Source organism: Thunnus maccoyii, chromosome 5 (assembly GCF_910596095.1).
Source record: "Thunnus maccoyii chromosome 5, fThuMac1.1, whole genome shotgun sequence".
NCBI classification, from domain to species: domain Eukaryota; kingdom Metazoa; phylum Chordata; class Actinopteri; order Scombriformes; family Scombridae; genus Thunnus; species Thunnus maccoyii.
In genome coordinates, this window is record NC_056537.1 from 13,545,549 (window position 1) to 13,816,602 (window position 271,054).

Sequence of the window (271,054 nt, forward strand, 5' to 3'; positions counted from 1 at the left end):
TTAGTGGCCTCCTCTCTGAATGGGATAGTGTTTTGAGAAACAAACATTTCAGGCCATATTAGATCTCAGAGAGTGCATTTTGATTTGTGGTTTTGGTGTAATATTTTTGCAAGGTTACCGAGCCAAACTGAGGGCTTTAAACTGCCTTGACATAAATTCATTTTTAATTGAGGAGAAGTGTGAGGATGCTGACGTGAGGAATGGAAGCTCTGTTTTGCAGTTAAATTCCCAGAATAGTCTTGTGGTTGCCCTCCAGCTTGACTCCAAATGTCCCTACTCCACCAGGTCATTGAAATATTCATTTCACTTTAAGTGTCACTGATGATGTTTGCGTCACAGTGGACGCTTTCCATCAATGTTTCAGCACGCAAATCTTCCATGTGCATAGGTACATGTGTTCACAGTTCAGGAGGCACACGTGTGTTCCCCTCAGATGTCCATGTAATGCTCTCATGGGATCACACCCTCTCACATACTGTAAGGTGGATATATGCACCATATGCAAATGCTAAGGAAGCACATGTAATTTCACTCACGTTTGCTGATGCACATACAAAGAAGCTGACATACATAATGTTAAGTCAGACTTTCTGTTTCCTTTTCTCTCTCCCTCTCTCTCTCTCTCTCACACACACACACACTTTTATACTGTACAGTTAACCCTGAAGCTTTTCAACATCTGGTCCTCTAACAGCAGCATCTAAATGAAAACAGAGCTTTTTAACAGACAACACTCTGTCATGCCATGCTCTTGTTTCTGCAGCTCCACGCTCTTCATTAATTTATGGAAAATACTGTAGCCGTCAAAACGGAGAAGCAGCGTATTTAGCAGGACTCATGCCTGTGAAGCTGATGTTCCTCAAATCTTTGGCTTTTTCACCCTCAGTCCTCTCTATACCTGTGCTCATTCTCCCAGACCGAGACAGTTCGGCACGACTTTTTCTATCCATCGGTGCAGACAGTCCTGTGTATCACTTGTCAGTTGTGATTAGCGGGGAGCAGGAGAGGAGAAGAAGCGCTAACAGGGAGCGATAGGAGCAGGAGAAGGCCAGGTCCTGTCCATCACCTCTTAGCACATATTCACTGAGTGCCAGACAGCCCTTTCAATGCAGTGTATCACACAGGACAGCTGCCGGTTCCAAGTGTGAGCAGATTTTTGCGACAACATCTGTTTTTTCAGCTTATCAGAGCCTGTTTTTTGACATTTTTTTGGGAGGGGGGAGTTGAAACAATACTGCTTCATCTGACTGGTTTATTTCATGATGACAGAAACAGAAACATTACCTCTTCACAAACTGAAGATAAGAGCAAGACAAAAGAGAAAGGAGATGAAGTTAGCCAGAAAACAGGGATCATTGCGAAATTTCCTTTCGGTTGTCTCTACAAACATGTCCAGAGGCCTTTTTGAATTACCCGTAAGAATTTTAACGACTGGGGAATGCACATGTAACCGTCTTACCCTATTTGGCAATGCCACGGTCCATTGTAAAAGAGGAATCTTTTATGAGGAGCAATTCATCAGACATCTGGTTTGGATGTTGCATGGGGGGCAGTCGTCTGATGTGACCTCGCTCAGACCTACAATGGCCTCTGGGGCTGCGGCTGACAGATCTGATGTATACTCAGGAAGTGTGAAGATCCGAGGGCCTGTTTCCTACAGAGTTGTTTACCATTGAACCACTTCACCCTGCAGCCCCTATGCTCTGCCCGTATCCAGTATGAAAATGAACTGATGACATACCTTACACTTGATTTACACCTCAGGCAAATCTGGATGCAAATAGCTTTCAATGATATTGACTATAATCACGAACAGCTGTCTGTTTGATCACACTCTGGCAGGAATTGAAAGTGAGACACAAACAGGCAGATAGAGTCATCAAATGGTAGATTATCCATACATGATAAACATTATTCTTATACTTTACACATGAAATACAGTACCTCTTAGAGTTTAAAGACTGAGGAACGGAAGAAAAAAGAAGAAAGAGCAGCTGAATGAAGTGATGGAAACAAGTTTACATTGTGTTTGGCACTTGTGTGCAGAGAGTGAGATCCATCCTGCGTGTTTACCAGCCCTCATTGGCAACGGTCGGCTCAAGGCCAAGTTTCCACTGAGGTGCTGTGGACACCCTTCTACACACACACACACACACACACACACACAAATGCCACCACCATCATACACACAGATATGCATGTGCACACTCTTCTTGGCACAGTCATTTATCTGCCCATTTGCATGTTCACACAGTTGCACAAGCGCCTGCAGAACAGAGGCCTTACATGCTGATCACCCGAGGAATCAACAAGCTTCCTTTCTCTTTAGAAACATGCATCTCACCTGACGTCGTTAACCAAACTGCAATTAGTCCACACTATCTTGTATTACACGATCAGAGCAAAAACAGAGCAGGAACCTACAGCGAGAGCCGACTGCATTATGTATGAGTCTGGGTCAATGATTTCAACATCTGCAAAACTGCTCCCATCAATATTCCGATTTGAGTCATGAAGAATCAAATGATTCACAGGCACAAGAGAGCTATAGGATTTAGATGTCTTGATACAAGTTTATAAATCTTACATATACTGACATCAAATGTTTGGGCCAAATATGAAGAGACAAAGCAATACTATTGATACTATAATTCTCCTTCAGTTTAATAAAAAAATATACAAAAATATGCAAAGCACTGGTTGCAAGTCACTGCAGTCAACTATAGACAAGGACATGCTCTGTCTGCCACCTTCCCTCTGTGTTTGTTGATAAATAACACTGCTGACTCTCTAGACATGACTTTAACAGAGTGGTAATAATATATCACAACAAAACAGGTATCTATTTATGGTACGTGCAAATGCAAACTAACGCAAACACAAACAGGTTCAGCAGATGAATTTTTGAAAGCTGATGCCAATAAAGTTTGTACTGCGACTGCCAATAGCTGTTTTGGTTTTGATATCTAATATCTTAGTTGTTGCTCATATAAATGGCAGAAAAAGTGATACAACCTGCATATTTCCTCTGAAGTTACATTTCAACCCGTGGGCACAATTTAAGTTTCTATCAAAACTCATGCAAATTAAATTCTTTTGGCAGGTCCAGAACGCAGCATAACTCACCCACACTCACACTCTGTTTAACAGAAAATATATTTTGCTGACTTACAATGAAAAATTAATTTGTAGAAAAATTCAGGAGATATTGCTGGTACTTCGTTAATAAAAGGTCAAACTGGCTGCATATCTGTCTAACACAGGAATATACATTTCCTTTTAGACGGAGTCACTCCTCCATCTATCATATAATCACAATCTGCCTCGAGACTCTGGCATACTCAGGTGAAAGGGTTGTATGTGTCTCCACCATGCACATTCAGACACAACATGTGCACACTAGCAGAGCTCATTTTTTGGAGAAGGATGGGGAAGAATATTGGAATTGAATTAGAAGACGGGTACTTAATTCACTGGTGTGGGTGGGAGCGCTGCGGGCAGAGAAAGAGAGAAAGTTGAAACACTGCCTCAGATGAATAATGCAATTCCAAGGTTTGAGTGGGAAAGGAGCCACACATTTTATTGCATATATATTCAGGAGAGTTAGGAAAGTTGCATGTATGAGTTTTGAATATTTCAGATCAAAGTTTTCAAAGCTGTTCTGCCACCGCAGCGCGCTCAGACCATGTGGCAGTTTGCTGGCGTGGGACGTGGTGCTTGTCTTAGACACTAGATATCTGCTTGAGCCTGGGATTTATGCTAACCCAGGGAAACTGCAGGAACTTGCGTTATATATCTCTGTCTCTCTTGTTCTGCGGAGTACAGATTTACTTCCTAAGCCTTCTCAAATAATGCAAAATAAAACTGTAGATCATGGCTTGACACACCAGGCAGCCCAGTGTAATTGGTCTGTGTTTGTTCAAGACATGCCAGGAAAAACACCGGCCGTCCACCTTGTATGAGAGTTGTCCAGCACACAAAAGTCAGCTTTCATATGGGCATCTGGGGCAGGCGAGAAAGGCCAAGGGAGCTGACTGTTCACTTTTACTTTTCGACGTCAGTTTACATGTTTTCCTAAACATGAGGAATGCTGTTGGGAGCTCAGGCCCAGAAACAGATCCTTGGGCTCTATTCACTTGTCAGGGAAACAGGGGGTCATGGATAAAGTGCTTCACGGCAACTTTCCAGTCAGGAAAAAGGATGAAGGTAATGGACAGCCTTTTCCAAAAGCATAATCACAAACAACAATCAAACAGATTCTTATTGACTAGAGCATACTTCAGCCTTGTTCTGTATGTTCAAATAAGTAAATACCTGGAACAACCTTCAAAAGAAATTATCATCGTCAGGAGAAACTGGAACTTGTTGATTTTATTCAACTGAAGGATCACAAGGATCTTTGTGGGATGACAAAATCCCATGATACTTGGGCTGATGAAACTCTCTCCGAGCCAACTGGATGAACTCAAAAATGCATGAGTCTCAACCTAAAAAACAAGCCTGTTTTTCAGACTTTGAGCAGCTGACATTTTGGAGACCCAAGTTTTCACTTTGCACCATCAAAATGTGACTGATGAACACACAAGTGGAATTTTAAAAATCAAATTTTTCCAATTCAGTGATCTCTCTTGATGCTTCACAGTGGGTCTTTGTTCCTAGTGTTCTCAATTTATCTGGGGACATATGATAGCAATGGTAGGGATGCACAAATATGATAATGACCTTATTAAGCAGATCCGATCCACATTTTTTTGTCAATGTCATTATAAAATTCAGTGTTCCAGCTCTTTCAGTTACATTCATTCAGTCACGGCAGGCCACTGACCAAGTTAAAGCTGCTGCTGATATTAACTCATCACTTTCTGCATGTAAGTCACAAAAAAAATGCATTTAAGTGTGAAGGAAGTAGTAGGCCTTCACTGTGAAACCAAAGGTGTTGACAATGCCAATCAGGGTTAGCTAACATTCCCAAAAAATCACTCAATATAGTTCAATGTACTTATTTTTTAGTACATGTTTAACAGCCTTCATAAAGGAGAATGGAGCAGAAAAGACCACTGATGTTTTATACGTTAAAGTTTGAGCAGCTGGAGTAAAAAAAAAAAAAACACAATAGAGGAGCTGCACTGTTTAGCAGGTCGGTTTTGGTTAGTGAAGAAAAACTTAAGAGGTTGATGTAATGTCATAAACTTTCTATTAGAGATGCACCGATACTGATACTGATATCGGTACCCCAAGTATATACCCAAAGTCCAGGTATCAGTATCGGTATCAGGACTGAAAAAGTCAGATCGGTGCATCCCTATAACCAATATTTTTATATTATGACATGACTACTTGTATGTGAAAGGTATCCCTTGTTGTGATGAACCCACAGAGAATTATCATCTGACTCTGAAGGTCCCCTCAGCTCTGCGGAGCTTTAAACTCTCATCAGTGTTGTTTTTGGGTGCAGCTGGCAGTTGTTTTCAGTGAAAAATCTCTGACACACCCACTGTAAACTACCTGTCTAGCACCCGAACAGCAGACAGACAAAGGTAGCAACTTGTTGGTGAATATAGTGAAGCATTTAGCGGCTGAAAAGCCAGATATTTTCCTCTGGAGTTGGTGGAGATGAAAAAGGCTAAAAAGACTGTTGGTGTGTGAATATCTTCACTTCTTGGGAAGAGATGTGATGTTACAAGCTCATGTTACCTTATATGAATAATCAAAATAAGTTCCAGGCAGAGAGGATTTTAGATTGGGGAAAAGAGAACATTGGTACTTAATCAGTACTCAGTATCAGCTCAGTAGAGTTTAGGTATTGGAATCAGGAGAGAAAAAATTGGACTCACTGCATCCCTAAATAAAAGGCTAAACTATCAGTTTATCCAAGCTGTATGTACAGTAATAATTCGGTGACATTGCCAGGCTGGCTATCCACTTTATCCTCCTGGGGTGTAAATATGCTATTGGAGAATGTATCTGGCTGCGTAGGGAGGACTTCATACACAGAAGAATCTGAAGTGCATGCTATTGGTCTTTCAAATGCCAGACACAAACAATCATCAAGGATGAAAACCTACGGAACAATTTAGGGTACCACTCAGAATCGGCCAACAGCTGTGGGCTTTCAGTGATGCATGCAAGTCAACTTTCCTCTCTTGAAGCCAAATCCTCCAAAACTTCAGCAGACGTTCATAAAAGTCAGTTTTTCTGAATCACTTGTCAGGTGATTTACTGTAAAACACGATTTCGCACTGTGATGAAAAGGGAAAGATGAGGTTTTAGCTTGATGTTGGCTGACCTGTGGAGCGTTGGCGCTCAAAAAAAGCAGACAGACAAAGACAGCAGATGGGCAAACTGGCACCTAAACAGAAGTAGAGGCAGAGGGAAGACAGGACACCACTGCAGACTTCCTGTCCCTAAGAAAGAAACAGCAGCAGACTCGTTCTCGTCCCGGCTCTGTCCAATCAGCTCACATCTCACATGGCTGGTCTTCATCTCTTGATTCTGACAGCCTTTCTCCCCTCCTGTTTCTTTGTAACTTTTATTTGGGGGAGAAGCTTTTAAGCTGCCATGTATCCCCCGCTGTTTGTACCGTTTATCCTGGTTGCCATCACAGTGCATGGCGCCGGCACACATCAAGACGTTCTTGGATTAGAGAAGAGGAGGAAGTGATCTATAAAGTGTGTGGTCCCTCAAGAGGAAGCAGGCAAATTGAGGCCTCCATACAAAAACTCTCACTCTCCCTCGTTCCCTCCTCTATCAATAACATTTTATGGGAGACACCTACACAGTTGATACCCTAAACAGAGACTTTTAAGGCAACGTCTTTGGCTCTTAAATTGAGAATATAAAGCATCCTTGCCCCTTCACTTTTCTCCTTTCATCAACTGAGGTAGGAGGAGGGGGGGGGGGGGGGTGTCGGCATAAAAATCTCCCATTAAGAACAGCGCAAGGACAGTTGTGTAGACTGCAACAGACTTAAAAAGCCCTATTTAGTCTTTAGCAGTGGCTGTTTGACGTCATTTAATGGTGGAAAGGCAGTCTTAAGTAAACTGACAAAAATGAGAAACCTCTCTAACAGCTTACAGTTGTCATGTGCTTAAGCCTGAGCGTTGTAAACATCAAGGGAAAATCGTACATGATCCTTGCCACTCATGAGCCTCTGAAGAGTACAATATGTGCTATAAGTTAAGTTTTAACACAGTAGAATGTTTCAGGCTATTAATTATTTACCTCATAACACTGGAATGAAATTCTTCTTACTTCGTAATACCTTAACACCATGGCATAAAACATGCATGTCATTGATGAGTGAAAGCCTGATCCCTGCAGAAAAGAACTAATGATCAGCTTTGCAAATCCAGATGTGCTGTAGGACTGGATTGAAAGAAGAGAAAATGCAAGGATACCTCTCATAGTTTGGAATTAAATTCATATGTTTAGTGTAGAACAGCAAACATAGCATCTTTTAAAAATGTTTTCATCCTATATTCATTTGTCTGCAATCTAAGCATCACCAAAAACAGGTTGCTGCACAAGAATTTTAGATTTAAGAGGTTTAGGCTAAAATGCTAAACTGATGGTTGCAAACATTTTCCGTATTTGTTGAAGTTCTTTATCCTCCTCATGTTTCCCTGCATGTGTTTTCTTCAAGTGTCGGGTCACTCTCTCTCAGTTGGTCAACTACTCAAACTCCAAATATATTTATTATATTGCCATGGAAATTGACACAAATATAATACCCTGAGCAGAAGCATTCGAATGCATTAATCCACAAATGCAGTGTTTTGTTGTTAACAGGATTTCTCTGACTGACGTCGTTTAAACAGATATTCAGAGTTGGCACAGAGAGCAGACGTGTGTTTAATTTACCAAAAAATCCTAGATTTCATTGCTGTATTTTAAGGCATAAAATTAGACAAATTAAATTTCATGAATCAAAGCTGTAATATTCATCTGTTACTGGATGTTAAGCTTTGTCTGACTCCTCTGTTGTTTGGAGCTAAAGAGATTTGGTTCAATTTACAGAAGGCACTTGTGCCCCAGGATACACTGAACATTACCCTGTGTCAGGAGTGTTTATAAGAGCCTGGTACATGCACAGACACTCTGTACCAGCAGATCCCTCTTGGCCTTTAAAGGCAAAGCGAGCGGCGATACATGTTATTGTTTAAATAATGATTGAGAACGGAGGGGACACACATGTTTTGAGTTGCGGTCTGAGTTGCCCCAACCTGAACTACAATAATAAAGTTATCAGCGTACTTAGCGAGAAAAGATAATAACTTTGCACTCAAACCATCATGTACTGTTGTTCTCGCAAACTGTTACATCACACTCTGTAAGTATTTTTTGCTTGAATCTGTGGGTCTAAGGTGAAGCAAAGGACATCAGTGACACCTGGACTCTCCTCTGTGTCTTCTGTAATCTGTGCTGACGTGCTTTCTTATCAGTACCAATACATTTACAATGGTATTCACTCAGCTACAGGAGCCCTGATGAATAAATTAGAAAGGTTTAATTTGAGGTCTTCTTCCATATTCATTTGTTTTTATGTTGACAAAACATTTCTGTGCTGTGACGCAACAAACCCCTGAGTGTTTCTTTTTTGCTCTTTCAGAAAACGGTAACTACACCAAGTACAGACATGAGCCAAATTCTGCAGAATATATGGTGCTGAAACATTTCTCTGGGTCTGCATTATGCACAAGTTATTCACGGCTCACTGGGAGCTTTCAATAATTAAAGTGCTAAAATGGCATATGTTTAAAAATTTAAACACCCCTTTTTGCCGGACTTGTGCACTGCACTGTTCCTCTCACTATCCTACCAGTTTGATGCTCACGGTTGATGTGTCATATAGCGACTTAAAGAGGATACAAAAACATTGCTCTAACACAAAACAACTAAAGAGATTTTTAAATAAGACAGAAAAAAGTAAGATTAAAAAAATGAGTAAGAAAAAAACCCGGTCTAGGATTTTCATCTAGTGTGTGATTTCATTTTTAAAAATTTCTATTTGATCAATATTTGACTGTCTAAATTATAATAATAATTTCTCTGTGGGAAATATGTCCGTAACAACTACATTTTTATGTGACTGTGCCATGATATGTTGGATTTTAAAATATTAAGATAAAATACATTAATAGATTTAATAATTTAGCTAAGCCATCATCAGAAATCATATCAAACAAATACTGTCCCCTGTGCAGCACCAAACCCTACCCCCTAAAATTACAAACTGAAAAATTCACTGGAAAGACTGAATAAAGTATCCACAGGAGAGGCGATGGGAGCCGCTGAAGCGTGTCCTATCCCTGTGGTATCAGATTAAGGGTTTAATGACTTCCAAAGGCCCAGGCCATTTCCTGTCTGTACTTCCTGGTGCTCAGGCCAGTGTGTGTTGGACTTGGACTTTTCCTGCAGCACTCCACTCAGCTTGGCCTCAACTGTACTCTTCCCTGGGGAGAGGGCCTCCATGCAGTCCAAGTGGTAAAAGCCAAAGACTTGGAGCTCTCAGACAGACCAAACCATCGGGCCCTGGCTCTGATCTAATCTGTGCTGGGCAAGAAAACCCAGCAGGGCTTGTTATTACTTTGGTGCACGAGGAAAGTGCTCCTTCCTCTACACATGCACTCTTACTTTGGCCTCAGCAGCCAGATAAGGCTACAGACTAACTAACCACTCAGGAATCCAAAGATAAAGTCTGTTAAACCAACGTTCGCCTGTGGATGGATGTATGAGCATGTAACCATGGCTGAGTGTGCGTGACAAAACGTGCCCGCAGCTACATTTGCATGTGTATGAGAGCATTTTATATTTGTTAGTATGTGCAGCTGAGGGCACAAGCACATCATGTTTGGCTGATACAGCCGGCACACCATCTGGGAAGAACATACTCAGTATTTTCAAGTTTCCTTGGCTGGATATTTTGCTGATCCATGATGACTGGCAAAGAGGCTGTATGGAGTTTCCATTGCACGCAGAGGGAGAAACACACTTGCTGTGTAGTGTGCTCTGTAGGAGACATTGACATCATGTGATTTCATTCACTGACTTTGGGTTGAACCCAAGGTAAGCCTTTAAAATTCATACACAGCCATGGGTGTAGTACAACCTATACACAGGTATTCAGTGTATACCCACTATGGATTTAATACACCAAAAAATAGCGTGGGGTCGGTGTCAGTGTCCATCAATCAGAAGTTGGACTGTAGCCGATGAAATCATGTTATTTTCCAGCTCTTCTTTGTACGTGTTTGATGTAGTGATGCACTGGCAAATGTATTTAGCAATTCTGTAGTTTATTTGAAAAGGTTAAGCCTCTAACTAGACTTTGAAATATGGTAATGTGAGACTAAGTAAAGTCCAATGTGCACGAACATGAGGCTTCTCAATTAATTTAATGGAGGTCTCTATGGGTACGCTGGGTTGATGAGACGTTTACATTTCATATAGACATCTTATACACTCCAACAAAACTATGGCTTTTTGTAAACAAACAGAAACAGTTTCCCCTGTGAGTTTCAGGAGCAGGATTGTTCTCCTCTCAGTCCTGTAATATTGTAATTGATGTAATTTTATACACATGAAGCTGCCACCACATTTAGGCCCTGACATTCGGTTTACCATTCTGCTCTCTGGTTCATTACTGGAGATAATTACAACACTCACTGCTGCATTATATATTATAAGGTTGGTTGGTCTTCCCTGACTGGGAGATATAATAACCACTGGTATTTATTTATCTACAAAGCCCCTGTTGGAAGATTGCCATCTTATATCTCATTTTTGGAACTCTGGTCCATACTTAACTTGCTTCAGTGATTGGCTGATGCTTCAGGAGCCCATACTAGAAGTGATTTAGGATAGACTGCTTTAATTGTGAACACACTGATCTCATGCGGCATTCTGCAAAACCACCTAAAAATCAAAACATGTATACTCCTCTGTGACTTAAATACTGTGTAATAATCAGTCATTTACCTATAAGTGCTATAGCTGAGCCTGCATTCTGATAGCTTATTACTCCTTTCTGTGTCTTTTGTCATTTTATCTATCCTGCAGTATAATTGTAACCAGGGCACTGCTAACCTAGCCTGTATAAATATAAGAAAACATAATTAACTTTTATAAGGTCTGTCAAATTCCTACAGCTACAAATGCAAGACTTTCTGAGCAGACAGCAGCTATTTTCTTGCACTTGCTGTGGCTCTCTGGCTCACCTAACAGCTGCTGGTGATGTGAGTTAAGAGAGCCGGGTTCAGTCGACCGACTGGCAGTGCATCTTCGGCATGAACGAGCAGCGCTTGGGTGAACACCGGGAGCACACCATTGAGGTTATAGATCTTAAGGAGGTTGGTAGCTGTTTAAGTCTCATGGGTTAATTTTTACAGAAAAAAGTTGCAAGTTACAACAATACATACAACATATACAGAAAAGAGGCTGATATATACTATACTGCACACTACTACAGAATGACAATACACTGCAGTTATGTTGGCTCATAAAGCACACCCTGTAATTTGACTCTTTATCCCATTAACTCTGAAATCCCATTTTTTAAAAATAAACATCAGTTTCAAGGTATCTGTGGTAAATATTCTAATCAGAAGGAAATATAGAGCCAAATAGTCAGTTGCTTTTAGTTTGATTCTAAGCTTGTACTTAAATAATTCATCAATAATCAAAATAGTGGCCAAAATAGCAATTTTCTGTCGATCGACTAGTCCAGTGGTCTTCCCTACTTTTTTCATGGGACTCACACCGGCAGGACACAGTCAATAGAAGAGCCACTTCTATCACACAACACCAAAACCCACCCATTAAGTAAATCTGCCTACTAATTTGTCATGCCACAACATATACAATATGTAATGCAGCCAATACAATCTGAATTAAAAACAGGCTTACCTTAATACTGGGATGAGCAGAAGCAGGCATGCTTCATGTTATATATGTAGTTTGTTGTTGTAATCCTTGTGAATTATGTGTATTGGCTGCATTATTTTATTATTAACTGAGATGCGAGCCGCCAATTAAAGCTTGGTGAGCTGCACAAGGCTCTCGGGCCGTGTGATGAGCAACACTGAACTAGTCAATTAATCAACCAATTGTTTCAGGTCTGAAAAGAATAATTCATTCACTCACAACAATCAGTGGTGGAAGAAGTATTCACATGCTTTACTTAACTAAAGGTGGCAATACAGCAATGTAAAAATACTCCATTACAAGTAAAAGTCCTGCATGAAATATTCTACTTAAGTAAAAGTTCATAAGTATTAGCATCAAAATGTAGTTAAAATATTGCAGTAAAAGTAGTGGTTTGGTCTCTCTGACTGATATATTATTATATATGACATCATTAGATTATTAATACTGGAGCATCAGTGTTAGAGCAGCATGTTACTGTTGTAGCTGCTGGAGGTGGAGATAGTTTCAACTACTTTATATACAGTTAGATAGTTTAGTCCAGTGGTTCCTAACCTAGGGATCAGGCCCCTCCAAAGGGTCACCAGATAAATCTGAGGGGTCGTGAGATGATTAATGGGAGAGAAAAGAAGAAAAAACAAAGTTCTGAGACACAAATCTGTTTTCAGTTTTTAGACTTTTTCTCTAATCTTTGATTTTTGGTGATATATTGGATCATTTGAACATTTATTGAAATGAAACCATGTGAGAAGTTTAGAGGGAAAAATCACTATTTGGTGCAGCTGTTCACAACTCATTGACATCTGAAATGTGACCCGACTACACACTGCTTTTTGTGAGACAAAAGACAAAAAGGTTAGAAACCACTGGTTTCATCTTTAACAATGTGTTGTATTTTAAAAGCTTGTTATATTATCCATTGTGTCAAATCTTCATCTGAAAAGTAACTAAAGCTGTCAAATAAACATAGTGGAGTGGAAAGTTTCATTCTTTATGCATATTTTGTGTGTGTGTGTGTGTGTGTGTGTGTGTGTGTGTGTGTGTGTGTGTGTATGTTGTGTTTGCAGATGCTAGTATGTTACACTCCATTTGGATCATTTATAAATTATAGTACCTATTTACCCAGACACCATGGCAGCACTGTACTCAACAAACAATGAAATATGTACACATCATATATTAAACGACTTAAACTAATTCAAAAATATTAAATATATTAAACAAATATTAACAAAAAACATGATAACACTGCCACTTAGTTGCACCTCAAATCTAAATTACGGCAGATCTGTTACCATATTGACCAACACAGAGGCATTTTCAATTTAGAGGTCACACAAGTCACAGCTAATAGAGTTCTGTCAGGATTACCAGGACTTAATTAAGATTAATTATAGAATTTATTCCTCTCCACTTAGTGTATAAATCAAGTGTGACAGCACAGTATTGAGTCTAGCTGCAGGGCTAGTGGGTACAACTATGGTGCGTTGACATCCACACACAAGGCCTCTCAAGGCAGGTGGTTTTAGGCTACGGGGATTTTGACAGGCTCCATTAGCCAACACTTGACTCTGACACTGAGGAGTGAATGCAGACTGGAGCTCCCAGACCCCCCTGGGTCCTGTTTACCTTTCAGACCACACTAGACGATAGTCTATCTGACAAGGAAGAATGTGAGAGATACAGTCATACTAACACTGCAGGACACCCAGCGAGACACACTTAAAAAACAATGTCACAACAGAAAAGGGGGGAAAAGATTAGGAATAAGACATATAAGTGTGGTAAAACAGTTTTACCAATTATATTTTAAAATTTAATTGGTGCCATGACCTGGATACTTTGATACACTGATAATTTGTATTTGCTGATGTCCAAATCAAATCCTTGACCTTTCAGTCTGGGGAGGGCATCTCTGAATACTGGGCCACCCTGACACCCCACCAACGTTCCTCCTTTCTGCTTTTCTGTCTTTAGGGCCGAATCTACAAGGGAAACTTTCCAGCTGGCTTGTGGTGTGTCTCTGCAGTAATCAACAAAGGAATCTGTTTGGTTAGCAATGTACAATTAGATGGTTTTTAGAGCATTTTGTAAGCGACTGGATTTATTGCTGGGGAAAAGTCTAACGTTGAAAGTGGAGAAGATAAAGTCAAGGGATGAAAAGGACTACCTCAGTTTCCAAAGAGCATCTTATAACTGAGATCTTTGTTGTTAGTGGCTTGTAATTTCACAAAAGTAAGAGCTTTATAGTCTGAAATCTGTCCCTGTTGACAATGTACCATAGGTGACCTTGACCTTTGACCTATATGATAAAATGCCAGTATGTATGCATATTGTATATAAATTGTATACATTCTATTTTGTATATATATTTTATATGTTCTGTTTTGAATTAACGGTTAAATCTCCTCACTAGTCATAGAGATTTATTATCGTGAGGTCATATAGTGCAACACAAGGCTGGAGGAACATTCATTAAGACATTGTGAAAGAAAATTGAATAGTAGGTTATCATTTTATAAATCTTTTGTATATATGTTACAAATGTTTTCAAACTAAGGAGTCAATGTTTGTTATCAACTGAATGTGATGTAATGTCATTGTCATTTTGGGGATACATGTTGGTGAAGAAATCCTACTCCTAGGCTAGTTGAACTTTTGAACCTGTTTCTATCTGAGGATTGCTTGCTGACCTCTGGGGTTAGCTAGAGATATCTTTGTCTTAAGCCTTCTGTTTTAGAGACCATACTTGTTTGTAAGACGGTGTAACGGTTTGTGGAAGTGTCCATTTAGGGACCAGACTGTTTTTAGCTTTGCTTCTGAAGAGGTATAAAGCTGTTTGAGTTAACAATCTTTAGAGAAAGGGCTGGCTGAACAACATGCTTTCTCTCCAAAAATACAAGATGATTGTATTTTTGTTTGTGTGTGGACATTTGTATAATTGTTATTGATGATGTGATGGACTGTACGGTGTCTACAACTGCTTCAACAAGTAACAATGTTTAATGCTTTCTTTATGTCTCCATGTGTCTCTTTCTCAAGAAAATTTCCACAACAACATCAACTATTCTTCATATTTAACAAATACAGGCAATTATAAAACCTGCAAGCTCAAATGATTTTCTTAATCATCATCCAGTTAATTTGGTCATTCAAATGTAAACTGAGAATCGATTGGTTCATGAATAAAGTTAGTTTGAACAACCGCAAGCTCTTATATTTAAATGTAACATGAGTGAGAATGGCTGGCACATCACCAAATCTTATAGATAGAGCCTTTTTTTACTGCAGCTGAGCAGGAGTTCAAATAAAGCTCAGAGGAATATCTCATATAAAACATATGAACTCTGAAATGAGCCATCATAAAACTGATCAAAACAAGAGATGAAATGTTAGATTGTGTATCTCATTTCCAGTAAAATGAGTTAAATAATCTAATTTACCGCAATGATTACTAACTTACTTTAGATTTGATCTGAATTAAGTATAATGTTGCATAACTGCAATATACGTATACTATTGACACAAATATATTTTATATGTTTTATTACTATGCATGTGAAAAAATATACATCTATATGTCCAAATTTTATCAAATGAAAATGTCATATTGTTGGTTCCCCAGGTTCAGTCTTCTTTGCTGTGGCCAAGACTAAATTTTTATCGGTTCCTTTATTGTTTAATTCTATTGATTTTATTACATGTTATTTAATGTGTGTGTATATATATATATATATATATATATATATATATATATATATATATATTTCAGCATTAAAGGCTTAGTTGTGAGGACCCTTTAAACACCAAAAGATCCAGATCTCAGTAGCCCATATTTTTTTCTCTGAAAACCATAATTATTGCAACATTGCTCTATTGGTGAATCAAAGGAAAAGAGCAGCTGCACAGTAACTAAACATTAGTTCAAGAATTGTGTTCAGTGATAAACTTTGAAATACATTTTCAGGTTTGAACTGAGGGCATTGTTTCTACAATAACAGCCCAGATAAATCTTGGGCCAGTTTCAAAAAGCTGAAAAATCCAGGCTCGTGTCCATTAATCAACAATCAAATCAAGTCAACTTGGTTATCTGTGTATGAGGAACAGGGCCCGGAGTCACTGCTAAGGGATAAGGTGACTTTTTAAAAAATTCCTTAATTGTAATTTGTTAATGTTTTGAATCAAACAAAATCAACAGTGTTTACTGCTCAAACAAGCTCAGTAAGGATCACCAGACCTTGTGTGTTAATTATGTTTGGTTTATTTTCACCAGGAGAGACAGATGTGTTTTGGTCACCTTCCACCGTTCTTCAGGAGTCCACTTCATCAATGTATGTGTTCCTTCTCCAGATAACAAATCTCAGACCTATGAAACAAATACAGACTTTTATCAAGTAAAAGATTTACAGTAAATGGAGCTGCCAGCGTCTCGGCACCGAGCCTCAAAGAAGCTGTGCAAATGAGACAAACCAGTGCCTTGAGAGGAAACTATCACAGTGCATTTGAGGCTGCTGCAGCAATTGATAGATTATGATTCATCAGTCCTAATCAGATTTTTCTCTTTGATCACTATGCAATAACCCTCTACATGAAGCTGTCATTTGTCTTCTCCATACTTCTAACTGGGTGACCACTTCAGATTGAAAACAATGTGTCTAAAGCTAAGTGAGGTTTTGACATCAGTAATGGTGGGAAATGTCAGTGTGGCTTTGTTTGAAAATCTACCAAATACTGAAGTGTAGATCATTTTTTAAAGGAAAGAGGAGAGCATCTCACAAGCCACAAATCATCTACACAGATATTACAAGCTGGGCTTAACCTGAACCAGAGCTTTTCAAACTGTGGTGCAGTTGTCTTGATTTTGATGGAGTGGGGGCCCACAGTGTCAGACTAAACAAATTAGGATCCAACTAATTATTTTTATTATCAATTAATCTGCTGATTGTTTTCAATTAATTAATGAATCCTTTTGTCTATAAAATGTCAGAAAATAGTGAAAAATACTGATTAGAATTTCTTAGAGCTCAAGCTGGCATCTTCAAATCTCACCAGGTGTACAAAACCTAAAAGCAGCAAACTCTCACATCTAAGAAGCTGAAACCAGTTTTTGCTTAATAAATGTCTGAAATAATTAAAACTGATTATTAAACTGTTCATTTCAACTCTAAATTAAATTAAACAAAAGCTTGACAGGATTAATAGTAAATATTAAAATATTAAAATTTAAGAGTAACACTAATTTTCATATACAGTATATGACCTCAAAGGTGTCTCCTAAACTATATAATTAAAACCTAATGCACATGAAAAATAACCTGTCAAGGACATACAGTGGCATGACATTTGTCTTCTTTGTGCATGTGTGAATTAATAAGACAATGAAACAGTCTCTATCAGATTATCTTTCACAACATACCATCAGCGATCCCACAGTATACAACCAACGTCACTGCCCTCCTCTCCAGCCATTACTGTCAAATTCATTTGAATCAGGCCCTCTTCATTTCAGTATTAGAGTATTCACTGGAGCTGAAGTCTTATAGTTGCTGACTTGGCCTTACTTGACAAAGTTTCACTGAGCTGGCAGAGATGATAGATTCTGTTGGTCGCATTGTTTTTCCAACATCCCTATTTGGCTGTTCTGACCCTGTCATTTATAATGGCCCTAGTCCATGTTTAATTCATACAAGCCCCGCAGAGCGAGGCTCCATACAGGAAGCTGGCTTTACAGGCGACAGCCATTCCACTTTCCTGCCTCAGATATTTTATCAAGACGGAACTCAGGGCCAAGATTTATGTTCAGCAAGCTGTACATCAAACATGAGGGATATGCCAAGTCCAGCTCTTGCACCCCTGCTAAACCTCACGTTTCAGATCAGCGTGCTAACAGCTTAACAACTTCTCCCGGCTATTCTCCAAAGCATTCTGCAATTACATCCTGAATGTAAATCTATGCTGGGGATGTATGTGACACAGTGTAAACACTAATAAGTTATCCTGGAGGCTTTATCTGCACAGTGCTACTGTGTGGTGGCATTAGCTGGGTTCCTTCCAAGTTGCATCAGAGAAGCCCTCACAGAGGTGCAGTCTCCGCAGCCTAATTAGGCGCTCCAGTAGCTGCTGTCAACACCACCATCGTGGGCTTCAAAGCAGGGGCTCAAACTTGTGATCTGTCTAAATATTTCTTTCATGAAACCCTCGTCATATCAGGGCTGCTATCACAAAAAAAGGTCAGTGATAGAAAGGAGGAGAGACTGGAATCAGGTGGTGAGATGGAGCCAATGAAAGCGAGCTTGACCTCCTCAAAGTATTTGACGCTCTTGTGCATGACATGAGCAGATCCAGGGGGACTTCTGTGATACATGAAAAATGTCCTTTCATCTGTCCTCGCTTACACTCTCTGATGCTGCACAGCGCTGCTTGAATGGTCAAATCTGGTTGAGTTTGTTGTTGCCACCACATCACACATTCCTGAGTAGATGTTTACACCCAAGTTGAGACAGACTGGTGACAAAAGGTATTCAGTCAAAATTTCCTCACCCAGAGGTTCATCTGAAATCTTTCTCTTACTATTCTTCATACTATACATCCACTTTTTGACAAAAACAATTTGAGGAGTTGCATATGCCACAAAGAAAAAAAAGGCTTACCTAAAGAGCGAGCACTGCGGTTCAGCAAACATACTGTACAAGCAATCCTTCATAACAATCCACATTCTGCAGGGAAGAATTAGCCTACATTGCTCGAGCTGAGGGTGGAAAGATGGTTGAGAGTGAGTGCTACAGACATTCTTGGAGTGTTAATATCATCATGATGGCCTGACCATGGGTCCGCAAACTGACAGACCATCATCTGCATCTGGCCTCCAGGCACGCTTGTGGTCCGCTGTCTCTCAAGAAAGAAGCAGAGAGAGAAATCTGCAGTTGTTTAAAGGTTACATAACACAATATTTGGAGGTGATCTATTTCTTAGAAGGACTGTGGCAGCGGCGGTGACGGCAGTGGTGGTTGTGGTCAGGCTGGAAGATTCTAATCATATACCGGCTCAGAGTCTACTTCGACTGAAAGCATGTATGTTAAATTTCCTGCATAAGAAGAGCATCAAGATGGAGAAAAAAAATTCATGTAAGAATTCAGTTCCACCAAATGTAAAAGGCATAAACAATAGCCTCACTCGCCATGTTTCCCTCATGATTTCATGTAAAAGATGAAATAAGACAACATGATGCAATGAAAAAAATGCCAGTGGCTGTGGAGAAGGTCTTGAGATTGAGACATGGATGCATGCAATAACAGTCATATGCACGCACACATTAGTGTATGCAGTATATATGTGCATGCCCCCGTTTCAGTCTCGCAATGCCTTTTAATGTTTTTCCTTCTTTTCTTACTTTTCCCTCCCTCTGAGTTGATGTTGGTTTGTGTAACATACTGCCTGGCTGCTTTGGCCAGTATTTCAATCTCAAGAGACTATCCTGGTAAAATAATGTTCGAATAAAAAAAAAAATCGAAATAAGACAAAACACACATTCTCTCTCACACACAAATATTCACAACAATGAGGCACATGATCACACACACAGAACATTCCAGTCTTGCGACAGGGCCAACAAGCTCCACTAAGCTGCGTTAGAGACACAGACACTCGACCACACAGTGAGATGTTTTCAGAAAAGTGACGTCCAAGCCCTCCCCAGTGATGCAGATGACAGAATATTACATTCAGTCTCTTTTATCTACAGATTTATTCAGCGTAGCCATTCATTATCTAATGCTTTGGCATTAAATATGTGGCCCTAGACAAGGACAGTATGTACGTCAGCATCTATAAGAGATCAATAGCTCACACACGATCATAGCAGATAATTAAAACTATACTTAATACCTAATAATTCAGATGACAGGAATTTATCAAAATGGATAAACAAAACATTTCAGTAAAAACATAGTGACAGCGGGTCAACACAGTTCACTTAAGTGCCATAAAACTCTCAGTGAGTCCATAGAGCATTTTTCCCAGACTCCATATCAACAGACTGGTAAAGTTATCTCAAGTCAAACTGTACACTTCCTCTTAGACTTCCATAAATAAAGTGTTGTTTGTTAATTCTACTCTCACAGATGAACACTGTCGGGTTTCATCATCAGTATTTTCTTTCCATTCTCTAATTGGCGCTCCTCCTATATTGATTACAGACAGAGATAAACAAACAGTATTTAAGATGTTAAAAATGTACTGTAAAGTCAGTGATCCCATCCATCCCCTCAGTTTTTTTCTACTATTTAATCTGTTATCTCAGGTATATAGTTCAGAGGCTCTGCAAAAGAACAGATTTAACCTGTTTAAGTTATTTTTAAAAATATTATCAAAGGTTTCATTTGATATTTTAAAAAGCAGATCTTTCTTTCTAGTTAAAGCAACAGTCTTAAAGATCTGTTTCATTCTCTTTGGTGGCACCTATGGTGACAAGTTGTAATTGCAGGTGTGTTTTTGGACCTCACTCCCCAGAGATCCAAACAGTGTCGCCTGTATGACGTCAGTCAGTTGGCTGTTGGCAACGCTAGCAGAGACAGGAAAAAACAGTGCACCGCTTCACACGCAAGTGAGTTGAAGATGAGCGAGTCTGTTGTATTAGCTCTGCCTACCCTCTCTGGCAGACCAACCGTTGCTGGGAGATGAAAAACATGTCACTAACTGTGTGCCACTTGTGATTTTTCACCAATGACACCCAGTTTGTAATACCGCAAATGGAAGGGGTTTCATCAGTGAGCCATAGGCTCAATCACCAATGTGTTGCCTCATTGGGCAATAGATAGTGACTTAACAGACTTTATTTAAATGAAAATCTTCAAGATTATTACTATTTAAAAAAAAACAACATCTTCAACAGTGAGATGTAGTAAAAGCAGAGATACACAGAGGTATTGCTCCCAAAGCAATCAAAGACCATTTTTCCTTTTCAGTGTCTTCATCATAGGAATGTGATGCAGAGAGGCTAGACTCACATGAGCAAAGGATACTGTCACCATAATCAACCCAGTCAGAGATGGGAGCATGTGTCATCAGAGGAGGACTTAAGGTTATCGTAGTTCAGGATGCTCTGCCCATTTTCTCTCTCTATCTCTCTGTCTATCTTTTCCCGTCTCTCTCTCTCGGCTCCGCAGCCTCCTCCCGCGACACTGTGAGCAAACAGACCCTTTCCATCAGCCTCTGCTATCTCTAAATGTCAATCAAATAGAGAGAAGAACTGCAGGCAACACATTTTAAACAACCATCATGGTGTCAGCTTCAGATGAACTACGGGTGGGACACAGGAGATGCGTTTTCCCCAAGTCCTATCAAATCAAAAGAGCCTTTGAATTTCAAATAGTGAATAAAAAGCGGCAGCGCTACAATCACCTGTGGAACAGCAAACTGTGAGGCAACATGTGCCACAGGCTGGCTTTTAGAGCAACATCAGCCAGCCATCTAAAGAACACTATGTTCCAAGTAGCTCAATGTTTCACCAACATGAGAAAATGCATCAAAGCAGAAAAACAGAGCCATTAAAGTGGTGACAATTATTGCCAGGAGGCACAGTGGATAGAGCTGTCAGTGGATACAACACAACACTGGATGCATGGCATGTTGCAGGGCAGTCGTCATTGCACTGTGGCCCTGAGAATCACAGATCTTTGGTGGACGACAACCTAATAAATCAGTAGAGTGGCTGTTTTTATGTGGGCCCTGCACTATATGCTTTTATCTTCAGTATTTAACTACTGTGAGTCTGATAGATGCGGGCAGTAAAAAGGAAGAGGTCTGATAAACAGTGCAGAGGGCACCAGAGTAATCTATCACAGCAACCTCTAGGTTTGGCCTTCTACTGTCGTGTTGACAACAGCAGGAGATTATCTACCTGATCACTGGATACCCTGAAGGGTGGCAGCCCATGAAAGTGTTGAATTTCATGTAAACAAATGATGCAAGGAAATACTGAGTGAAGCTTCATGTGACAGCTCAATTAGTAATCACATCTTGATTTGTTCAAATTACTCAAATTACATTTACATACAGTAGTTTTGCCCACAAACTATATACATAAACTCAAGGTCCCCTTACTAGTTTTTTCTAGAGTTTTTGAACACATCTCATGGTCTCAAGTATTAAGTTGGCTCAGTTATCATGGAGAGTTAAGATAATTCTTACAGTACTATTTCCAAGGTCAAGACTGAACATTTACACTCAAATACATTTATATACTTTGGTCCAAACTTAGTGATCTATTGCTTATCATCAACTACTTACAATTACAATACAAAACTACTTCTAATTGCAAATAATGTGCAACAAAATCTGAACTTGTGCCAAAGAGTGTCAAAGATGCTATCTACACTACGTAACTGTATCAAACTTCACTTAAACGCTGAATATGTAATTTCTGCCACTAGGGGTCTCTAAATCATACAATAACAAAAGACAGAGTTTGCTGACATGGGAAGTAGCGTGGGATCATGGGAGTTGTTGTCTTCATTGTTAAACAACCAGCTTCTCCATTTCAGGATTACTTCAGCGTTCGGCAGAGGTCTCCTCTACTCCAGAACAAACAGACCCAGTGATTAAAACCAGTAAAAACACTGATTAAAGCAGTTTCATGTAAAAAATCAGTGTTTCTCCGACGCTGTTTGGTGGACACAGGACGTCCGGGAGGGGCTGCTAGCCAAGCTTCTCCTAACGTTTGCTCAGCTTGTTTCTCTGATAACTTAAGATCCAGACATTCATCAGGTTTTTACCGGGAGCTGAATTATCCGCAGAGGTCTCCTCCTCTAAAAACAAACGTACATGGGGATTAAAACCAGTAAAAACACTGAATAAAGCAGTTTCACATGAAAAAATCACTTTTTGTCCGACACTGCTCGGCGGGCACAGGACATCTGGGAGGGGCTGCTAGCCGTGCTGCTGCTAACGTTTGCTCAGCTTGTTTCTCTGATAACTTCAGATCCAGATGTTCGATGACTAAAATCCTTCATCCGGTTAAAAGTTATCCTCAGTAACAACCAAAATGCCGATATATTATCTTGTATGCGTATACTCTTTGGTAAATGCCATTGTGGCGGACAACCACAATGCTGACATATTATCTTGCATGTGTATATTCTTTGGCAGACGCTAATCGTGGCGGACAACCACAAGGCCAACACATGCATCTTGTGCACTTATACTCTTTGATAGAGGGGTATGACGCCATTGGCAACTGGCAACCAAATGAAACAGACTGTTACCTCGATTAAAATTACTGATTTCTCTGGGTTTGAATATTGTTGGAAACATTTGGAATAATGTAAGTACACAACTCGACAAAATATATAACATAGGTCTGGTCGTTTTTAGATATTTTAATGCGGAATAGTTACATATTACAGCTTTAACCATAAACAAGCCATGCTTCTGTAGATCGACTAGCTAATGTTAACATATTAAGTCATTGCAAGAGAAACTAGAGCTTTACAGACAAGAGCCTGGTTTTCTGGTCCTGCTGTGACTGCTGTGACTCTATTTGACTGATGAGGTGACTGAGGTGTTTTTGTGTGGTTAGTCAAAATAAGACTGCTAATAAAGACAGGAGAACTGTGCTGCGGTCATGGTGCCCACTGAAAGTGGCAATAATCATGCTAATGAAAATGGTTGGCGCTGTATGTGTCACCACAGTATATAGTAAAAACAGTACACTGGCACATATATACTGACAATACACTTTCTGACGTCAGAATAAGGGGGGCTGCGTCTGAAACCGACTACCCGACAAACCACTGCCGGTGTGCACACGAGTCTCTCTCCAGTCCTCCTTGTTATTCTATTCCATTCTTCACATAACACCATGCAACGTCATCAGTGCCTTAGAGAGACTGTCCAAAAGTAAGCACTATTATTCACATATTTATGATTCATGGCGGTTCGCCCCTCTCTATGACGGCATGATTTTCACCCCGACTTTGAGGGTGGTCATTCGGAACAGGTGTAAACATTTACAGTGAGTGTTTGGAGCAGTCATTTAAAACCTCATTAATTGATTATACAGTAGATTGAATCAGAGCAACAAGTACAAGCACGGGGACATTTCCACAGCAAATACACACTCTTACAAACATTACAGATAGTCATCTTTCTTCAGTCAGCCTAATAAATCCTCTCCAGCTACACAACAACACTGAATGAAATGAATAATGGCCTGTAATCAGAACATGAAGTTTGGACACGCTTTGGATTTTTATTATCTATCTGTCAGCATGAAGTGAACTGGGCAACAACTTTTATTGAGTGCACACAGCAATCAGTGAGAAGTAAAATTGCAGTGTGAATTATGTGAATCCTCATAAGTTTAATACACTGACTCAGGAAGAGATCTGCCATCAGTGAAGGGTGACTGATGAAACTGGCTGAGGTTTTGGGGCTGTCTCTATAGTTCATTGACCTGTTTGATTTCTCTGGCTCAGTGAGTAAAGGATCTTGCCAAAGCAAACTAAGGACACAATTATCTGTCTCCCATTTTAAGCTCCCCACTAATCTCTTTCCTGTCCTCTTTAGAGTCATTACATTTGCAAACGGTACATTCTTTTAATGTCAAGAAAATGAAGAGATTGTTTCCCAGCTCTGGCGCTGTCTATGTCTCCTGTGACGCCTCTGATCGCTGTGGAGAACCAAAATTTCACCCATCATCTCCCTCTGCCAGGTTAACGGCTTGGAGCTCAAGAGACAAACTTCCTTTAAAGATTGTTGACTTCTCACTCGACACCATAATGGAGAGAACTAAAGGCTCGCTGGCACATCTGAAGCCACAGCAGGATGGTGGTCACTATCCCTCTGTCCTTGCTCTCTCCTTCATTTGACTTACAAACAGATGAGCGATGAATCACACTACCCACACCTGCAGGAGATCCCAAAGAAAGAGGAATGTCATCAGCACACATTGCCTGCTGTATGCATCTATGCCAAGAGACGACTGTGCCGTCTGGTGTCTTGTCATGTGTTTGGAGCATTCAGGAAGTAGAAGAAACACTCCTACATCTTTGAAGCTATTCCCATCTCCTCCCATTCATTCACACTGTACATTATTATCTTTCATTGATGTGCACCCATTCTCAGGAACGTGCATGAATGCATTATAATAATGTGATTTATCGGTATGTATCTCACAATTCATAGCCAGAATTCAAATCATTTTTCAAAAACATCAAGGTAACATGATGTGACAGGACAATTGGAAGATATAAATTCATAAAATTACCTTTTAACTCCTAGGATTGAACTGGGGCATTTTCTATTTGGACAGTTATACTTCAATTATTTTTCGGATTGGCATCTAATTCTGTGGAAATTCTTGAATCCATCCTGACAGAGTTGTAACAAGTGTGGTTTGGCTTTTAAGGTGAATTATTAAAAAAAAATGAAAGAATGAGCAGTCTTCCTCTATGCTCATAAATGTATTTTCATTGTCACTATATCTGTTTTTTTTACATGATAAATTTATTATGATGATGAGAGCTCTAATGTAATCAGAAGTGACTGACAGCATTCTCAGGTGATTTCCTCCAAGCCATTTTCCGTGTCATCAGTTCATTTTTAACTTTCTTCAGTTGTCACAACCATGAATTGTTTATGGAGCATTGTTTATAAATTACTTATAGATTCCAATAAATCAAGCCTGGCTTAATGGCGTGGACTTGTCTGACAAAGAAATCAGTGTATCCAGAACACTATGGAGGACACCAATGCATGTTGCATATTTGAAGAGAACTGGACCACAGGTGGCTACATGTGAAGAGTTGTTTCATTCATCCCCACAGTGATGCAGAAATATGGCTTGATTGCAGGCTGATGCAGAGCAAACTACACTAGAAACACAGTTCACTTAAACAAATTCATTAAATGATCAGTGTTCTCACTGGTGCGAGTGAACGGAAAGTTTCTCTAAAAATGTAAGTGAAAGGTTATCTATGATTTATTGTTGTTACTGTATGTATCTTGTTTAGAACAGTGTAAAGCTAAAAGGCCAGGTAACAATGCAGCATATTTTAGGAGAGGCATGTTACACCTGATCTGATACACCTGATCGACACTGATAATAACCACACAGTGACTCATACACATGAAATAGTGTTTCTTAATCACAACTGTTATAAAAGTGTAACAATACAACAGAATATTACCTTAGTGCAGATATATCAGTACTGTGTATGTCAGCCAATAAGTAACTAGAAATTGCAGAACAGAAATGCCAAAGACAGTTTTAAGGTCAGTTAGTTAAAGGGAACCTATTATGCTCATTTCCAGCTCTATATTTTTATTTTTGGACTCTGTTAGAGCAGTTTTGAATGATTCACACTTCAAAAAGCTCCTTATTTATCTTAAACTGGCCCTTTATGCAGCCACTCAATTCAGCCTCTGTCTCTTAACAGGCAGTCTAAGCTCCTGTCTCTTAAAGGCCCCCCTGCCCATGAGCCCACTCTGTTCTGATTGGCCAGCTTTCCGGAAGCCTTATTAGAGCCGTATCAGAGTCATGTTAAGTTACCACCAATGCAAACCCAACATTTTCTGCTTTATTGCATCAAATTAAAAGCTTTTAAATTACTAAATAACAGGAGACTTTTTTGTGAAGAATTTACAGGAAATTAAACAAGTTCCTCACTGAATTAGTGAAGCTTTGTTAGCGGCACTAAAAACCAGTTGAAACAACAACATATTGAGATATTTGGAGCAATTTATTCAGTGGATCAGTTGGAAATAATGCAGGGACGAATAGTACAAACAGAAACAGCCACAGTGAAGTTAACGTTTGATGAAGAGCTGCAGATGACCAGCACACCTCCAACAGGTAAACAACTTATTTTACTTTGCCGGTGCTGTGTAATGGAAAAAGACTCACAGCGTGCCAGCTCGACTCGGGTCATGGCTCGGCGTGACTACACCCAAAACAATGGAAAAATGCCATAATGTTAGTGAAGCGGAGCGCTGGAAACCGAGTGTTCAGAGCAGTCTGAAGCCAGTGCTTTTTGCTTACAGGGATTACTTCTACGTACGTTTACCTAATTATTTGACACTTTGGCCACGTTTAATACGAACATCCGACACTGTAACATAATATATACATGACTAAAAATAAGGAAAAGCATTATAGGTCCCCTTTAAGTAATTTTTTTTTTTTTTTTTTACATATCCTGGCTGCAATTTAGAATAATAATAATAATTTAAGGAACCTAAATGTCAAAAATTTTAAGATATTGTCAGTTGAGATATTGTTGTCACATATTTAAAAACTTTTTTTCCAAACTGAAAGAAGAAGCTAGTAAGTGGACCATTTTGTAAAACTACTATTGCATATTCAACTTAACAGACCTTTGAGAACAATATACTTAAACTTGCTCTAACTTTAGAGAAATAGTTCAACATTTTAGGATATAAGATTATTCACTTTCTTGATGAGAGTTAGATGAGAAGATTGATGCCACTCTGTGCACCAAATATGAAGCTGCAGCCAGCAGCCGGTTAGCTTAGCTTAGCATAGAGACTGGAAAGAGGGGGAAACAGTTAGCTTGAATACCAGCACCTCTACGGTTTGTTTGATCTGTACAAAAATCAAAGGGTAAAAACAAAAAGTTATGGTTTTACAGGGGGATTATGTCTCCCCTCCACCATAAAACCACAACTTTTTATACTGTTAGTGATAATCGCAGGGTCCACACCTAAAGTTCTGTCAACTGAAAAACTTTCAATTTCAGTTGACAGACATCTGACTAAACTGATTAGATATGAGTGGTTCTCCACTTATTCGAATGTATAACACACCTCTTTATTGAGCACATTTGATCTCCTTTGTATTTTATCTGGTTCCAGCATTTCTAAATTCACAGAAGTGTAATTCCATCCCTCCTCCACAGAGCTCAGATTCAGTGAGTGAACAGGCGGAGATTGTGATCAAATGGTCACAGTACTATGTGCTCTATGCCCCAGCTTAAAAAGAAAACTGATCCGAGTTCGCCTGTTAAGCTGCAGATGTCACATCATACTCTCACACAAAGTTCATGTTCAAAGTGCTATTCTGCAACATTGCAATGTCTACTGTGAGCCTGTTCTCCTTTGCCATGTTGCATCATGATTGGCTGATGTAAGCTGGTGAACACAAGGGAAAACGCCATCCATCCCAGCACTCGGCAGCTCTGCTCTCATACTCTGCGTCATTTCTTTGGGGAAGCCTATCCTGCTGTTTCTATTGCCCTCAGATATTGTCATTGGCCACACCCAGACACCACTCCAAACATCTGCCTGTGTCTGGCAGTCCTAATTATGATAAGACTATGAATCAGTTCAGCCAAGTGCTGAACTCTATAAAAGCAAGATGTATCCTGAGAGCAATTGTACGCAATATGAGAACAATATGAAATCTGGAACATTCTTTATTCTTCTCAAAGAAATCAGAAAATAATATGAATCTGATGAAAGGAAAGGATCCATAAATTATAACAAAGAACAGGATGATCAAAATGCAGGGACGATGTGGGTGGTTGAGTTTTCTAGTTCTGAAGGAGGTGTGGGCTGCTGGATACAGCTGTCTCTGCCATAGCTGGCCATGCCAAATTCTGCGACACATCTAAGAGTTGGCGTCATGTCCTGATTTGAATTCAATGAAATGGAAAAAAGCGGGCCATCCAATTTTATTCATGTGAATCCCACCCAAACCCACTGAACTTCTCCATTGCCTGACTTTCCACTTCAAAGGAATATTGAGAGAGTGGCTCTGTTTTTCCTTTTTTTGCTTTGTGAGTAAAGGTTCCAATCGGTTTGGGACTTTGTTGCGGTTTACTCTAAGACTGACTGCAAATGTGAAATCAGGCGTTGAAAATTTTATTTGAAAAAAAAAGAAAAAAAAGAAAATGCTTTCTGTTCCTGCAGAGTTCTCTGCGGAGCTGGCGTACTTTTGACAGCACCACAGGGATAAATGCTGTCACATTAACAAAGAACAAGAACAAAGCTTACCTTTGTATTAGAGGCAAGCCATATGAGGAAGGGTTCAAACTGGACAGGACATAAGGGACTGCATCCCAAATGATGACATGGAATGAATAAACAGATTTTGACCCACTTTCACCTTTTTCACAGCCACTGAGAAACAAAGAAGGAAATATAAACACAAACCACACAGAACAATTATGAATTTATATGCTCATTCAAATATCCAGTACACAGAGAACCTAATTACAAGCTGAGAGTTTTGATGAAACAGCTGTCCAGGGGTTGGTACCTCCCTATCCATCCATCATGGATAGTCTGGGTCCACTGCCCACCTGTGAAAACACAGCACAGCACAGCACAGCAGACCTCTCCTCTCATTATTGGAGGAGATGGTGCAGCAATGGAGCTTACTGGTTCCAAATTAACCCCAATAATGGTTAGACAGCTGGGATACTTTTCCATTATCTGTCTTTGGAGCAGGTCTTCACTTGGCAGTATGTCATGCATTCTATATTCTATTCTATATCTATATTCTATTCTATATCTATATTCTATTCTACATTCTATTCTATATCTATATTCTATTCTATTCTATATTCTATTCTATATATTGAATATTCTTTTATCTGCCTTATTCTCTTTTTAGAGCTGAAATGATGAGTTGATTAATTGATTTAGATGAACGGAAAATTAATAGTCAATTATTTTTATGGTTGAATATGTCATCTTGGGCTGGAGGGAACTGTAAAGGGTATTTATCACAATTTTCACATTTTACAGATGTACATCAGTAATTTTTGATGACAATGAAACGTAACACCCACTCATTCATGGTCCTTCGTTTCTCTGGTTGTTGTATGTTTCTGATTGATTATATTTATTCCATGTTTTAGCGCCAGGTTGGGTATTTACAACTCATCTTAGCATTGACAATAAAATATGGAATCCCTCCTTAAAACTTAAACTTAAAACTTGTTTTTTTATCATATGAGTTTCTCCCAATTTATGGTAATTTGTTGTAATTGTTTAAATGATAATTTTGTATCATTTACAAAGTCTTATCTTGCTTTGGTTTTATTACTTGTTTTACTGTAAAGCACTTTGTAACTTTGTTTTTTAAAAGTGGTATAAAAAATAAAGTAATTATTATTATTAGAATAATGATCATATAAAACATAAGGATACATGGATAAAGCTCTGAAAAGACAGGGAAGAAAGAAAAGAACATATGTTTTATTATTAAGATTCCATTCAATTTTCCAATTATTTGAAAATGTTGCCATATGAAGTAGGAGAAGTCATCATTTATGCATTTTGCAGTATATCTGATCTGGTTGTTCAAATAGAAGTCTAAGGAACACTGCAGCTGCAGACATGGGAAAAGGAAAAATCTTGCATGTTAATAATTGTATACACAGTAGATGTGTAAGGGATTTAGACTGAGCATGACTGGCCCGCAGGAGTGCGGCACTAAGACATGTGCACTGATAATTGGTTTGAGATTTTGGAGGTATGAAACGTGACTGATTGGGTGTGCATTTGTCTCATACTGTACAAGCAGCAGCATCATAATCTTGATGGTTGTGCTTATGTGCAGTCAAATACTACAAGCGCCTGCAAGTGTCTGCGTGTGTGTGCGTGTGTGTGTGTGTGTGTGTGTGTGTGGCAGGTCTGAGCTGTGCAGAAGAACAGCTTGGAGATAACCTGATGACGTCACAGCCAGAGTCAGGTCTGCTATCTCTCCCTGACAGCAGGGCTGTGCGTCACTCCTTACATGCAGAACCAGGGAGAAAGAGCAGGAAGGAGAGAGGGAGGACAGGGAGTGGTGCAAGGGAGGGAAGGAGGACAGAGAGGAGTTGAAGAGCCTGGAGGATGCCTCAGATTATTTAGTGGAGGCGAGTGGGACCTGGGCCAGGGTGACTAAAGTGGGAGAGTTTTTAATAAGAATAGGGAGGGACAAAGGGAGGAGAGGGGATGTAGGAGAGATATAATGGAAAAGAGTCTTTACAGTAAGCAGTAATCAGTGGGAGAGAGGGCAGGGAAAAAAAACTGCAGGGTACACATTCTTTTTGAAGAATGGAAATGAAGCAGAAACAAAGAAGAAAGGAAGGAAGAGAACAAGAAGGGGGTCATCTGACGAAGAAATAGAGTGAGATGACTGCAGGAAGAGGCAGGTCAACAGTTCATCATATAATAATGAACATTTTTACAAGAAGAAAGAGTAATATGATTCAAAGAATTTGGAGCAAGGTTTGTCATTGTGCTAAAGTGCACCAGCTTGTACTCCTGCTAATTATAGACACTGTTGTGTGATAATTACATTCATGCCCGTCTCTTTTGAAGAGGAAATTTTCTCCCAGTGGATCTCTTCCCCATCACATTGCTCAAACTCCAGTATCACCACAACCACAAACATAATCTGTTTTTCATTACGTTACAGTGAGGAAAGCACACTTTTATGGTTGTGGCAGGCGAGGATCAAAAAATGTATGTGAAATATAAATTAAATGAAAGAAAAAAATGATAATTGCTCATGCCATGAGACACTCTTATAATGTTTGTGTATATAAACTTTGCGAATAAACTAACACAATTGCACAATTGCAAACTGTGCAGCAAGCATCCACTAGACTCACCTTCTATGTGAGGGCACCATAACATTGTGTGGCCATTACTCAACAAAACACTTCCAACCATTGCTGTGAATATAATATGCAGTGACATGAGATAAACAGATCTAAACCCACCAATCCATTTGATATGCAGCAGCAAAGTATGACATGTAGCAGATAATTACTAACGTACACAAAAATTATGGCTTAGGGCAGGCAGCCTTCTACTATGACGTGTTACATATTAAGCAGATGATATAAGCTCATGTTGGTAAGTGTGGGTGAGTGCAGCAGCAGCAGCAGCAGCAGCAGCAGCGTAAACCATAGAACAGGAGCTCAGAAATTAAAATTAGCAGCCACAGAAGTTAGTACTTTGCCCAGACACAGATTTGTGAGAGAACAAAAAACAGCCAGCAGCATCGACAGCCATATTGCCAAGCACATAAACCCTAACTGCACCAATCCCTTGATCACTTACAAATGCACATTAACACAAGTATTAGATAAATAAGCTGTAGAAGTAAGGCAGAAGTCATGATCCCAACCAAACTTCTTAAAGTAGAAAGGCATGTTTTAGGCCGACAGATGATATAAAGTAAGAACAACCGGCGGACAGAGTTGCAAGAATGCCAACAGCAGGACGTGCTGCAAAAAACAAGATTATTCCTCCAAATAGCTGTACTGACACACTATGATCAGTCTGGTAATAAGCAATCTTGTTTATAAATGTAAATACTACATGAATAGAAGAAGCTGGGGAGCAAAGGAATTACCAGGGCATTGAGAATTTAAAGAAACAATCCTAAAAACAGACTTTTAGGAAATACACTTATTTGATTGCCAAGAGCTAGATGAGAAGATTGATACTGCATTGATAAAGGGGGAATGGTATCAATCTTCTCATCTAACTTTTAGCAAGAGAGGGAACAAATGTATTATCCAAAATGTTGAACTATTCCTTTAAGTAGTCTGCCTTATTGCAGAGGGTGTGTTTGACATTTGTTGCAGTGAGTTGAGTAAGTAGCAAAGTGAACTTTTCGGCTTTGCTCCATTTATGCACATCTACAAACACATGTTTAAATATGTGGTAGAGTCTGGAGTTCACTGGGTCAACATCACAGGAATGGGTTTACTGATGAGGAAGATAGTGCCATTAGTTCCCTCTCCATATCAATGAGCTTGCACTGGGTTGTGCGTCATCAAAACAGATCACAGTGTTTACAGTCAACTCCAGTGTCTATCTGTCGCTGAACACTCATGTGAAACCTGTATAGAGAGAGAGGAAGAACTCCAGTCACACAGTGTAGAGTAGCAGTCTGTCACATATGTCTCTCATATAAATCTACTGTTGTGTCAACACCAAAGATTATGTGCCCATTAATGATGTGGAGGTGTAGTGCACCAATGAGCAGAAAATATATTACCTTAAACTTATTTGTGGCAGGAGCATGGGAAGAAGAGGTGACATTAATTGGCATCAAAGATGTTGTGCAGGATGTACAGACAGCAAAATATCCCCCTAAAGTCAGGTTAGGGGAATATTTTGAAAATGCCCAAATTAAACGATCACACAAATAAGTCCTTTAAATTTTGTTCAAATCCAATACGTAGTTTCTGACATGTTGAGCGTGATATATCAACAATTAAAAAGACATTGTTATTCCTAATTCCAAAGTGTGGGATGCATCATTAAATTTCACATGCCGGAGCCTAGCCACCATTTAGCTTTTAGGACTTACACAGCGCTGTTACAGTGGCCCTTGTGAACAATCAAGCTTTATGAGGATAAGCATAAAGATTTAGGGAAATATGGTTTAAATTCAGGAACACAGAAAATATCTAAAAACATACAAAAGCACAATTACGGGGAATGAGCTTTACATTCAGAAACACTGCAAACATCAAAAAACATACAGTACAAAAGGGGCATGCTAATGCAACACAAGCAACAAAAAAGGATCAATAAATCAGATGTTTTCAACAACTGCTGTACAATAAATTAATAGACAGTTTTGAGCATTAAAATAAATACAGTATAAAAGATGTAGTTATAATTGTATAAAATGTATTTGAAAAGGCAAATACACAACTTTCTGTTTTTTCTGCCACTGAAATGCATCTGTTCTTGCAGTGGAACCAAACGTGTAGCACCCAGTCTGATAAGTAAAGCCGATGTGGAAGTGCCTTAAACCTGCATTCTCTCTAATGGCCATCAGAGGGCAAAAAGAAGTCTGATTGTATGCAAGTCTATTGAGAAAATGACCCTACTTCACACTGGATTTATTACCTCAGTAAACAGTTTCCTAATTAGTTTATGGTCTCAATCGCTAGTTTCAAGTCTTCATCAATAAATCATGATGTTCATTTTGTAAATTATAGTCTGATTTAAGGTAAAATGGACGTTAAAGCATGTAACCATGGCGTAACCCGAGTATAGCCGTAGCTGCCACTACTTCACAGTGCATTTTCAGTTCATGAAGGTTAACTGTAACATTTTGGTCGTCTAAAAAAGTCTTGCTCAGCATTTGGTTGTACTAAGCACCCTCAGCTGGTCAGTTTTTCTGGTAAATACCTTTAGTTTTAATGGTTTTACGCCTGTTTTTTGCTAGTGAAAATTAGCATTAGCATTATCACAGTTAACCATTGACTGTAAATGTACTGTGCTAACCAAGGTAGCAGCTAGCATTAGGGTCAGCTCCACCCTCTTGTCCAAATATAGTCACTTCTGGCTCCAAAAATCCAAGATGGCGAAGGTCAAATCCAAGATAGTGACGGTCAAAATGCTAAACTCAAGGCTTCAAAACAGCAGTCCACAAACCAATGGGTGATGTCACGGTGAGTACATCCTTTTTTTTTTTTTTACAGTCTACGGGTGGAACACAACTTTAAAGTCTTGTTGTATGAAAGATCCTCAAACAGAATAAGTTGTATTTTAGGACAACTTAGGAAACGTTATCTCAAAGCAGATGTAGCCTTTTGATTTAATACTCACCTGACAGGGGTTTTTTTTACCCGTCTTTTCACCTGCTGGTATAAGTTTCCATCCTCTTAATTTTGAGATAAAACCGGCTGCCTATACTTTTTAAATGATTAATATGATGTTCAAGAGCCTTTAATGACCCACTAATCTAATTAATGGGTCATTTAAAAAACTGGTGCATTCCTTTAAGGCTGTATACACTATAGTGCATGGTGAATGGAGCCTGACAGTCCATTAAGACTGTTGTTTTCATTCACAGAACTTCAGCTAAACTTTTATCTTCCTCTCTGTATTTCTTTCTTTTACATTTTCACACAAACACATTCTCATGCATGAGGAGACTTTCATCACTCATAGGTCAAGCGCATCTGCTATTTATCCAAATGCATTTCAGTACTCAAATGCAATGTGTGAAGCCATTGTCCTCCATGTTTTGGGATTGTTTGTGAATGAGCAGCAGGAGGAATCTTACTGGTGGTAGAGTGCATTAGAATTGCATGCATTTTGCATGGGCAATACATTTGATGGTGAAGCCAGAAGCTGAGAAAAGAGAGACAAGAGGGAAAAAGAGAGACGCAAAAGAGAAATAAAGAGAACAAGTGTGGAGAACGACTGTTTATTTGAGGAGGGGTGATTACGATCAGACAAGGTGAAGTGAGCACTTTTGGGAAGGGTGTGATCCCTGAAGGGAGGGAAAATTGGAAGGACAGACAGAGAGAGGGGGCAGAATATGTGAAAGAAGAGATAGAGAGACTCACAGAGGGGGAAAAGATAGAAAGAGAGCAAATGCAGAGAGTGTGGCTGCTTTAAAAAACATCTGGGAGCCATCAGGGAGCGGACAGAAAAACGCTGGACTCAGCTGAAACTCTCAGCTCCTCTTGCTACACTGCTTGCCTACTTGCCTGCTTCATATCCAGCTAACACCTTCCCCCAAAAGACACAAAGTAGAGGAGGGAGAGTACAGTCTATCAGAGAGCAGAGAGAGTCCTTGAGCTCTGGAAGCTTCTACTTCCCTAAGACTACAGGGAGGGCTATAAAAGTGGACCATGTATTGTTAACGAATGGGATTCGTCTGAGGTCAACACATTGCAAAATTTTAGCTGTAAATGACATTCAGACACGCAACTTGCCATGTCTGAGATTCATTTGAAGCTGGAAAATGCATTATATAAACAATGGGATGTTTTTGTGCGGCCACGCGATGTCTTAGCATGTACTGCACTCGCCTGCATTTCCTCCGTGCTGCCACCTGTGCTCATTGATCATTTGAAGAATTCAACATATGACGTTTAAGGAGGCAGCGTGCTTCCATAGATGGCTGTAAGAATTTACCTCTGCAGGCTTTCACTTGAAAACACAGAGAGACATGGAGTTTCCTGTGTGGTCACAGTGGTGTGAGCACAGGGTGGCATCTGTCCATGTCTTCATTGAAATGGCACGGCTCATGTGATGGCATTAGCAGAAATGTCAGTCACCCGGTCCCGGCGGTTGCGTAAAGTGCAGACTTTCTTTCTCAATAGCAGCACTATAGCTATCCAAAAACCAATGGATAGCATATGGATATAGCATGTCTCCATTTCATTTTCAAAGGATGGAGCAGACTGACATCTATGGACGGCATATGCATTTAGATTGCGGTCTTTGAGCAATAGAAACATCTTTTGAGGAGCGTTCCTTTAAAAATCAGATATCTATGGCATCACTTGGGAAATGTCTATTTGACAGTGAATTATTAAGGTGAAACTTTAGACGTTTTTGTGAGGGTGACAATAGAGAGGAAAGGGAATGGAGTCATAAAAATCAAAAGGGGTTATCAAAAAAGGTTGGGAGAATAAATGTGCTCCAATGGCAATGTGCTCCTTACTGTAGGTTACGAGATATAGTGCAAATTTGACATTTTGGCCTGAGGGGAAGAGGAAAGCTCGAGATGAGTCCAAAATGGAAAACTGTCAAGTGTGCTGAGTGAATATCACGGCAATATGAACATCAGATCTTGAATTCCCAAAGCAAATTAAATCAGTGGATATTCAGGATCCTCATGAAAAATAATCAAGAATAAATCTCTGGAGACATGGATATCCATACAAAATTTCATTGCTTGCCAGTAGTTGTGAAGATGACTAAGTGGCTGATGGCTCCACAGACTGATGGTGTGATGACCCAAAAACTGACTGAAAATTTGCCAGGCCTGAGTCCAGATTCTGGAGCTGAAGTACATGCAGTGTACAATGTGGATTACTGCATACAAAAACCAAATCACCACCTGATTCTTTGTGACATTGTTCAGTTTCATTACAGCCCATCTGGCATTGATAATATGAGTCATGACCTTGAAATTGCAAGATTATAGCTGGTAAACAATTTGCGTACTTGTGCATTTATCATGCAGTAAACAAGCATCTATGAGGATGTAGTATTTGAAAATATTCAAATATGTAAATACTTATATGCTGAAAAGTATAGAAGATCATTATCTGCTGAAAGGCAATTATCATTCACCTCCATCCATTACAGTATCATCCATAAACTACCCTGTAGCAGCTTTGCACATAGCTGAGTTATCTCTGGTCGCTACAATGACAACTTAGCATCAGCATTCATGTCAGGGAGGGAGAAAATGCATTCCTTTATGAGCCATTTGTAGAACGCTTCTTTCCATCAAATCTGTAACAAGTCCAATTTCTGTTGGTAATCCCTCTCTGAAGGAACACATTGATATGTAAATTGTTGTCTCAGAATGGCAGAATGGTTATTAAAAGGGGACACAGATTGAAAATGATTCAGGGACGACCCTGGTAATGTATTCACACCACAGCAGCACGCTGCTGTCCTCCCATTTCCAAAGTAACACGCGCCATCGCCGGCACTACCCTCGCAATCATTACCTTATAACTCTGCTTGATACGTTTTCAACAGAGCAGAGTTAAAGGAGTTTAACTGTTAAAACCTCCTGCCTCTGCGCTCATTTATAATCAAATAATTCCATCACACACTCCACAGCAGCAGCATGTAAGAGTGAAAATAGATATTCTAAATATAAAAACAGATATTCATTGAGGCTCCCTCTGGGGCATTTTAAATTGATGTGTTACAAATATTCCCAAATAAAACTGACGTAAAATGTCATATTTTGAACATTTTATTTAAGCAGGATGCAGGAATCCTTTAAACTGGTGTAAATGTAGCACTCATTCTTACTCTTTCCCCAGTAAAAACTGTCAGATGCTTTTTAGCTTTTTGCCCACCTTCCCTTTTCTGCACCACATTGTTTAAGGGTAACCCTGCCATCTCATATCCAGATGCTCGCTCCTATATGACAGGGGCATATATTGACATTTTCCCTCTCTGTGCTCCTAACCTGTGTGTGTTCACATCAATCTCAGTCAGAGCATACAGGCACAGTAAAGGTCTTGACCCCTGTGGTGTAGTGGAACAACAATGATCTGTACATGCAGGGAAAGCTCATCTCCCAGCGTAATAACTATCCCATCAGACCATGGATTTTAAAGGCTTATGGCAAACCAAATCCTGCTGACTGTAGTTGACCTCACTGTGATGAGGGAAAACCTACCTCTGAACATCTGAGTCCTCCATGTCTCCTACCCAAAACTGCCTCTATTTCCTCAGAGAGAGGAGACTGAAAACGGCATGATTACAAATAAAGAAATATACTGTGGATGAGAATATTTTTGCTCAGTAAGGTTATTGGCTGATGTATCGCATCAGGCAGAATGGATGCTGTATGTTGCCATACATCCTTTCTAACCGTTTAAAAACTTTCTGACTGTAATGAATATTTCTCTCTTCTTCTACACCTGATCTGCATGTCATCTTTTAAGTGCTTTTCTCCACTCTCTGACTGTTTCCGTCCCCTCCCCCACTCCTATCCTCTGCCCTCCTTTTATCTATCTTCCATTCTTACTCTCTTCATCTCCCCCCACACAACATCCCTCCCCCCCCCTCATCTCTTCCTCTTCTCCTTGCCTCTTCTTTTCTGGCACGTCCCTCTGTCTTTATGTTGCCATCCAGAAGAGGTAGAATAGTGACAATAGCTGTGATATACAGCCGGGGCAGAGTCCAGGACAGAGTTGTGGAAGAAACACGGGCATCATCATCACCATCATTGTCATCATCAGCCAGATGAGGAGAGCCAAACTTGAGCTCTGTCCATCCCCATCAGGCTGGCTGACAGTCACAAACTCATCTCTTATTCACTCCACTCATCAATTATACACAGGCCAAAGGAGCCCTGAGAGGCAGGAGGCTGCAAAGGCCCCTCTCTCCACGTGTCGTCCCCAACTGCAGCACAAAGACACATCGCAGCGCTCTGTGCTCAGCCCTTATCATCAATGTCCTCCTTCAGTCTCTCTGAGAGCAGGAGGCAGCTTGTCATCATGCCTTTAGCTATCGCTGCTATGTGCAGATGTCATGTATCTCATGGTGAGGTTAAGGTTAGGTAATCTGGACAGCAATGACAAGACGGTGAGAGTGTAAACCTGGGAACTGTTCCGAGATATGTTAATGTTTCCATAAAGTCTTCATTTGCAGTGTCCTAAATCGGGATCCATTAAAAGAGCAAATACGATGTCAATATTTATATTTTGAACTGGAATCTGCAACCTGATTAGTTGCTCCCTTCGGATGAAAACACGCTGACCAAAACAAAACTGACAGATAGCCAACATTAATCCTGCGCAGGTATTTATACAAGGCTCCATTTTTCTGTCGGCATGCTAAAGCATTATTTCTCCAACTGTGATTTACCACACAAGGGGGACCAATAACAACTAACAAACATGACATACAGTCCTGGAAAACAGAAAGAAAGGAAAAGCAACATTTTAACAGTCAAAACAGTCTGTTAAAAGCTCCATGTTGGGCTTGTATCAGCCGTGCGTCAGCTAAAAGCGTAGTAAAATACTGCTTATGAGTTACAGCTTTGTCATCAAAGATTAGATATCTTTTGATGTTATGTTCAAGGAAACGTCTTAAATATAAGGAGAGCTGACCCTCATGATGTTATCTGGAGGATACGGCTGTCAGGTGGTCACTTCTAGCAAAAAAGATCACAGACTAATGGTCAGGTTACCTATTACCTGTGTGCAAACACCGCTGATTCCGACAAGTACAAAACCTTCTCTGCCATTCTTGGAAAGATGTAGACTACTTGGCAACAAAGCTGCTCTCACTCACTTTGTCTTGGGCTTAATGATCCCACCTCTAAAAGTGCTGTACAGACAAGAACGACTTTATTTTTTGTAGATTAGGCTAGTTTGAAGGTTTCAAAAGACACATCCACGCGCACACACACACACACAAACACACACACGCAGTTTTACAGTCACTAGTTATTTCCATATCAGGCAATGCAGCTGGCGTTGGAGAGCCCATTCAGAGAGATGGGCTGGCCCTTAGATGAAAGAGGGAGCATCCACGCCAGACATGCCCGTAGCGTGACATGCCCATTCCTCCTGTGTGTGTGTGTGTGTGTGTGTGTGTGTGAGGGAGAGAAACTGGTCACCACTGCATTAAGTAATCTGACCTGAGCAGGCAGCTAAACACTAACCTTGCGAGTCAGCCGGATCTAACAAGCTCAGCTCAACAGTTTCATTTGCACGAGATATGACTGTAACAAGCAGAGTGCGATTAACGGATCTGGTTTTTACTTCGCTGATTTAAGATGAATACATTTTGACCGTCTCTCCCCACAGTGAACATCTGTTGATATATCTCTTTATTAATATTATTATTACCCTTAAAGTAGGTAGTTATTGTCTTCTTGCTGTTTACATTTAATTCTCTTTTCTCCGTATTTACTATGTTTACCTTTTCTGTGTAGTGCATTCTACAATCATTGATTTCTTTTTCCATTTTATTGAATCTATGATGCAGTAGATTCAATATTTTTTTAATACAATATTTGTTTCCATTGGGGCCATTTTACAGAGGCACATTTTTATCCTAAGATGTTGTCCACTGAGATGCAAATTGCAACCACAATGAGTGTGGCTGTGATGTTTACTTGACAAAGCCTGACACTGACCTCTGTGAGATTGAAACATTAATCTATTAAATTCAATTTATTGGGAGCTATCAGTACAGTTTCCAGGTCTTTTATTAAATTCCTGCCAGCAAATATGACTGTGACATCAACAAAAGTTGCACCTGTTGTCTCTGGTATTGCAGCGCCATTATAAAGGTACAGTTTAGTATATGAAAATGTTTTTTACACTTGTTAGAAAAAGACAAGTTATTGTCCAGCTTAAAATAAATGATTCCTATTAGAGCTCTATCACTATCTGTGCTCAATCACATTGCCTAATAAAACATCTTGGCAGCATATCCTTTGCTTTGTTTATTGTATACATGACAACAATGTGTCAACATTTTCCATCATGTGCACACACACGTTTGTGTATCCAAAGAAACATGCTGGCGTACAGTGACTGAGCAACTCACACACTCACTAAATCATGCACATCATACTTTTTTTTCCTGTTGGAAGGCCTGCCAAGTCCATATGGGACTGATGGATTTTCATCTTACTCTAAGATATTGCCTAATGTGAGAAGGAAATAGAGAAATGGAGTCGTAGCTGTCAGAGCCTAATGCTTGATATCATAAGAAGATAATGAAGGGAGGAGGGGATGGAAAGAGGGTGAGAGATAAAGACCACACAGAAAGCTGGGCAGCAATTCTGACAAATCATTGAAGCCTGGAAAGTGGGAGGCCTCAAGAGGAGAGGTAGCAGGCCAATCACATTTCAAGGACAAATGTATTTAATCATCAGAGAAAAAGGGGGTCCAGTTCAGATAGAAAAGGAAACTCAACGCAACCAGCAGGTTCCAATTACTCCGCTGATACCTATTGTTACAATGAGGGAGAAAACAATGATGTGGAGATAATGCTGATGAGTGTAAGCCATCCTTTTCTGGCAATTATGAGTGTATAACTTGATGTCCTGAGAGTAATTTCTTTTGATTATCTTGCACAAATGCTCAGTGTTGCTCCATCTCTCTCATGTGTCCCCTTTGTCATAGAGAAAGTAGTTTTCATTCTGTGTGAGATTGAGGATGATCTCAAGCAATCTGACAGCAGGGAATTGGTTAAAAGGAAGACAAGAAGCGGGACATTATTCCCATATGGTGACCTCAGTCACACACAACTTCCATCCTCCAGAGACATATGCATGGGAAATATGTTATGGCATAATACCTAAAGGACTGAGACAGACTTATTCTATTTCACTTGAGGTAGAAGGAGAGATGATGCTGGGCATGGCTAATGTGCCTTCACTAATTGGTGATCCCCAGGGCCTGAGTTCAGAACACAGAAAACAGCCCTGACCATTTGTTTCTGCATCTATCATCACAGCACAGCATGTTGCAATCACTATCATCCCATCCCCTGCCCTTGACCCTCATGAATCAGCCCGTCAAACCTGAGACAAGTGAAGTGCCGTCTGGAATCAAATATGCTGATGCTGGCCAGGAATCAGGAATGTAGCAGGAGAGGCTCCTGAAATCGGTTTACCCTCTTAATATTCTCACACAACAGTTTATTCTGTGTTATAAACTCATATAATCAGTTCAGTTCACACAGTACGGAAATGGAAAAACTTAAGTTATAGATAAATAAGGACAAATAAATATCAGAAACAGAGGTCAGAAACATAAATTAATGCTTGTCTGGAAGCGAAGCATAATTAGCTCATGTTTATATTTCTGATTATTTGTCGTATGATGATCACCAGCTGGAGGTCGTACAGTTTTATCTCTCTGTAGAATCTAATCCCACCGGATCCTCCCTTATTCCCACCAGAACTAGAAAACAAACATTAAAAAAAAGAGATATGATATACTGTATGAACAAATTTCTCACAACAAATCCAAACACAGAACATTATTCTGAGCAGAAATAGGAAATACACAATGTTCCAAGCATATCCAAGCATCCACTCCCCATTGTTGCTGTTTTTCTTCCAGCGCTGATGACACACTGTGGATCTGATGAAATACTATCATCTATAAATAAAAGCTGTTACTATTGTTCAGCTGCACAGCCTGATGGGAAAGCAGAGAGGGAGCGTGATGCTGGGTAAATGGCCAAAGGGCCATTCGACACTGTGGCAGAGCCTGAATGTTGAAACAGCAGTGAATGAGTCTTGGGTAAGCACAGCGCTTGACATTAACTCATTAATGCAGGCCTTCCCATTGCATGCAGGTCAACTGTAATGACAACTTACATAACCTCTACACACCGACTTCCCCCCTTCATAGGGTTGTGTTGTGATATTTGCTAGTCTATTAGACTGATTGCACTGAGGGAGCAACCACGTGATTCTTTGGTAATGGACTCTATGAAAGGATGCTGACAGGCATGATATATTAAAAGGAATGCTTTAACTTACATGCTTTGTTCACTTTCTCTCCGATCAGAGGATCAATACCACTCGCATGATTGTGTGTTAAGTATGGAGGTCCACCAAGGAGACAATTAGTTTAGCTTAGCATTAAGACTTGAAGCAGGGGGAAACAACTAGCCTGGCTCTCTCCAGTTTTCAAAAATGAGCCTACCAGCCTACAGCTCAACAATTAACAGAATGTATCTTGTTTGTTCAGACTATATATAAACAGCAATGTAAAAGTGAAAATTAACAATTTATTGACCAATAACAGTTAATCCATTTGTCCAGTACTTCTGTGTAGTGTCTCCATTGGCCAGGAAGACTCAGAGAAGTCACTATACCCTTAATCCACAAACTATCAGTTTGTGTACAAATGAACCAAACTAGCTTTAGAGTTGTTGTTATGCATATTTGTGAATTCTGGACAGAGCCATGATAGCTGTTTCCACCTGCTTCCAGGCTTTATGCTAAGGTAAGATAAGAGCCTCCAGGCTGTAACTCCATAATTGATGTACATGCTCTTAGAGAGAAAGGGAATACGCATGTTTCCCAAAGTGTTGATATATTGTTGTCTAATAGTATACAAATATGATGGTTGTATCACTTTAATTGGATATTCTACTATATTCTCTATATATTCTAATGTTGACATATCTTATCAGGTTATCTATTGCTGATTTGTTGCATTTCTATGGACAATGTAAACCCACCTTTAACTTAAACCTAATCCCAATCCTAACTCTAACCTTGTCTGTAAATCTAGAAATTTCCACTCTCAAACCATGGCGCACTATAGTCATTTGATAAACAAAGCATCAACATCAGGCTGTTCAAATAACTTATGACCAAACACCGCAGCGAGTTCTTTCAAACATCTTATGTTATATACAGTAGCTAGGGAGGGATATCCTGCACGATAACTTGGCAGCGTTTGCTAGCATGCTTGTGAGAGACAACCACTGAGGATTGACTGGCTTCCCCAGCAGGAAGATGTTTGGACAGGATCAGGTCCTTGTGTTGACAGGAAGGGTCAACAGTCAGAGCCACTTAAAGATAGATTATTGACCGTTTCTCCAGTATGCAGTCTGCACTAATGGAAGGGTCCAAAGCTGTCAAAATAGATTTGCGCACAAAGCTTAAACAAATGAATAACCCATCAGAATGAATACTAGAGATGAAGATGAAGCTACGTTATGTCACAACAGACTTGCAACTTCTCAAACAGGCTTAAAAGAAAAACACTCAGGTGGAGAAGCCACTCAATAAAAAGACCATTAGGACTTCTTCCCGTAGCAAAAGTACCAGCAGTATGATGGAAACCCAATGAAACATCTGCAGAGGAAGAGTTAGGTAGTTTACAAATTGTCTTGCAGCTGATCTGTCTCTGTCCTATTTTTTTCGCAGACAAGGGCCATGTGTATATTTGCTTCAACTTCATGCATGAATCCCTTATATGAGCTTTTGTTACATTGATACATGTGAAACTGCCATGTTGGTGAAATATTATTTCTTTGATTCTGTAATTTTTACAACCAATATGTCCAAATCTATCTCCAAAACATACTGTATGTTGTGAAGTATGAAGTGACATTTTATTGGTATTGCTAAAGGTTTTGGTCACAAGTCTGATGACAACGGCTTCAAACTTCTAAGAATTGTAATAGTGTGTTTAGCATACCACAATAATTGATCAGCCCCAATATAATATAGTTACTGAATTGCTCAGGTTTACCAGAGAACTACCCATTTCCTAGCATTTCTTTCTCTGAAATATGTGAAGCAGTGAAGGAAAACAATTCCTGTCTGGGATTTAGAGCAGCAGCTCATCGCTTTTGTTCTTGATGTAATGCCTTCATTCTTCACTAAGACAGCAGCGCATGTAGCCAAAGCAAAGGGAAGATTTTGTGCACAATGAGAAACTCAGATGGATGATTCAGGACCAAGTGTAAGCAGAGCTGCAGACAATGGAAGATCTCCAGGTTTGAGCAACAGAACCAACAGACAACACTTAGGGATACAGTGTCACACATGACTAATGGGCCTGTTTAATGAGGTTCACGTGTCACGGTACAGAATGTGCTTCCACTACTCATGTAACTTAGATCAATATTAAAGAATGTTACATCAACAAATTCACATCTGCAAACATGCTGCGATTAATCCAAAACAAAAATTGTTCAGCTGGGAACTTTCCAGTCGAGATAGAAACGAAAGGATTGGCATCACAGCGAGTGTTTAGAGGAAGGAGATGAAGGAGGGGAAACTCATCTCATGGGTTGAGTGAACAGACGTCACTTCAGGGTACCATCCCAGCGTTTCCTTCATGGGCAGGCTGAGACAGGATTAGGTTCTGCAGGCAGTGCTGCTGTCCGCTTTCTAAAGCTGCCTGCCAGTTTTTCTATCAATCATTCTGTTGGCTCCCACTCATGTCACTTCTGAAGTCATGGTTCGGACAAACTGCGGTAACAATGTGCTTTTGTTTTATTCTAAATATCCTGTAAATATTCACATATGGGAAATGCTGGAAATACGATGTGCCAAGAGAACAGAAATGCCGATGGTCAATCCCTCAGCAGCAAAATGATTGACTGTCTTATGAGAAATAGAATATTATACAGTAATTTTCAATACTATTTATCAAACTCAAGGTTTCTAGGTCAAGGTCGTGGCATATAAAAAATAAAATAATGAAATAATTGTCTGTATTTTTGAACAGGCACTGATTGATTACTGGGAAACTTTGAAGTAATTCATGACAAAATACTCATGTAATTTTACAACAAGTGACAGTAATTGTAAAAGTAGCAAGAGCAGAAAATAAAGTATTTTGCTAGACTCAAGGCCACATCAGCCCAACACACATGAGCTGGATAGAATTTTACTTTTAACTGGTGCTGTCAAAACACTGATTCTTCGCCCTATTGTATTACAATCCTGAAGAGGGAAGGGCAGAACACTAAGGCTTAGGAGAAGTTTGCATTCAATAGCTTTTTACGAATATATCTGCAAAGATGAGTTATTGTGGGCAACAAAGCAAATCATCAAGAGTACACTGCAAGCGTGTCTAACTACTGAGCAATATTGATCGTTATTGGAGAAAACACTGCAGACATGGCTCACTTCCTGTTCGTAACCTTGACTCCAATTCTGTCACAGCCAAACGTTGTGAAATAAATTGTGTTTTGGACAGAACTGTGGGAATGTTATTCACTCACTACTACAAGAAACGGATAAGTCTATTCAACTGTCTTGCACTGTGACTCATGAGCAACTGAATTAATAATGTGTGCACATGCTTATCACGGAGAACTTCCTGCACGTCAGTGGTTTTGAATCTGTGATTCTGTGATAAGTGCTACTCTCTAAGTATCACACTACAAGAAAAAATTAGTAGCTGTTGAATGCTCTTTTTAGCGTGGTTAAATGGACAGACTGGATGAATGGGGCTGGCACAAATATATATCATGGTTAACCTTGCATTATTTTCTAATCAATTGTCAGTTTGGCATCATGTGTTTGCATGTTCAACTCGAAAATCGATGACAATCAACATCAAAATTTGAGCCAATAACTTCATAAAGTTATGTTGCTAAAGGGCTTCGAGTATGAAAATCCTCTTGAATATAATAAATATTCCCCAATGTTCTTTTCCTTGGCATATGATGAAGACAGAATCACTTCTGTACAGGATAGAAATGTATTTTTAACTGTAGGTAATGTGTTAAAGGATTTAAAAAGTCACTCTGATCTAATGGTGCTGCTACAAGGCTTGTTGGACTTATGGCTCGTGTCTCATTTATGCATCTTCACTGACAAATCTCTGACAACTCAAACAGTTTGGAGTTTCAAAGTTGCTAAAAACAGGCTCAACTTTGTCTGACAAGAAGTAACATGTTTTTGTTCAAAGTTGGAATAGCACTTAGCCTTGATGCAAGAAAACCAGAAACAAATAATGAAAAGATTCATTATTTAACCACACAAAATATAAGTGGAGCTGATGGTGGCGCTATAGGAATTGTTGCACTGACCCTAAAATTTGTTGTGCTCTTGGACTCATCTTTTATCTTTTTGCCTCCAAACAGTTGCCACAGACTCTCACTGTGGATATAAAGAAATAAATAAAGCAAAGCACACAAAAACAGTAGGGTGCCAGCAAACTTTCACTGCTTTCCCCCCCAAAACAATCGAATAACACCTGAAGGTCTCATTATATCAACTGCTTGAGTCCTAAATCCCCATGAATTTTATATGCGTGAGCGTGTAAGTGCATGAGATATTGAAGAGCGGGACATCAGTATTGTAGCAGACCTCTCCCTGAACTCATTTTTCTCTGCAGGCATGTTCACTAACAGCTGAGGCCGGTGGGGGTTCTGCCCTGCTGGCCCAGTCATTAGCTCCTCCACAGCATGCTCCCAAAGCTGCTCTGCTAATGGACGCCAAATAACTCAGCCAATCCCTCCAACGCAGACATAAGGAACTCATATTAATTCCACAATGGATGCATTGCTTCTTTCTGTCATTTCAGCACCTTGCATCCTCATCTGTGCAAACAACCTTCAATCGTCAACATCTGTCGTTTCCCCCATTTTATTAGAAACACAGTACTCCATTTCCAACAGGACGACATACAGTAGAAAACACAACTATCTTAACAATAATTCTTAAGTGCTTAAATAGCTGTATTGTAAATTTATCATGATATACACAGTTCATGTTACGAGGGGTAGAAGAGGTGGGGGTTTAGTTGGTATGATAACACTTTTTAAGTGTTAGTGCTGAAATGTGAGTCATTTTTATGCTGTACCATCTCCAGACTGGGTGAAGAGCTACACGGTAGTGTCCATAACTACTGAGTTATTGCTCCTGTAACAGAATGCATTGTATTGTATACATGTCTGACATGATTCATCGTTACAGACACAGTCAACAGCACTGCATTCAGTAAGTATAAATAGTATTATTTGTTAAGACTTCGGTCATATATAATGTAATTACAACTTGAAATGTCCAAATATCCCTACAAGTTAACACAGATTATCACAGTAAATACGGTTCTTTTTCAAAACCTTCACAAAAATCCACAGTACACCAGAATTTTTATGGTATAAAAATAAGTTACAAATCTGCATAAATATTTTACACAAAACAGTTATAAAATTTGCTGTATTTTCTGACAAGGATACACAAAACAGTTTTTTTTACACCATTGGGTATTAAGAATATTTTCAGTTTGGTGCTTGTTAAAAAAAACATTCATTGACGTTTTTGATGAACACAAAACTTTTTAAATTGTTAGTCCCATTCCACACGACACTTGGCTGCGACAGTGGTTTCAGATATACAAAATTGAAAATGAGAAGGAAAAAAAAAAAAAAAGGAGAACTGGAGCATAGCCAAGTTTCACTTCCTTTTATCGCCACTTCACTCCCCCCGTTCAGCAGAGACAGATGAAGAGCGTCCCATCCCATATAGATAAACCTCCTATGAACAAGGATTTCCCCTTAAGTATCAAGTCCACAGATGACTCCTTACAGGCTGAGTACAGAAAGGAGAGAAAGACAGAGAGAGAGAGAGGGAGAATGAGTTGTTCTCAGTGTGTCATGAAAGAGATTACAGTATGAGAAATGGGCTTTATCCTGGATGTTCAGACATTGAGCTGACTTCCTTTGCAGACACATTACACTGTGTATTTTAGAGATTTTACTGCGCTGAACCACTGAGGTCAATTAATGGAATAATGAACAACATCCAAATATGACCTCATGTTTGAACGAGACTAGGGAATGCCAAGGGTCATGGCTTCTAAACGGCCCGTTTCTCAATTAACTGGCTTCACGGTACATGGGAACCATGAAACTGTGGGCGATATGTTATCAGTTACCACAGGAGAGCCGGAGCTACGGGTAATATTACAAATGCATGAACATTACCATATCATCAAGGCATCAGCACGGTTTGATCCACGTATGGAAATTTTACATGCGTTATACTACAAATATGTAGCCTTAAGAGTTTAGTTAACAAGCAATACTGAGGTGGCGACACTGTGCTGTCTGCATAAACAGACCAACACCACTGAACTACAAGAACTGTGCAAGAATGTTGATAAAAGACGTTGCAGTTTTCATATTAGTGTTTCTTGTGTCTATCTTTTATACATCAGCTTAGACTTTCCTGTACATCTGTGGCTACACCATCGCTACTACCAACTATTTAGATAAGAAATACATTTAACATTTTAATTCACATGAATTTGCAGGAAACATTTTGAAAGAAAGTTGAGTAAAAGGCAGTAGATACTGTGCCTGAGAAAATTCAAACTTCTGCTATTCAAATACAATTTGTACTAGCGTTACATTTTTTCTATGGTGCACTTGTAGTGTGTGTCTAATCTACAAGGTTTTAATTCAGTGTATGATTCTGCACAATGCGGTCTTGTCCTGCATTGTGTATTTATCATTTAATGTGCATCAATAAGCAGGTCAAATTGCTTGTGCATGTATTGTAATTGATGAACATGATTCTAATTGCTGGCTGTGAGCCACTACAGGACTGTAGTGGTTCAGCCAGAGAACTCACGCAATGGCACTGTGTGTGTAGAATCTGTATCTGGTGTATATCGATACATCCTGTATATCTAACACACATACGCACGTGTTGAACTTGGCTTACCTCCGCTTCAGCCGCTTCTGAGGAAGTGCTCTGGAAAGACAGAAGGAGAGTTTGTGAGCGTGTGTGTGTGTATGAGATACGTCTGCACTGAATATTTTAATATTATACTGTGTGATCCCATGTTTGAGCTGATTTCAGTCCAACATGACTTGCAAGAACCTGAAGAGGGAAACCTCCTAAACCGTCTCTAACTCTCTTTCACTCCATCCCATTCACATATACAGGGGTTCAATCACCCTACTATATTAACTGCCACATACACCGACCACCTCATTTGTTTGGGGATTTCATGCATTAGGACAACCTTGACATAAATTGGCTGAGTGCTGACGGTTATATTCAACTATGAAACCAGAGTCCAGCAGCAGCCCCTGCAGTTACTGAGCCTTCAGGTCTAATTAAAATCAGCCAGCCTGTGTGCTGATCAGCACACTTGTGTGCCATATATCTCCGGTGAGATGACCACTCTGTTATTTTAGGCACATTGTTCCTCTTTCAGGGTTCATTTTCAGCCTTTTATGGTGTGTCATAAAGCTAACCTTGTTTTCTCATCTCAGTGATGAGTGTAGTAAGTCTTGCAGAGCTGTACAGGATTCAAATCATATCATAACTAATGTTTAGTGGAATGTAGTGCACTTGAAGACAGAGAAAACAGGCTGTGGAGTTACATCTGCACGGTAGCAAGAAATTATTTTTCCTGTTTTAAAATCTTTAACTGTGATCATTTCAATTTTTAAATGAACCAAGTCATGCTGCATCACTTTCTCATATAAATCATCTGTTCTCATATATTTATTGACTGAAATGCTTAAAATAAGTGAAATTCAGCCTGATGTTATCTCATGTAACAGAAAGATCTCCAATACTTAAATAACAAACCTCAAAATCATTGTGATTTTTAGAAAATCAAAGCAACAACAGCATTGGCTGCTGCCAGTAGTTGACATCCTGGATCAGGTTGAACAGTGGACAATGTTTGCTTCTTTTTACACAGATGTACACACAAACAAACAAAATGTGTTGTCTCTGCACTTGTCCATTTCAATCTACTGTAAATCAAGAGTTGGTGCCACCTGGTGGAAGAAAGTTTGTGTGTGCACACTAACACACACACACACACACACACACACACACACACACACACACACACACACACACTCACCTATAGATGTTTGGGTCTAGCAGCATGGCTGTGTCCTGCGGTAACTGGGATAAGTGCACCACTTTAGTCTTCAGCCCAGTTCGCTCAGTTTCATTCACCCACACGTCAGGTAGTCTGTAGGACAACACACAGAAAGGACATGTGGTCAGAGTATGAGCACTAACAAGAGAGAGGGGGAGAAAAAGGAGGGATGGAGTGGGAGTAAGGTTGAATGGAGCAGGGTGAGAGAGATGGACAAAGAGCCTCATTCAGTCCAGCGCACATGTTCACACCTTCCTCTGAACACTGAGTACATTTCCATAAGTAACATGGCCTTGACCAAAGCACTGGGACTGACACGCAAATGTAGACCTGCACACACAAACATAGACAAACAAAGAGGACAAAGCCTACTGTCCTTCCATGTTGTCAATTTAAAGGCAACATCTACATTATATCTTCATGATTATCTTTTGTTAACTTGTGAGTATGTAAAGGTGGGACTGGTGAAAGACTGTGTGCATGTAGTAAGTGTGTGTGGGTTTATACATATGAATGCACATTCAAAATGATCAAACATGAGCTTCAAGTACAGACACTGGACACCTTAAAACCAGAACAACCTCTTTCACCACTTGAAGCATGAGAGTAGGGATATGACGTCTTTGGAGCAGCGTCAGTCACACACACACACATAAACACACACAACACCACATGCACATGATGTACTGTACTGCTCAGCTGCATCTTACTGTACCCGCATCAGCGTGATCCCCCCTGTGAAAGAAGGGAGTGTGCACAAGCACTGGCGTGGCAAGTCGAGGTGCAGAAGAAAGAAACAAAGAGCTTAGCGAGTCGACTGTGCCGCCCCTCCCTCTCCCAGCCCCCCCCTGTCTCCACCCCCAGCATTCCCCCCGTCACTATGTGCGTCATCAGAGGAGCCCCCAGAGATGCAGACATACACGCACGCACACCCACATACACACACACACACACACACACACACACTCATTCACTGCAGGCAGCAAGCGGGCAGCCACCCAGCCAAATCACTCATTCACATGCCTAATCAGTCCATTCAGTGGGATGGTGTGCAGGTAGCGGTTCACATGCAGGAACACTCAGTGCAACTGGGTGCAGATAGAGATGGAGAACAAAAGAAAGGAAAAGTAATAGGAAACTGACAAATAAAGGACAGGAAAGGAAAGGGAAAGTGGAGAGGGAGAGAGAAAAAAAGTAGAGGGGCTTGTGTTAATGTACAACTTATTTATACAGTAGTTACAAATCCTTTTATGGCTTGTTTTAGTGTGTTTAAGTGCCTGGAGGGTGGAGCTAGCCACACAGGACAATTAGATAAATACTAATAAGTAAAAAAATAAAAAATAAAAAACACAGCAGTGTAGTTGAAATCTACCTGAATGCAATCTGTTATGCTGCATAAACCTTCAAAAAGTTATCATAGTAAAACAAAATAAATAGTAAATAATCAGTATTTGACCCAAGCTTGGCTAGATGTGCATCAGGATCACAGATGGAGATTTCTCTCTGTTTGTGCACAGTATATAATCTGTTACAAAAACTACTGGATTTATACACACATACAAACAAAACTAAAAGAAACAAAATTGCCCAATACAACTATTTGACCATCTTTGACCTGAAATCAAAAGCCTGACTCACCCTTATGCTTCAGAAGCTGACAACTGAAGTCATAACATTCAGCTGGCGTATTGAGTCCAACTGAATTTTACACTTCAGTTGTTAATTTATAAGGGAAAACATAAGAACTCAACAGTCTGCCATAACAATTTAAGACACAACAATGTGTTTAAAAAAAAAAAAAAAAAAGAAAAAAATGTTAAACGGTTAGATGGAAGAAAACACTAGAAATAGTAAGTCCTACAAGAAATTGCCCATGCACATGTGGAAGTAATCATGTGTTAGTACAGGACATATGATGGCGAAGCTATCTGGTCACTGGATTTTTGGTGTTGAATTTTAATACTGTATAAGCACAGCCAAGGTTTCTTTTTTTATAGTTATTTCTAAATCATAAACCTGTAAGTAAGTTTTTATATACGTTTCTCTCTTTTTTTTTGATTTGCAGTGCATGTCAATAGTATCTTTATCCCCTTTAATGGTGGGGAGAGAAGAAAGAAAGAGTTGGGAAGAGACAGGGACGAGACAAGAAACAGCCCCCTTCAAAGCAGCATTAAAGTTTGGGTTAGTCTTGAGTAAGTGTCCTTGCGCAAAGCAAACCTCAAATGACAGAGGAGGACCTGCTGAGTGTTAAATATGCAGTAAACACCCACTTGTGTTTTTGTGTGTGCGCGCTCGCATGCACGCTCCACTCTAGAGTCACAGTAAACATGTCAGAGTGAGTGTCTTGTGATACTGATGAGTTATTATACTCTGATGGATGGGAGACACATGGGAAGGCTGCACTGGGGGGGGTCAGCATGTCACACACGTGTCATGCACATATACACACCAAAGTGTTCTTATTGCTCCCACACACACACACACATGCGCATGCGCACACACACAAGACATCTCCACCCATTCAGTCACACCAAGCCAAATAAAGACAAATGGATTTATTTTATTTTCCAGAGGAGACTGTTATTTGGCTCTCTTCTTTATGAGGCAGAAATGTATATTGTGAGTGAGGCCTCGGTGAGGAGAGCTACAGGGGGTGCCTGCCAGAGTGAAGCCTAGTCTTCCAGTCTGGATTGATGGCTGGCTCCAGGCCTCCATCCTCCCAGTGGTGACAGGAGCAATAAGTTCATCACAAAGCAGCAAAGTGTATATTAAATCGCTAACATATTAAACAGCTTTATATGGAAAGTCCAAAGTCCTTATAAAATACATCATTCTGCAAAGCAGAAGAGGGCGGTAGAGCTGGTTCAGGGACTGCAAAGGTCACGGCAGCCTAAAGAAAAACCATGCCTGGAAAAAACAATGGGACTGCACGATCATAGCACTGTCAATTACTCAATATTGTGACTGCACTGTGCACTGCCACAGTTTATTGAACATATTTCTTTAGCACTTAAAGTGTGTTGCCATTAGGGCTATAACCAATGATTATTTTCAGTATCAATTAATCTGTCAGTTATTTTCTCGATAATTGATCAGTTGTTTGCTCTATAAAATGTCAGAAAATGGTGAAAAATGCCCAAGGTAACGCCCTCAAATGTCTTCTTTTTGTCTTGACCATGACCGACCAGTCAATAACCCAAAGATATTTAGTTTACTATCATAGAAGAGAAGCTGGCAGAGAATTTGGACATTTTTTCTTTAAAAGGGACTTAAAATGATTATCAATGGTTGGCGATTAATTGTCTAATTGATTAATCGGGTAATCGTTGCAGCTGTGCTTTGCTATGCTAATTCTCATGCGGTCATATTCCCACACAGATAATTATACCTGAGACTTATCAGTGGATTTGGACACAACTCAAGGAGTTATGCACATGCACTGATATTCGTCACTAGTTACATCTATTTCTACATGATTTTTCTTTGCCTTATATCCACCCCTGCCTGCAGCTGTTCCTCATAAATGTCATGTCAAGCAAGAAAACAGTAAAAACTGCTTTGTTAAAATTGACTGACATCTATGTTTAAATAACTTATCTGCCTGTGTGTGATTGTTTGACACTAAGGAAGATCACTTTATTACTATCAAAAGTATCAGTTCCTATAGACCATAGACGTAACTGTTTATGGTGCAGGGGTCCCTACTTTCACAATATCACAGCAAGAACGCAATTAAGAAATTGACCATATACAGTACAGGCCTCCGACTGACTCATCCAGCTCGTTCAAAATGCATTCAGCCATTCATGTTCTGCTGTTTCTCTGTGATCAAAGATATGTACAAAGGGACAGAATTCTCATACCTCGAATGAATGCCGCTTACGGACACTCATTGTATTTGATCGCTGCCTTAAAGGACCAGTGTGTAAGATTTAGTGACATCTAGTGGTGAGGTTGCAGATTGCAACCAACTGAATACCCCCCCCTCTCCCTCCCCTTTCAGGGGCGTAGGAGAACCTACAGTGGCAGCGAAACTCACTAAAAACATGGAAGGCCCTCTCTAGAGGCAGTGTTTGGTTTGTCTGTTCTGGGCTGCCGTAGAAACATGTTGGTGCAACATGGCGGCCTCCATGGAAGAGGAACAACTCCCTATGTAGATATAAAGGGCTCATTCTAAGGTAATGAAAACACAACAATTCTTATTTTCAGGTGAATATACACTAATTAAAACATAGTTATGAATAATATATTCCATTTCTGCCAAGTCTCTTCCATTAGATGCCACTAAATTCTACACCCTGCACCTTTAACTCTGCACGTTAAATTAGTGTTGCCAAATTGATGTGATGTTGTGAGTTCTACAAATTTTTTTTTGTCCAAACACAATTTACACCATGAATACATATATTATGAATGTAAAAAAACTAATAATGGAACTTGACACATTTTCCTACACAGGGATCCTGCCCTACATAGCCATCTCAGGTGGAGGAACACAGTTCTGAGCTTGAGGTTATATTTACCTTTTATATAAATGAATGTTTATATCTCTTTTTAAAGTGTTGAAATAGCCCACACTCAGTCTATTTTTTCCCAAACTGTTCCTATTTAAGTTTATTAAAAGGAAAATAAATGTAGCAAATAACTTAGTAAGCATATTCTGATATAAGTTTGGAAAATGTGCCATACAGTATTGTTAAAAACAGCTATTCAAGAATGCCCTACTAGTTTGTGATATTATTATATCATTGTGCAATTTGGCAACTGACAAATATTAACAAAGCAAAGAAAAAAATCTAACTAGCTAGCAAAGGTTCAATATCTAAACATATGTTGTACATGATAGACACCATGTAGTTTCTCCAAAATGATGCGCCAGGTTGGATCCGATGGCTCGAGGCGTTCACTGTCACTGGCTGTGTATTCTACTGTTTGTTATTCTACAGCATTCAACAGCATGCAGGGGAATCAATTCACCCATCCATCAAAGATTAGACAGCAATTATGGTTCTCTCTCTCGCTCTCTCAGCCCACCCACCCTCCTCCTCCTCCTCCTCCTCCTCCTCAGTGAGCCGCTGGTGGTTCATGTTCAGAATGGTTCATGTTAATCAGTTACTCATTAATCCAAATGGAGTTAATGAGTGTCAGTCAGAAAGTGAATGGTTTGCTCCAACATTAATAAACATGACTTCCCACATTCACATGGCTAATCATTGACTCTGTGACGGAGAAAACATACACCTACACACGCACACAGTACACTTGATTTTGACCTCGGTTGTTGAGGGTCACGACACTTGATGGCTGACTACATGACCACCACCAGATTGCCTCCCAGATACTAGGACATTATCCTGAGTCAAAGACTAAATATTAACTTGACCTGCCAAAACAAACTTAACTGACACTCACTACCAATAATCCATTTCTCAAAACAATTGACCATTTTTCTTATCATAGTTCAGCTAGAACATCATTTGGTGAAGATGGTGACTTTTTGCCTGAGACATGCAGCTTCATCTTTAATCTTTAAGCCTTATGTGAAGTATGTAGCGATGAGGTGCATACTGCTCTCATTTTAAAACAAGTCAGCTGGAAACAATAAAAAGTCAGCCTGAGACCAAGTTTTCAACCCACTGTTTCAAAGATGAGAATTTCTGAGTAGTAAAGCAGCCAATGTTATCACAGCAAACTATATATACTTCAACCCCCTTTATCTTTTGGGAGATAATAAAGCCACCAGCTTAAGATATTACTGTGTATTTCCTTCCCCACCCCTCTATAGATTGGTTTTGCTGCAAGGCAAATTTATGATTCAGTATTGTCTCTTGATTTCTCCTGTATGGGCTGAGCCTCTTGTTTGCCATCTTTCTCCTCAATTCTCTCCCCATCATTTAACACACATCTCTCTATCCCACGACCATTTTCTTCCCACTCCCATCTCTCAATCCCCCCCCATTCTCTGCCCCCCACCATTCTCTCCCTCATCTATTCTGCCTCTATCTGTCTTTGAGTCTCGGTATCAATCTCCATCTATGTCTCTCTGTTTGGAATTAATCTGAGGAGTCTTTCCTGATCACCAAACTTCATCTTTCTCCATTTCCCTCTCCCTCATTATTTCTCTATGCACAAGATTAAACTCCCACATGCGGGGCAAGGAGGAGATTGCAGAGGTGGATCAGAGAGGGGAAAACGAAAGAAGAGGAGGAAGGATGGAAGGATGAAGCATCAGAGGGTTGAGAGAACAAGGGTTTAGCTACAGTATGTTCAGCGGAAGCTGTCTGCTGCAATCTACTTCATGATGCATCATTCGGGTTTCTTTGCCCAGTGCCATCTTTGTTCCTCTTTTCGCCAAAACCATTTTTCTTTTTTACTCTTCCAACCTCTTCTTTGTCTAATTTTACCTCACTCTTCCCCCCTTTCTGCCTCCTTCTCCTCTCCCACCCCCTTTGCCCTCTTTCCTCCTCTCTTTCATTCTATTTCACTCTGCTCTCTGATCATCTTCAGAGGCCGTGCAGTCAAACCCTTTAATAGGAGTGAGGAAGTGTTGGAAGTGTGGTGGGAGCTTCCCCTGAGCAAGAGCCCTGCTGAGAATCACAGCATTCTGTGAAGCTCACTCTCTATGAGACAGACTGATTTTATAAGCACAGAACTGAACCTGCCTGCACTTCTGCCTAATTGCTTGAATGAGCTGGTGCCAAGGTTCACTTCCACTGGGCTGAGTCTGGTGAGGCTAATCTGGGAATACGAATGTAGCTAGCGAGGGCTGGGCTGAGCTGCTCATGCCCCAATAGGCTGAGCATTATTTTTGAGTGCAAGTTCATCCAGAGGTTACATCAAAATACAGATGTGGACATATTTTTTTGAACTGGGAATTTGATGAGATATTTATTGGACAGCCACAAAAAAGAAGAAAAAAAATCAGCCTCCAAGTAATTTTGGATGCTGATCCACTGTTTAAAAGACACCTCAGTGCATCAGTCCAAGGTTTATCCGAGTCAGACAAAGCCAAGCAGATGGTATAGAACCAGCGCCAGACCCAGACAGGAACAGAGTCTGACTTTTTAATGTCTAAGTACAGTCTTCTCCCCATCAGTGCTCCAGGCATGAACATGGGTATCATAACACTGATTGAGGATACTGGCTAATAAGCATGTCTGATGCCCTCTGCTCACTTTGAGGAATTCAGGCAGAAGATTCTAGTGTCACACAGACTATAAGGGAACATGAACTCCCCATACAAGAGCTCTACAAAACAAATACAGCGCCAGCCAGGAGAGGAAGGTTGGAAAGATTTATAGCGAGCCCTGACGTGAAGCAAGGCCACCATGTTGAGTGCGCAATTGGATGGAAAAGAGAATCGTAAAACTATCAGAGACAGATACACATACATTGTTGATGTTAACTTGTAGATGTATGCACCCCTGCTGCTCGAAAAGGAAATGTTTGTGTGACAAGCCCGGGCTTTACATGGTAAGCATGTGCAGGAGACTTGCACATGTGGAACTGAGTTGCCTATTTGTAGATCAGAGAGATCTAAAAGTTATCTACAAATCTCCAAGTGTATCTAATCTGATTTTTTAATGAGGTTTGTGGACAAATGTCTATTGTAGATTCAAACCCTTTAGTAATTAAAAAAAAAAAAACACACACACACACTGAACAATACGTTAAATCTGCCTTGATTAATTCCCCATAGTCAAGTCATTAAAGCTACAATGAATAACTAAGGCAAGTAGTTAAGACATCCAGATGTATCGGCTAAGCAATGCAGTTCGCTACAAGAGCTACAGGAATGTCAAACGGACAGCGTGCAAAGGTCTCTATCCTTCAGCAAGCTGTTGCACCAGCTATGTATGTATTCAAATAAAATTAGTTTGGACATACAGTAGTGTGAGTGTTACACTATAACTGAGTAAAAACATTTGACACTTGTTAGAAAAGTTTTCCAGAGACTTTTGTTGATGTTGTTGTAATTTGTGGTGAAATTTACGTGTGATACTTTGTGTGATGCAACCATCTCCGAAAACATCAAAGTGCAACCGAAGCAATTCATAAATGATTGTTGGATTATTAACGAGGTAACAGACAAACTTGCATTGTATTATATGTTAAATAGTTCATGTCTATTTGCACTCATAACTTTCACCTTTTTAAATGAAACAGACTAGTGTTGGCAATCTTAAATACTGTAACTAATGAGTATTGGCTTTCACTCGCATTTTACCTGAAAACTACACTAAACTGTTGACTTTACACTCAAACTTACAATCAGACCTACATTCAAATGGTGCAAAAGGCTGCTGGTCACTCAGAGTAATAATGATGTATTAGTGAAAAAGGTCATCAATATAAGCTTTCAAATTGAACGTAATATTATAATCTAGTCTAAATCTAAAAACTATCTACTACTATAGAAGGTAGGTGTACAGTATAGTGAAGGTGAATTAGGTCAGAGAAGTTTCTAATAATGCCACGGCATTCAGATTAAACCTCCTATCAAACCAGTGGGTCAAGCAGCTCTTTGCTCCGCTGAGGGTAGGACTCAAAGGCAGCTTAAAGCTACGTTGAGTCAAGGTTAGAGAATGACGTCACCTTATGACGGCATAGCCTGATATCCACTGCGGAGTGAAATGATAGGACAAATAGCTTCCATAGGAAGGCTCATCCAACTTTTGGCACATTACAGTGTGTCTTGTTAACTGTAGGGGAAATATACTCACATGTCCTCAGGTGTCCAATGTAGGAGGACTTTCACCTTGCCAGAGCCCTCTTTCCTTCTGGCTAGCACCTGCACAGACACAATCAAGCAAAAACATAAGCCAGGCTATAAAAGACACACAAAAAAAACTGTCCAATCTTGTCTTCTTGTTGTCATTTCACTCACTCACTGGAGTTCATCTCCGCCATACTGTGGTCATTTGGAATAAATGTAGCCAAATAACCTGTAATCGGCAACATCAATGAAAACTAACCGCCCAAAATGTACAAAAGCATACAATTTAACCTACAAATTACAGTTAATTTTAAATTTCAAACCAATCTGTAATTTAACAAGCAGCAGATTTGCAAAATGTGTCAGCTTCGGCTCTCACTGCAGCACGCTCTCTTGTCTGTTGATAACCGGCTTCAAAGACATGCCCCCATCCTGGCCTCCTCTCTCTCTCTCTCTCTCTCTCACGAATAATGAGGCTACACGATTCAAACATCTCACCAAGTGATACAGTGGGTGATCATTACACTAATAAGCAATGTGAGCACTCTTAATAATGCATGCAGGCACTAAGTGAGATTTCTATTTTCAATGGGATCTATCCGACATTCCCCGTAACTAAGATAAAATAATTTCAATCCAGACACAAGCATGATATGTCCTTCGTCCCGGGAACTGCTTATCACAGTTGACATTCCTGAGAGCCAGGAAGATAGACGCGGGGTACACAGTGAGCCGTTATCTCCATCAACAACTCACTCGTTGTGGATTATGTCAGCACCAGAAGCATTTCAACGCTTCAGACAGGAGAGCGTCTGGTGGAGACTAACATACGCTTTTTTTATCTTTTGCTTTTATCTGTGTTTTGTTACCTGGTTTAACTACGGTCTCAACAGAATAAAGACTTGTTCTGCCAACATAACCACAAACTTCCAAGCCTTTCTACTTGTGAAAATACAGTTGAGACAATACCAGATTTCCTGGATAGTTGGCCCTTTCTCTGCATAACATTTCATCTATCATGCTGTGTTGGTTTATAGTAAAACTGGTCTGGAATTCACACAAATATTGTCAGTAGGGAAACGGAAAGCTAGAAAAATAACCAGGAGTGTCAAAAATAGCCTCAGATATAACCTCTTGCGTCAATTGGCTCTATTATGTTAGGAATGTCTATTTTTAGGATAGTGAATGAGCTCACATGTGAAGAACTTCTCTTACGCACATGAATATCTGAAATTATTTTTGTGACTCGGGGGACTGGCTGCGGCATTGATGGAAACTGGTTTGAGGACAGGAGGGAGGAGGCTCCGCTGAGACACGAGAAGCAGACAAAGACCTAGAATATCTCTTCTCCTCTTCTTACAGATTTTCTGGCTCTCTGATGTTTTAGCCAAAACATACATTAATGTCTTTTGTTTTCGGGAACCGCGATCTATTGTATTTATCACTCTGATCGGACAATTTTGTATCATCATCATCATCATGCTCAGGCACGTGTCTTTGTCTTCTCTCCAGCACAAATTATGACAAATTATGCGTTTGTCTTGTTCCATACTTTCTCGAAGCTAATATGTTAAGAAATAGGCCGCTGCCTTGTCGCTGTCAATGCAGGAGGAGCTTTGAGAAAGACATAGAAGTGTGTAAGATCTATATTTACATTTTGATAAGCTTCCAGGTAAAGAGCTGCCTGGCAGAAATTTTTGAGAAAAGGAAATGGGACACAAACATGTTTACTTGAAGACTGATTAACTTTGTGGAAGAAATATTTAGGTTCGGTTAGCAGATATGAATGTTGTTGTTGCTGGCCAGGTGCCTTCACATTTGTCTGTGAGAAGCTTTGCAAACAGCAGCCAAGTTGGCAAATTAGCTATGTTGTTGCCTCTTGACTGTAATACAGTGTTCAGGCATAAAAACTCCTGGGCAAGAGAAAAAAGTAGGGAGAGAAACTGCACAAGTGATGAAACTAAAAACATCTTACGCTTTAACAGATATACTGTTGATGTTTAATAAGGAACCACACAACTTCCTTAATACTGTCCAAATAGTCCTGATACTGTTTTTTTTTTTATTTACTTTTTTCCTCTTAGTCCCTTTTGCTTGTTTTTACAAAGACTTCTTGTCCTTTACTTACAGAGATGAACTCAAATTGCTTTTAGAGGCCCCTCTTTGACATTTCCAACACAATCTTTAGAAGATTGAACAGAAGAACTATTTCCCAGCCTTTACAGAGTATTAGCCCAGCTCATAAATTAGCATTGTTTCTCATTTTATTCATGTTCATCTGTCTCTGACTTTATCTGCGAGCTTTCCATTGGGGCTTGGCTGGCTACTGCTGTCCCACCGTAAATCCACACAAGGGAGAAGAGACAACAACAGGGCCTGGCTACAGCGTTAGGCTGAATCCTGTACTGGCTACAATAGACCCCACCGTAATGTAACATAAGTGTCTCAAGCCCTGCAGCTAAGACGTAGTACACCACCAGCTGCTTTATTGCCCTTTTACTTAAAAATGCATAGCTGTTGACCCGTGGCCTCTGGCTCCTTATAGCACCAGGTTAATAATCACAAGCCCGAACTTCACTCGGAGGGATCAAGACTACATATGTAACGACTGAAGATGAAGAAGCGGGCTTGCGTTTGAGCAGCATGAAGTGATTTGTGAGCAGAGTGATGATGATGATGACGGCAGTCGGTGCTTGAAGGAACAGATCTTAATCCTCTATAGACTCGAGAGACGGAGGTAAGGAGAGGGAGGGAGGGAGGGAGGGAGAGAGAGCGGGAGGAAATAGGGAGTGAACAATGAATATTAGTGTGGCTCCATAACAAGGCAGCGAAAAAGAGAAAAGCTGGGGGAGGGCAGGCCTGCTAAAACTGGGTGCCTGTCTGGTGTCATGGGGTCGAGCTGTGGATGACGCAGATTGGCGCAATAACAAAAATATCCCATCATAAACATGACTGAGTTGCTCTGGCGTGTCAGCAGGCTCACTGGCCAAACTCCACAGAACCCCCACAGCTCTGCTCCATCTCCCCGGGCTTGGGAGGGTCCGTTGGGGCCTGGGGTCTGACGCAGCGCGCTAGTCCTTCTCCACCACAATCCTCCAAGGGGATGTATGCCCAACCGGTCAGATCTCCTTCCGATTCCATGACCCTGACCTTCACTTAACCCCCTTTTTCTTGTCCTCCCTCTTAATGTCTCTGTTTCTCTCCATTTGTTACTCTCCCACCCCTGGCCGGCTCTTCCTCCTTCTCAGTCTGTGTCCAAATATGCAGTTACCTCTCTTAACCTCTTCCCAAGCTTTATCTTCACTTTTTTTTTTTTTTTTTTCCCTGAGCTTTTCTTTTAAAATTCTTGGCTGGTGGTCAGCAGTTGAGGTTTTGTAGGAGCACAGCAGAGCAGAAACAAGTTGAAAGGGAATGATCTAAGAGCAGAGCAATACTGTAGTGGGAGTAGCGCCGATGTCAACACTCTTATTTACACTTTAACATGAACAGGAGCAACAGCAGGGAGTTTGTCTAATGTCCACCTAACACCGTGCACGCTCAGAAACCCTTGCACTATTGTAAGCGTAACTGTAAAACTGTGACTGAAATGTATTTAATGGCAACGAGACGCATGAAATGGCTTCGTGACCATCTGTTTGCATGAATTCAATGTACACGCATGCATGAAATATATAACCCGCAGGTCTATCACACACTCGCATCTGACTTATGATACGCCTCCCTACACACATGCACGCACACACACACACAACCCTCCGATTCTACACTTACTGACTGGATCCTTTCATCTCTATTGTCTGTCTTTGAGATAAGGATTTTTTTTTTTTTTTTTTAACTTTCAGTGGAATCATATGGTGACAATATGATCTCTTCATGTTCTGGCTCTGCAGATTTCCGTTTCTGTTAATGTTTTCGAGCTGGCTCTGATTTAAATTCGCTACTGATGTTTCTGTTTAACACGTGTGAGGAGTTTGGTCTCGTGTAATGCAAGACAGTTGTTTCTGTGATATGTATGAACATCAGATATGCGTGTTACTAAATATCCTTATTAATATCATGCCAATTATTTGATCTATATCACCCAGCCCCACAAACTACCGTCCCTTCTGTGTGTGTATGTGTGTACCTGCACGGGTACAGTGTGCATCCGAGCGGCTACAGTCGCATGTGAAGTGCTTCAGGAGACACTGTCACTTTTCTCTTAAGAGAGCAAATGTAGATCGTACTACTCATGACCATATTAATTGTTTCTGCTAGGTTAAACAGTGGTGGCATGCTACAGTAGCACGGCACAATGGCAATATATAATTTATATATAAATTAACTAAAAAAAAACAAATGATCCTTACTTTTTTCCAGCTTTTAAGGAAAAATGGGACCATCGTGAAATTTCAGGGTCTTAAAAAAGGAGGCAGAGTGCTTCCTAGTGGAACTGTACAGGAACAGCAGTCATTCAAAAAAAAAAAAAAAAAAATCTGCCATTCACACCCTTCACATCCAAAATGTCATTACAGTTAACCTCCCTTAATATAAAATTCATTCCTCAACTAGGTTTTTGAAACCGTTGTCATTGAGAGATGGAGGATCTCTCATAAAGATGGAGAATGTCTCTCTAATAGTTTTTTTTTTCTCCAGTGAGTGCTGATATGTGCCCTCAATAGTAAGGTGCCAAGGCACTTTAGAGCTCATTAATAATGTATCACACACTAGGCTCAGAACGGACCGAGCACCATACACAAAAACAATCGAATTGTCTTTCCTATGAAGCCCGATTCACAGAAAAACAACACCGAGCCTTGGGGCAATTCACAAGGTTCACTTCAAGTGCACCGAGAAAAAAAAAAAAAAATCTGCAGCGATCAGAGGCTGATGTTCCAATAGTGATTCTTTCATGCCCCCTGTTGTCTAAAAAGAAAATAACAAAAAAATAAAGACACTGAAGAAAATCAAAAAGGGCTTAAATGTGACAACAATACATATTTTATATCTTTTTTTCTAATACAAAGATTATGATTTAGAAATAAAAAGAGAATAAGTAGCAACTACAACCTTTATATGTTTTCATCAGTGTCTCAACAGCGATCTTTTGATGCTCTGTTAAGTGTTTCAGGAGCAAAAGCACTGTTACTACATTATGACTATAATCAACAGACCTTTTCAATGTAGATGCAGAAATTGGTTTATGCAATACTGTGAGTTATTCTTACACAGAATTCTAAAAATGTCAAGATATTTTGAGCCTCTGTGATGTGGAGTTTTGAAATGTAAAATTAAAATATAACTAAAAGTCAACTCTTGCTTAGACTTGTCTAACTTGAACAAGCCTTAAACAGCTCAAAAGTTAATTAAATGACATTTTTCACATATCAAATTTGTGTTTATGGTTCAATTTAACTGTAATACTGAGTCTGAAACAAGCCTTGTTTTTTGTTTGCATCCAGTTCTTCATGTTGTGATATCTTTAGTAATCATCAGTTTCAGTTCAGTATATTTTCACCTTTAAACATGCACAGCTACATGGTAATTAAGGAACAGTAAACAACATAAATGAGTCATTTTTAGACTCAACCATGACACAGAAGAACGCATCTAATAATTTCTCCAAAAACATGAATGCTATCTTTCACCCTTTTTCTCCCCCTTGCGACACTTTAGACCCAATAAAATGGAAATAGGTATCCAGAGGCAAACACTACAGTGAAGCTGCACACAGACTCACCGTGCTGTGAAAGACCACACTGTGTCCGTTGCCCACACTTTCGATGTGGGTGGCGAGGTTCAGGCAGATGGCCCTATGGCGGATAGCATCCATGGTCTGGGCATCGAAGAAGTCATGGGGCCTCGCTGGAAGGGGGAGAGGGACAGACTCGGATGAGAGCGGAGTCAAACAAACATAACACCAGGGTTCCCACTGTGGCCCTGATATATAAAAATTCCATGGCTTTTCCAAGTCTCTCTGTAACTAACCAGAACTACGTCAGAATCATTTCATGACTGAAAAATGCTATTCTTTTGTGGTTTTTAAATGTTGCTTTGCAGCAACAAAAACGCCAAAGTCAGTAAAAAAAAAAGGAGGTAAAATGCTCCACTGTAAGCTATAGTAATGAGATTCTTTATGGTTTAGTTGCTCTGAATAAGTGCCTCACTGCACATATTCAGTGGTAAGAGAGCTCAGACCTCTCGACATTTCAAATTATTAGCAAATACATCTACTGAGCATTTTGAGCTGAGGTCTATACAAAGCACCCTCTAGTTGATCAAAGAGAAAACACAATTGTGAAATGAGTAGAGGGAGTATAAGATGGAAACAAAAGAGGAAGCTCATGCAAATGTTCTAACCTTTGGTCTATGTGGACTAAACAACCAAACTAGCAGAGATATGATCATCATTTACTATATTGGATTTCACTGCAACCACCAACTACGCACAAAAGACTTGAAAAACCAAAAAACTTTACTAGGATGTCATTTACAAGTAAGTTTTATTTTAAAAGAGAGAACTGATTTAACATTGCACTGCTTTAACATTGTCGGACTCACTATGCAGTTTTTTTTTTTTTTTAACTATCAAAATCTGAAAAGCAGAACCAGAGATATCGTCTTTTTTATTCTGTGCATTCTTCTTCCTTGTCAAAACCAGATCAAGTTAAGTCGGTTTTTATTTATATGGCCCAATATCACAAATTTGCCTCAGGGGACTTTACAGGCTGTATAACATACAAGATCCACTATCTTTAGACCCCTCAATTTGGTGCCTACATTACCCACAATGCAACTCAACCACAGACAGTTTGGATGGAAATTCAGGTGGGTTATAATAGTCAAGTCAGTTTTTTTTTTATATAGCGCCAAATCACAACAGAAGTTATCTCAGGGTACTTTTCACACAGAGCAGGTCTAGACTGTACTGCACTTGGTGACAGCGCAGGGCTCTACAGTACCAGTATTTCACTCGCATTTGCCCCTGAATATAGATATGTGTGAACTGGAAAACTAATTAACGAGCAGGATGTGCGAGTAAAGATTATAACCTACTGTAATCTTTTGTTACAAACGTAACATATCAGTCAAATACAAGACAACTGTGATGATTAAACATGAGCGGAGTGTGAAGTGGTAACGTCACCTCAAGCCTACAGTACAGCCACTTACCGGTGGTTGTAGATACACTGACCACAGGTCCTCTGATAGAATAGCCCAAAATAGCTGGTTGTTTCAAACTACGCATTTTTACTCGCATGCAAACATGTAGCATTTCCTGTAGCTGCTTCACAATAAAAGCCTCCTGCTGATTCGCCGATGGAAAGCTTTTAAAATGAAACAGCAGCCTTTGTGTCTAGTAGGCATGGGCAGTGTGTGATTTTAGCTGTATGTGCCATTATACTAATCGACTGAAATGCAAATGCAAAACCATTGGTGTGGTCTTCTAATAACCATATAAATCAACTAAAATTGTAAAATTCATAGTAATGGGGGTTATGAGTTTTACAACAACAGCAGCAAACTTTAACATCTTATCTGTCTGTAATGTAAAACATTTAGATTAAGATTACACTTTTGCACTTCACACACACATATTTAAACATCAGTAAAAACTTCTCTGGCATTTCTTTCTATTATCTATTAAAGACATTGAGAACTGAGACAAGCAGAGGTGTGCAAGTAAAGCCTGCCACCAGGGAGCTAACCATCATATCTACCTAAACACACACACACCAACTAACAGGAACTATAAGAATAATCTCAAGTTTGGTCTCTGAAATGCAGAACAGTACTATGGGGAAAATCTGTCTGTCTAGCTGGCAGAGTATGTCTCTATTTATATGTGTGTGTGTGTGTGTGTGTGTGTGTGTGTGTGTGTGTGTGTGTGTGGTCTAGCTCAAGCTTCTCCAACAAAGATGTGGGAGGTTACAAGCTGAAAACATCTGTTTTAGCACAACAACTATGGCACTACATCAAACATGTGTTCAGCTTGTAATCCATACCAACAAACACACGAGTGGGAAATCACAACGAGAAACATTTTGAAACACGGTTTGTTTGTGTGTCTGTTAGGTACGTACGTAGGGAGCACCTGCGTTTGTTCTTGAGTTTCTTCCTCTTGTTGAGACCAGCCTTGGAGGGTGACTCCTCCTTGAGTTTGGCCTGGCTGGACATTTTGGAAGAGCTCTGCTGGCTGAAGTGACTGGGTACATGGCGAGCCAGCCCTCCTTGGGAAGCAAAGCTGGCATTGCAGCCACCGACTACACACTGCAGCAGAGCAGAGGGGGAAAAAAATGAAATGTGGGGAAAGGTCTTCCAAAACTGTTGTTGTGATTACATTTCCACTTGATGGAATAAGATGAAAACCTTTTTTTAAAAAAAAAAAAAAGGTTCAAACACATTTTTATTTCAAGTAATCAGCTTGACAGGGAATTGAAGGGTACTTGGATGAGGAGAGCTGTTCAGTACAAGGTCGAAAATATAAATATTACACATAAACAGAATATTATCAGATATTATCAAAGTTCACTGATGATCAAAATTCAAGACAACTGTTACAAAGTGCTTCACAAACAAGGACAAATAAAAGAAAGCAGGAAAACAATCAAATACAAAATCACACAAATCCACAAATAAAATAACACATAAAACAGTTGAAAGTAAAGATGAAAATAATGGATAAAAGTAACACATAAAAGTAATAAAAATGATCGGGGAATAGCTAACAGGGCCTTATCAGAAGATCTCAAGCTACAGGATGGTGATAATGATTTAGAAGCTCAGCCAGGTATCTCGGTGTCGTCTCATTCAGGGCCTTAAAAGTCAAGAGTTAAATCTTAAAATCAATTCTAAAATAGGACAGGCAGCCAGTTAAGGGAAGCTAAATACGAGAGATATATGATCATGCTTTCGTGATTTGGTTAAAAGTCTGGCGGCTGCGTTCTGGACACCCTGAAGCCGTGCAATCATGTTTTGGCCAAGCGAACACTGCATTACAATAATCCAGAGGAGAAGTGAAAAAAAAAGCACGGATCACTCTTTGAAGATCATTCAAAGAAATAAAAAGATCTAATTCTAGAGATATTTCTCAAATAGGAGACACATGACGGAGTTAGCCTTTTAACATGAGACTCAAGAGTTTCTGATCTAAAATAACTCCAAGGTTTGTAACAGTGGGTACCACATGCTGAGCTCCAGAGCCAAGAGCAGGCAGAACTTGGCCATAAGTGTGCTCAGGGCCTATAATAAGGATTTCCGTTTTGGAGAAGTTAAGCTGAAGAAAATTTACTGCCATCCAATCCTTAACCGCAGCTCGGCAATTATGCAGGGAAGATAACTTAGCTGATTCAGATGGTTTACAGGACAAATACGTCATACATACAGTATCATCTACGTAAGCAATGAAATGAGATATCATGCTGTTTGATAACGGGGCCCAAAGGGAGTAAATACAGAGAAAATAAAATTGGTCAAGCTATGAGTGTACATTAGTGCTTTTACCTTGAAGGGCTTATCTCCGCTGTGGGTCAACATGTGTCTCTGGAGCCAACTCTGACTGGTGGACGGAGTGTTATACACCTTACAACCCTTCCATAGACACACAAACACCTGAGGGAGTCAGACAGAGAGGAAGATTGGAGAGAGAGTTTATATTGGAGTAACAGATAAAAAGACGATACCAGAGAAGGGGGACGGTAAAAAAAAAAAGAAGAAGGGACATAGATGTAAAACAACTGTGACAAGAGCAGTTTAGTTGCAGCTTGGGAAGGGTTTAATAGACAAAAAGACAATCAATGTGAAGTTGTCTGGTCCTAACATCCACACTCTGGAGTCTGGGGGATTTTCCTGGAAGCTGCCTACAGGTGGAATAGGTTAGTCTGCTTTCTGGTGTCTCTTTTATTTTTGTTAAGAGAAAATGTCAGTAAGTGACCATAATTGCTGATTAATTTTGTAATAATTCAGGCAGCACCTAAACAACTACAACTTAGAAAAAAAAGGCACTATAAAATCGGCATGGATAATGTGCTTGGCCTCTAAAACAAGCTTGTTTGCGTCAGCATACAAAGCGTGGTCCAACATGGTTACATGCTCCTGTTGACCAGAATTCATGGTATGTTCAGAGTGTATAGTAACTTAATGATGCTGCCAACTTGGTGACACACAGTATCTAGCAATCAATAAAACTTAAAAGGTCAAAATGAGGAAAAACACAAACTTTATCACTTCCCCCCCCCGAGGTAACCAGTGATGCAGATAGTTTTATATTTTCCAAGTTTGTAGATAAATGTCTCTAAGATTTCTGCCTCCAATTCAATAAAATAATGATTTATGTAATTTTGAGTATTAAAAATTACATGTCAAAAAAAGCAACATCTCTGTCCAGAAACCAGTGTCCCAGTTACTCTAGATCATCCACAGACCACACTATGAACAGCTAGGTAACCTGTCAGACACAATAAAAGGAGATCAACAAGGAGTTCGACCAAAAGTTCAAGTCTACTGACCCCTCCTCTCTGTCCATCCACATGAATGCCCCTAATATGCTCAGCTAGATCAGGGCTGGAGTTGAAGTACTGTGGACAGAGATCCCAGCAGCAGGGGTAAGCTACTGTCTTAGTCCCTGAGGAGCTGGCGCTGCTCTGTCCATTCATCATAGCAGGGGTGGAGCGGCCACTGGACACTGTGCTCTCCATCTCCATTAGGGTACTGCTGATACTGAGAGAGAGAGAGAGAGAGGGGAGAGAGAGAGAGAGAGAGAGAGAGAGGGGAGAGGGTTGAGTGGATAGAGAAGAATGCAGCTCCACAGTTTAAAAAACATGGGCAATAAGCACTAAATCTTCATAGCTTAGATCAGGCTTTGCACAGCCATGAAGAACAGGTGCAGATATTACCAGCCACATTAAATAGTCACTATGCGTAAAAGCCTCATGGCTGCAACTGGTTTTCCATGCATGCCACTTTCATCACTCATGCCAAATCAATTATATCATGGCACTATATCAACCATTTGTTGTGCTGTCAACATCACCCAAGGGCTCTTAATAGTTTACTCATCACTCATTCAACTTTCCCATTACCAGCTCAATGTTGCAGCCACTATGTTATTAATAAAAACCAGTAGGATTACCTTTTAATACATGTACATTCCCCACTATGTTTAATGGAATTAGCTTATTATGAAACTATGACAACTTTAAATGAATGAGGGTGAGGAGGTTTGACCTATTAAACAAGTTGCAACTGATCTCCAACTATTTCTTATTCTTTACGCTGACGTTACTGGTGTAATGATGGGATGGGAGGACAGACGTGGCTACTCTACTGTCACTCTCACCTGTCATCTCCTCGACCTACCTGTCCTCGGAGTCCATACGGCTCAACGGTTCACCGTCTGAGGATGATATCTCCACACTCGGCCGCCTCTTATCTTCCAGTTCCCCGGCACCGCTGCTGGGTTTCTCACCGTCTTCACAACCTGTTTTGCTCTTCTCGCAGTCTATCCCCGAACAGCGACTTTCCTCAGCCGGTTCTTCTTTAGTTTCTTTCATTGTGTTGTCGTTGGCAGGTTCGTTGTTAACCCTACCGTCCCCCGAGCTTTCCTTTACCTCTTGCTTTTGCTCTGCTTCTTCGGGTGCAGCTGTCGGCTCCTGGTTGACCGTTGCAGCATCGTCTGTCAGCGCCTCGCTCGCGGCCTTGTCTGCCGCTGCGGCGGGCTTCTCTTCGCCGGCCTCCGCCTCCGTCTCCACCGTTTTCGGGTTTACGCTGCTGCCTGGTTCCTCTGTTTCCGGTTCGGTAAGGCCTTTCTCTTTCTCCTTGCAGTCGCCCTCGGTAGTCTCCTCGACCGGAGCATCGTTCACAACGCTCAGTGTGAGTGTTTCTTCTGTAACAGTAGCAGCCATTTCCACGGCAGGGATACCGTGGGATACTTTCGGTATTAAAATTCACCCGTGGCACCGTCAAACGCTTCACTGCAGAGGGAGGGCTGGGCAATCACACTGTCGGCTCTGTGATTGGACAGAGTAGGCACAAGGCGGAGAAACTCTGACGTTGGCATTTAAACTTTCCATGTGTTTCACACAGCTTCATTGAATGGGGGGAGTCTGTGTTTACCAGAGCAGATGCTGGTTAAATTAAAGGACCAGTGTGTAGGATTTAGTGGCATCCAGCGGTGAGGTTGCAGATTGCAACCCCTCGCCTTCACGCTTCCCCTTCAAGGAGAAACGTCCACCTGCAGCCTTGCAGACCTACACCACACACCCACTTTACTACATGACACGCCCACTTTACTACATGACACGCCCACTTTGCCACATGACACTAACCTGTGTGCATTTTATGTTTTTATGTTTTTATTGTGTATTGTGTTTTTAGTTTTGCACTTTTTAATCATATGACTTGGGTGGTCACTTCATCTGCTATTATTTCTTTCTTTTTTGTATGTTGTTGCCTTTATAAAGCACTTTGTGACTAATGTCTATGAAAAGCACTAGACATACATTTTACTTTACTACATGACACACACCCCCGATATCGTAATTGTAACAGCCATGGACTGTAAAAAAAATTAATGGACGTAGCCACTGTGACAACACCCATTGGTTTGTGGACTCATGTTTGAAGCCTCAAGTTTGCCACTTTGACTGTCGCCATCTTGGATTTTTAGAGCCAGAAGTGATGAGAAGTGACCATATTTGGACGAGAGGGTAGAGCTGACCCTAACACTAGCTGCTAGTTTGGTTAGCACGGTGCATTTACAGTCCATGGTAGACTGTGCTAATGCTAATGTTAATGCTAATTTTTGCTACTAAAAATGGGCTTAAAACCATTACAACAAAATGTTTTTACCGGAAAAACTGAACAGCCGACTCCTTTGAGGGTCTAGAGGGTGTTAACGTTACAATTGAAATGGAGACAGCTAAGGCTACACCTGTACTCTATGAACCAGGGGTTAAGCCATGGTTATGTTATCTAACCAACGTTGTTGCCATGGTAGCAACTTATCAATCACAATGTAGCCACGCCTTAAAGCATAATTCACAAAATAAACATCATGATATGTTGAAGAAGACTTGAAACTAGTGACTGAGACCATAAACTCATTAGGAAATTGTTTACTGAGGTAATAAATCAAGTGAGAAGTAGAGTCATTTTCTCTTAGACTTCCATAGAATCAGACTTCTTTTTGGAGCCTGTGGTGTTGCCCCCTATGGCCATTAGAGAGAATGCAGATTTAAGTCAATTCCGCATTGGCTTTACTGTTCAGACCTGGAACTACCCACTTGGTAACAGCATACTACAAGACACACCCCACTTGCCCCTAACCCTAACCATCTCACTGCTAATCTCTAAACCTAACCAAGTGGGTGTGTCATGTAGTAAAGTGGGTATGTCGTGTGGATACTGTCCGGAGATAGACCTACTTGGTTTCAAGCGTGTAGGAGAACCTATGGTGGCTGCGAAACTCACAAAAAACACAAAAGGTTCTCTCTGGAGCCAGTGTTAGGTTTGTCCCTTCAGGGCTACTGTAGAAACATGGTGGTGCAACATGGCAGACTCTGTGGAAGAGGACCTACTTCCTGATATAAAGGGCTCATTGTAAGCTAACCAAAACACAAAAATTCTTATTTTCAGGTGATTATACACTAATGAAAACATACTTATTATATTCCATTTATGCCAAGTCTGTTCCACTAGATGGCACTAAATTCTACACACTGCACCTTTAAGGCCTGATTTCCTTCTTTCAGAAACCCTTGATAATAACTTTTGTTTAGTTTAAGTTTGTTCAATTTCATCCTTTCATATGCTAGGGAGTCTTTCAGTATCATTGTTATTATTTATATTCATGGTTAACAACAAATCCAGCCATGAACTCAATTGACAGAACAACTGTTTGGAAATATGGATAATTTCCTCCCTCTGCCTTTGTTGTGTATATGAATACATTTCGATTACTTGACAAAGAAAATGTTTTGTCAATTTCCTACAAGAAACATGACCTGGAATTCATTGATTTTAATCTATCTTAACATATTTCACAGCTCTGAGATAACTTTGAAAAACATTTATGTCTTTATTCCTATGAAATATGTAGGTACTGAAACAGCCCAATCATCACATACAGAGCTAGAGGCAAGGGTTTGTTTTGACATTGACAGTGTCTGAGATGAAAAAGGTAAGAATGGAGAAACTAAATTGCAAAGTGCTGATGCCTACTTCTGGGTAACTTTCAAACTTGGGCTCTGTGAATTTGAGCTTTTTTAAATTATGAGTTCTCAACAACCATAAATGTGTCAATGTACAATGTCGATATGGCTAACGCTGCAGCACAATGACCACAAGAGGGAACCATAGCTCTATATATGAACTGGGTGTCATTTTTGCTGAGGACCTTAAACAGTTTGACCAAGTGAAATTATCCCAGATAAACTTGTATCTGTAGCCATCAAAAGACCCATTTACATTGGTTTATTTCTGAAGACAGGTTTTTCCATTATGAATCCATTACTTAAACATGTTCAAAATGGTTTAAATGTAGAGATCTAGGGAAAGCTTTTCTACATTGTGTCAAAAATCACTCAATCCAAAGTTAAAATTTGCTAAACATTTATCAACAGTTCTCAAATTGTAGGACAAAGCTGAACTGGAGCTGATGAACATGAGTGAGTAGGTGTATATGGCCTCACCCTCAGCTTGTTCACTACAGCTGACTACAGGGCCGGTAAAGAACACCAACGCAACCACTTGTTAAGAACAGCAACATTTATTTAACATGATATAAAACAGATGGGATATGAACATTTGCAAATCAAATCTAGAATGTAACCACATGTGGAATACATCCTCCCATCCTGCTGTACCAAGTACATTATATACACAGTAAACCTCTGATAATTACACTTTGTACACACACACAAAAAAATCATCCTGAATCCACAAACTCTTTGTTTATTATTGCTTTTTACATGTGCTAATCTTTTTTTTTTTCCTTTTAGTTCCAGGACTTCAAACCAACATGTCATAAAATAGAACCAAACTCAGATTTTCCTTCTTTCAGTTTAAATATATCTCTCAGCAATAAAAAAAAAGACAGTATAGAGTGACTTAAGCCAGGACATTCACATAAGTGTCGGCAACAATGCGACAGGGACTGCAGAAGTTTTAATTACAACCCAGAAACAGGAGAAATTACAAATAATCTTAGTCTGCAGCAATTAAGTGGCTCCTCCTTTCATTATAATGGAGGAATCTATATCTCTTATATACCCATCATTCCCATTGACAAATGTTCTTTACAATAAATGGATAAATATGAATGGTTAGTTGATGACTGATGTCTGACAAACAATTGAACTGAATTAGAAAAGTCTTAAATAAACTAAGATGATGTGAAAACATGTTCTTAAAACCATTTGAACAGGTGGTGAAACATGAGTGGAAAATGTGGCATGGCCCAAAACATTTTGCATTTAGACTCAAAACAGAGCTCAGTTAATTAGCCTCATATATATATATATATATATATATATATATATATATATATATATATTTGTATGTATGTATACACACACACCGATGTTGGCCCATATTCAAATAAGAACCTAATAAAACCATATAAATAATAAAAACAAACGTAAAAACCTTGTGAGAAATGAAAACGGAACTGCAATGACAACAGTATCAAAGCTGTATCCTCTCGCTCAGTTGAGGAGAGTGTGGTGACCCAACGAGGGGCCAGTCACAGAGAAATGTCACAGAAGAAATGCTATTGGTGGCATAGGAGCTTAAGACTTCACAGTGAGCATACAGAAGTCAGAGGTTACGACCCCAGAGTATGGAGTAGGCAGTTTCACTCTCTGTAGAACTTGGCCTTGTGCTGATGTCTTTGGGGAAGTCTTCAGGGGCATCTTTATACCTCCACTGCTGTTTCCTTCATGTGTAAGTTTTTACTGAGGCCAGAGCTTGTGCTGCAGAAAGAAAAAGAAAGGTGAGATTTTCTAATGAGGGAAAAGGTCAAATTATACTTTAACCATAACACTAGAAGATGGATACCGAGGATTCCCTAAATCCCATTATCCCAGTCAATATTATAGTCATTATCATCAGGATTATCATTACACAACAACAAATACTGTGATATGTGAAAAATAATAACTGTTACCCATAGCCATAACTGTTTTCCCTCCCATACTTTTACAAAACTTTTCATCAATCCCTTCATTCCGATGTGCTTTCCCCTCCCCCAGAGACAAAAATTCAAACACTGAGAACACTTTAGCATTGTGAGTATGGACAAAACAGGTTGATGAAGGCCCTTACTGGTGCTACTACACACACATGAAGTGAGAACCATCAGTGAGCTGGGGGGGTGTGTTAGGAGACTGTGGAAGGGGTGGGGAAGAGGATGACAGGCTTTTCACTGCAACAAAACAGAGTGACATGTTGAACACATACAGGCACATGCACGAAATGACAAAAACAAATTACATCAGTAACTACTGACTAAATGGTCAAACAACACAAATAAATAAATTGAATTAAAGGATATCTATTCACAACTTTTCAAGTTTGTCTTAAAATAATAGCCAGATCCCCGAACAGTATATACAGTTTTTGCTTGCTGTAACTGTTCCTCTTGCTCATACTGGCCATAAAAAGATCCTTTACTATTGCACTTCAAATGTAAGTGATGGGGGACAAATTCAGTAGTCCTCGTTCTGTGCAAAAAAGCATTCCAAAATGTATATTAAGTAAATATGACGCTTCAGCAGTCTGAGGTAGACCAGTCAAGAGAATATCTTACAGTTATTTTAGGAAGAATTTTCCTCTTTAAGTGACAATCCCTCTCCTGCAGCTCAGGAAACACCTTTCTTGGGGGAAAAAAAATACATTTTGTACTAGAAAATACTAACTTTGGAAGACACTCACTTGATCTCATACTGCTAAAGCCTCATTTTAACTTGAGATAAACTTTAGAAAATATTTTTGCACAGAATGAGGACTATGGATTTTGTCCCCCATCACTTCCGTTGGATGAATGTTAATGACTAGTATGAATAAGAGGAATGATTAAAGCAAGCGAAACCTATTTCAATATACATATCGGCATGTGAGTATTGTTTTAACACAGACTTGAAAAAATGTGAACTTATCTTTTAATGAGGAGTGAGAAGGACTGTGATAAATGACTTAACACATGCACAATGGAAGCAACTGCAGTTTGATGAACCACAACATAAGGTTGCTCAAGTCTTTCAAAACAGGATCCCAGTAGTTTTTGTTTTATAAAATGCGTTCTTTAGATTCAATCCCCACCACCTCCTCCCTCTTCTCTCTCTCTAGAGATGTACCTGCTACCAGCTTGCTGCGTTTGGAGGCCTCTGCTGCCAGCTCGTAGGAGATATTAATCATCTTCTCTTTCTCCTGTATGGTACCCTCCTCTTCAGTCTCCTCCTCTGGGCTTAAAGCCATACTAGGCAGCACATTCTGCATGCTAGGAGCACACACACACACACACACACACACACACACAAAATGGTCTCTGTATCATTTACTATACAACTTTTATAAATGTATACAAACAAATTATAAGCATAGTTTCAGAATAAACACAATTACCCCAGGACAGACAAGCTATCTCTTTTAAATCAGTTCAAGGGGGCTGGCATTTAGAGTAAAATGTCACAGTGGCTGGAGATTAGAACATGGACTTTTCTTCACATCTAAGGCACTGATCTGCATGGAAAGAGCAGGTAGGCGGTGTGGCACCTTTTGAACCACCTATGGCGATGTCGTGCTGTGACCTCAAACTTACCCCTCACTTCTAAAAGAATTTCATGTATGACATCTGCTGTAAAATATCACTGCTGACCTGCACGGACAGCCCTTTCACCACAGGATTCTTATCTAATATCAAGGGCCCGAGCAGGGCTTGTTCACACTAATAAATAGTTACTGGTACTGACAGGTCATCGTGGTGTGTTTACCTGTTTTTGGCTATGAGGGCTTTGATGCGGTCAACTTTCCTCTGCTTATCAGCCTCCTGCTCAGGGCTCAGTGCCTCCTCTGGGTCTGACTCCATGTAACGCTCAGGAATCAGCACTTTGTCGGGCACAGAAAGCTGCAGAAACAGAGAAAAAAATTGTTTTATATACAGTATCTTTATGTTGCATGTTTAATACAAATGAATCAAATACAATGTGCTTCACGAATAAATTACAAACACATGTAAGAAAGGACAGATGTTAAAAGTGTCACCTATACAAATATGTAGATAAAAAAACAGAATTTAAAAACAAATAACAGACATTTAAATCATCATCATCTACAGGGAGGCTTTTCTTAGAGTTGGGGGAGTAGGAACTGTATGCAGCAACACCATAGGCTTTACCCCGGAGCGAGAAACACTTAATGTGAGACATTCTGTTGTATAAAAGATTTATGTAATTCATGTAATTAGTTCATATAATCCGTTAAATACGAGATTTTTTTTGCTGTGGATTTTAAAACTCAAATCCACGATACTTGATGTGTTGTTTGTCAACATTTCAGGAGTGTTTTGCCTGTGATAATATTAGCCCTGTCGGGTCTGATGAGTAAGACAGCCGACTGCTGTGACTTACTTCTCGGTCCACATTAAAGTGGTCAGCTTGCGAGGCTTCTTTCAGACGGGCAATCTCCTCAGCGGGCGTCTCCTGCTCCCTCACCACCTCCTGCTGCCTGAGTGAGGCCTCCAGCTCCAGAATGTCACTGCTCATCACCTCATCCCTGCGCCTCATTTGGGACTAGAAAAAACGCAGAACGAGAAAGACAAAAATGCAGAAAAAGGGGGATCACATGAAAGAATTTGATTTCAGTCTTTTCTGAATTTAAGTGCTGCCTTAGTGTCTGAATAATGTCCCGTGTCAGTCGTCCCAATACCTGCATGCTGCGGAAATGGTTATCTTTAGTAAATGAGTGGCTGCGAGAGGGTGTGTTCTCCTGGCTGCTACCCCGGATGCTGAGGCCTTTTTTCTTCTCCCTGAGTGCACCCTGCTGGTGGCGACGAATCCTCTCCAGCTGCTCCTCTACACTCATCCTGGGCCGGCCGGTCTCCGCGGCACACAGCTGCTGCTCCACCGCGCTTCGTGGACGCTCCTGGTAGCCAGAGAGGACACCCACAGACATGCATGCAGACCACAGAGGGACACAGACACACAATAAATAGAATTTAATAATAACGAAGCTTCCCTGTCAGATATTTAACTCTAAGACAGAAATCACAAAGTGGTAAACATTGACTATGCAGAACCGCAGTTAAGTGGCATCATGGTGTGGTTGTGGAAACAGTCTAAACTTGACCAAGAAAAATAACACCATTTTCCCTACACATACTGGAAAAACGTTTTGCTTGTTTAAATACAGTTAACAGCCATGATTGACATAATAACCACAATAATGATTGCTAAATGACTCTTTAATGTTCACTCGCTTAGAAACAAAATGAGCACAAGTGCAAACACATATGGAAACAACCTGACGGGCTGCTGTGCACTCACACGCTCCTGCTGGCACACATGGGTGCACTCGGTGAGACTGGGGGCCTGTTCATGCCTGAGCAGGAGAGGCTGATGATGTGAAGTGAACTGAGAAGTTGTTCACTCTCAGGTTTGTGCCATGCTGGAGGGGCTGGCAGATCTGGATTCAGTCCAGCGCCCCAGGACGCTGCCTCCACTGTTCAGATTGTTCAAGAGGCTGGTATCCAATGGCCTAAGCTAACTCTACAGGCCTGTGACACACTCTCTTACTACCACAGGCTATGTAGTTAAAGTAGACCAAAGCCTTCATGTAGAGCTATGTAGCCAGCTAACATTTCATAAAGTTCATCTAGGTTCATTTATACTATATGTCCATCTTTTTTTCAAACATAAACACATACAGACACACTAAAAACAGGACACACCCTGCAGTGTGGTGGACTAATAACATGGTTAGTGTATTTAAGTTGATAGTGTTTGAGGTTGGAAACTGTATAAACTAAGCTTGGCATTTATTTTATGACAGCCTGGTTTTTGAGAGTATGAGTCACACCCTGGCCACGTGATGAGTGGTCTCTTCTGTCATATGTTAGGTTTAAACCTGCAGTCTGATAACCAAAACAACTAATTAAGAGGGAAGTAAACAATTCAAGAAAGTTGAGTGGTTTGGGATTTCACTGCTGCCCACAAGAGGCTCACAGTGATGACATAAAAAGAAAAGCAGAGCAATTTGATAATAATTCTTATTTGTTTTTATACTGCTTGGATACAAAATGTCTGGTTTGCCACATAATGAAACATGTACTGAGAAAATGTACATTCTAAAGTTAGTACAACAACTAATATCTGAGAGAATCTGGTGATCCAAGTGGTCAAAACATTTTGAGAACAATTTACAGATCAGAGCAGTGAGGACTAAAGTCCAGGGACTCACCGTCCTGGGGTCGGGCTTCTTGCTCTTTCTTAAGGTAACATATGAAGCTATGGAGGAAGACTCAGGCACTGGAGATTTGGTCCTGGGTGGGACGATGCCCACTGGGTAGGACATCCCTGGCAGGTAAAAGAGACGAGAGGTCAGTAAACCCCCTAGTTCACTAACAGCACATATGATTTTACACTACAACAAATTCACTAAAGATACCTTTGTGCAACTAAGGTTGAACAAAATATATGAGCATATAAACGTTATTTTAAGCTTGTACTTGTGAGTATGAGAATAGTAAATTGTACAGCTACTGTTTTAAAGGTATAACAAAATGGACCCTGAAAAGACAGAGTGTAGTGTAGACAGTATTCCCAGATTGGTCATATTTTCTGGAGCCTGTTAGATAAAATATGAGACATTAAATCTGGCATCAAGTACATTCTACCCATAGGTATTTCCAGCAGCATTTGCAGGCAGCATCACGGGTTGCAAGTATTGATTGTGTGACGGTGCGGAGCAAGTGTGGAGCTACATTGTAATCGTTCAACTTCAGAGCACCTGAATTATGCTGTGTAAGCTCTTTCACCAAATTTAGGCCAATTAGCTCTTTTGGAAATTCTAAACCATCTATCAGAGATAATGCATTGTGATGTTTAAATAAAGTTCAGTAAATATAAGAAATAGGTTATCTCAGTTGACATACTGTCAACCTAGTAAATAACTGAGCAGTGTAAATCAAGTCAAATGCAGGTATGCTACTGTGTCCATAGCAACCACTGTACGCAAAATACTGGTTGTTGACCCAGCTTATGCCTTCGGAGAAAAGCCTGACCTTGTATTTAACTGTGTGTCAAGTATTGCCTGTGTAAAATGCCATGGTAACCATGGTAACTATCAATGCTAGAAACTAGTTTAATGGTCAATAATATAATTTCATTAGGCTGTTTATGGATTTTTTGTTAGTGTCAGCGAAATGGAACAAAATTGATTATTTATTGGAACAATGTGAGCACAGTTCTCTGGTATTTTAATACTTGGCCTTGCAGTGTTATTCTGTACCTTTGTTTCCAGGATGATCAGATGGGTGTTCAGATCTGTCCTCTCCGTTGCTCTCATCCACTTCAGCCACTGTGGTGAGCTCCGGTTCACTCTTATACAGCCTATAGTCCGGGCCCTATAAATGAGAATGAAACAAGTTAAACACACATTCAGAGCAACCCTGATTTATAGTTATGGAGAGTTTGGTTCCAAACTGAGATATCAAGCATTTGAAAAAGTGATATTTTCTTTCTTCTTTTATATAACAGAATAACTTCAAAGGCAGAGGCAAGATAACACCCCTTTTCTACAAAATGCTGCTTTTACAAACTGAGCAATCTTAGCACATTTATGTATACAGTTTGGAGAAAAACTCTCCATGTTCTTTCAGTTCAACACAGTTTTACAGCCAAATGAAAAAGTAGACAGCAGGCAGACACATTCAAACTCTGACATGGTCTAATTTGCAATGAAGGACAAGACACAACAAAATCTCAGTCAACTTCTAAAAAAGCTTTTAACACACAGAAAAACACACAGAAAAGGAAAACGAGGCATTTCACTTAAAATGAGAAAACAAAATACACTGGTGAGGCTTCATCCAAAAAAAAAAAGATGATGGAAGTATGGCATCAAATAAATAAAGGAACATGATCCAACCAAAAAGATGAAATGTCCGTCAAAATGAAAGTGAAAAAAATCTTCACAGCAGGCAGTGACGTGTTATGACACAGCTGAAAGCAGGGTTGACCACAAGGTCAACGGGTCAACGAGCTTACGCTGCGTGTGCCATTCCTGTGATTGGCCTTCCTGTCCTCCGGCCTGTGGATTGATGAAGGGCGCGCACCAACATTAGAGGGCAAAGGGGGCACGGTGGGGGGGTTGGGCTCGTAGGACTGGGGTAAGGGTGGCCGTGGGGGTACCAAGTCCTCCTCCTGGGGATTACACAGGGCATGACAGGACAGGAAGCAAAGTGACACATGGCGCCACCACACACGCTCAGGGCAACCGCCATCTGGTCCAGAGTAGTTCTGGCCCACAAGATGGGCAAACCAGCTGATTAGCCAGAGAGGGCTTCACATGTTGTTGACACATCCGCTCAGATAACACCATTCATTCTGCCCATATGCAGGGCTGGCGTCTTTAACACACAGCAATACAACTAAAGCTCATCGCCATCCAGATTACAGGAAGTCTGGGTGAAGAGAACTGTAGGGCTGCAACTATAATTAATTTCATGGTCAATAACTTCATCCAATTGATGGGTTAATTGTTCATTCTATAAGAGCGTTTTCACACCTGCCTTGTTTAGTTCAGTTGAATCAAACCCTGGAGCCTTTAACCCCTTGGTGCGGTTCATTTGGGCAGGGGTGAACACAGCAATTGCACTCGGACCAAAACAACTTTTCGGATTAAACCAGCTCCTCTGCATTATGCTCCCTTCTCCTCTTCAGCCAACCGAAGGCAGCAAGCCTTCTTTGTGTAACATGAAGCACCTTGTTCTTTGCCTTGAACGTGCCATTCAAATGTGCCATTCAAATGTGCCATTCTGCTCACATATGTTGGCTTGGTATATGGCCCAAACGATGACCGCAATTATGAAGAAATTCCAATTCTGCCGATGGTCCATTTTGGATAGCTATCCTGGGAGAAAAACAAACTCTCCTTTCTCTGCCCGCCAACCCCATAAGATTTCTGACCAATGAAGTGACAGCTCCCACATGGCTTTTGTTGATATAGTTTGGTTCGCTTGAAATTTTGGAAAAATGCAAGAAAGTAGCAAGTCATCCACTGATTTGGACCAAAGCAAACGAACTATAGGTGTGAAAACGCCCTAAAATGTCGGACGGTGGTGTCTTCAAATTGCTTGTGTTATCCAAAATACAAAGATATTCAAACAACAATGATACCAAACAGAGAAAAACAACAAATTCTTTCATTTGAGAAGCTTGAACCAGCAAACATTTTAGCAGTGTTGCTCCATCACTTATCAATATTGTCTGTTACTTTCCTGTTGATTGACTATTTAATTAAACAGCTTAATGATACAACACTGCAGAAGTGTGTAACCAAGTGGACTGTTTGTTTCTCTAGTGTTTCCTCTTTGTGGTGCTTCACCTCGGTTTTGTGCTTGCTGAAGTTGGTCTTGGGCCCATAGAAGCTCATACCGTCGACAGCATTTCTCTGGGCTTTGTGTTTATTGAGGGCCTCCATCACATCTTGGATCCTCCAAAGCTCTTTCTGGATGCGGACGTGCTGTTGGCTGGGAGGCTCAGTCTATGTGAACACGGAAAATACTGACAAGTTCACAAGTCGCATAACATTACCTGATGATGAACATGTTGATGTAAGATTATCGCGCAAAAGACAGAGATGAAAGAGATGAAAATTACAGATGTGCGATAGTGAGACGATGCATCTACTAAAGTGTGCAGCCAGTACAGATACTGATCTGTTCAAGCTGTTATTTGAGAAATATTAGCCGCAGAACACGTCCAGCAGAGCAGGAAGATGAGAAGAGGGTTATAGTTAGACTGAAGGGAGAAGGAATGGAGAGAGAGCAAAAGAGCAAGAGAAAGAGACACATAATTATCTCCTTACTGATGATAGGTTTGTCTGTGTGTGAGGGGCACTTAAAAAAGGATGTCCAGGCTCCCTGCTGGCCCCCTGACTTCTCTACTCTGAATTAGCATCGACTCTGACTCAGGCTAAACCGGGAATAGCTGTTAGGATTGTTTCTCTCTGTCTCTACACCTCTCCCATGATGAAGGACAAGATAAAAGACAGACTTTAATTAAGACCTGTTCTTCATCGCTACAGTCATCAATCACTCACTATGTTGCTTTGATCTCTCGGTTACCTCCCTCCACACTCAGCTAAGAGTACTGGAGCAAAGAAATTGTCTTTACTTTTTCACCAAAGTCAAAAAAGTGTCTACAAAAAGGATGACGAAGTGTTCAAGGGAATTTGTCGTATTCTCGGCTTTCTTTGAAGCTCTACAGTAGATGTACTCCAACCGTGCCAGAGTTCGACAGCAGAAGCGGCGCAAGATTAAAGCAGTGCAGCTTCAGTCTCAAGAATTATCCTACCTGAGGGCTTCCCAGCGCTTCTAGTTGCTCCAGCAGGTTGTTCTTAGCCAGAGTCACATCTCCTTCCAGCTTGTCATACTCCCTCCATGACCTCTCCAACTCCTAGTTTGGGAGAGATACACTTTGTGAATGAAAATAAGCAAGGAAAAACTCTTAACAAAAACTCAAGCATTCCTGGAGAAAGAAAATTAGAGTGTCTATTTAATATGTGTGTATGCGTATGAGTGCGCGTGTGTGTGCGTGTACTGTGACACGACTCACAGCTGTGACTCTGGACAGCTCTCTGCAGGTGCTGAGGAGGCCACTCTGCAGCAAGTCTCTCTGCTGGATGACACTCTGCATGGCAGCTGGGTTATCAGAGCCCATCTCTATCTCCTGGCTGGCTGACAGCAGGGCTGTCTCCAGGGTGTGCTAAAGGAACAGACAACCAGTATTAGGGGTAAAGCATTACAAAGTAATATGTTAGAGTACTTTTTTGGTTTAATGAGTAAGGTAACGTGTTAGTTTTGCAATTCAAGTAATCAGTTATTTAGTTACATTTTCAAATAAGTTATTTGTTGCTGTTATAATATTACTGTATTTCCCTGTTTCTTTTGTTGCCACAAAAAAACAAAAAAGGAAAATCCCTTTCGTTTCTTTTCGGTTTATGCACCTATTCCTCATTCTTGACAGGTAGCTGCATACTAATGATCAACTGTCAAATAAAAGGTAAAAGTGTCCAAAAACTAATCTAAAAAATGAAAGATGACATGGCTATGCAAATTTGATGTTGACAGTTGCTTGGTTATGGTCTTTCTTAGTTGTGCGCAAATAAACTGAGCTCAAACTATATTTATAATAGAAATGTTTTGGATGACTGTCTAAAAGCTGGGCTGACCATATATTACACAAATGTCAACTGTGTGTTCTTTTCAGTTTATTTTCTACGTGGCCCCTCATCTTTGTGGACATTTTAACAGTGTTTTGTGAAAAATATGTAATGATGTGCGATGTGTGTTCAGTCACCTTCTCTCTGTACAGCTGCTGAAGTTTGTCCTCCTGTGTCCTCACCAATTTATCCTGCTCACACAACCTGCTAAGTTTGGTCTGAGAAGAGAACAATAATCAGTTTTGACCCTTTATATGTAGTTGAATGTAGCATCATGTCATGCGAGAGTGCAACAAAGAACTTACATCAATGTCCACCTCTTCTGGCATGCATGGGTAGGCGTGTTCTCTGTAGTCTTCTGGGCTCAGCTGTGAAGAAAGAAAGAACATCAGACAGTGACACCAAACATGCACATACACATTAGAATCTGGAGATCTAATGCAGTGTCATGACAAGGCTCTCTCACTGAGTCGCAGAATTTGTCCTTGGGTAGTAACTCGTATTCACTAAATCAGACAATCTAAGTTAGCAAACCAACAGCTGGAGTGCAGCCAGTCTAAACACAGTCTCTTCTTCGTGTTTCATCACCCACAATCATTTGTCTCCATCGGCACAACACGGTGGTTTTATCAGAAATGCAAGGGGAAGGCATGTTAAACAATCTTGCTTACTAAACTCTAGAGTCAGCACATTGGCTGTGTTCACCAACTGTGTTGTTCTCCAGCACATGCTCTGCAGCTAACTGGTCCAAGGAATCTGCCTGTCTGGTAGCTGTGGTCAACTGAGTATGTTTTATTTAGTCAAAATGCAATTTCACTTACAGACAATCCCAGAATAACAAACTAACCACATGCTTTAACATACAGTACCTCATTATGCTCAGAACAATTATAAACAGGTGTTTAATTACTTGAATCCAGGCTCAAATACTGACAACGGCAGCCCTAATGATTTCTTCAGCATATTGATACTGTCAGCCTGCACTGCAGTTACTTCCAGACTAGGAAAGCCCACAGTCTAAACTAGTTTGTACTATTTTACACCTGCATTTGTAGCATCAGTAGTTAGCTGAGAAAAAGAAAATATAATCCTTCTTTCCCCTTGTATTAAAACCACTCATCGACATATTTTAAAGAAATAAAAGGCCACACTACTCAATCACATGCCATTATTTGAACTGCATTGGATCCCATGTTTCCAGACAATTAATTCATCACATAATTCTTCATTATTCATCCATTTTCCTTGATTTAAAAAATACAAGTGCAGCCTATACATATTTGGACAGTGACACAATTCTTTGTTGTTTTGTCTTTGTACTCAAATTGAACTTGAAATGAAACAATGCTATAAGATCAATCTACGTTTATATTGGGTGAAAAATTAAGTAATTGTAGCCCATTTTATATCATCAGTGGGGTTGGGCCCTTAGTGGGGGACTGCCTAATCCCGAGCCTGTTAAACTCCTGTAAAGCATCTTCATTTCAAATTCAACGTGCTGGATGACAGAGTCAAAACACAAACAATTAGTCACTGTCCAAATACTGTCAGACTCCACCAACACTAATAATAGGCTCCTCACTCACACTTGCACTATTTCACACATACTTTTCTCAACACCCTTTTTTCCTCAGTTGAACCACACAGTACAGTTAAAGCAGGTGGGACCTGAGAACATTCCACACAGAACATGCAAAACGCTCCCACAGCTCAGGGAGCTTCACTGTGGTGTTGTGTGGTGTGGACTAGGAGTGACGGGGGCGGGGGGGAGGAGAGGAGGGGGAGAAAGACAGACTTTTTGGCAGTTGAACAGGTGGGAATGCAGCTGTTGCCGGGCTGATATGCCAATGAAAAGGTGAAGGGGTGAGGGTGGGTGGGGGCACTCTTCGGCTGCACTTTTACGCCTCGAGAGGCGATCACAAAAGTGGCAAAGTGATGTCATCGTCACACACAAGGCGGGCCCTCTTTATCCTTTCCATCAGCAGAATGACAACAGGGAGTGAGGGGGAAGTGACACGGACAGGTAAAAAGAAACATCTTCATCATAGATATGCCCTCTGGCCATATTATGTATAGAGTATATTCCAAAGAGGATGCTCAAGTGTGTCCAATCTTAAAGGAATACTTTTGGGAAATATGCTTATTTGCTTTCTGCAATATGAAGCTACAGGATACAGTTAGCTAAGCTTAGCATGAAGACTAGAAACGGGGGGAACAGCTAGCCTGGCTCTGTCCAAAGGTTAAACAAATCCACCAACAAGCACCTCTAAAGCTTGCTAATTAACACATTATATCTCATCTGTGTTATCAGGTCAAAAACTGATATGAGCGTACAGAAAGAAAGTGGTATCTAAACTCTTGGCAAGATGGACAATAAGTGCATTTCCAAATATGTTGTACTGTTCCTTTAAAGCGCTGAATCCTAACATCTGAATAGTGTTAATATTTGACTAACTGGCAAAGGACTTAAATAAATACAGCAGCACTGGTCGACTCCAAATGAACCGTAAAGAGGGTTGGCATGGATCTCATTTTTAGGATAGTGAAATGTTCTTGCATCCCAAAAACTAAAAGGGAAAATCAATTTAGTTTATTGTACTTAAATTACACCATGAAAACAATCCCCTGTCGACTTTAAATGGGGCACTCATTTATTCCACGAAAAGACATGGTACTACAATAATGAACTGGTCTGAGAAGTGACAAGTCTGGCAACACAGAATTAAGTCTCACCAATTAGAGTCCAGGTGGCTTGAGAGGGAACATATTCTGCACGGGGTTATGAAAAATCACACACTAACCTTCACTTGTTAAGGCACTAGACAAAACAAGATGAGTAAAAACTACAGGGTTTGTTGCCTTAATGACGTGGGTGCAGCCACAGCTTTAGCTTTTGATTTAGGACAGTCCCATAGCTAGTTAGAGTGTTTTCTAAAACACGTAGGAGCTTGTAAACTGTTTCCAGCCTCCATACACAAACCTGAGAGAGTGAGGAAGGGATTGAACTGAACAGTGAAGCATACACATCATACTTCTCTTTTACAAGTCATGCCCACATTAGCATGACTTCTCACAATAAGAGGAGAACAGTAAAAGCAATGGATGAGTTGGTTCTGGCGATACAAACGATACAGGGAGACCAGTCTCAAGATGCCATGAGGAATTGGACACCGAAGGAAGAGCATTGCAAAACAGACCAAAAAAAACAACAGCGACTGGTGAGGATGAGGCGGAGCAAAGCCTTTGGCTGGCCTTACTTGCTGGTAAAGTTGAGGCCTTGGGGCAGAGTTCTCAATCAAAGTGTGAGTCATGACGATTAAAGGGTCATTTTCCTTCATCTAGTCCAGTGTGGAGAGGAGCAATATAGCAAGTGTCAGTTCATAGCAGCGCTTTTCACTTCAAAGACAACACCGACAATGTTGTTGCACCTCGCTTGCGCTCTCCCATGAAGAGGACTCAATCATAAACACATGCATCCAGAGAGGACAGGGATGGATACATGAACAATAAGAGATGCTTACAAACAGGATCAGAGAGACATTCTAGTGAAACGCTCTAAGTCAATTATTTGTTAGAGGGGAAAATCTCCCGTTAAAGCTTAGTGTATTATAACTATACAGATTAGAGTGAGATCCAGTTATCTAGTTAGTATAGTTTAGTAACAGTTCAGGGTGTATTTTCAAACCAGTGAATGAATAGGCCTATCTATGGATGGGTGTGGCAAACTAGCCTAGGCTATAAATGCTGTGGTATGTGACATTGGTCCATGCTATCCAGTTTCCCCAGGAAAATAAACATTAGATAAACATGATAACGTAGTTAAACATCAAACAGGAAATCCAAGTATCTGTCAGTGGACTGTACTGATTAGTATTATAATAATCGTAACATTTAATTAGTTAAGTTCATGACAGCAGGAAACAGGGCCATGCAACCATGCATTACCCCACCTGATTGTCCAAATACATGAGGTTCCTTTGGAGGTGATGGGAGAGAATGTCGTTCTAGCGTCAGCAGCAGAAAAGGAGAGGAAAGAAAAGGCAACAGGAGAGTAAGACAAAGAAGAAGAAGCATCCTCTCTCTGACTCTCAAACACGCACACACACACACACACACACACACACATTCAAACATGTCTTGTACTGTATACCCAAAGATAACCAGACGGAAAGGAAGGCAGGACCAGTCAAGGTGAGGAAAATAGGTCAGGTACCAGATGTACTACACAGTATAAAGTAACATGAATGCAGTATTGGACATGAAAGACGAGAACACCATAATGACTAAATAGCCACATGGAGTCTTGAATAAGTGCACTCAAGATACATAGACAGCAGTGAGCTGAGCTAATTTACTTGAAATGCATCACTAACATGAGTATCCTTATAATGTACTACCCCACCAACTGAGTCTGTCCGTCAGTGTAGTTCAATGCAGTTGGTACAAGGGGGACTTTAATATCATTGTGGAGTAGTAGGTAAAAAAGTGCTAAAGGGATGACAAACCCAAATCCCTCAAACCAACCATCTCAAACCTAGTTGACCTACATCAGTCAAATCTGTGGTCTGACGTATTTAAGGAGACTTAAAATGTAAAAATCCTGATTTAACATTTACGTATGCCAGTGGTCTAAACCTCTTTAACCAGTGACTCTTTAAGCTCGCTAATGGCTTTTCCAGCTAACATCTGTCTTGACTCTTTAAGGAAGTAAAATGACTTATCAACTTCTTGCCCTTCTGAAATGGCCCAAATGTTTTTATCTCTGGACATTTCATTATGTTTTGGGAAAAGCTGAAAGCAAACTAGCTGATCCCGAAATGTGATAAATAGACAACTTCAAGCAAAAGCATAGTTCTTCACGGAGAAAGTGCCTACAGCCTTTTCTCCTCAAATCAGCCATGTGTGAAGACCAAAAAAACCCCCCCTCTGGATCGAGATGGATAATGGAAGCGGGTAAAAATGGCATACACACCACACTCTAACACACACGCCTGCAGAGGAATCTCTGGGGGCCTGACCTTTGGGTTGTCGTCATCCATGTTTAGTTGCATAAGCTGTGCTACAGTGTGCTCCCGGATACTGTTTAGCTCTGCCTGCTGCCGCCGCAGCTTTATCAGCAGCAGAGTCAGTTCCTCAGGCTGCAGGGTAGGGAGGGAAGGAGGGAGGGATATACAGCCACAATGAAACAGGGACACACCACAAGGGGAGTGGGAAAGGAAAGGAGAGAACACACCAGGACAGGAGATTTAGATGTATCAGGCTCCCAATAGGTGAACAGTTGCTATATCCAGGTATTGAGTTTTCATGCAGCTCAGGACCATGAGATTACCCAAGGTGCAATCGCTGTCAGCAGCATGCTAATTCCACTCGACCACTCAAGACAGAAGAACAGTTTAGCATTTATTACAGAATCCAGTTCACACGTTCCCAGCTCCATGAGGACATAGCACTGTGTACGGCTTTGACATAAATTCCTGATCTGGCTTAGAGAGTTGTGAGTGACAGGGTTTTTAAATCTTCACTGATGTGAAGCAAGTCTAAGGAGCTCCTAAAGTGAACATTCCCTAAATCCCACTACTTGGAGCACACATCTGAGTTCTGCCTGAATCAGCCTCTTTCTATAAATTCTGTCACAATCTATTCTTGGAAGGAAATAAAGGGCAGAAAGAGGGAGAGGGAGAAAGGGAGGGTAGCTTTGTCTTTCAAAGAAGTCCAATTAAACCCAAATGGATAAATATTTAGAACCCAAGCGTGAAATTACTGGGTGGTGTGTTTCAGTAGGAGCAGAGTGACCCAAAACTGGGTAGGTGGAAGACAGTGATGCACACTGAACCGGGCTATCGTGAGGACTTACTGTTTTGCCTTGGAGAGACTGGGCAGTGATAGTCTGAACTGGGATTCCTGCAGGCATAGACCTCCTATCTGGTGGGTACGCATACTGCAAGACACAGTAAATTAAAACTTAAATTGCCTGTCTTTTACATTTAATGTGAAAGGCTTTCAACAATCATTCTGAGGTAAAGAGTTGGTTCACCTAAATTACAGAAAAACAAATTTTTCTCACTCACCTCTTGAGTTTTTCAAATTTTGTTTATGTGCTCAAAACCAAATCAAAAATGTCAAAATTCGACAGTAATATTCAGAAATGCAAACCTGTCAACAGGTTTTAAAAGGATATTTTCTTCAGTAAAAAATTGTTCCAATGAAAACATGTTCTGATTCTGCAGAGACATTGATTTTGAATTCTTTAAATGGCATTTTCCAATGCTGTGAGTATGAAAAAGTCAACTCGAGAAACAAGAGACCAAACAAAAAGTTCTTAGACACCAATATCTCAAAAGTAAAAAACAAAACAAAAACAAAGCTATCAGTATGAATAGATGATAGTTGATAGATAATGATATACAGATAAGTGAAAATATGTTTTTTTTGTTATGTGGGTGAACCGACCCTTTATCATTTCTGTATGCCTTAACTGACCTTGTTGAGTTGTGGCCTGTGCCGCCTGTCGATGCTCATGTCTCTTTGGTAGATGGGAGAGGATACCTCTGATCGGGCACTGTTCATGTTGTAGGATCGCATCGGAGAGTAGCCACCGTACATGGACAGGGAGCCGTGAGAAGGTGAGGGGGGGATGGAGTGGCTCGGTGCGGCATGTTCTGACAGGTTGATCATGGTTTTGGGACTGGCCATATTGCTGTAGAGCCCTGGTGGCCTGCAGTAGGCCTGCCTTTGCTGCCACTCGTATAACTGCCACATGGTGTCGTCGCGCATGGAGCGGCGCTTGTCAACCGGCGAGGGACCCAGGGCCTGGTCGTACATCGATGGCGACATGCTGCAGATGCTGTCCCGCTGTGCCATGCTATTCCTGGGCATACTGCGGTAGCCGTCGCCATAAAGAGGCATATAGGGTACCCGATGGCTTGGCATGTTTCTAGGCAGCGTCTGGTATGATGCAACGCTGAGGAGGAAGAAGAAAAAAAAAACTGAAATCATCTTATTCCCTTGATTCGCACAAGACTCTTTAGACAGTTAAAGTAAAATAATTCAGTAATTAATTGAATTATTTAATAATGAATTAATAATAACATAGATGGGTAGCAGAGACATTCATTTCATGTATAGCTTGGGCAATAAATGCTTCTTATGCTTATGCTAAATGCTGCTTATCTATATATTTTCATCAGGATCTTACCATCAGCTCCCAAAGGATGTAAGTTGGTACAACGATTTAATCATTCTTCAACTACTTAATTATTTTATTTTTTCTTTCTGTCTGGTTATTCCCATGAATCGACTCTACCTGACAAGTGCCAAGTGAGAAAATTGTTTGAAGTGAAATGAAATCTTAATTAATACAAAAAAACAACAACATTTGATTATTACTTGCTTGCTGACTCACTCATCAAAGCAATGTCATGTTATGATTTTCCTTTCTTTTAAAATTTTGTAGCTGCAGCTTCTAGTTCTCCACGTAGATAACATTTGGACCCTTCACTCTGTAAATGTGTCCAGATAGCACATCGACCAAATCAATCACAGAGTATGTCTCAACAGTGAGGTACAGTGTGCGTGCATATTAATCTGTGTTTCTATGTGTGTCTTTGATAGATAGAGAGAAGCGAGAAGCCCCCCCAAGGACAAATAAGACCTTTCCAGAGACAACAAAGCTTTAAAAAGCTTCACTTCCACAGCGGGTTCAAAGTCAGTGCAGCTGGCACCAAGAGAGCTTCCTATTAAGACTCCCTGGCAGTTCTTGGCTAGAACGCTCACTGGTCTGTAAAACCCAGTAGCATTAAAAAAAGGCATGTGACTGCATGGAAACTAAACATCATTCTAGAGGACATGCGTGTAATGACAAACAGAGACTATCGAAGGGAAAGAAAAGAGGGAGTGTACATGCTTATGACAGAGGACCACAATGGAAACATGCGCAGAGGCCTTACTGTGGTTGTACAGATGAAAATCTTTTGAAATTCATGTATTATTCAAAGCAGATGTATGTCTTTGTGTCTTTTTTTTATAGTGAATAACGGTAGGTACAATACAGGTGAGGTTACAGTTAGAAAAGAAACATAAACAACCGAGAGATAACAGATGGTAAGACAAAAAGAAAGGGCGATAACAAAGGGTGATAAGATAAACTAAGGAATATAACATCTCTGATGAGAGGTAAGCCAGTAGATGGATGTGTGCCTGTGTGTGGAGTGTGTTGCCTGTGTGTTGTATGAGACCAGGGTGATGGGAGTTGGGTTTTAAGGGGGTTAGATGAACCAAGATAGTAGCATTCATACACAAATACACTCATACTCATACACATACTGGATACACAAACATATACACATAATGCATGCATGCATACATTCCTCCTCCCTTATATGTGAGGTATGTGTCTTTTGTAAATAAAATAAAAGTAAACAAGGAGTGAGTGGACAAAAAAAAGGCAAGGCTGTGTCCAACATGAACACAAGCTGGGTGAAGATAAACGGACAGACAGATAAACAGATGGAGAGACAGACAGACACACACACCCACACACACAATGAGAGAGCAAGTTGAATCTCAACCAATGAAAAATGACGCTCTCACAGCAGGGTCAGTGACAGGCGGTATCTCTAGCTAACAGCTCTGCACAACTATTGTTTATCCCCAGCTCTACTTAGTGGTACACTTAATAGTGCAACGTAAGAGTGTTAAAATCATGGTCAGGATGTGTGAATCTTCTGGCTTTAAACAAAACCGTTTCAGGAAAGAAATGGGACTAAGAAGCTTTGGAGATTTAGAGTCTGTATTTGTGCTGTGTGCAGGGACTCAGACCCTGAAGGAGAATCCCTCCTGTCTCAGTTGCAGGTGAATCAGCTTTTCTAGATTATACCAAGTTTAGCCAAGTTCCTACTTTTGGTTGTTGAAGTAGGACAAGACTGGACTCTTGTGGAATAACCTCAAAACATCTTGTGCTGGACATTGTGGAATAGAGTGCCAGTTAAAATACTATATAATCAAACCAACCTCCTCGTGTCATCATCCTGGTTGCGTCCTCTCTGTGTGCGGACCCATTGCTCCAGCTGCTGCATAGAGCTGGTCCTACTCAGGGTTCTTTCTGGCTCATGGGTGGGACTTCGTTGAGGAGGGACTCCGTTTCCATCAGCTGGACACTGCTCACCAGCTCCATTGACCTGGGGGCTGCGGTTTGACCCGTCCATCTCTGTTGGAGTCCGTGGTGAGGTGATGTTAGCCGTGATGGCTGCTGCCTGGGCTGGCTGCAGTTTGATACTGTTGATCTTGGTGAGGGGACGCTCACGCTCTGCCCCGTCTTTCTGGAAGCCGTAGCGCTCAGCATCTCGCTGCTTCCTTTCTTCTTCTGCCGTGGCGGAGGTTACTGCTGCAGTGTGCTCACGGTCCACCTCGCGGTTGCGTTCGTTTTTCTGGATTTCAGGCTGTGTGAGTGGTGGCCTGTGATTAGCCACGTGGTTGACCTCCTGTGGTCCACACTGCTCCACTTTTAGCCTGTCCAACCTGAAAATGACAAAGAAAAGTGATCAATCTATTACCCTGTTTTAGCCAAAGGAAATCAAAACACAGTGACAGAAAAATGATTACTCTATTAAATACGATTGGCAGCTGGGATACTCTTCTGTGTCACAGATCATCAGTAAAAAGTGTTTTTCAGACATTATACCATGTATGGATGATATATAGTGTGGACCTAATGCAGTACCTTTGTGAGCACTGCTAATGGGGGCAGCTCTGAAACAAAAAGAAAGTGCAAAGAAAATGGCTGGAGGTGCACAATGTTTCTTCCAGCTGCCAGAGGAGGCCAGCCGTGTAAAAGGAAATCAGATATCTCCAATAAAACGCTGCCTCTGCTGGGGCACGTCTCAAAGGTGGTGCTCAGACCCCAGTAATCCATTTGCAGTTCCCTTTTGCCTCCTCTCTAGAAGACCTATCTACAGCTCTGTTGTCCTTTGGGAGGTCTCCAGAGGTAATAGACACCACTACTCCTTGACCTTAGACAGACTCAAGGTTAGAGCTTCAAAGTTGAGCAAATTCCCCTTAGCAGCAGGGCTCACTGGGTTAGCAATAAGAGGGCAGTAGGAAAGGCATTCCTTCAGAGTTTCCACTTGGATCCTTTTAAATAGCAGCTCTAGTCACGTAATGTCTTCTCCAGCCCTCTGTGGCTCCACAAGCCCAGTAGAGCACACATTTAGCCCTTATGAAATCTCTATGTGCATTCACTCATACGCATTTGGGAAAGTTTTGCAAACTGATAATAACATTTACAGTAAAAGGTCCTTAACATATTAGGTTTTAGGCTACTGTATCTTGTTCCTTTTTAACACTATTCAACAGCTTGAAAATATAAAAAGCTGTTATCATATGTAATACAGCACATAAAACATAAGACACTAGATTGAGTTGAAATTGCTTTTAGTCTAGATAGATATTATAAAGCTGTTATACTAGATAGCCTCATAGCAGCATCACGCTGTCCTATTTAACAGTGCTATTCAGTGGATTTTAGGCTCTACTGCTCTGTGTAATTACAAAGCACTTCACCATTACGCCTCTGCTCGCCCATGTAAAAGAAGGGCATTAGACAGGCGGGCTGCCAAATGACAGACATCTAACACAGTTTAAAAAAGGAAGGAAAAAAAACTGAATCCTGGTGAGTCAGAGATCCTGATCACTCAGCACAGCTGTGTCAAACATTGCTTATAGCACCTGCACCACGTGTTCACAGTGCATATATGCCCGATGTTTACGGCATTCTGGTGTGTTACTGTGTAATAAAACGGTGAAAATAGTTATAAAGCATTAAAGAAAGCCACAGCTTCTTCAACGCTCCCAAAGACCAGAGATGTCAAATGCGGGTGTTGAACTGTTGCCAAAGAACTTAACAGGCTTAAAGGGGGATTTACAAGCAATTGCTTACAGCTAAAATGCTAAAAAAGAGGAAAAAAAAAAGCGGATGGAGAAATGAACCAAGGAATGCAAAGTCATTAGTACTTGCTTTAAGAATTGTCCTCAAATGCCTTCTTCAAATGTCTTTTTCTCTTTTCTAAAGCTAAACAACCCAGTGTTATCTCCTAACTTCAAATAAACTACAAGCTCTCTACAAAAATGACTAGATTAGTGATGCTGTTACAAACCTTTTGACTGGCTCTGAATGCACAAGTGCGGCATCTGTCATTACTTTCATCCAAGACTCCATCTCTTTGGCTGTGTCTGTGCAAAAGTAGTATGTTCGCATGTTGGGATGCGTTGCCTGTTTTGACAACGGACAGGATCAGGGACAGGAACAGTGGCACACAAACAAATTCACCTGAAAAAGAGAAGAGAAAGTGTTGAGTCAAGTGGGGTTTTTAGTATTTTAGCCCTGACTGATGAATAAAGGTTGGTTGCTTTTAGGTTTATCACTAAATATGAGGAATGTTGAGCTTTTGAGACACTTTGTGGGGCAACAATGACTTTAATGCGTGTCATATTTCTTAGCAAATAACGGTGAGAAGTGCTAGGTGATGGCCTGTGAAATGCTGCTGGGAGTGGGCATCTGCACCATCCACATAAATCAAACCATGAGTCACCAGAGTTTCATGCATACCACTCGATTAGGGCGATAAATCTGCCATAATACTGTAGGACTTACCATGCTGTGCATTGTATGGCAGACACATTGCTCCGTAGTTGTTCTGATCCCTCTCAGTGAACAAACCAACATATTGTTAAAGCCAAACACAGAAAGAGAAAAACAGAATGTTTAGTGAACAACCTCAATATCCTGTTTACCAATGTCAGAAAAACAAAAAAAAAGCACTGTCATTTCCCCATTTATGTCAGAATAATCCTGAGAAATATGACATGGTCATTTCGGCCAAAACAACAAGGGACAGGAGAAGTTAAAATGAAAAATATGAAGTCAAAAAATCATCCCATTCCTGAGTGAATCATTGTAAACTGAAGGGGTCATGCCCTGATCTTGTGTTTCTCTCTTTACCTCAACTCTCTCTCCTTCAGCCCGAGTCTAAGTTGGAAAAGAAGTGGGCCGTGTGGTTGGAGAGACCTTGAGCAGACTCCTGGGCGTCTGTGTTTGGCTGTGCTTGGCAGGACAACTTTGTTGTCTCTTAGGGTTTATGAAGGACCCACAGTCAAATACTGTGCACATCACTGAGATCCCATAAAATATGCCTGCAGCCCTGTAACTTGGGGTTTCCCTGTCAGCTTTGAGTATCACAGCACTCCAGTACTACACCACCATAGTTAACATAGATATATGACTGCTGGTAAGTGCTTCCTCTGCTTTCTTAGCATTAGCAGCTTCTAATGTGCATTTCAAGTTTTAAAAATGGCTTACATTACATCTAGGGCTGGGTGATTCTAATTTTCGTTTTTGCACAATGTGTAAAATGTCTAAAACGTTCAAATTTCATGATTACAAAATGCATAAAAATGTTATTTTCAAAAAGTTATGTAGATGATAGCTGGCCACATGAGAAATTTGAGTCCCATTAAAATGTGATGTGAATCGTTACACTACATGCACACTTGCCACAGTTTACAGGATTGCTGTGACTCCATGTGGCTAGCTGGCTCTCTAGTGAATCTAATGGTCCGTTCTACAGAAGGGACAGACTGAAAATGACTCTGCGCACTGATCTGCGCTCTCGGTTTGTGTTTGTCAACGAGGTATCATCTCTAGTTACGAGGACTGAAGCGCGGGGAGTCGACTGAGCAGTGTCCAGATTCTACTTTGTTCAGTCTGTCTCTACCCGCCGGGAATGCTAATACTAGCTAACCAGCAGTCGCAAACTACTTTCTGACTTAAAACTGTATACCAGTGATCACATTTACCTTTTGGGAGCTTTGTATATTCAGCTCTTATGATCTTTTTTTTTTTTAAGAGTTTTTATTTTTCTTCCCAAAAATCAAATATTAATGCTTTTCGATGCTCTAAATGTACTCAACCATAAAATGTGCAGTCTAACAAAGTTTGACAGGAATGAAAATGTGCACTGACCTTGAAGGCATATTTTCTGTTAATGTGATCATCCACAGACAGCATTGATATATGAAAGCTTGGTAGAAGGATGCTGCCAAGTATCCCCTCCTCTTTTTCATCTGCAGTGAAAAAACACATCAACATATAAGGGGCTATTTTTGTTTCTTGTTTTGTCAACTCCATGTTGTCTGTGACACAGTAAATTGCTATGTGGAACACTCATTTGTAAAGATAAAAAGCCACAGACAAACCAAGTGGATTGCAAGATAAAAACTGAAAGAGGTGTGTGTTGGTCAGATGAGCAGAGGGTACACAGTCCAATCATCAAGATGAGCATTGATCCAATGTCCTATGCAGCTAGGCTGCTCTAATCCTCATTAAGTTAGCAGACAGGGCTCCACATTGACAATGGAGCTCTCTCCACAGGGGGGATTAGATTGAGTCCAGAGTTTTAAGCAGAGAATTGCTTAACCTCCCAATTTGATACAAGCAATCTGCACTTCTCACCCCAAACTGAGCAGGAAAACAAAATACATCAGTGACTGCTGCAGCAGTCCCATATGTACATTTGCTCTGCATGCTTGGTATGTGTCCATGTTCATCTTGTGTGTGTGTGTGTGTGTTGACTGGGGATGTTATGTAATGTAAAAGTCAAAAGAGGTCTCTTAACACATACTGCACTGGTGAATTCTGAATACTATTTTGGGGAATAAGTGGTAACTGACCTTTGCTCAGCCTCTGGTAGATTAGAGGTTACCCTGCAGCTATGATCAGCTGTATCTGCAGTCTGTTGGCCCCACATTTATTTAATCATCAAGTCTGTGTCTCTGCCTCTCTCTCTCTCTCTCTCTTTAGCAAACGTACAGACACAAAGGGTTTTGCAGAACAGTCTCTGACCATAAGCTGACATTGTGGGAGATCCTGAGTGCACATTAATAGTCTGATAAATGCGGCAGATAGCAGTTGTATTTAGTTGAGGGGGCAGGCGAGTTCATGACCTCTTTACCCACTCTCTGCTGATGGATACAATTTCTCAACATGTCCGTCTGGATAAAGCCTTTGGGTCCGCTGCTGTCTGTGGCTTTTGTCAGTCAGTGGGCGGAAAGAAGGCAACAGGACTGGCAGACACCAGAAATAACACAGACTAGATGTCATCCTGATCAGCACAAATGATGACTGTATCTGCATAAAGTGAGCAGGGGGCATCAGGATATCTGGACTTGTGCCAGGCAGGACTTAGAGTTTCTTTGTATCTGCAGTCTAACAGTACTCATAGTCTATACTTACCTGACAGCCTCGCTAATTCAAAGTATCTAATTTTTTTTTTTTTTTTTTGCAATAGGTGAGTTTTCAAACATTCTCTGGACACAGCTGTGTCAATATTTGTTATGAATTTGTACTGCATGAGAGAGGCTGAAATGTCCAGTCAATAGCAGCTTATTAAAAAGATCACATCAAACACTTGCTATTCCTACTGTGTAAGAGTAGCAAAGAGGAAGGTTCATAAAGACAGTCAGATTTTAATAATTGAAGGAAAATCCCTTAAAATGGACTGCGACTCACGCAGTAAACCCATCATGAAAGAACATAACTTATGAAGGTGGCAATTACGATTAAATAGCAGATCAATCAAAAGCTTATACAAGTTCCACTTCAAATAAAATGGAACATTTTATCACTTGGTTATGAAAATATGAGTTGTTTTCAATAAATTACAGAACCATGTAAATACCACACATACTCAAACGGTTAATCACTCTGATTATATGACATAAGTCCCTATAATGTGGAATTAGAAGAGGATCTGTAAATATTAGCGAGATTAATTCTGTTTATGACTCCCAAGAATTACGTAAGAATGCAACCACTTTATAAAAAGAGCCTCTTCTCTGGAAACTTGTTTCATGACTTAACATCAATTTGAAATCCAGTTTCTTCTTTCAACAGTAAGGCAGCATCAAAGCCTTTCTTTTAAAGCGCTGGCTTTGCTCGGGGGGGAAATATCGCTCAAATGGCAAATCAGAAAACAGGAGAGCCATTTCAATAAATACATCTCTTAAGTTGGTCCTGACAGCTGCTTACCACGGGGACTTGTGTTCCGGTTTATAACAATCGCCAAGAGCACAGCTTGTGGGTCTGAAGGTCACAACGGCACTTTCAACTACTAATCGAAAACCAATATTGTTGTAAGCAGCGCAATGCTAATGAAGCGTGTCGTTAGCTGAGACCACTCGACTCACCTCTGTAGTAGAAGAGGCACAAATCAGACAGCACAAACCACCTCTTCTTCCACAGCTTCATCCCTGTACTGTCCTGAAAAGACACCAGAGGAACAGGCTTGAAGATGACTTATTCTGCCTTACCCAGTGCTTGCTGTAGTAAAAAAAAATGTCTCCTTGGCTTAAACATGTTCTTAAAAATATTGTAAATAGATAAAGAGGACTTCAACTTCAATTTTGAATTACAAAATATTTCAATTTGACATGTTATTGGCCTGAAGTGGAGAAATGTGTTACTTATTTGGTTCGGGGGACATGTGATTTCTCTAATAAAATAAACAGAGCGAATGAGAGTGCTCCGCTGTATATAGTTTAAACAGTATGAACACTTACTCTTAAAAGGAAGCATGTTGTTAAGTGGGTGAAAAATGTCCTGTGCTTTAGTTTTTTCTCTCTGCAATGTTGTGATCAAGGGGGTTTTCATGCGTCTGCTTGAAAAGGACGAGGGTGAGGAATAGGGTATTAACTCCCCCAGTTTGCTTTATTGGAAAACTTGAGCAGGGTCCTTAATCGTGGATTCAACATGCAGACAAAAGTAAGGGGAGGGACCTAAACAGCTCTGTCATTATGGTCAAACAGCATGTAAGGTTTAGTTAACTTTAAATGGGAATTCACATCCATGAACCGGCATGTTTAACATATAGTAGCAAGAGATCCACAACGCCAGATGCTGTTCAGTATGTTGATTTTGAAATTTAACAGAAAATGTAAACTTCTTGTGTTAATGCATAAACTTTATCAAAAGTTCTGTCAGATATCTCTCTGTTCAGGCGGGAAGAAGAAAACAAGGCTTTCACTGTCACATCAATCACTGTGGCATTTTGTTCTCCCAATGGATCAACTGAAGCACTGCAGCTTTTCCTCAGCCAAGGACTTCAATAGCTTCCAGGTTTCAATGAGGCAGGAAAATAAAAGTGCAAATCCAGCTTTTATTCAGGGTAGCAGATTTGTGAGTCTTTTGCTTGATCTACATCACCCTGATTGAAGTCCCCAAAGAAATAGCAGCTGGCAGCTGTACCAAAGGAAGCCATCATGTGTTCACAAAACTGTGCCGGGAGGCTGCAATCAAAACTAAATGAGTCTCCTACTTCGGAAGCTTGAGAGAGTCCTGTCTGGCCAAGAGCTGCCTCAAGCACCCCCTTTTCACCCTCCTATAAGTAACCAGGGAGCTGTGATGAAGGATTGGTATTTAAACATTGCCCATGCTGGCTGAGCAGAAGCCCTGAACAAAGAAATGGTGAGATCCTGTAAGACATCAAAAAGCTTCTTTTGTGTTCATCTTAAGACCGTTACTGCAGATTTAACAGGGAGAGGGAGAACCTAAACCTTGTTTTATGTGGAGTAGAGTAGAGAAGTTGCATAAAATTTTAATTAATTGCCATTTAAAAGTTTACCAACGGATTCTAAACATCATGTTTAAACACGTATACCAAACAAATTAAAAAATACAGATAAATAGCCTAAAGGGCATGTATAGCTTTTATAATACAGTATATTTGAACAACACATATTTCCCTTGTTGTGATATAAACATGTTGCTGTATTATTGTAAGGTTTCTATTTAATTTGTCTATTTTAAGCTAATGTCAAAAAGTCAACATCCCATATGCACTATATTTAACTTCAATTTAAATTTGATGCTGAGTCACTGACTCTGCTTGTCACCTCAATATTTAATTCATCAGATAAAAAGGAAAGTCATACACTCCTGCTCACCTGTTTATAAAGCCAGTTTCTCTTGATAACTGGGGCACTAGGATTCCTCCTGATAGAGTTGGATCTCTTCCCAAAATTATGAATCTTTTTAGGAGGTCTTGAGGGCTAGAAATTACAATGTGAATGGGTTAACAGGGTTAACAGCAAAGTGAGCTCGATGAACATAAAATAAAAAAAGGTTTCTATGCTTTTCTCAAGCTTTTCAAGCTGTTAGATGTGATCCAATTGGTTTTCCATTATTTTGCTAACTCTACAAATATGCAAAATAATCCTGTCTTCATGTGTATCACTCACTCTTCCTGCTGGGCTGCTGGGGTTTGCGGCGCAGTCCAAGCCGCCTGTGTAGTTGGAGGCCTCACTCATGGTGCTTAGTGGCCGTTCCTTCTTCTCATTCGCTGGCACTTTAGAGGCAGATCTAAACATGAGACACAGAGCATGCCAAGAGAACATAGGAAAGTCATCAGTCAGTAATATAAACTGCCAATTTATGTTCAATGACCTCAATAAAAGAAGGATAATAGAAGGAAGCAGCCTTTATTGTCTGTCCCCCCATCATTCCTCTGAAGTTCAAACTCTCTGCTATAATGAGATCTCAACATGGGCCTATGAACCGAGCCAATTACTCCCACCACCACGTCACTGCAGATACATTTCCAGCTCTCTCAAACAGCTTTAAATGGTCTGCAAAGTCTGCCTGACATACTGAGATGCAGCAACTGCAGTAGTAGTGAATCAGGTCAGAATACCTCTAAAAAGACAAAAGCTTTCTTGAAGCAATAGCTGAAAGCATAATAAGTTCAAAATATTTGCCATAGAATAGAACACCTTGTGAACTAAGTTGTCTCTAGCCGATGGAGATGTCCTATATTCTCTAGGAGGGGAACAATGTTGTGGTCTAGAGGGAACAAGACAGGAACACCAGAGTAGAGCAGAAATACTGCAGCAGAGGAAAAAGTGTAAGCTGTCAGATATACTGGGTTTCAGGTCACTGAATAAGGACAGATACTGCCAACCCTGCACTGCAAACTCCACCATCTAATCCGCTCATTTGATAACAGTTCATTCGTGGGATTCAGATTATACAGTACCATTAATGATGAACAGTCAATAACAGTCAATGAATTCACCATCCATCCATCATCTACATGTACTTTTCCATCCATCTGTACCACCTAGTTCAATCTTTCAATTCAGTTGTTAGACATGCAGACGAGACTATTAGCACTCAAACGTGGAAACTCAGACTCCATGCTGTTCTGCTCAAAGTACACAAATATGAAAGGGTATAACAAGGGATAACATCAGCTCAGATCATAACAGCAGGCAACACATGCAGGAGGTTCATTCCCGTGCATCACAGTGACAGATCTGATAATCTACAGACCCCCGGAAAACAATGATGAGACGAAACAACACAAGAAACGATCACAGACTGACTTTGTCTTACCTGCGTTTAGAGGGAAGGTTATGTAGTTTGTTACAAGTTAAGGGCTTGTTAGACTGAGTTACAAAGAGCAGCGGTATCTTTTTATCATGCTCTTAAGGTCTTAAAATTGCTAAGATAAATGTCATTCTTATATGAGAATGTCAAACAAGGAAGAGTATTTTTCTTATTATTAAAGCCTCACTATCTGTCTTAAGTGACTGAACATGTATCAGGGATCTATTCAGAGTTGACACATCCAGGAAGTCATATGGTGGACAAGTAGGTGACTAATGCTCTCTTGAGTTGAAGTGCAAACAATTTTCAACTCACTTCTCTAAAATAGCTACTTGTGCTGAGTGATGAGTAGCCACTGAGATTTGCCTTCTTCTCCATCTAATAAGCTCACTCCAGAAAATGAGCACTGAAGATTTCAGCACTTCCAGTGACAGGCGAAATCCTAAGTGAACCTTAATCAATGGAGTGTGGACTCGCCATCAAAACACAGAGGTTGGGAGGAGGAGGAGGAGGAGGAGGAGGGAGTGGACTGACTCTGTTGTAAGAGAGATATTGCTCTATTTGATGCTCTATTTAGCCAACAGACCATTTCCAGGCCCTGAACTGCAGTGCGTATGTGTTGGGGGCTTTGTTGATAATTAGTTTGGGCCTGATAATCAATCTGCATGCGGTGAAATTGAAAAAGTAGTGAGTGTGTCAAATTAGCTGCCTTAGCATAAGAGCTGGTGTGTGACAAAAGGCGGAGAGAGAGAGAGAGAGAGAGAGCAGTAGGAGAATTTATGCTGCATTACAGCCCTCATACTCACACAATTTAACATATCTTAAACATTACAGTAGATAGTATGATTTGGGTAATTAACAGTAAGCTGAAATGGCCATCAACACTGTTTTTATTATGATAAAAATGAGAAATAAAAAAAGCAAAGTGATGAAAATATCCTATACTATAATAATCACTACTGTATACCATGGCATTCTTTTCTAATCATTAAAAACAAAATAACAACGTTAGAGACAAACAAGCTCGATAATTGACTGCTGTGATATTTCTCACCATTAAACAAGTGAGGATGAGCAAAAAATGATAAACAGAAAAGCAGCACATTGAGATGTTTGTAGTTCACCAACATTTCAATCTACAACGTGTTAAGCTAGAAGTACTAAACTGTACTGCTCAACTCTCTTATACAGTTTCAACTTGAACAGTACAAGGAACAACACAGATTTAAACTGTATTGTCCAGGATCAGGCTTGTTTTAATCCCAATAACGAAATATTAAAATGAATCCTGTGCTAATACAAAGTAGTTGCATTTGTAACTAAACACAGAGGGCAAATCTCAGTTCTCCAGTCTCCCCCCGTCTGGGTCTTCCCAGTATTTATCTTTCCACCACTTTGAGTGAATACAAAGCACACATGCAACAGAGACCACCAAATGCGTCACATCTATATTTTGACATGGAACTCTGCTCTGACAGGTTTTCCTCTGAAATGTTAGCATGAAACTACCACAACGTTCATCTCCACAACGTGATGTTTTGAGCGTCTGTCTACTTTAAATTACTATTATCTTGTTCAGCTCGGTGCTCGTCTCCTGACATCACTAGCCCACAGTGGATATGATTGTGATGTACGGACGCGGTAATAGCTGTAGCTAAATACCAGCGCTAAACAACAACCATCTTTGTGTTGACCACAGCCCCATGTAAACAGCAAAGTCAATGAATGTCAAACTGAAGCATGAAAAGCTGCGTTCTGCGTACAAAATAACTTCCCCATATCTATCGGCCAAGTTTAGTATGAGTTGGTTGACTGAACATGCATGCTTTCTTACAGCAATGACCTGGTTCACACACATTTACTCAGTTATCTGGTAGGAAACAGTTTGAACAGGATGCCAGTCCATCGCAGGGCCAACATTCAGGCATTAAAAACAACACTCACTCTCACACTAACGGGTAATTTAGTGTGTTTAGTTCACTTAAGAATGGTGTGCCCAGAAGAAATTCACATCGACACACAGAGAACCTGCCAACCATCAAGCTCCAAGATTTGAACTCAGATAGGTAGAACCTCGGGCGTATTAGGTTTCACAAGTACTAAATCTGTGAATTTACATCATGAACTGACAAAAAAATAATGCATAATTATAAAAATATGCCCCAATTGTCTCAAATTCTAGTAAGTAAAATTAAATTTGGCAAACTAAGTATTTGAATTGTATACACACTGGTATGCGTTAAAAAAAAACAACCAAAAGACAGGAAATTTGGATTATATGTGTACATAAACATATCTCAATCCAAATGCATTTATGTACACATATTGTTGCTCTGGTATTGTTTGCGTGGGCTGAGACAAACAAGACAAAGCCCTTGTATCAATTCCACATATGAGGACTAACCCCGATGTATTGAAGTGTCACATCACAGCTTGGTCCTGCATGGATTTTGTGAGCCAGTGCAAGTGTGTGTGGGTCTGTGTGTGCAAAAAGAGTGAGGAGGGATTACACTGTCAGTGAGGCTTGGCGCTCTAAGCACACTGGTGGGGGGGGGGAACACTGAACTGAGTGGCTGAGGGTGCATTTTTAAATGACCACACAGCATTTCCAAAGAAATAAGGGTGCTTTAAAATACTTTTGTTTTGGGGGGAGGGGGGGGTGAACCTGACCTTTATCTTTTTAACCAACAAAAGACGAGGAGACGATGCAATCACACACAGATCGGGATATCAGTGTATACATTTAACAGTGTCACAGGTTCACAGCAGTTGCATAGCACAGAGCTGAGCGATAAACCAAAACCTTACAGATGTTTAGAGTTATCAGCAGACCTAATTACATTCATATTGTTATGTCTGTGACAGTAGTGCTTTTGAGAGCAGTGAGCCATCCATCGCTTATTCTTTCTTTGGCTCTACATCGTTATTCAAAAATCAGGCAGCACGCAACAAATTGAGCTAATGCTAAAGTTACGGTAGTTTAGCATATTTAACATGACTCTTCAGCAGATAATATAATATATATAATTATATTATATAATGTTTCTTGTCAGTTTATGGATATTTTTGTATGTAAAAATATGTGAAATAATCATAATATTAATTTTTTGGTCTTATCGCTCAGCATAGCAAAGAAACAGAGCCAGAACTCTTACCTGTACAGCCTGTACATCCATAAGGGACAGAGCATGAAGAGGTGTTCATAAAATCAGGTTGTCAAAATTAAATTACCACTTGACTGAGCAATGTAATCCAAAGTGCTCAATTATCATACTTTGTGATCTCTTTTGGAACATTATAAAGCAGCCTTTTGTCGGGATCCTGCAACCAAACAGGAAAGCACATTTAATGCTCCCTGGGAAATCTGTAAACTGCCAACTGCCAAGTGAACTGAATGATAGTGATATGAAAGATTTGTCCAACAGCTCAGCTTTCTTTGAGGATGTAGAGCTTGAACTTCAGCTCAGGACATGTGAGTAATCATCTCCCTGCAGCTAGTTATTCACAAAGGTTTGGATGAACACAACAAATGGTTCAGACACTGAAGATCGCCTTACAGGACTATGCGATTCGGGTGTTCCTGCCGTGCATTTATCCATCTTTACTTTCAAAAACCAATCTGACAGATTGAACCTTGAAATGGAGTCTACATTACTTCTGACAAAGGCTACAAGGTCCAGATATCATTGATCCTGTTCTGATGGTGTTCCAAGTCCATCCAAAAGTGCATCCAAATTTTTTAAGCAGGTGGTAGAGTCACCCCGACCCTTCGGTGTCTGTCCTGATTATTGGTACCTATCCAAACACTGTGTGGTTCAGCTTCAGTATGTTTGCGTCTTTTTTAGTCTGTTATGTGTTGCTTCTTCACTGAAGGCTGCCAAACCTATTCACAATGAAGTTTCACACATTGTGGCAGATCTTTGTTTTTTCTTTGACAGGGATACCTGCAGCTGCAGTGTTGGAGTAGAAATGGCTATTTGTCTTTTTCTTAGATCTGTCAACTCAGACTTAATCTTGTTACCTTCATCTTCATTACTACTATTTCCCTTTTCAGCTGCATTGTTTGTATGTTTTTATAGCTATACAATACAGTATATGTCTTAAAGTGGGTTGACTTTATGTTCTTTATGTACTGGCCTGTTACTCAAAATTGTATTGCCAAATTTAAAATAACTTGTGTTTTGGATTTACTTAAAGTAATAATCTTGAAGATTTTCATTTAAATAAATGTCTCTATCTATCATTGAATGAGGTCACATAATGGTGATTGAGCCCACAGATGAAAGCCATTGCATCTGCTAGCGTCGCCTCAAATTGTTATGGAGGCGTGGCCCAGGTGCCAAATGCCAACTGAGTGACATCACACAGGCGACATTGTTTAGATGTTTGGGAAGAGAAGTCCAGAAACACACCTGCAATTACTGCTTATCGCCATAAGTGCTGCCAAAGAGAACGAGATCTTTGAGATTGTTACTTTTAAGTGCAGAGCAAATCAGGCTGATTTTCCGCCTGGCCTCTTTGTCCTTGTGGCAGCTAAAATCCATCTTTTTCTTTTGTTATTGCTCCTTGATGAAAATTTTCCACCTTATTACTTTTGCCAAAACACAGCCAAATGCTGGCTGAAACCCACAGAAATAAACTCAAAAAAAAACAAGTCAAGCAGTAGCTTATCAATTTCCTGTTGCCTTCCCAAAGTTGACCTCTAGATATGGCTGATACTTTGATAAAATACTAATTGCCAAATTAGATATAATCTTGCACCAACATGTTGTCCCTCTCAGTGTGAAAAACAGCAGAGATGTGAGACAACACAGTGAGGGGAGGAATGTGTCAAGAGAGTGCAGTGTGACAGTTCTGGCACAACAAGCTTCTTCACAACCGTTTTCTGATTATTTCATCTCTGCTTAACAAAATGCAACTCTTAAGGATTTGGTGAAACAAAACAGCTCTCTGGATCATATTCTAGTAAAAGCGGGATTTATATCTCTAAGCCACATAATAAAAAAAGCAGAAACTGCTGCCCATGATGGGCCATCAGGGAATTTGTAATAAACTTCTTATTGGACTCAGGCCACAAGTTTCCCACTACTGATTGATATTTCGTGTCTTGGAGCAGAACATATTTCAATTAGCATTCATTGCTCAATATAATAATTAAGACCAGTTGCAGTGACACAAGAGTGCAACAATTACGGGAAATCTGCTATGACGAGGGTTTCAGAGGGAAGTGAGACATTTTGTGGAGCTGATACCAGTTGTGCAACATTAAGTTAAGATGGCCAGGGTGGTAGATGAAAGTTAATGTCATAGTGTAGGTTGTGATGCAAACAATCTAGCGCGTGTATATTTAGTACAGTTACAGATTGGGACAGGGAAGTAAATTTGAATGGAAAGCTGCAGAGGAGGCCAAAGCTTAAGATAGGCATCAACTCCCTTTTTTTTCTCTGTTTGACATCCTGCAAACCTCTGAACAGAGTACCTGCTTTTCTCCCCATCTTACTCTGAGCAACCCGTGGCCAGGTTTGATGAGTAAAAATGTGGGTAAAATTTTAATGAGAATACTGATGATTCCAAAGGTGAAGAGAAACAGACTAAATTTAGTCTGACAGACTCATACAATTGTTCTCCTTGAAGTGAAAGTTGAAGATGACTGGCTTCTGTTTTAGTCATGTGGGCAGACATGTGATGACAGTTGTGCTGAAAGCAGTGTTGATGATCACATGGACATAACGTTCATTGTTGGGGGACATATCCTTCTACTTATGACAACTGAAAAGGCCATGAACTCTCTGTCCTGGTCAAAATGAGGAACTAAATGTGACTCATCGCATTCCCACTAGCTGATGAATAAATGATGCAATGGCTGTTCAGCCCTTAGTATTCAAATTATTAGTGCTGTCATGGCAATAGTAGAAAAGATAACGCCAATTACACAAACAATTAAACCTCTGGAGTGAGTAAAAGTATCTAACAAATGATATTCCTATACACTACGCTGGTTCTTATTTTTAAGTATTTTTTCATGAAGATGGATAACTGATGAAACACTGAATAGAAGACGCTTTGAATTGAAAAGGCACAACTGCATATAGAGAGTGGTGAGGCGAAGAATTGTGCAATGTTGCCTACACATGAGGAGTTTCAACAGAATACTGTAGTGCTCACAAATGTAACCCAGTAGCATTCCAAAACAAAAACAAGAGACTTACTGTTCGTTGACGACAAAGATGCAGTTGTCTTGTGAGGGTACGCCTGAGACAGGATGCTTGCAGGTCACCTTCCGCTCATTGTGACTTTTTAGGAAAGAGAGAGAGAATAGGAGAAAAACAGAAATCAATGTTAGACAACACCAAAGACACGTCAGTAGAAATAGGTCCTCCAATAACACTAGATTTATTTTTTAATAAAGTTAATGGATAGGCTTCTTGTAGCCCTGAAAGCACTTCCAAATAACTCCATTTGTCAAAGGTTAAGAGGCTTCTTCACCAGCAAAACGTGAAAGCAGCTCAGGCAGAGTTTGGATTGGATGCGTCGAAACGAAAATGGGAAAACTGAGTGTAGACAGGACATACACACAATATGGAAATAATATCAGCGAGCTGTGTCAAAATAGGAAATCATCACTAAAGTGAAAACCAGTCCAACCACACATATATTGGTCCAGGCTGAAGAATAAGAACAGAATAAGCACTCAGGGCACACTAAAATCCAGATAAAACTAAATAGATGGGACTTTACCTACATCATGAAACAAATAAGGTACGACTCTAAGGGCTCCAAATAAGACCAGAAAGTGCAAAATACACCTGGAAAAGTTACTCTCCCTTTCCCAAGAGCATCACTGCCTTAGCTTTAATAATGTAGAGCAATAAATAAGAACAGAAAAGAGCGATTTAGACTTAGATCAGTGTGTGCCCAACTTCAAAATCAGCAAAATCCCATTCCACCTTTAATAAATCATAAAAATGACCAACATGTACAGGCTCCAGCAGACTGTTGTGCCATCCTACACTCAACATCTAATTACAGAGATACAGAAGGTGCCACCCCATTATACTGTTGTCCAATTACAGCAGCCCACAGTCACTTCCACCCTAACATGATTAGAACACCAGGACACAGACCACACAGTCTTTGGAGAGGAGGAAGGTTGCAGCCTTTACAACAACAACAACAGCAGCTTTCCAGTAAAGTAGAGTCTGGGCAGTGTTGTTTGTGATGTCGATGGCCTGGGGGCCGAAAGCTCGGTAACCTTTCCAGTAAAATTTACTAGCTTTGCTGCTCCTGGCTATCACTAGTAAATTTTAAATCATGTTTTGGTTCAACAGTGTCTAAACAATGACATTGTGCAGTGTAGACTGCACTATTAATTCAAGATCAAGATCTAGTTTATCAGCTTTCTACTGAATCTCATAACTTACAATTTAGAGATGGAAAATCAATGGTTATTGGGTTATACTGTCAGTGAATTGCAGCAATGGGGAGTACAGTATCTGTAGACAGTATGTTGTCAATGTATTAATTACATGTAATAACAGCAGCAGAGATTAAAGAAGACATTAGATTATGTGAGTAGAGGGAAGAGCTGCAGTGTCAACAACAGTCTTTCAAGCTACAACTCCCTTTACGTGCTTGACAGTCATTCTATATTTCAGCTCACTCAGGCTGTACTATAAACAGAAGAGAATTCAGCTACAGCCCAAAAATAACACAGTTTTTAAACATGGGGTACTCATGTACTGAAAAGAGCAAATACCAAGTATGAAATAGGGGGTTTAGTTTCAGTTTAGCCTGGAGAGCAACAGTCTCCACAGCCCTGGTCTATAATTACAGGAGGCACTGTTGGCAGCAGGGCTCACTGTGCGGTCTTGGGGCAGACCAACGGCACCATTTTTCTTTGGTATCCCTTCACACATGCCTACACTGCTTTGCACATAGGTTGGCTTCACATTTAAGAAAAGAAAGAAAGTCTGCATATGTATTTATGTATACAGTAGTGGGATAAAAGAATTATGTTATGCTGAACAAAGGACAGGAATCAAGAATCAGTTTCAATAAAGGACCAGTCTCAAAATATTTAATATTTGAGAATCTTACAGCTTTGATACTCTTGATTCCTTTGCAAATAAAGACTTAATGCATGCGCCATAAGCTTGCTTTCATGTGGTCATTTAGCTACGGCTGGAAGGAAAAGATGTTTAAACATATGGGCGCATTTTCTCCACCTATGAATTGGCCATGCATACCATTTCATTAGAGGAAAGCAAAGTCCCTTACAGAGTGACTCTAGTGCAACCATAAAGCACTGGCTACAATAACCTTTTATGCTTACCCTGTCTACATTGTTGCATACTTTTGATGTTGCTAAAATATTATTGAATATTCAAATTTTTTTTGTGTCAACACTGTATCAAATAACTTTTTCTAGTACAGAAAGGTTGCTTGTATCGCCACTCCAACTGGGAATCAACATCAGGTCTGCAGTTTTATGCAGTTTTCAGTTTCTTTCAGCTCATTGCTTTGGTTTGCCAGTCCCTGTGGTGAAGTCCCAATGGCTATAAATAAAGGTACAATAAGTACAGTATGTGCTCTCAGCACACAAGCTCTTGCAAAAAAAAAATTGTACACTACTGGCCCAATGAAAAATGGCAAGCAGCCAAAGTAAACAAGTTATGTATCTAGCTAGCCAAAAGAGACGAGACATTTTTCTCAAGAGTTGGCAGACCAAACAAAGGCCGCAGTACAATGTATTTGCATTTAACACATGTGACGGCCTCTGCTCAGTCTATGCACAAAACAAAAGGGCTCCGAAGTGATGCCCATGTTGTTCTGTTTCTGTTGGATTAAGTAATGTTAAACAGGTATTTGCTTGAGGTTACTCAAAAGAACTTGAATCAGGAATTTGGCAATGGCCCAAAAATACAATGATCCTGATCATAAGTCTCAACTTGCATTAGCACTACCCTTTCATCAAGACTTTTAGATGGAACACTGAAACAAATAAGATAGACCACTGTACTGGCCGTACACCCTTCTTTTTTGGGAGGACGAAAACTTTGAAATGTACTTTTTGGAACACCGTGTTTTATGGCGATTTGAAATTGGTTTGATGACTCTGCCTCATTAATCTTGATTATGAACCCCTATGAGCTCCAGAGTACTGACACTCACCCTGCCCTCTGACCTCCCTGTGGAGAGGATACACATTAGGATCATTTCCCAGGTAAAAATCACTAGAATGTCACTAATTTAAATTTGAATAAACTTAAATGTTTGACTTCAATCATCTGGGGCAGCTTTGTTGATGAACCTGAAATAAAAAGGATGTATTTGTTAAAATATCACCTTCAAAATGAACTTGACAAAGCTTCTAAGGGGTTACATCTATAAAATTAAAAGGCTCTACTGAAGTTAAAGTTTTTGCAGATGTGCTTACTGACACGTGTGCAAGGTCAGTGTTTTAAAGAGGGGGCTGTGTGGCATCAAAGAGTCCCTATACCTATATGGACGGAAGCTATTTGAGAAGGTCCTAAACATTCCCAACATGATCCATGTGATATGGGAGGACAGTCAGTTCTTAAACCTCAGTGGAAAACATGGGGGCTATGAAGTAACATGATGGCTGTGGTTGTGTGTAGGTCAGAACAGGCAGGATGAATAACAGCGATACACATTAAGGCTCCTTTTGGACAACCTACAAAAGCAGCCCACGACAATCAGTGGTTGTCTCCCTTTGAACTACTTTTTTAGCTATTTTGTTATCCTATACAGAAAACACTGAGAAAAAAAGATGACGGCATCCCACATCGCTGATTCAGATATTATTCAAAATCAATTTTATTGCCTCCACATGGCATCAGCAGCTGATTGCAAACATGACAGGATCATATTACAAAACAACTATTGACAGGATATGTGGGTTGGTTGCCTTGTCTCACACAACACAAGGCCCCTATGAAACCATTACTGAATAACAATATATTTAAACTTGATGACAGCAGTTATTATTGCAACAAAATCAACTAATGCTGCATAAACACCGGCTCAAAATTAAATCTCCATTTGATGAAATATGTTTTCAAAATACTTCTGCCAACACTATTTAAAATGGTCGCACATGCTCTGAAGGATGTGGTCTGTGGTCACCGCAGTCAGGATTAAGTTAGCATAAAATCATGGGGCTGTACAGTAAGGGGAGCATATGGTAACATTTTTGCTTCAACGGAGGGCAAAAACATTGTATGCTCTTCATTTAGGATTTCTTCTTGTTTTCTAGAGGGAGATGTTGGTTTATAGGGTGGGTCTGGATGAAGGGCACCGGGAGACTCACAGCCTCTTGACATCAGATGTAAAGAGGTGGGGAACTAGGAGCGGCAGTAAGAGCTGACCACCCTGCAGTGAGGAGAGTTGGGCAGTGTTCCGGGGGTGTCCACAATAATTAGCAGTGAGCTGCAGTAATGAAGAGCTTAAGGTCTGGGGGTCAACACTCCACAGGCTTAGCTTTTATTGTTCTGGGTGCGTCTTTGATCCCTCGCTCCCCTTCAACAACAGTTTAACCACAAACAACTGAGAGGCTCTGAAAAGCATCTTGACATTAGAGAGAGAAGGAAAGCCCTTCATGAGTTTTGACAACATATTGTTGGATTTTAACACAAGAGTTGTAGCGTCCTACTGGAAGCTCCTTTGTGTAATTATTTTACTTGAAAGCTAAACCAAAGCTGGAATCCGGATCTTTGCTTGATATGTTTTTTAGGAGGTGAGATGGGGGGGGGGGGGGGGGGGGGGGGTGATGGCTGAAGTTTATTAGTAGATTAAAATGGATAAGACAATAGTATAAAAACATAGAATAGCATAATAGATATAACATAATCATGGGTAACTAACTATCATTACATACTTTATACATCCTAAATAGAGGAAAAGAAAGAAAAACTAAAAATACAACTTGTAGTCATATGTTTGTCAAATCTTTTGGTGTGGAGCAACAGTAGAAGCTGAAGGGGATTTCCCGATGCTGTGCTATTTTGAAAAACTGGAACAAATATGAAATCTATTTTTAAAAAGCTTTTTAAAACCAATTCTCAGGCAATCACTTGGTATGTGACACTTTAAGACCCTAAAGCACATCCGCTAATGAGTATTTGATTACTGTTTTATTGTATTTTGTGAAATAGAAGGTGTGCTGTAAAAATTGACCATTAGGAATCAGTTTATATCAAAACATAGTGTGCCACACAGGGGAAATTGACTAGTTATCCTCTTTTTCACTGAGGGGTTAATTTTCTTTACCCAACTATTGATTTATTGGGTTCAATTTTTAAAAAAATCAATTCATGGTGAAATGAAAAATGTCTTATATTACAGCAACCTATTATCTGTGTCTGTTTGCCTCACAAGAGTCATACCACCGCAAGATTCAGGCTCTGTGCTTTTTACTCCTGTTTTTAACTTTGGGAAACCTCATGCGAAGAAAGCCATGTCTTTCAGTCTGTCCGCACAATTGCTATAAATACATACTGCCTTAACACAGCAATTTTATCCAAATTATTTTTAATTAAATGCCTCTCGAGCTGCTTCAAGCCCTCTGCAGACTGGCTTCTCTACTGTATAGAAGTGAATAGCGTAGGTCAGAGCAATCAAGCAATCCAGCCTCCTTTCCCCAGGATATGTTCTAATGAAACATATTACATGCAGTAGATGCATTAATCACAGCCCCTCACAGCAGCAGCATTAGAGAGAACACTTCAAGCATGTATCGCCCAGTATGGATCACACCCTTACCCTAGCAGTGTTGTGCAAGTGAAATCACACCATCCTATTTAAATCAAGCTACATGGTACACATTCCAGCTCCCTTAGACCATGTTTCCTATCTGAACAAGTCACATTTCACTCTTCGTTTACACGTGACTATCTGGCATTTGACATTTAAATCACCTAATGAGACCGCATGTAAACATGTAGCGGACTTAACCTTAATTGTTATTTCAATGTACAAGCGCACTCCATATATATGCTTATGATATTACAGCTCAAGATCACACATTTTTAGATACTTTCTAAAAGTCTACAAGATTTCAGCAGGAAAACTCCTTAGTGCCTTATACAAATCCAACTGCAAATCACCAAACAGAGCCTTTCAGTGATAATTAATTCTCTTGTTAATGCTCATAAATCTAATCCTATTACACAGGAAGGAACTTGGACATAGCGTTAGCCAGTGAGCACTGATTAACGCTCCCATATTATCAGGTAAGTACTCTGAACTAGCTTCGAAAAAGAGTCGGGCTGCAGTGGAACTCCTCAATACCACATAGACACTGACTGGAGGTATGAATAGCCCTTCTCACAAAAGCTGAGCTGAATAAGCAGAATAGGCAGTTTGTAAGAGGGCATGTGGGGGGCAGTAGGAGAAAAGACAAAAAAGACAAAACAAGGGGGTTTGCAGCCCCTGAGAGGCCACATAAAATGCAGTGCAGCAACATGAAGCAATGCGCTGTCAGAAAGTGGCAATACCTGTGCTACTGTAATATGTATTAGGATAAATCTTTATGGAAATGTTGTGGAAAACCTGTACCACGCTGCAATCAGTGTGGAGAACACAGCCAGTAGCCTCAGCTGCATGCCTGTTAAGCTTTTGACTTTCACCTTGGACCTTTTTTTACTTTAACACAGAAAACAGCTGCTCATTCAGGCTACAAATCAGATTTTTTTTTTCTTCCCACAAACAATTCAATTAGCAGCCCCCATGAAGCAGCTGTGACTGTGTGCAAAGTGTGTCAAGGTGACACAGCTGAACAGGCGATTCAACAAGATTTCAGAGCCATGGAAACAAGCTGCCTTCTTGAGGAAAAATTAAATACTGACTCAAAGAAGTGAGATTTTGTATTCAAGGAGAGAATTCAGGAAGTAACTGGGGGGGAGAACTGTGGTGCAGTTTTCACATGTAAAACCAAGCTTCATTGTGACCTCCTGACTAGAGACCAGCGTGTTACAATTGTTCCACATTAAACATAAGGATTGCTTCCTTAAAGATATATATATAATAAAATCCCCAGCATTGCAGCAGACAAGCGTCGGAAGTTTCTATCTCCGCTTTGTAAAACTCCCCTTGTTAACCATTCAGTGTTCAATTTCAGGCTTCATTAAAGAAAACAGCAGGCTGGCATTTTCTACAGATTTCATGGCAGATAAAGTACAAGGAAGAAACCCAAAGGCAGTCTGTCAAAAGAATTGTATCAAAAACAATGGCAATATCAATTCTTCGCACCTATGTAGGTTCGTTGCGGGACAAAGAGCAGAAGTGTAGCTAGCCACCCAAAATAGTACTGAGAGTCATCTAATCAAGGTCAGCTCCTTAAAGAAATAGATGAATGAAAGGCTGGGAAGGTGCAGGCAATGGAACAGTCATATTATTGACTGGTATTTCTTAAGATGAGTGCAAAGGTGCGAAACATTACCCTCAGCTTTTTTCTGTTCATACAATTAAAGGCTAAACTAGTAGTAAGAAGTGGGAAGCACCAATTGCATTCAGTTATTCATTCCCTTTTTTACTTTACTGGAGTAAAGAGGAAAATTAACTGAGCATTTAAATTTATGCAAAACTAAAAAAAAAAAAGTTTCCTTGAGAGAAATTCTGAACACACATGAGCCATTTTCATGCACCTACTTACAGAACTGTAACTGTTTAACAAAACATATGAACAGATGTCACTGCTGCCACCATGCAAACAAACATGCATCCAACAATCATTCAAGAAACTAATACTAGAGGTCGATTTCTGACATTTCTTTCCTCCATATCTCAATAAAAACACAGACATTAAAGTTTTTACCATATTGCAGGTTTATCTCTTATGACTCAAATCCTGAAATCAAATGTGACTCCGCCTTCCTCTCCCCTTGATGTCCACTGCTCAGTGAGTGCTGGGGCTGGACCAGCAGCCAATAACAGGGCATCTGTATATCTATTACTGCTGACTTGCTGTTTAATTATATCACTCCCATATATACAATTTACTTGAATGGTGCATAAATAGATTTGCTCCATCCAAGATTTTTTTTTAATGTTTTAACATGTCTTACACTTCTATCTAGCTGAAAGTCTGCACTGTAAAACATTTGCAAGAACATTGTACTAATATCTTATGTATTTGTAATATGACTCCTTTAACAGACATTAGTTTGTGAATGCAATGATGTTGTGCTCAAGTGTTGGATGACAAAGTGCCCCACCCCCAGGCTGAACACCACAAATAAATTCTGTCTGGTGAAACATCGCTGTTTCCAAGTCTGTAGAAACACTGAACACTGATGACAATGGTCACAGAATGAGCTCATAGGGAAAGTGGATACAGTAACTACTGAGGACAGCATAGTCCTCCTTTCTCTCCTTGTGGGTTGAACAAATGTCATCCTAATTTTTAGGCTTTGTATAGTGCTGACAACACAACACACATGCTTGGACACACCTTCCTATTCCCCTGAATGAGAAAGTGTGTCCAAACTTTTGACTGGTACTGTAAGTGTGTATGATGTTTAATATAGATAGTAACAGGGATTACAGTCAGACATTACAAGCAATGTGCGGTATAAAAACACCCACACAGACAGGGTCTTGACCACAAGCCCCACCCACACACACACACACACACACACACACACACAGACACACACACACACACACATATACATATATATATATAAAACAAAACATGAAAGATCATGGTCTTCAGATTCAGCATGTTTTTACATGCAGACACAAAAATAGTGGATAGAAGACAGTTAATACTCTTCATGATCTTACTGGATCATGAGGAACTGGATCAACTGCTTTCTGTGCATTTCCAGGAATTCTGCCATAAACCGCAAGATTAAAAAAAGAAAAGACAATAAAATACATGTTGCTCAGCAAACCTAGTGGATGTGATCAGGGTGAGATAGGTTATTAAAGAGAGGACATCGTCTGGGTTACCGCAGGAGAGCAAGAGGGCAATGCTGTAATTATGGCTTAACTGACTGTGATTAAAGAAAAAGCCTTTAAAGATCATCCATAACCGCTGCTCTGTCAGGAATAGAAAACATCATCTGATGCAAAGTGCAGTCCTTGGGGAAACAGTGGCTTTTAAAGGAACTGCTTATAGTCAAGCAAGGCCAATACTTCACAAAATGGAAATGTTGTTTTGATAACTGCAAACAGAGTGTTAAAATTGTCTTGACAAGCTCACTTTTTCTGAACGAGAATAGATTTCCATCAATAACCAGACTAAACAAAACTTCAAGAGATCATAGAGAAACTCAGACAGAAAGTCAATATTTTTTCCTTTTACTTTCACTGTTGTGTCACCAAAAACTCCTGGGACTCTGCTTTACAGATCAATAGAATATGAGTTTTCGAAACTATGATAAAGATAAAAATGTAATGTCTGAATTGCAATGTGTTGTACTGTAATCGGCACTGCAGATCAAAAGCAGGAAAGAGATGCTTGCCATTAGCCATTTCTTTTATAACTAAGGATGTAAAGTAATGAAAACAATTAGATTTTTTTAAAGAACTAATATATAAGTATTATAGATGCTAATGTGAACCGCAAGTATACAGAATCATCTCACTGCGCAACACTGCTGGCAAAACAGTCTAGCGCATAAGATGCTGTTTATACGTATGTCACATATAAGGAACAAAACGCTGACTGGGAGCCTGGCTGGAGCTGGTTAAAACTGCTTTACAGAAAGCAAACACAAGGGCTGCATCTAAACAGCCTTTAGCTCGCATCAGGCATCACCTTCCACAACAATTATTATCGCCTTAAGAGCAAAATGTAATGTACGTCGCACACACCAACAGCACTGCGTAAGATTTTTTTTTACTTACTTACAATGAAAAGCTTCCATAAATCTCCGAGCAGTTATCGCGGTGAAGTCAAACGAGCAGGATAACAAACAAAAAAAGACGTGTAGAAAAACAAGGAAGCGTTTTTATCCAGATGTGAGCGTCCGATGTAACGATGTAAAGAGTTTGTTGTTACTTTGAAGAAGCGTGTGTTGTGAAGTGCGCTCAGTTTGCAGCTCGCAGGGGCAGAAGCTCTCGCGCTGCTGACTGACTGACTGACTGACTGACTGACTGCTGCTCCGCGTGCGCCTGTAGTAGAGACACACTGAAACCCGAGAGGCGATGATGTCACGGTCCGGATGTAAAGAAAGCAAGGTGGCCGGTGGCGCTTTTATGCTTCCCTCCTAGCACAATTACAAACCAAGCAAACACGGGGATGAACACAGAGATAGCGAGAGAGAGAGAGAGAGAGAGAGAGAGAGAGAGAGAGAGAGAGAGAGAGAGAGAGAGAGAGAGAGAGAGAGAGAGGCTGAGCAGCTGCAGGACGGTGTCTTGGTGGAAATGAACGAGAGATACAAAAATACAATGTTGAAACCTCAAACTCCTCCGCACTTTGGAAAAAATGTACAACTGCATGGAAAAAAATGTGGGACACCCCAAGTAGCAGTCATGAAAAACACAACCACATGGAGGAACTGAAATGACACCATGTCCCAGATTTAAACATGTTCCACTCCTCCATTGTTTATTTCGGGCTGTATCCGATACTCACATAAATTAATATGAGCTTTATTTCCTCCGTGCGCTGTCTGGCATTCACTGCCTCATATGATGAATGTGCGTAGCTACACGTCACTCCTCTCATTCTTAAGCAAGCCCCGACAAAAGAGGTATGTTGAAAACAAAAAATTTACCATTACTGCACTGGGCTGTGAATAGCTCATCCTTGAAGTATTTTGAATCATGCTGATAAAGTTGTTGTGAATTTGTTGCAAAACATTGTGGCAAAAGATCATGAGCTGTGATATTGTTATCTAAGGTCTGGTTTCCATTCTTGTCCATCCAAGTTACTGGAGCTGTGCTATCTGGTAAGAGGGAGAAAGAACTGAATATCAAGTAGGTTCAGCAGGGAGCCTGCAGCTATTGAAGACATGAAAGCCCGGACAATGACCTCGGCCCCAGCCCAGTAGCCAAACAGCTCCTCCACTCATCAACCTGCTGGGTGCAGTCAATGGTGCAGGAAGACACCCAGAGACAGTCAATACACTCTTACTGGCTGCTTTTCTCTGCCTCTTCCCTCAGTTTAATGATACTTCAACATTTCTCCAGCGTGTACTGTAGCTCTCGAAGTCAGTGAGTTTTCACAAAATCCTAACACAAATGCGTTTTTAAGGGGTTGAAAACACAACAAAGAGGCATTACAGTTATTAACACCATCCGTATAAATAATAGATGACGCGTCCACTATAAAGTGGGGGATGCCCTAAAACGTCCTTCAGCTATCCTTGGTCCTCCAGGGAGGGCCTCCCAGGCTGGAGCTTGGAGCCAGGGGATGTGGCCACCACCTGGGGCACAGAATGAACACCGTGCCCAGAGAGAGAGAGAGAGAGAGAGAGAGAGAGAGAGAGAGAGAGAGAGCAGAGCGAGGGGACTAATGAATTTCTGGAGGATATGTGATAGGATATTTAGTGGCCCAATCCATGAAAGATGAATCTGTGGCAGATAAGGAGCTCCAACACACACAAAAAAAAGGTGTCAGAGGGGAAAGTCAAAGCAAGCTGTTCAGCCATCTGTGTATGAGCTGTGTCTTGCCACAGGGGAGACTGTTTTTTTTTGTTGTTTTTTTTAAAATCCAGGATAACTGAATCAATATTTGCTGTCAGTGTCCAAATCAAAGTCTTTTCCTCTAAAGAAAATTCTTTGCATTGTCACGCCCTTGTTATAAAAAAGCAGAATGAGGTGGTTACAGGTTTGATCATCACAACACCTACGTTAGTTTAACACCACGTTTTATAAAAGTATTCTCTTACAAGATGCAGAATTCCTATCCGCTCACTCATCGCATGTCATTCTGAGGACATACACTACATGAATAAAAAGTAAATGTCACTGTGGCAGCCACAAAAGGCTCCCAGAGCGTACATCTTCAGGCTGGATTCAAAATCATAGATGCAGTAACTTAAATTGCTCAAGGTGTTTAACATTTTGGTTATAAAATGTCTCGTGGGAAGACCAAAAGCACTTGTGAAAAAAAGTCACGATCCACCCTGCAGCTGAGCATTTGTTTTGATTGCAACTGTGGGCTATTTGTTGTAATTTCCTTTTCATAAATTAGGAAACATGCCAGAGTTAGTAGTGGAAAAATACAAAGAACTTCATACACTAGTTCATCAGTCATTCTGTGGGAGTGGAAGAGTCGACTACTGTTCCAAGAATCTTTTTAAGTGGGGGGGTGAGGGGGGAGGGTTGGGGGGGTATGACCATCCCAAGGTTATACAAACTCTGTTTCATCTCAAACCAAAACTTAACTACACCCAATTTTATTGCTACACACCATTAGGCTTTATGACAGAGTAAGGATAACATGGCAGGCAAACTCAGATCTGTTGATGTTATCACAGCAGAGTGGTTTGGCTCCACAACTCCTGTCTGGCCATCAAAGCCAAATGCCTTGAGAAGGTAACAAGGCACTGTGTGTGAAGATAGGTAGGTACAGAGGCTATGGACAATAGCAACACCTGAGCAACATCATGCAATCTAGTACAATTACCCCACAATAAACTGTCCAACCTTTATTATGTTGAGGTTTTGTTTTAGCTGAATCAGACAAGTGCTGATTCATCTCTGTGGTATTTTATATTTAAGGCCATAGTGTGTTTTTATTTTGAACTGACGGACATCACATTGTGATTTTGTTATTTTGTCAGCCCCCACAAAAAAGAGGTAGAACATGAAATATTTCATACATGCGTGTGAATAGATGAGGCATGTAAAACACATTTGGCATTCTTTCAAGTCAAGTCTTTTGGATTCAGATCAGGTCACCAGTCCATTAAATACTCTCATGCACAAGAGGAAAAGTCCAACATTCAATTCTAAAAGCATTCATAGCATCAGTCAGTTGTCATACGCAGTACACTTAAGCGCAAACACTAAGGCCCAAGGAGTAGTCTATGGATGAGGCTGACAAGAAAAAAACACACACACAAAAACTTTCTCCTATACATTGTACCAATTATCAATGAGCAACAGAGTGTTGCTTTTCAGCTACAGCTTGCACTGGAGACTTCATCCGGTTCTCAGCTGACAGATGCCGAGGAGAAGCTTTCAGACTCATTAACTGCCCACACAGAGTCAGAGAGTCATGGGAAGGGAGAGGGAATCGCTAAGTGTTCACATGTTTATCCACTCTCAAAAGGATTCTCTTCTACCTGCCCACTCGCTCTCGTCCCTGGCTCTGTCCGCGTCCACCTACACTCCCACGCTCTTCCTTTGTCACTGAGGCGCAGGTTATTACCTGCTGCTCTTAAGAACAGCTGCAGGTACGGTGGCTGCAAGCAACAGTAGCCTGAGGTTGATAGTGAAGAAGACAGCTTGAATAAGAGCATTTGCCAGCGCTCTACAGGGGCCTCTGTTCCGACTGAGTGATAGCAAAAGAATACTGCATGCATAAATAGTTCCATTACCAGCTTGTCTTCAGGGAGCCAGTGAGAAGATGGGCTGAAATGGCCACCCTCTTGGTGCGTTGGTGTGTGAGCGTATGGGGAAAGGAGGGCGTCTCCTGCTCCAGTAATTAGCGGTGTGTGGCAAATGGAGCTGAAAAACAACTAACGGATTCCTGAGTGTCTCAACAGTCACATCCAGAAACACAAGATTTAGATAGTTAGTTACTGTTAGTTACTCCAATGACATCAGTGAATTTTTTTTTTTTTTCATAAAAGGATTTTGGGGAGGTCAGATCGGAAAGGAATTCTGGAGTGAAACACTAGATAACTTGCAATACATCCAAAAGACTAGCTAATTTTTAACAAGGCATGGCACGCTCCAGGGAAGATTGATGCTATCCAACATGATTCCCAGGGAACAGAGCAGCAGAGAGAAACCTCTTGAGTCATTTCAATATCTGTGACGGAGACAAGGTTGATGGGAAGTGAGTAATCTCAGCACAAGACAGGTGTTATTTGCCTGCCTTGACTACAGAGATGAAAGTATATACATATATCTGATACTGAACTGAAAGTATTTCTCTAAGAAGCACTAAAATGACGGTGATCACTCTGTATCGTTGTACTGAATAGAATAGTCCACCTGGATAACTGGAACTTTCCTTTTTAAGCATTTTGTTGTTATGTTACTGTAAAAAGTGACATTATTCTTCACTGTGCACAGAACAGATAAGCAACTGCACTTAACAGTTTAATCCATGATTCTTTCCCAACATCTTTTTGGCAGAATACAACGAGAGGAAAATGTGTTTACACTAGCACACGAAAAGAAAAGACTATGAGGTTTTGTTGTTATGTCACTGTAAAAAGCGACATTATTCTTCGCTGTGCACAGAACAGATACGCAACTGCATTTAACATTTTAATCCATGATTCTTCCCCAACATCTTTTTGGAAGAATACAATGAAAGGAAAAATGTGTTTATACTAGCACACAAAAAAGAAAAGACTAATTAGAAAAAGATCAAAAGGAATGTGGCTAATTTTGCAGAGGCTAACAAAATGGACCAATCAATGAGGAAGTCAAACTCACAGCCCCCCCCCCCCCCCCCCCACCCCCCCCCCCCCACCCCCCCCCCCCCCCAGGCTGCCAGGAAGTTTCAGAGAACTGAATCCCCTCATGAATTACAACACCCCACTGACCATAATTACATGCGCTGGCCAAAAATCGCTGTGCTAATGACAGATTGAAAATCGATAGGCCGTGTCTAGGGTTTCTCTCATACAAGCACAGATATGCAAGTTGGAGGCAGAGGCAAACGTTCAGTCCTGGAATTAAACCAAGACGCTAAAGTTACAACAATGATGAGGCAAAAGAGTGGAGGCACATTAAGCCTGCAGATCAGTGAACCCAGAGCGTTTTTCAAGCACAATGGCCCCGGTGAGTGACATCACAGAAGGTCAGCAAGAGAACAGAGAGTCAGACAGACTCGCTCCACTGCTCAGGCTGCTTTGTAAGCCTTGGCAGCACTGACAGTCACAAATTCCAAAGTTTGCAAGTCAAAACACCAATAGTGATGCGCTCTAGCATGAGCCCTCACCATGCCCTGCCCCCTCCAGCACAACTCAGCTAACCCATGACTGCTTGCTGACTAGGCTTGACTTTCATCTCTTTTTCCATTAAAGTCAGTGTATCAGCAAAGATTACAGGGGCTCAGAACTCCGGTTACCCAAGAAATACAGTATTTATAGATGCTTTAGATCCTTTACATATCAAAAAAAACACAACTGACATCATCGACCTGTCAACTCTGTGTTTACATGACTGAGACAACCGAACACAGAGGTAATTATTTGGTCATGAATAATTTATAATTTAAGTATTCAAGGTAAACACAAAAAACCTCTGGCTAAGCACAGCATCAATCTGAGAGGCTTTAGGTTTGCAATATGACGGTAAAACTATTGTTATATTGTCTCTTATGAAAAACACAAGTCATAAGAATGGTAAGGAAGCTTCTCTTCCATCATTTTTGGAGATAAGGGTTAAGAGGCTTAACTATTGATTTAAATGGGTTAACATGCAACCTCCTGATCTGGCTTAATGACCCATCTCCAGACATGGATTGAACTCAGCTTTGGTAAAGAGAGATGGGAGCTACAAGCTACATTTAACCTCACTCTCTCAGAGCACATACAAAGAGAACTGAAACTGAGACTTTATATGGTAGGTTACATATAATTCTGTGGGTTTTCAGATATGTGTATGAATCTATTGTCTGTGAACATTAGTGAAAGCAGTCTCATACTAGGTCAAATGTCAGCTTAACACACATTAAGTAGACTAGTTCAGTAGACATGCACATCTCCTACGTGATCGTATGAGAGTATTGCATCAGTATATGATCTGAGAAAACGTTGGTGGTTGACTCTGTCCAGTAGGGCTACAACTAACAATTATTTTCATTATCGATTACTCTACTGGTTATTTTTCTTGATTAATCTATTAGTCGTTTGGTTTATAAAATGTCAGAAAAGGGTGAAAAATATCGATAACTGTTTCCCAAAGCCCAACCTAAAATATCTTGTTTTGTCCCAACCAACTGTCCACAACCCAAAGATATTCCAATTACTATCATAGAAGACTAAAGAAACCAAAAAACATTCACACTTAAGAAGTTGGAACCAGAGAATTTTGACTTTTTTTCTTGAAAAATGACTCAAAACCATAAATCGATTATCGAAACAGTTGCAGATTAATCTTCTGTCGATCGACTGATCGATTAATCGACTAACCGTTGCAGCCCTTCTCTCCAGGCACAGTAGACACAAATCTCTTAAATGTATAATAACAGATTCACAGAGCACAATAACAACATCAAGGATCTGGACATCATCCTCAAGTCATCTCATGAGACAATGTTGAAATTCACCACCTGATTGGACTTAACTATAAAACATGGCACCCTAACGATAGTGTGACCATCCTCGAGCCATGACCTATTTACAAAGACAATAGGGAAGGCACACAGGCCCTTTCACATCCACCCATGCACACACGCACACTTCCTTTAGGTAAATGCTAGCTGGGGAGTGTTGTAAGTCAGCCCTCACACATTTTCACTTTCTACAGTGGACACATGAAAAGATGCACACAGTTCATTTTGAGTCTAATGAAGTATTAACTCATCTTTGGGTGTAATGAGCCTTTTGGGAGTGGATAATGTAGGCCGTGGTGCTGATTAGACAAGGCCAATAACAAGAAACCCTGTCATGAACACCAGGAGCCTCCAGAACCAGCTACGAAAATGATGATTATACAGCAACATAGAAGCATAACACAACCTGTATTATAGCTCATTCTATCAGCTTATTGCCCTCCTGAGATTACTTTTTTAGTTTCAGATTGATTACAAAGAAGCCTTGAGATGCAGGATCAGCTTTTGCCACACAAATGCCTACTATATACAGCACAACAATAGAGCTGAGACAACCTTTATGCTATGCATGTAACCAACACTGCTGCAGTGTGCGTCTGCATGTAATAAAAGATTAGTTATGTACCCATTCACAAAATAACATTGGTCTCCCTTCCAAACTACCATAGCTTTATTTTCTCGGTAAATGACTGCAGATTTACATCAGATTTCCATTCATCGCAGCCAGGAAAACAATTTACAGGCTCCACAGGCCCCCTTTTCTCTTATAACTACTTCCTTCACTGCCAAAGAATTGACTGAAAACTGTCTATTCAACTCAACTGTTCAAGGACTACAAAACCTTCTTAAATGCCCCACTATAAAAAGGTCTGAAGTTTTGGTACTCATTTATTTGAAGACCAAGCTAATTGTCTGAATCCATATGAATGAGAACAAAGACTTGGGATGGCCACCTAAAGGAGTTCTTTGCAGTCACTTGGTCACAACCCCAGAATTGCTTCAGCAGGTGCAACTATAAATGTAATAAGAGTAGAAGAGATCAGGAAGAGTGGGAGAACATGAGATTTGATGGCACTTGATGTTTCTGTGTGTGAGACAGAAGGAAAGAAGAGTATTAGCTAGTATTAGATACTGAAAATATAGCCCCTTTTACACAGCCTGTTCAAGGAGGGAACGCTGCACCTTTATTCCGCCTCGCTGTTCTGCATAAAAAGGTACGGACACAGAGTGGGGGGGGGGGGCAGAGTTGCTCCGCCAATAAGCCAGCTACAGAGATAGTCACAGGATGCCGGATTGGCATCTGTGTAAAAGGGACAGCTGGCACGGCAGGACAGGGAGCTGACGCTGTTGTGTAACACGTCACGCCTCTGAATCCGGAACGCCGGTATGCTATGTAAAAACACATGCGGGGGTGGCGTTACGCTGTTTGGTTCATCATTGTCTTTATATTGTAACAAAGCTCTTTAAAATTTAAAATTAAGAATGCGGAAAAGATACTCACTGTATTCCAAGTCCATACTATATGCTTAATCTAAGCAGGCTTTAAGTGTGTTGACACTGGAAAAGTGACAAGATTAAGTTTACTAAAAAAAAAAACAGTCAGTATGCACAATAAAAAATGCTTGAATTTTTAGTGTGCTGTGTGGCAAGCAATTAGAAAAACAGAGGAGCTGCTCACAGCTGTAAAAAGGAAAATAATTTGGTAATGGTGGTGAGATGTCTCACAAACAAAAATTAGTAAATAATTAAAAAGTTTTTCTTGTGGAGTTTAATTTGCAGTGTAATTATAAAAGTCATTGTATGGATGACTTCTGACTACATAAATATTATATCATTTCTTGCTAGTATAAAATGGTAAAGCATGCTGATTCATTGCATACCAACAGCAAAAACTGCATAGTATACTATATATACTATACATCCATACTGTATACAGTACAATTACTATGTAGTTTGGAAGTGGGACAGAGTGTGACAGCCTGCTGGTACTGCTCCTCCTGTGTCCTGTTTTTTGCATTTTACCCACGAATTGAGATGAGCAGTGTCATCTCATCTGATATATACCGCATCACCAATCTGTACGGCAGACAGCAGACATTACTGACTCGCAGACTATATCCTTCTTCTGCTGCTTTACTTTTGAAGAACGTTTTGAAGAGCAATTTCAAGACATCACCTTATGCTCTACGAAATTGCAGTGGTAATTTCTCACATTTTAAAGACCAAGCAAGTCATCAATTAATCTGCAGAATAATCTGCAGATACTCAATCATGAAAGTGACAATGATATTATAAATTAATCATAGTTTCAGCCCTAAAATAGAAGTTGGCTAAATTACTCACTAGGGGTAGTAGTAAAGTGAGGTTTTGATCCACAGTGCAGTGCTGAGCATGCTCAGTAGGCCCTGCCAGAGGGCCAGACTCCTGCTTTGGCCTACTTCTGATAAAACCAACAATGTCACGGAAAGTTTCTTTGCAGTGAGTGTGTATGTATCAATCTGACAGGGGGTGTGTGACAGAGAGGGAAATGTGTGTGTGTGCCCTCAATATAGGAGCAAAATTCAATCTCATCAACTGCTGCCATACACAAATATACCACCCTCGGTGATGGCCGTTATTGATCCATCTGTCATCCATACTTTAACAGGCAAATAAATGCACATACTTTAGTTGGAGGGAAAAGCCACAACCACAATTGCAGCCGAAGGAAAAAGACTTTCATTACAGATCGAGAGAGACTGAGAGAATGGCAGCCTTTAACTGACACTGTAATGAAAAGCAACATAGGATCTGTTAAGCTCTAGTTCTTCTAGTCCCCAGGCAAAGATAGCTGCTAGCGTGAGCAGAGGGATAGAGCAGCAATGCCTTACTCAGACATCGGCCCAACTGATTATAAAAAAGATGACCAACAGAACTGGGTCAGTCATGAGAGTGACAGACCAAGATACTTTAAGAGACGGAGAGAGGAAGAAAAGCGAGACAGTAAGAGGCAAAGGAAGTTGTAAATGTAAATGCGAGTACTGTACATGATTTCAGAAACGTATCCAGGTTGGAAATTAAAAGGCTTGCAACTCATGGAATAAACTGTTTGTTTACAACTAAAAGACACAACAACTGTAATCATGCAGCAATATTTACTGCGACATGAGTGTTGCCTAACAATTACATGTAAATTTGTTGATTACAATCATAATTTCTTTCAGGTCTGTTTTTTTTTTGTTGTTTGTTTTTTTTTACCAGAAGAGCTCTCTGACAGAAAGTGCAAAAACACTCATCATGTGCTGTGGATTGTCAAATATTATCAGTCTGCAGAAAAGCAAACAGCAGATGACTAAACAAACACTGTGAAAAGCACATTTTCCAGTTCTTGCCTACAGTTTCAGTCATGTGAAGTATTTTGAGCGATACCTAAGTGGAGCCTTAATAAATGATCTCATCTATCTAATCAGTTCTACAACCTTGTTTTTAATGACCTATCTGGTTGTTACTTTTACTGTGCATTTGCAGCATCTTTATTAGGTAAACCAAGTGAAATGGAACTGCAAAAGATCAGCAAACATTATAGAAGACAGAAATTCTGTACAGACACAAAACCTGATAAAAGTACAACGTTATGCACAGACACAACAACTTACAAATCAGATGTCACGCCGAATGCTGAATTATAAAAGAAATGGATTGGCTACAGCTTGGCTAAGAAGAAGTGAACTTGAAAAACACACTGACATATGATAGCTTCATGTCATGTGTATTTAGTTTTCCAGTCAACAAATCTGAACATGCGAGCTTCTACTTGTGTTAGCATGTGCAGATGTTCGTCACGATGGCATTTTGCTGTCATCAGATTTAAATTAGAGCAGGGAAAAATTATTATTACAAAATCACTTAGTTGTACCTCATAAGGATTTGTGTGACCATTTTTTTAGCCATGCTAGCAGCATGGCTTTAGAGATGGCAAACTCGGTCTGTTGCTGTGTCAGTTGATCTGTCGGTTGGTCTGTCCAATACTTTGATCCACACTGATATATCTCAACAACTATTTAACGGATTGCCATTCATGGTCCCTAGACAAATGTATCCTAATGACTGTGGTGGTCCTCTGACTTGTCCACCATGCAGTTGACATTTGTGGTTTTGAGTGACATGGCTCGACAATTATTGTATGGATTGCCATAAAATTTGATTTAGGATGATTTGTTATCAATTTAGATGATACCTTACATTCTCATGTAGTGCCACCATCAGGTCCAAATTTTACTTTTGGTCATTAACAAATACTTGCAAAACCAATAACATCCCCATAAGCCTCAGCTGTACTTTGTGTTTATTGCTAATTAGCAACTGTTAAGCGCTAATCCGCTAACCTAAGATGGTGAACGTGGTAAACATTATGCATGCTAAACATTAGTATGTTAGCATTGTCACTGTGAGCATGTTAACATACTGACATTAGCTTTTAGTACAGCTTCACAGAGCTGCAAGTGTGGCTGTAGACTGTCAGTCTTGCTAAGTGCAAAGTGCAGTGAAACTTGTGACTTTAACTACTGATGTGAAATCAAGTTAAAATACAGACGCTAAGTGCATCCCAAACAATGTCCTCATGTAACATTCACACATCCTGATTTGATGTTCTATTATAACACCCTGTTAATCCATATTTGAAATGGGGCAATCAATGCCACTCTAAAACAAGGACTTAGCGGTTACAGAGGAAGGCACAGCTGACAAATTGAGGACAGCTTTCAGTGCTGGGCAGTCAACTGAGTCAGTGACTCAATCCACTGGGACTGTGACACGTTCATGCATCTTTCCTCTTGTCTTCTACCCTCATATTCCACATTCAGACCAAGTCTATTACTTACATTACAACATGAAGTACAACTGAAATGCTTTGAATTTGGAGAACATACATAAGCCTGTCCTAGAGATTAAGTATTGTCCATCATTTTATTTTCTTTGTAGAACGTTCATCAGAGGGAGAAGCCAAATTTGATCAGTTTTACAGGGAGTGTCTCCTCATAGGTCACCCGCTGTTGTTTTTGTAGGTGCAGCTGCATTACTCAACTCCTCTGAGAAAAAGAATAACAAGCTACTTCTGTTGGGGTTCAAATCATGTTCCTTTACAGCTCAGCACGCCTACAACCCAGCAGTCAAGTCCAGCTTTTTCATGATAAGTATAGAGGGATGATATTGTTTCATATAAAGAAGCTCCATGAAAATCTGTAATTTTAGTGGGCTGCAGCTCCCTCCTGGTTTCAACCCTCTGACCAACAGCTGCATGTGTCAGGTGAAGAGTTATAAGGGGTCACAAAGGCAATAGATCAACATCCTGACAAGCACCAAGACAAACACATAGACTGTGAGAGGGAAGGATATACTTGGATAGACGAGAGAAAGAGATGTAGAATAAATGAGGTGAATAGTTTAACCATACAAATACTGCCCACTTTTCCCTTTAAGGGAAGGTAAAACTACACAGATTTGCCAAAAAGATTTAACAAAAGTATCTTAAAAAATGGTCAGATGCAAAGGGCTATTTTCACAAAAAATATAGTTTGCAGCTGTGCGAGAAGGATGTGCAGTCAGTGAACAGTAAGACAGTAGTAAAAATGTTTCTTGTTAAACACTGCACTCTGCTGTAAACACCTCAAGGTGAAAATCACCCATTCATCCTCCTACTCTTGGCAGAGGCAAGGCTTTTTATTGTCTGTGAAACATGCACTTAAATGACACTTTCCTGGATAGATGATGCAACAAGCACACAAAGAGGGGATGAGGAGGGAGAGAAGAAAGGAAACAGAAAATGTGGTGTTAGTGAGAATGTTACAACATTGTCTCAGATGTATTGTAAAAAAAAAACCCTCGGGCACATAAATACGCATACACACACACTTAGACACATATACACACACACAAACATACACAAATAAATCAATGAATTCATTAGCATGCACTCTGTGCTGTTATAATTTTTCATGGGGTAAATTTAACTCTAATTACAGTTAGAATATCAGCTGAGATGTTGGATCTTAAGATCAAAATCCAACACTGCCCTCCAATGGCTACAATAATTCATTACACTAAATATCCACTGAACAGTACAAATCAATTAACCTGATGCACCAGATGGTTTGTTACACAGAACCATCTGAGGAAAAGGGCAGGCACTTTCAAAAACTACTTGGCAGGTGATTGGATGAACCATCTGTCTATCACCGTCCATCACCACCTTACTTTGCGAAGCAGCTGGATTTGCAACTCTGATTGGCCCGAACCAGAGGTGGTTCGGACACGAGCGCATAACTTTGAAGCCTGACAAGATGGATTTTGGCTTGATCTTGTGTGATGTCATGATCTCGCAAATCCAGCTGCCTCGCAAGGTAACAAATCAATGGCAAACGAAACGAACTGTTTAAATTGAGCTATAAACCATTGCAACCCATTACATTTAATTCCACACAAATCCAATAACAATCAGTAGTTACACTACTGGAAAGGATTTAAATGTAACTTTGGGAGAAATTGTTTAATTTCACCAAAGGTGTGCAAAAGCTAAAAATGATAAATAAATCTACTGATACAACCACTATTTCCAGATTACCTGCACCAGCTTCTAAGACTTAAAGATCACCTACAAACACGTTTTTTTAACATTTTATTTGTAGTAGTTTTGCATACATTAGAAGACACACACACACACATAACATAACATAATATAATAAGACAACACTCATTAATATTTTACTGTTTTAACTGCTCATCTAGAAAATGGCACAAGGGCACGTAATACAAAAAAGTTCTATTGATCCTTGATGTGCTGTAACAGCAGGTTCCATATACAAACATGTTTTAAAACATATAAAAATACTCTGCTTGGAATAATAATTTGTGTCCGATATGTGTTTTTTTTCTTCAGAAAACAAAAAAAAGTTAAAAATCTACATCTACTCCTTCTCCCTCATTGAAAAATACAGACTCTATGAATATACAAATATTGAACGTCAAAAGTTCAATAGCTGGAGCATCATGTTTCCATACTGCACTTACTTAAGTTGCATATTGGACCACGACTGGCTTCCAAACTACAATAATTGTGACCTCACAAAATCCCGCTTGTAAGTGCTCACTTTAAAATCTGTTTACAAAGAAGTTTTCCACCTCTGCAGATTAATGTGGAAACAGCCTTCTAGTGTCAAACTCTGCACATACATCCTTCCGCAAAGTGAAGCAAAACACATTTTTGAGTGGAGAAGGACTTTAAAAACACTAATACAATCTGAGATATATCACATTTTAAGTGTTAATGAAAGTTTCCCTATAAGCAAAGTGACACCTACAACAACTGTACCATGGGTGGCACATGGAGTATATTACGCTGCTTTGAGGCCCTCTACTGGCTAAAATCAGTAATTACATTTGGTTAGAAAAACCATTAATAGCATGCTGGCTGACATCTGGTCTTAATCTCAATGCTTATTTCTCACTTTCAGCAGCACAGTCAACTAGCCCTGCAGCTGGATGGAGATGTAAAGGACGAGCACTTTCTGAAGATGAGCAGGGGAATGCAGGAGTGAACAATTAACCCCACATCACAGGGGGCCTGGGATGATCTCAATATATCTATGCATATGCAACAAAGACATCACAGAGATTTTTACGCACAGCTGCTTGACTGTAAAAAAAAACTCATCTATTTTTAGGAGACGAGCCTTACGGGCAAACACATCAGCATGAATTAGCTATTTTTGTGTCAACTACCTTTTCCATTAAAACCTCACATATGCAAATATTCCATACCAGCGTCTCACTTACTTTCAGCCACAAGAGTGCCCACACTAATCCAGCTATTAAATACAAAATCTTTTCAGTGTTTCATGGTGATTGACTTGACATATACAGATGTTAATCATCTTTATTATCTATAATATTAAGCATCATGCTACTGTAGATATGAAAACATCATTGGGACTTGTGTTTTCACGTGGAAGACTGGTGGAATGCTATTGTTGCATCAGATGACGGCACAAACTACAGGCAACACACACGATCAAGACTTCTGAGATGAACCTGTGAAAAATTTGAAGTCTTATTTTTATTTATTACTTTTATGAATTTTCAAATCCCACAGAAGCGCTGAGATTATTTAGATCAAAGGATATACGTATCTTTAAAACTCAATCAGACAATGTCAGAAACTAAACCTTGATCAAAGAATAGCGTATATTTAATTTTTGAAAATAACTTCAATCAAATGAGGGAACCTCAAAATAATACAGATCAAAGTGCCTTTCATCTCTCCACCACACACATAGATGTGCAACTCATTCCGCTAATGGCAGCGCTGGAGGAAAATAAAACAAGAGCATATGTCAGTGAAACAAGCAAACACACATACACACACACACACAGCCCAGGCATTGTCATTTTATCAAAAAAAAAAACCCTTCTTTCACAAAGACCTCCAAATAGCATCTATTAATTATTCCATTTCCTCTTCTTTCCAGGTGCAAGGGAAGTATCACGACGTTATTTTCACCAGCAGGTTTCTGCAGGGTGCTTCTCGGGGACTCACAGGTGACCCCAGGCCAACTTTAACATGCAGGCTCTCTTATTAAATCACAAGTCTGTGCCCGTGTCTCCTTCCAGTCAGCTGTTACCTGGTAACCTCAAAAATACAGATAGAATCTACCTGCAGTGCACAACTCCAAAGTCCTGCAGGGTCACTTAATTCCTCACCCTGTCATGAAAAATAATGCCAGCTACTATTTCTGTCTGCTTCCATCTCCAATCTTACATCTGATGAAGGTCAGCACAAACGCTAACTGGTAAATTAAGAGTCTGAAGTGTCACTGTGTGCTCTCTCTCTTTCCCCTACAGTCAGACGTAACACAGAGATTATATCTGTATACTTTGGAGAATTGGACTTTTCGCCTTTTTCAGAGAGAAAAATAGTCTTCGATTTATTCATTCTGACAGCATCCCGCTCAGCAGGAAACTAGTATCATTTTAATGGGGGGGGGGTCACAGTCAAATGAAGCCAAAAGAATGTCATCTGTAAACAAAGGAGAAACACTCTAAAGCACTTTAGTGCAGCTCTCAAAGCCTCAGCTATGTATTGTACATCAATATTACAAATACAGAAAGAGGAAAGCCTGCCATGCCGCTGCTGAAAAGAAGACCAAATGACTTAGAGCTCCCAGGATTTCAAGTCTATCTACATGTTTGTTCAACTGCTTAAAATGAAAAGACGAAAATAATCTAAACTAAACTGAGCCCTAAGTATCATGGAAAGAAAATACTTCCGAAGAGCAAGAGTAAGGAAATTTAGCTGAACTTTTCAGCATGTCACCGTGCTGTAAGCTCCGACTTTACTCATCTTGCAGCTTTCAAGCACTCAAGAGAAGAAAATGTGTAGATGTAATGTGAAACACTTACAGGTAGTTTTGAGTGATCAATGATGGACACCAGCAGATGTTTAGCAAAGGTCAGGTCAGTTTTAATCAAGTCCAATCTGACTTGAGCTGCAGGCGCTTACTGCACACCTCAAGTCTCAAATAAACACAGTCAAATCACAGTATTTAAGGGTATTTCTGCAATAATGATAGTCTTGATGATATGACAAAATACTCCTCGCAAGGTTTTTGGCTCTCCTTGTACTCAACAGGGTGCTTCTGCTTGGGTTGGTGAAATAAGTTTGTTGTATTGCCCTCTTTTGTTGTTACAGTCTTCTTGCGCTTCTTACATGTTACCGTGGTTTATTGTACATCTGATCTTTTGTAACCAAACCACTTCCACACTACTGAAGTCGCTCCCATTTTCAGAACTAACTCCTCCACTGAGGAGCTGGTAGCAATGTTACTTTCACTTTCTGCCATGTTGTTGCTGTGCGTAACGGTATGATGTCATTACATCAACGACTCGGAATATTGCCATTATCACGACATGAGTTGTTTTTGTTTTTTTTATCATATTAAAAAATACACCGATGTTATTGTGAACAATACGATATGGCACACCCCTAAATCAAAGTATGTCTTTTCCTGTGGGATTGCAAGTATTATAAGAGCAGGAGGTGCCAGACTTGTTGGCTAACACTAGGAGACAACTGCCGAGCTAACAGTCATCCTATTCTCAAAGTCAAACATGTCTTGTAGAAAAAATATTGGAATTAACAGAACATTGTACAAAAGACTTTCAGTGCTTTCTTTCTGCAGTGTTAGAAAAACTTATTTTTTTTAATGACACATTAAACATGAATTTAAGCTTAAGTCTAAAATCTGCTTTAGTAATTTCACCAGCTAGATACCTCAGGAGAAACTGTAACATCGGTCATTTTCATATACAAAACACATATGAACAGGATTAGTAGACTTCTAAGGACTCATATATAATCAGAGTCATCTTCAGTTTAGTTTTATATAAAGGAAAATGCAGCTAGTAGCTAGTATAAAGACAACATAGTGTCTGTCTGAGCAGGTTCCACCAATCACATCATTAGGCTGTCCTTGGAAAGAGTCAAATTTAAAGGGGACAAGTTCTGCAGACAGAGAATGAACTTGTTCCCAGCAGACCCTGATTGATTTTCCCTCACTGTATCAACAAGCCTAATTGTGATACAAGGTAGTAATGGAGATCCACTTAAAGGCCAAATGGATTCAGTTCTGTTTGTAGAAAACCTCTTAGACATTAGAAAAACCATTTTACAAACAAGTATCAAAACCTACAAGGCAGCTTGAAACGTGTTTGTTGCTTCCTTAAAAAAAAAAGAAAAAAAGAAAATCTCTGTGGTGGTGAAGAAGGTGGTAAAAATTAATTTTGTAAAGGCTACATTACACAAAGCTTGGAAATATGCTTTGAAACTTTCACTGTGTTGGTGCAAAACAGACTGAACCTAATTCCTTACTGCAGTGCAAACTATGAAATAAACATATGAGCCACACAAACACATGAGGATGAGCAAACCACAATCTGTGCAATCACTGTGATACTAGATGCATTATTGAATTTGTACAGTTTGTGCTGTTTGAATTTGTGCAATCGTCTTAGGCAATACCGTATGACAGTATTATCTATACGCTAATCTCCATGCATCCTTTGATATGGGCGGTGACAACAGAAATACAAAGGAAGCGACAGGGCTGCTCCGAAAATGTGATAGGAGATGAATAACTAATATCCCTGGTTCCACGTTACTGATTTGAAATTCCTGGTTGGACATCTGCCACACTCCAAAGTCCTCTCCTTAGAAACACTCTGCAGCATGAATGTTGACCACTTTGTGCATAAAAGTCTGTTTATTAATCTGATTTATTCCAATACCTCATGTCTGTTCCTCTGTTTCTCCACATTATTTTTCCCTGGTCAAGACCACGCTAAGATGGTCCTGCATTAGTCAATAAAACAGTGGTTTCCATTGTCAGTGATGCTACATCAGGCCACATAAAGTCAGTGTATTCATTCAGGTTGTTCACCCTTGTGTAGACCAAAATATTTATTTAGGCTCCTATTATTTTTTTATTTGGTACGTTATTCTAAATGTTTGGGGTTGAGGTTCAAATGTATAGCTATGACATTTCACACTCCCAATAATTAATGCACAATTAGCAAGAAGAACACAATGTCCAAAACCTTACTGCACTGAGCAGAGGTTTATTTTATTAGTTGTTTAAATTGTTTGCAGATTTGCAATGACAGGCAGGAGTAAGAGAGGGAAAAGGCGGTCTTATTCACACATACCTCTCTCATCTTTCCATGCGGAGAGCTCTCAGCATGAGTTTATTAGTACCTCGTTAATAGGATAGCTCTGTTAGCACTGCTGGGATATAACCAACAACCTCCTAGTTCAATATAGTTGCTGGGCTTTAGCTTAAGACCACTTCATGCTTCAAGAGAAATGGCATGAGACAGAGTGCATGAGTTACAATGCTGTAATTGTAGTGCGTTGGATTCATGCACCACCTGAAATCTGAAACAGTGTGAACAGCACCAAGGTTCCTCTGTCCAGGACTGACTGAACAAAATACAGGTTTAAGGTTGAGTAGTCATGAGTTAAAACATGTGACACAACTTTTCTGCAGTGCACCATACTTTATAGACCAAATACCATTACTTTCCATGGATACTTTGTGTATCCACTAAAAGTAATGTTATTTTTGTAACTAGTATTTTTTTTTTTTTTTTTGAGGAAAGGATTATGCTTATCTTGGTTATCTGTGGTGATTTATCAGTCACATGACTGATCAATGGACTGTACATTGTATATAAAGAAACTAGAAACAGGAAGAAAAGATGGTTGTAAAGTTGAGAGATGAATAGTTGTGTGATATGTTTAATTTCGCTGGACTTAAGTTAAATCTCTGTGTGAGTTCACAAAGTAAGATATGATCATGAGAACCACAAGAAACATGAACACCAAGGTGCACAGACGTCAGTGTGTCTCACACGTCTATCCTAACCTGGTTCCACACATCTCAAATGCTGTTGTGCATTTTAAAGAGGTCTGGTGTTACTCTACTGAATGACTGGTTCCACAGAAAAAACAACTTTCAGAGCCATTGTAGATGTGATTAAATTGTTGATGTTACCGAGCTGAATCAGTTTCATAGTTGCTGAATTCATCCAAACTTGACCCATATTCCGAAAGTGAACTGATTTAAACAGCCAGTGACACAAGCAACAGAATTTCACTTTTTATTTATCTTATAAAAATGCTGCTTGCAGTCACAGTTGACCTCTCTCCATAGGTTTTTATGAACACATGCTTTGACTTTATATCAAAAAAAGAGATATTTTCTATGAGTTGCTCATCTTTTGTACTGATGATTCAAGTGGGAGAGTCACCTAATAATATGCAAAAAAAGAACATAACTTTTACTGAACTCTTGCTACCTCACAACTGTACTGCTTGCACCTGAATTCCACAGTGTGGCGTTAATTTGAGTCTTTACAGCTTCCTGTTTGGATTTTCTTTGTGTGTGTGGTGCAGTATCGGTTAGTAATAGTCACACCCAAACACCGCTATTATACTCAGACTAGAATTTTCCCAGTAAGTAAACAGTAAAAAAAAAAATCAATCTGCATTCTTCATTATGTAAAGATGTTTCAGGGGATTTAAAGATGACCAATCTGCCAAAAACTCCATCGTAGCTTTTCTAAAAGATAAAAAGAGACAACATGTTTTTGAGAACACTACCATTTTGACTGTAGGTAGGGTAAACCCAGTTTTAAGCTTGGGAGTGAGCCAGCTTTAGTTGTGTTTTAGTTCTTGGCAAAGAGCAAACTTCTTGTGTACACATTTACACTGTCACACTGAATGACTAATGAGCCTCGATCCTCCATAAATACACAATAAAAAAAAACAGGCAGAGAGGCAAATCTAACAACTCTCTTACAGTCCACTTACTGCTTATTTCAAATCACCACACACAAACTTCCTATAGATTTGGGGGAAGGTTTCAAATATTTTAGACAAACAAGATGCAAGTCTGTTGCATCAAACATTTGAAAATCACTCCTAACAATCATACATCATACACCAAGCCTGACTAGGACTAAAAGTAAAACAACTAAAAGAGTTATTTATGAAGCTTTTGACACAAACTCTCACCATGGAGCAGAAGTTCTTCTTTGAGAGTGAATGACATCACTGTTATAATACACTGAGCCCAATAAAATTAAAAATGATGTCTTGTATTTTATTCTGAGTGGTTACACTGTGAATTCAAGACATTCAAAAGACTGACAGGCTGATGGATAATTTGAGACAGGATAAAAAATATAGAAAATAGCATCGCTTGTGGGAGTATGAAGCCTTTCCAAAGCAGAAACAAATGGTAATATACATTTTTTTTTGCCAAAACTGATCTAAAATATCCATACAAAACTTTTATGTAAGGATATCAGTCCACAGAAGTATTCAAACATAGACACATAACATGTTTTCATGAGACATTACCTACGTCAACATCTGCACTCGCAGTCGTGCTGATCCTCACAGCACACTTCATGTGATGTCACAAACTCTATTCTGTATCAGTACAAACAGTATAGTCAAATTCATATCTTGGCTCATCTCTCTATCATTGAGTCATTTATACCAGTTATATTGGCCAGCCCTCCGTACATACACCATACCACCCACCCACACACTTAATAAGGACCGTCATCTGTCCAGTGGCAGGCAGTAATAAAGCTGTCACACAGGGAAGTCTTCATGAAATGTTCTCTTCTAAATCCTACTACTTCACACAGGGCTCACAGAAGCAGAAACATAGCAATCATAACATCAGTCAAAGTTGAGGGTGTATTTATCAGAGCCACCAGCAGAGGTCTTAAGGTGAAAAACAGCGGGTTCCCCTCTCATCCTGAAAGAAGGAGGAATGCCTGCACACATCGGTTTGTGAATAGCAGCACAGGGGTGGGAAGGCTACATTTATCCTTGAGCAAGTAGTGCAGATATTTAAACCACACTCTTGACTTCCAGAGACAGTCATTCCTACTGCTACAGAAAAATACTGCAGAGGGCTGACAGCTGATTAGACTGATGGATCACTAAGAGGTGCAACCATTACTACAGTTATGAAGCCCCTGTCAGTTCACTCCAGAGTGGCCTCATCTCTCACACTCTCACACACCCTCTTAAGTGAAACTGAAAGGAGGCTGATATGCAGAATGAAAGATAAGGGACTGATTGATTTCAGCCCGCCTAGTCTTTAAAGTAAACCTATGGAGATTTTAACCACTAGTGGCAAGGTAGAGCAATGTTTTGATTGTAGGTATCAGTATTGTTTATATCTCAAGTTGCGTCATTATGTGCATAAGGCACACATGCACAAGCATAGGTTGAAGTGGTGCACGTTTCTGCACACTGCAGAGTGCTGTAACAGTCTGGTGATGGTAATGTGTTATAATGTGTTGTAAAAGGTAGAAATGCATTATAAACGACGAAAAGGCCAGATATAAACAGACTAAAAAAAAACAAACAAAGACTCTGCAAATGTTTTATGAGGTAGGAAATGTATTCACCATGTTTGCTACACACTAAGTGCTCTGGTGAACAATGTTGAATATTTTTTTAAAAGTGTTTGTTTACCATGTAAACTGCCTTTGACAAATCCAATCCACCTCAGCCTAAGCAAGTGGATTTTGACAAGGAGGGCCTGACGGACAAACTGTTTCCCAAAGTGTCTGTTCTGCTAAAGAAATAAAAAAATAATAATAACAAAAAAAAACGGGCTACCTAGGACTCTGACAAACATCCAAAGTGAGAGTGGGTACAGCTATGTACAGTACTCAGCTACTCAGCCTTGCTATTCGCTTCAGCTATCATTGAATCACCTGACCTCAAAAAGACGACTAGAGCTCCAGGAAGCAGGAGGCACATAGTGCTTCCAAGGCACCAATTTAGGTCAAGGGATGTGCATTTAGCAGTTTGTTTTTTCCAGGGTTTTGTGTTTGCTGGACAAACAGCTCCTGTTCATTTGTACTGGGGGGACAACAAATTTTGCATGTTTTCTGTGACTCTAACCTCACTATGGCGCATTCCTCTTTTGGTAACTCCAGTGATGCCATTAAGGCTGTGAGAAACACACATGTACAATATCAATCACAGCAGGTATACATTATTCAATGAGAAACTTGGCACTCGGTTCAAATATTTGTTCGGGCAGGGTGGACCAGATCTGAGGACAGAGCGTGGGAGAGGACTCTGACAGCAGAAGAGTCACCACCTCACAGTTGAGCAATAAATGCAGAGTATTTTCCAATCACTGCACTGTCAGAAAGAGAATTAAATCCCTCACTAAGTCAGTAGCTAAGCATGCTGTACAGACATTAGCTTTCTTTTCAAATATGTGTAAATAGCTCCGCTCTGTCTAAGCTGATGGATCTGATAGTGTGGTAGTACATCTCAGAGAGCTCGGTACTATTTGAAGCTAGCCATGATGACCTGGGTACTCTTCATATCTGTCGAGTGTATCTATAGCAGCAGAATTTACAGTGCACTCAAGTCGTGATGGGGCTTGCACTAAGCCGCAAGCACACAGACATACAAGAGGCCCGTTAAGTGGTTGTAAAAAGCAGTTTCACTTTGGGTTGATGTTTGTTGAGAATCACTGTGGAAGTCCTTCATATAGTTATGATATTACATAAGGACTTTCTAGATGAATGGTTTTAACAAGTGCCAGCATTGGAGATGGACTAGTGAGAAAAAGAGCTGGTGCATCTAAAACGCTCCCAGATGTGATTAGATCATTAGAGACAAGGCGAGGGTTATCATATATCTACATACTGGGGAGCCAGTCACTTTATTCCCAATCCTTAAAGCGCGCTCACTATGTTTCTTGTCTGGCAAGAAAACATCAAAGGCTCACACCTAAAGAGCCAAAAGCATTTGTTCTGTCACTGAGAGATACAGAGGAGAATTGTGAGAGGATTAAAAACTTAGCAGAGTCATAGAGAGAAACAATGTCCCGCTGATAGCATACATTATGTCTAGCCTGAAAGACATGTGCCGGGGAGAGACAATTGGGAAGACATGCAAGGTCTGCACGGGGGAACGGTGCAGCTGACACTGTTGCTGGGAGAGAGAAGGAAAGGAATAAGCCAAAGCCACAGGACCAGGAGGGTGGGATATTAATCCCTTCACTGCTGCTGCTAAATTGAAAACTTGGCAGCAACTAGAACATCAGTATAGCACTACACACCCTTATTCAATCCTCTGGAAAAGTGTGAAACGGAGATACGCTGCAATATTTTAGAAGCCCCCTTTTTCATGAAGGTGTGATCACTGTGAAAACAGAGGTTTGGTTTCTCGTTCTGCGTAGCTGTTAAACAAAAAAAAAAAGAAGAGTCTACTGTCTGCCTGTTTGGATGTGGATAAAGACAAATGCAGAGGCTGAATTTGTAACAATTTGTTTCAGGAAACAGTTCACTGTTCCAAAGCCCTCTGTGGACATTTTAACATGGTGCTCCAAGAGCTCACAGCTGTAGAGCATTTGAGCAGAGTGACGGCTTCCAAAAGCTGCCTAATCATCACAGACCATCTGGAAAACAACTGGGCCGTGCACTGTCCACTGGACTGAGGTAGACAGACAAGAGAAACAGATAGAGGGAAAGAAATGGATAGAGTGAGAAGGTGTATCATTGCCTGGGAATAATACGACAGCTGCACCAATATTTGGAGGTTAAGAGACATCCATTACCCAGATGACAGAACAGATATTATGGATCTAAAAAACAACTGGATTTCATCTGCCAAAAAAAGGTTGCTTTCCACCGTATAATCACATAAACTCAACTAAACAGTCGTGCTAGATGGGTATTTAGATTTGACATCAGAAGAGAGCAGTGCAATCTAATGCAATCTGATACAACAGCTCTGCCATAAATTCTACTTTAACTAAACTTATACATTTTCAGTTTTTGTTGACATGGTCAGAAAGATAATAATTCTACTTTATTTTTATTATTGAGGTTGTGGCAGGGGGGTGGTGGTGTACTGAAGTGCATTATATTGAAAAGAGTTCCCAATATTTTGCCTCCCTCATGTATGTTAATGGAATAGACAAAATATTAGGAACACCATTCAATGTAATGCACTCCAGTAAATCCCGACCACCCACTACGACCTAAGTAATAAACATGAAGTAGAATTATCACCTTTATAAAAATGTCAACAAAAACTGAAAATGTATGAGCATCATAAAAGTAGAATTTATGGCAGAGCTGTTGTATTGGATTGCATTAGACATGTATATACATATATATTAGGGCTGTGAGATATGACAGTATATATCGTGTGACAAGAGAAAACGTCTATCGTTTCATACTTTGTTCTATCGTTTATATCATTGTGACGCAAATCACACTCTTTACGGCAATATTTTTTGTCATTTGGAGTCTGTCCATCTTTTGCGCGGATTACATTGATAAATTACTCTTCTTGGCTTTTTACTCACAAAGCTTTTATTGCACTTACAGTAACATAATGAGTTTAGTTGTCGTCAGCTCTCCGCCGCTGTCTGTCTCTACTCTGTTGCGCTGCACACACCTGGAAGGCTCAGCCTCGCAGTGCTGAGAAAGAGCAGAGAAGCAGCAAGACGGCAACTATAAATGACAGCAAAACGCAGTAGAGACTTTCTTTATTTGTGTTATTTACCAAATTTATGTGCACTCTTTTAATTTCAGCTCAGTGTGAGAGTCCCTGCTGCGTTTTGCTGTCATTTATGGTCAGACTACTCTCCTCTGCTCTCTATTGCCCCTTAGCCGGTACTCAGACCAAACCAGTTGGTGCAGCATACATCTGCAGGGTTGAGCGGAGGTGTGTGGGGGTGTGGGTGTGTTTGTTCTTTAGAATGTAACCGCTGTGAAACAATCAGAAAATAACATTTTATTGATCTGATTCACCGGCTTCCTCACTACCGGCGCTCCATCTCTTCATTCACTCTCTAGCTCACTTGACCACAGCTGCTTCTCTCTCTTTTTCCTTCATCTTTTTTAAAGTCAGGAAGCCGATAGAAAAGTCTGACTTAACTTTTGATGTTATCAAACGAGGAGAAATGTCCTCCCCTCGCCCTTGTAACGTCTTAGTCTTCCCTCATGGCAGAGTTTACAGCTCTGACCAGTCTGATCTTCGTCACGCCTTTGAATCTGGAACACCTGTATGCTGTAAAAGCACATGCGGAGGCGGCTTTATGCTGGCGAGGGAAAACGGAGGGGACGGACCAACTATTTATTCATTAAATTAAAATGTGCTATGTCGGGATAGGTATTGTTATCAGGATATGAAATGACCTATATCGGGATATGAGATTTTGGTCATATCGCCCAGCCCTAACATATACACATATATATATATATACACACATATATATATATATATATATATATATATATAGGCTGGCTCACCAAAGTCTCTGTTGCGGATCTAGGTGTGTGGAATAATAGTAGACGAACAACTTGACCCCTATGAAGGCAGCTGTCCCTGGATTCAACCCAACACAACATCAGCAAAGGACAGCTCATTGCAGATTACTACAGGGATTACTCAAGTTCAACAGCTCTCTCAGCATTAAATCAAAGACACCACACAACTAAGAGGCTTTAGAGCCTGTAGTCTAAATGCTCCCCTACTAAGCCCAAGAGGTAGGCCTGCATTCAATCAACAAACTCTATACCATTGGGGATATATTCATTAATACTGGACATTAAAAGATAAGGCCAGCAATTTTCTGTATTTTTATTATTGTCAGTAAATCAAATGTGTTAGTTTGTTTAGAAACAGCTCCAAAGAGTAATAACATAAATAAATTAGTTTGTGGTGATACATATCACAACTTCTTGACTTTGTACTAAAGTTCTTTGAGAAATTTACAAAGTAGTCCAAAGTCAAAAGGTTGTGATATGTAGCACAACAAGCTAGCAAAGCTCTGTAAACAGATCCACGTTCCTGTGCATGCACAGTGGTGTCTGCCGTACACGGAACTACTACTGTTATTTGTCTTAGGAGCCATTTCTAAACAAACTACCGTAACCGCAGTGTCATTCAGTGCAACGGTGAGGCTCACTGACATGCAAACGTTGCATCCATTCTTAATGTGTTAATAGTTTTTGTAAACAATGGAGGTCTACGGCACCGAGGATATATTAGGCTTTGATGCCCACACAATACTTGTAAATACAATGAGCTCACTGTTGTTTGGCTTTGCATATGAGATATGTTAACAATAAGCAATAAAATAAATTCAGTAAAATTGCCTTGACCTTTAAACACTGTATAGAGTTCATATTTAAGAACAAGCGCATTAGAAAAACAAGTTGTAAAATAATAACAGATTGTGATGACCAGCCAGGCTCATGTGCACTCTAACAGTCTGGTAACTGAGACCACTGCAGACAAAGAGTCTCTTGATCCTGCTAAAAGCAGCTATGCTTTTAGTTTCTATGTGCACACACACAACAGCCTTGAAAAGATTCCTTCCCATAGGATAAAAGGAGAAAAAAGGAACTATTAGTGCACACGATTTGTAAACAACAAATACGTTACAAAACTCTAACATGAGCAGCCAAGAATACTAAGCAGAGAATAACTTGGTCTGATGTGGATTTTTACTGAGAAACTATCTTAATCAGCACCTGGGGCAGTCACTGACATCAGAAGATCTCTTACACATATGTTCACGCACAGAGCATCCAAACACCCAAACACATACGCTCTTTTCTCCCAGTGCTAGCCAGATGGCAGGGACCCCACAGAGACTGAAATGCGTGAGAGCAGTCTGAGCAGCTCAAAGCCTGCCTAGTTGTCTGTCTGTTCCTCAGTCAGCACCCAGCCTCACAACACAGAGTTATGGAGCCAGAGACAGGGATGATGTACAGCAGATCCAGATCCACTGGTTTCCCTCTTAAATCACATTACACACACAAGTGAGACGCATGAGTACCGAGCATTGACAGACTTAGTGAGTCAGCAGCCACAGCCATCGAAACCTACCCCTGCCAAGGGGGTGAGTGCACGGTCTCTAAGAGATTTGCAGTTTTAATAAGGCACTGTCCCCAGAGTGCAGTTAGTTAATGTTAGCCATGTGTGTGGGAATCTTTTTTAAAAACACACGTGGATGTGGACTTCATGATTATGATTAAAATCCATCCTTCTATTTTCTTTACCACTTATCCTCTACAGGAGCTGGAGCCAATCTCAACTGACGTTGGGCAAGAGGTGGGTTAAACCCTGGACACGTTTCCAGCCAGTCACAGGGCTAACATATAGTATAGAGACAGACAACCATTCACACTTACGGGCAATTTAGAATCACCAATTAACCTAACCTACAATGGGAGGAAGCTGGAGTACCCAGAGATACACAGGAAGGCCCCAGCCGGCTGGTCAGTTCAAACCCAGAACCTCTTGCTGTCAGGAGACAGTGCTAATCGCTGCACCACCATGCCACCCTGATTATGGTTAAAATGATCATCACAATTTTTTATAACTCTATATCAAGGCAACTTCCAAAAGACAACATTAACTTTAAACCATTCACCTTTTAATGTTTGTTTATAATCAGTTTAGACTTGCATGATCTCCCTATGTCCACATGGATTTTCTCTAGGTGCTCAAGTTTCCTTCCACATTCAAGAAAAGCAGGCTGAGTGAATTAGAAACTCGTTTTTCCATACAGTAGGTGTGAACGTGGTTGTCTGTCTTTTTGTGTGACAGACTAGATGTCCAGTGTACGCCTTCTCGCCGAATGCAATCTAGGATAGGCCGCAGCAGCAGCTAAATAAAGGGGGCAGTTCCTGGCTCTTCTTGTTATAATAAATCTCTTGAAGTACTTCAGGGTGCTACCAGCCAGGGCACACACGCTGAGGAAGGCAGAGCTGACTGTTGCTAATGATTTAGTAAAAAGGAAATCTAAGGAAAAAAATCTGTGAGTATAGCCCCAGCCACCCTGCACAGGATAAGGTTAATTAGGTTTGATTAAGTCTGTTTCAGCAATGAGAGGTAACTGGCAACATAGTATGAAGCTTAAATGTTGTAGCTGCATTTTGGTCACTGCAGTGAAAACATTTCAGACAATAATACCAGACAATAACAAATATACAGTATATTCTGTACCTGCTTGTCCCCAAATCTCTATGAAGCTCTAGTTCTGATATATACATAGACAAATATTTTCTATACTCATTGTATAAAAAGAAATAATCGATATATAGAAAAGTGAGTTACATTATGATGGTTAACTGTGTAGTGACAATGCTCTTGCCTGCAGCTGCAATCATGTTTTGGAAGCAAAGAGCAGCAAACACTTGTGACTGATCACAGCTTTCTCTTGACTAAGGAGCATTTGATTTGATGCACCAGAGGCGGCGCTTTAAATACAGAGTCAATATTTCACCTGGACAGTTAAATCAGACTAAATATGGAGACCAAATTGTGATCACTTAATAAATGATTAAATGTACAGCTCTATCTGGCACTTGACTTTATTCCGAACCCAAAGACTTGGTCACCTCTCACACACACTCACTACCGTGACTGGATTTTCAGGGTTATATAATCATGTCTGATATAAAGCTTTGCTCACAGATTGAAACTGGGATTATTCCTTAGAGAGAAGGGAGAGCCTTTAAATGTCTGTCACTGACAGTTATGGAGGTTTCACAGGGACTTCCGCCGTTCTTACCCTGATAGATTCAGATATCAACCATCATTTCTGTCTAGATTCCAGGTAAAGCTACAGACAAAGCCACTACAAACCCACGCAAACTGTAATGAAAGTCAACGTGAGCTCATATCTCAGACTGTCCCCCAGCATTGGTGGGGATTTTTATTCACTTTAGCTGATGTCACTCGTGAAAATGAAAACAAATCCCCTACGCTTGAAGTCTGTGACATGCTAATCCATTCTTCAGATCTCTGATAAGATGCCTCATTTTACTTATGCCCTGAAGTGTCAGTGTCTGAAGTCTGTTACTGCAGAAATGAAACTTAGAAAGAGATAAGGCAAGGCAAGAGCAGAAAAACTGGTATGGAAAAATGCCACGAAAAGCATTTACTATTCTCGAATAATTTGTAAATAATTTGTTATTATTGCTCATTTTGGAATTTAACTATTCAAATGCTACGTAGTGGTGATGTATTTTGAATGGGAGTGTGTTTTGAACTACGATAGCTTTAGAGACAAACAGTTTCCCAGTTTAAATTATTTTTTCCCATCTGACTGTATATGGCAAACAAGTGCATTCCCCAAAATGTTGGTTTGTTTCTTTAAAGTGGCTATAATCAATATTTTTATGATAACAAAGGATCAAAGGATCTATGTGTAAGAATTACCACTTGACTCTGCTGTTCCCCTCAGCTCTACAGAACATTTTAGCATCTTGCAATTGTTTTAGTTTTATGGCCCGCAACTCTACTGTTTTGGTTCATTTTCAACATTCTCACAGTGACGACAGAGAACATAGTGGAGCATTTAGCAGCTAAAGAGACGGATATTTCCCTCAGGAGTTGACTGAGACCAAAAACAGACCTAAAAGAATAGTGAACATTGGAACACAGCCACCAAGAGGGCAGAAACAAGTGTTCAAATGAATGCTGACGCTGCTCTGTATTTTAACAATATTTCTGAAGTCATATAAAAAAAAAAACTCTTGTACTTGAACACAGTGGTACATACAGTATGTTGGTGTTTGGCTGTATATCCTTAAGTCCTGAGAGACAAGCATTGCCACTGTCTGAGGCAATCTGTGATTACTCACAGTTTTATTGGTAAAGCATATCTGAACAGTAATCAATCAAAGGAAATAATGTAAGTTATGCCTCCATATGCCAGGATGAGATGAGATACAATTATGTATCAAACTGTTTTGTGTTTTTGTTGTGTTTTTTATCGCAATACGAGTATTCATGACAGTCTAGTTAAGTGATAAAGGTGCTGATTTTGGAGGAATATCTCTAACAGGATCGTGGTGAAATTGCGTAATCTTTGGGTTCAAAGTTGTGTGTCTTTTAAACAAAGGACTTTATGTGAGTCATTATCATACACACCAGTCACAGGAAACAAAAAGCCTCTGAGAAGTTTTTACCACATTAGTCATTATGTCAAGCAGAACCACATATAGGTTGTCGATCAAAAAAAAAAAAACAGAAACAGTAGAGTTGTCAGAAAAGAGTATTTCATTATTTTGTTTTGACTGACAATTACCACAAACTGGTTATGGATCCACATGAGAGCAACCCAATATTCCTCCTTTTAAATGTGCAGTCAGCCAGTATGAGGTCAAAACCTGGTATATGGCTGGACTGTGCATGGGTGTGCAAAATTGTAGCCAATTCGTTACAGGGATAGACATCTATAATGTGAATTCCTGGATATTAAATGTTCATCTGGAGGCTGCAGTGGAAATTATAAATGAAAGTTTTGACAGCATTGGGTGCAAATTCAGGAGGCTCAACTCCGTCCAGTTACTGCAGTTACAGCAAGCGCACCTATACTAAACTGATATAACAGCCTACATGAGTCATGTTTTACCTGCAAGACTGGTATTTTAATGGTTGCTCATCGTTTGTGATGTGAAAAGAAATAAAAAGTTTGCATCCTGGCATTTAGTTATAAAATCTAAACGTACCACAGAGCGTCTCTCCTGTCGGCTGCTGACAGCGCTGCCCACCAGAGAGTCGATCACACTGGCTGTAGAGGAGGAGAGGGTAGAGACGCTGGTATGTGTCTGTTAAAACATGAGTTTAGCCGACCTCTCTGCACTTAACACTGGAGCTGAGAACTCGGAGCAGGAAACACCGTCGCTCTGCATCGCGCTGTCCTATATGTTTCCATCACAGTTATGTATTTAGGTCATTTAGAGACAAGACTGTAAAAGTTTGCAGCCTGTCATGTTGTCATGTATATCCAGGGGGGTAATGTCAGTGAATTCGAGTAAAATATAGACTTTGCTTATCCAATGTGAATGCGCTGCACGAAACACAGACATCAGTAGGGGTGAGGGGTAATTTCTAAATCACAGGGTCCCCATGTAATACTAGTCCCATGCAAATAGGGCTACGAATGGAAGCGCTGTAAATGGCCCTTGATGATGTAAATAAAAAACTGTTTGCGCCGATTCATTTTGAGAGAGCAATGGCCGATGGGGAAACTCCGACATTCGGCCAGACAACTAATGGTGTAACTTCATCACTCACTCACTCGCTCACTCGCTCACGGACAACTACATGTGCAGGGCTGGCCCCGCTGTTGTGGTCCAGCCAAAAAGAGCCAACAGCTAAACAGAGATCCACTAGAGAGATTTTTTTCATAATTGGCCAAATTTCAATTGGCATGCTTTCCTCTGTTCTGAGTGATGAATTATGCAGCAGTAGAAGTGAACAGCCTAATGAAAGTGGTGGTTGCAGAGCAGCCTAGCACAATATTTATATTTTATGTTGCACTTTATACTGACGAGCACTCGGAAGCAGCAAATTGCCCTCAAAGGACACTAGGGGTACACAAAATTCACAGTTCAGTATGTACCTCAGTTTTGAGGTCACGGTTTGGTACATTTTCAGTACAGAAGAAAAAAAAAAGGTAGAAAATAACATTTTGGTCTTTTATTTTGAAAAAAATGTAAACATCCAACCATGACTCATTGGCCAAAACTATCACTGAAACAGTTTAGTTGTGCTGCAGTGGGAAAGGAAAACAATCTTTCTGTTGAGTCAGGACACCTGCTGACAGCTGTTTTATGCTGATTTATGGTCTAACCGTTTATAAAGTAGTTGAAACTAGCTCCACCTTCAGCAGCTACAACAGTAACATGTTGAGAGGCAATGGTGACCTAAAGGTTAGAGAAGAGAGCTTGTGACCAGAATGTCGCAGGTTTAATCCCCAGACCGACAGGATAAATCTGGGTAGGGAAAATGAAAGAGTAGCGCTTGCCCCTCCATCATTACCAACACTGAGGTGCCCTTGAGCAAGGCCATTATCAGAGTGTGTTTATACTGGACAGCTTCCAGGTGTGAATGTGTGAATGTGATCAGGGCGTTCCTGAAAAAGAGAGCATTGCTCTCAGAGAAACTCCTCTGAATAGATAAAGGTAAAAAAAAAAACATACTGCTCACACACTGATGCTTCAGTATTAATAATGTAATGATGTCATATTATATATCAGTCAGAGGGACCAAACGACTACATTTAATTTCATACTTTCTATACTTAACATTTTTCTCTCTCAGAACTGATTCTTACGACGTGATGTCTGACCACGTCAGAAATCAAATGTTTTTATCGTTGTTCTGAGCAGTTTCACTCAAAGGTGGAGTGAGAAGCCAACCGTCATAGAGAGGGGAGGGGGACGGGGAGACATTTCACTACAGAGATAACGCATTTTTTAATAATAGTGTTGCACTCAGTCAGTTTTATGGGTCTCTCGTTTCTCATTCTGACAGCAGCGACATACAGGGTAACCAGGGCAACCAGGCTACCTTGGCTAAGTTTATCCATGAACATGCTACAACTAAGTGGTGCACTGCCAAAACGTTATGGGTGGAACTCACGCTTTAAAATTACTGTTCCACACATCAGAGTAAATGGATTATTAAACTATTTTGTATTTTACTCCTTAAGGACACCAACAATATGCCATCAAATGAAACATTAGAAATATGGAATGCGATAAAATTAGACTGCGCGATAGCACTATGAGCGTCCACTGTCTGAGCCTTCTACTGTACGTACTTATTAGCCTTCAAAACAAGATGTCAGTTACTGTATCTCATTGTGTAACCTACAGCAATTAGCACCGACTACAGCAGTTAGTTTTTTTCCCTCCTTTCCCACACAGGATAAATGAGACAAGAATAGAGAACAAAGACAGGGAGCTGGCAGGAGTTCTGCACCTGTCTTTTCATGAACATAATTGCTGTAAACACTTCCTGCATGCATGAGGCAACCAACTCATAATTAAGGTCATCACTCTCCTACGATAATATTAGGCCTTTTGCACCAGTCAAACTGAGTGCACCTCATTTATCCCGATAAACACCTCTGAAAGGTTTTCACGGGTCAAGAATCCTCATTAGCAGACTTTGACAAACATTTTGACAAATTGCTGGTTAAATTGCCCAAATTATGTCCTCCATTCTGCACAATATGAGGCAGAGGTTAAAATACAGGATTATGTAGTACAGGGATAAAATGGAAAACACAAATCTTCCAGATGGTACCGTCTCATCAAATGCTGTTTATGGCACAAACAAGAGCACGCTGAACAGATATTGGACTCTGGGTTGCTGTAGAATTCGCTAGTAGACCCAAGAGAGGGATACGGAGAAAATGTTATGAAAATCAAATGAACAATGGCTTTACTCTCTTTATAGTATGCTACAGAGAGCATATGTTGCATGCAGTATTCTGTAGGAGCATAACATCTTTGACATCAGAGACGGCTCTGGATCCTTGTATCTAAGTGTAGTTCAATACGTCTCCCAGCTCCCGACTGTACACACAGGGCACAAAGTAACACACAGGTTAAAGGTAGCCTGTGTAGTTTTTTTACTTCCAGTAGCGGAGGAGTGGTGGAGCAGTTTTATTTTATGAGTGGTTCCCAGATTTGTTTGTCTCGTGCATATGTACGAGGACAAACATGGATGACACGTGCACAGTCTTGCCAGTGGTCTCACACTATTCCACTGATTGACAGGTAGTGGTAATACACCAGGTTATGCGACAATACACCAGCAAAGGCAGTGATGAAGAAACCTGCTAGCTAGTAAACATGGATATTAACAACACTGGTTTCATAATGTGAGAAGAAAGTGTCTGTGACTCTGCTGTGTGGATTATTATTTCAGCTTCTCTTGGAAGTTCTGTATTTTCTGATTTATCGCCAGGTTCAGCAGCTGAGACAGGGCCAAATGCCACTGGCTTAAAAACTTGAATGCATTAGGACTAATGGGTGGATGCTATTGACCCGTTCCTCTGTCCTCAATGAGCCACAGCAGATGGGAAGACACAGAGATACTGCATGTCTTAATGTGATGGATGTATGTTCTCATGTCTAAAACAAACAAGCACAGCTGAAAAATAATAAGACTTAGTTCAATGTGTTAGTAGTATGCTAATATTTACTAATTAGCACTAGACATAAAGTACAGCTCTAGCTGACAAGTCATTAGTTTTTTCAGGTATTTGGTCATAAAAGACAAATCAAAAAAATTCCAGATGAAGGTTCAGGGTCACAATGCACTGACTTCACTTATACAGGTACATGCCTGCCAAATTAAGAAGCTAATAGTTGGCAGATTTACACCTCTTCATGATCTCATTCTCTGTTAGCGGGGGAGCGAGCACTGGCCAGTTGACACATAGTTCCCCACATCGAAATGAGCCAACAATCCAGAAACTCAAAGGAGATCAGTCTGCTCAGTTTGAAGAGAGCAGTAAGCCATGACTGATTTAATTAACATCTGCACTGACCTTCATCCATTCAAAACTCATAGTACCAAAAATAATATCAAATCCCGGGATGGACCGTGTCTCTAGTCTACACTATCACACCAGTGACCTGCACCCATCCTCCCAAACACATCCCTTCAGAGGACAGTCTACGTCAGCACAATCTGCTGCTTGATGCTCACACTGTGTAACCCGATGGTAACAGCCAAGCCACACAGCCAGCATGTGAATGGGCCAGATCTTTTCACAGGCTCATAAAAAGCTCTAGTTGCAGAAATGAATTAATGATACAGTCTGAAAACAAATGAGTTGGGTGTCTGATTTTGGTTAAAAATATTTGCTAATTGTTCATGTGCATTAAAAAAAGGAAAAAATATAAATCTATACACACTTGAATTTATGATTAAGTAATGATATCTTACTGTAAAACATAAGGCAAAGACTTATCCAGCTGTCATCAGGCTAATGGTTTTGGACAGTTTTCAGAGGCTTTTATTGGCTGCCTTTCATAAAGACTCAAAATGTCCCGAGTACTATCCAAGTCACTCATCACATAAACCTGTCAACAGATCTCTATGTCAAAACAATGAGTCACTATGGAATTAACAGCCATGGTTTTATACAACCCAATTACTCAAGCTTAAGCACATCTAATATATAGCTTCAGCACTACAGGCTTATACATTGATCTTGTGCCGTAGCCTGACCAACCAGCTTTATGACAGCGGCATACTGTTTAATATTTCTGACCATATAACTAGAATTCTAAACGCTTCTGTGAAATAAAACAACAAAGCAGAATCTCTTGGACCAGTCCCCGTAAACAGTAAATGTGTCTCACTAAAAGAGTCCACAGAAGGCAGCCTTTGGCAGCCTCGGTCACATCCAGGCTAATTATCTGCATTTCACCCACAGAATCTGCATCAACTTTCTTTCAACCTAAACAGTGCAGTCTACCTCATAAGCAGGCATACAGTATGTTTTATGCTTACAAGGATTTTCTTTAGGCTCGCTAAAAAATTAGCTGTGATATGTAACACTTAGTAACACGTTCACTTAGTTCCTTTAATGTAGTGCAAAAAAATGTATGAAATGACAGACATAATGGGTATCAGGGATGAGTACTGAGAACCGGTACTACATTGGTACCAGTTCCTGACTGGTCAGTACCAAAATATTGATAAGCTCCTGAACAAACGGTGCTGCTATCGGTATTTAATCGTCTTCTAATGATGACAAAGCTGCAAGCATCAGGCGATTACGATTGACGTTGCATAACTGCGCGTTTACATTTTGTGCTCTCCAGTGATGGGTGACGGGGCAAAACCTTCACAAGTGCGGGCTCACTTTACTAAATTTAATGAAAATGCAGTTAAATGCAATATATGTAAAAAGGTAGTTGCGTGTAAAGGGGGTAACACCAGCAACCTCGTGAAACACTTACAAATACAACATTCTATCAATCTGAAGCAACGCAGCGTCTTTAGGAAAGCAGCTGCTGCAACTAAGTCCACAGTGCAGCCTCCCGGCTCCAATGCCAATGAGATTTGCCAAACTAAAAAGGCAACTGTCTCGACCTCATCAAATCAAGGTAACATTTGTTACCGTTATAAAAATAAGTCTGTCTGTTGTTAACTCAGCAGTGTGACATCAACAACCACAGCATGCTGGTTAGGCTAATATATCGAATGGTTGCCTAAATGTAGCCTAACTTTTCAGCTTAGTTTGTATCTTAAATTCTTGTAAACTTTACTACTGGCTGAGACAACAGCCCCACTCTTCAAACCAGCTCCTCCTCTGTCTACCAGCAGTACCAGCAGGCAGTGAATCACATCAGCAGCAGTGGGAGGAGGACAGAGGACAGGAGGAAAGACTGATACTGACTGATGTCTGTGTTCTTCATTCTTTGTAAACTTCACAGTATTTTGTTAGATTCATTTCCAGTGAGATATTATTGTGACATTGCTATTGTGAACATTACTGTTGCTGCTCTAGAAAAATATTTAGCTATACTTAAAATATAAATAATTTCTAAACCTGTTCTGAATTTATTCCTTTTAAAAATAATATATTTTTAAAAAAGTCATTCTTGAGTAATGAAAAAGAACCGATAAGAATATCAATAAAGAACTGGATCGATAAGGAGTATTGATAAGAGTTGTAATATCAATAAAATCCTAATGATACCCGTCCCTACTGGGTAACAAATGACAGAAATGCACACTTTGCTTATGAACCACAGAGGTGCAGTCTGTCAGATATCTTACACCAGTAAAGAGTGTTGTGTGAGTGTTGTTTTTGGTTACTGATACATGTGAATAAAGCATTCACAGTGCATCTGCTAATATATGGTCGCTGCAAATTGTGCTATTCAGTTTGTCACATAGGCTAATCAATAAGCCTTCTTTTGCATTAAAGATGACTAAGGCAGACGTGACACATTTGAAACGCGTGTAATTATACAAAATTAGGTGTCAGCAACTGAGCTAATACAGTTATATATATAGATCATATAGATAATGTATTTATTATTCAGGGAGAAATATACTGTTGTGAAATGATTATATGATATAAACTAGACGTAGCCCCTTAATCAAAGTCTAGCGAACATTATAATGTCCTTGGGCTCTGCCAGAATTATAGTGATCGACTAATGCATGTGGTTCCCAAGTCTGTTTTGCAGTGAGAAACTAGTGATAACATACTGTGAATATAAAATGACTGCCTTTCAGTTGGACTGCCTGGCAACCTGCCACTTGAAGCTCCTCAAATTCATGAGGAAGTCAAAGAAAGAGAGGGGATTCAGTGAGGATAATAAGGCATAATATCCTAAATTCATAGCCGGCATATTGTCTTCAATCATACAGAAGCATTCCTGTGTTGTGGCGGAGAGATTCATCCGCAGTTTAAAAAATATTTATACCCGCTGTGTGAGAGGAGTATTGCATTAGGAAATGCAACATAACAAAATGTTTCTCCTTGAATTTAAAATATTCTTAGCAGCAACAGATGATGAATCAGTGCAGTCTGAATGACAGCCCTTGTGATGTCTTTTGATTAGTCATATGTATCAGGCTACGAAGGAGGCGAGACTGGAAAATGTGAACTATACTGTAATTCAAAGACTATGTAACACAGCCAGCTACTAATGTAATTCATGTATATCATGATCTTCAAACAGAGAGGGGCAAAAACTGAAGAAACCAACGTTGTTTCAGTGGACATGGAGGATATATCACATTTTCTCCTGCCCACACAGCCACAACCAATAAGCATACTGGGGCATATGAGGTTCAAACAAAATCAATGTAAGGGGACTTAAATAATACAAAATATTTCCAAATTCCTGTAATACTTTAGCTTGGCATTAACCTCAAATATATTTTCCAGCATCTACTTAAGACAAGTGTCATTTCAAACTGTGAGTACACCATATAAACCCAAACAGTCGGGATAAATGTCAGAAAAAGAGAACACATTATACTTTGGCTCAACTCTCCAAGTAGGCTCAAGCTTTGAGCAGGGTAAGTCTGAATACATAAAAACAGCTCACAAGAAGACAGTCACCACACTTTGCCCGTGTCTCATGTATTTGCACAACGTTCCTGTGTAATCATTAACTTTTGTGATAGGCCTCCGCTACACAGAAATAGGGAGTAAAGGTTCCATATTCACAGCCATGCGTTTACCTCTAGTACACAGCATGTGTTCAGGAGTAGCAGGGCATTTGAATGAGCCCCTTTTTTTTTATTTGAGGGGATAAAACTGGAAATAAATTCTTGTTGATAGTGAAGGCAAGCTTCAATTATGGTCACACGCGAAGAGGAAGTGGTTTGAATTCAATATGGCATCTTTTAAATATGGTAAGCAAGTTCTGGAGTAATGATGGGCGTGTGTCTTGTGGAGGGATGCCGTTAAACTCACTTGATAAAGCACCGCGCTCCCTCGAAAGTATATCCTTCTTCCCATCCAGTGGGTAGGTCTGTGAAAGAGGGACAAAACACTTGAACACACACTCCTGGAACACACACGTTGTATCAGTTTACTAGATAAGGAGCGCTATGCCTTCCCAGCTGTCACTGTCTCAGCTGTATACAAGATGCAGAACCGCAACAATTAGTTGACTGAACAATTATTTGTTGAGAAAGAAAGAAAATCAATTTACTGTTACAAGCTTTTCATATATAAACATGAAATATCTCTGTGTTTTGGACTGTTTCTTGTACAAATTAAGCTATTTGAAGACATTACTCTTAAGGCAACAACTTAAGGTTATTTTTATTATTGATTAATCTGTCAGTTATTTTGCTCAATCGGTTAATCATTTGGTCTATAAAATGTAAGAAAATAGTAAAAAAACCTCCACTACACATTCCTAAAGCCCAACAGTGGTGGAAAAAGTATTCTGATCCTTTACTTCAGTAAAAGTACCAATACAACAATGAAAAATACTCCATTACAAGTAAAAGTCCTGCATGAAAAATCCTACTTACATGAAAGTACACAAGTATTATCGGCTTGATGTACTTACAGTATTGCAGGAAAAGTAGCGTTTGGTCCTTCTGACTGATATATTATTATATATGATATCATTAGATTATTAATACTGAAGCATCAGTGTGTCAGCAGCATGTTACTGTTGCAACTGCTGGAGGTGGAGCAGTTAGCTAGTTTAGTCCAGTAGTTCCCAACCTAGGGGTTGGGCCCCTCCAAAGGGTCACCAGATAAATCTAAGGGGTCCTGAGATGATTAACGAGAGAGGAAAGACGAAAGAACAAAGTTCTGATGCACAAATCTGTTTTCAGTTTTTGGACTTTTCCTCTTATCTTTGATTTTTGGTGAAATATTGGATGATTTAAGCATTCACTGAAATGAAACCATGTGAGACATTTAGAGGAAAAAATCACTATTTGGTTGAGCTGTTAACAACTGATAGACATCTGAAATGTGACCTGACTACATGCTGCTTTCTGTAAAACGTCAAAAGCCATAAAGGTTGGAAACTACTGGTTTAATCTTTAACAATGTGTTGACTTTTTACAGCTTGTTATATTATTCATTGTGTCAAATCTTCATCAGAAAAGTAACTAGAGCTGTCAGATAAATGTAGTGGAGTAGAAAGTACAATATTTCCCTCTGAAATGTAGTAGAGTGGAAGTATGAAGTAGCATCAAATGGAAATACTCAAGTAAAGTACAAGTACCTCAAAATTGTACTTGAAGTACAGTACTTGAGTAAATGTACTGTTACTTTCCACCACTGAAGCCCAATGTGATGTCTTCAAAGTGCTTGTTTGGTCTGACGAACAGTCCAAAATACAAAGACACTCAATTTACAATTATATAGGGGGGGGGGGGCAAAACTGAGAAGGTGGAATTTAGTTATATTTGGCATCTTTGCTTGAGGAAGTAATTTAATGATTAATCTATTATCAAAATAGTTGTGATTAATCAACTAATCATTTCAGCTCTTCTCAATTTGGGCTTTGGGGAAACTGTGATGAGCATTTTTTCACTATTTTTGACTAAACAATTAATCAAGAATCGAGAAAATAGTCTGCTGATTACTCCACAATAATAAAAATAATAATAACAGCAGTTACAGCCTTAGTGAGATGCAGTGGTCTCCCAATTACATTCGTGGGAAAGCTCTGCAGAGACTTAGTAGACAGTCGCATGGTAACGTCCGCAGCATAAAACATGGCAAAGGAGCTAATTTTACCAAATAACACACTGTGTTTAAGATTGGTAAGAGGTTTTTTGAAAGGGTGGCGCAGAGGAAGCTAATTTTGTAGATTTACAGCTAACCTTTACCAGCTCTTTAGTCTGTGGCAGCTCTTGATGTATGTTACCTATCAAACTGAAGTTCACTGGTCTCTGGTCAACTAAACATCAACTAAACATATCTTAGCAGCTATAAAGTCGACAGAAAACGTACGTTAATTCAAAGTTTAAAAAAAATAATAATTTAGATTCTGGTGGCTGATAGTTAAAGTCGTCGTCTCACAAGTTGACGAGTAGCTAACGTCCACTCTTCGTCCAACTTCACTGAGTGACCAACGTTAAAAGGTTCACGAGGAGGTGGCACGATCCCGGACAGAGGTGGGCACGAGAGGGCTCACTTTTTTTTCACAGCACGAGCGCACAAAAGCCCACTCATGCATTAAGAAACACGGCGTGGATGTCACTGCCTCTCTCCCAGTGTGGGAAGTATCGGCTTGGGGGAAACGGCACAAGGCGACCAACAACACATGACGGGTGGACACGACAGACGTTAAAGATAACAGAGAGAAACTTGACCGCCGTTGAGTGACACCTTACCTGGAGTTTTTCTGTGTCCGGTTATTACCGCTTCGCCACTCACTGGATGCAGCCAGGTTGTACTCTTGGCTTCTTCGCTGTTGAGAGAGGGAATTGTATTCATTATTTACACGGTGACTTTGTTCGAATCAGCAACGGGCAGAAATGTATGGAAAACGCTTTCTTTAAAAAGGGTAATTACTTAACGAAGAAGACGCGTCCATCCCGAGTAACCCCATAACTCCAGGAAGAAGGGAGACAAGAAAGCCACTCGGGTTGTAGATCCGCCGCCATGTCTGGCAATACTGTATGACAATCGCGCGGCTCCGCTCCGCTCTCGCAGGCAGCGCGTACACGGAAACCTTGGCAACGGCGGATGGCTGAGAGGGGCAGCAACTCAGGGGGTAGACAGGTACAGTCAGTTCATTTGTATGGAAGATAATACGTGCTAAATATGTCTACTGGCAGACATCAAAGTAAGTTTTGTTTTTGGTAAATTGATTTATCAGTGCCCCTTAAAAGTTGTTTTCACTGTTTTTCATTGTGGCTGTGTTATTCTTGTAATTTGTATGATCGTGGGGGCACGTTTTTTTTTTCATTCTCGCTGTGTTATTGTTGCCTTTTGCATGGTTTGTGAGTGCATGTTATTCTAAACAAAGAGACCCTCGCAGTGTGTGAACAACCATGGGGGGCAGGGCCGGATTACCCTGCCAGGGGGCCCCCAGGGCATAATTGATCTCCTGGGCCCCTGTAAGCCTTTTTCACAGAAGACATTTGACTTGTCATAGCAGGAAAAGCACAGGTGTTACTAACAATAGAAAGGATGGCTCATTTTAATTCAAGTGGGCCAGTAATAATTGACAATGTGCACAGTACCAGGACCTTGAAGACGAAGCAGCTAAATGTAATTGTAAATAATTTTCCTACTGTGACATGTCAAAATCTCTTCAGTGAAAAAGGCGTGTTGACCTCAGTTTTTTCTGGAATGCTACCTGGCCCCAGATATGCTGTGTGGTAATTTAATTAAACATGTTCATTTAGGACTATGCAACAAGAAAGACTAGATTAGATTACCAACCAAGCAAAGCAAACAACTGCTGCTGGGGTCTCAGAACAGCAGGGGCTCCAAAGCTTCAGGCTTTGTTGGTTTTGGTAATTTCATTAACTGCAATTTTTTACCTTAATTGGACCCTAACTAAGAACTTAATTATCTTAGTTTATATTGTGCTCACATTGCCCAAATTAAAAATGTAATCTCATTTTTTTCCCAAATTAAATTTCATGTAATCAAATATTTGAAATTTAATCACCATAAACTACTTCAGGGGTGTCAATAATGGCCAAATAGCAAATTTTGCCCAAAGGCCTGTAACTTGTTCATACAGCCATGGCAAAATGGGTGTCCTGGTGGCCAGGGGGTCTAAGACACTGACCATAGAACAGCAATGTCCCTGATTTGAGTGGGGCCACAGACGTATTTTATATGTCATTCCTCATCTTTCTCTCCCCTCATTTCCCATCTGCTCTTTACTGTTTATTATCTAATAAAGGCAAATGCCCCCAACATACTTATGCTACATGTGGCACAAACCTGAAATCATAAAGGTCTGAATACTAGATTTTGACACAATGGCCTTCTTCAAGACAGGGCTTCAGGGTCAGGTAAGAAGAGTTGGACCCACCTAAAATACAGCATAAACAGCAAGCCTGGAGCTTTTTGGGGATCTGGGGAAGTTGCCTGCTTTCCCTGTTGGTAATTCAGCCTTGCATAAGGGCATAGACTGGCACCTTAATGAAAGCAAGACAGCCAAAAACATTTGATGAATAAAGCATGGTATACTGAAGAATGGTTGTGTGATGTGTTTTTATTTTGACGACATTGACTGGCACACACAGAGAGACAGCCACACACAGCACAGGTTCTTGGTCTCCACCTTCTGTCATTGTGCTTTGAAACTGCAGCATCAGCCTTTCACACCATAGAAAGACAAGTCACCCAACACCTCTGTACCGGCCTGTTTGTTGGCATTGTGTTACATTGTGTTCTGAACCTGGACACATGGCAGGCCACTGTTTTTTAGGGGGCTGGCGGTATTGGTGGTGGCGGGAAGTGGACATATCTGCCAACTGCCAGGTCATCTACTTTCGAGAATAACTGTAAAGGGAGGGGAAGCCATTAGGCACTGATGCTTCGCCAGTTCAGATGTCAAACACTGAGCCCTTTGTATTCTACTTGGGTGGAATAGCACAGTTTTCTGGAAATATGGCATACAAAAGAGCTGCTTGTTTTCCCCAGGTAGTTAAGACAATGATCCATGACAAGAATATAACATTATTCAACAAAGCTGAGCCTCATATGCCATTATGATTCACCTCAGATTAATTTGAGATGGAGTGCAGAGGCTGTGTTGTATAATGCACAGCTAAATACAGTGTATTATCCAATCTTTTCACCAAATCTTCTCATAGATTTTGAAAATTCTTACTTTTTGGGCAGTTTAGTTTCCTTTTTAAGTAAATAGGTACAATACCTTACTTGCCAAAGCCACATTTTTCCATCACTATTTGGTCCCTTTCAAAATATCTATGAATAAGGTCCATTAGGGTGGAAATGATTGGATTAGAGTCTGATACCTACCTGTATGTGCTGGTATACCCATGGGATCTGAAAGTGAGGTAGTGTCTGAACGCCAGGGTCCCTGCTTTTCAGTTTCCCAACTGGCAATTCAAAATCTTTGCACGGGGCCTGTTTCTTGCCATTCAGAACATTCAGAAAATAAAAGTGAAACGTAGAAGCACCATTTCCTATTCCTGACTCTTAAAATTATAAGCTAACTGGACATATGATTTAAAAGGCTTTGGATTAATGGGCATATATTAGTGAAAAGTATTCTACAGTCTACTAAAAAAGTCTTTCAAGAGAAAACCCAGAAACTCATTTCAATTCATTTTCCCTTAAACCAACTTTTTCACAGGATCCTGAGTTTAAGGGTTTATTGAGAATTTCACAGCTGCCCTAGTCAATATCCAAGTTTGCATGGAGTTCTCTTTCCAAGGTCTGACAGTATTGACATAACAGAAAGTCCAGCACTGTGGGTCAGTTCATGTAATTCTTCTTTTGGCAGGAGCAGGCATTTCTCAACTGCAGCTCACAGTAACCAGGGCGAATGATATATGCCTCACTGTACCTATCATCTTATTGTCAGCACTCAAGCAACCCAATACCATTTAGGTTAAGTGAGAGCTTAAATGAGAGCGACAAAGTATGTTGCAAACAGTAGAGCTAAAGCTGGATATGCATGTGGGGCTGTGTGTAAACCTCTCTCAGTGGCATCTAGTTGAGAAATACAAAATGGAAATAAACAAGCCAAAAAGAGTGTTAAAGCAGGGCTGGAGCCATTAAGCCTTCGACCCCTGCAGATTTGTTCCAGCTGTTTATTCATTTTGTCAGGCACTGATTTCTCTGGGATCCACTAAATGTCACATTATACTTAACTAAGACTCTGGTCATAATGTCATGCGAATACAAAATTGACTCAGTATAGTCTCCAAAGGAACTGAAATCAACTAATATTGTCTTTTTCCATGCAAATACAAGGCAACTTTATACCCTTGTTTTAGCATTATTAGAATAAAAGAGACAAGATTATCTGAATAACACAATACAACCAGCTACTCAAACACTCAATTCAACTCACGAGATATTAATAAATGACCCAGGGTATGAATTAGAAAAAGAGCAAGACAGAATAATTTTAAAATGCATATAGTGTTGTCGTTAACATTATGCAACACATTCTTACATAATTGCTCCGTGCTCAGCAAGGCGAGGGTGCTCTGCTCAGCGACACAGGCCAGACTTGGGGCATCAGAATGTAATTAATGGTTGCATATTATCAAGCAGCTGTTGGAGTACTTTGTTCTGGTGCCAGCTCAGCAGCAGCCTTGTGCTTGTCTGTGCTAGGTAAGAGGAAGGACTTCTCCTCTTTAGACTGTAGCCACTCTGCATTTGTACAGACCTCTCAATCGCTGGAATCAAAAGCTTGTGCTGATATTGAGTTCTTCTAGCCTGGACATAGTGCTTTGAAATTAGTTATGATTGTGATTGTGGGCACTTTTATTTACTGCCACGTAACTACTGCTTAGAGATCATTGCTACTTTTTGTGATTAAATGAAATTAAAAGTGCAAAATATAAATATCATCAATATTCATCCCAGGGGTCCAGTGTAACAGAAAGAAATAATCAACTCACTGTGAACAATAACTTCCCTTAAACATTGCTCAATGATGTGAACATGATGTCATTTGTGCTACTCTGATTTCAACACACGGTATCGTTTGGCTGGCGTGCATAACCCACAAACCAGTAAAGCTATTAGGGCTAGTCAAGTCAGCAGGCGAGAGTGATAGGCAACACTGGGAGAATGGTGTAACACTCAGTTGTAGCAGCAAAAGTATACAGTAGTAGTAATACAGATGATAGAAATATGGGTCACTAGGTTTTGGAAGTTTATGGGAAAAAAGGGTGTGTGGCAGACTGTCAAAGGAGTTGTAGTTCTCACAACTCACCTCTGAGTCATTAAACACACTTTCCTGAATCACTGTTAGTCACAGCCTGACAAGTTCCCAACCCACAAACAGTTCTCTGTTCACCACAGTGATGACCTCACTGGATCCATAGCCTCTTTGGGTGCAGTCCAAATGTTTTTCTTTCCATGTTTTATGAGATTTCCACTAGTGATATGTGTCATTAAGACTGAATGAGTGGGTACTCTATTTTGTAATTAGAGGATGCTGTAAGTGGCCTAAGTTGAGTCGTAACTGAAGTGATTGTGAGAGGAAATGCATTGCAGCTTGGCTGTGGTGAAGAAAAATTCAAGTCAAGCGTTTTTTCCAAACCTACTGTGTCGGGTTGTATTTTACTATGTAAAGTAAACACAGAGCTGAACTTGTGTTCAGTGTGATACTGTATTCATGTTTGAGTACAGAAAAGTTTGAGTGTGCTGCCCCGGAGGTTAGGACTCCTTGCCTTACCACAGAAGTAGGCATTAAGTGTCACACATCTGTAAGAAAGGAAAACTAATATAATTATCATTATCTGACTTACATGTTGTCTTTAGGCATTATTGGTTTATACAAGGACCTTTATGCATACATAATAAAAATTATCATGCCTCTCTCCAGTTCTCTCTGCATCATAAAACTTTATTAATCGTTATCTGTACTTAGTGAGCAGTACAAAAGGCTACTGTAAATGCACCACATTTTAAATCATCCGCACATGACTGGGTTCCCCTATTGATTGTGGCTGGCATCATTACTCAAAAGATCCCTGTCGCATTTAAGTAATGGAGTAGATTATTAATTAAGATGAAGGACTACTTAACATTGATCAGGGTCTTCGGCACCACTTTGGTATAATGCATAAATAACCGTACATGGGTGTGATTCTCCGATATGCAGTGCTCATTAAACTTCATCACATGTGCTGACATCACAAATCCTTGGTTTAATTTTCATGAGTGCAAGCCTGTGCCTTCACACTGCAGTGTATGTATGCGTAAGTAGCAGATTATAGATCAGTTCTTAGAGAACTACTTCAGGCCAAGTGCTCGTATATGTGAAGTACTGTTTCAAAGGCATGGTTATCTGGTGCTACGGGAGTGGACAGGACCATATTCCACTGTAGACCTCTTGAATTTCTGAGGGGATAAATGTTCATTGAGGTGTGAATGTGAAACCAACCATAATAAAATGCATTCAACATGGATAGAAAAAAACTTCTTTTTTTTTTAAGCTGATGACATATACTGTATAACAGCATACCACAACATCTGTTTGGGTTTGCAGTATTCAGGATGCCTCAGCATGCAGTCCTCCCCTGTTGACACACATATCCTGTGTCTGATGGGAAAGCAGAGCAGTGTGACAAACAGGTCATGAGCATCTTCTCAGGGCAGCAAGGGTCATGTGAGCGACAGTAAGACAGGATCTGGTCTAGAAATAATTCTTTAAGGCGGATGGCAAAAAGTCCTCATGGACAACAATGATATTCCCAAATGATCCTGGAGTTTGGGACCATACAGTAAACTTTTTGTTTATCTGATTAGCCCTCCCACTTTGTTCAACAACTGCCATCAAATTAAAAGAAACCTGTCTAAAACATTAGCAATGTTTCCCGATGAATGAAAAGAAAAGTTAAATTCTGACGTGATCCAGTGATTCTGAGTACAGAAGAAAAAAGCCTTCACATGTGCCGAAGAATTAAGTTTTTCATGCTAAATCAGCAAAATGAACAAAGACTTTACTTCTGCCTTAACAGGAAATGTACATAGAATAAAATAGACTCTAAACCCATTAACCGCATAGAGATGGAATAACCTCCAATGTAATTAATTGTGTTAAAAAAGTCTGAATTAATATTCCAGCAGAGAAAGGAAACATATGACCTAGTCTTTGACATCACAGTACACATATTTATGTATGAACATCTGGTGTGCTTGGGGTTATTTTGGGCCTGGAGTTTTTAAAATTCAAGGTCATGCAAAAACTGCACAATCTGCAGAACACTTTGTATGATCAAAGTAACATTAATGCTTCAGTCAGTTCCTTATTTGATTTACATGAAATGTTACATGATTAGTTGCGCCCCTTTGCCTTTCAGGAAAATTTTCTCCATTGGCAATTGTTCTTTAGTCCTACAACACAGACAGGAAGTTGTTGTTGTGAAATCCTGGATTTCCACAGAAAATAATTCACTCTGATAGTCTGCATAAATAGGTCTGGAGTGAATGCGTCTGTGTGTAATCATACTCTTTATTTGAATGTGTGTGTGTGTGCGGTGTACATAATTCAAAAAAGAAAAGAAGTGAGTTCCATCTAAAAGCAAAAGCTTGTCGGTCATTATTTTTTATTCACAACAAGACCCACATCCTTCAACGGTGAGTAAATGAGCTATCCATCGAAATAGAGAAAGATCTGAGTGGGAGACAGTCTGCCTAATTTATTTGTTTATACAATGACGCCACACTCTGTTGTAACTTCCAAAAAGGATGGTTCTGCCTATGATTGATGAAGTATGCAGTTAGGAGCCGCACAGCTTTATACAACCCATCATGTTATGTAGAAATGGTGCACAAGCATTTAATGTTTTACCACAAATGATCTGTCCTCAGAGACCTCATAAGGCTGGCAGTACACGGCATGTTAATAAAACAACCCAAGCAAAACAGAGACTTTCACTCATTCTGCATCAGTTGCCAGTGAAACTCCCACACAATGAGTTAATTTACTGAAATACAAAAATAAACACGATAACAGGTTCAGATGGGAAATCTAAGAATTTGATACAGTATGACAGGAAATGTTTTCCTGTCATTTGCAGCGACAGTTCCACACAAACGGTTCATTTAAAGTTTATTATAAATTGCTTTAATGAAACTTGTCACTCATACAAGAAAACCCTATGCCACAACACTCCCAGGATGTGCCACTGCAATAATAGGGTGAAACAAATACAATTTTCTTCTGTCTGGATCTCATGTCAGACCACCCTTACAATTATAGATCAACAGAAAATGAATGAATAAAAAGCTTTTTTTTTAGTGTTCCTCTTTTCTTGGTGTTAATGACAGCTGGTGGTTTATTTATTCTGCTTATGTGGCTCAATGCTTGAGTCAGTGATGCAGCTTTTGTCTTCTGCCTCCCACTCCACACCTGTTCAGGTGTAGTAAGTTTATGATTTTGTTGGAATATTGAATCCAAGGCTCCTAACTCAGTTCAGCTGAGTCATGTGGTGAGATGACCAGTGTCAGCAACAGTAAAAGGGCTGGGGCAGTAAACTGGAACTGAATCGACGAGTGGGAGTGATGGGTTGCCGGAAATCTGAGCTCATTTCCTCCCTTGTCAAGGTTCAGTAAGAATAAGGGTAATACATCAACATTCAGGCATTTACTGCACATCACACAGCAATGTCAAGAATGGTTTACACTCACTCACCGTAATGAAAGTTTTTTTTCTAAAGAGTGAAAATAGTAGAAATACAAAACAACACAAAGTAGTATGTTAATCATTCAATGAATAAATTGCATTTCACAATATTAGATCTTTATTCTTTGACATCTCTTTCCATGAGAGAGTCACAGTATGCATGTGTCTGCATAAGAATCTAAATTTGTCAGTCTGTTGGCGAGGCAGCAGGACACAGCTGAGTCCTGTGGAGAGGTTGTGTCTGGGCCACTGAACATGTCCCGGGTGCTGAGCACCATTGGGTATGCAGGGCCATCTGCCTTCTATACACTGATGCTGAGGCTAAGCAGGCAGGGAAAAGGGAATAGTTTCTTGTGGCAGCTCCACTAATCAATAAGTATTGATTCCTCACTTATCTCAAATACAAACTGGCTGATGAGATGTCACGCATCTGCCCTCCTGCAGCGAGGGAGGGATGGCAGCTGGGTAAGCAGTTACTGTGCAGTGTAACAAAGATGCAGCGTTATCCATACACAGGCAAAAAAAAATGTATACCCATGATTTGGAGTAAACATATACAGAGGCAGAGACTGACGGATAGAAAGATACACACAAAAACAGACATGCAGACAGACTGGGGCTGTATATATACTGAAATGGAGGCACACAATGACTCAGCCAGAGAAGTAACTCCCTTTTCAGGTTGGACGTGTCAAAGCTCACATGGACAGTTATCCCCCCGCTATCCTCTTCCCCGTCCATCTCTAAACCTCCTCCCTCTGCCTCTCTCACTCTCTCCCATTGCAGGCGGACAATTAATCAGTGCTTTGTCGGCTGCATGGCTCACATTCACTGCAGTTGCTGTGCTCAGCAGAAAGGTAAAAGCAAACCATCCAAACTGACAGCCACGTGGATGGACAGATGGATGGACAGGCTGCTATGACAACAGTGGCTTTGGTGACAATATCCTGTTTCTTCTGGCTCATCAGACTGACTTTCCATGAAAAGGTGACAGAAAAGGTTAATATCATAATGTCACACAGGTATAGGTGCTGTAAGTAGAATAGTAATAATAATGGAAGCATAATAAATTTGATAAGCCACAGTAAAGCCGCAGCACACACAGAAACATGAAAATGTGCACACAATTTCTGTAGCCTACAGATCAAAGAGTTCACTAATACAGTATATAATGAAGGGGTATATATATACTAGGATTGTGTAGTTGTAACGTACAACTCTCTCTGTTCTTTTGCATTTACATACAGTAATGTATGCATCACATCATAATTCCTAAGACTGAGGACATCTTTTATTTCTCTGTCTAATCCTTACTATATTGAGAGTTGTATGGTGGCTGCACAGAAATGCAGGCTATAAACAGTAGATTTCAGAGGTCTCCATTCTTATGGTTAAAATGAACAGAATCACAGAAAAAAAGTCTGCATTTCAGTTCATTTGGGAGACATGTTTCTGCTATCACTGTCGTTTATTTCATCCATTGTAATAAAGTTCACCTCACCATCAGAGACACCAAAATTGACCATAGTAATTCATTTTACACCATGTACACTATGCCACTAGTAGCTTCTCAAATGATTCTGAATTTTTCTTAACAAATAAAGAACAAAGTGATACATTAGGCGGCCTTGCAGAAGACTTTCTTTATATGGTCACCTCCTGACAACAGGATCCTAAGCACTATAATATATAGAGCCCTTTGCTATTTTGGTCAATTGTGTACACATGACTGCTATATGGTTAGAGGGTGTCATATTCTGTACAGATTGTAAAACCCCCTCTATAAATAAAATGAACTTGACTTGACTTGACTCAGCTATTAGACAACTTCATGAACAATAAAATCCGTTGTCACCACTTCTTAAGCTAAGATGCAAGCGGATTTCCTATATGTTTCTACCTAAACAGGATGGATTTCAAGTTTGTTTTAAGATACGGTTAATCAAGTGAGTCATGAGGTGTAATTTCTGTTGTGCACAGCCTCCAGTGAGAAAAAATAGAAACAGAAAACTATTCTCAGTAACTGCTTAATGAGTGCTGACACAATGTTATCCTACATTTCCCCCCTTGAACTTTCAGTGAATTTAGGAATCTCAAGCATTTTTTGTTTATTTGCAGACAGTACCATAAAAAATACACCTTCATATATGACAGAGCATTAGGAACAGAAAAAAATGGCAAAGACCCAGAGCAGAAAGGATTGGAATAATTGCATTTGTGACTACCATGCAATTACAGTAGCGTACACAAAACGAGCTGCTTGATTCCTAATTTGCAGATCATGACTGCTGTGAAATGCAATTAATGGATTCCTGATTTATTTAGTGAGCTGTGATGAACAAGTTCCTCTGAGCTCACCGAGACTTCAGCGTGCAACACTGCATCCTGGCTAAGCGTAAGGTCTTCTTTCAGAAAATTAAAGTTATTCTTGCTATGAGGAAGTAAAAAGAGACATTAAAGAAAAGGCACATCCAAGGAATTGTAAATTTAGACATGAAGTAAAAGAATAAAATGCCCTAAATTCACCGGTAGCACATACTAATTTTAATATAGAAACAAAGCAAGGGATCCCTTGAGAGATTCATGTCACTCTGAGGTCTCCATGAGGTTATATGGATGTCAAAAAAGCAGGTGAAGAGCCGATTGTTTGGAATGAGTCAGGAAGTGCCATGTAGAGGGCACAGACTATATTTCTTTTTGCCAACAGGCAGATGCCAGGGGAACCGTCTGAAAAATATGAAACAACACAATTCCCTGGATGGCTGCCATGTCCCTGCAGGTACAAGCAAGCTACTTGAGGATTTGTGGAGGAAAATAGAACGTGGCTTGGTAATAACTGGAGGTACTCTCTGGAAATCTCTGCTTTGTAGTTAAGCTTTGTTTGAATATGATGTGAGGGATTAATGAGGATGCGAGGGAAACCACAAAGCCTCTATTTATCTTAGCTGTACTAGCATAAATGTATTGCGTGCTTTTGATTAAACCACAATGGGCATGCAGTGTGTGATCTGATGAAGTGATGCTGGAGAAAATTTTAAATAACACTTTAGTTAAAACATCCTTGAAGTTGTTGTGTTCATTTACAATAAAAACTCAATCAGCTGCTCAAACCCACAGCAAGGGAGTCCTAAATATGTAAATGTTCCAGTCAAACTCCATTTAGCTGCCAGATATTGAGAGGGCCTGATGGACTGCACAATGACTCAACTTCCACCCATTGCTGTCGCAGCGTAACAGGTGTTTAGATTGTTTGTCATAAATCATGTCCTTGCCAGATGTTGCCAAGCAACTGATTAATTAGCAGAGTCGTCTACAGAGTGGAGCCAGAATGGCAGAGCTCATTTTAGTCCCAGTGGTCTGAGGAGTCCACCAGCCTTCACACTTGAGTTAAGAGACAAGCAAAATATATTTCATATCTAATGGGGACTTAATGACACCACAAAGCTTTCACTACCACCTTAAGTGACAGGAAGACAGTGGAGACAGAAGATGTTAAAAAAAAAAAAAAAGTTACCAAGTTGATGGTAAAATATATTTAGTTTTACATTTAAAATAATTATTTCCTTCCCCATAATTAACACTAACCTGCTACCACAAATTCCAACATAGTGGCAGATGCTCAGTGTTTTATACTTTTTATGGATCCATAACTCTATCTGTGGTGGTAAGGAATATTCTGGTTAACTGATGGCAACAGGAAGGTGCAGTCACAGGTAATTTCAGGCTCATTTAAACCCAAATTAGGAGTGGAGGATTAGAGTATGTCAATAGTTTCTAAGTTATCAGTGTGAATAGGAAAGTGACTTGTAAGAAGAAACCTGTGCAAGATGAATGACAATTAATCTAGAAAATAATGGGATAGACTTGACAAGGTTGCATACACTTAGGTGATGTCTTCTAATTAGCCCCTTGACATCAGCTGTTTACTTGAAGATTATGGCTGCATTTCAGATGTGAAGCAGCTGTACACCAAACGCAGTTGATCTCGAAAAAACAAAGTCACCTTTACCTTGATTTTCTTATGAAGGTTGTGTTGTGTCATGCATACATATATGATCTTCCTTTTCTATTGCTGATGCCTTGCCTTCTCTCCCACTCCAGTACTTCTCACGGGTTCTTTAATATGAATACTTTCTATATCAGTCTGAATTTTGCCTCAATGATATCTAACAGTTCATTGGCAGCCGGGCAAGTCTTGTTTCCTCTTTTTGTGGACTTTCTGACAGGTTGTCAGAAAGCATAAATGCTAAGTGTCTGCGTGTGACACCTTTTCACTCTGATATTAACACTTTTTTTCTGAGAACCCCATTGACGTTGAGCCAAGCTTAACAAAAAAGGGCAGTGTTTTTTTTTTGTGAACAGAAATAGGACAACAAATTTGATTATATATCTTGATAAATAATTAAAATGGTCATAAAAAGATTTTATGAAAATGTAAGTAAAAATTGGAGTAATGTGAGTTTAGTGTATTAAATTAAGATTTTCATTTTAATTCAACGATAATTGAGATAATATTAGTGAGATAACACCATTACATTTTTATAAAGGAATATGCCCTTGACATGGTGCAGTTCAGAATGGTGGGACTAAGAGGAAATGCATTATCACTGGGGGGGTGTCCTCAATATTTTGGGGCCCAGAGATTGCGAGACACCCTGAAATATGTTTGAGATTATAGATATTTGATGTTTCTTTCAAGACATACACAGAGTTTCAGACTGTGATGATTGGTCAGTTGGATCAGCAGTACTAGCTAAGCAACCCTGTCACATTAAATTGCATAATCTCTGTTTCTGTGTGCATCTGCCAACTGAGAAAAAGCACATGAAAAACACAGGAAAATCTTGACCTGTGCTATGTTAACTTGGTCAAAAAAGACAACGGTGGATGTCACAACTCGTGGTAAAGGACACCAAAATTGCAGTGTGCAACTGAACTGATGGATACAACCCCTACTATGTCTTTACTCTCATTTCAGAGAATAACTATACATCAAAAGTACCAAACTGCTGCATGATGGACAGACACCTTAAGAAAAACATGCCTTGCACAATGTTCCTGCACAAAAATAGGGACCATAAAACCCTGTTCAACACCTTATACTTAACCATAGCTACTGAGTGGCATTGTCATCTTTAGAGCCTCTTACTCTCACTAAAGTTCTTACAAGCTGAATCAGGTTTTTCATAACATCAGGATCCGATATGTATGTGATATTTGGCAGTTTGTTTCCATTGTGTGAGGTTGACAAAGCTCTCCATCTTTTTTGAAAATAATAATGATGTTTGGCTGAGCCATCCTTGCCTGATTAAAAAATCCATCCATCTCCAAGCTAGTCGTTCCTTTGCTGGAGATGGCCTGTGTCCACACAGCAGTGGACCACACACACAAATAAACAAACACACACAGACAGATGCTTAATTGACTTACCCCAGACATTATCATTTTTTCCATGCAGTAGAGTCCAAGCTGTCTAATAGAAGGTGGAAGTCACATTTTGATACCTAACTATTCAGGTTATTATTGGTGCATTAATTAGTTGGGGAGGATGGAGAAGCTACGTGAACCATGATAGAAAGCTAAATGGTTCAATTTTCCCTGTCAGGTGGACGCACTTCTCTCACATCACTCTTGGCAGTCAGTGAGGCTAAAAGACACCAATTAATCTCCTGTGGCTATTATGGGGTAGGATGGCACAGAAAATGGATGGGCAAAGCACACTGAGACAGAAAGAGAATATGTAATTTGCAGGGGATCACTACTCATTGGCTGGAACCAGCCTTAATTAAAACAGCAGTCAGCAAAAGTTTGACAATTATGCTATAATTTGTAACAGCAGTAATTAAATTAAGACTCCATAGTTGTGCTTTCTAATTATAGCTGCACCCTTCTGCTTAAGCCATCCAAAGTGTTGGCCAATTCATTATATTTAGCTCAATTTAAGTGGCGTTGCAGTCTTTTGACAAATTGCAAAGCAACATAATGAGAAAAAATTCTGATAGCTCATCAGAAAGTTAGGTACAGTTATCTTTTAAATGTTTCTCTATGTCTCCTGACAAAAGATTTTAAAGTGATAAGAGCAAGCGTAAAAGGGAGATTGGTACCGTTATTTGAGAACTGCAGTAGTAATGCTCTGCAGTCTGTCTGCATTATATCTACTGAACTCAGAATTTCTGTTATTTATGTCAAACTGATTGTGTAACTGGAATATTTGTCTTTAGAGATGTGAGCTGGATATGAAGGATCTGTCACAACAGGTAGGCTCTGGCATACTGTATGCATGTATCCTCAGTGTTACACATTCCTCAGGATGGATCCAGATCTGTATCATTGTCTCCATCCTGAGCTGAATTACAAATCAACATCTCTGCCTGCCGCTTTGACTCACTGATTTCCCTTGGCTGGGATCTCTCCTAATAAGCAACTGCCTACCTCTCTCAACACACCAGCGCTGTCAGAGAATGATGACTCTGATGCTTCAACAACATGCATGCTGCTGGATGCTGATTTTCTCCAACAGATGGCCATTTGCTCAAGGCTATAGAAATATCTCTGGAACGGAATAGCAAGAATATTAAGCAGTCATGAATTTTGATTTATTTTCTCTAAACAGCAGAATCCACAGGCCTCTAATTCCTTGCCCAGAATTTATATTTGAGAAAACATACTTGTTTTATAGTTAGAAATACATTTTCCCCTTTTTGCTTGTTGTTATTTTTCAGCAGTTTCCCTGAAGTGAGGCAAGTTTGGGATTTCATGCTAATAAAGTTGTGCTAGAACCCTAAGGAAGAGTGAAGTGGAGAGATCCAGTAAATAAAGCAATTGTTAATAATAATGAGCCCATCATTATTATCTTCCACAGCCAGCTGGTAATAAACTCTGCCAGCATGCAGCATGCTGGTTGCAACTCTATCCTTTAACATTCCAGTTCACACGCAACTAATTTGGAAAAAAAACATAATGCTGACTGGATTACAAGGAAATATTGTATGTATCTGCAAAACGTTGAGTGTCAAGCTATTTCTCTTGTTTTTGCTGCAATATCAGCTCCTGGCAACTACATGACTGACGTTTTATTGTTTATTCGGGCAACTCAAGGCACTTGGTTAGGGGACGATTGTGGATTTGGTTAAATATTGAAAAAATCAACACTGACTAAGAGAGAAGATGTGTTGACTTTTTCAAAATTTTCAATATTTAACCAAAATCACAATCTTTCAATAAATTGTATTAATCATTAATATTTAATTAAGTGATTAAAACTAACAACACATTGGATACAGGGTGTGAATCTTTGTTTCCAGTGTCCAACAAACCACCCTGACCTCCTTTTGACTTTTCTTTGGTACAAGAATAGCAATTACATTTCCTCCAAAACATATTTGGTAAACCCAATTACTAGTGCATGAGTGTATTTTGTAGGACACAGGGTTGCTGGACGATATGCTACAAGCACATAAACTATACATGCACAAACTGTATGCCAGAGCTTTGCTTGTTTCACACATTCACAGCTCCTAACCTCTCTAGTTATCCCCTGACATCAGGCATTACCACTGCCGTTCTGCAGTCTGACTCAAAGCTCCAACGGGCCAATGAATACCAAATGAACCGGTGGAAATCCAGCTGGGAATACATTGTTAAAAGGAAACATGATCTGTCCCCCACCCCCAACCCCACATTCAAGAACAGAGTCACATTTCAAAAAGGTGTACAGTACAAGTCTCAGCTCTTCTCATCTTAATCATCTGAACAGGTGTGGTTTTGTCGCTGCCTTGCCACACTGTTAAACCTGAGCCCTTGGTTGAGATAAAACCATGATCTCTATACTGTCGGTCTCAATGTGTTACGAAGTGAAGTGATCGGATTTTCCCACAATGAGCAGCAACGTGCTAGCACATCTGAGCTCCACATGTGTTATGTTGTATTTCCACACACGCACAAACACACATATGATACTGATCTTTTATTCAGCGTCAACCTTCTAATATGCACAGATGCACATGAGCACAGAAGCAAAAACTGACAGCTACGTACACAAGCACACTCTGCTCCCAAATGAGTCCAGCTAACTGACTGTGGAGAGGGAGGTGCAGTGATGCAGAGACAGGGGCCATATACAGGCCTTCATGTTCACTGCCTGGGAATTATCACATCAAACTCGTATGCCCAATGGTTCTGACAGGCCCGAGGCTGAGCCATTACAGCCTGGTGTAGACAGGAATGACTCTGCTGGACTTTGACTAGGCAATGACTATTGTTGTGCACCAGTGATTCACACCACACCAATAACATTCAGATTTACACAGACAACCAGGCAGGAAGTTCTTGTCAAACTTGCTAAAACAACTAATACAGATTCAGTGGATCTGTTGTCCAAGCTTCACTTACTTTGAGTTTTCATGATTACATTTTCATCCACTTTGGCTTTGACATTTTTGTGAATGTGGACTATATTCCATGACATTAATACCATTAAAATCAATCTCATGTTGGTCCATAGACTATTGGCATGTATTTGCATGATGTATTCAGATAGCAGCTCAGTGCGCCCTGTAGCCCTTGTAGCATACATTGCAGATTCCAGTGTTTCATTTTATCATGCTGTTGTAGGAAATCGTGACAAAGAAATCAAGAGAGAACACAAAGATCTCATACATCTGCCAAGCCCATGCAATTGGCTAAATTGCTTATTTTAACAATGGGAAATGTTTATATCATTTTAATCTGCATATGGAGCTGGATTTTCATCAAAATATTCCTGGTGGCTATGATTTTTGTACAGTAGAATAACTTTGCAGGACTACATCCTGTTCAGAAATATTAGAGCTTTGGACAAAGATGCCTTGTGCAAAATTTCAGGTGCGTCAGACTCATGACCACGAGTGTGCATTTAATTCATCATTTTGTGGTAATCACGGCGCATTCAAGGAAATAGTGGTTCGTGTCAAATTGATCACACCTGGTTATAAGAAAACATGATGATGTATGAACCAGAGTCTACAGCTGTGCTAGCAGGTCTGTGGTGCTCTGAGCTAAATGCTAACAGTAGCATGCTAAATTGCTCAATGTTAACATGCTGATGTTTGGCAGGTATTACCATGGTCAACCTCTTCATTTAGCATGCTGATGTTGATGTCATTAGTTTGCAGGTATTTAGTCAAATTTTGACCGGATGATGGTGCTCGATGAAAAGTCAGGGGTTTACAAAGTCATTAGGATTCATTTTCTGGTGATCTTGAATAGTATGTAAGATTTAAAATGCGTAAATACAAACAAATCAAACAAAGAAACAATGTACATATTTTTTAAATTGATTATGCCAAAATGAAAAACAGTTAACAGCCCAGTAGTTGCATTTTGGGGTGGCGTGTGGAGCCTATCACCACTGACACAAGCTGATGGCAGCCATGACAGACAGCATTTCACATTAAAACAGATTCCTGTGGGCTCGATATCCACTGTGGACTAAGCGGCAGACTGACCTTATGATTGACATTCCCATCCCAAGAGCCCCACCTCTAGCATGGTTAAAAGTAAATATTTTTCTGGGGTCATCAAGATATTTTGTGTACAAAATTTGCTGAAGATTTACTGTAATGGAGTGTGTAGGAAGTGCATTGTTTTTGCATGTGCACTTTGCTGTTCAGGAATTATGAGCCAAGATGTAGAGCTTTAAAAATGAACAAATGGTGGTGCTATCCACATCAAAAGCAATCAGTTCTTCTCTTACTTATGGCCTAACTTTGCACCAACTTTCACTGAATCTACTGAGTCCTTTTGTAGATATCTACTGAAAACAAAACCTCTGTGGTGGAAATAACTAGTGTGTGTTGACATAGCTTGGTTTAAACTGGAGTATATTTTTGTAGTTTTGTAGTTCACACTCCTAATCACACTGAAATATAATGACTTTCTCAAAATATGAATAGAAAAATTTCTACACTCACCCCTGACAGAGGTTTCATCAGGCAGGAACATGAAGGCAACAATTCTTTCTTTGCATATTTTATTCTGTCTGTGTGCACCGAGTTCACAGCTCATGCCTGAAAAGATGAGGGGAGACAGAAACAATTTTAATCTTCCTCTGCCATATTTCAGAGAAAGCTCTATTCAGTGCAATTATGACATTCAGTGTTAATTTACACAACATGCACATAGAATCAGAATGTTTTGTCACTATGGCAACGTGTACCTCCCCAGAAACCTGCTGGATTATTTTGAGTATTTTTGTACCCAAGTGGTTTCCTGTTTACTTCCTAAATATCTACACTACAAAGGACTAAGACACCATCAGTATTTGAGGTAGGCTGTTGTTAAATGAGATTTCATTGAGTTTTCAGCATTCAACCGGTATTAGTTCAATCCCACCAGAGAGAAACTTGTCTATTTGTCTGATTGGTTCCTAAATGGCAGTGGGCTGCTAGCTTAACTGGCTGTGACAAGTAAGAAAGATTAATGTAGAAAGAAGTAGCCACATTTATTGTGAGATTAGTTACTTTTCTCGGGTTATGTGGGTATGTAAGCAGGCAAACTTAATTTATGCAGCCTATTTCTATTTTTGAAACACAAGTTAAAAAGTATTTTACAGGCAGAATAGAAATGGAAAGAGAGAACTAATAGAGAAGACAATATATAAAAACAAGCAGAATTAGGTATACCTACCTAAAATGTGAGATCAAGAGAAAGCCAAAGAAAACAAATGGGTTTTAAGATGCTTTTTAAAGATGTGCACTGATTTGGCTTCACTGAGATTTTGTGGATGGCTGTTCTGGAGTCGAAGAGCAACGACAGCAAAAGTATCATCAGCTTTAGTTTTCAGCCTCGGGAGCCAGAAGTCCCCGCTCTGAAGTTCAGACGGCATAGCAACCCCTTTAAGTATAGAGGGGACTGACCATGTAATGCATTGTATTTCAAGATTAAAATAATGGGAAGAAGCTAAAATAGGGGTAATATGTGATATACAGTACGTTTATTTTGTTGTTGAAAGCCTTATAGATAAGCTAAATAGAGAAGATTTACATTTTCCAAATCTTTAGGCTGAAGGAAAGGTCTAATTTTTGCAGTGTTTCTTAGATGGAAAAAGCAGGACTGGGTGAGTTATTTCTCAAGTAATCTCAAAGGTTTTTACTTAATATTATGGGCAAGCTGGAAAATTACACTTGAATAATGTTATCTTTACCAATAAAAGGAATTTCTGTTTTGTCATAGTTAAGTTGTAGACATGCATTCTTTAGTTTCTGTGTTTAGCTTCATAGTTATTGGGATGGATGTGTGTCGTCAGCATAAGAAGATAAGAGATTGAAAAGCGACAAATTATGTTGCCAAGGTGAAGCACGTGTCACCGCATATTAAAGGGTCTGATAACGAAACAAAAGCCCACCCACTCTCTGAGCCTATCAGGTCAGCTTGCATCAGAGTGACTTTTGTGACAAATGAAAAAATGGCTAGTGACCCGCTGTTATCTATTTTACATACCATACAGCATTTTACATGGCTCTCTGGGTGTAGCTACAGTTACTGCAGCTGCATAAAAGGTTAATGAAGATGATAGCAGAGCTGGTTGCTTTGTGTTGCTCACACTGAGGCGACAGATGCAGCAGGAGGCTGGCCCACTGCAGGGTACCCAGTGACAGCACTGGCTTAGGCATATGTCTGAACTGTGAAGGGCTGGAGAACAGAGAGATGAAAGGTATGGATTGAGAGAGACACACAAAGCCAGAGAAAGTCAGACACTTTTGTCTCACTGACTGAGAGGAATGACAAGGAGAGGAAAGGGACTAAAATGAAAAAGTCACGCAGACATTGTCTTAGTATTTGATGGAAGTAAGAGATACAGAGAGGGGATGGAGGGAGGGGTGTGAGATGATGGGAAAACTTTGTGCCGAGTGAACACCCTAACTTCTTTTTTATTCTCTCTCATGCAGAGTTTGAAAAAGTAGTATTTTAACAGTGAGTTCATGTAAATCTCTGGGTTGACATTTCTATTCACCATTTCCTGTATATTTTTAGAGAGCTACTGATGAGCTGTGCCTTTGAAACACTTACAAGTGTTTAAAATATCTACAAGATGACAAATGTAAAGAATAATCGGAAGTATTAGCTTTGACTTGACCTACATTCAACATATGATTTATTCTGCTTTATTAAATGACTAGTAGCCTCATATGTTGATTTCATAGACATTGGAAGGTTCTTAAAATACAGAATAATTTTCCAAGATCAACAACAAGGGGTTAAGAGGCTAGAAATGATTGTGTGCAGGGCAAAATGAAGAAAAGCAAGGCCCCTTCTTCCAGGAGAGCAGAAATCCAGCAACTCTACCAATGCTACGCCTCGGGCAAGACGACTTTGCCTGCCTGCGCCCTCCTTAGGTTCCTCCACAAGGAGCAGATGGAGCTCACAGCAAATGAAGAGACAGCAGAGAGTTTGATTGACAGATATGAGATTGAGGAGACAGGTGAGTAAAGAGAGAGCTGTGTACCATCTCAGACTGCTTGCTGCTCATTACAATGGGTAAAAAAAAAAGACTGTTGTTTAAGGCCTCAGTGAAACTCAGCTCTGTCAAGCAATGATGCTAATTTGGTTATACCAGAAGTCAAGGCCTCAGCTCCAGCGGTGCCTCGCTGAGTGATTTGCTGTAAGCCCAGAGGCATGTGTTGAAATGAAGAGTCAAGCATGTCAGTGGACAAGAAGACCATATGTTGCCTTGAGCCCAGTGTACTTCCAGCTAACACACACCATTGCAAAAAGCAAAGCATGAATACAGAGAAAGTTCAGTGTTGATATTTGGTGTCAAGGCTCTGACGTCCTCTCCAAGCTCAGCACAGAGATTAGGGAGATTTATCCAAAATTGACCCAGAATCTGAAAGTGAAACCAAAATGTTGAATGTAAAAGCAGCTCTTGAGGTCCAGCCTGACTTTAGCAGCACAAGCAGCAACATTTTAAGCTCAGTGATTAATGTTATTTGGAAGTCAGACGAAGTGTACCCTTTATGTTTTTTGTACACAATCTTTCACGTTTGACTTTTTCTTAAAAAAATAAAAAAAAAGAGATAATTTTCCGCGTAGTTCAATGTAGCCTTCATACTGATTATTCAGCTTTGTGGTTTCATGCACATCAAAGACTAAGAATACTCACATTTTTTCAAGTGTTTTTACAGGAATTCAACATTGTAAATATATTTATTCACTCTCATGTCTGTATATTACAGTAAGCAGGGAGCAGGAGCCATGAGGCAATTAGTTTAACTTAGCATAGTGCAACTAGCTTGGCCAGGCAAGTTGTTGCGCCACCACTCAGGTTTGCTGCCAATTTTTCCCCAGTGGCCACTCATGGTATTGCAGCCAAAAATCTCCTGTGGCCCGAAAAGCACCTCAAACCTCAAACAAGGTCAATCATTACTCTTTGTATTATGATTTATTTTAATCCATGAAGGATTTATATTTATAAAACTTTCCCTGAGCCTAGAAAAACATTTTTATCATCTCAATGTAAAGTTTATGGGCTGAGCAGGAACGTGCGGACGGGGCCAGCAGGAGAAACACCACAGTGGAAACAAACCCAAAGCTACAAAATTTTTTTGGCTCATGCACCAGGCGAGAGAAGGCAGGGTCTTTGAGTCCAGTATCCAGTTCCTATAATAAATCCATGCTTAAGGGGGAAGCTTGGCTAGAGCCCGGAGCTAACCTCCTCCCAGCTCTAGCTCCATGATTGACACACAGACATGAGAGAGGTATTGATCTAAGTCTGGGCAAAAAATCAAGTAAGCATATTTCCAGAAATCTATAACTGTCACTAAAATGTCTTTTTTGCTTTGACATAAAATGACTTACTGAAGTTCATTACAGATGAAATCACATTCATTTCATCAATTTTTCACTAGTTTGAACTGTGTCATCCTACCCTTTTGAAGACATAAAGATCAGATCCAACAATTTGATTTGTTTTAATCTGGCAACACCAGTCACTTCTGCTTGAGCTGGCAGTATTCTTTTTAAACTTCTTTGCCCTTATTTAAGAAACTTATTCTGATTTTGACTGTGACTTTACTTGTTCTTCATCTTCCAGCCAGAGAAAGCAGGTGCATGACATTTGAAGGCTTCCTCAGATACATGGAGTCCAAAGACTGCTGTGTGTTCGACCAGGCCCACACATCTGTTTACCAAGACATGGACCAGCCTCTCACCAGTTATTTCATCTCCTCATCACACAACACCTACCTGATGGGAGATCAGCTAGTAGGCAAAAGCCACCTGGATGCCTATGTTTGGTAGGGAAATAGTTCCTCTGGTGATGCAAAAAAAAAACTGCCCCGATCTCAGGAAAGAAATCAGCATATAAATCAGTGAATAATATACAGTACCTGTATCTTTAATTAATCTGATATTTCAATTAGATCAAAATTTGATAGAGCCAATTTAAGCACTATTTTGCTGTGATATAGGTCTAAAATGCCCCTCAATGCAGTACATTAGTGCCCTCTCTCTTAAGTCTCTCCTCCAGAACTACGTTTGTTGTCTGGATGCTCTCCTTTCATTTCAATGACCCACTCATGTGCTGAGGCAGACAGTGAAATTGCTGTGGTCCCTTTAAGGGACAATGGAGGTGATTACAAAAGGGGCTGATGGCAGCAGAAGTGCTGTATTTATGGTCCCCCTGAAAGTGCTGATCGCCCTGGCAAGCTGGTAGAGAGGAACCCCCCAACCCAGTGGCCTGGAAGCTCTGGTTTACATAGATAATTAAAGAATCATTTAGAGAGTGGCAGGAGTAAAAGGTGGCTTTTTAGAAATCCCACTAGGACCAAATGTTTATGCTTGCGAAAGAAGTGCAGGATTACCAGCAGTCTATAATCCTGTAAAATAAAGAATTGGCAAGGCATGTTGAAATTTAAGGATGCAGTGACTAATAGATCACTGAAACCTGAACTGAAAATGTTTCAGGTTAAAAAACAGGTATCCTAACAATACATTTTTACATTTTACATTTGTAAAAATGAAAAATAGAGAATGAGAACTTAACTGTGATTTATTTGGGAAAGAATCAACAGCACCAACATATAGCTACCACATCTATGGTGCTCATTTTCAAAAAGAAAAATCAATTTTGGCTAATTGTATCCTGGTGGCTTACAGGCTATAAAGAAATAGTTGAGCATTTTAGGAATTTTTCATAAATTCTTTGCTTTCTGAGAGTTAGATAAGTGGATATTGATATTATTCTCATGTCTGTCCATTAAGTATGGAGCTGGCAGTTAGCCTAGCTTAACATCATGGAGTCGGGAGGAAACATCTAGCTTAGCTCTCTTCAAAATTCCAAAATATGCCAACCAGCACCTCCAAAGGTTTGTTTATACAGAAAGCAAAGCAAATTTTCCCCTCATGTTATTCATGAGTGTTAGGCAGCTTGTGCAGTTTGTGTTTATTCACCTCAAACAATGTACCCACCGTTAGCTGTAATGTTAGCTAGCTAGCAACATATGCACCATCCGCGCTGAGACTCAGAGCTCACCAGAAACTTAAGTTCTCTCTGTTGTCTTCCTTCATCCTCTCTCCTTTTTCTTCTTGTCTGTTTGTTAATTAGCACAATTTTTTTCATTCAAATTCTTGACAACAGTTTATCCATCTGCCCCGGAGCACTGCTGGTGAGCATCACTTTGTGTCTGAGGTACCTAACAACTTTCATGTGATGTCAAGTCTCAGTGACTGTCTTTGGTTTCCAAGAAATAAAACACCAAATGTATTTAATTACGTACATTATACAATTATATTTAATTTACATTTCTGTTTGTGCATTAATTAGACAAACAAGACACACATTGTTAATTAGTGAGCTTTAGAGGTTTTTATGAATTTTGTCTTTATGCTAAGCTAGGCAAGTCACTGCATTCTGCGGCGCAGTACTCATTGCCTTCATTGGTAACATGAAAGCGGTATCGATCTTCTTATCTAATTCTTGCAAAGAAGGTAAACAAACAAACAAACAGACAAGAAAATATTTCCCAAAATGTTGAACTTGAATTTCCTTAAGCCAATTCAGTACTTTGTAATGATTCAATCTTACTTGTTTTTTACATCACATCCCTGTAGTTATCTTTCCCCCACAGTAGCTGTCCAGACAAACACAAAACAAATAAGAAAATAAAATAATAATATAACAGCCATAACAAAATAATAAAAAATATGATCTGGATAAAAGTGAGCCTATCAGATAACTTCCACTCTATCGCTCTTGATTGTGACTCACAATATGACCACGACTATACTTTGCTCATAATAAAAGTGAAGTTACAAATCAACTCTGCAATGTACAACCTAGAGCAAGACAATCATCATGATATTTCTGAGACTATTGAGATGAAATTACATGTAACAGCATGCATGGGCTCCAGCTGCATAACAAACACAGCAGCAGCACACACATGTTGTTAAATGTAAAACAGTAATATGTTGATAGAAAAAAAGGCTGAATTCTGAGAGAGCAGAGCAGTTGAGAGTTAAAATCTCTGGTATAAGTGGAAGATATAACTTTGAATTGGTTTTCCAAGAGAATGCATCACAATATATGACCATAACAATTATTTGCCCCCACCCTACTGTGAAAGTGATTTGATTTCAATTGAAAGCAATATCTCATGACACCAGGACACATGCTGTACTGTATAAACTTGACTGTACTTTTAAGGAATGCACAGACTGTAGCAGTACTATTTAGTAGTAGTAGTAGAAGATGCTGTTGAAATTAATTATTAGATTGCAATATTTGCTTTTAATTATTCACATGTATTGATATAATAGCTGTTACATGTTTGGAAGGTATTATGATGACCTGACTTGTGAGTATTTGTGAGAAAGGAAAAGTTTGTGCCTCAACTCTTCACCCACTTATGTCTTCTAATTTCTCACAGAACATTATAAGTGCTTATCATAGCCTTGCCGCAGCTCAGTGTGTGTGCATGTGTGTCTGTATGTATGCATGTGTTTGTGTCTTTGTGTGGCACAGCGCTTTGAGGAAAGGCTGTCGCTGTCTGGAGATTGACTGCTGGGATGGGCCAGACATGGAGCCTGTAGTCTACCATGGCTACACCCTGACCACCAAGATACTCTTTAAGGATGTCATCACCACTGTGGAGCAACATGCCTTCGAGGTAACACTGAATAGTATGTTACATGGCATGTTTATCCCTCGAGTGGCGCCCCAGGTGTCCAACTCAGTGTTCGCCCTTTGCCTCTGTAGGTTGCAGGAGTCCCTACTGAGCTGCATTTGCTCTAATTAATAACATCTCTGATATCACTGTTTTGCCTGCAAGTCTTTGATTCAGACTGTTCAGGCCATTCTCTGTGATGTATCTGGAGACTTTAGCCCCGCAAAGAGAGCTGAAAATTATATCCAGGTTGATGCTAATTGTTGGAAATAGGGGTTACATCATGATTTTTTTTTTTTTTTTTTTGGTGCGATTATTTTTTGGCAGGTTTCTGCTTACCCAGTGATCTTGTCATTGGAAAACCATTGCTCCCAAGAGCAGCAGGAGGTCATGGCCCAGTACCTCATCTCTATCCTGGGAGACAAGCTTCTGAAAACCCCCTTGGATCACCCAACCACTGGAGACCTTCCAAGCCCAAATGTAAGACTTGGCAACATGAAAGTTTGACCATCTGAGCTCAGATTATAAATTGTGAATCAGAGGAAGAATCTGTGTTTAATGTTAGAGCTGCTGGTGCAGGCATAGGAATGATAGTGTTTGTATGTATAAATCCTTAGCATCTGTCATAGCAGAGCAAAACAAGGAGAAAATGAGACCTTTTTGTCGTCACAGAGGGCCTCATTAGTCTCTTTCTGAGGCTTCCTGTGCCTCTCTCTTCCTTTGGGATGCAGGGGTAGATGGGCTCCTGCATTTGCAAACCTCTTTAATCTCACAGAGATTCACAAATTCTAATGGATGTGGTTGATCCTGAGAAGTGTCCATCATTTTAAGTGTGCTGAGGCACTTGAGCTGATTGTTCATTTAGATGCCCCTGTCTGAGACTTGACTTCTCCAGTGAAAGCATTTGCCTCAACCCATGACTGAGTGACTGGCCCGACAGATGCAGGCGTTGTCACTCCAGTCTATTGAATATGACGAGCAGGATGAAGGGCTTCTCTCTAAGTGTGGATGAATGTGTGCTGTCTCGCCAGAGTTTTTTTTGCTGCCTCTGACTTCTACTGCTTTGGAATTTACTGCAAAAAATGAGTTGTGTTTTATCCTGAGTGTGCACGTAAGATTTTCTTCCCCATATAATTTTTGGCTGGACCACAGGGAACAGCCCTATTAACATGAATGTCTCTCTGACTGAATGAGTCACTGATTGAGTGACAAAGTTACACCATTGGCCAATGATGTAACTTTGTCACTCGCCTCGGTTGGGTGTCACAACGTGTTGCCACTTCCTGTATCCGTCGTTTTAAATTAAAAGCCATGTCAAGCCATATACTAGGTTTTGACCTAGTCTTGTTTATCTTTATGACTCAGAGAGGGTGGGCCTACATAGGATCCTCAGTGCTAATGGTTTTATCGGGACTCTAAACCCCCAGCAACTTGAACACTGAATCTTGTCACATTCATGCAGCTTTACACATTTCATTTAAAATGAAAGTGGAACCAATATGTGACTCTCAGAATTGTTCATTACTTTATACTCTGCTCTGTTTACAGAGTCTTCAAAGCCACAGCCTTGTCTCTATTTTTCCATTATCAAGTGTTATTGTAGGATTATAGTTCATTAACAAGTTATTACTCTACTTTATTCTATTTTTACTGTCAACATGGACCAAAAGTCTCTTGAAGAACCTCATATGATATTGTAAATTAAATCAACATGAGCAAAGCGTCTATTCTAGCTCTCCAGACTGTATCATTTTGTGTAACTGCAGTGAAAATTGAATGAGTGCAGTGCCAAAGGAAGCTCTGAAGCTTATAATTTTCATACTCTATGGACTCTTGCAGGTTGTCAATGTTGGCAGATCTGTAATTATTTTATATATTTCGCCTGTGTATACAGTATGTGACACTGACATGGTGACTTCCTGACATGTGGCTTACCACAAAGCTGCTTTCAAGTCCAGACCACAGTGTTTTTTACTTTTAGCATACTGCAGCTCATCTGTCCTATAGAGTAACTAACACATTCGGAGCCAGGCTGCTGAAATGTAGCAGATATTCAGCACACCTGCAAATCAGACAGGCAGTGGTTTGTGCAAAGGGAGTGTTTTGATGTGTTCGAAGTTTGAGGATGGAGGAAGAAGGACAATTTAGAGTTTGTTTGACCCATTCAGCTCTGTGATGTTTTTATGAATGTGGTGTAAATGTACATCTATGATTGTGTGTGTGTGTGCATGGGGATGCCAGGACCTGAAGTATAAGATCCTCATCAAGAATAAAAAGCTAAGGCCTCAGATTAAGACAGAGGACATGTCAGGGCTAGAGGAGAGTGGTGATGAGGGTGATGATGAGGAGGAGGATGAGGAGGACGAGGATCATCAGACCAAAGCAAAGTTCTGGTCCCCCAGAAGGCAGACAGGGTCAAAGAAGAAAGTAAGTCAGTTAGATTTCAAACAGATATAGACTGAGTGTATAGAGAAACAAAACTAAATGTACACTTTAAAGGATATGACTGGCAATTTTCCATATTTTTCTTATTGTCAATAAATTTCATGTGCAGAGTCAAACCAACAATGAACTCGTCCTTCTTATAAGTATTGTGTTATATCCAAGGTCTGATATTTCATATTCCTCTGTGCTGTAGACCTCCTTGTCCAAAAACTATTAAAAACACGTCAGTGAGCCAGACTGTTGCATTGGATGACCTGTTCCTTTACCCCAAAGATTACGGTCATGGACGTTTGTTTAGAAATGGCTCCAAAGACTAATAACAGCGATCACATTTCCAGACTCCGGAGAATAGTTCCATGTAAGACAAATGCACCTATGCATGTACGGGCACGCAGTTCTGTTTACAGAGCCTTTTTGTGCTACATATCACAACTTTTTGACCTTGTATTTCATTGTAAACTTCTCAAGAAACTTCTGTAGAATTTGGAGCCATTTCTAAACAAACTACTGTGACTGTAATCTTTGAGGTGAAGAATGTCAACTAGCGCAGCACTGAAGCTCACTGATGTGTTTTTAATAGTTTTTGGACAACAATGGAGGTCTACAGCACAGAAGAATATGAAATATCACTTTTTCAAAAAGTCACGTTCAAACACGAATTTGAACTAGTAAACAATTTGTTCGAACTAATTCGAACTCAACCCATGTACCGTTATGTGTCTCAGATCCAATTTGCTGTGACTGTCATAAGCATATATATATGGCCAGTGACGTCCATCTGTCAGTGGGCAGAGAGAGCGTCTTACCATTCAGTATAGTCTTCATATTTTCCTGTGTGGTGTCATACAACTGCATTATGTGTCTTGAGATTGCACTGTGTATGAAGTAGGCTGTCAGACAAGGCGTGTTAATGTTGCTACACTTGTTTGATGCCTCCGCTGCCTCATGTGGCAAGCTAGCTGGTGAGTCCTCAGATATGTTGTTGTTAGAGTAAGGCAGCTGTTTTTTACAAAGCTGGCAAATCTTTGTTAGTAATTTTGACGTCTACAGTGTAGCCCCTAAAATACTTCCACATGCTGATTTTCAGATGCTTATAGGTCAAAGAGCAGCCAATAGGTCAAGCTGATAATGGATTTTAAGAATGCCCTCTACTTCAAATGGTGTGTTGGGCTTATAGACTGTACATTTTGAATTCAAACAGGTCATTACAGTTCAAATATTACATTTTCCCCATGTTCAAATGGAAGTTTGGATTTCAAATAAAAAATGACAGCCCTATTGGATACACACAATACTTGTAAGAAGGATGAGTTCATTGTTGGTTTGGCTCTGCACATGGGATTTGTTGACAATAAAAAAATAGCAAATTGCCAACCATATCAAAAAAAGGTAAGGTCCTAGTATTTGTTGCAGTTTGGTGAATGCTGCTTTTTCGTGTGTCTTATTTCTCCCTCCCCCCAACATAATGAGCAGAAGAAGAAGGTGGTGGTGGCAGAGGCTCTGTCTGACCTGGTTGTATACACCACATCTGTCAAGTTCATCAGCTTCAGTCATTCCAAAGACAATCAGAACTACTATGAGAACACATCTATGGCAGAGAAGAAAGCTCGCAAGCTAGTCAAAGCTTCAGGTAAAATGACATTTATGGAGGTGAATTTATGGGGAGAGGGAAGGGAGGCCTGATTTTGAAGTAATAAAGAATGTGTATGATTATTTGCAAATATTACAAAATATCATTTTGATGAGGCCAGCGGGTCATGTGTTTTATAATCACATTCAGCTCAAAGGGAAAGCATATTGAACATGATGTACACAGCATAGGGGAATACTTTTTAGGAAGTAAAACACAACAGCACCAGCTCAGAAGTGTGTCTTATACTCTCACTGTTGGGGGAAGTGAAAAGAGCCCACAGAGGTTCGAATCAACTGATAATCAGTTAAACTGTCATCTTGCTGCTGTGTGGCAGTATATTGGAGACACGGAGTGATTTATAGAAATGAAATCTGTTCCCGCTGAGGAGGAATGACACTTTCCAGACATGCAGCTATATTATGAGCTGGTTGGCTTGTTTGGCAGGGACCACAAACAGTCTCAGCTATGCTGGAGGTGTAAAAATACGTGTTGTCTCTTGCCATCGTCAAGCCCTACAGGGAGAATGATGCAGCTACATTATGATCACACACAGACTGAAGAAGGGAGCCAGTTTTTTGTCTATTCGGGATTTAGATAATTATACAGACATCAAAACCTGATGAGCACAATCTGTAGTTTCCACCTTTCCAACTCATTTCAGGTATACTCTAAAAAAATCTTCCATTTCATATTAAGCTAAAATGACAATTCGTGTTTGCATTTGTGTAAGTTATTCATATGATCCCATTTCAAGTAAAAATTTTGTATAAAAGCAAATCACTGAGCATATCCGTGAGGATCTATTATACTGATAATGAATTGTAAAATGACATTGTTATAACTGTTGCTATCAGAAAGTGACCATATCCTTGTAAATAACCCTTGATGCTGTCACTTACTCTCTGCATTGCTGCAGCCACTGAGCTTATTCTGATATTAAGATTGAAGGATCATAGCGACGACATCTGTGAAGTCTGAATCTAGGTTTTGTCTCATTAATGATTATGTGTCAGACGAGACATTTGACCTTTGAGTGTTGCCTCCCCCCTCTCTCGCTCTCTCGCTCTCTTTCTCTCTCAGGTCCGGATTTTGTTCAGCACAACCAGAAGTTCCTTACCAGGATTTATCCAGCAGGATCAAGGACATCCTCATCCAACTACAACCCCCAGGAGTTTTGGAACGTCGGCTCACAGCTCGGTGAGTCAAAGACCTCATGACACAGTTTGTGTGCGCACATATGATATGCAGTGAAATTTCATACACATGCCCAAATGCATGTACATTCATGTAGGCCTGGGAACCTGAAATGTATTAACTATCTCAACAAACAATGTTGATTTTCACATCTTGGGTAGAACCTTTAATGAGTTTCAAAACTTGGATGATGAATGCCAATTACTGTGGTTCATACACACAGAACCAACAGTGTTATTTAAATTATGTTATTTAATAGTTAGTTAACTGTGTTTCTATTTTGGTCGAGATTAAAACTCTGAAAACACAACTTCCTTTGTGTAAGAACTTTCAACAGGGTTAACAGTTTCTCAACACATGCAGAACAACCACAGTACAATACAAGCTTTTGAGACTGAGGGAAATGCAGTCCTGAAACTTGGATTGTGAAACTTCAAAGGGAACAACCTGGCCAAGTGTCCTGTCGATTAGCAGTGAAAAGAACATTTCATTCCAGTCCACAGCCTGACCACCTCATCTGTGTTTTCCCCGGAGCAAGTCCTCTCCCGGACCTTATCACACCTTTTCTAAATCGATTTATAGCCCCCCTCTCTGCCCCCCTTAAATGCGTTTTTTTTTCTTGTCTGGGTCAGAGCTTATAGCTTTTTTTTCTGTGTGGTTATCATTTCTTTAGAGTCAAGCATGAGCATCAGGCTTCACTCTGTATCACACAGATGTGCCTCAGAGTAACAGCTTCTGTATACTGTAAGCAGCTGCAATGACCAAGAGAAATCTCAGCTATGCTTCAAATAATCATATGTAAACTTTATATCCTCAAGCCATCTGGCAATATGTGATTGCCCATGGGCTTAAAGTCACAACCCTGATCTTTCAGTGTTCCTGTCACTCCGCTTGTCTTCATCCGTTTCCATCTCTCAGTCAGCCAGCTGCTGATTCTGACATAGAGCCTTGCTGATTGTTGAGCAGACTGTCTACGTGCTTTGGTGGCAGCTGTGCACATGGTGATCGGCACTTTTCACAGTTGCAGGAGACTGCGATACAAAGCAGCCTGGATGGATCAATCACAGTAGAATATTCACCAGGCCGCTGTGACACGCACAGAAAAAGTATATACAGTATTCAAATCTATCAGCAGGATTATATGCACTGCTTTCTTTAATTGACAATCTATTTGAATGTGAATGTTTAGTCACTGATGATACTAAAGAAATTCTGTATGCAGCACACGTGCCAACACACAGCTTTGCACTATAGAAAAAAAAATTACACTCATTGCACAGTCAGTGATTTTGAATGCTTCCCTGATGCAATGTACGCTATTGTTGCAAAAACATTTCAAGTCTAACACAGCTCCCTCCTGCAGAATGAAGAAAGAGCCTTAGAAAATGGAAGGTGTGGAGGCTATTTTAACAGGCTTTAAGCATTTTCAATTTTGTTCACATAAGTTTTTTTTTTGTGTGTGTCACTGCTCTGTGGTGTGGTGTTTTGCAGTGGCACTCAATTTCCAGTCCTTGGGCTTGCCTATGGACCTTAATGATGGCCGTTTCTGGGACAATGGTGGCTGTGGATATGTCCTGAAGCCAGCGGTGCTCATGTCCAGCCAGCGGAGCTTTGATCCTGGCTGCAGCCAGCACAATGTCAAACCAACACACCTGCTGCTCAAGGTACAGCTATGGAGCACTGAACGCTGAATAATCCACTGTGGGTGGATTTATGGATTAAGGTGTAATGTTACAGGACTGTGTGTGTGCTTTGTGTGCATATATGTGTGTGTCTATGCCTTCCAATCTAGGGCATTGTGCAGTGGAACTCATCTTAACTCTTCCCCTCCAGATAAATGCTTTCCTGCCGGATGCTGTGAACAAACAATGATGTAAAACTCCCCAAGAGTGTATCTGTTTGATTAGATTATCTCCCTCAGTAAGTAAACGGAAAGGAGAGAGAGAGGGGTGTTCTAATGCAATTACACCTGAGGTCCAATTAATAAATCATCCCTTTTTCTAATTTTTAAAGTATCTTGGGGGACAGTAATAGAAACACTTGTAATGTCAAGCATGTGCCATAAGCCACATGACAAAGGGTGAAGCTGTAGAGAACATGGTTACATCAAGTCTCTTGTGTGCCCTCAAGGACTACGGTGACACATTAACAGCCCAATTACAGAGATTGAACAATTTGCTGTCATGTGTAGAATGTAACGGTGGGAGTAAGAGATATCAGGGGCCTTGTACAGCAAAGACAATATGTGGTACTACCTGGGATCACATGGGAATCCTGTCATTCACTGTAGAGGAGGTAGGCAATCATAGTTACTCTACTGAAATCAGTGTCATTATGAATCATAATGAAAATCCTTCTTAAAAAGTCACCCAAATTACAAAAACAAACATTACCTCTAGTGGTGTCGACTGCCTCTACCGCAGTACAATGGAGGTGAATGGAATTGAATTTGTAGTGCTCACATGCCACGTTCACGCCATGTCAGATGGATGGGAAGGATCTGCAAGACTTCAATGTCAAGGACTTGCAAGTGTTCAAGTCATCTGACAACTCAGGAAGGTTAAATGATAACTTTGTTGGTTGGGGGTTTAAAATATTGTGCATTGACAAAAGTACATTGTACCTATTAAATTTGGGTTTAACTACTTTAACTACAGTCTTTGGCTGCTGTGAGGCATCTGTTTGACTTTCAAGAAAATCACATTTTCATGGTCGTAATTACTACTTGATGGTTGACATGATGCTATTTATAAATCGAAAAGTTGTAACTGCAGTAACTCCGATATGACATGAATGTTGTAACAGCACTAAAGTATTACATTTTAAAAATGGAGCAGCATCATCAAGACATGTTGCTGTTGAATTTGTTAAATGTAATTTTTCAATATGATCATCACAAATGAAATTCCATTCACTTCCATTGTATTGGGGTGGCAGCAGAAAACTCCAGAGACAGATATCTCAAAACGTTGGGTTACTTAACGTAATCCCCAGTTCTCTGATAACAGAGTGAGGTGTTTCATTATGGGATATCGCTTCTAGCTCAACCACTACAGAAGCTCCAATGACACCACGTCTGTCTTATGACAGACAGGTCAATCATCCTAACTGGGTCATTCTATGCTGGTTTCTTGTCTCGGCTATGCAAGGAGGGAAGTATTGGTGGAACACCTCATTCTGTTATCAAAGAACGAGGGATTATGCTAAGTACCCCAACGTTCTTTTTCTAACTTAATGCAGTGTTTCACTATGGGAAATACAGGTGGAATCGTCCTCCCCTTCCTCTATCTCATCCAGGTCAAGGATGTCAGAACAAGCCTCAACATCTGCATCATCACTCTCTTCCCCCAGGCCGACCCTCGAACAGTTGGGGCATGTCCAGTAAATCAACCCCCTCCACTGTGTCCGCTCAGCTCATAGAGGCTCGTGGCTGATTGGTAGTAGGGTTTGCTTTAGCGCCGGTGGCTGAGGTGGCCATGCTAACGTTAGCCACTACAACCTTCAGTCTCCTCTCCAGGATTTTCTCGGGCATCGAGGCACAGTGTGCACAGACCTGGGGGTCAACCACTGAGGCCTGGGCATGTTTAACACCCATGCACACTATGCATAGCGGGTACGGATCTCTGCCTGAAATGAATGCTCCACATGATGTGGGGCACAGGCAGGAGGCACCCCCTGCCTCCTTCGGCTCAGACCCTTTGGCGGGGGCTGTGGGTGCAGACATGCTAACTGGAAGGGAAGCTTACCATTCCAGACTCACTGCTGGTACTGTGCTAGGCGACGTGACACCTTGACGGGACATCTTTTAGCTGTTAAGCTGTTTTTTTTGTCATTTTGTTAAACCGAATATTTAACTTATCGCAAGCCAGTCCATGTGCCTTTATTCAACCTGATTCGATTGTGGATGTTGTATTATTTCTTCAGTTGACCTTGTTCAGTCAGTATAGTAATTGTACTAAATGTAAGCAGTTGAAGAATGCACATCATGCCATCTGTTGCTCTCATACAGTAATTCTGCTACAGTTTTTGTCTCTACTGTAGCTCTGATTAAGGAAATCATTCTTGCTAAGACAAAAGTTTTCAAGGATGTATAGGATAGATGCTCGCAAGTTAAACAAAAGCACAACAGAGATTGTCTTCTAATGGAATACGCACATACACAGCACAGTGCATGAAATATAAATGTGGTGCGTGTTTTTAGATGCCTAGGGAAAAACCCTCACCTTCATTTATTCACATCATCACTCCATTATTTGATCCCTTCAGGGAAAATCCTGCAATCTTGACTCAACTCTCAACTGCAGGAATTAAGAGTCATGAGTAACATTCAGGGTCGAATTTTCAAACTTTAAACAGTAAATTTTTCATCTGCTCAGAAAAACAATATTTTCCCTTGAGCTTTCAAAAAACTGTCAACTATAAGCAATGGTCTGTTTTTCAATAGCAAAATCTTAATGAAATGATAACTCCAAAGTGCTATCTACAGTGTGCATTTACAAGTATGGAGAAGCAGAGCATGACCACTTTAACTGTGAATGTAGCATGACTTCAGTAGAGGAAAAAGACTGTAATTTTGGGCCGGACACTGTAAAGCTCCATCAGTGCCAAGCGGGGCATGTCGTGATAAGTACATGCAGGTTTGTCTTTGATCAGGGCCGGGAAAGGGAAGGCTCAGTGTGAGAGGGCTGCAGATAAGCCTGTCTCTTTCCAGACTAGTGTAATTACAGCCCTTCTTCTCTTCTCTTCTCTTCTCTTCTCTTCTCATTCCACTAATATTTACTGTTTACCCGCAGTATAGATTACATTCTTATATACCCTCAATGTGACCATCCATAGTGCATTTCTGTGTGTGCCTATCTACAGGTAATCAGTGGATCGAACCTACCTGTCCCCAGGAGTGGCAAAGCTCTGGACCCCTTTGTCAGAGTGGAGATTCACGGGATTGCATCTGACTCCCGCAGAAAAAACACACATACTGTCAAAAACAACTGTAAGTACCGTGGAACAAACTGTAAGTACAGTATGGAGGCCTTGTTAGGATATCTTAAAACACAGCTTGACTGACTGACTTATCACTGGGCTTTGTCAGATTTAGCTCAGAAATGCAAAACTGTTTGATTTTCAATTTACTAAAAAAAAAAAAAAAGAATGACAGCCTCCTTTTCAGACTGGATTCATTTCTGATATCTTATCCTCAGCTAGAATAAGTTTGCCCACTGGTTGTTCTTTCTAAATTTGGACATTGTGATTTGACATTAAAAATGCCTAATAATGACTTAAATACATAAATACTGCAATAAAAGGCATAGAAAAAAACACATAGCCTGGTGCCAGAACTGTGAATTGTCGCCCACATCTCTGATTCATTCAACGATTCAAATTAAGTGAAACGAAATGGCAATTCAGTCTGATTATCAGGCTGGTATTTTTAATACAAAATAAACAGCAATAAAAATAAAACACAATTTGAGTCTTAACAAATTCAGATAAAAATACAAATGCTGTTTGTGCCTACTACCTGTATAGTGTAACATGGAAACCACCTATAGCACTTCCCTTTAAATAAGTTTCCCAGTTAACTGCTATTGGGATTTTCCAATTAACTGCTGATGGGCTTCTGATGAGAAATGTGCTGGTGAGTTTCTTCAGAATGACTACTCTTCAAAAGAAATCTCACCTTTACAGTCATGCACTATTGCTATGACTGGAAACATAGAGCTAACAGTCACTGCTCACTCGATGAAGTGCTACACTGCCATAATGCATCACGTGGATCCTTATACATACACAAATTTTGTTTGTTCAGAAGAGAGGAGAAGACTAGTTTTTACTGCTGGGAATGATAAATATGAAAATGACTGTTAGTTAGTCTTAATTCTGCTTCCTGGAACTGTCATTAGACTTTCAAGTGTGGAAGTTAATCCCTCTGCTGTCGAGGTTTTTTATTTCTCATATTTCAGCTGGTGTTCACCCCAGAACATACAGTATGTTGCTTTTGCTTTTTCAAAAATGGCCACATAAAAATGAACTAAAGACCAAAAGATAACATTGATTGGATAGAGCACTGCATTGCTGCTGCACAAAGAGTGAGAGAAGGAGAAAAAGTGAGATGGTAAGAGTCCTGGAAGGCAAAGAACCACGAGCATAAATCATAAAATCATTTCACACTATGAAACAGATAACGTCACAGGTAAGACAAATGAATGAGAATTTAAAAGAAAACTTGGATGTAACAGAGGAACTTGAGTAAATTACCTATTACTGACTTATTAGTTATCTATGTGTGGTTGACTCCTTTGTCATTACAAAACTGCACCCAAGTCATGTTTTCTCAACATGATAATGATGCTATTGTGGGTCTGATGATTATTTTTTTAACAATAAGATGTTGCTGAATAAATTAATGATTACATTGTCCACAGCAGTTCCTCTCCATGGCTACCTTACTCTTACTCTGGTGATGGTAACTCTGCTGTGAAGCCCCCCTTGCCTTCTGAGGACTGTAGCTAAAGAAGAGCTTAGCCTGTGATAGTTAAATCATGACAGCCTCATCAGTGTTGTCTCCAATATCACTTCTAAATACAGCTGTTTTTGCAGAAAGTGTGTCTCCAGTTTCAGCTGTGTGGATTATTTTACATCTGCAATAACTCTTTTTTTTTAGCCACTTAGGAATGGCAGAAACAAGCTGTGAACACAACACTGACTTATTGTCATCTTATAAGTTGATATGGTGAACATGTTAGCAAACATTTGCTCATTTATAGATTTGTTTTTATAGATAGATTGACAGATTTGTCTAGCTACCAGAGGAAAGTAAGTCCAACATTCACTCTCCTTTTAGCTCTGGTTTTGGTCTCCACCAACTTCTTAGAAAAATATCTACACCTTTAGCTGCTTAATGATGCACTATGTTCACCAGCTAGTTTCTAAATTTGTCAGCTGTTGTTTGTCTGTTTGGAGCTTTTTTCACACTTATTTCAAAACAACTGCTCACTGTGGCAAAATGATGCTGATGAGAGCGAATCAAAACAGTTAAGTTGTGGGCTGGAAACCAAAACAATGAGTTAAAAGATGTTTTAAATCTCCACAGAGATTAGAAGAACTGCAGAGTCAGGGGATAATTCCCTGTGGGTTCATCTTTACAGGCGAACCTTTTACATACAAGTAGTCATGTACTGTAAATATAAAAATATCGACTATAGTCCCTTTAACTAAACCCATTGATGCTTACTGATTCTAATGAACTAATTCCTGTTACAGCTCTGAGTCCTCACTGGGATTCTCACATGAACTTCAACATCAGCGTCCCTGAGCTCTGCCTTATCCGCTTTTGTGTCCGAGACCAGACCGGCCTTCTCAGCAGTGATTTCGTGGGCCAGTACATGCTGCCCTTCAGCAGCCTGAAGAAAGGTGAGCCACAGAGGCAGAGAGAGCAACAGGGAGTGGTGCTGGGGCCTGTTTGGGAATCAGACTGAGAGATAAATTACATCCGGTGACATTGTGTGACCATTACTGTATTTCCCTTCATTCACCTCGTCAGCATTACTGAAGGTTGGTCTCTGCTCTGTGCTTGTGTGTTTTTATGGAAATGCTCCTATATATCTATATGATGCTCAGTGGTGGAAAGTAATAGATAGATTTACTCAAGTACTGTACTTAAGTACAATTTTGAGGTACTTGTATTTTACTTGAGTATTTCCATTTTCTGCCACTTTATACTTCTATTCCACTACATTTTGGAGGCAATTGTTGCACTTTTTACTTCACTACATTTATTTGATACCTTTAGTTACTTTGCAGATTGAGATTAACAATATAAAATATAATCAGCAAATAAATTAGATGTATTATTATACATTAAGATAAGACTATATTGATCAGGATATAACTACTTTATATACTGCCCAGCAGTAAATAAGGTAGTTAAAATAACCTCCTCCTCTACCAACAGCAACATTGACTACACATTAATACATCAATAATTATAATACAATAAAGTAATATTTATTATTCTGAAATGGGCCATTCTGCATACTTTACTTTTACTTTTGGTGCTTTAAGTATATTTTGATCCTGATACTTTTGTACTTTTACTTCAGTCAAATTTTGAATGAAGGACTTTTACTTGTAACAGAGTATTTCTACACTGTGGTATTTCTACTTTTACTTAGTAAAAGATCCGAGTACTTCTCCCACCGCCGATGATGCTCATATATTTAGAAGCTATACATACATTTGTTTTTCACACCCCATTCCTTCTCCACCTCCAGGCTACCGCTGGGTGCCTCTCCGGTCTCGAGACGGATGCAGCCTGGATCCAGCCTCCCTCTTCGTCTTTGTTTGGTATTCCTAAAAACAGCTCTCCATATCAGACTCACGCACAGACACACGCACACCACACCAACAGATAGGGAAGCGTGGCTGATGCAGCAACAACAACAACTACAAAAATATATAAATAAATCAAAAGCACCATTTCCTCAGATATAAATACCAGTTTTATTGTCAGAAAATAGATGTGCCATATTTCTACTGCCTGCACTGCGTGCTGCAGAGGAAAAGACCAGAAGGTTCAAGCAAGGCTGAAATGACACCAACAAAGAATCACTCTCTGCTGACAGTTTGAATCAACTGAAGTAGCAGAGAAATCTGTTGTGAAATCCGAAATCCGAGTATGATTATTAGTTTCTTATTGCAGAATTAATAATTGATGAATGTTCGATTATTGTAGCAGATTTTTTTCTCATAAGAAGGTCTTACCCATCCACAAGGAACTGTATTGTTGGATTAATCATCTTTTCCATAACAATAAATTTGATTCTTATACTGGGGCTGAAACTGATGAGTGATGCCAGGATACATAAATGAACACTACAATGACGGAGTAGCAGCCAGCATTTGCTTCCCTCCATGCGAGAGATCCAGCAGGGAATAATATAAATAGCATTCACAGAGGTATACATTATTGAACCAAATCCAGTACAGGGAAGTCTATTTCTATCCTCGTTCATCACTAAATCCTGTGAATGAGGCAGAGGAGAGTACGGGTCAGCGGGCCTGTCAGGAGGAGGATGGCATTAAGATAACAGGAAGACCTGCCTTAGCCTAGAAAAAGTGACTGAGTGTGTGTGTGTGTGTGTGTGTGTGGAGGTGTTTTTCAGGGGTATATGTGTGGGCATGTGAATGTCTGCCTTTGCGTGTTTGTGCATGCATGTGCATAACTGCATTTGAACGCCGCTGATGGATAAGACAAAGGATGGAGTGAGGGGGAGAGTGTTAACTCAGCCCCTCAGGCCAGTGAGGCAGAGTTGTCATCCTGCTCACACACTTCTCCCCCGCCCATCTCCATCTCCTGCCTCCAAATCCACTGGTCAAGGACATCCAGTTGACACAGCCCAAAGAGACAAACACACTCAGTTTGGGCGGGTAACAAAGTTGCATCACCTCCTCCTTAATCTGTCACATCAACAGTCACGACCACACGCAGGTTATAAAAAATTATAGACAGAACAAAAGTGCAAGTATGATAATAATAATACTTTTCTTCCTGCATCCATCACCAAGGCTACAAAATCTGAATTAATTAGAAAATGTCCTTCACTTGATTAACATTTAAAAATGAACATATAAGGTTCATCCTTCATATGAATATTGACAGTCACAGTAAACAAAATCTCCTTCCCTGAGCTTTTTACTCAGCTTTGTAACTTCATCCAAACCCCTCATCCACTGCCAGTGTATTTAGCTCTGGAATGAGGTTTAGTTGCATCTGATAAATAGGAATACTTAAGAGTGCAAAGTTTCTCTGCTAAGGTGAATGTGTCTCCCTTATACAGTAAAAAACATCTCTGAGTGAAGTCTTTCCCTCAGTGTGGCTGCACCCCCTGCTGGCAGCAGACCCACAGTGCAGCTCCCTGAGGTCAGATAGCACAGTTCCCGAGAGGGAACCAGGTCTCCTTGTCAAGCAACTCATCCTCCAATTTTATGTTTGTTGCTGCCACAAAAGTCTTCTTGCTCTTCACTGTCACTTCCAGCACCATCCCATACAGCAGAGGTACATGATTGTACTCCAGCTGTGAACAGGAAGTAGATGTTTTAGACATCAAACAGCTCTGGATTCAGGACATGCAGTAATTTCAGGATATTTCTACTGTACAGCTTTTTATCTGACATTTCTGTTGAGAGGCTTTTTTTTATTCCCTTCCATTTGGCTCTGTTAAGGCTTCACTTTGCTGTATAAAAAAGGTAGTAAGAGGCTGTCAAGTATGTGGGAAGCTACTGGTCAGAGGCAGCTGGGTTCAACACTCAAATATCACATCAGACTCTGACAGTGAGGAGAGCTCTGCCGCCGGCAGATCGCACATTACAAGTGAATGTTTTACACAAGGTTACAGTGAGTGTTTAGAAATCTGAGTGACAGCACATCATATCTCGAGAATTTGTCTGTAGAAACAAGGGAAAAATCCACATTCTTATAATTTAAATAAAAGCAATAATAAACACGATTAATGTTTATATTATGTTAGACCACTGGAACAGAAAGGTAGGACTGTGCTGAGAAAGCATTTGTTCTACAACAACTTAATTTTTTTTATTTTTAATTTGATTTACTGCACATGGTTACTGTACTATATTTAAACTATACTTATTTGTTACAGAATGGTATGTGTTCTTGTTTTATTTACTTAAGTGCTTCTACAGAAATGTCTGTGCTAAAAAATATAGCCTCATCACCAGTAAGGTACACGGACTTACAATATTAACTACTGGCTCATTCTCAAGGAATGACAGCATTACTTTCTTAACAAAAAATCAGTAATCTTATGGAAAACCAAAGGATGCTGTTACTGTGCAAAACCAGTAGCAAGTCCAACTGTGCACGATAGTAGCTGCACAAAGGAAAAAAGTATTTTTTTCCTTGTGTAAAACATGTTTTCATGCATAGAGAATAGGAGGAAAGAAAGTTGTACCAGTTCATTGAAAGTGGGATTGTCATTATTGCGGACCACTTTTGTCTTTTTCTTGGATCGCTGCTGGGGGTCCGGTCTCAGCCGTGTGACCACATAGGCATCGGGGTTAGAACCGTTTGCTTGCTTCTGTTGAGAAGAAAAAAAAGGCCCTTGAGCACTCACCACAAAATATTTTTAATTAAGAAAAAATACATTTATTATGTACAGTATGTATTCTTCTTGTGTTAAATGCTACAAACACAATAATATGAATAAAGGAAACTCACAATGTTCTTCAGGTATTTTACCAAGACTGAGAGCTTACAGTCAGAGTAGGAAATGTAGAGCTGGATCTGAGGTCGGGTTTCTGCAATGGATGAGTGCGTCAGTGCCAGTAAAAAAACAGCATAAAATCTCTCATATGAGCCTTGAAGATACATGAACTATCATCAGAGTTTCCTCAAGACAAAGCACAGAATTAATCTTCAAATTCAAGTCAGTGCCTTTAGCATGACGCTTTTTTTCCCCCTTTAAATCTTTGATCATCTTTTTTTATACACCCACTTATTATTTAAGAGCAGAAAATTACCTTTTGCCACACTCTCTTGGACTACCTTGGGGCCATCCAGGAACAAGCTGCACACAAATTCATTCTGCAGGGGACAGAGCATGGTAGCTTTGTAAGTCAAGCATAAGCAGTTCTATCAGGAGATCACTGTGGGAAGATCAATCAGTGATGGAGAGCATGACAACTGAAACCTACTCCCTTGCAAGGTCCTTCAAAAAGCTGCTGTAGGTATTTATTCAGCAGAGACATCTTCCTCTTTGGGGTGAATGACATCTTGTACCAGCTAGGGAACCTATATTGAAGATATGGATCAAATTATGTAATTATCGTGAATGAATAAAGCAGTGTTTTTTGCAGCACTTGCCATAAAATAGCCATGTGATGTGAGCTGGATGTGTTTGTTCACTCACTGAGGCAGAGCAGACTCTATGAAGTGCTTCAGCAGCTGCTTATGGATCAGCTCAAACTGCCCAAATGTCATCTTACTGTTCAGAAAGCCATCATCAATATGTACTCTCAGGTCATAGATCTGTAAATTAAAGAAAACAAAATTGTTTCATTAGGTGCAGGGTGAATAAACAAGGAGAAACATGTTGAAGCGTCCCTGGCAGGCGTTACTGCACATATTGTCTGTGCTCTTAAACAGCTGATTAACTCCATGAGCACTGTTTGGTAAACTGGTCTGCACTCTTAAAATCCATTCAGTCTATAAAGAAAATCTATAATCACATTATTACAGTTACTAAGGTCTAAAACTTGTCTACAAGACGGCTGATTCTATAATTTTACCAATTTGTTTATTAGACCTCCCCATATGTTCACCAATTTTCGTAAACTAAACTCAGGTCTTAAGGGGTTTAATTGCCAAAACCACAACCATTTACAGAGCTTTCTATTGTAGAAATGATCTCAAGTAACTTCTATGACTGTTTCCCTGTTTAATGTTTCCTCTGTTTTATGTTTGAAAAATATTTAAATCAAAATACGCTGCTAACAAAACAAGCACTTACTGTAGAAGCAGTAACATTGCCATTAACTGATCTACTTTTTATTTCTACTGACTTTATGTATTTCACTGTTATTGCCACATATTCTGCTAAAGGCCAAATCTGCATAACTTGGCAAAAATATGTGCTCTGCTTTGACAGGCAAGGTGCTCCATTCTGCCTTCAAAATGTTTAACCTGACATCAGGAAGCCTTTTCTGATCAAAGAACAGTGAAATCCCAACAACCAGCAGTAACACTTATCTCCGGGGAATGAGCAAAAGACTTCCTAAACACAGCACTGCTGCCTAGGAGGCCCTAAGTGACAGCAGACAGTCACGACACACACGCACACTGTCAGCTGCCCTGCTGGGGGTTATTCCTCTCAGAACAAATATATGTGAACCTCCCATCTGTTTCAGGTGTTTCATCAGCTCTTCTGGCTATTAGGATCCAACACAAAGCGTTGTGGTGCATCAGAACACAACATTTTCTGGCTTAACTACCACAGTACAAAAGAGCAACATGCAGCCTTACCACATCTTTTCCCTTGACGGTGTATCCCTGGATGACAGCATCTTGGATGTTGTTGCTGGGAGCGGGGATGCCGTCCCGGGTTCGTGATTCTTGTTTCTTCCCTTGAGCCATGCTGTGTGTCAGGAAGTTTAACTTGACTGCAACACAGCCCATGCTCTCTTTGATCTTCCTACAATAGACAAGTTGTTACTGTACCATATGGTGAGATGAAGCATCAGATTACTACAACTGCAGAAATAAAATATGGGATATTTTGAAGAATTTATTAAGTTGGAAAAACAGACTGTGTGTGTTTGGGTGTTGTGTATTAAATTACTTTGTAAAGTATGATGTGGCCTCCAGGTCTGTATCATGAGGTCTGAGGTTGTTCTGGACGTACTGTAGGTCATTAGAGTCCTTCAGTTCTGGCATTCCTGCATGGAGCATCTGGAAACCACATATGCACCATGAATGACAAGGTGTTTTATATAATATTCTCTAGTCTCAGATGAGGTTGGTGATGTTATTCAGTACTTGTTTGTCTTACCAGCTCCAGCAGGCTGAGTATCAGTGCAGAGCGCCCTCTGATGATGTTGTAAGCTTCACAGCAGAGCTCCACAAAGCGATGCAAGCGCTGTGGCTTCTGCCCTCCACCTGTGATGAAGTGCTGCATCTCAGATGTAAAGATGAATGGTGATCGGTCCCTACCATTGCAAAAAACACAGCATGGGAAGGTTCTTGTTAATTCACATCATTGTCTTTGACTTTAGCTCCTTACTACTCAAAGAAAAACACCACCACAGTTTCAAAATGCTGTTTCCCTTTTTGTTGACTTGCCTTTTAAAGCTTGCAATCTTTTGTGCATTGCCCATAATCTTGCCAAAGTCGATGTGGAACATGTGTCCACTGTGCTTCAACATGATATTGTCATTGTGGCGGTCACAAATCCCTAGGATGAAGGTCGCCACACACCAACCTGCACACGAGTGGATGAAGTTCATCACAGCCTGAAAAAATATGTAACAGCAAACATGAACATTAGTGTATGTTCAATCATAATGGTTAAGATATCAGGGATTGTGCAGTAGTGTTAACCTTTTCATAGTCATCCTTAGTTCTGTTCCACATGTGGAACCATTTCTCCAGTGTGTCTTCTCGAAGGGTCCCACCAAGACCCCACTCCTGCTGAATCTTCCCCAGTGTCACTGCTTCTGGAACCATTTCTACTAGGCCTGAAAACCACATAAAATCACAAGCATAAGCAGTAAAAACATAGATCCATAGCTACAGATATATAAAACAAGGGAACTATAACTCTGCATTCAAAAACACAAACAAATAAATTAAACCAACCCTGAGCTTTGCCCGTAGAAAGACACCTGTAGGTGACCATTCGCATGTCCAGTCCTTCCTGGAGCCACACCCTGTCCATCATACGGACTATCTGAAGTACCAGCATGTCCTGACGCAGGTTATCTCCTGTCTGAACAACACACTGAACTGAGTAAAGAAAACAATTTACCAAAAGCCTAAGCAATGTCAAAATTGTCCAACTGTGTTTAGCAGTATGTTTTCTGTAAATGTCAATTAGCTTCAATTTCCCGTTGAAGGGGACAAGCAAAAGTACATTTTGGATCAATAAAGTACCATTTTATTACCAACCTTACAAATGACACTGATGTTCTTGGCCAGAGGGTCAGTACAGATGAATGAGACCCCCAGAGGAGCAGCATTGGAGTTGTAGAACTTACAGGCCTAGAAGTAACATATCAATGGAGTAAACACTCTTTAAAAATGGTATAGTACTCTGTGTATATTAGATGAGAGTAATGATATGTGGGTGTAATATGTTACGCAACATTCTTACATCCACATCCACCGCCTTTACACGGACTGCAGGATCCAGAGGTAGACAACAACTGATCCCATCTCTGAAGAAGTCATCAATCTTACACTTTTCTTTGTTCAAAACATTCTGCAGACAAATGCATAAAATGGAAGAACTAACAGAGTATAATACATTTAGACAAATAACGGAGGACTATGAGCCAGGACTGACCTTCCGTCGGGTCTTATCGGCAGTGCGAACCTTCTCAGCCACCTGGGTAAGCAAAGACACCAGGCGGGCTTCATTATCCAGCTCTCGTCTTAAAGCCTGGCCACAGCAGTGCCGCAAGGCAGCCTGGACCTTACTGAACCAGCTCTGGTAGTAGAGGTCATTGTGAACATCTTCCAGCAGCCTGCCAAAACATGAAAGGAAACATATAAAACATTAATAAATGATGAAACTTTACATACTGAGCAGCAAAACACTCAAAATAATTTAAATGTATGTCTGTACATTTTGCCTAAAACATTGTTACCTTACTCATTCCTCAGTATTGCCACAAAATCAATGATTTATTCATTTACAATATATAGTTTAGAACTTACAATTACTTGAATAGTACACCTGAGTGACTTTTACTTTCATGCAAATAATCATTATGTTAATGAGGATCTACTTTTTGTTTGATGTGTGACTGCTGCTCACCAGTAGAGTTGCTGGGCGATCCGTATGTTCCTCAGCGATCTCTCCAACAGCAACATCACCAGAGGTCCATCTAGCTCCCACTCACTCTTCAGAGCCTGCAGGACAGGATGACTGATCAGACAAACTGCACTGAAAGACATACAAAATGTGACACCTATTCTCATATTTAAAATCTGATGACTTAAGCCAAACAAATGTGGGGCGGCTGTGGCTCAGGAGGTAGAATGAGTCGTCCACTACTCAGAAGGTTGGTGGTTTGATCCCCCACTTCTCCTGTCTGTATGTCGAAGTGTTCTTGGACAAGATACTGAACCTTAAGTTGCGCCAGATGGTTGTGCCAGCACCTTACATAGTAGCCTACTGCCATTGGTGTGTGTGTGTGTGAATGGGTGAATGAGCAGCAGAAACCACATCAAAGTGCTATATAAATAGTGGTGCATGTTAATGTGTTTACCTGGACCAACTGTGGCAGAAACTGCTCAAACTCTCCATCTGGTATCTGTTCAAAGTAGTGAACTGCAGCCTTCCGCACAGTCTGATCATGAAAACTGGATAAGACAAGTCACCAAACAAGACTAGTCAATAAAACCAGACATTATGGAAACCAGACTCATGGTTGTGATCACAGATGTAACCTACCTGTCATTAAGTAGGAAGAGAGCCTCCTCGGGCTGATAAATGGGCCAGTTTTCTAAAACAGTGTAGATTTCTGTCAAGTCCTCAAGCGGCCACTGGAGGGCTCCACCAAGCAGCAGGTGGAGGAAGGTACTTCCTTTGTCACAAAAGTGACGTTTACTCCAGAGGAAAGACTTCTCGTTTTCTGATAGACTGTGAACGAAGAGATACTCTCAGGAGCGTGATCAGGGACACAACACGCAAGAAAAACATTGCAAATTCCCTTTTAAAATGAAAAGAGACATTGATTGATGGGTAATTGTGAGTTTCTTATACTCACAAGCGGAGGCAGTGCTTCTTCGAAACATCTAACATTTTCTTTTGCAATTCCTCACAAGGCTGAGAGAATATGACTGACCCGGGGAGCGCAATGGGCCTGTAATACTTCCATTCAAACTGATCTGGAAATTCGAGCTGGGAGAAAAAAAGATGGTGGAAGAAATGATTAAGCAGGTAATGTGGTGTCATTTGTACTTTGGTCAACAGGGGGCAAAGTTGTCTGGTGCTACTGACCTGAAGTATGACCCCTACAGCTTGTCTGTGGCTGTCAAACAAGGCTGGGGAAGGAGGAGCAGGCAGCTCAGTCAGAGTGGACATACTGAGCAGGATGGTCCCTGTTATCAGAGTACTAGACACACAGAGAGTATACATACCATATGTCAATAATTACTATGTTTTTAATACAATGTGTACAATAATAATATAATGGAAAACACATTATAACTAATACTGATAATAATAATATTTCTTAAAGGGGACATATTTTGCACATTTCCAGGTCTATATTATTAATCTGAGGCTCTACTGGAATATCTTTGCATGGTTTACAGTTAAAAAACTCCTTATTTATCTTGTACTGGCCATTTATGCAGCCTCTGTAGTTCAGCCTCTGTCTGAAACAGTCTGTTTTAGCTCCTGTCTCTTTAAGGCTCCCCTTCCAATGAGCCCACTCTGATCTGATTGGTTAGCTTCCAGAAGCTGCATCACGGCCAACTTCCGGCCACTCAGGAGGCTACATCAACAAACCATGAAACAATCTATAAAGTAGGATTTCACTACTTTTTCTTGCTCTGTACTCGAAATATTAACTTTTCAAATACATCCGAACATGTTGGAGCTGGAATCCGATCTGAAATATGAGAGTGGACAACACAAACAACACATGGAAAAACCTTAGCAACAACCTTAGCAACCAAGGCTACAGAACGGACGGCCATTAATGGGCATCCATTCTGTCAGCTTGTCTGCAAGGTAGAAAAACTGCTGCAAACAAAACACTCAGGGCAGGATGAAGCCTGAGCTTTTGACTTGCAGGGAGCATTTCTACATACGTTCACCACAAGTTTTGGAACTTTGACCATGTTCAGCAAAGACATCTGACATCAGTATATAAATAACAGAAAATCAGAAAAAGCATAATATGTCCCCTTTGATATTGCTCTAAGCAGAATTAGAATTACTTGGGTAGTAGTAGAATTAATGGAAGTAGAATTTGTTGCTTTAATATTAAATTTAAATTTGATCAGCCTTAATAAAAATCTGAAATTCATTTTTTAAAGTGAGCAAGATGAAGAAAATGATAATACATAATACTAAGAGTGATTTGAAAGCTGACTCAGCCACTCTTAAAACAGGGTAACACATTGTCATCTTTAGTCCTGGATCTAAACTACGATTCAGGGGGTCGAGCTGTGTTCTCCTGCACAGAGATGATACAACTGGGAAGATACAGAACCAGCTAAAATCCTTCACGTTGCCTCCTGAACCATCTGTACTGTACATATATGTGACTGTTGACTCTGGCAAAATGTCCAAAGAATGGATGATATTTTGTGTAAAGGATAAGTGATTGAAACTGTGATGCATCTCTCTTTTTCACCACGTTGATTTTATACAAATATCAGTTTAGTGGTGGAGCTTTAGTGAGCCTGTAAAAACATTTGCATGATGTCGTCTGTGGGTCTGGAAGGAGGATGATGTCATCGAAGGGTTATTTTGGCTTAGCCTTGGATCAAAAAATTATGACAAAAATCAGGTGTTGTAAACTGGGAATGTGGACTTTAAATGACGCAGGTTTTAACCAGGCATGGAGAACTTAATAAAAAAAGATTTTATAGGTTGTATAATGGGAAATGCAGGATGCAGCATTTTTGGAGCTTGACCTGTACTAGGGAATAAAAGTCAGGATAGCTTGGCCTCGGCTGATTAAAGTGTGAGCCTACTTTTTAAAAAATCTGTCTCTTTTCTGTCCCCAAACATTATGAAAGTGCAATAGCAATTACTAAATCAAGTACACTTTTAACCCTCTGAATTTAACCCTCTCCTCTAAAATCCCCTTTAAAATCAGTCAAAAATGTATAATTTTACAAGATGGTATAGAAGTGTGAACACTTTTGAGACTTACCCATTGCTGTAAAGAGGTAGTACAGCCCAGCCCAACAGCTCAGGGCTCTTTCCTCGCTTAGAGCCCATGAGGCGTAATGTTAACATGCATTCATATGGCAGCTGATTTACTGGAACAGGGAACACCATCCTAAAATAAAAAAAAAAAAACCATATAGATGTAGACATAAACATTTTTCTTCTTTTCTCACTTCTATGTATTGTCATGTCATCCCTTAAATCTTTGGTTATTTTTGTTACTTTGGACTTCTTAGTGCATTAGAATTAATAGATATAGTTTATCATACACACACATATGAAGGCACAACAGACAAAAACAAAAATGGTCTGGTTCAGATGACAACACAGAGTAGCGCGGACACTTTCACTTCCTTATCAATGATAATGTATTACTTAAGTGAACGGTCAAAGGGGAAGTTGAATGTGATATGTGAGGCTCTATAAAGTCTTGTCCCTACATGCGGTTACACTGTATCTTGTTCCCAAATGACAAGGCAGTGCTGATATTCTCAGAAACGCCAGTCGGGCTGATCTCTGTTCCTCCATATGTCAGCTCACAGGAAATAGAGAAGCACTCATAACTAGAAATGAAAGGAGAAGAAAAAGAAACAAAAACTTAGTGTTCTTATCAGGAATGTGGTTAACATTTGTTTTTGCATGTATTGTGTACACACACACGCATAAAAATGTGCTTGTTTGTGACTATATATGCAGACATACGTGGTCATCCAGGTGGATTGTAGTTTGTAGAGAGCAGCAATGTTGAATTGCAAGATTTCCTGGTTGATCTCAACATTACAGGTTTGCAGGTTGCTGATGACCTCCTGACCTCTGAAGTCTGAATGGAAGTTGTCAAAATAGATCTGCAGCAATTTTAGCAGTGCCTTGTTCAGCATGATCATGGCTAGAATAAAGAGAATAAAGACCAGTTTACACCATCAAAGTGGTAATATGAAAAGTATTTCACCTCTCATATTGCTTCATTTCCTCCAGGACAAACCTACTTATATATTATGTTGCTGAACTCAAGGAGACTATTCCTTTTCAGAAATAGGGTCCATTTAAATGTATTATAAACACACAACCAGATGTGCCTTAAAATCTAAAACTGCTGTGACCAGTCTTGAGCGTGATCTGCTGTTTCTTTTAAAGTTGCAAATATTTGATTTCAAACATTAGTCTGAGCATCAATGAACAAGATGTCATTATAGTTCACATCTTTACATGAAGAATTAAGAAACAGCAACTCACCCGTCTCACACTCAGTCATCTCAGCATGGCTCTGTAAAGAAAGATAAGGAAACACAGCTTTGTATTGTTGATAAGCGGTACGGGGAAGTATCGTATTCTTCTACAGTACATTTTTGTGGTGTACTGTAGTGCCACAATACCTCCACAGAGCAAACTGCTTGAGACTTTTAAGTGATGGTAATCCATGAAAACCCTATATGGAGCTCCAAGTGTCTCAATTGTGCGTGATATATCCTACCAGAGTTATGGGATTGATCCTGCTGAGCCTGCCGATGGTGTCCTCCAGCTCCTGACACGAGAGCCCACACAGAAGACTGCTGATGGTACGAACATGGCCCACAAGAACATTGACAGTCATCCCTGACTGCAGACATGATGAGATCAGACTCGGGTGAGGCAGGAATTAGAGAGTCAGCTTGAAAAACTTACATATCTGAATATTCCTGAGGTGACACAACTTTGTGAAATTAAAACAAAGGTAAATGTGAATTATAATCAAATTCAGATGTAGATAAAGAAGAGAAATAAATACCCTGCTGGTTATGTTTTCTTTACTGACCTTACTTCTCATTACTTCTGCTGCCTTTTGGTTGTAGCTATTGAGCACATTCTGCAGGCTCAACCTGAGAGAGAAGCAAGAGAAGCAACCTTCATCTTTGTTTTCTACAAACAGACGCTGGTTGACACATGACCCAATGAACAGTTGTCATTTGTTGTTAAACAATTTTACAAAATTGATGTGGGATGCAGGGCTGCTTGCCGTCGTACTTGCTGGTGTTGAAGACACAGATCGGACGCAGCAGGTGGTAGAGTTGGCATGAGGCTCCGTCGTCCTCCCCCTCAGAGAAGAAACACAAGTTGGAATATTTATTACTGAACAGGATTGAGGCAATTAAATAAATATTCTAATATAGGGTTTGTATGAAGCAAGTAGAGTAATTAAGTAGCAGAGATTTTTTTATTTTATTTTGCCTCCCCATAACTATAAATCTAAGGAATCAATGTTCACCTTCACTCTACTTCTTTCTTGCTGCTAAATGTCAACAGCCATGACGTGATGTGTAAACAGAACAAAGTCAAGAAACTCAAGGTGGAGGTTTTTACAGCTACAATAACCCTGATAATAATATGTTGGCCAAGAGCCAGGCACAGGTGTGTTTTAGAGCAGAATTTCAAGACTGCAGACTAGCTGCCTGTTCTTGGTAAATGATCTATACTGCAAGTGGGAGCAGAGAAGGAGTTTGAACTGACTCACATCCCTGGCCATTCGATGTTTGAGGTCGTTTACATTGAGCAGCCGAAGGGGGACGACCAGGTTAAACTTGCAGTAGATTTGGATGGTCTCATGCATACCCAGGAGTTCTTCACTAAGGAGATGAAAGGGAAATTGCACCAAATTAAACCATGAATGTGTAAACACAGTATGTTTGAATAGATCAGCACAGCTCCTGGATAAATTAACCTTAATGTCTGGATCAGTGACAAACTTACTTGTGTAGATACTCCTCAGAGTCGCACAGTTTTAGAACATAATGCCCACTCCTGTTGAGGTACAGTAGCTGGAAGATTTCATCAATGACACTCTGCACTGTCTTGTTCACTGGATAAAAGATTAAAGATCAGAGTCCACACATGTCTGCCAGTGTCATGACAACCATAGATACAAATGTGTGGTGCAACAAACAGACAACCCTCAGTTATGGCAGTTGTGGTGCCATGTTGGTGAATTATACCTGTGGTGGGGAAAGGAATCTGATGAGTGTCGTAATCCGTGGCCACACTGATAGTCAGCTCCACCTGCTGCAGCAGGGCAGGGTGGAGATGTGACACTCGACCCCACACCACTCCTGAGTTGTGAACGCTGTCTGTATGCTTGTAGTGTGACATCAGCCTGCCAGTGACGGTAAAGAGAAACAGGTTTCCAATGTGAAAATGAAAATGTGATGACAAATATGCTTTATACGTCATACGGATGACAAAATTATTCATTTCAGATCAGTGAAATACTGTTTAAGTTGGAAGGACAAAAGCAGAAATTCAGTTCAACAAAATACATGTTGCCGTACAGTAGGCCTACATCACATATAGACAACATTTAGGAATATATTGTCATGTGTGGATTATTCTTAAGCAACTAAAACTTTAGAGGATGCAGCAATAAAAAGTTACACTGATGTCACTTTTAGAGTTATCATAAAGTGGATATTTTTAAACAAATCTTCAAGATATACAGTATTTTATATTTATCTCATTGTCATGCCAAAAAGATAATGTAATGTTAAAAAATTAACTTTTCTAAATATGTACAATACAAACTAATTATGATGATCTCACTTGGAAGTTGCTGCACAAAAAGAAATCAGTCTCTTGGTGCTGCCTTGTGGAGTCTCTATTAGTTTGATGGTCCATTGGTCCTGATGTGAAAAGAAGACAATGTGCACATTTTAGGCCTTTTCTCTGATGTTGCCTCTTTTAATTTGGGTCATTTTATTTAGTCATAAAAGGACCCTTTTGTGTCTGCTGAGGGAGAAACTACTAAGGATACTCACATGATGATCTATTTGTGTCCTGGAACGATTCAGTTTGGGAGCGTGCACAGTTGGCTCACAGGAAACCTGCTTTTTGCTGGTGGGTATTCCTGTCCTGGGAGGCAGAGGAGGGGGGGCTTGGTGTCTAACTGGCAAACATGCACTAGGAAGTCTAGTTCTGAGTGGAGGGGGAGGACCACGGACTTTGGAAGGCCCATTTGTTCCCTGGTGGTCAGACTTCCCAGGACCTCCTCCCCCGAGGCCTGGGGGCTTGGTCTGGGGTTCAGTTGGGGACACGAGCCCAGCCCAGGAGCTCTCGTACAGATGTGTTTCATCATCATCAGGAAAGGTTTCAAGGTACTCATAACCATATAGATCCTCTGTCAGAGGCACGGGGAGGTCAGTGATGTATGCATCTTGTCTCCTGATTGGTCCATTTCGCCTTTGAGGAGGATCCATTACATTTTAGGGGGCATAAAGTTGTTCAAGTCCTCCTGGATGGTGCAGTTTCACACTCAGCACGTTCTCACTTCATAGCGTGGCAGAATGCAAAACTATGTGGTAGAATAACAAAAATCAGAACACTGAATTCATTAAATTAGTGAATGAGACTTATTGCAGGCAGGACAAGTGAGCAGCTTTATGACTGGAGTCTAACTGAACCTGAGGGTTTATGTTTAATAATTAACAAGCTTTCAAATCTTAACAGGAAGTCTACTGTTGCGCGCCACTGTTTCTTAGGAATACTTTGGCACACTTGAGTAAAGTGAAACATGATAGACATCTTCAAAAGCACTAATTATCATTACATTATGCCTTGAAGCTTCAATTTTCCATGAGCTTAACCTGTTCAGTTGAAACTTTCATCCACATCAATACAAAAACACAGCACTGAGTATCGTACACTAACAATGAACAGCTGGCATATTCATGGTTTACATTTTTAATTTATCTCCAAATACCAAAAATAATCTTATTGCAAAGTACAAAGGCCTTTTTTCTGTTGGAAACTTACCATCAAAGCTCTGGTAACTGGTGTCCCATGCTGTTTCGACGAGATGAATGTTGACTCAGGCCACGCTCAGCGAGTTAGACCAGTAAAAGATTTGGAAACATTCCCATATGTGTTGCCTCAGCCCTCCCACTCACCCTCCCTCAACTTCTCCCTCTCTCTCTCTCTCTCTCTCTCTCTCTGTTGCCCACAGCAACATCCCCTCTGCTGGAGGAAAAAGAATATTACATGTGTGTCTGCACTGGTTTTAAAGATAAGTCAGTTCCAACATCCAAATTACAAAACAATCCAGATATATGAATATATATTATCACAACATACCACTGTGCAGTAATTATGCACAATGCATTTGCAAGGTATTTGTGTTAATTGCTTGGCTGGAAATAAACACATCTATCCAGTTCAACTATACTGCCAGACTATGTCACATCCACTCCTCATTCAGGAATGTCAATGAGCAGGTTTACATATGCACAAACTGTGTTCCCGTGGATCAACCGAACTGAAATGAAAGCTAGAAAGAAATGTGTGTTCATTTACTCTACGTATGACACATCAGGTAAGATTGAATTGCTCAGGAGTTTTGTGGTTGAGGAATGTTTTGGAAATCTTAGATAAGTAACATCAATTTTCCTGTCAGATCATTTGAGATTATATTTTACAAGACCTAGAAACTCATTCTCAGGTTTTAAATCTAATAGCAAACTGTTGGCTTTGACTTTTCATAGCAATAATTAGGAGTCTATCGGGGTTGAGGAAGCCCAACGTGGCCTTTCAGTGGAAATGACAGCAACGGCACTCCACTGAATGTGTCACAAAGGTGTCAACTGAAGTGCACACAGCAGAGGGGGTACAGTATGGAGGAAGAGAGTGAGCCGGAAGAAATGCATTTCAACCACACAACTGCCCACATTTCACCCAAAATCCCTGCAACTGGATTTCCTGGTTACTATGTTCTCATCCCTTTTGTACTACTCACACTGATTGGAAGTGTAGTGGCAGTGGTAAGAATGTTTATCTATTTTCCCTGTTCATATGTCTGCATCATAGAGTTATCTTTAAATTGTTGTTGTTGTGCTTTTCTTCAGATTATTTATATGAAGAGGAGATTAAGGTAAGCTTGTGGCTTGTGGTTCATTCACAGCACTTTCAGATCAGTTTGGTATCTTTTTTTATGGTTTATCACAATTTGAAATCATTTGCATGCTTTGCTTTAGATTAGATGAGTTGCGCCACAGGCTCATTCCACTGTACAGCTATGACCCTGCAGAAGAACAAGAAGAGTGGGGAGACTCTGGCAGGGAGGAGGAGGAGGAACTGGCTGTATGCAAACCACTAAAACTCTACTAATTATAAACAAAATACCTGCATTTTGGGTGGTAATGAGAATTTCAGCTAATCAAGAATTTTTTTTTGTTGCAGGAACCTTTGTACAAGGAGGGAAAGCTTTCTTTTACCTCTGGCTATGGATTATGAAAACAAAATCAAGAAAGGAAGAACATGTCCAACTGGGGAAAATACTTTTTATGTTGCATAGCAGCTGCTACACACATGTAATTTGGGCACTCTGTGACGTTTACAAACCACATCTGGATGATTCAACATTTATTAGCACCACATCAAATACTGCCTTAATGACATGCACACTCTTTGTGTGCAGTGCAGCAAACAGCAGATGGCACTGCAATCCTGTTTTTTTTTTTGCCTCGATCAAGAAATATGTTTGCAAGACTACACAAAGCCTTTTTGAAGATGGGGTAAATGTTATTTTTGATGCAATAAACTGAAGCTAAAATTCAATTTGAAAAGCAGTTTGTTTTATGTGTGTGTGTGTTTCTACAAACTGCTTGTGACTCAAGCTCAAAAACACACCTGTTTCTGTTTGGCAATCAGTGGCTTTGCTGGTTTTGGAGGTTGAAACTTCACATGTTCAGGGGGGTTTTACAGTCAAGAGGATGGGATCACAAAGAAACCAGAGGTGAACAACACATCTACACAGACTATTGAAAACTATAACAGCCCTAACTGACTGACTGAATGTGTATAATTATATAAAAGCATGTTTCTTATTTAACTCTGTGTGTGGATTTACATTAGTCCGGACATTCATCTGCTGGGTCCGCACTACTTCCTGACCTCCGTCTTGTTGGCCACAGCTCTGGTCCTCCCAGCTTTCACCCTGGACGGCCTGCTGTGTTTCTACTGTCCTCTGCAGCACAAAAGCAAGTCCTGCCCCAAAATCACCAGCCAGTGTCTGCCCCATCAGCACTGTTCCAGCTCCAGGGGCCACTTCGGCTCCATGCACATCCTGTCTGCTCAGGGCTGTGTGGACAGTGAGCTCTGTGGTTCCCATGAAATCACCTCTTATCGGGGAGTCAAGTACAATGTCAGCCACACCTGCTGCTGCAAAGACAAATGTAATGGACCGCCGAAGTCTGATGTCAGCCTGAAGAAGCTACTGGGGATGATCACAAACAAAACAGATTACACCAACATCACTCATGTTCTTAGGGAGGAGCTTTGGGATTCATGTGCAAATTACACATCACCAAGCACCTCCCTATTATCTACCTCTGCATCATAGTTGTATTTATAGTATTGAAGACTGTGGAGAGGCCTGTTAGCCATAGGCACTTACCAGAGTCTGATTTCATCATGTTTACACTGTGATTGGTATTTCTGCAAGAATTTATAAGAAACTAAATCACAGTCTTTGCTGTTTATGATAAAGTTTTGCTCCAGAGAGAAAAAGGTGGACTTGTCAGCCCTCCTCCTGGTATATTTTCAATGACTACATTCTGATGATTATTATTTATGTGGTTATCAATGAATGCAACAAAATAAAAGCACCATATTTAACCTCCCATTTGGTGTAGTTGGTCTGTGTAGATTTCACAAACAGGTGTGTTGGAAGGTGTGGCCTCTGCAGGAAGATCTGGAGTAAGCAGTAAGATTAGAGTTCGTCAGGAGAAGCGCTGAAAAGTTTTGACTGGAGTTAAAAATCTGTAGAATGTTCACGTGAGTCTTTACATATTGTTTGTAAAGTTGCAGGCGGGAATTGTGTTTGTGGCATCACTTTCCACCTCAACAACCTTTAGCATTTTGAACGTGACAGTAGAAAGAGTGATCAGTAGAAACCATTAACACCTGTGTGTTGCAAGGATAAGGAATGTCCCTGAACTTGCTGAATTTCTATGGTTTCACTAATGAATGTTCTTGAAGACAAAAAACATTAAACAGAGGGATGAGAAGTGATAAAAGATGACTTAAAGGGGCACTCAACAGATTTTTATGTGTCAAAGTCAATATCCTGGTCATGTTGATTACTACACAGCCTATTAAAACAGGAGCTGCAGGAACTCTGGAGAAGCTTTGTCAAGCCTGACATGAAAGTGCCAAGATGAACCTAACTAGGTGGGGGCAGGAGGCTCAACATGTTGTTCAAGGATCGGGAATGATGGCGGGAGCCTGTTGTGGCCTTATGTCCCACATGTGACGAAGAGGATTGAGTTAGTCCAAACTGGTGGAGTGCAATATAGGAATTTACAAGGAAGGGTCTAATGAAAGATGCTATTAGGTTGCATTATGTAAAGAGTAAGATCTAGTGCTTTTGGAACCTGAAGTTACGGTATATCAGCCTCTGCTACCTTGATTCTGACTGTTGTTTTTGTAACTCTGACAAGTTCCTAAACTTTATGGAAGTGTGTACTATTAACTTGCTGTAGTACTCTCCTGTGACTTTTATACCTACAATATTAAGTCAAATCAGTATATCACCAGGCCTCTCTTATCCTTGCAGGCCGAACATGTTGCAGCTCCTGCATATTGCTGTGTTGTGGTTCCACCTTCTCCCGTCGCTGCTCTGTGACAACCTGCGCTGCTATTACAGCCCCGTCCTGGAGAAAGAGATATCATTCGAGCTCATCGTGACAGAGTGCCCTCCTGATGAGCTGTGTTTCAAGGCAGATGGTCGTTACGGTAACTATAGTGCCCTGTCGGCCCGTGGCTGCATGGCGGAGAAGGACTGCAGCCAAGTGCACCGCCTCCGCCTCAAAGGAATCATCTACACCATGAGCTACGCCTGCTGTGATTGGCCGTACTGTAACTCCTGCCTGAATGTCACAGCCAAACTCGCCATCACTGTAGCACTTGTGACTGTAGCTGTGATAGCCGGCTTGTGACTAAAGACACCTGATGCACAATATTATGAGGACCATTAGCGGTCCATGTCAGGAGGGAAGATGCTCATGTGAGTCAACAAGAAGTGGCATCTCTGCAGCCTCAGCACAGAGTAATGCTGAAGGTCTGCAGAATTATGTGGTGAATACCCAGTCTGAGGACACTGAGGTGTGCACCAGGGTGATGGCAGAGATTTTAACTGCTGTTGATTTTACAGTGTCTTAACAAAAATCTGTTTTTAGAATATTTGAATGTCCATGAAATAAAACATTTTAAGAAATAATATTGTATGATCTCTCATCAATACACATGCAAACACCAGTTTAGCCTGGTTATATTGCATATTTCTCTTATTGTGACTAAATCTCATGAGAAGACCTACACTAACTAGAATATCCATTCCCTTAAGAGAATGCATGATTGCTGCTAGCTGATTAGACGGCTAGCTGCTGCTCCAGCAGCATTTTTGTTAAATTCTGTAGCCCTACCTACAGGTGAAATTGTATCAAATGCTACAGACTTGTTCAGCATACCTGTCTGTTCTGCATTGCCAAATTTGGTTCCAACTGAATGATGCATTTAGGAGACATATTTAATGTGTATTGGACCACACCAACAAAGATTTGGTGACCAATTACAGGCAAACAGTAAAAAATATTGAAAAACAAACTGATAAGTTTTGTTCAGGGTCATCCAAATATGGTATGCACCAAGTTTGGTGAAGATAGGATGAAATATGCAAAATAAGAAGCACAAACTGTGCAAAGACACGAATGGGTGTGGCCCATATCCATCAACTGATTTCAGCCACAGGAACCCACAGTTGCTTGCAGCAGTCGCACAATAACAATATCTTTCATTCAACTCATGAAACTGGGCCACATATTTGTTACTTTTGTTTGATATGCAGTATCACTGTATTGCTAGCGGTCAGATATTCGAGGAGCACTGCTCTTTAAAATGGCCTCTGTTACCAACACGTGTAACAGTCTGCAGCGAGTAACGTGTATATATATCTATCTCTCCATCATTGTTTGAATTGTTTAAAAAGACCCACCATGGCACCTATGGTGTCAATTGTCCAGTCTAAAGGTTTTCACATCACTGCAATGCATGCTGGGAAGTATATTCAAATACACTAACACTGTTTCCTAACAACTTAATTTGAAGAGAGGAGACAAGGTGACAAGGAGTGGGGTTTGTGTGTGTGTTTGTACATGCCAGTATGTAGTGTAGAGTCTTTCTTTGTATTGTTTTGGTGTGTGTGTGTGCGTTTGTGAGACTGAAGCAATTTTGAATTGTGAATAAAACCTGAAGCAACTTAAGGTTTGACTGCACTTGTACTGTACTTGGAACCAGCTGTGTGTCTCTGTGTCTGCATTTTCTTCTCTTACAAGGAGCAGGCATCAAACCCTCAACCTTGTAATCTCAAAGGGAAGCCGACCATGAGAACTGTTCTTAAACCACCGAGCTGGCAGACTAACCCTGACATGTTAAAAAAAAATCCCATTTTGTTGAGGAGAAACTGATTTGCTGAAAAATAAAGCTTGTAGCCCAGAGATTTGTACATCATTAGTGGCAGCAGGATTAGCTGAGAAGAAGGATATATAATATCTGTACACAGTGTTTGAAGAGAGAATCTGTAAGTTTAAGCTGGACAGCCCTCTCCCTACCAGTTATGATTTAGATCTCAAAAGCTATAACTCCTTTAGGAAATATATTTACAGTTTGAGAGAAAGGAGGCTTGTGGCAACATTTTGAGGTGTGATTGTGGAGTTAAAACTGTGGGAGCGAGGTGTTTTTTTTCTGTGCCTGATGACATGCACACTGATAAGATCTGAAAAGTTCTGTAAAAGCCCTCACTTCAGACTTAAATTGCTCCAAAAGTACAAAAGGTATCACAACACAGAACACAACTTTGAATATCGAAAGTTTGCTGAATGTTTTAAAGTTTATGTCAGAGCAGTTGAGTTTCAAAGTTACAAAGTTTCCAACTCAGTTGGATCATCCTATTGAATGTCATTATACATTTTCATATTTTAAGAAATTATATATGGAATTACTGGAATATGCTAATAATAATAAAATAATAAGCCTACATCACTGAAACATTTTCAACATATTAGAATTGGAACCGTGTTTCGAGCTGTAACAGTGTGGGACTAGTTAAGTGCCAAAGAAACAAGGTCAGAGTAAAAATAATAAAGAGCGAGAAGAACAAAGCAATTGTGTGATTGCTGCAGAAATCACACTGCTAGAAATTATCCTATTTACAAGTGTTTCATGTGTAGCCAGATGTTTATTTCTCAATGCCACAGAACCTCTGTTGTTGCAATGAGCCACACTGTTGCACCGGGTTAATCTTCCTTCATGACATTAACACAGGCACTGTAGTTTATTTTGAGTCAATTCTACATTAAATACAGCTGCCATGAATACTGACTAGTACACCGGAGGTGTATTGAGCAACATTGTATCTGCAGCTGAAAATAGTTCCCAGCAAATATACAATTTATTACTGTTTCAGTAACATTTGCTAAAAACTTAGAAAACCTTTTTAAAAATTAAAATGATATATTTGTGACTCATTTTTAAAGATGTATGTCTTCGGCAGGAACAATTGGGCTTGGGGCTAAAGGTCACAGACAGGGTGATTAAGTTGAAAATTATTGAGAGCAGGATTTATATGGTCTTGGCCTTGTCATGGGATTTTGACAACAAAAAGTATAGAATAACGCCAGTCTTATCCTTCTTATCCTAAGTGTGAAAAAGAGCAGCTCAAGCAATGTGTACAGTATGAGGTTTGGACAGTTCTTTATTTCCCTTTTATAAGGCTGCTGGGTCTCCCCATAGTGGATATACATATATATACAGGAGATTGCTATACTGGAGTTACACTGAGGGCAGAGGGTCCATATTACACAGACTTCAAAAAACAACACTAATAGAGCCTCACCTCCAGGTATCAGAAATCAGCAGAGAGAGGGGTGGGGGGGTGGGGATGGGGAAACAGCACAAGAGAAGAGGGAAGAGAAGGAAGAGGGGAGATGATGCAGTCTGAGAGCCTGACTCGACTGCCTAATAACTTAACACTAGAAAATAACATACATTTCACGCACAGTGCATCTTAAATAGGTTACGTGAAGAACCATTTACCATAAATATCTGTATTTTCGGGAACCAACATATATAAAAAATGATAAAAAAAACAAAAATCATTGTTCAGTCTTTAATTTTTTCTTATTTTCTCCTTTCCCCATCGTGCAAATCGTTCTTTTGTTCCTTTTTACTGTAGAGGCTGGGCTTTTTCCGCCCTGCCCACATCCGTTCCAGATAAACGAAGAAAAGGAAACAGAACCCAGCACCCCCCTCCCCTCCCTCCTTAAAAGCATATGAATTAGTAGAAAACGAACAAACAAATGAACAGAACACCACAGTCAACTCATCACAAAAAGAACCCACAGACACACAGAACAGCAAGAACACAGTTTTCTTTTTTTTCCTTTTTCTTTTTTTTTTTTAGTTTCTTTGTCACTGTTTTTCCTCTTAATGGTCAGTATCATCGTCGTGGTCTTTCTCTCCTGGCGTACTGGTTGGCGGCAGTGGAGCGGTCCTCCCCCTGGCGGCTCAGTGGTACTGGGAGGAAACTCCAATCGGCTGGTCAGTTCAGCAGTGATATATTATCTCTCAATTTCACAGTGTGGTAGGAAAAGGAGGGTGAGGAGAGGAAGGTGGAGTGACGGGGAGGTAAGCCAGATGGAGGGATGTCGCAGGTGGGAACAGGAATCAGAGGAACCACAGCAACATTTAGAAAACAACTAGAAACCCCGACTGTCCATGGAAAAAAGTAAACAAAATGGCTGCTTCACTCCTTTCTTTCCTTTCATTCCCGCCGACTCATGTGGTTGGGAAGGCCTTGTTTGGCTGGAGCGTAAACTGATTGGATGGCCCGTGTTTCTGGCAGAGGGTAGTGGGAGAGGGGTAAGGGTAGTCTAAGGCTGACTGGAATCCACTGGTGTATGGGACTCGACAGGGCGATATGTCATCAGGAGAAAAAGGATGTGTGTGGCGGGTCGATGTGTGATTGGCAGGTCAAAGGGCGAATCCCTTCTTGGTGTGTTCAGGCATGCTGTCGCAGTGCCCGCCGCTTGCGGCTGTAGTAGTGGCGCACGCCGGTCTGTCTGGCAAAGTTCATCATGTAGTTTTGTTTACGGGTGCTGCAGGGATACAAAGACAGTGAAAGAGGGAGGGAAAAGAGGAGTGTGAACATTAATGATTGAGAAAAAGGCACTAAAAATCCACACATTCCCATGCACACACTCTCATCCATGCACGCAAACACACAAATGGTCAAATGCAGCTTCTGTACTCTCTCACATCCTGGTTCATGCTGGAATTTTTAACCATGTTTCAGCCATAACCTCAAACACTCAACAGCTCTATGGGTCTCATGGCTCGGAAAATGGGTGGCACTACTCTACAAAACTCTTGTTTATGTTCTGCACAAATGAGAGGCAGCTAGACAGTGAACATGGCGGTAGAACTAGCTACATGTATCCAATGGCAAACCAAATGTCACAGGACAAGACATGGGACACAGAATCTACGAACATACTACAACATACTAGAGGGAAACTCTGACACTGAGTGTTTGAGGTCAGAGTTAACAGCCATCACTGGGAGAAAAGAAAAATAACTAAAACAAAGTCATAAAAGTGCATGGTAGTGAGCAGAGAAGGGGTGGTTTTGAAACTAAGAGACACAAAGAAAAGCTGCGAAAGATCGCTCTTGTTTAGCCTGTTCATTGCCTCTTCCATCCAGCAGGGCGGTGCCAGTGAGCCAGGAGTGCAGCCAGGGCAGGCAGGGGCCTCTGCGAAGCGGGTGGGGGGTTGGGGATCAGGAGGGGTGGGGGAGGGTTGGGGATGATGTGTGTGTGTGTGTGTGTGTGTGTGTGTGTGTGTGATGGTTGATGCAGTGAAGGTAGAAGTGTGAAGGCGAATGTGAGGCATAACTAGTAAACTGGATGTATTTAAGTTATGGAGTGTTTGTGCGTGCACGCTTATAGGTTTCTGATTTTTGGTCAAAAACCAGAGGGCAGTGAGAAGGGAGCTCCTGGCTCAGGGTCATGTTGTTGTCCAAAGACAGACAGACAGCCATGAGTGAAAAAAGGGATGGAGATCTGTCGCAACAGTCGATCCATAAAGCCATGCAGGGAACTGGATGGAGGAGGATAGTTGGATGAAACTCTCCAGTCACACGTTTCTTCATTTGGATTTAATGGTGCAAGATGCCCCACATTAAAGCTGATGTTGATGTATGAATGAAAAAAAGTCTTTCAGTGCTTGGGCTTGAGTGAAATAAATGCTGGACCTACAAACAGTGCTCTTTTTTTTTAATGTAGGACCCTTGAATTGTGTGTGTCAGCTTGTAAATTAGCAGCCAGGTCAAAAACAGTAGAATGCATTCTCATAGAGGAGGTAGCAAGAACAAAACAAACATAAAGGTTTAGTGATGGATTACATCACACATATACACACAAACACAATACCACTGACATTTGTGTAAATTGTTACACCAAAAATGTCTCAAGGAGTATGTAAACTGCACATTCAAAATCAAAGCCACTTAAAGGGGACCTATTATGCTTTTCCTTATTTCCAGTCATATATATAATGCTACAATGTCGGATGTTCATATTGAACGTGGCAAAATTGTCAAATAATGAGGTAAATGTATGTAGAAGTTATCCCTGTGAGCAAAACGCACTGGCTTCAGACTGCTCTGAACATTGACTGCTCGGCGAACGTTATGGTGTTTTTCCATTGTTTTGGGCTTTGTCACACCAAGCTGGCATGCTGTGAGTCTTTTTCCATTACACAGCAGGCAAAGTAAAATAAGTTGTTTACCTGTTAGAGATGTGCTGGTCATCTGCATCTTCATCAAACGCGATCATCACTGCGACTGTTTCTGCTTGTACTATTCCCCCCTGAATTATTCATAAGTGATCTGGTGAACAAAGAGCTTCAAATATCTCAATATAATGTTGTGTTGACTAATTTTTTTAGTGCCGAAGCTCTGCTAATTTGGTAAGGAACATGTTTAATTTCCTGTAAATTCTTCACAATAAAAGTCTCCATTTATTTAGTCATTTAAAAGCTTCTAATATGACGCAGTAAAGCAGGAAATGTTGGGTTTGCATCAACAATAACTTAACAGGACTCTGATACGACTGCCCTTCAGCAGGCCTCCAGAGAGCTGACCAATCGAACAGAGTGGGCTCATCAGGAGGGGGTCCTTTAAGAGACAGGAGCTAAGACTGCCTGTTAAGAGACAGAGGCTGAACTGAGGGGCTGCATAAAAGACCAGTATACGATAAATAAGGAGTTTTTTGAACTGAGAATCATGCAAAACTACTCTAGTGGAGTCCCAGAATAAATATATAGAGCTGGAAATGAGCATAATAGGTCCCTTTTAACATGATTTCTCTCTCATGTGGTGATGTTGGGTTTTAGGGAACACGCTTCAAAATTGTGAGATACAAATTTTGCCACCACCTTAATATTTCACTGCTCTGCTTATCCCTCCATCCACTGTGTTATAATGAATATTGTTAATCTTTCTGTGCTGAGAGCTGTTTCTGCAGATCTGTGTGTTAGATCATTTTGTCAGCGAGCCTCCACCTGGACACTGTGAGCTGCTGGCCTGCTTTTTGACCTTCCTGGGGCTCAAGTTAAAGCAAGAGCATGGAGATGACCGTAATGATGATGAGGAGTGCTGGGTGTTGAGTGAAACTGAGGGAGGGTGTGCGCAGTGTAATAAGGAGAAGAAGGGTCTGGAGGGGGGTGAGGGAGGGGGCTGCATTCAGGAAGAGGCGGAGAACTTACCTGACACTACAGCCATGCCAGAGGGAGCAGAATACAGAAGAGAGCAGAGGTTAGAGCGCGAGAGGGGGGAGGCAGGAGGAGAGGGCTGCTGTCTCGCAGAAAGGTCTGGGGGGGTAAGAGCCCCGGCCTGGGGAGGCAGGGGCCCAAAGTGGGGAGAAGGGAAGAGAGAGGAGAGGCAGAAAAATAGTCAGAGGTTCAAAGAAGAAGTGAGAGTGAGTGGGAAGACAGAGAGAATGAAGAAGAAAGACGATGAGAGAAGAATTGGGAGCAGAAGAGAAGTTGGGTTGGTGGAGATTAAGTGAGAGACAGCAGAGAAATGTAACACAGATGAAGGGACAGTGAGAGAAAACCACAGGTAGAGGTGAAGACAGAGCAAGATATACAGCAGTAATCCATCCGTTGTATAATGCCAGAATGGGAGAAGAAAAAGAGAAAGAGGCAAAGAGGGAGTTTGGAGGAAGGAAAGATGGAAAGAAAGGAAGAAAGTAAGGAAAAAGAAGGGTGAGGAGGATGAAGTAAGGTAGGATAAGATGCAGCACAAGCAGAGGAGTGAGCACATGATCAAACACGTCAGTGACATTAAGCAGCAGGGAGGAAAGGCGTGTGGAGCAAAAGAAAAGATTGAGCAGGAGAAGGAGTGAGAGGAAGAATGTGTGAAGGAGTGGAGGAGTGGTGAACAGAGAGAAATAAACAGAGCAAAGTGTGAGGATTACGATCACTCTTTTCAGCAGACACTGTTGAAAACCGTGCGAGTGCAAGGGAGGGAGTGGGACAGGTCACGGCCACATAGACCAGGGGACAGCTCAGGTTAGGCATAAGTGTGTATGTGTGCAGTTTTGTATGTGTATCAACTGTACATGAAGTGCCTTATATGACTGTTGTATGCAGCATTTGAAATGCATTGGGTATACATCTGAATGAACAATCATCACCCACATCAGATGGAATATTGCTCTGATACCCACAGCAACATGCAGAAAATGCATTCAAAATGCTTTATGACATTGTCATATTAAGAATATGCTAGCTGAATATAGGCCATGTATATGATATCTTCAGTGCCCTGCAGAATCTCCAGTTTTGTCATTTTTAAGGTCTATTTGAGAACTGGAATTGTCTTCCACGTGGAGAAAATGTTTAATGATCCCGGTGACAAACTAAAATGCTAATAAAATAGTAAAAATGGAAAGAAAGAGAGATAATCAGTGAACCAGTACAGGGCAAGTTCTATCAAATCAAATTTAAGAATTTGTAAGAACCTTTTTACTCCCAGTAAAAGGAAATATTGGACCATTTTTGGGAACATTAAAACAAGAATACACCAGACTGTGGGTCTGTCTGACAACACTGACGTGACAGTAGAACAAACACATAGTGTCATAGATGTGAAGCCACCCTCACAGTTTCCAGTATTGTACAGAGGAGTTTGGTCTTAGTTAAGTGCTCTCTGCCATAACCTTTAAGGGCCACTGGAGGCAGATAGAATAACTGTAAATAAGTGAATACATTAATGAACAGATATGTGAATGACTGCTTCACATCTACTGAGTGCTTCAGTACAAAAACAAATAACATTTTAATAAATTTGAAATTTATGACTTTATCTAAATCTAAATCTAAGACCTTTTAAGGCTTTAAGTATTATATGTCTCAAGACATTTAAACACATTTTATGGAAATGCAGACATTTCATTTTTATCTGGGAGATGCACGGCTTCTACAAGACACTGAAAATATGATGATTTGACAGCAGGAGTTAATCTGTTGTACACAAAACAGCCATCCACAAACAGAACCCTTCAAAGCAAAGCACACTGCAGTAATTTTTCTACTCTGCTTGTCTGACACTAAGAAACCGTGATGAGAATATAAACAACTGACTGCTGAGAAGTTTATTGTAGGTCGTAGGTAGGCAGAACACATGTAGATGTGGCTCATGTCTATGTGTGAATTGTATTCTTGTGTTTGTGTGGAATAGATGGGACCATTTCTATAGGTGATGCTGAGGCAGAGGTAGAGGCAGGGGCAGATTGGGGCTCTGTTGGGGGCCAGTCTGGGGTGCCGGGGGCTGGCTGGGAATTGGGTACTCACAGAACTACTTCCACATGGTCCAACGCCCACTGGTCATGTCCCGCACCGTCGTGGCGTGGCTGCCACCATCGCAGCATCACCCCTTTAACCCTCGCCTCTCTGCAGAGACCATGGAAACATTGTGAGATAAGAGTAAGCTTGTGAGGGTCAACAAGTATATCAGTAACCTCATGCCAGCCAAATGGTGTTTACACTGGTTTAAACTGTCCACTATCTAATAAGGCCTTTTTAAAGGGTTTATAAGTTGGAAGTGATGGTTTAAAACCCTTTATTAATTACTTATTAAGATGTATAATTGCAGATAATTTAGTAATGTTAGTGGATGGCTTATTAGAAAATCCTTTACATTAATAAAGCATTGGTGAAGAATTTAGTAACACTGTTAAAGCCTTTAGTTAAAACTTACAAACCCTTTATAAATGGCGCCTTATCAAAATATCATTCAGTTTAAATGGAGTGTCTATCTGCATGTCTCTGTATGTCTCTATGCATCACTCACAGTGGAATGTTGTAGGAGACTCTCTGAGCCTTTATGAAGTCTTTGGGCTGGTGCTGGGCGATTACGTGCCAGCTGACTCCATTGTTGACACTGTATTGCAGCAGCACAGCTCGATCTACTGTGTCAGCCTGGTCCAGAGCTATGTTACAGCTGTCTGTCTGTGCCACGCTGCCGATTTGCAGCACAAACATGATCTTACTGTAGGGAGACAGAGAAGGGATGGTAAAGGGAGAAAGTTAGAGAAAGAAATTCCCATTGACATTACAGATTTACTATAATATTCCTAAATTTGATGAAATTTAACTGCAGCTAATGAGGTAGGTAGGTTTATGTGTGCATAATTAGTTTAAGTTTATTTTGGTAATACCTGTACCTGGCTCTAGTGAGGTCCAGCGGTTTGGTAACAGCCTGCCTCATCTTACAGCCATTGAAGTAGAGTGAGTCTCCATGGGCGTGCGGTGACAGCTGCCCACAGCCGCTGCCCACTCCACCACCCTGGATCAGCTGCCAGCTCTCCTGAGACACACTGCCTGACTCAAAGTTGTCCTTGATGGAACTGGGCAGGTCACTGCTGGAAAGGGAGCAGTCATCACCTGTTCAGGAAAGAAAAAGAGAAGAGGAAGCAGAGGGAGGGTGACGAAATTGGGGGAATATAATTGTTCATGATGGGGTTGACATTGATTGTAAAATGAAAGAAAAACAGTTCATTTCTTTCAGCAATTGTGATGGACTGTCTCGATTACATGGAAACACTTTGCTCCTTTTTATCTTTTCACTTTGTTCACCTACATCATTTAACACAAACATAACATATATCCACCTAACACATTTCTGCTGAACAGTATAAATGCTAAAGAACTGAATGTGTGTTGTGTTGTGTTTGAATATAATATGCTGTTCATGGCCCACCATGGTGTCCCTCATCACAGATGCAGACCACTCCATTTGTACAGTAGCCGTGGCCACTGCAGAGCCTTGGGCAAGCCTCCCCAATGTAAACATGGTCCACTCCCCAGCTCTGCCGCTCTCCTGTCCCCTCCATTTGAATCCAGCGGAACTGTGTAGCCCTGGAAATATACAACAAATCACAAAAGGTAGGCGGTGTGAGTGTGTGTGAATGATTAGAAACTCCTCTTGATGAGCAGGCACTTTGCATGGCAGCCTCTGCCATCAGCATATGAATGTGTGTGTGAATGGGTGAATGTGGCATGTAGTGTAAAAGTGCTTTGAGTGGTCAGAAGACTAAAAAGGTGCTAAATAAATCCAGTCCATTTACACTGTTGCAACAGAGAGAAGTGTTGCACATGATTCTGCTTATATGTGTAAAAATGTAGACAAAAAGGCACCAGTGTGAAGTCATGTTATGTTCCACTGTTAATCACTAAAGTTAAATGTGTGCCTCCTACCCTGAGGACACATGGTCAGGCAGTTGGACAGTGACCCTGGTCCATGTTGAGCTGTTGACTGGACTGTAGATTGTGGACTCATGGAACTGGAAGGGAGAGCAGCCCACGTTGTTGACTGAAGAGGGGAGGCACTCAGACTGTACCAGCTGCCACGAGTCAGACCTGAGAGGAGAGAGTGAGAGCTGAAAATTGTCCATGTAAAATGCACCTTGTGAACAAAATAAACATTTCAAATTATATTTAAAAGGTAATAATCTACACAGTTAATGACGCATGTAGAGTCAAACTATTGCTGCTGGATTTCTAAAACCTGACATTTAACAATGATGTTTTAGATCCTTTCATGGTACCACCTGTTCTGACTGGTTGTCAGGTCAGGTACTGGTTTATGACCAGGGGCTGTTGGTGTTAAAACAGCTTATTAATTCATGTCTATTTCCACCATAGCTGGAAAAATCTTCATGCGCTGACTACGATTTGGCTGTTCCCTGGAATAGGAATGATACACCATAAATAAGAAAATGAGGTCAGACAAGCAAGGTACATTGTGTGTGGTTGTTTCATAACAGTGAAATTATGTTGCTTTAAAAAAAAAAGTATGTTTAGTTTTTTAAGTTGTTTAAGTATGTTCAGTTGTTTAATGTTTTTGGGGTCTCTCATTGTTTTGTTTTATTTACCTTGCATCCTTCCTGTACTGCAGCAGGACAGAATGATGGTCTTCACAGGTGTCTGCCTCACAACCAACAACAATCTGCAGCAGCGAGAGAGATGGAAAGGACTTAAGCCATCATGTACAAGACGAATGACAGCTGTTATTTTAGCTATTTGGCCGTCTGGCAGTATTATACCTTGAACTGTAAAATATATCCAGGCTGCACTATGAGTTCTCGAGTGGCCAGGATGTTGTGTGTCCTGTCTTGGTTCTTGTTTGGCCAGTACAGATGGAACGATGGGTTCCCACAGAAACCAGCTGTACGCACAGCGTTAGGGTAGAAACTCCAGCTTTCCTCATGAGAAACACCCTCTAGTGAATGGCAAAGAAGCAAAAAGAAGAGGAAGTTTCAAAGTGATTCTTGACTGATCATGTAGTTGTCATCTAAGTTTTCACCTACTGATTACATTAACAAACTCACCATCATCAAAAGTGTCGAGCAGCGTGGATGGATTGATGTCTGAACCCCCCACCAAAATGTTGTCAATAGCCCACTGGGCTCTTTCCAGGCTGGGGGTGGCCAGGCCAGAGGAAATAGTGAATGGCTGCCACCAGCGTAGACGAGTAGCATTGGTCAGAGCTCCCTCTGGGAGGACAATGTAATCTCTCCTCACTGACACATACTTCAAATAGTCCATCTCATGCAGCAGCGTCCAGGACACACCTGAGGAACAGATATGGACAGATTGAGAAAATGAAAGAAGAAACAGAAAAATACACAATGCACTGCATGCATGTTGTTAGTGTACCTCCATCAGTAGAGTAATCCAGCAGCACTCCCTCTTTACGACAAGTTGGACGGTGGCACATGGTCATGTTATCTTCACTTCCAATCCTGGCCCAGTACTCCACAAACCTATCCACAGAAAATGAGTCAATGCACTTAAAGTAGTACAATATTTGAAGATAGTTAGAAGAAGTTAGGTACTGACTTGGCTCCACGGAGGTCCAGATCAGCAGTGACAGCTTGTCGGGCATCAGCCCCTCCAAAGTACAGGGCCGTCCCCTCTACCAACACACCACAGTCTGTACAGGGCCTACCGCCCTCCAGCACCTGCCACTGAGGGCCTGCTGCTCCTTCCCAGTCAAATCGCTCCTTCAGAGATGCCTACAGAAAAAAGACACACATACCTGAATGATGGAGTATCTCAAACAGATAAATTCAATTCATCATATACTTTTCTAAACTGTTTTTCATTTCATATTCATATTTCATTTTTGAAAAAAACTGAATGAGAGCCAGACTCTACCTTTAGAGCAGTGCTGGCATAACAGTTTGGTCCAGTGAATCCTGGGTCACAGAGACAGCGCTGATCCAAACAGTCTCCATGTCCCCCACAGTGGCTGTCACACGCTGGCCCAATGTAAAAGTTCTCCACACCCCACTGAATGTCTGAGTGCTGCTGGTAAAACCTGAACCGCACCGCACTAAGGGACAGGAAAACAAAGCTAAATGTTTTTGGTGATGTACAGAGGTTAGTCAAAATACATGCATACCATTTTCATGATTTATATGACAATGCTTTTAATAATTCATATAACAACAATTATTCGATCTATCAATAATTTAGGTTATGCATGCAATGAAGAAGCATTAAATATGAAGGACTACTGTATGTTTAGTCGAAAGCATGTGGCTGACTTACGTGTCGGCCAGGCTGTCAGGCAGGGGATAGACGGCCCTCTTCCAGCCTTCAGCAGGGAAGAAGACTGATGGCTGGGAGACCTGACCTCCACAGCGAGGGTCAGCAGGGAGGCACTGGGGCACCAGGTACTTCCAGGTCACTCCAAAGTCCACTGAATACTGAACATGAACCTGCCTGTCTGCATGACGCTCGGGCACACTGCAGCCTACTGCAATCTAAATAAACACACACATATTAATAATGTAAATTCCACCATCATAGAGAATAGGTCTTTCTATTTAAATTCATACGCAATGTGATGTCCTGTAGTGTAGTCTGTTACACATCACATAACAGTAACAAATTGTTATGATGAATGTTTCATTTTAGACTTATTAGTTACCTTGAACTGCATGACCCAACCCTTGTCAGGAACAATATCATGTGTGACAGCATAGACCTCTCTCCCATCAGCACTGCCGCACACCATCACCCCATCGGGAGAGCTGCAGAAACGCTGCACTGAGCAGTCCTCTGAGAACAACCAATGATCGCTCACTGAGATCAAAAACACGAAAAAAGAGAAACTTAGAGAAAAAAAGAGAAATAAGACCAAGAGATTGTGTTTAGCAATAAAATGAAATGAAATTATTTGTTTTTATTATTGTTTAATAGAAGCATTGATTCAGATCCCTAGTCCAATTCTCCTGTACCTATGGGTGTTTCTTCCTGTTCGCCCAGCTGACCGATCCTTCCTGAGGTCTCATCAGCAGGAGCTCGCTCATGGTTGGGCAGTGCCACTCCACCAAATGTGTCAGAGATCTGTGCCCGTGGGTCTGAGCCTGCGATGAGGACGTTATCCAGAGCCCAATCACTGTGGTCTGCCCCCTCATGCTGTGGCTGCCACCAGCGCACACGCACTCCTTCCTGACGGGCAGCAGGGGGCAGCAGTACATTCACGAACCTGAACACAGGCAAAAACATACAGAAAGTCACAGATATCCTGCTTCACTCTGCTAATATTCAGTTTTACCACAATGCACCAGTTGGTCAGCTCAATTCAGTTGTGAAAAAACCCTTCACCATGACAACACATATCCGCAGGCTGTTGTTAATATGCTAGGAACTCACCCGGGCTTTGTGTACAGATCATAGAAGATCTCTGTCAGTAGATGCCAGTTGATTCCTCCATTCAAGCTGTACTCCAGAAGCACACCCTGGTTACGGTTGCTAGGTGGGATCATGCAACCGTACATGAAGTAGAACTGGATGAACTCAGCGTTGGTCAGGTTCAGGTCCACTGTCACCAGCTGACGGCTGCAACTCTGTGCACGGATACATGGAGAAATGTAGCTAAAGCCTAGTCTGACTTGTGATGGATGGATGTCTGTCTATATGTCTCTCTCACTGTTTATCTATGGATCATCCTTCCAGAAACAAGTTTAAAGTTTAAAACATGATGTGCTATGTTGCTTTTTACTACAGAGAGCATTCCTGGAACATAAACAGAATAATAAAACTGACTTATGTATAACTATATGGGGGGAAAGTTTCAGCTTTAACCAGAGTAGTCTTGATACAGATAAATGCCAGACTTTTAACAACCGCTCTTAAAAGGTTTCTCTGGCAGGGTGTCCATCTACATTAAGATCAGCCTGTCAATAGGCATCCATTTGCAGCACTGCCCAAAGTGCCCTGGGAAAACTTAAGCTGTAAATAAGGGCTGACAGCTACTTACTTTGTGGTCTTTTATTCAACAGATTAATATTTGAAGCATCACCTTTCACATGATGCTGGATGTCTACATCTTGTCGAACCATCTCTGTGTCTGTTTTCCCCAAATTTAATCAGTGCCAATTTGGCCAATTTTTTTGCTGGCTTTACATAGCATGAGTGGAAGTTAGGTTACTGCATAACCCATGCTCTCATGAAGATATCAAGATCATTTTAAAAAAGAGAAAGTGTGAGAGGGAAAGTGTGTTGAGCATTTTAATCCATGTAAACCAGTGAAGAGCATGTGTGTAAATATTCTATTTCAGAATATGTATGCATTCAATTGCATTTACCCTCCATTACATCGCTGGATGTGACAAGTTTCATAATATTAAATATTGTAAGAAAGCAAAAAACAATGTGGGAAGGAGGGAAAAAAAGAAATAACGAAGCAAATGACAAAGGCAGTCGATACTTACCCCACTGAAGTGCAGAGCAGCTCCAGAGGCCACAGCACCACACACACTGCTGAGTTTCCCACCGGTGAGAATATGCCAGTGGCTGAGTGACGGAGCTCGACTGAAGCTGTCTTTCAGCTGGGAGGGCAGTGGAACCACAGGCTCGTCACAGTACTCTCCACCCCACTCTGGGTCACACCTGGAGAGAAAGGTCAGATACAAATAATCGGATTCAAAGACAAATGGAACATCAAGTTATACTGTAGTTAGTTAGTTAATTTATTGACTTAAATAAACAATATACAAAATATAAAATACAAAATATATAAACAATACAAATACATACATTCAAGTAACTTCATACAAAGTTACACGAAGCTTAACATAACAGGGCATTTTGATAAAAAAAACTATTTCACTTTCACATATTATTACTCATTCCTAGCAGCTGACACTCCAGCGGATACTTCAAGACATTTCTAGTAAAATCATTAGTGTATGCATGAAAAAGACTCCTGCAACTTACACACAGGAGCTCTGTTGGCAGCGTCCGTGTCCAGAACACATATCTGGGCAGCCATCTCCAATGTAGAGGTTATCCAGAGCCCAGGTCTGCTGCTTGTCAAAGGGAGCCTGCTGGAACCAACGGAACCTTGTGGCTGGAGACCTAAAGACATAAATTAAAGTCACAGATACATTGCATAGAATAAGTTAAGAATAAATCACATAGTAGGGAATTAAAGTATAAATCCTGACTTTGTATTTACTCATTTGTATCAGAATGTGTAACTTTACATAGGGGCAGCTACACCACGGCTACTTTTCATAATTAGAGTATACTACTGAATCAGGATATGTTATAAGCAATGCAAGTTTGTCCATTTGTCTGAGTCAAGTCCAGGGCAGTGCTGACCTTGCATATGATGGGATTGGCAGGGTAATACGGCCCCACTTGTTGTACGTGTCAGAAACCAGCAGCCGCTGCAGGGTGTAAGAAGAACAGTCAGGGCTTGTTGGCAGACAGTCTCTGACCACAGGCTGCCAGGTCAGACCTAGATCCAGAGAGTACTCCAGTTCTACGGCTGTGGAGAAAAAAAAAAAGAGAATTACTAGTTAGGACACAATTATCAGTGTTACACATATTCATGAAACTGCAAACAAGCATAAACTGCTGAAAGTCTTAACTATAGAATGTGAAGAGTTCTTTCATGTCAACATCTTAGTTTAAAAGTCTTTCATTATAGATGTCTGATTTACTTAGAAACATATCTGAGAACTAATGAATTCAATATAATACGCATTGAACATCTACTGTTCTCTCACATCACTCTTACATACAGACAATAATTATGCCTTATTCATGCTTCTTATTGCTTACAGTAGCAGGAGTTGGTGACAGAGCAGGAGGCAGAAAAGTCAAACTGGATGAAGGCATCAGGACCCAAACTGATGTCAGTGGTAACAGCATAGCGAGTGTTGGACTTCTCTATGAATGCGAAAGCAGGCCCATCTGAGCCACACACAGGCATCCGGGTTCCTCCAGGGTGGAGGAGCCACGAGCGTCCATCGATTGAAGAGAAATCATCTTCCAGAGGCCCCCAGCCACTGGCGCTGCCACCTACCACAACCTGGACAAAGATAATTGAAAGAGATAATTGTTTGCTGATATTTAATGGACAGAGGAGAAGAAAGTGGAAAATGCTGTACATTCACGTGGGATTCATCAGAAGGGAAGGATGAAAGAATGAAAGAAAGTTTAGATGGATATCAGCTATGGTGTTCCCATGCTTGAGCAGAAATGACTTAAAGACTGATGGCTGAATGGATGGATTAATGAAGGAAATGGGTGGTTCCTCTCCTTGCTCACTACCTGGTCAATGACCCATGGGCTGTAAAAGTGTCCGTTCTCAGTGGGCTGCCACCAGCGGAGACGAGTGGAAGGGGTGCGAGCACGCAGTGGGATTTCCAGGGCCACCAATCGAGCCTGATTACTGCTGTTGCTGAAGAGAAATTCTTGGAGCAGGCCCCACGTCAGACCTCCGTCCACAGAAAACTGAAGCAAAACAGGTTGGGAGCGAGGATCTGGAGCCGCTTTACCACAGCCCAGACGTAGGAAGAACTGAACAAACCTGCCGATAACAGCCATTAGCACATGAGATTATTACAACTGTACCTCATCAATTTAAAGGTTTATTTGTGTATAATATATTGGGACATTGTGTGAAATTGCAATGTGTAGGTGTAACTATACCTGGCATTGGACAGGTCCATGTCATTGGTGACCAACATGCGTAGGCCATCGTCGCTGAAGAACAGGTGGTTCCCGCTGGACATGATTCCACATTTCCTGGATGGTTTACCACCACTCAGCAGTCTGAAACGCTCAGCATCCACAGCTCCCCCTGAAGTAAACATGTATGCACAAAAACATACACACAAAACAATTACATGTAGTATTAAAACTGAAACATAATCATAAATCCATCAAATATTAACAAAAAAGAGAAAAAAATGTAGTCCTTTACTTATTGTATACTAATCAAAAATGTATTATAAAGTGCTTTAAAGAATACATACAGTATGAAAACATCAGCATTGAATGAAGAACAATCAAGTATTAAATAAGGCACACAACAGCATTATTTTAATGTTAAAAAAATCCAAAATAAAAAGAGACTTAAACTCTTGAAGGGGTCCTTAACATTCACCTTACTCTGCCAAATAATCAAAAACATATACTACATTTTGAGGGAATTATAGATGAATGAGAATTTGTAACAGTGTAATGACCACATGATCAGTTTTAGTCTTTTAATCTCTCTGACTGATCAATAAATACTATACAGTTGCATAATCCATCTACTGTCCCTCATCCACATTATGTACAACAAACAATACACTTCCTGTTAACTTTTTGTATGATGTCGGTTTACCTTCAAAGTCCTCCTTGAGGAAGTCAGGGTTAGGAGTGTCAGGCACAGAGCAGTCAGGTCCAGAGTAGCCGGGGTCACACACACAGTGGGTGCCACCCACACAGGCTCCATGGCCATTGCACATGTCCTGACACTGTGGACCAATGTAGACATTGTCTAGTGCCCATGTCGGAGGAGCAGAACCAGTTGAAAAGAAACCCTGATACCAACGGAACCTCACTGAACTGTAGGGACATGAGAGAGATAGAAATAAACAGAAGCATATTGTAAGCATATTAAAAGTATTTCAATTGAATTTGAAAAAGTTTCCCATGTTTTATTTTATTTTTTCTGTAGATGGTGTATCATGATGGTGCTTACCCGCAGAGACGCAGCTTGCCAAAGTGGATGACCTCCCTCCTCCAGCCCTGAGTTGTACCAGGGAAATAGATGCTGGCAGGGTGGAGCTCTGTGGAGCATAGTGAGGAGGGTTGGGGCCCACCAGCACACAGGGGCACCAGAAGGTGCCAAGTGGCACCAAAGTCCCGTGAGAACTCAAGACGCACCGGGTGGGCAGAGGAGCTCTCAGCTGTGCAGCCCACATTAATCTGGATAGACATAAATATACACAACATCAGCAAAGATGACAAGCACTGATTTATTTATTTTTGTAATTCAGTGTTTATTGATTTTGTTGGGCAGTCAGGCAGTCATTCAACATAAAACAATTTACATTGCCCAAGAACACCTAACCCACTCCCGTCCCCCACTTCTCCCACCCTCCATCCCTTCCCCTGCATGGGAAAATAAAATAGAAAATACAGGATTTGAGATAATAAATCTATGCATAATGTAATGATAGGTCAAGAGAGAAACTAAAAAGTAGATTAGTCATTTCTTAGTAGGAAGTTTTTCATGGCCACTATTCCATCTTCCCACAAACCAACAGTGGAAGGAGCGGCTGACGAGCACTGATTTATGTTTTGAATGATTAAGCATTATGATTGCTTTAGAAAAAAAGTCATCAAGGCTGTGTTTGTGTACCTCAAACTGGATGATAGTGTTCTCATTTACGTCAATGTCCCTGGTGGTAATGGAGTGTTCTCCAAGCTCACTGGAGACAAACACCATGGCTGACTCATCCTCCTCCCTGCAACACACAAACACACACACACACACACAAACACAAGGATTAGTCAAGGATAAAAACATCTTTTTGCAAATTTTATCACCATTGGGCTCAGAGATTATATAAATACTGAATATGCAAAACAAGACATTGTCATTGCCAACATTCAAAGTTAAGTGCTTTTTTTTCTTACAGGCCAGTCTTCTGGTAAGGGCAGTAGAGGCCTGTGTTTCCCCCAGGAAAGAACAGCCAGTTTGACTCGTTGGGGCCTTCCTCAAAGCTGTCTACAACTACCGGTGGGTTGTGTAAGGAGCTGCCATCAATGATGAGATCATCTATCACCCACACCTCCTCCTTCTTACCTGAAGGACATAACAATGTGGAGATTATTACACATTCACTCTGGGAATTTGGCTTGAGGATGGCTGTGTAATTGGGAAATTGTAAATGTGATCACATTACTGTTACAAGAGAGGAGGAAAGAAGAGGAGACCTGAAGACATAAATTAAAGTCACAGATACAGATTGAAGAGGAAAGGAGGGAGAATCAAGAGGAAGATGGAAAAAGTACAGTAATAATGAATGAGATAAAAGAAGTGTGAACACTGACAAAAGAAACAGATAAAAGAGAGGTGAAAAGGAAAATTATATCAGTTATTTGAGTAGGTTTTGGTTAGTGCTGCTGTCCACTTACCACTGTTGTAAGGCTGCCAAAGTCTGAACCGGGTGGCGTTGGTCTGAGCGCTGGCTGGCAGCGGCAAGTGGAGGAACAGAGTGTCAGTGGAAGCTGGGAAGTAAAACTCATCCAACAGCAGCCAGCTGATACCTCCGTTCACCGAGTACTGCAGCAGCACTGAGTGTGAGCGCTCTGGGACACCTAGAAAAGACCACAAGATTAACTATAACAAAAACATTTTAATTCATGTTACACAAAATTACAGTTTAACTTAACCAAACCAAACCAAACCAGTCAGTTATGTATTACCTTTTGTGATGAATTTGAATGAGAATTGGATGTAGAGAGTGTTTGTACAATCCAGATCTCGTGACACTATCATACGCAGACCATCCTGCAAACAAACAAACAAACAGGGATTATATTATTCAGTTCAGACCAGTTAGTGATCTTAAGATTTAAAACTGTGGCTATGTGATGCAGTTGTATTGTTAACACTGAGTGTTTTCTGCAAGATGTTTATGTCCCATACCCCTTTAAAAATAAGGGCAGTGCCAGATTTAAGAGGCTCTCCACTCAGAGTTCCTCTCTCTGCTCCGTACACCTCAGGCCAGGTTTCCTGCTGCAGGTTCTCATTAAAGTCCTCTCTCAGTACAGATGGCAGAGGGGCCAAGGGCACACAATGTGCCCCTCCATAACCCTTATCACACCTGTGTTAGAATCAGAGAAAACATATAACACATATATACACAAAAAATAAGTGTAAAAATAGCCAAAGATTAAAATCCATCAGCTGTGCATACAAGCTAGTTTTACTTACACACAGCGTCCGTTATCACACAGACCATGACCAGAGCACATCCATGGGCAACCAGGCGCAAGTAATACGTTATCCAGAGCCCAGCCTTCGGCCCCTGGGGTGAAATGGGTTTGGATCCAACGGAAACGAGTTCTGGGGGAGCTGGAGGATTCAGCAGCAAATTATAGACAAATAGAACTTTAGGTGTGAATGCAGCTAATAAGTCAATATTGTCTACTAATTTGGGGAATAAACAGTCAAAAAGACGTACTTAGCAGCGCTGGGCAGGTACACAGTGATCCTCCTCCAGTGTTTGTACTGAGTTGAGGTATAGATGGAACTCTGAGTGTAACCAGCACAGCCGATAGCTGGGGGAACACACTCTGGGGTGATGAGGGACCAGTGACGACCACAGTCTGTGGAGTACTCCAACCGCACACCGTGGGAAAATGAAGTGGACTTACTGCAGCCCATACTCAGCTCAAACTGCAGGAAAGATGAGCCTGACACCTCAAAGTCCCAGCTCTCCGCATACCTTGGCTTCTCTGCAAGCACAGTGTAAAAGCAACATTAAATATTTTGGCATCTATTGATTCTAGTGTCCACACCAGGTTACAATGTAAGCTAGAGCTGCAACGATTAGTCGATTAAACGATAAAATGACTGACAGAAAATTAATCGTCAACTAATTTAATAACTGAATAATAATAACATTTGCTGGTGGCAGCTTCTCAAATGTGAGGGTTTTAGGCTTTTCTGTGTCATACATGAAACTGAGTAAACTGAAAATCATTGGATTTTGAACTGTTGATCAGACAAAAAAAGAAATACAAAGACATCACCATGGGCTCTAAGAAATTACAACAGGCATTTTTCACAATTTTCTGACATTTTTTCGACAAAACAATTAATCAAGAAAATAATATCCAGATTGATTGATAATGAAAATAATCCTAATGTGAACATTTAACATTGTTTTCTTCAGCGGTGCATTAACAACACACATCAGTAAATCAGTATGTTTCAGCTGGTCAGAATGATACATGGTTAACATACTGAAAAATAAAGTCACTTTATAACAAAATCTAAGAGCAATGTTATTCTCAGTATTTAAATTATTTAATTTTGAAGGTCAATGCCACCCAAAATGAAAAGTGTACACCCAAAACACAAAGCCAAAACAAGTCCAAATGCAAATGCAAATATATAGCTCTGAATATAATGGATAGTGCTAAGGATATTTCAGCGCATATAAGAGCAGCCATCAAGTCTGACGATCAGTGCTTTATGTGTTAACACTGGCACATGGGAGCTTTATGTTTATAGATGTGTTGCCAAATTGCTCTTGCTGTGCACTCTTAATGAATGGGCCCGGTTATAATGTAATATTTGCACAAAATAAATCCGCTCACAGCTTGATGCTAGCATAAATAACAGGCAGGATGTTCAATCAGGTTTGCTCTCATTAATAATGCAGGACCCATGGCGCCACAGTAAATGGGTGATTTAATTTCAGCCTCTTGTGTGTGTAACACTGTGATGTCGCTGTACAGCCATTTATGTGGTTTGTTTGAGTACATGTGTGTGAATCTGTGTCTGTGATATACTAGATGTGCCTAGGCACGTACATGTATGTGTATATTTTTTATCTTTTACCTTTTTTTCTGAAAAGCTAAGTCAGATGAGTAGTCTAGTAGTTTTGCGCCTGCTTTGCATTCATTCACTTCAACACATTCACACTGGGCTGCTCACTACATACACAGCAGCTTCACTGACACTGTTGGATGTTAAGTGCTTTACTCAGGGGCCACTTGACAGTGATTGTTGAGGGTGCAGAGAGTTACTCCTTCATTTTCCGAGCCTGTCTAGCGATAAAAACTGACAAACGTCTAGTCATAAGCCCTCTTCTCTTAGTGTATGTACTTATGAACAGTATGTGTTCATGTGACTCACTATCAATGGCTTCAGAGTTGAAGGTAAGTGCCGTGTCCAATGACAAACAGTCCACAGTCACCTCCCCACCCTGAATGCGGTACCAGTTGTGTCTCAGAGGTGTCGTGCCGTCGAACTTGTCATGGAAACCTGTTCTGGAGCTGTCGTTCATACCAATGAGGACATCATCCAGAGCCCACTGGGCGGAGTGTTTCCCTACAAGGATAGAGAGAAAGAAGTAAGAAAGAGTTTTATTGTATTTTATTGAGTTTCAATGTGTTTAGTATCGTACACCCTAATTATGCACTAACCTTGCTGTGGCTGCCACCACCGAAATACTGTGTATGGGGATTTGGCTGGAGGTGGCAGCTCGATGGTCACCACTTGAGGCTCCAGAAAGGAGCTGAAGTCTAGCTCCCTCAGGAACTGCCACTGGACTCCATTATTCGTAGAAAACTGCACAATTACACCTGGAACAACAGAAAAAGAGCAGAGTAGATAACACTTTTAGACAGCGGAGAATACTTTACAGATACAAAACTGAGTGGATTAGGCAGGAAATGAAAAGAAACAATAGACTAGGACTCAATAGAAAAGAACAATAGTCCAGAAGCCCTGATTATTACAGACAAGCTGTTTAGAAAATTGGTAGAGTTTTATCTGACAGTGAAAAAACGATCAGACTGAGCCTTCAACACTGCTGCAGGCTCCACAATCGGCTGACTGGTGAACAGAATAGAACAGACAACACTAGACTTTGATTCTCCATTAAAAAAAAAACACTGACAATGAGGACCAGATCTGTAGATACACAGCTTTGGCTGGATAACAAGGCCGATCAAAGCCACAAAGCGAGAAGGAACAGGTGGAGAGGCAAGCCGGTGGAGGACTGATCAGATCAGATGTGGAGCTGCTCACTATAGACTGCACTGTTAACAAAGAGCCACATGACTGCAGCGGGAGACATTAATATACAGTAAATAGACTACAGGCATACAACCAATTTAGTTTGACAATTACCTTCATTGCGGGAGCGAGGCCTGGTGCAAGTGGGTCCCAAACTCTTGCTTCCAATTCGAATGTAGAATTGGACCAACCTGTATGTAAAGAGTAATAAAACTAAATTTCACACTGAATAAGCCACAGATTTACCTGGTCTCCAGTGCTTAAAAAACTTTAAGAAACTTTAAGAGTGAATTCTACTCACCTTGTGTTAGTGGTGTCTAAAGGCACTGTGCGTGCTTCTCTCCTCCCAGGGCTATTGAAGTAAAGGGCCTTTCCCTCACCGATTATGCCGCAGCCCCCTCCAATTTGTCCCCCACTTAGGCTCTGCCAGAGTGGGCTCAGCTTCCCCTCAAAGCCCTCAGTCAGCTCTGTGGGACTGGCTACAGATGGGACACAACTATCCTGCTCCACTATGGGGAAAAAAAGGGAATCATTATGTGTATTATATAAAGATACAAACATGACATTTTTCTTTGATTACTATTTGTCTTTTTTCCTTCCATATCTGTCAGTGTACCTGTGTATCCCATATCACAGAAGCAGACTCCAGAGATGCAATCTCCATGTCCCCCACAGTGATTTGGACAGGGCTCAGAGATGTACACTCCATCCAAGGCAAAAGGTGGGGCATCCCTGTACAGGCTGCTCTCCTGGAACCAGCGGAACCTGGTTTTACTGGGGAAAGGAGGGGAAAAGTGAGGAAGAGGGAATGAAAAATATACTGCAGATGTTTAAACTGTGCTATTCAAATGTTAAACAAAAATATTCCATGTAAAAGAAATTTATAAAATCACTAATTCTACTTAGAAGATCCAATTGCATGCCTGTAACCATAGTTACCTGGCTGCAACATTGCGTGGTACGACCACAGTGACCCTGGTCCACTGTTCATAATCTCCAGTATTGTACACAGTGGGCTCTCTAAGCTCACGGTTGCTGCCTTCACAGATCCCAACCCCTGGAGTTCCTGGGTAACAGCCTTCCCTCACCAAGGCCCAGGTACGACCAGCATCATGGGAATACTGCAGCAGGACTGGGGCAGACGCGCTGAACTCTGACTCACAACCTATGTTCAACTGGTAGGGGAAACAGTGGAATGGATGCACCAGAAAATGAAGAAATTGTGTGGTGATAATTGTGTGTTTAAATTCCATCTGCCTTTCTAGTTTCTATACTTTCCATGTGAGTACCTTAAACTGAAGGGTGTAGCCATGGCGCAGGGCCAAGTCCCTGGTGACGGCCACCCTGTCCCCATCGGAGCGCCCAAACACCATAGCAGAGGGTGTTGGGGCACAGAAGCTGTTGTTGCTTTCCCTCTCCATGCCTTCATTACCCAACATAAGCCAGACACTCATCTGATTTAGGGGGTAGTCGAATGCTGGCTTCTCATAGAAGTTCTGTAGAGACAGAAGACAGCCATGTTTAGTGTAGTGTTTTGCGTTTCCAGGTACCGGTGTCTGCAGCAGCACCTATTTCTCATAAGTCAAATGGATACAGTTCCAGAGAGATTCGAGATTTTATAGCTCTTCTATCTCAGCTTGGCTGACACTTTCCATTACAATAAAAAGAAGTAATATCTCAAGATGACGCTGAAGCTGCAGCACGAGGTCAGACCACAAATCACACACTAGCAAAAAAAATCCTCCAACTGTTTGTTTCCTGACCTGTGGCAGAGTAGGATTGGCCATGGGGATGATGTGCTTCTCTCTCTCAGACAAAATTATGACATCATCAATTGCCCACTGGTCATAGCCATCCCCGGAGTGAAGAGGCTGCCACCAGCGAAACCGTGTGGAGGGTGTTTTAGAGGCCAAGGGAAGCTCATAGTGGACAAAACTGGGGAAGAAGAGATGAAAAGTGACTCATTAATGGAGGTTTTTCTTACAACACATACAATCATCACATATCTAATGATTTTCCTATACAGAGTACAAGCAACTGTGAAAGCAGATCTTTCTCACCGAGGTTTGGTGAAGTCAGTGAAGTACATCTCAGCGATGAGGCCCCAGGTGATGCCTCCGTCGTTGCTGTACTGCAGCAGTACTCCCTCCTCCCTGCTGTCTGCCTGGTTACACTCCGCCCAGTCTCCGCCCACACGCAGGTAGAACTGCACAAACTCCGCCCATTCAGTGTCCAGGTCCCAGCTCACTAACTGCCTCAGTCCAGCCTGACAACACATAAATCCGTGCATATTAAGATTGGGAAGAGTCACACAATATTAATTGCATTCACTTTCATAAGCAGACTTGTCCCATGTAAACTTAATAATTTACTTTTTCTGTGAACAAATATATTTTGTATTTTATATGTTTGTTTGTATTTCATGGCAACACATTATTTAAATGGAAAGTTTGTGTTGATATATTTGTCAAATGTTTATTACCGCAAGAAATAAGAGAAGATGCGTCTTTGTAACAACTTCCAGCTTTGTGTACTAATTAAGAAAAGTGATGAGGCTACTACAATACATCAGAGATGTGCAGCTGTCTAAAAATTATGTACACACTCCATCCAATCAGACTCAAGTATTTAGATGTGATAAAATGAAACCCTCTCAGTGGAGAAGTAATGTAGGTATCAAAGGTCAGACATTTTTGGCAGTAAAAAATAGAAAGTAATCAGTATACCTCCAAAAAGGCTTCACAATCCTCGAGCTTGGTTATTTTAACAATAGAAAAATATTTTTACATTCTTTATCTAGATTTGGATTTGCATCAAAACACAAACTGAGAAAAGCATAGGGTTCATGTGCCAAATTTCATTCTTTTAAGTAAGCAGTGGTGTATGAAAAAATATGAAAATATAAAGAAATTACTGGATCTGCACCAAAAACTAATCACATAACTTTCCATAAAAAAATAAGTGTTTCAAGATGTTGTGCTAACTAACATAGAGACACAAGGGGCTAAAAAAATAACCTCCTTCAGAAAGTAACTCTAATGTTATTTTGAAGTTAGTTGTTCTACCTTGCTGAAGTACAGGGATGAACCGGATGAGACCACTCCGCAGCCCATATCAGGGGTGACCACCTCTCCACCAATCACCTCCTGCCATGTGGCCAGTAGTGCATCTTGGGACTCAAAATCAGAGAGTACACTGGAGGAGAGAGGGGAGGAGGGCTGGCAGTCTGTTCCAGTGAAGCCATCATCACACCTACGAGAGAGGACAGCTCACAGTTATCACACTAAAATGTATTTATAGTCAGAGGCTAGATGTGTTCCTTTTTACTCCTGGCTTATGTAAACTTTATCATAAATAGTGTAGAAAACATACAGTATATCAAAAGAAATATTGAATATACAATGAAAGAATAACAACCAGAAGTTAAATTTGTGCGTGTCTTTGTGTGAAGGCAGACCTGCAGTGTCCATGGTCACACCATCCATGTCCGTGGCACATATTAGGACACTGCTGGCCAATGTAGATGTCATCCAGGGCCCACTCATCCTGCTCTCCATAGTAGTTCTGGATCCAACGGAACCGTGTGGCACTGGACCTGAACGCAGCACAGACACCAGTTCACACTGACATATGAAGTCATCTGAAACTAACTTCAAGACATAGATTGAAGAAAATTGCATTATATTAGTCTATGAACCGACTGCTCAATTAGAATTGATAAAAAGTAATTTAATATTAAAAGTACATAACATAATCTCAGAAATCAACTGACCGCCAGTGATTGCCAGCATTTCAACCACATCATGATGTTATACTCTATAATCTACTTCTCTTATGGGGATAGAGATTTGTGGATTTAGTGTTCAGGCAGGTATAGATTAACCTTATCACATGTGTGTTTTCCTCTGTGTGTGCGTGTGTGTGTGTGTGTATTCTGCAGTGAAATGAATGTCAGAGAAAGGGCAATAACATCATCACATCATCTCAGAGGTTTGAAGGCTGTGGATGTGTGTGCAGTGTGTGTGTGTGCGTGTTGGTGCATGTGAGTGACTGTCCGTGCTTGCTGTTTGCTGCATGTACAGCAATGACAAATGGCATTGGAAGCATAGATAGTCAGGTATATTGGGTGTTATATAGAAACGAGGTTTCTTGGTTCGCTGCTTCGGTGACCCATATCAACTTGGACCACATTGTAAAGAGCTGGCCACGACTGTTTTATTATCATTTACTGCCATGACCTTATGACCTCTCATCACACACTGCAGGAGATTAGACCACCTTTATTTAGGAGCTGGGGAGCAAAATGAAATGGAGGTGGAGGTCAAAGTGCTCAGTGTGGAAGGTTTATGTGATTATTTGAGTTGATATATGTGTTCGTTATGGCTGTAATGGTATATGTAATCCTCAAGAAATATTCAGTACAGCATGATTGGTTCAGTATGTGACTTGGTTTGATATGCCATATAAACTAAATACTGTAGTTACCCTCTTATTCACTTACTATAATGTAATTACAATCTACATTTTGGCAAAAGTAGAACACAAATTTAAAAGTTCTTCTTGGAAAGCTTTGGCAGTGTGTCAGTTGTTGCCTGCCAAACCATAAGCTGAGTTCACACAGTAGCTCAGATCACTGGTATCGCAAACCTCTCATTTTATTTAGATTCACTGTTTGGGAAAACTATCTTATTCCAGATAATTATAGCAACACTAGGCACCTGACAATGAGTAGTGAACCAGATAGTCAGTGTGTGCACCTCATTTGTGATGACATCTCCCGAGTGTGTCAGACTGAGGCATAAACACAGCTATCCATAACTTGTTTATGGCTGTGGCTACATCTCCATACTTGCTGTGGAGAACATAGTGCTGGATTCCTGCTGTAGTTTTCTTTTCATTTGGATAGTTTTGCAATTATGTTAAAGCAATACAGACAAATGCCATTTGTTTTCTTTTAGATTACTTACAAGACGTAAATGGCCCATGAGGCATTTCTTCGTCTTGACATTTTTAGAAATAAATTGAAAGAAATGTCATCTCGTGTTTTGGCATCTGCACCAAAACATACCAAACAACATCCTCGAAACTGATGTAAATGTTTGAGAGGATATCTGTGTGTGTGTGTGTGTGTGTGTGTGTGTGTGTGTGTGTGTGTGTGTGTGTGTGTGTGTGTGTGTGTGTGTGTGTGTGCATGCGTGAGAGAGAAAGAGACAAAGAGTGAATTTGAACATTTTGCATCATAGGGCTGAAGGAAGAATTTTTGTTTTTAGCTTGCATTAAACCCTGTTGTGCTTTATTGCTGAAACAATGTTGTGAAATATGTTTCTTTCTCAGTCCACTTTTTTTTAAGCAGAGATGGATGTGTAATAGTTTGTGCACTTGTCTGTAGCTGTGTGTGGATGCTCTCTATTGTTATCCTTTTCAGCTTTATGTTACATTTCACACTATCTCCTGCACAATGTGGTTGTTAACTGCAAAAAACAGCATAACTCTAAGATCAGAGAACATATTATCCCAAAGGGCACTTTGTGAATCTTTTCTTCTGTTTCAGCTGTACAGATGTGTATTACCATGTCTTCTGAGGTAGAGACAGAGTGATGCGCCTCCAGTTTTTGAACTCAGACGGGTGGTAGACACTGGGAGCTGTAAACTCGGAGCAGCTTGGCATGCCAGGCAGACAGGCCTAGATGAAGGAAAAGACAGGTTTATAATATTTGATACACTGTATATGTATTTTGGGGGTGAAAAGCATTGCTTAATGTTCATTACTCAGAATTCATATAACAAATCATTGTATTAATCATTGTCGACTTTGTGTTGTAACAAATTCCTCAAAACCAGCGTGCTGTACCGCAGACACACCCCGAGGATTCATCAGCCCAACAGTATATGCACATAAAAGGCTAATGCAGGATTACAGTATCTTTGACCTTGAACACTGGAAGGCAAGCAAGGATTAACAGTACAGGACATTCCATGAGTTACAGCCTGCACTTGCCAGATGACTGCATTTTCATACACATGAGAGAATTAGAGAAAATTCACTGATGGAAGACTCATTACGCCCTATTCAATTCCAAAGGCAATAAAAACCTTGGCAGATACTTTGGTGCTTTATGAATATTTATGAGCCAGTTGTGATTACAGAGAATCTTTGTTGAATCATGGGAAGATAATCTGCTTGCTGATTCAAGTATTGCGATGTATTTGCTAAAAGTAGGATGATAAAAAGTAATTGTGATAATTTCTCATCTGGAACAAAGTGCCACATTTAAAGACTCTCATTATTTACACATTATTACTGAGGCTGTAATGGGTAAATTAATATTCATGATCATGAATAAATGATATATTTCCTTGTTTCTCTCCAGGATGACTTCTACAAGTTTTTCCTAAGTCATAAACAAAGGTGTGTGCAAGGCTGTGAAAAAGGGCAAGCTGCAAACAATCACTTAACATGAGGAAGCAAGGGTGAATATGTTTCATGCTCCTTACCTCTTTGACCAGGTGCCAGGTGAGGCCGTGATTGGTGGAGAACTCCAGGCGGACCTGGGTGTCAATGTGAGGGGAGGGTTCACGGCCACAGCCCATGACCAGTGAGAACTGCAGACTGTAGGAGGCTCCGATCTGCATTGACTGGGTTTCCACATAACGGATACTGGAGCCAGGGCTGGGCTCACCAGCGAAACTGGAGTACAACATGAAGGAAGAGAGGATGTCATATGTCAGATGCTGCAGCACATGATGTTAAACCCATTATGCGTAGACTTTTTATGGGATTATAGCATCTGTCAAATTATTATTTTAAATTATAAATTAAGTTTTTATTTGTTGAATAAAGATAGAATCCCAGTGAAAATCGGAGTCTGTGTGTTGTTTTCAGCTCATTCAGCTCGCCAGGTTCCAGCATGCATTGCTGCCTGCCACAGTGGACACCATTTCAGAAATTTAAAAACAAAAGCATGTTGGGTTAACAGCATTAATGACACTTATAGAAACAAGATTACAGCTTTTATTAAAAAGGTCTGTGATTGGTATGACTCCTGATTCATTATATGAGGTTTTTGAGAGAAGAACCAGGAGAGTTCAAATTATACTTCAGTTTGAAGGTCATCTCCTGTTTTTAGTAGTCTCACAAGTATGCTCAATGACCAGTTAAGGATGGAAAGATGCTCGAAAGAACAATTTGGGAAGTTTTTTGTGCCAAGAGCTGTGATACTTGCCTTGTTTCTGAGATACAGGTTGTCTTTTTGACATAATGTGTAAGGATTTATTGCATATGTATTGTTTTACAGATGTTTGTAAGGCTTCATTTCTTATGTATTGCCTTATTGGGAATCATTTTATTGGACCCGTTTTTTGGCACATCACTTATGGTTAACCTTTTGTTTAATTCATCAGTTGTATTGAATACATTGGGTTTTTTAATTTAGTGGCTAGGAGGTTGTTGTGCAACACTAATGTCCTCTTAGGATATGTGTTTTTGTGTTACTGTTACTACTGTATGTCTTTCATATGTTGTCTGCTGTAACCAACCTGACTTGTGTCTCTTGTCCTTTGTCACTGTGTATGAGCGACCAAACTAGTTAAAGTTTTCCCTCTGGGGTTTAACTACAAACTAAGTTCTAATATAATCATTCAATTACCACCACTCTATATTGAGCAGTATATTAACTGTATTAGAGCACTAGGTCTCCTACCTGAGGGTCCAGTCATGCTGGCAGTATGGCTGGACATGGCCAAGATAAAAACCCAGGCTCTGGGTGACGTCCAGCACATTGCTGAAGTCTAGACTTATGGTGTTGAACAGCACAGAGGTCATGCTGATTTCATCCAGGGCCCACACATCGTGACTGCGGCCTGAATGGTATGGTTGCCACCAGCGGAACTGCACGCCAAACTTACGAGCACCGGGCGGTAGTTCCACTGACACAATCCTGTTTAGAGGAAAAAACGGTTCAAATGAACTTTATTGAGGCATGATGGAAAGTTTGCTTGATGTAAGTAGAGCATGTGTCTTGGTCTCAACCGCACAAATGTCAGAATAGTGAGAAGGAGGTAGGAATAGTCTCCATAATGCCAAGCAGTTCATCTGGAATTAATCACACAGGCTAGCTAAACTGTGACTCAGGCTCTGACTTGGATCTAAACCTCATATGATCACTGTCTGCTGTCTGTATATAATGTACACTTGGATGATTTTAAAATAGATTCTGACACAGTGCAGATGGTCAGTACTACTAAGATGTATAAATACAATATCACATCACATTTTTGCTTCATATTGCCAACCATGTTAGCCAAAAAAAGACCATTTATCTCTTTATTAACATTGATTTGTGCATCATTTTGTTTTTGTACAAACAGACATGTTGATGCAGCCACAACCTGTACTTGCTCCTTTGCACTAGATAGTTGTGTAGACCATGTCCCTGACTCACTGCCTCCTGGTGACCTTCCTAGTGCTGATGAAGAGCTCTGAGACCAGGCCTGCGCAGTTGGACTCTAGTCCACTTTGTCTTCATTACACACATAGATGGCACTAATTGACTCAATGGGTCCCAGTAGCTTATACCTCCAGCACACCATTAGGGGTGCAAATGTGTGTGTTAATGCAGTCTTAGTGTCTCTGTGGAATCATGGAATCACAAGCATGCACACACACACACACACACACACACACACACACGTGCTAAACACAGGAGGTACCTCGGCTCATGGAAGCCTTGGTAAGCATAGTGTTGCAGCAAGGTCCAGGTGATGCCATTGTCTGAGGAGTAATGCAGCAGGACGCCCTCTCCTGGCTGGTCTGGGGCAGGACATGAGCTCAGGGTGCTTCGGCTACCCAGTCGAAGGGTAAACTGTAGGTATCTGGAGGGAATGAAAGTCATAATATGAAAGAAATTGAAAGCAAGAAAGAGTACGGTCAATTGGAGTGAGAAGGGGAGCAGCAGATGGAACAGACAGAGAATAAAAAAGGAACGCACACATAGAAATAGAGAAAAGGGCAGGTTGACAAATGAGAAGATGGAAAAGTAAGGTGATCAAGTGTGTTCGGAAAGGAAAAGGTGAGAGAGAAAGGCATAAGAGGGTAGATAAACAGACAGTCATGCAGAGCAGAGAGGTAGGAGGGAGGTGGCAGAATGATGGATGAGATGATTAAATGAATGAGGACAAAATTAGATGAGAGGAGGTGGATGCAAAAAAGAGTAAAAGAGAGAGAGTGAATGAGAGCCAGAGTTCATATTCATGTATCCATGTTTATTGTAAACAGTCATGTAGCATGACTTTCCGTCTTGTTATGGGTTCATCTATGTTTGGACACACAAATTATTATCTATACTAATGTAATATTTATTATAATTTCCATCATCTGTCTCAGGCTGCCAGTCACCCCCCAACCCCCCACCCCCCTAGCTCTCTCTGTCCTTGGCTGAGCTGTGCTTTCATTAGCAGTGCAGTTTCCCCTTTCAGGCAGCTGTTCACTCAATCAGCCAGGAAACTGGCATTAAATATGGCCATCAGGTGGCACACTGAGAGCCGCAACAGGCATAATCAATCTAACACAGATGCCATATCTAACTTCATCGTTGCCTCTCTATCTTTCTCTCTCACATTTTTATCCTCTCTTTTCATCTCTCCTCTCATCTGCAGTCCGCCCAATGATCACAATCCATCTCCGAGCATTGGAACACAGAGTATGAGGGAAAGAGGGATTGACAAAGGAGGAGAGTGGATAGCTGACTGGCTGGAACATTTGCAGTATCAATCAGAAGTAAAGACACCTGAAGAAGACAAGCCGAAGTCTAGCTGAGAAATCTACAGATAGCACAATCAGCAGAATTGTTTTTGAGCTGAACAGGTGCATGTCCAGTACCAGTCAAAAGTTTGGACAAACTTTCTCATTTAAGTGAATGGGAAAGTGTGTCCAAACTTTTGACTGGTACTGTAAACTTTTGACTAGTACTATATATATTTATATAAGAACATAAACATGCAATCCCTTATGTCTATGCTCTCTCTCTTATGTCTGTATGTGTGTCATGTATATCAAACAAGTTTTTATTTTACTTGTACGTAATGATGAGCTAGACTGCAAGTAGAGGACTTCAAGCCCTTGTGTTGACATCCATTCACTCTCCTGAAATTTCCTTTGGAACTAAAGTATCTGATTCTGTTCTTTATCAGTTTTACCATTACCTGGCCTGGGAGCTGTCCAGTGGAGCTGTTACCAAGTGTCTCCTGCTGTCCCTGTTGAAGACCAGGGCCTTGCCGCTGGCCAGCACCCCACAGCCGAAGCTGACCTCAGCCCCACGAAGTGAGGAGAAGCTGTGGTAGGAGGAGAGGCGTGGACTAGAGAAACCCTCTGACAGGAAAGCTGGGAAGGTCTGGGAGGCAAGCTCACAGGCTGGACCACTGAAGCCTGGGTCACATCTGTGAGATGGAGAGGAGAGAAGAGGAGAGGAGAGGAGAGGAGAGGAGAGGAGAGGAGAGGAGAGGAGAGGAGAGGAGAAACATTACAAAGAGTAAAGGATATAAATGAGAAAAAGAAGACAGAGATAATGAAAATCCATTAATAAATCATAGCCATAATACAATCTGATTAATTTTGAATGGTGATTGGTGCTGCAAGGCATTAGGTGGATAATGAGCAGACTCATTTTGAAGTAGAGACATCGGATTTATTTGGTTTAATAAAAGCAAGTCCTTACTTGCAGCCTGTGCGAGAACAATGTCCTCTCCCAGAGCAGAAACGAAGACAGGCTGGACCGATATACACTGAAGAAAGACACATGCATGGAAATTAGCATTAATAAAAATGTTTATCTTATATTTTCTTCTTAGAAAATACAACTAAAATATTGTCGGTTGGGACCTGAAAAGATGAGACTTTAGAGCTACTTTTGGTGGTTTTAACAAGATAAGGGAAACAATGGCTTTTCATGAGAGTGTACCATGTGACCTGTATATTATAGTTCTAACCATTGTCTATGGCCCACATGTTACTCGTTCCAGTGCCGGACTGCTCCCAGCGGAACCGTGTGGTCTCTGTCAGGGCAGCATTGGGCAGAGGGATAGAGATTCTCGTCCATCTGGAGAGACACAAGACAATCTGTTAATACAAACTTCAAGTACATTAATAGTGATTGATATATACAGTCACACATACAGTATATAGAGGTGCAGAGTCATTCCTACCCGCTGTAGTTGTCAGAGGAGTAGATAGTGCTGTGAGGTAGGTGGGGTCCTGCACAGAGCTCTGGCAGACATTCAGTGTGGAGCAGAGACCAGGAACGGCCCTGGTTGGTGGAAAACTCCAGACTGACGCTAATGAAAAAAGAACAGAGAACATCTTATCTGAACATCTTAGCAGCATAATTTGATTTTCAACCACAAGTAGTGTAAAGTCACTGAACTGCTGTGAACTTATTAAGTAAAAAAAGAGTAATGTCCTCTGAGACTCTACTGTCCCTTTACCCCCTCTACTCGAGTTATTAAAACTGATCTTTGCAAATTCATGCAGAAATAATGTTGTAATGATCTTAAAACACTCCTTGAATTCAAATTTCTTATTCTTAGAAGCCAACTGAGTCCAGCTTCCTCTAGATGTTTCTGTTTAGAAGCATTATAGCATTGTGCCCAGCAGTGCCGGGATGAGTTTTGAAGTGAGGGTCATCCAGCTTTGGATGACATAATAGTCATGATCGGACAGACGCTCTTTCAGCCATAACTCTCAACTCATAAATGGTCACAGAGTTTAGTAATTAATGTTACACAAGCTTGCACTGCAATGTGTCTTAAGACTAAGACATGAGACGCTACTTTAGCTGAAAAGAAAGTTGGAAAAGAGGCTATGATGAGCCCTGCTGACCTGACATCTTAACGGGCAGAATATCGACCAGTCTGATGTGTGTAGAAGTGTGTGTGGTTATTCTGCAGAAGACTGGTATCGTTTTCAGCCGATTTAATGAAGGTAAACACAGTGAAAGGCTTCTCAACATATCAGTCCTGCTGCCTGATTATGATTGGATTTAAAGGTCCAACATGTTAGAGTAGGCTTAGACATTATTGCTATGACCATAATACCTGGCTTAGACGTTACCATTTTACCAGAACACCTGAAAGTGGGGGGACAAAAAGTCTTGCTGTCCCCCCTATTCCAGCACCAGTGATTGTGCCCTTGAGCTTGGATTGGCCAATTCCTGTGTACACCAGTTACCATTCTTGACAGCAAAACAATTGAGTGAATCTAGGGTGTCTCACTTGGGGTGTGGGGCGGGGGTCTCCTTTGTTCCAGCCCTATTTTATGAATTAGACTAAAAAAAAGTGACCATATCTTCACATAAAAGCACTGTCTAACCTAGTTTTAAAATGTGTCGCACCTGTTGGCAGGCTGGTAGGATCCACAGCCTAGGTTGATGGAGAACTGAGCAACATGTGTGTGGGTGCCAGGTAGTACAGGAAGCAGCTGCATGAAGTCTACAGCCCATACATGACGGTTGGCACCCCCATGTGACTGCTGCTCCAGGCAGAACTGGGTGACTGGTGTTTGTAGCTCAGTGGGCAGTGCTACTGATACCACCGCAGGAGTCTGATAGAGGAGAGATGGAGGAGGAGGAGTGAATAGATCAGAGCAGAAGGAATAAAGCTATACAACAATCAAGCCTAGGTCACAAAGAAAAAAGATTGTAGTGGTCCAGTAGTTAAGTACGTGTACATTAGAAACTCAATGATAGAGAATGTGCAAAAGTGTTCAAAAAGGCTTTACACATGATAATGAGCTATTACAAAATTTAGATTCTTAAAGATAATTAATTCTAGTCATCTGAACGAACCTCTGGTGGTGGTGTATGTAGTAAAAAAGACACAGGGCTTCAGAATCAAACACTCAAAAAAATCAGTAACCTAAATGGTGGATAGTGAAACATTTGTGGATCATAGTACACATTTGTGGATTGTCCTCTGTGGGTTACAACTATCAAAGTCCAATAAAAACTTCCATAATGAAGTATGAACTAAATATAGTTTAATTAATAATAGGGTTTTGAGAGAGAATACATCTTATTTTGTGTATGTGGACATGCTGCTGTATCTCACCCTGTAAGAAGAGTACGGAAGAGTGTCCAGTACGACACGCTCCCTCCTGCCTTCAGACCTTCCAAACAGAACTACATCATTCTCATGGGACTCTCCTGGATCACAGTCACCACCACCTGCACAAAAGCACATTTCTCATTACTATTTAATAGACAAAAATATTATCAAAATCAAAAAATTGCAAGTTACAAGTTCATATACTGTACACAGCAATGTATTATTTAAAGCTACTGTTGCTTAGTTTTTGCTTAACCTGAATAAAAGACAAAGTATGATGGATGGAGGATTTCCATACCCATGGTAAAGTAGAAGCGGAGGTTTCCATAAGATGTGGTGTCGATGTAAGGTGTGCACACTCTCCTCCGGCCCTCCTTCTCAAACACTAGCGCTGAGCCCGACTCAATCTCTCCACACTGCGTCCCATAGACAGCTCCCTCTATGTCCCAGCTGAATAGAAAAGTCACAGACAAGGTGGGCTGGTTTAGTAACCACAAACACCATAAAAACAAAAATGTATTTAAATAAAAATGCTTTATTTTCATATTGGAAAAAAGGAAATACCTGAAATTTATGAGGCAGTATTTCAACAACATTCATAACTTTAAAAACATCACATTCAAGGATTAATTCCAGATGATGCATTTTAAAATTTACTCAGCTCATATTATTTATAATTAGATGGTTTATAGCCTGAAAACAGTTTACAAGAACAATTAATTATTGAGAGAAAGTTTAATAAAGTAAAATTTGCTTCATCAATCAAATAGTAAAGAAAATATAAGAGTTAACTCTATTTGTGAGTTTGAAGCAGCAAGTCACATCAGCTAAATATTAAGCCCAAATCAGCACTTCGATGTAACAGCATACAGCCACATAAAAAATACTCATGTTTATAGATTTCCTCTTTTACACAGCATCTCCTGGAGTATTACTGAAGTCAGGAAACAGTTGCCATAATTTACAAACACACAATGCCAGGAATACAGCATAAATCACCTGGAAGAGGACATACACATGGAAAAGACACACATATGCAGACATATATTTCTGCGCAGTGGAGAGAGGATCCTCATTAGCACTGACAGAAGTTAACTCAGTGTGTCAGCCCCTCTCCTGTGTTTCTCTACCCCTCGCTGTTTCCCGTTGTCTCCCCTTCACTTTCCCCCTTCTCCTCTCTATATTCTGTCATGAGGTGTGTAGGTTGGTGTTTCTGTCACAGCCAGTGTTGGGTTATATGACACCTAGTGAAGTGTACCATTACCACAAAAATTCTCCCTGCCTACCTCAACACATGTGTCAGCCCATGATGCCTGATGGGTGCGATCTAGCATGCGGTGCAGCATGTTGGTGCACCGCAGGAAGGTGTGAGGGAGCGGGGCGGCTGTAGAAACACACTTCTGTTTCAGGTCCTTGTCATTAATGGAAAGCCATACTGACAGACCTGGTGCATGAGGCCTGTCAATTACTCCCTGCCAGTAACACAATCTATCATCGCTTTCCTTTTATCTCTCTACCTCTTGCAGTGCTTCTGACAGTGTTTCCCTCCTTTCTGCTGTCCAGTGTGGGTGTGTTTGGGTGTGTTTGTGTGTGTATGTGTTTCACTCTGAACAGATGGACTGCTGTCTTTGTAGCAGTCAGAGGCATGGCATTCACCTGCGTCAGCCCCCAAGCTTGACTTGAACTTGTGCAACACGCTGCATGTCGCATCGCTTGACATATGACAAGTGACAGGTGTCAAAGCAAGTGCATGAATACACACATAGAGCAACACCAGAGCACTGATATTGTACCAAAATCTCTTTTGTTAACTCTTTCTTTCCCAGCTAATATGTAGCAATTTGCTGAGACCAACTTTGCCACCCTCACTGATCCTGCAATCATCAGCGATAACGTTGTCTCAAGTTATTACGGTGTAAGATTCTTATTTTTTAAATCATTTTCTCCTTTATTTGAGAAAACGAGGGGTGAGAGAGAGGGGTATGACATGCAACAAAGGCCCCTGTCTGAAATCTCACCAGGGACGCTGTAATTATATGGTATGTACCTTAACCATTCAGCTACCGGGTGCCAAGATCCTTCTGATTACTTTTAAATCCCCTATGATTTTGCTCTGTAATATATTTTGGATCCTTAGCACACAAAAGACCATTGCCTCAGGTCTGGCAACCAAATTCTGTTTTCCCTGTGTGCGCTCAAGAAAAGAGGAATTAAGCTTTTACTGTTTTAGTTTTATCACTGTGGAACGAAAATACCCCTCAGTATCAGAGTCAGTGCCACATTTTAAAAAGCTTTTTAAAAAGCTGGAAATCTATATAGATTGACATTTTAATACTGTAGTACTCCTTTCCCTGCAGTTGTTTCATTGTATTTTATGGTATTGTGTTTTTATGTGCACTTTTGAAGCACTTTGTTACTTGAGATAAATGTAGATAAAATAATTAAGTAAGGAGGGTGGGAGACTAAATGAGACCATAATATTGACTTACTTCGAGGGTGGGCTCTCAAAGTCCTCCTCCCAGTAGCTTCTTCCCTCCTCTCGGTGCAGGTCGATGTCTCTAGTAGAGGCAAAGCTATGGCCAACTCCCTCGCCACCATGGAAATACAGGGCATTGCCCTCAGACTGACAGGCATGCTGACCAATAAGAAAACAGGTGTTAATACGTACAACCAGTAACACTTTTCCAAAGCAGTGATTAAAGAAAATATCATGAGAACTGAAATATTTGTCACAAGGAAATGTTCTCCTTCAGCTCTATAGTTGAAAGCACAACATTTTTACAACCATAAGGCTTTGGCCTTTTGTTAATGGAACCCATGTGTAGTATGGAGTTCATTTAAATGTCTGTTGGTTTATTAGTGTACCTTGACAGTAGCTCCAGGGAAGAAGAGCCAGTTGGCAGTGTCTGGAGGGTCCAAGTTATCCTCCATGAGGGGAGCTCTGTGGGCAGCATTGACCAGCAGGATATTGTCCAGCCCCCAGCAGGACTCATAGCCCTCAGGGCCTTGGGGAGCCTCCTGAGACCAGCGGAGGCGGACGCTGTCAGCCCTGGAGGGCAGTGGCATGGGGAGCAGGTGGACCATGGTGCTGCTGTTGGTAGGGGCTCTAGAGGAGCACATACAAAATGAGGATTTTGGTTAATGTGTGTAGTGACTATAACATGTAATTGCTCTTATGCTGCATGCCCTTATGATAGCAGGTTTAATAATGAGTCCAAGTGATATAATAGTTGATCGATGAGTTGATTTCTGTGTTTATACAAAAGCATAACATGCAGTTACTATAAATGTTCATTACAAGACAACGTCATTAAATTATTCCTCGGTTTGAGAGCTGACAAAACAGAGAGAGACAGGGATAGAGGGATGAGAAAGAGGGGGATCACAGAAACACAAACAGGAGAGGAATGACAAATTGAGAGGGGGAGGTGTGAACGAGGGAAAAAGAGAGGGCGGGTGTTCATAACAGATGGAAGGGCTGTGGGATGGATCAGGAAGAAGGAAGAAGAGGAGATGGAGAGAAACCTGATCTTCTCCAGTGTGATCCAGTCATCGGAGGTGTTGGCATTACCACTTAGGCTGTATGACACAGTGATGCTGGGGTCTGAGTAACTGAACCGACAGGAGCCTGAGCCTGGGGAATATAAACACGCACAGAGGACAAACATATATGACAGTTATACACAATCCTGTTGAGGGAACAGCTAAAGAAAGTGTAATGTAGTTTCCTTTTTCATCAATTGAATTCCATCAGATGGGCAATGATCTGCTCTGCTCTGCTTTCCCTGAAGGGCGGCCAGGCAAAGCATGGTGGTTTCTTCTGACTGATTGTTCCAAATTCCCCCATTTAGCCAAGTGGAAAATTATGTCTAAATGGTGTCATGGTGGAACTAAGTGATCAGCAGCTTAACAAGGCCGAGAAAAGTCAGGAAGCCGCAGGGAGGGGTTGAGTAGGGGTGACAAGAGAAGAAGTGCTGATGTATGACCAAAACTCTGAGACCAGCTACAGCTAGCATATGTGTGTATGCGCATGCCCATTTTATTGTGTATTTGTGTGTAATCCAACTTAGTGTGCCTTTAAAATGTGAGTTTGTCTGGGTGCTATGGGAACTGATGGGATCAAAGGTTGCTAATGGAGGAAGCAGGCTAACCCCCACTGTACGTCCCACCTTTCCTCTCCCCTCCCCTGATCCCTCACCACCTGAGGGTGTGCCGTGTCCATGTCTTGTCAGTCTTGACAATGTCCTGCCATGTTGCTCCATCCCCACTGAATACGTGCATTAACCTGCCGCCACTTCGATGCACTGCTCTACTAAACTGTTCCATACACAACACTGCTTTAACACAAACTCAAATTAATGAACCAAACAAAACAAGAAAGGGGAAAAGAGAGAGAAAGAGAAATACTGCGAGCGGCGGGGGGTGGGGTGGGGGTTTATCGCTACAGTATGTTTCCTCCCAGTCGTGCTCCCATGAGAAGTGGCGGATGCATGTAATGGACATGAAAAATACAACACCTCTAAAAACTCTGCCATGGCCTTCTGGGTGTCTTTCCAGAATACTGTAAAAGATTCATTACTGTGATAGGAGAGGCAGAGCAGAGAGAGAGTGAGAGAGAGAAAAAAACACACAGAGATATACTGTATACTAGTTGGCTTACTGACATCTAATAGGCCAAAAGATGCCTGTTTCCTGAAGATAGACAAGATGTACTATTGTCCTGGCTGGCTAAGACTGTTGCACGCAGGTTCTGCAATATTTAAACAAGGTTAAAAAGCTCTCACGCATAAGCTTGTTGTACAAAATGTGTCGTAATGTAGTTATTGTTCTCAATGCGTGTGGAGATTCAATACTCACCCAGGGCAAACTGGAGGACAGAAGCTGTACTGGTGTTGAGAGATATGGTGGTCTGGGGTAGACAGAGACAGGGCAGTTTAGGACATCACGAGTAAATAATCAAATTTTGTTGAAGTTTCAAATTATATCTCCTGATAAATGAGAAGAAAGCAGCTCCAAAATGTTCCAAAAGAGTATCAAAGAAGGATTGTTTTACTGCTGTCTTCTGGTTAAAGGTTTCAAGTCTGTTGCAGCTGTAACCACATCTAACAGTGATGTCAAAGTATATGCACCTTTGTTAAGTTACTCTCTAAAAGGCAAGTTGGTGGGGCATTTCTACTTGTTTATTATCAGTAGACTGATATATACAGTAAGTATATAAATGGGTTATGAGTTATGTTTTTAATGTGCGTGTGTGTATGTGTGTGTGTGTGTGTGTGTGTGTGTGTGTGTGTGTGTGTGTGTTTGACAGAGAGTGAGAGAAGCTGAGATACCTGCGTGTGCATAAATATGTGTGTTCTCATTGTCGGTGTTGTCGTATTTGTGACTATTCGTGTGTAAATGTTTCTGTGTTTCTGGATGTGCATGCTTGTTGCACTTGAAAGAACAGCTGCCAGGCAGCCGCATCAAACATTTGGAACAGTGACAGACAAAGCAAATGCTTATCAGAGAAGTAAATAGAATCACGAGGCACTAAACACGTTTCTGCTGCTGACTGGCTTTCATCTCTTACAGCAGAGTAAGCGGTTTGAAATCAACTTTAGTAAGATAGAAACAGGGCATGTAAAGGTTTGATAAGCAATTATGAGCCTGTGAATGCCTGCATGCTGTGTGTATGACTGTGAACGTATCTGTATTTATCCATCACAGTCAGGCAGTGTCCCTATATTAGTGTACTTTACTTTAAAATGATCATGGTCTCAGTCCTGTGTGTTCCTTCTTGTTTTATTTTCATTTCTAAATATAACATTTTGCATGCTGTTCATAAACTACACTGCAGCACCCCAAGTAGTTAGTTTTGGTTAAAATTGCTGAAGCCAAAACAGCAATATTTTTAGTCGAAGTTGGCAGGCAGATGACTGAAAGAAAGCTCTTATGTAGACGTTAAAAAGATATTTCGTAACCTGTTGACACTGGCGCAAACAAATCATGAGTCACATAAAATTGCTTGTACAAGAAGTGCTACCAATTATTCTATTTCCCAACTTCTGAAGCGGAGAATAGTCAGTGTGCTTGTTGTTTTTACCACAAACATGGGTGAAATAATAAAATGTTACTTAATATTGGCTTCATGTTTGCTTTTGGTTTGTTTATAGTATTACCACTGGTTCGGTAATATTTGGACGTATTTAGTCATGCCATGTCATCGCCGTGCAAAAACACAAATGCATGTGTGATTTTTCACCAGTGATTTGTCTGAACTTACTTTGGCTGACAAGATTTCACTATAAATGGAACAAATAATAGAACATTTCAAAATGTGATACTTGTTCATTTTTATTCAGTTTTCGCCATGGCGGCAACTACACCGGGCCAGGCAAATCACCTCAGACATCACCTCCTTTGCTAGAATGGCGAAAAGTAGAAAAGTTTGTGTAGCTTAACTCTTTCTTATTATGCTGTAATTTACTGTAGTTACAGTTGTGGTTACTGAGTGGTTGGTTTGGGTGTAATGTATGGTCAATGGGCCGTAAAGTGTACAGCGGTTACAGTGCGGTCAAACATGACAGTTACCAGTTCTCGCTCTCCAAAGGGCTCACAGAAAGTGACCGCTCTGCCATGTATCAGTACACCACACTGCTCTCCCACCTCACAGTTACTGCACTCAGACCTGAGAGAGGAGATGAGAGGAGGACAGAAGAGAGGAGAAAAGAGGAGAGGAGAGGAGAGGAGAAGAGAGGAGAGGAGAAGAGAAGAGAAGAGAAGAGACGAGACTGAGTTATAATAAAGATGACTATCTCATTAGAGTGCACTGAAGATGTGGACAGTGATTGCACCTCAAGATTACAAATGGATTCATAACCTTTTCACCTACCAGATGCTGGGGTCCAGCTCTCCTTGCAGGTTGGAGTCAAAGTCGTCACGTAGCACAGCATGTTTACCATGGAGCTCCACTACACACAAACACACACCATTTGCTCACAGTTAGACACAATGTGTATAACACCTGGTCTTTTCATGTCGTAACTACCAGAGCAATTATAAGATTATAAGACAGGAAAAACAATTTCATGAAATGCAGACTCACCAAGACTTGGTCTCAGTGGGGACTCAGTTGGAGCTGAAGCAGACAGACAAGAACAGAGTAAATATCCTGAGTAAAGTATTGACAAAATCTTGAGCAAACACGAATAGTCTATGTCAAACAGTAGACAAGTATTTAAAAATCCATTCATCCTCATTGTCGTCCATTGTGTACTATAAGCAGGTTGAAACAGACACATAAGGATTTATGCAAATACTGTTTGACTCAAGCATTAAGGCTGCACGTCACTGCTGATGTATCTATAAAAAGTTATGATCATAATTACAAGCAGGGTGTTAATTTTCATGAGAAGATCAAGAGCTGAAATGCATGCATGAACCTTAATGTTAATATGTAGACAAAAGTAAATGCTCAGACCACAAAGCCTTCTCAAATGCGTGCAGGTTTGCATTGTGAATGGCATTCTCAAGTTTACATTAGTCAGTAACTGCTAGTATATGGGCTCATTCTTAAATCATCTGTGAGTGAAACAAACTTTCTCTGTGTCCTGGCCGGCCACGGCTGCAGTCTCCTGGCTGCTGATGTTAATTCTTTTCGGTAATGAAAGGCCGGGCGGCCATGATTAACGGTTCAATGCCAATTAACCGCCATCCTCCCCAGAGGCGCCTGTGTGCTGTAATCTGTGGCCACTGCCTAGCTAACACACTCAACCATCAATCTCTCCCAGGGGATACACACCTCTGAGGGGAGGCGGGGAGGAGAATGTTAAGACGTAATGAATCAAACATGGGTTAAAAAACAAAACAAAGCAAAACACTGTCCTGCCTCTTTAAGTGAATCACTGAGAATACTTTGTAGAATACAATCTGCATCCACATTTCAGCAAAATGCTGTTAAGTATAGATGTGACCTTTGTGCTAGAAAAGATGGAGGTGGTACGTATTGGGCTTTAAGACTTAATAGATCAAACTGATGAATTCTTGATAGATTAGTTTGGAAGAAAGTACACTTTATTAGCTGGTGCACAAGGGAAAATGTGACAGGAAAGGTGTGACAAATTACAGCATCTGACTGATTCTTTATAATAAACGCAGACTTGAACCAAAGCTACCCTGCGGTATATTTCAGATTCAGACATTGAGAACATTAAGTAAAATGCAGTTTGTCATTTGTTTAACATTGATATGCAAATTTCCAAAGTTTATATTGTGTGCATACATGTATATTTTTAAGGGGCACTGTGTGTTTTCATTCAATAGCAACAGTGTAGAAATGACAGGAAACAAGGGGAGAGAAAGACGGGGACATGGCGACATGCAACAAAGGTCTGCAGCTGAAGTGGCCTCTTATGTGGCCGGTAGACTACTTGGGAATGCCCATGTTAGGGAAATTTAAGTTTAACCTTATTTCATGATCAGTCCCTGTTGAGTGGCACAGTGGCATTGACCTCAGTGAACATGTCACCCTTCAATCCCTTTGAGCCTCTTTACTCTGCTCTGGTAGGTGGGATGTTTTAAGGCAGCCTTACTCCAGACAGAAGAGAAGGATAATCTGCCACCTTATTCTCCATCCAGGATGAGCCAGCCCACCTGATAAGACACACTAAGATAAAACAGTGAGGACTCATTCCAAAGTTTAACTCTGCTACTTAAGACTTTCTTTCAAACCTTACAGCAGTTCTGAAATGTCCTCTGAGAGAGGGGCTTACATTTTAGAAAGCCCACCTAAAACTCCTCATAAACAACAGAACCTGAATCAAGAGAGGAGGGATTATCAAAAAAAGGTTTCTTACTATCCTAATGGCTCTGCAAATATCCTTATTTTCAGCTCAAGCTTTACTTTCGTTAGCTGCCCTAATTTCTCCCCATTGCATCCGAATGCCGGGCTCTTAGAAATGGATTTACTATTCATAGAGTGGTGGTAAAGTTTCATGCTGACTGTAAAAGTTGGAGTCTTAGTGACCTGTCAAACAGAGCTGGGCGGTTCAGTGGCTGCGACTGTTGCTGCTGCTCTGGTGGGCCCTGACGCTCAGCCCCACGGCTGGAGCTCGGGCTCGACGATGAAGTCCATTAAAGGCAGATCAAAGGGCCTTCCTCCTCCCTCTCTGTCTCTCTTGCTCTCCCCTTCCTCCCCCTCTAATCCTACAATGTCTGCTGATTCAAAACATGTTTAGAAGAGTTATCAATCCCAGGATGTACAACTCTCTCATATTTTGTGTGCCTTATTAAGATTCTCATTGAATTGTAATAAAAATTGAATATATAGTTGTGTGCTCAGTTTACATGAGCATGTGTTCAGCTTATATATTCAACCTGAAAAGAGCATGTACTAAAACTCGATTCCTGGTAATCCACCCTCTCAAACTGACACACAGTAATAAATGCTTGGTTGATATTCTGCTCTCTACAGTCTTTTCCTGTCTCTCTCTTAAACAAACCCTTCTAAATCGCTTTCGGTCTTTCTAGTGAGGCCATTTGGCTGGAGAAAGGCCCAGAAGATTTTTTTTTTTTTTTTTTTTGGGTGGATAATCCCTTCAATCTTCCAAAAAGGCCTCATTTACAGTTTTCTTTCTCCATGCTTCATCACGCTCTCCTGCTGTCTCTCTCACTTTTCTTCTATCACAATCTTTCCCTCACGCACACCCCTCCATCCGCACCCATTCTGTCTCTCTCTGCCTAACCCTCTGCGCATTGGGAGCAGACAGTGGTGCTCATTTCACTTGGATTAATCCCCTCTCACTTTCTTAAAGACTTCAATTACTGCCTCCTCTATTAGCGGCTCATCTCTGCTAATGCCTGTATCTCCCTGGCCAGGGCTTATACTCGCATGCATGCAGAGGGACACACACACACAGACACACACACACACACACAAACACGCACACACAATCATGCACATACACACAGACAGCTTTGCTTTCCACAGTTGACCCAACCCTTGCTGCTATTTCTTTGCCATGCACAAGCACGCATGTACACATATATAAACAGGAGCAGCAAAAAAAGAGGGTCTTCTCAATAAACTACACTAGGACTAAAATCGGATGGGTGCTGATGAGCAGGGTTGGGGTGATACGAGGGGGAACTAAATGAGCATAAGCTTTGGCAGACTCAGACATCTTGGCACAAAGAGAGCAGGGCACAAGTCATGTTAAATCTTCTCCCCCTCTTCTCGCTCTAATCTCCTCTCTCTCCTCTTTTTCTCCCCACTCTGTAAACTGCACCCACTCTTCCAATCTCCCTTGTTTTCCCCTCGTTTGCTCTTTTTCCCTTCGTCTGACTCACATCCTTGACGACATGAACCGCGTTTGAAGTCGAGTTGCTCTAACTGGCGGTTGCAGTTACTGACTCACCAGGACGCAGGATGCTGTTGTTTTTCTTTCTAGGATGAATGAAAAGAGATGGTTCTCCAAGGTCAGATTGCAGCCACTTCACTTCACTCAGCGAAAAGCAGGGCCTTTGTGTGGGCTTCAATTGGCATCATTACAATAATCATAGGTGAGTGGAGAAGAGGCCAGGCAAGAACTAATACTTGCTACAATTTTCCAATTTCCGTGTCCTTTTCTTGCTGTGTTTTAAGGTATAGGTGGAATCCAAGGTAAAGACGAGATCATTTTCTTCACAATAGTGAGAATTAAGGAGTCTAGCCTCAAAATATAAGCATTGGCTTATTTAGTATGCAGTGTTAGGCTGTCTGCATTCATCTCTTTGGCAAACATTTCCTGGCTGTCAGTGTGTTAGAGATTGAGGACAACAAAACACACATATTATTCCACAATAATGTCACTCCTTGCTTGCAAAAGTTTAGTAGAGTATTTAAGGTAATTCCAACAAAAGAAATCACAGAGGCCAAATAGTAAAAGAAGAAAAGTCCAAATGGTAGAAGAAAAGAAAAGACGACTGGGGAGAAAGAAAGGAAAAAAGGAGAATAGAGGAGACAGTCAAGATACTAGACGGGTGGGGTCTCAAGGTTCCTTGCTGGTGAGCGATGAGAAATGGCAAGCAAGCCGGCGTTCAGCCAGGCATGCAGGCTTGTTGGCAGACTGGGTGGGTGGCGAGGAGGTGGGAGTGGGGAGGCCACCCGTCCCTCCTCTGTTGCACTGTGATCAGACGTCCCTCAGGGAGCAGTGGCCTCTTTGAGTTATATGTCCCTTTAATAATCCATCTGGGGTGCAGTGCACTCAGCCAGGCCCATAAAGACCTGATTTATTTCCTTGCTGGAAATGAGAGGACCTGATGATGCTGGGCAGAAAGCAGGGACTGCTGGCCCTGCTGTCAGGAGATAGAGCTGATGGACGGCCTGCAGCACTGTTCAACACCCACAACCACTCCACCCTTTAGCACAGAGCATCCTTGCCTGGCCCACCTTGTCCCCCGCCATGGCTCCTCTCATCTGGGCTTAATAAGTCTTTTAGTGGTCGATCAGTAGGTGAGGAAATGTGCTTCTGTTTCATACTCCTGCCTGTCTGTTCTTATACTTGTAGTCATTTAAAACTGCGGTGATAATTTGCATTTTGCTGCATCATGCTTTAAAGCATCTCTAGGAGCCTGTCCAAACAATTTGGCCATGCGCTGATTGGTGCCATGAACTACCCCGTTCTGATGCGTATTTCATTTGGTTCCAGCAGTATTTGTCAGACTCCCATAAGTTTTGTCTTCCGATTCCACAACTAACAACAAAATATGGATATTTTTCTGTGCTGGCTGTTGGATAAGTTAATGGGAGAATATTGGGTGTAGATCAAAGCAAAATGGAAAGGAGGTTTGAGGGATGAACTGGAGGTAAAAGGAAGGGATGGGGACATCCCTGGGCATCCCCCAACACTGCTAGACAGATTATTTTACACACATGTACACACACAAATCCAGCCTCTGCTTATGTCTCAGCAGGCTTTTAGGGGCACTAGAGTGGAAACGGTAAAACAAACACCTGCCTCCATGAACGTGCAGGGAGGCTTTCTATTACTGAGAAGCAAAGTGCTGCATGTCAGGTGCTCCACAGCGAGTTAAAGGCTTATACCTCTCCTCTTCCTTCTTTATCCTTAAATCTCTTATTTACATTAGAATTTATTTGAATTATCTCTGTCTCTCTCCATCTCTTTATAATTATAAGCTCAAATTCACGCTCCAATGTTACCTTCTTTTTCTAGCTCCCTGGCTAATCTGCCCATTTGTTCTTAAAGTCCTCACCCTGGCTGATCACCCTTGATTGCCTTCTTATTTAAGCAGCTTGCCCTCTGTTTCTCTCCCTCCCTCCATCCCTTCCTTTCTCTTTTCCTCCTTCCCTCCCTCCTCTCCTCCATGGATCATAACCCTGCTTTAGATAGCTTTCATTTCTCCAGCTCTTCAAAGCTTGAGTCTTAAGCATATGAACTTCTGAAGTGGCTTGAGCTGGCCTCGTATCTTTTATTCCACTTTGAATGCTAATGCCTAGATTTGAAGTAACTTTGCTCGGAGCAGCTTGCACTCTCTTTGCCACTCTGCAGCTGAATTTGGGATAGTAGCCCATTTGATCCTGCCAGAGGGGAATAGTCTACAGGCCTCTGCTTCACCCGCTGGTAAGTCTGACTTTGTAGAAGGAACTAAGACAATAAGAGTGATTTATGTATATTTTTTTCAACTTTCGTAGTTGTTTCTGATTTGTTTTCTGCATTATCCTACTTCTTTACAAAGTAATACAGTTTTGGCTGCTTCACAGCACAATTTGTTTAATGTCAAAGTAGTCCTTGAGTTTTATTTTTATGTCAAGAGTTAGGGTTAGGGTTAGGGTTAGGGTTAGGGTTAGGGTTAGGGACATAGCCTTGCACGTTCTAGTTTCATGATTTTTTTTTTCAAATCTGCACAGCTCTGATAAGGTTGCAAGTCTTGGTTTGGAAAGAGGAAAAGGAACTGACTATGGTGAGTTAGATCAGTGGAGCAGAGAGGAACAATGCCTATCTCTGTTTGGACAATCCACAAGAGACTAGAAATGATCAGACCCATTTCGATTTGTGTTCCCTCCTTTCTCTCATCTCATCTCCTCGGTCTCTTTTCGCCTTCTGTTGCTCACGACATGTTCATTTCTCATTTGTGATTCAGATTTCCTGGCGTAATTCAGCAACAGACAGAGTGAATGCATTAATGGCCATCAAAGGAATTTGCCTACAAAAAGGTCGGCCACCTGCTCACAGCTGCTTTTTTACCACTTTTCTATTTTTAAAATGATGCTTAATCACCCTGTTATCTATGCCTAACACTCAAATCACCTGCAACTTATGACCTTCTAGTTTTTCATTAACAATATCTCTTCATTCCTCAATCTCCCTTCTTCTATCCTCCCATCTCTCCTCCACCATTGAGACAGAAACTGTCATTACAGATACCAGTAATTCATAGCCCTACATTCATCAGCTGTCTATCCTATGTATCTCATATCAGTGTCACCACTGTCTATCTCACCTCACCTCCCTCCATACCCCTCATACCTGTACATGTTCTCTGCAGATTACATTTTTTATATTACTTCGCCACTAGTTTCTCTGTCTGCTCCCATTCACCACTTGTCTCCTCCAAGGCCTTGTAAGGTCTAAATCTCTGCTTTCCAGCTTGTCTGCTGAGAGTAGTTGTGCATTAGTGTGATACTGCAGGGCCTTGGCAATGAACAACTAAGTGACTGTTGTTGGCTGCAGATATTTCATTTGCAGAGGGAGAAGACTGGGGCAGTGTGTCAGCGGTGGTGAGAGGATGATCTCTCGGGCAAGGAGACAGAAGAGAGGAGCCTTGTCGCTCTCTCTGTCACTCTTCCAGGCCTGACTGAGGGCTCTGTGCCCCATCTTTTCCAAGTGGCATGGAGCCATGAAGTTGAGCACGCTACAATCATCAGTAGTGTCTCCCAATGACCTACTGGGGGGGGACACTTGTAATGAAGAGTCCTCAATGACTGAGCACAGATTTTCTTATACTGGCCAAGTATATATTTGAAAGATTAAATGCTGTTGTTTTCTTCCTAAAACAGTTAGCGTAAACACTCCAGCATCACTTAGTGGACTTCTCAACTTTCAGCATTTAAGTAAAATTTGATCTACAAGGAGGGGTTTTTAAGTGAGGAGGAGGCTTCTTTCCTGTAAACAAGCAATTATACACACTCAGCATGCAGAGTGGGACCGCACTGTCTTTCAATAGCTACTTAAGGCTGTCACAGAAAGTGGATGTAAGAAGTGTCGGCCATAAAGCGTAAATCTCCGGCAGAGAGAGAGGGTAAAAAAAGCTGAGTTTAGCATAAGCTGAAATTAAGCTGGCAATATAGGACATCCAAATATCTCGGGCTCTAGCTGCATCATTAGGCAGAACGAGAGCCAGGAAGTGCTGCAATGCCACTGTCATGAAGAAGATAGCATACCAATCATATTGTGTCATCCATATTCCAACAGTGTGTGAATATGATGGACAGTAATGGTAAGGAAGTGAGAAGGGGGTACAGTATGTATATGTGTTGGTGCACATGTGTGCCTGAGCACATATATATCTGTGAATGTATGGATATATCTGCATGCAAGTGCAGTATATGCATGCATTATGCAGGTGTCATAGAAGGGGAGGATGGGTATATGTGTTAGCCCTGTTACTCACCTCCTTGCTCACAGAGCTGCTGGGCCAGAGCATCTTTGAAAATGATCTGTCCTCGATGTGTTGCTGTGGCTCTGAGAGATAGACAGAGAATACAGGAGAGGGCATTAACACAAAAAACACCATGGAGAAAGTTAATTGGTCTGTCCTTAATATATGAGGATCAATCATGCAAAGATGGCACCAGTTCCCACGAAATCAAAATATGTTCAAGCATGCTACATACTATAAAAGATGAGATTACTTTGGGGTAAAAACAATTAGAAATACCATTCTTACAAAACAAGTTTACCCTGTGACTGACAGAAATTACACAAAAGAGCAACAGTGCGCCAGGCCAACTACACACGCCCAGCCCTCACTCTCATCTCACAGGGTAAGTCAGTAACTGGTGATCAGAGTTAAAGGTCTCTTTTTGTTTGTTACTCTGACTGCATTCTCTGACTATTACTAATTTTCATTACTAATTTCATGATCAAAGAGCAGTGTATTTATTATATTTCAACATTTGTAGTCATATAGTCTAAATTTGACTGTAGGAGATTAAATATCTCCCCATACTCTCAGTTCCCTGCACCATCATACTACATTCTTGCATATTAGTGTAAAACTGACTGTATGTTGCATGCTGTATGTATGGAATGCAATATCTTACTTCTTCTGGTGGACATGAAATGCATTATTCATTTGAAAATGGAGAGATCTTTCAAAATCTGCAAGGGGGAAATGGCTCAGAGTGCAGTGGGATCTTTTACACAGACACTGAGACGTGCTCTACTGCACTGTAGCCAAGCAGAAAGAGATCCAATCTCATTTGCAGTAGCAGAAAGTTAAAGGATAAAGATGTTGCTCTTCAGTGCAGAACAGCACTTGAGTACAATATAGTGATATACAGTATGTCCTTCAAAGTTCAAATGACAAGTTCTGGTATTTTTCTCCGAACAATAATAAAAGTACAGCAGTTGTTTTAATGTTAGGGTAGAAAAACAGTGATAGAATAAATAACGAAGGACAGACACATAAACGCCAATAACTCAGACACAGAAAGGGGATTGGGAGTGAGATGGAAAGATTCCTGGGATTGGAACAAGCTGCAATTTTCAGATAGTCCTTGACATTAGTTATTGGAAAAAAACTGTAAAATTTTAGAGCCCTTTGTAGCTCTTTCTACTCAGTGGCAGCAGCAAAATGGGCTGTGTAGTGGCCCCTTGAAGGGAAGTTCTGTGCAAGAAGAGACAACACTACACTTAAAATGGCAAGTAAAAGCTGAATTACACCACTTCAACAGTATACACAATACACAGAGAAAACAACTGGAGTGGGATCAAAGACATAAAGGGGATAAAGATCACAGCCATGATGTGTTTCCTCACTGACTCACTGATTGCAGCTTCACTGCTTGTCAATTAAGCAGAGTAGAGAAGTTAAGAGTCTTGTCTTAACTGTCTGGCACTCAGACAACATTTTAATGTTGTAATTTGGCTTTGGTATTAATAATGAACATCAACTGTGGCTTGTAAATCTAAGTAACTTCACGATAAGACACACACTGCCACC

General features: G+C 40.5%; 8 protein-coding genes across 25 annotated transcripts in view; 4 read left to right on the plus strand and 4 right to left on the minus strand.

Annotated features, from left to right (window-relative positions):
* Positions 1-16,189: 16,189 nt before the first annotated feature.
* On the minus strand, positions 16,190-71,634 carry LOC121897028 (zinc finger protein aebp2-like). 7 transcript variants are annotated; one of them, XM_042411263.1, is made up of 10 exons: positions 70,816-71,629; positions 69,966-70,176; positions 68,962-69,069; positions 67,542-67,728; positions 65,198-65,322; positions 59,486-59,553; positions 50,742-50,855; positions 49,580-49,609; positions 28,933-29,058; positions 16,190-16,288 (listed from the first exon to the last, which is right to left on the minus strand). In XM_042411263.1, exons 1-10 carry the CDS (start codon positions 71,358-71,360, stop codon positions 16,249-16,251), a joined length of 1,554 nt encoding a protein of 517 aa, XP_042267197.1. In that variant the 5' UTR covers positions 71,361-71,629; the 3' UTR covers positions 16,190-16,248. The 7 variants fall into 7 exon arrangements, with proteins under 7 accessions (XP_042267197.1, XP_042267200.1, XP_042267196.1 ...); XM_042411262.1 differs by lacking the exon at positions 16,190-16,288 and adding an exon at positions 20,937-21,101 and having other exon boundaries at positions 70,816-71,634; XM_042411264.1 differs by lacking the exon at positions 16,190-16,288 and adding an exon at positions 23,285-24,826 and having other exon boundaries at positions 70,816-71,628.
* A 2,571-nt stretch (positions 71,635-74,205) lies between these two features.
* Positions 74,206-161,781, minus strand: LOC121897622 (pleckstrin homology domain-containing family A member 5-like). 7 transcript variants are annotated; one of them, XM_042412249.1, is made up of 27 exons: positions 160,211-161,781; positions 160,030-160,106; positions 157,634-157,691; positions 109,540-109,623; positions 102,184-102,304; positions 101,890-101,994; positions 100,135-100,207; positions 97,913-98,013; positions 96,048-96,163; positions 93,907-94,413; positions 91,378-91,858; positions 90,752-90,835; positions 89,916-90,035; positions 85,203-85,265; positions 85,035-85,115; positions 84,291-84,440; positions 84,030-84,131; positions 83,059-83,217; positions 81,720-81,872; positions 80,962-81,076; positions 79,912-80,027; positions 78,382-78,597; positions 78,084-78,245; positions 77,448-77,581; positions 76,812-76,954; positions 75,799-75,880; positions 74,206-75,428 (listed from the first exon to the last, which is right to left on the minus strand). In XM_042412249.1, the coding sequence occupies exons 1-27, from the start codon at positions 160,300-160,302 to the stop codon at positions 75,371-75,373; spliced, it is 3,753 nt and encodes a 1,250-aa protein (XP_042268183.1). In that variant the 5' UTR covers positions 160,303-161,781; the 3' UTR covers positions 74,206-75,370. The 7 variants fall into 7 exon arrangements, with proteins under 7 accessions (XP_042268183.1, XP_042268177.1, XP_042268178.1 ...); XM_042412243.1 differs by lacking the exon at positions 81,720-81,872 and having other exon boundaries at positions 160,211-161,770; XM_042412244.1 differs by lacking the exon at positions 81,720-81,872 and having other exon boundaries at positions 75,781-75,880; positions 160,211-161,768.
* Positions 161,782-178,196: 16,415 nt separating this feature from the next.
* Positions 178,197-199,135, plus strand: LOC121897623 (1-phosphatidylinositol 4,5-bisphosphate phosphodiesterase zeta-1-like). Of its 2 annotated transcripts, XM_042412250.1 has the most exons (12): positions 178,197-178,304; positions 180,264-180,459; positions 182,071-182,272; positions 185,002-185,146; positions 185,471-185,623; positions 187,385-187,570; positions 189,062-189,218; positions 190,302-190,418; positions 191,907-192,079; positions 195,279-195,405; positions 197,676-197,825; positions 198,686-199,135. In XM_042412250.1, the coding sequence occupies exons 2-12, from the start codon at positions 180,270-180,272 to the stop codon at positions 198,766-198,768; spliced, it is 1,683 nt and encodes a 560-aa protein (XP_042268184.1). In that variant the 5' UTR covers positions 178,197-178,304; positions 180,264-180,269; the 3' UTR covers positions 198,769-199,135. The 2 variants fall into 2 exon arrangements, with proteins under 2 accessions (XP_042268184.1, XP_042268185.1); XM_042412251.1 differs by lacking the exon at positions 187,385-187,570.
* A 100-nt stretch (positions 199,136-199,235) lies between these two features.
* Positions 199,236-213,946, minus strand: pik3c2g (phosphatidylinositol-4-phosphate 3-kinase catalytic subunit type 2 gamma). The gene is made up of 33 exons (XM_042412242.1): positions 213,839-213,946; positions 212,845-213,377; positions 212,630-212,709; positions 212,029-212,186; positions 211,787-211,895; positions 211,551-211,662; positions 211,064-211,134; positions 210,855-210,918; positions 210,534-210,659; positions 210,296-210,326; positions 209,765-209,948; positions 209,503-209,625; positions 209,046-209,174; positions 207,155-207,269; positions 206,922-207,055; positions 206,606-206,794; positions 206,421-206,514; positions 205,967-206,061; positions 205,493-205,673; positions 205,301-205,408; positions 205,096-205,188; positions 204,787-204,916; positions 204,529-204,665; positions 204,271-204,440; positions 203,981-204,137; positions 203,771-203,880; positions 203,455-203,623; positions 202,343-202,461; positions 202,128-202,224; positions 201,954-202,017; positions 201,652-201,731; positions 201,386-201,511; positions 199,236-200,488 (listed from the first exon to the last, which is right to left on the minus strand). Exons 2-33 carry the CDS (start codon positions 213,280-213,282, stop codon positions 200,336-200,338), a joined length of 4,146 nt encoding a protein of 1,381 aa, XP_042268176.1. The 5' UTR covers positions 213,283-213,377; positions 213,839-213,946; the 3' UTR covers positions 199,236-200,335.
* Positions 213,947-214,072: 126 nt separating this feature from the next.
* LOC121897627 (small integral membrane protein 29-like) lies at positions 214,073-215,533 on the plus strand. The gene is made up of 4 exons (XM_042412259.1): positions 214,073-214,839; positions 214,924-214,949; positions 215,053-215,158; positions 215,258-215,533. The coding sequence occupies exons 1-4, from the start codon at positions 214,693-214,695 to the stop codon at positions 215,309-215,311; spliced, it is 333 nt and encodes a 110-aa protein (XP_042268193.1). The 5' UTR covers positions 214,073-214,692; the 3' UTR covers positions 215,312-215,533.
* On the plus strand, positions 215,531-216,701 carry LOC121897624 (protein Bouncer-like). 2 transcript variants are annotated; one of them, XM_042412253.1, is made up of 3 exons: positions 215,574-215,592; positions 215,729-215,813; positions 215,933-216,701. In XM_042412253.1, exons 2-3 carry the CDS (start codon positions 215,791-215,793, stop codon positions 216,417-216,419), a joined length of 510 nt encoding a protein of 169 aa, XP_042268187.1. In that variant the 5' UTR covers positions 215,574-215,592; positions 215,729-215,790; the 3' UTR covers positions 216,420-216,701. The 2 variants fall into 2 exon arrangements, with proteins under 2 accessions (XP_042268186.1, XP_042268187.1); XM_042412252.1 differs by having other exon boundaries at positions 215,531-215,813.
* A 62-nt stretch (positions 216,702-216,763) lies between these two features.
* On the plus strand, positions 216,764-218,297 carry LOC121897626 (protein Bouncer-like). Of its 4 annotated transcripts, XM_042412254.1 has the most exons (3): positions 216,837-216,853; positions 217,170-217,249; positions 217,635-218,297. In XM_042412254.1, exons 2-3 carry the CDS (start codon positions 217,236-217,238, stop codon positions 218,014-218,016), a joined length of 396 nt encoding a protein of 131 aa, XP_042268188.1. In that variant the 5' UTR covers positions 216,837-216,853; positions 217,170-217,235; the 3' UTR covers positions 218,017-218,297. The 4 variants fall into 4 exon arrangements, with proteins under 4 accessions (XP_042268190.1, XP_042268188.1, XP_042268189.1 ...); XM_042412256.1 differs by lacking the exon at positions 217,170-217,249 and having other exon boundaries at positions 216,764-216,853; XM_042412255.1 differs by lacking the exon at positions 216,837-216,853 and having other exon boundaries at positions 216,860-217,249.
* Positions 218,298-220,828: 2,531 nt separating this feature from the next.
* The window catches only part of reln (reelin), a 107,211-nt gene continuing 56,985 nt past the window's right edge, over positions 220,829-271,054 (minus strand). Inside the window, exons 4-64 of the mRNA XM_042412964.1 lie at positions 269,501-269,571; positions 261,936-261,968; positions 261,723-261,801; positions 261,422-261,518; positions 259,709-259,760; positions 258,377-258,485; positions 257,717-257,957; positions 257,341-257,486; positions 255,150-255,301; positions 254,855-254,970; positions 254,140-254,348; positions 252,956-253,084; positions 252,740-252,849; positions 252,469-252,535; positions 251,957-252,190; positions 250,466-250,627; positions 249,457-249,693; positions 248,252-248,444; positions 247,327-247,439; positions 245,214-245,351; positions 244,822-245,008; positions 243,817-244,022; positions 243,520-243,691; positions 243,046-243,252; positions 242,696-242,931; positions 242,373-242,530; positions 242,058-242,265; positions 241,871-241,947; positions 241,162-241,320; positions 240,872-241,066; positions 239,190-239,463; positions 238,940-239,080; positions 238,652-238,829; positions 238,429-238,513; positions 238,138-238,320; positions 237,637-237,805; positions 237,359-237,464; positions 236,696-236,922; positions 236,336-236,559; positions 235,654-235,804; positions 235,273-235,531; positions 234,781-235,030; positions 234,316-234,484; positions 233,929-234,069; positions 233,424-233,601; positions 232,363-232,556; positions 231,945-232,195; positions 231,635-231,789; positions 231,253-231,467; positions 230,857-231,034; positions 230,539-230,714; positions 230,356-230,462; positions 230,028-230,270; positions 229,743-229,918; positions 229,572-229,645; positions 228,895-229,056; positions 228,398-228,555; positions 227,862-228,081; positions 227,489-227,686; positions 226,990-227,088; positions 220,829-222,231 (exon numbers count right to left, since the gene is read on the minus strand). Coding sequence (XP_042268898.1) covers positions 222,135-222,231; positions 226,990-227,088; positions 227,489-227,686; positions 227,862-228,081; positions 228,398-228,555; positions 228,895-229,056; positions 229,572-229,645; positions 229,743-229,918; positions 230,028-230,270; positions 230,356-230,462; positions 230,539-230,714; positions 230,857-231,034; positions 231,253-231,467; positions 231,635-231,789; positions 231,945-232,195; positions 232,363-232,556; positions 233,424-233,601; positions 233,929-234,069; positions 234,316-234,484; positions 234,781-235,030; positions 235,273-235,531; positions 235,654-235,804; positions 236,336-236,559; positions 236,696-236,922; positions 237,359-237,464; positions 237,637-237,805; positions 238,138-238,320; positions 238,429-238,513; positions 238,652-238,829; positions 238,940-239,080; positions 239,190-239,463; positions 240,872-241,066; positions 241,162-241,320; positions 241,871-241,947; positions 242,058-242,265; positions 242,373-242,530; positions 242,696-242,931; positions 243,046-243,252; positions 243,520-243,691; positions 243,817-244,022; positions 244,822-245,008; positions 245,214-245,351; positions 247,327-247,439; positions 248,252-248,444; positions 249,457-249,693; positions 250,466-250,627; positions 251,957-252,190; positions 252,469-252,535; positions 252,740-252,849; positions 252,956-253,084; positions 254,140-254,348; positions 254,855-254,970; positions 255,150-255,301; positions 257,341-257,486; positions 257,717-257,957; positions 258,377-258,485; positions 259,709-259,760; positions 261,422-261,518; positions 261,723-261,801; positions 261,936-261,968; positions 269,501-269,571 — 9,931 coding nt within the window. The 3' untranslated portion in view covers positions 220,829-222,134. The remainder of the gene's footprint in view (positions 222,232-226,989; positions 227,089-227,488; positions 227,687-227,861; positions 228,082-228,397; positions 228,556-228,894; positions 229,057-229,571; positions 229,646-229,742; positions 229,919-230,027; positions 230,271-230,355; positions 230,463-230,538; positions 230,715-230,856; positions 231,035-231,252; positions 231,468-231,634; positions 231,790-231,944; positions 232,196-232,362; positions 232,557-233,423; positions 233,602-233,928; positions 234,070-234,315; positions 234,485-234,780; positions 235,031-235,272; positions 235,532-235,653; positions 235,805-236,335; positions 236,560-236,695; positions 236,923-237,358; positions 237,465-237,636; positions 237,806-238,137; positions 238,321-238,428; positions 238,514-238,651; positions 238,830-238,939; positions 239,081-239,189; positions 239,464-240,871; positions 241,067-241,161; positions 241,321-241,870; positions 241,948-242,057; positions 242,266-242,372; positions 242,531-242,695; positions 242,932-243,045; positions 243,253-243,519; positions 243,692-243,816; positions 244,023-244,821; positions 245,009-245,213; positions 245,352-247,326; positions 247,440-248,251; positions 248,445-249,456; positions 249,694-250,465; positions 250,628-251,956; positions 252,191-252,468; positions 252,536-252,739; positions 252,850-252,955; positions 253,085-254,139; positions 254,349-254,854; positions 254,971-255,149; positions 255,302-257,340; positions 257,487-257,716; positions 257,958-258,376; positions 258,486-259,708; positions 259,761-261,421; positions 261,519-261,722; positions 261,802-261,935; positions 261,969-269,500; positions 269,572-271,054) is intronic.

Coding starts and splice junctions, on each gene's coding strand:
- LOC121897622 (XM_042412249.1), bottom strand. CDS start 160,302: ATGGCGGCGGATCTACAACCCGAGTGGCTTTCTTGTCTCCCTTCTTCC. Junction 96,164..97,912: donor ACAGAAAATATGCCTTCAAG/GTCAGTGCACAT, acceptor TTGTCAAAACAG/GCAACGCATCCCAACATGCG. Junction 94,414..96,047: donor CATTCAGAGCCAGTCAAAAG/GTTTGTAACAGC, acceptor TGTCATTTTCAG/GTTGGACAGGCTAAAAGTGG.
- LOC121897623 (XM_042412250.1), top strand. CDS start 180,270: ATGAAGAAAAGCAAGGCCCCTTCTTCCAGGAGAGCAGAAATCCAGCAA. Junction 185,624..187,384: donor GAGACCTTCCAAGCCCAAAT/GTAAGACTTGGC, acceptor TGGGGATGCCAG/GACCTGAAGTATAAGATCCT. Junction 192,080..195,278: donor CAACACACCTGCTGCTCAAG/GTACAGCTATGG, acceptor GCCTATCTACAG/GTAATCAGTGGATCGAACCT.
- pik3c2g (XM_042412242.1), bottom strand. CDS start 213,282: ATGGATCCTCCTCAAAGGCGAAATGGACCAATCAGGAGACAAGATGCA. Junction 203,881..203,980: donor TACTCAGCCTGCTGGAGCTG/GTAAGACAAACA, acceptor TGTGGTTTCCAG/ATGCTCCATGCAGGAATGCC. Junction 201,732..201,953: donor CCAAGAGAGTGTGGCAAAAG/GTAATTTTCTGC, acceptor CATCCATTGCAG/AAACCCGACCTCAGATCCAG.
- LOC121897627 (XM_042412259.1), top strand. CDS start 214,693: ATGGAGGAAGAGAGTGAGCCGGAAGAAATGCATTTCAACCACACAACT. Junction 214,840..214,923: donor TTGGAAGTGTAGTGGCAGTG/GTAAGAATGTTT, acceptor GCTTTTCTTCAG/ATTATTTATATGAAGAGGAG. Junction 214,950..215,052: donor TATATGAAGAGGAGATTAAG/GTAAGCTTGTGG, acceptor GCTTTGCTTTAG/ATTAGATGAGTTGCGCCACA.
- LOC121897624 (XM_042412252.1), top strand. CDS start 215,791: ATGGGATCACAAAGAAACCAGAG. Junction 215,814..215,932: donor GGATCACAAAGAAACCAGAG/GTGAACAACACA, acceptor GATTTACATTAG/TCCGGACATTCATCTGCTGG.
- LOC121897028 (XM_042411262.1), bottom strand. CDS start 71,360: ATGGCTGCTACTGTTACAGAAGAAACACTCACACTGAGCGTTGTGAAC. Junction 70,177..70,815: donor CGTATGGACTCCGAGGACAG/GTAGGTCGAGGA, acceptor TCTCTCTCTCAG/TATCAGCAGTACCCTAATGG. Junction 21,102..28,932: donor GGCTTGCCTCTAATACAAAG/GTAAGCTTTGTT, acceptor GTTTGCTCACAG/TGTCGCGGGAGGAGGCTGCG.